Source organism: Amblyraja radiata, chromosome 26 (genome assembly GCF_010909765.2).
Source record: "Amblyraja radiata isolate CabotCenter1 chromosome 26, sAmbRad1.1.pri, whole genome shotgun sequence".
Classification (NCBI taxonomy): Eukaryota; Metazoa; Chordata; class Chondrichthyes; order Rajiformes; family Rajidae; genus Amblyraja; species Amblyraja radiata.
The window spans coordinates 24,973,567-25,261,924 of record NC_045981.1 but is presented as its reverse complement, the minus strand read 5'-3'; the positions used below and the strand labels follow the sequence as shown (position 1 = coordinate 25,261,924).

At 44.2% G+C, this 288,358-nt stretch overlaps 3 protein-coding genes across 4 annotated transcripts in view; 1 reads left to right on the top strand and 2 right to left on the bottom strand.

Moving 5' to 3' along the window:
* Window positions 1-37,562, bottom strand: part of LOC116988067 (transient receptor potential cation channel subfamily V member 5-like) — a 50,338-nt gene extending 12,776 nt beyond the window's left edge. Inside the window, exons 1-12 of one of the 2 annotated variants that reach the window (XM_033044512.1) lie at window positions 37,332-37,562; window positions 37,055-37,216; window positions 25,797-25,894; window positions 17,912-18,034; window positions 17,387-17,527; window positions 15,962-16,060; window positions 13,784-13,950; window positions 11,174-11,323; window positions 10,865-11,077; window positions 6,135-6,221; window positions 4,957-5,033; window positions 3,873-4,038 (exon numbers count right to left, since the gene is read on the bottom strand). In XM_033044512.1, the coding sequence (XP_032900403.1) occupies window positions 3,873-4,038; window positions 4,957-5,033; window positions 6,135-6,221; window positions 10,865-11,077; window positions 11,174-11,323; window positions 13,784-13,950; window positions 15,962-16,060; window positions 17,387-17,527; window positions 17,912-18,034; window positions 25,797-25,894; window positions 37,055-37,185 (1,452 nt within the window). In that variant the 5' untranslated portion in view covers window positions 37,186-37,216; window positions 37,332-37,562. Of the gene's footprint in view, window positions 1-3,872; window positions 4,039-4,956; window positions 5,034-6,134; window positions 6,222-10,864; window positions 11,078-11,173; window positions 11,324-13,783; window positions 13,951-15,961; window positions 16,061-17,386; window positions 17,528-17,911; window positions 18,035-25,796; window positions 25,895-37,054 lie in introns of both variants that reach the window. The other variant, XM_033044513.1, reaches the window with a different exon arrangement.
* A 26,973-nt stretch (window positions 37,563-64,535) lies between these two features.
* On the top strand, window positions 64,536-155,403 carry tmem94 (transmembrane protein 94). The gene is made up of 31 exons (XM_033044511.1): window positions 64,536-64,707; window positions 76,937-77,053; window positions 79,457-79,584; window positions 82,763-82,899; window positions 84,849-85,051; window positions 88,372-88,523; window positions 90,361-90,463; window positions 93,029-93,115; window positions 94,895-95,014; window positions 95,946-96,002; window positions 97,683-97,787; window positions 100,744-100,917; window positions 103,468-103,671; window positions 103,973-104,288; window positions 105,375-105,548; window positions 106,581-106,683; window positions 107,682-107,899; window positions 112,257-112,438; window positions 113,725-113,860; window positions 115,351-115,466; window positions 116,000-116,099; window positions 116,798-116,906; window positions 122,499-122,688; window positions 136,247-136,324; window positions 137,462-137,547; window positions 140,315-140,396; window positions 141,526-141,671; window positions 145,878-145,972; window positions 148,628-148,721; window positions 149,733-149,903; window positions 152,119-155,403. Exons 1-31 carry the CDS (start codon window positions 64,633-64,635, stop codon window positions 152,189-152,191), a joined length of 4,131 nt encoding a protein of 1,376 aa, XP_032900402.1. The 5' UTR covers window positions 64,536-64,632; the 3' UTR covers window positions 152,192-155,403.
* A 6,389-nt stretch (window positions 155,404-161,792) lies between these two features.
* Window positions 161,793-263,932, bottom strand: caskin2 (CASK interacting protein 2). Its single transcript, XM_033044510.1, has 20 exons — window positions 262,998-263,932; window positions 245,745-245,796; window positions 220,517-220,614; window positions 217,389-217,534; window positions 215,884-215,979; window positions 207,708-207,838; window positions 202,704-202,812; window positions 199,992-200,100; window positions 199,266-199,360; window positions 198,222-198,339; window positions 195,321-195,530; window positions 192,751-192,860; window positions 191,342-191,417; window positions 182,375-182,469; window positions 180,074-180,184; window positions 177,830-177,931; window positions 176,111-176,249; window positions 173,558-175,876; window positions 170,267-170,609; window positions 161,793-166,904 (listed from the first exon to the last, which is right to left on the bottom strand). Exons 1-20 carry the CDS (start codon window positions 263,086-263,088, stop codon window positions 166,811-166,813), a joined length of 4,644 nt encoding a protein of 1,547 aa, XP_032900401.1. The 5' UTR covers window positions 263,089-263,932; the 3' UTR covers window positions 161,793-166,810.
* Between the last annotated feature and the right edge of the window lie 24,426 nt (window positions 263,933-288,358).

Below are 288,358 nucleotides of genomic sequence, written 5' to 3'. Positions count from 1 at the left end.
TGGTGAAGACTGATACAAAATACTCGTTTAATGCCTTTGCCATTTCCATGTTCCCCACCAACAACTCTCCAGTCTCACCCTCCAATGGACCAACGTTCACCTTAGCCACCCTTTTTCTTTTTATATAGCTATAAAAACTCTTACTATTAGTTTTTATGTTGTTCGCTAAATTCCTTTCATAGTCTATTTTCCCCGTCTTAATTAATCTCTTAGTTATTCTTTGCTGACCTTTAAATGCTTCCCAATCCTCTACCCTCCCACTATCTCTGGCTACCTTATATGCCCTTGCCTTCAGCCGAATACTATCCTTTATAGTTTTACTGAGTCATGGCTGACTGTTCTTACCCTTACCCCTTTTTTTCTTCATAGGAATAAATTTTTCTTGAAGGTTATACAGTAGATCCTTAAACGTACACCACTGCTCATGTACCGTCTTATTCTTGAGTCTGCTATCCCAGTCAACTTTGATCAGCTCAGTCCTCATACCTTCATAATCCCCCTTATTTAGACTAAGCACCCTAGCCTGAGTTTCAACCTGCTCCCCTTCTATTTGAATATGGAATTCGACCATATTGTGGTCACTTGTTCCCAACGAGTCCCTAACTATGAAATTTTTAATCAATCCTGCTTCATTACACAGGACCAGATCCAAGATTGCCTCCCCCCTTGTCGGTTCTGTGACATACTGTTCTAGGAACCCGTCTCTAATACATTCTATAAACTCTTCCTCTAGTCTACCCTGCCCAGTTTGGTTTGCCCAATTAATATGAAAATTGAAGTCCCCCTAATCTCTAATTTTTATGCTGAAGATGGGATAATTCATCCATTCAATAGTTGCAGCCCAGTTTAATATCTCTCCATGTTTCCTTGAATGGAACCAAACAACATTAGGTGTAAATCAAAAGTGGCTGCAGCAGCCTGATCCGTCGAGATCCAACAACAATTTGTTTTTTGCTCAACATTGTAGCATCGGCAGTTTCTTGTGTTGACATTAGGTGAAAATAGGACTGATAATGTGTCTGATAATGCCTGGCTCGTCCTGGAATAGATGCGATTGCTTCTGATAGTATGAGCTGATCTATTTGATTATAAATGGATCCTTGCTCCAATGAAAGAAAATTCTATTGTGGTGGTGAAGCACAGACATATGCCACAGGAAATTGTGTGAACCCCATTCCAACCAAAGATCTTATAGCGGAGCAAGATAGACCACTCCTCGAAAAACGCGTAGTATGACGTGTGTGATTGTCGACGCCATTTTTTGAGGCTTTTTATTGGGCTGTCATGGCGTCCTCATCTAAATCTTCATCTCACTGCTCTGCTATCAATTGTTCTAATCGTAAACCTAAACGACCCGACCTGTCATTCTTTAGGTTCCCCAATAAAAAAGAAAGGTAAGAAAATATTATTATTATTTTCAGTCGATATTCTGTCGTGAAAATGTTATTTTCTGTTCTCCCATCAACGGCCATTGGGAAACTAGGTTTGTCGGTACATTAGAAAGTTAGTAGACTTATTTTTAATAGATCTTTACTTACCACAATAATAAAGACAATTTTAACACTTCTGTACGTTTTGGGTTTTGTTCTTGTAAGGGATTGGTCTCCAAAATATGGCCCGCGGGACACATTAGGCCGACCAGGAGATTTTTCGAGCTCAGATTCGTGTCCGGGAAGGAAGGCGACGGCTGTTACCCGTTATGTCCTTCGAATTGCCGAGACATCACAAGCAAAGATCACAAGCCCGCCATGAAGAAGGGTGCAATCAAAGATTATAGAACTCTGCTCTATCATCTTTGGGTGCAATGGTGGGCCGGGGGGTTCGGCGGCGGTGGCGGTCGCAATCAAAGATACTAGAGGAGATCTGCTCTATAATCCTTGGTCGGAATGGGACGGCTGCACGTTATAATGTGCTATCGTTCCACTCTCCCTCTCCCCCTTCTCCCTGTCCCCCTTCTCCCTCGCTCCCCTTCTCCCTCTCCCCCCTTCTCCCTCTCCCCCTGCTCCCTCTCCCCCTTCTCCCTCTCCCCCCTTTCTTCTCTCGATCTCTCTCTCCCTCTCTTCTCTCGATCTCTCCCTCTCGATCTCCCTCCCTTCCCTCTCTTACCTCTTCGTGAGAGTTGGCAGCTCTGCTATGCCTTGGGTCCAAAAGAGCATTAAAAGAAAATACCTAATGGTCTATGTAAGAAGATTTTAATAAGCTCTTCTACATTTAAGGTAAATTGACATAGAGGCAAAAAGCATCTTCAATATACAGGTCTCTCCACACAACTGAAAACAATTGCATTTAAGTGATATATCATCCATTGTTCAGGCATGTAGTTATGATCATTTTTTTTCTTATTAGTTAACCCTAAATGATATCTCCTGTAATTTCAGATGTCAACAGTGGGTCCAGAATACTCGTCGCCAAGATCTCCTGCACCCAACTGCAGAGTATGTGTCAAATAACTGCCGTCTTATGTACATTGTGTGAAATTGTGATTTGTTAACTGCACAAAACTAATGCAAATGGCGATATATTTATTATTGTATCTACGTTGGACATTTTGCTCTTTGGTGAAGCTGGGGTGGGGCTATCATTGTGTTACATACGTTAAATTGTACATCACTTTCACTGGTTAGCTGATATGCTGAACACTGCAATCCTGTATAACTCGCGCACAGAATAATGTGAATTGTGTAAATCTTATCATGCATGTCGGAAATAAAATGTTAACCATGTTAATGGATCTCTATTATGAAATATTTAAAATTGAGTGTGTTGGCGCAATATCGGTTATGTAATACAATGCAAGGGAAACTACGCAAAGGAGGGGGCTGTTCCCGCTACAAGATACTCGAGGATCTTTGCTTTGGATCAAAGATTATAGAGGAGCTCTATAATCTTTGCTTTGGATTTCAGCGGGTGGCATACCGGAAGTCGCGTTTCGCATTAAGAAATGGCGGCCGTGACGTTCCATCACGTACTTCACGTCAGTCCATTGGATTTCGGAGGAGTGGTCGATCTTGCTCCGCTATAAGATCTTTGATTCCAACTAACCTACTTAATACCACGGCAATCAGTGTTGATCAGGTGGACTACAAAGGATCTAGATGGGAGGAGGGGTGGAGAACCTTTCCATTTTCATTGACTGCAGAAAGATTTCTTATGGCGAGTCATAGTGCATGAAAACAGGTCCTTCGGCCCATCATCTGAACTAGTCATCAAGCACCCATCACACTAGCCCTAAGCTATTCCCATTTGTATTCCGCCCAGTTGCAGGTGGGGAGTTTGACAGGGATGATATACCTGTCACACCGTAATGCAGGTGTCCTAAGATGAGCTCAGAGAGGACAGAAGCTTCCTGTGGTGCAGAAGGGCAAATGGCCACTTTCTCCTGATTTTCAGTAAAAAAGACAACCGTGAAAGCATATCCTCAGTTCTCTGGGTTTTGAGTTTTAAGCAAGAGGCATCAGCGACGTTTCCACAGGGTTAACTGCCTTGTGGTGCCAAAGCATTCATAGCAACGTCGCTTTTAGGTCCTTCGATATCAACTCTTCCTATCATTGTGAAGGAGTTTTCTGCGGGTGTTGGTTTGGTCTATGACTCTATGTGGGGGAAGACAGAGCACCATGGAGAAACCCATGTGGGCACAGGGACATTGTGCAAATTCCACACAGATAGCACCCAAACTGAGGATTAAACCCAGGTCAATGGAGCTATGAACCAACAGGCTTTATACCTGTACCGTGTTACATGGCTTTCGTATCCTTTTTTTTCTTGTCCCTTCCAATTTTGAATACTCTCCCTGTTCAATATTAGCAAAATATATCAGTCTAAAGAACAATTGTCACACATATACATTTAAATTAAATACTTGGCTCATTTACCTTTTGGAGCAGGATGGCAAAATGCCCAAGCATCCTGAAACCTCGAGCAAAGTACATGGAATTGCACCAAGCCAGAGCAATGGCAATGGCCATGAAGAACCCCTCCACACCGGCACTCGTCAGTCGAAGAATGGAAATCAATAACACCAGTAATGCATAGCAGATGCTGTTGAAGGAGGAAGACAATGGTTAAATGAGTGGGTAAACTTTGCAAAGCTTATTGTTGGGAAAAAATAAATCATTAACTTAGAGCCAAAGAAAGATAAATCGGAATATCTTCTTAAAAGGTAAATAACTGGCTTGATTGCCTCTTCGAGTTCCCAATTTTGATCACTTTCCAGTGCAAATGTTGGGGAGTGCATACCCAGATAAATTGTGCTGATCTCAGCATCAACATCTGTGTAACAAAAAAATATACCCTGAGGGAAAGGATTGGAAATTGCTTATGGTGGGGGAGCTTGTCGTAACCAAAATCCTGCTGAAAGCAGTAGTTTCTTTTTAAAAGTGTGGAGCAGTTGAAAGACAGATCAGTTTAAGGACAGACTCAGAGAATGTGGGGGGGGAAACAGCTTCAGATGTTCCTCCAAAAGCAGATCAATAAAAGAGCAGTTACATGGAAAGCAGGAATCGGAGAACAGGTCTTCTTCTTCTTCTTGTGTATTGCGTGCACAGCCTAAAATTGTCGGACAACTTGTTCTATTTGATCTTATTTGATTGTGCACGCCAGGCTGATTACATTCGTCGAAACAGGGCGGACCATGTGAAATTTGCAATCTCCCACCCCGGAGAACTGTTCATAAAGCCTTACAATACAAAGTGCTATTCCACCAATCATGGTTTGGTCCGAACCTACACAGGCAAATCCAATGCATCATACTCTCAATAAAAAAAACTTTTTTTCAAGCATATATCCATTATTGCATTTCTGGATATTGCAAAACAAAATCTTCCCATCTCATATGAACGATGACAAGCTGTGTCATAAATGATTCAGAAGGACAGTGTTAAAAATGGAAATATAAAATATCTGCTGTTAACACACCAATATCATACTTACTTAGAAAACTACTATTATTCTACTTACATTACAACATGGAATGGGCCTCCAAGAACAGTTTTCCCAAAATATCCTGATGTTCCATACCGTAAGAGGTCAACAATCTAGGGAGAGGTAATTAAAATATGCATCTCACACATTTTTATTCTCCCCACATTCACATGAACCTCCTCCAGATTCCACCACTTGCTCACACACTCTGGGTAATATATGGTGGTCAATTAACCAATCAACTTGCACATCGTTAGGACGGAGAGGGAATCCAGAGAACTCAAAGTAAGCCGATGGGGTCACAGGGAAAACTCCACACATACAGGACCCAAGGTCAGGATTGAACCTGGCTTAATGTGAGAGGGGAAATATATAATAGTTTTCACACAGGTGGGTGTAAGGAATGAGCTGCCAGAGGAGGTGGTTGGGGCAGGTGCAACTGTAAAAACATTTAAAAGACATTTGAACTGATATATGGATAGGAAAGGTTTGGAGGGATATGGGCCAAACTCAGGCAGGTGCGACTAATGTAGATCGGGCATCTTGGTCAGCATGGGCAAGTTGGGCTGAAGGATCTATTTCCATGCTGCCTGGGTTTCAACAACTAAGTTACAGAGATAGGTTGAATAAGTTAGGTCTTTATTCTCTGGAGCGCAGAAGGTTAAGGGGGGGACTTGATAGAGGTCTTTAAAATGATGAGAGGGATAGACAGAGTTGATGTGATCAAGCTTTTCCCTTTGAGAATAGGGAAGATTCAAACAAGAGGACATGACTTCAGAATTAAGGGACAGAAGTTTAGGGGTAACATGAGGGGGAACTTCTTTACTCAGAGAGTGGTAGCGGTGTGGAATGAGCTTCCAGTGGAAGTGGTGGCGGCAGGTTCGTTGGTATCATTTAAGAATAAATTGGATAGGCATATGGATGAGAAGGGAATGGAGGGTTATGGTATGAGTGCAGGCAGGTGGGACTAAGGGAAAAAAATTGTTCGGCGCGGACTTGTAGGGCCGAGATGGCCTGTTTCCGTGCTGTAATTGTTATATGGTTATATGGTTATATGCTGTATGACTCTATAACTGTCTGTGACTGTAGGGACATATTGACCTCTACCAGTCAAGTTTAAATTTGTCTTTTATTGATTTCTAACTTGCTGTGATATTTTTTTAAAGACAATGCTCGCTTTCATTCATCACACAAAGAAAGAGAAATGTTCTTACTTCTACAAGAAGGATAACAATGGCTCCAAAGACAGAAATGATTTCACCCGCTAAACGGATATAATCTTCTTTTGATATATAGCAGAGCTGGAAACAAGAGGCAGAGATTAAATGGTTCAAGAATGAAAAGAGTAATTGTCATTATTCCATTACAGACAGCAGATCTTATGGCATCACTTCACTGACACACTATTGGTTTTTGATGGGACTATAAAAGTAAGCACTTTTGTGGTCCCTGTATTCAGCCACATTGTGAATCTCTTTGGTATATTTAATAATATTTCATTAAGTAAGTTTCAAAAGAACAGAAAGTCCACATAAAAACTCCTATGAGTCAGTGGGATAAACATTCTTTCCTATGTCATAGTTTTCATGATCATTTGGCTGAATTTTGAATACAATAATAATAATAATACATTTTATTTATGGGCGCCTTTCAAGAGTCTCAAGGACACCTTACAAAAATTGAGCATGTATAGGAAAAACATGTAAGGGGAATGAAATAAATAGTAGAGACATGACTAGTACACAAAGTAAAGACAGAATTCAATACAAAACACAGCATGAGGCAATTAATGCACAGATGAAAAGGGACGGGGACGTGGGGCTAAGGATAGGCAGAGGTGAAGAGATGGGTCTTGAGGCGGGACTGGAAGATGGGGAGGGACACGGAATTGCGGATCAGTTGGGGGAGGGAGTTCCAGAGCCTGGGAGCTGCCCTGGAGAAGGCTCTGTCCCCAAAACTGCGGAGGTTGGACTTGTGGATGGAGAGGAGACCGGCTGATGTGGATCTGAGGGACCGTGAGGGTTGGTAGGGGGAGAGGAGGTCAATGAGATATGTGGGGGCCAGATGGTGGAGGGCTTTGTAGGTGAGGACCAGGATTTTGTAGGTGATCCGGTGGGAGATGGGAAGCCAGTGAAGTTTTTTGAGGACTGGAGTGATGTGATGCCAGGATTTGGTGTGGGTGATGAGTCGGGCGGCTGCGTTCTGGACCAGTTGGAGTCGGTTGATGTAGGTGGAGCTGATGCCAAGGAGAAGTGAGTTGCAATAGTCCAGTCGGGAGGAGATGAAGGCATGGATGAGTCTTTCAGCAGCAGGCGGAGTGAGAGAGGGTCTGAGTTTGGCGATGTTGCGGAGATGAAAGAAGGAGGTTTTAATGACATGGCGGATGTGAGGCTCAAGGGAGAGGGTGGAATCAAAGATCACGCCAAGGTTGCGGGCCTGGGGAGATGGGGAGACAGTGGTGCCGTCGATGGTGAGAGTGGGGTTATTGATTTTGCTGAGTGTGGCTTTGGAGCCTATGAGGAGGAATTCTGTCTTATCGCTGTTGAGTTTGAGGAAATTATGTTGCATCCAGGTTTTTATAGCTGACAAACAGGAGTTGATATGGGAGAGGGGGGGGTTGTGGGAGGATTTGGTGCCAAGGTAAATCTGGGTGTCATCAGCGTAACAGTGGAAGTCCAGATTGAAGTGGCGGAGTATCTGACCAAGGGGGAGGATGTAGATGATGAAGAGGAGGGGGCCGAGTACGGAGCCTTGGGGAACGCCTTGAGTGACTGCGGCTGTAGCAGAGGTGTGGTTGTGGAGAGAGATGAAGTGGGATCTGTTGGAAAGGTAGGAACGGAGCCAGCTGAGTGCAGAGCCTTCAATGCCGAGGTCCTTGAGTCTGGTGAGCAGGATGTTATGGTTCACTGTATCGAAGGCTGCGCTCAGGTCGAGGAGGATGAGGATGTTGAGGGAACCAGTGTCAGCAGAGGTGAGGAGGTCGTTGAGGACTTTGAGGAGAGCAGTTTCTGTGCTATGGAGGGGGCGAAAGCCAGATTGGAGGGGTTCAAGTAGGTTATACGCAAGGAGGTGGGAATGAAGTTGCGACGCAACGATACGCTCCAGGGTTTTTGAAAGGAAGGGGAGGTTTGAGATTGGGCGGTAGTTAATGAGAGAGGAGGGATCAAGACCAGGTTTCTTTAGGATTGGTGTAACGGCAGCAGTTTTGAAAGCGGAGGGGACAATTCCTTGGGACAATGAGGAGTTGAAGAGATTAGTGAGGTAGGGGCAGAGTACGGGGAGGCAGGACTTCAACAGGGGAGTGGGGAGAGGGTCGAGGGAGCAGGTAGTGGGTTTGGAAGAGCTGATGAGTTTGGAGATTTCAATAGGGGTGACCAGGTCAAACTGGGAGAGGAAGCAGTGTGGAGGAGGGGTAAGGAGGTCAGTGGAGATGTTGAAAGGAGGGGCCGTGGTAGGTGGTGGAGTAGATGCTGGGGAGTCGGGTACAGGGGATAAAGATTGATAGATGGTACTGATTTTATCAGCGAAAAAGTGGAGGAATGAGTTGCAGAGACCGGAGTAGAGGTAGGGAGAGTGTTGGCTCGAGGCTTGAGGAGGTTGCCCACTGTGGAGAAGAGGGTTCTGTGGTTTAGGCAGGGATCGGTGAATATGGAGGAGAGGTAGGCAGATTTTGCAGCAATGAGGGCATCTTTGTAGTCAGTGAGGTGGAGTTTGTAAGCTTCAAGGTGGACTGTGAGAGGTGATTTCTTTATTAGTCGTTCGAGTTGGCGACCAGTCTGTTTCAGTTTACGAAGTGCAGGTGTGTACCAGGGTGAGGATGTGTTGAAAGTTACGGTTCTTGTTTTGAGGGGGGCCAGAGTGTTGAGGGAGGTAGACAAGGTGGAGTTGAGATGGTTTGTGAGATCATCAGGTGAGATGGGGGTTGAGTCCAGTGGGAGAGTGGTGGAGAGCAGGTCAGAGAGATGGAGGGGATCAATGGATTTTAGATTCCGGAAGGTGATTTCTCGGAGGAAGCGGGGGCGAGGTGTCGGAGAAGGGATGGTGAACCGTATAAGCTTATGATCAGAGAGGGGGAAGAGGCAAGGATGGAGGTCGAGTACCGGTTGATTTATGGAGCAGACCAGATCAAGGATGTGACCTTTGTCATGGGTGGGAAAGGTGACGTGCTGAGAGAGAGAGAAGTTGTCCAGTAAAAAGGCGAATTCAGATGCGAGCTTGCAGGTGGGGGAGTCCATGTGAATATTTAAGTCACCAAGTAGTAGCAGACGTGAGGAGAGGGATGAGGCAAGTGTGAGGAGTTCAGTGAAGTCAGATAGGAAGGAGGGGTTTGGTTTAGGTGGCCGGTAAATGAGGATGACTGTCATGGAGGAAAGGGCTTTGAAGGCGAGGAATTCAAATGATGCTACTGGGGGGAAGGTGAGTTCAGTGATACGAAAATTCTGGTTAAAAATAACAGCGAGGCCACCTCCATGGTGGGAGGGGCGGGGTTTGGAAATGTAATTAAATCCAGGTGGGAATACAAGGGCTCCATGGTAAAACTGCACCCCCCTCGAAGCTGTCATAAACATATAACTGATAGGAGTAGAATTATGCCATTCAGTCCATCAAGTCCACTCCACCATTTAATCATGGCTGGTCTATCTCTCCCTCCTGACCCCATTCTCCTGCCTTCTCCCCATAACCTCTGACATCTATACTAACCAAAAATCTATCTATCTCTGCCTTAAAAATATCCGACGGCCTCCACAGATTCACCACCCTCTGACTAAATAAATTTCTCCACATCTCCTTCCTAAAAGTACTTCCTTTAATTCTGAGGCTATGACCTCTAGTCCCACACTCTCCCACAAGTGGAAACATCCTCCACACATCCACTATATCCAAGCCTTTCACTATTCTGTATGTTTCACCGAGGTCCCACCTCATTCTTCTACAAACGTCATCATAGATTAACCTACTCATTCCTGGGATCATTCTTGTAAACCCCCTTGGACCCTCTCCAGAATCAGCACATCCTTCTTCAGATACGGTGCCCAAAAATGACTTGCATTATTCCAAATGTGGCCTTACCAGCACCTTATAGAGCCTCAGCATTACATCCCTGTTTTTGTATACAAGCCCTCTTGAAATAAATGCTACCATTGAGTTTGCTTTCTTATCTGGGAATTCTGAGCAATCTGCATGCTATGGCAAGCAATGTATCTTTCCTCGTGTGATTCTTGTTTTGAGGACACCACACTGAAAATGGTTCCTATTTGATTATGAAACATTGTGGATCATCCACATGGAGGCAGCTCTCCACAGTGTCCTGTTCACAGAAGCTGCAGAACATAAAGGACCTATCAGCCACTTTCTACTCAGCAATGTAACATGTTGCGCATGGGTTTGAAGGCAATCAGAAGTACTTTCCAAAGATATTTACATAGGTAATTGTCAACTGGGCTATGCTGCACAGTCTGCCCTCGCTCTATGGCTTCCAGTGGGTGCCAGGGAGAGGAGGTAGAGCTGGTGTCAACAATGACAAAGGGAAATCATCTACGGGCACATTGCTAGGTGTATCCTTTGGCCAGAGTGTTTTTTGGAGATTCCGCCAAAGTCTCATGCCCAGGTATGGAGTTAATAACTAAACTACTGCCCACCCAGCTTGACCCCACATGGGTTTGTGATTGGTTAGACAAGACAACATATGGTGTTTCAATGTTGAACTGGGAGCATCTACTTGATGCAAGAAACATCATCTACACTTGCTTATCTATGTTCGCAATCCATGGTGCAAGAACTTTGGAGGGATGCAAGCAGAAGGACATAGCATTTACCAGTCAATGACTGGATTTAAGAAACTGAGATTGCAGCAGAGAACCTGGTCTTATCTTGACGGGTTGTCTCTCTCTGAACTGCAGTTAAGAGCCACAACAATCCATTGCCATAATGTAATGATACTAACATCCAATGGTGCCTCTTCCAAAATCTGGGTATCTCTTGGGTCTGTGACATTGTCCCGCCGTGGTATAAGAGGACGAAACATGCAGCAGGAGGTAAATATGATGATATGAATAAAGTATATGGAAGCAAGGATTCGGAAATAATATTTTCCATATTTGTTCCACTTGAAGTGAATCAGTGTTTTGATTGCAGGGATGTTCAGACACTCCAAGGCCTGCAAGAAACAGACAAAAGCAGAAAGGCTCAGCAATTAGCCACCAATCAGCCATCTTCAGCAACACTTGATTCTGTTCAGAACTCATTTTCTCACCTCATCTTCATTACTGCGCAGGATCAGTTCAAGGACAGAGTGGTCATCATCCCAAGAGTCAATGCTGGAGAGGTCACAGAACGTGCCAGAGATAGTCTTGAAAAAGCATTCAATGTGATGCTCTCTCTTTTTCATTAAATGTTGAAAGAGCTGCAAAAGATAATACAAATCCAACATATTATCTACTGCTATCTTATATCGGATTGGAAAGGGGATGTTTGAGAATGGCTATAGATAGTCAACTATTCCATATGATAAGGTGGTGTTATAAATTTGTGGTATACTAGTGGATAGCAATCAAACCAATTGCAATCAGAGCCGACTATCATCAACCAAAAGCATTCACAGATTGAGGGGAGTTGATCATTGCCAGCTTCTGTTCTCCACATCCAGAATTACAAGTCTGAAAACTTCAAGGGATTCTTGTACTTAATGTGTCACCATGTATTTAGTTTATCCCTTATTCTTCTCCTCAAAAATCCATCCTTAACCCTGTTCTTGTAAACCTCCCTTTCATTTCTATCCTATCTGACCCAATTATTGCTTTTGAAATCCACATCTGTCTTTCCCAAAAATTCCTGTTGATTTCCCCAAGTCCCTGCAGGAACTCTGAAATGATCCTTATCAGTACCACAGATGAAAGCCTTTCTGAAGGTGTTGCCGTGGCACAGTGCATTAACATCCTATAACATCATCAGCTTCCTCTATCATCCAGCTCTGTGGAATTTTCTTCACTTGGTTTCAGCCCCATCCATCTACTTTTAGTCAGAACATCGTTCCTTTGTCCTCTGCTACTCTGTGGCTTAAACTTGATCCCTCTTCTTCATCTTTGTGATACGCCCTGGAGCACTGATGAGACAAAGTCTACTGCTTCACCATTTTTTCCCCAATCACCTCACTGTATTGTTGAGATGTGCAGATGATATCTAATCTTCACATAGACACATTTTCTTCCATTCAAATGTTGGGGCGGTGGAAATTAACTACTTCAAACATCATCCTCGTCACCAATATCAACATTTCTTTTGATCATTATTTCAAACTGAACCAGACACTTTGCATCTTTGGCAACTATTCTGCCTCAAACTACTTTGTGGCAACTCTCATCCATGACTCTGCACCTCTGGACATCATCATTCTAATGTTCCAATCACTCTTCTACACTTCCTGAACTTCAGTTCCTCCAAATCTCTGTTGCCTACATCCAAGTCACTCAGCCAGTTCTCCATCTCAGCTGATAATTGCCCTGTTGCTCAGGGAATACATGCAAATTACTCCCCCTCACTTAAATCTCTCCCTATTTCTGTACATTCTCTCGCCCCATGGCCGCTGCACCTCACTCTAGCCAAGCATACCTTCACACTACCTCACATTTAAAACACCTTCATTATGCTACTTTCATTGCTCTTTTCATTTAAGATCTTCTTTACTGCCCCCTTCTTTAAGCATCTTAATATATCCTTGATAGCCCAGTGATCTTTTCTCTCTGATATACTATGGGACATTTAGCTATGCCACCAAGTAGTTGTTCTGCTAGTGGAAAAGGGTGTGTTGTGGCTCAGTCTGTCTTCTAAACCATCTCACCCACCCGGTTTGCCAGGTGAGGAGGGGGCTGTGGACCCCCAGCAGGACCAAAAACAAGACCTGTCAAAGGGCGGATGTGCTCCTAGCAAGCCAACAGCCTTCCACACTTCAGTAGAAGTTGTGATCACTGTCGTACATAGCATTGTAAGGCACCGTGCCCATTGATGTTTTCAACCATGATGTTGATGAATTATTGACCTCCAGTGATGGAGCACTAAATTCCACACTGACATACAACTAGAAGATGCATTGGAGATGCACTTATTTGGTTGAGGCACTTAGATTGGCTACATTTAGTGAGACTCTGACTGCTTCACTATGTGAAAGATCCCAAGGCTTATTTTATATAAATGCAGAGGTATGGTGTGTCCAGCCCATTATTTATCACACAGTCGGCATTACTAAACTGTTACAATTTTCAAGCCATCATCACTTTGCTGTTATGGGAACTTCTTACTCACAAATAGACTGCCATGTTACCAACATTACAACAGTGACTGCAATTCAATCAGTATTTTGGTAGATGTAAAACACAGTAGGATGTGAAAGGTGCTTTTGAAATGCTAATCTTCTCTTGTGGGTGATTCTATGTACTAGTTTGTTGGGAGTAATGGACCAACCTTTTTATCCCATCACTGAAAATTACTCTTTTTACTACCATATGCAACAATTGAAAATTAAGCTAGTAAGACTAGTAAGATTTTTGGGCAACAAAATGAGCCAAATGGCCTTCTTTGTATAATCTTATGCAATATGATTTTGATGCATCTTACGTTCAACTTGGCTGAAAAAAAATATTTGTATGAAGATCAAGCAAAAATAAGAATGATGCCTTATAAACTTCCATTCCCTTGTCTAGTAACCCTTTGACAGAGACAATTTTATAGGGATCGGTCTGTCATTTTTCTTCATTGCCTGCAGTATTTGAAAACATCTTTCTGTACATGTGAAGTTCGATCTCCTGACTCTGTTGCTACAGCCTTCTACAAAAATACGAGAACGGAAATGTATTAAATATTCGGTCACCTGCACATTTCCTTCAAGAGCAGCCAGTTTGAAGGGAGTCAGTCCATCAGTATTTGTGATTGTTTCAGTGGGATTTCCATTCTCTGAATCAAGGGACATGATGAAATCATACATCTGTGCTGTATAACTTTGTGCCAGAATAGCCAGGTGATGCAGAACAGTGTTACCTGAAACAGATGCGTTGGAAGAAAAAAAAAACTGAGTCGCATTCATATTGTACCCGTCACATCCTCAAAGTGTCCCAAAGTATGGTTGTAATGTAGGAAATACAGCAGCAAATTTGAATGCAGCCCACGCCCACAGCCAGTGAGAGGATCTCATTGAAAGTTCCCGAATAGTGAAAGGCCTGGATAGAGTGGATGTGGAGAGAATGTTACCACTAGTGGGATCGTCTGAGGTCGTAGCCTCAGAATTAAAGGATGTTCCTTTAGGAAGGAGATGATGAGGAATTTCTTTAGTCAGAGGGTGGTTAATTTGTGGAATTCATTGCCACTGAAGGTATGGAGGCCGTCAATGGATATTTATAAGGCAGAGATACAAAGATTCTTGATTACTACGGGTGTCAGAGATTATGGAGAGAAGGCAGGAGAATGGGGTTAAGAGGGAAAGATAGATCAGCCATGATTGAATGGCGGAGTATACTTGATGGGCCGAATCACCTAATTCTGCTCCTATCATTTATGAATTCGTGAACATTTGATTATCATCAGGTCACCTGTTTTTTTTGGTGCTGGTTCACGAATAAACTTTGGCTATAATACAAAGGAGAATTTCTTCTTTAAAATAATACCGTCAGATCATTTACTCCCATCTCAAAGAGCCGATGCACAGTTTATTGTTCATGCCAACCTGGACTATTTAATGTTCTCTCTGGAATGAAACACTCTGCAACAGACTCCCAGCTAAACCTCATCAGGCACATAACACTCTGCAACAGACTCCCAGCTAAACCTCATCAGGCACATACAAGGTTACACTCCACCCTCCAACCCCCTTCAAGAGAGTCCGTCACAGCAGAGTTGTTGGACTGAGAGACTATATTCCATCTGAATCATATTCCCCAAAATATCTTCTTGACGACACATAACATTTATGAGCCAATCACAAGTTGCATTGCAGAAGAGGATCTTGGAGGGCTGGAGCACAGGGGTCACTGGAGTGATGTAGGATTTATAGGGTTATTGAAGCCAAATTGCATAGAATAGGCTTGTATTCCCTCATGCAACAGATTAATGGGTAATCCCACTGTGGTGTGGGATTCAGAAAGCTGGAAGAGTGGTGGGGGCAGCACCGAGCGTGGCAAGTAATGGATATACACATGTGAAAGTGTGGAGTTGATAGGTAGGTGGCTGGACAAAGGCCGGAGATGAAGAGATGTAAATGTGAGAAAGATAGAAGAGGCACAAATTGCGATGCAAGAGGAAGAAATTTAGATGGAAGGGGATGAAGGAATGGGTGCTAATCCAGGTGGGACATACAGAAGGGGGGGGGGGGGGGGGGGGAGAGAAGAAGGAGGCAGATGTTGTTAGTAGATCAGTTACCTGAAATTAGAGAATTCAATGGTCATGTTTCACAAGCTACCCAAGTGAAACATGAGATGCTGCTTCTGCTCCTCCAGTTTGCGTGTGGCCTCACTCTGGCAATGGCGGAGGCCCAGGCAGAAAGCTCAGCATGAACATGTTTTCCCCAGGGTAAAATGTCAAAGATTGGAGGGTATACCTTTAAGATGATTGTGCTGGACAATTATTTTTTACACATAGAGTGGTGGGAGCTTAGAATACTCTGCCTGGGTGGTGGTGGAGGCAGTTACAATATGAACATTTAGGAGCCTTTTGGATAGGCAAATGTAGATGCAGGGATTGGAAGTATATGTAGAGCAGATTAATTTAATTCATGTTCGACATGGGCATCATGGGCTGAAAGGCCTGTTCCCGTGCTGTGTTTTTCTATGTTCTATGAAACCAGGGAGAGATAGCAAAGTTAAGATATAGATTGGCTACAATCCAATTGAACAGTGGAGAAGGGTTTAAAGGGTTGAAGGGCCTACTTCTTATTCTTGGCCAGCTTGTCTTCAGACTGATAGACTGGGTAAAATGCATCACTGGAGAATGCTCACCAATGAGTACTTTCCATCTAGGAAATTCAATAACACTTCGACTTTCCATTTTGGATTCTTACCTAGATAATCCTGTGCTTTGATGTCTGCTCCGTTTTCAACCAGGAACTGTACAATCTCTTTATTCCCAACACAAGCCGCAAACGATAACACATGCTCCCCTGAAACACATTGACCGCAAATCAGAAGGACTAAATGAGAATTGGTGAGAAAATGCCACATTGTCTATTAATGCTTTCCCTCTCAAACGCCATCCCAGTCTAGTTATTGGTCATATTCTGAATGCTATATTTTTTTATAACATAGTTGATAAAAAGGAGAATTTAAATTTGATAAGAATGTTCACGACAATTAAATTGAACCAAAACAGGCTGGGAGAATTTGGCTCCTGAGGGCTGAGTTAAATATTAGGGGTATGAATTAAGATCCCAGATATGTGGACTAGATTTATTTGCAATTTTCTTTTCCTCATAGCCTATTTTCCGCTTTTTACAAGGAATATCTTAGCTTTTTATTGGAATCCCCTGGAGTCACTAACCGAATAACCCAAAGATCATATTTTACGTTTACACTAATCTTGAAGGTTGCCTGTAAAGTATTATATTTTCTACATATTTCATCTTCCTAGTGACTCTGAGCCAATATTTTGAAAAACACTTTTTGCAGATGAGAGCTTTTTCTTAACTCCAGCGAGTACGTTTTTCATACTTGTATCTTTAACACCACATAGCTCCATCTAATGATGTGAGATCAATTAATAAACCATTTTTTTTCCCCAATAGTGTAGAATTCAAAAGTGAATCTATGCTTTTAGGATATGAAAGAAGACATTTTATTGTAAATTGTAAGAAGGTACATGGGTATAAAAAGCAGATATAACAAAATTCCGATGATCCTTCAATGCAGTTTCTGCACCATATTCTTACACTGATCCCGAAGGTTCGGAAACATTGGCTGCTTACCATTCTATTTTAACACGATATTTTGTTTGTATATTCTCTGCACTTCACAAAGGTGTGTTTTGTTTTTTTTTTAATCCAGTTATGTTTTTAGATTTCTTGTTACTCAAAAAATGATCTGATCATGAAATGATCAAAAATGAAATGATCCGATGTGAGTCTTGTACATTTGGGATATTTCAAAAATTAATATCTAATTTTTCCTGCTTTAACAAAATCATAGAGATTCATAGTTCTGTCAGTAAAGATCAAGATTAATAAGTTTTAAATTTGGATTGTGCTGAATGGACGATTATGGAAGCCAACTTAAGGAAAAGTGGTTTTAAAGGAAGTGATTCAACAAAGGTATAAGGTTTGGGGAAACACAGAATAGTGGTAGAATTCAAAGATTCTTTGGAATAATCTTGCGCAAATGATTAGATCATGGCGTGAAAGGATCAACGCTGAGTGTAAAGATCCAGGTGTACTCAGATGTGCTGCACTGTAAGGTGAGATGTACTCATGCCGAAAATAATGATAAACGCTTACCATAATAAACTAAATTATTTTCACTTCTTTTGAAGAAGATCCCAGTTGCACGTGACGATGCCACATTGGCTCCGTGGTTTACCAGTTCTTTAACCAAAGGAAAATTCTCATTTGCCACCGCAATGTGCAGGGCTGTTTTCCCTGCTCAAGAAAATTACATGCTGTCAGTCCCCCTCAGTGAGTACCCTTCTGCACCCTGCCAGCCCATACTTCCATACATACAAAACTAAACATTTTCCAACTCATTAATGTAAACATAAACACCATACATCACCTTTACTTTGCACCTTGTACATTGCTCACTTCCTGCCCACCATAAATTAACTCTTAGTCAGCTGTCATTTCTCAATCACATGATCCCACATTTCAATCGACAACCGTCTCCGTTGTTAAGTCCTACGTCAACACTAGCCATTTTGTCCAGCCATTTTCAATCTTTAAGATTTTTCCCCATCCATTTTCTTCCACCATCACACTCAATGAATCAAAAGAGGACAAGAAATGATTGAAATGACAAAACTCTACCTTCATACAGCTCAGAGGTGGCTGGTACATTGACAAGATCCGGCGCTTCTTCGAGGAGCACCTTTGCAAATTCATAATTATCGTACAATGCAGCAATGTGCAATGCTGTTTCGCCCATCACACCTACCAGGAATTAATGAATAATGCAACTGTAATTATACAAGGTAGACACGAGGAACAGCAGATACTGGTTTACAACAAAACACATTAAATGCTGGAGTAACTCAGCAGATGAAGCAACATCACAGGAAGACCCCAAAGCCTTCTTGCCCACTCTATTTACCTGTGAGGCTACTTTCAAGTAACATGTACCTGCACTTCTAGATCCCTCTGCTCTACAACACTCCCCAGAACCCTGCCATTCACTGTGAAGGTCCTGCCCTGGTTTGACTTCCCAAAATTTAATCTGAATTAAACTCCATTAACCATTCCTCAGCCACTTACCCATTGATCAAGATTCTGCATTAATTTTTGATAGTCATCTTCACTATCTACAATACCGCTCACTTAGGGCAATCTGCAAATTTACCAATCCTGCCTTGTATGTTCTCATTCAAATCATTCATATGAACCACAAACAGCAATGGGACCAGCACTGATCCCCGCGACACACCATTAGTCACAGACCTCCAGTCTGAAAAACAACCTTCCACCATCACCCTCTGCTTCCTTCCATGAAGTCAATTTTCTATCCAGTCGGCTAGCTATTCAGGATCCCATGCGATCTATTCTTCCAGAGCAACCTACCATGGGGAAGCTAGTCAAATGCCTTTCGGAGGTCCTTATAGACAAAGTTTACAGCTTTGTCCTCATCAACCCTTTTGGTTACATCTTCAAAAACTGAATCAAAATTGTGAGACCAAATCTCCTCCGTACAAAAACATGTTGACTATCCCTAATCAACCCCTGGGTATCCAAATGCATTTATATTGTGCCCGTCAGAATATTCTCTAGTAACTCTAATAAATATTCTCTAGTAACCTTGCAGTTCTTCTTGATGATTCATATATCCCAGCAAGGGCTCCTGCAATTTCTTCTCTCGCTTCCGACAGTGTCCTTGGATATATCTAATCATGCCCGGGAGATTAGTTTACTTTAATTTAGAGATATAGCATGGAATCAGGCCTTTCGCTCACCGAGTCCTCACTGACCAAATATCCCAGTTCTATGTCATCCCAGGTTTGTATCCGACACACGAGGGGTAATCTAAAGAAGCCAATTAACCGACAAACCTGCATGTCTTTGGAATGTGAGAGGAAACCAAAGCACACAAAGAAAATCCATGCATCACAGGGACAACATGCAGACTCTATACAGACAACACCTGCAATCAGGATCGAACCTGGGTCTTTGGCACTGTAAGGCAACAACTCTACTGCTGCACCATTGTGCTGCTCTTGTCTACCTTCATGCGCCTTAAGATTTTCAGCATTTCCTCAACCCGTAATACTGACTGTCCTCAATACATTTCCATTAACTGTCCCAAGTTCCACAATCTTCATGTCTTCCTCCATGGTTTCATAGAACATAGAGCAGTACAGCACAGGAACAGGGCCTTCGGCCTGCAATGTCTGTGCCGAGCAAAACTAATTTCCTTTGCCTACATTATTCTATGTCATGACTGCAAGGTATGCAATCTCGTTCAGACTGAAATGTCTGAATGACAATAAAGGATACTTTATGCTTTATTTGATCCATATCCCAACATCCCAACATATTCATGTGCCCATCTAAAAAGCCTCTTAAATGTCACTATTTTATCGCCCTTCACCACCACCGCTGGCAGTCCATTGCAGATGCACACCATCATCTGCGTTAAAACTTGCCCTCTGATCTTTGACATTTCCATCTTAGGAAAATGTTTCTGACTCTCTACCCTATCTATGCACCTGATATATTTATATATTGGTTGTACTTCCCTTAATACCAGTTATCTCCTGCATTCTTTTTGCCTTCCTGGTTCCTTTTTAAGTATGCTTTAAATTTCCCGAAACTTCTCCAGTATAATGTGGATAAATGTGAGGTTATCCACTTTCGTGGCAAAAACAGGAAAGTGGATTATTATCTGAATGGTGACCGATTAGGAAAGGGGGAGATGCAACGAGACCTGGGTGTCATGGTACACCAGTCATTAAAAGTAGGCATGCAGGTGCAGCAGGCAGTGAAGAAGGCGAATGGTATGTTAGCATTCATAGCAAAAGGATTTGAGTATACAGGGAGGTTCTACTGCAGTTGTACAGGGTCTTGGTGAGACCACACCTGGAGTATTGCGTACAGTTTTGGTCTCCTAATCTGAGGAAAGACATTCTTGCCATAGAGGGAGTACAGAGAAGGTTCACCAGACTGATTCCTGGGATGTCAGGACTTTCATATGAAGAAAGACTGGATGGACTCGGTTTGTACTCGCTAGAATTTAGAAGATTGAGGGGGGATCTTATAGAAACTTACAAAATTCTTAAGGGGTTGGACAGGCTAGATGCAGGAAGATTGTTCCCAATGTTGGGGAAGTCCAGAACAAGGGGTCACAGTTTAAGGATAAGGGGGAAATCTTTTAGGACCGAGATGAGGAAAGCTTTTTTCACACAGAGAGTGGTGAATCTCTGGAATTCTCTGCCGCAGAAGGTAGTTGAGGCCAGTTCATTGGCTATATTTAAGAGGGAGTTAGATGTGGCTAAAGGGATCAGGGGGTATGGAGAGAAGGCAGGTACAGGATACTGAGTTGGATGATCAGCCATGATCATATTGAATGGCGGTGCAGGCTTGAAGGGCCGAATGACCTATTCCTGCACCTATTTTCTATGTTTCTATGTCTATGTCTATGTTTCCAGTATTGCACTTGCTCCCAGCTGCGTATACCTGCCTCAAGCCTCCTTTTTCATGACCAGAGCATAATTTTCTCTCTTTGTCCAATCTTCTTTACGCCCACCTGCCTACTTCTTCACTCTAACCATGGATAGGTGCATGGATACCTTGAACTCTTGTCATCACGCTTTCAAGGCATCCCACTTTCCCATGTTCCTCTGCCCACAAACAACCTTGACCAAGATCCTGTCTATGACCATCAAAGTTGGCCAATCCCATTTCAGAACTTTAACTAGCGGACCCTATCTTTATCCATAACCAACTTAAAGTTAAGATGGTTCCTAAAAGCTCACTCACAGACACTTTCCCTTCCCAATCTTATCTTACACCCTTCCCAATCTTTCTTATCTCACAGCCTTTTGTCTTCTTTTCATTTCAGACCTTCGTCCACCTGTCTGCCAATCAACCCCCCCCCCCCCCCCCCCCCCCCCTGTCTGTATCCACCTATCACTTGCCTGGCTTTGTCTTGCCCCCCCCCCCCCCCCCCCACCTCTTTTCTAACTTCTAATCCCCCGTACTACAATAAATCGGATGAAGGATCACAATCTAAAACGTCACCTAGCCATGTCTTCCAGAGATGCTGCCTCACCCATTCCAATAACTTCACCATATTTACTGGTTTCTATGTGCGGTTGACTCAAGTTACTGGTTTACATTGAGTGGTCACTGCTCGTGTTGTACTGATTTCTCTAAAAATCATCAGACACTGTTGCAAACTTGGCAGAAAGTTTATGTGGGGTCAGAATTTAATGGTGTTGGAAAATATGCACTAAAAAAGATGAACAGTGGAGGACTCTTTCTCCAGATTGTCCCACTCACAATGCAGGTTCATTTGTACACCAAGTGCAATAATTTCTGTATTTAAGCTGCGTTGTTCGTACTGTCTTTCACGCCAGCGCACAACAATGAGAAATAAATTCAGGAGCTCCGTTCACAGGTGAATGTGATGAGTGATTGCAACCAAAGCTGGAAAGCACTATGCTACTTGGGGAACACACAACAGAACATTGCACATTCGATACAAGGGTGGGTATCCTGCTTTTCAAGAGATCTATTCCAAGGTAGGAAATCCAGTGGTGTGGGCCCATTCAAAGAACACAGTGGATTGTGGTGGGACTGGTGGTCAGACACAGCAAAGACTGCTCTGTTGCTGTCATGGAGTGTGGCTGTTTAAGTCTCCAGTCGTCCATTCTTTCACAATGGAATGGCAAGACAGCTGTGATCGCGGTAGACATTGCAAACCTGACAGATTTTGCACACGAATTAGGGTGTGAACCATCCTAATGTTTTTTTTATTGTTTTTTCTGAATTCCAGGATTATATTGCTGTTAACCCAAATAGGCATTGGCATTAACGGCAGCATCATTGAGTAGATCCTCAAAAAATTGTCAGATATCAAACAACCTTTCCCTCCATAAAATCAAAATGAGTCTGCTAACATTTGCAGATACATAAGTGCCCTGTTAATGATAGATCTTAATTTTTCATAGATGAACTGCCATCAGGCTAATTGATCTTAAAAACTATTATTTCAGTCTCTCCTTTCTTAAAGAATAGCATTACACTTACTACCATCTAATTTTCTGGAGTTATTCCAGATTGCTGGGAATTTTGTAAGATTATGGCCAGTAATCCATTGTTTCTGCAAAAAGGGCAGTCACGGTGGCACAGCGGCAGAGTTGCTACCTTACAGCGAATGCAGCGCCGGAGACCTGGGTTCGATCCCGATTACGGGTGCTGTCTGTACGGAATTTGTACGTTCTTCCCGTGACCTGCATGGGTTTTCTCCGAGATCTTCGGTTTCCTCCCACATTCCAAAGACGTACAGGTTCGTAGGTTAAATGGCTTGATATAAGTGTAAATTGTCCCTAGTGTGTGTTAACGTGCTGGGATCTTCGGACGGTGCGGACTTGGTGGGCCGAAGGGCCTGTTTCTTTGCTGTATCTCTAAACTAAAGTAAACTAAACCCTAAATTACAGGTGTATGGATTAATTTTCTCTAGTGCTTCCTCTACCTCTTATTGCTGTAAAGTTCGGGCCTTTGGTTTGTTTACTGTTGATTATTCGATGTTACTTGCTAAAACTCTCCTAAATCTCAAACTCACGATTCACCTTGGCAACATTATAAGCCCTTTTAAAAAAAAATCAAATATCATATTTAACTTTCCAAGTTATGAATAGATTTTTTTTATAAAACATGAAGTGTTTTATTTCTCAGTGAAATGTAAAATGAGTATTTTGAAAAACTTATTTTTAATTGCCAATTACCAATCTACGGCAAAATCCATTGCCAAACTTTTTGAGTTCATTTCTTACTTAACCTTAACCAAGCAACCGCATACCTACATAACCTGTTATGTTAATTCACAACTCCAATTTTCAACAGATCAGTGGCTCTTTCAAAATTAAGTTTAAAAATGCCATTATATCGTGATCACATTTTCTCCCCCAGGATTCCTTACTATGAAATTATTAATTGGAACTGCCTCAATATACAAAACAGTCAGAACTTTATCCCAGCATGGAAATGTCCAACACTAGAGGGCGTAGCTATAAGGTGAGAGGAGGAAAGTTTAATGGAGATGTGCGGAGTAAATTTTTTACACAGAGAGTGGTGTAGGCCTGGTACGCCTGGAGACAGATACGATTGTGACATTTAAGATGTGCAGGGAAGTGCAGGGAATAGAGGGATATGGATCATGTACACGCAGATTAGATCAGTATAACTTGACCTCATGTTCGGCACAAACATTGTAAGGCGAAGGGCCCGTTCCTGTGCTGTACTGTTATATGTTCTATAAGGTCAACTGAGGTCTAATCCTTCAATGGTTCCATTGCGCATTTTTGCAGAAAACTCTCCTGAGAGCACTTTAAATTAATCCTCCAAATTGACTTGCTGAGTCCATTAGAAGGTAAAAGTCTCACATGATCCTCTGGGCCAAGCTCATTCCTCACCTCCACCTCATGTCATTCCTTATTGTGAGAGGTAACAGCACATTGCAGACTCTTCTACTGCCCATTTCCATTTTGTCTGTCCTTTCAAAATATCAAATACTCTGAAAGATGCAAACACATCTCTATAAGGTACACAAAATTGCTGGAGAAACTCAGCGGGTGCAGCAGCATCTATGGAGCGAAGGAAATAGGCGACGTTTCGGGCCAAAACCCTTCTTCAGACATCTCTATAACATCACTTTACACTTTAGATACAGTGTGAAAACAAGCCCTTTAGTCTACAGAGTCTGCTGCAACCAGTGATCACCTTATACACTAGCATTATCTTACACACTAGGGACGATTTACTATTTTACAGAAGCCATTGAACCTACAAACTTGTACATCTTTGGAGTGTGGGAGGAAATCGGAGCACCCGGAGAAATCCCACGGTCACAGGGAAAACGTACAAACTCCATATAGATAGCACACATAGTCAGGATCAAACCCAGGTGTCTGGTACTGTAAGGCAGCAACTCTACTGCTGCGCCATTGTGCTGCTAGCACAGTTGATCTTAATTGAGATCAAATTTAATTTCATGTAGCCAGAAAAAAAGTTATTAATTTAATATTTGACTACATTCCCTGAATCTCCACTGTATAGGCGGAATCAAACACCGATTGAGTGATTATTTTGCAAGCATCCATGTTCAGTCTGCGACAATGGCCTTAGTTTATGACCTACCGTTCTTTGGCTTCTTCCACTGTTCCAACAAATTCCAAGGTAAGTCGAAGGAACAACATCTCAATTTCCACCTGGGCATTTTACAGCTCTAAGAACACAACCGTGAATTCAACAATTTCAAATAGCCAGCCCTTCCACTTTGAGTCAAGACTGGCCGTTCCTAGTGGAAGGTCATCAACCTGCAACAATAACTCTTTTTCTCCCTCTGCAGAAGCTGCCTAACCGGCTGACCATTTCCAGTCTAATTTGTTTAGCAACTGTGCATCAGAATTAAAACATTGCTTTAGACAATAGACAATAGGTGCAGGAGTAGGCCATTCGGCCCTTCGAGCCAGCACCACCATTCCATGTGATCATGGCTGATCATCCCCAATCAGTACCCTGTTCCTGCCTTCTCCCCATATCCCCTGCTTTCTTTTATCCTTCCTTTTTCGTTATTTATCTCCATCTATTTACCACTCCTCCATTCAGAACAGCAACAAGAAATTTAAAAATGGGATTAATATTCTATTAGTATTACAGGGTGGTTGATGGTGTGCCATGACTAACAAGCTGGGGGTGGCATCGAAAGATCTGCCCGTTATATCCAAAATCTGTTACAAAGGGGTCCGTAAAAACGAGGGTTTACTCTACTGCTATCCTGCCTAAAAATATGGTGAAATTGGAAATAAGCCTTCAAATCACAGACAATGTCATTTCCACTCCTTTTAAACAAGCTACTGATTTGCTGAGCCTTCTAGACAATAGATAATAGACAATAGATGCAGAAGTAGGCCATTCGGCCCTTTGAGCCAGCACCACCATTCAATGTGATCATGGCTGATTATCCCCAATCAGTACCCCGTTCCTGCCTTCTCCCCATATCTCCTGACCGCTATCTTTAAGAGCCCTATCTAGCTCTCTCTTGAAAGTATCCAGAGAACCGGCCTCCACCACCCTCTGAGGCAGAGAATTCCACAGACTCGCAACTCTCTGTGTGAAAAAGTGTTTCATCGTCTCCATTCTAAATGGTTTATTCGTAAACTGTGGCCCCTGGTTCTGGACACCCCCAACATCAGGATCGTGTTTCCTGCCTCTAGCATGTCCAAACCCTTAATAATCTTATATGTTTCAATAAGATTCCCTCTCATCCTTCTAAACTCCAGAGTGTACAAGCCCAGCCGCTCCATTCCCTCAGCATATGACAGTCCCGCCATCCCGGGAATTAACCTTGTAAACCTACGTTGCACTCCCTCAATAGCAATAATGTCCTTCCTCAAATTAGGGGACTCGTTTGTAAAATACTAAGAACAGTGTTAAAAATGCCAAGCTATTCTGATTTACACAATAAATAGCAGGACCTCACCTTTCTCAAAAGGGTCCACCGATGGTGACTCGAGGAGTTTTTTGATGACGTTCACATCATTTGCTCTTGCAGCCGAAAACAGAGGTGTCTCAGTGATCCTGGAGGGGAGGAATTGCAAATGGCATGGTGAGGACTTTGGAATATCAAAGAATAGAGGCAGGAATATGCCATTTGATCCCTCATGTCGACTCCACCATTCAATGCTACTTTCCTGCACCTACCAATAATCCTTTAGTGCAAAACATGTCTATAAATTCTCCCAATCTCTACTTTGAATACATTCTGTGACCAAGCCTCCATAAACTGTTGAAAATTCCAAAGACAATAACCTCTGGATGAAGAAATTTCTTCTCATCTTAATCCTGAATGGCTGGCCCCTTATTTCAAGTCTGTGACCCTTGGTATACATCCCTGCCAACAGCAGAGACCCAAACTACTTAATCTATCCACCTATAACACGTTTGACATCTTAAAAATCAATCTGTTGATCCTTCAAATGCAGGTATATCCTGCCTTGGGTATTGGAGACTAGATATGTACACAATGTACCAAGTGTCGTCTCAGCACACTTGCTATGGTGAAAGCCCTGTACAATTGCGGTAATATGTAAAATATTTCTACTCTTTCCTCTGAACTGCCTCAAGTACACAGATGCTTCCTTTCAGCGATTCTGTACAGAGCCCGCAGGTCTCTCGGAACACCCGACACTTTTCAACATCTCGTTGCTTAAAATAATATTCTGCTTTTCATACAAAATTGAATGACTTCACATTTCTCCGCATTGTCCTGACCAATTCACTGCATCCTCTTGAAGACTTCCTGTTTCCTCCTCGCACTCACACTGCCTTGGCATCATAAGGAAACTAGGACATGTTATACTTAGTTCCAACTAGTTACAGCATCATTTACTCCCACCGTGTCCATCAACTAATTTGTAGCCTGCAAAAGTATATTAACCACATTCCAACCTATTTTTATTTTGTTCAATAATTATTGACCATCTTCTATAAATGTTGTTCCTTTGTTTAAGAAAGAAAGTTGAGAGAATCCAGGGAACTATAGGCTGGTGAGCCTCACATCAGTGGTAGGGAAACTATTGGAGAGGATTCTTTGAGATATGATAGTTGATCATTGTTTTTCGGACTGAAGGCCAATGAGCAGTAGTATGTCTCAGGGTTCAGTGCTGGGCCCATTGTTGTTTTGTCATCTATATCAATGATTTGGATGAGAACATACAAGGAGGAAATGGAATATTTTACAGGAGCCCAAGTTATAGGATCAGAATTAGGCCATTTGGCCCATAAAGTCAATTCCGTCATTCAATCATGGCTGATCTATCATTCCCTCTCAACCCCATTCTCCTGCCTTCGCCCCATAACCCCTGATACCCAATGGGTAACTTTTTTTACAGAAAGGGTAGTGGGTGTATGGAACAAGTTGCCAGAGGAGGTAGTTGAGGTGGATCACACTACTTAAAAGACATTTGGACAGGTACATGGATAAGATAGGTTTACAAGTCCATGGGCCAAACACAGGCAGGTGAGACTAGTGTAAAAGGGGCATGTTGGTCAGTGTGGGCAAGTTCATAAGTTCTAGGGGCAGGATTAAGCCATTCGGCCCATCGTTATTCACCATTCAATCATGGCTGATCTATCTTTACCTCTCAACCCCGTTCTCCTGCCTTCACCCCCTTAACCCCTGACAAGTTGTGCTGAAGGGCCTGTTTCTACACAGTATGACTATGTCTAAATATACCATCTGCCCCTTTCTAATTATAATAAATCCATTCCTACCAGACTTACTATCAAAAGAAACTGTTCCTTTCTATTTTATCAAAGCTTTCCTTTATTTTGACCACCCTAAAGTTAAATGAAAGTTGGAACGTTAATGGCCCTGTCTCACGGTGCGAGTCCATCCACGAGTGATCCCGAGTTTAAAACAAATCAAACTCGTGGTAATCACGTAGAATTAATGAAGCGGGAACGTCGGAGCTCGTGGACGTAACTTAGCGACTCGTAACACTAACGGCGGGTACTCGGGAAACTTGTTAACTCGTGAAAATCTTTCAACATGATGAACAAGTCAAATTTACTCGTTGTAAAAATGTACTCGTTGTAAAAAGTAAAAATTTTAAACTTTTAAACTCGTTGTAAGAACGTAGTAGCCCATGAGTTTACCGTAGTGACTCGTGAGTCTAACGTGGGCACTCTTTAACTCAGCGGGACAGGCAGCATCTCTGGAGAGAAGGAATGGGTGACGGGATGACGTTTCCAAAATTCTTGACGTTCCCGCTACGTTAATTCTATGTGATTACCACGAGTTTGATTTGTTTTAAACGCAGGATCACTCATGGGTGGACTCGCACCGCGAGACAGGGGTTTTAATTGCAAGTCTTTCTTTTCGGTATTAGGTGGTAGTGATGCAGCAGGTGTTGCTGCTAACTCACAACTCAGGATCAGGATTCAATCCTGACCTCGAGTGTTGTCTTGGTGGAGTTTGCATGCACCCTCTGTGATGGTGTGGGTTTACTCTGGATGCTCCAGTTTCCTCTCACATGCCAAAAACGTGCTGGTAGGTGAATTGGCTGCTGTAAATTATCCCACATATTGTAATTGTAATTAATTTATTAGCCAAGTATGTAAACGTACAAGGAATTTGATTTGCCAACAGTCATACAAAAAAGCAACAAGATACATAACCACATAAAAATTAAACATAGACTTAAACAGCCACCACAACGGCGTGTGAGAATCCCTAGGGCACACAGCATTAGCGGAGACCCACGGCCATCAATTCAATGACCGGGCCACACACACACTCCTTCACCTTGATGTGACGAGAGTTGTACCGACCACTGTCACTCTCTCTGCAGTCCCTGTCCGCCCCGAACAGTCAGAAAGCCGTTCACGCTCGCACTAGACTCCAGGATGTCCTCATGGAGCCATGTCCCCGCAAAACACAGAAATCACTGCATTCACGGCACTCCCTCCGAGTCCTCACCAGTACAGGCAGCAATGTCCAACTTGTTTTTTCGGCGACCTCACTTTCCCCACTGTGATGGAAGGCAAATAACTGCTTTCCTTCTTTCTCATGCGGTCGGGTCAATCTAAACTTCCGCAGATGGGGCAATCAAAGCTCCCGCATCGGGGCGATTGAAGCTCCCGTGATCGGGGCAGTCGAAGCTCCTGCAGTTTTAAGAGCTCCCGCAGTCCATCCCTAACAAAGGGACCACCAGCTCCACGATGTTAAAGCCGCAGTGCAGACGGAGATACAATGAAACGGTCACATCTCCCTCGAGGAAAGAGATAAACAAGGTTTCCCCCCCCCCGCATAATACAAAAACGAAAAGTACACTAAAAACATACAAGTAAACACAGACCAACAGCAAAAGAAGAAAAAGACGAGACAGGCTGTTGGTGCGGCTGTATATATGTGGCAAAGGTAATGAAGGGACATTGATAGGCCTGTGAGACAGAGAAGAATTTGCAGGGGTTGGGGGAAATTAGATGAGGGAGAATGCGATTGATGGATTTGCTCTCCTGAGAGCCGGTATGGATAAAATGGGCCAAATGGCCTCCCTGTCTATTGAATTAGTAGTCGATAGAGTTATACAGTCCTTTCAGCACAACCCATTCATTGTCTCTCTGAGCTAGTCCCATTAGCCTACATTTGGCCCATAATCCCTCCAAATCTTTTCTATCCATATACCCGTCCAAATGTTTATATAAATTTGTAATTGCACCTGCCACCGCAGCTTCCTCTGACAACTCGTTCCATATACACACACCACCCTCTGATTGAAAAAGTTGCCCTACAGGTCCCATTAAAAGTGTTCACTCCTTAATTAAATCCACACCCTCTTGATTTGGACTCACCTATCCTGGGGGAAAGACTGTGACCTTATCTTCACTCCCCGTGATTTTCAAACATTTCCCTCAGCCTCCTATGCTCCAGGGAATAAAGCCCCAACCTATGCAGTCTCTTCTGGCAACTCAAGCCATCCAGTCCCATTAACATCCTCGTTAATCTTTTCCAAACCCTTTCTAATAGCCCCAAAGTTTCACCTTTAAAATCAGTTGCTGAAATGTGGAAGCGCCAATGTTATGACGGACAGTATGAAGTGGCGCTGTCACAGTCTTTATTGAGGAAATCTTTGGGGTGCTCCTTCCAGCAGATATTGATTACCTCTCTATCCTTGTTAAGCTCTCCCCCATTTTTTGCTCTCAGCAGTTTGGCTCTAGGTTGTTAGAGACACTGATGTTTCACAAAAGAATCCACACATGACGCGTGGACGCAGACAGGAGTCCCGGATGGTAGTTTGCCTCCCTGGTGCCAGGGTCAGGGATGTGTCTGAACGTGTCCAAGAAATCCTGAAATGGGAGGGAGAGGAGCCTGAGGTTGTGGTGCATATAGGTACCAACGACATAGGTAAAAAAAGAGAAGAGGTCCTGAAAGAAGAATTTAGGGAGTTAGGTAGAGAGTTAAGGAGAAGGACTGGAAAGGTAACAATCTCAGGATTACTGCCTGTGCCACGCGACAGTGAGAGTAGGAATGGAGCGAGGTGGAGGATAAATGCGTGGATGAGGGACTGGTGCAGTGGGTATGGATTCAAGTTTCTGGATCATTGGGACCTCTTTTGGGGAAGGTGCGACCTGTACAGAAAGGACGGGTTGCACTTGAACTCAAGGGGGACCAATATCCTGGCGGGGAGATTTGCAAAGGCTACTGGGGAGACTTTAAACTAGTATGGTTGGGGGGAGGGACTCAAATTGGGAAAGCTAGCAGTCAGTGTGTGAAGCAGGGGGCAGAGAATGGTAGCACTCTGACCCAAAATGTAGGGGAGAGAGAAGAAAAAGAAAATAATCAGAGAATAAGAGAGGGTGGGTTTCTTAAATGTGTATATTTTAATGCTAGGAGCATTGTAAGAAAAGTGGATGAACTTAGAGCCTGGATTGACACCTGGAAGTATGATGTTGTGGCGATCAGTGAAACATGGTTGCAGGAGGGCTGTGATTGGAAACTAAATATTCCAGGATTTCGTTGCTTCAGGTGTGATAGAATTGGAGGGGCAAGAGGTGGAGGTGTTGCATTGCTTATCAGGGAAGATATTACAGCAGTGCTTTGGCAGGATAGATTAGAGGGCTCGTCTAGGGAGGCTATTTGGGTGGAACTGAGAAATGGGAAAGGGGTAGCAACACTTATAGGGGTGTATTATAGACCGCCAAATGGGGAGCGAGAATTGGAAGAGCAAATATGTAAGGAGATTGCAGATATTAGTAGTAAGCACAAGGTAGTGATTGTGGGAGATTTCAATTTTCCACACATAGACTGGGAAACACATTCTGTAAATGGGCTGGATGGGTTGGAGTTTGTAAAATGTGTGCAGGATAGTTTTTTGCAACAATACATAGAAGTACCTACTAGAGAAGGGGCGGTACTGGACCTCCTGTTAGGAAATGAGATGGGTCAGGTGGCAGAGGTATGCGTTGGGGAACAGTTCGGGTCCAGTGATCACAATACCATTAGTTTCAATATAATTATGGAGAGGGACAAAACTGGACCTAGGGTTGAGATTTTTGATTGGAGAAAGGCTAACTTTGAGGAGATGCGAAAGGATTTAAAAGGAGTACATTGGGACAGTTTGTTTTATGGGAAAGATGTGGAAGAGAAATGGAGTACATTTAAAGGTGAAATTTTAAGAGTACAGAATCTTTATGTCCCTGTTCGGTTGAAAGGAAATCGTAAAAATTGTAAAGAGCCATGGTTTTCAAGGGAAATTGGACACTTGGTTCGGAAAAAGAGGGATATCTACAATAGTTATAGGCAGCATGGAGTAAATGAGGTGCTTGAGGAGTATAAAGAATGTAAAAAGAATCTTAAGAAAGAAATTAGAAAAGCTAAAAGAAGATATGAGGTTGCTTTGGCAAGTAAGGTAAAAGTAAATCCGAAGGGTTTCTACCGCTATATTAATAGCAAAAGGATAACGAGGGATAAAATTGGTCCATTAGAGAGTCAGAGTGGCCAACTATCTGCAGAGCCAAAAGAGATGGGGGAGATATTGAACAGTTTCTTTTCTTCGGTATTCACCAAGGAGAAGGATATTGAATTATGTGAGGTAAGGGAAACAAGTAGAGTAGCTATGGAAACTATGAGGATCAAAGAAGAGGAAGTACTGACACTTTTGAGAAATATAAAAGTGGATAAGTCTCCAGGTCCGGACAGGATATTCCCTAGGACATTGAGGGAAGTTAGTGTAGAAATAGCAGGGGCTATGGCAGAAATATTTCAAATGTCATTAGAAACGGGAATAGTGCCGGAGGATTGGCGTACTGCGCATGTTGTTCCATTGTTTAAAAAGGGGTCTAAGAGTAAACCTAGCAATTATAGACCTATTAGTTTGACGTCAGTGGTGGGCAAATTAATGGAAAGAATACTTAGAGATAATATATATAAGCATCTGGATAAACAGGGTCTGATTAGGAACAGTCAACATGGATTTGTGCCTGGAAGGTCATGTTTAACTAATCTTCTTGAATTTTTTGAAGATGTTACTCGGGAAATTGATGAGGGTAAAGCAGTGGATGTTGTGTATATGGACTTCAGTAAGGCCTTTGACAAGGTTCCTCATGGAAGGTTGGTTAAGAAGGTTCAATGGTTGGGTATTAATGGTGGAGTAGCAAGATGGATTCAACAGTGGCTGAATGGGAGATGCCAGAGAGTAATGGTGGATGGTTGTTTGTCAGGTTGGAGGCCAGTGACGAGTGGGGTGCCACAGGGATCTGTGTTGGGTCCACTGTTGTTTGTCATGTACATCAATGATCTGGACGATGGTGTGGTAAATTGGATTAGTAAGTATGCAGATGATACTAAGATAGGTGGGGTTGCGGGTAATGAAGAAGAGTTTCAAAGTCTACAGAGAGATTAATGCCAGTTGGAAGAGTGGGCTGAAAGATGGCAGATGGAGTTTAATGCTGATAAGTGTGAGGTGCTACATCTTGGCAGGACAAATCAAAATAGGACGTACATGGTAAATGGTAGGGAATTGAAGAATGTAGGTGAACAGAGGGATCTGGGAATAACTGTGCACAGTTCAATGAAAGTGGAATCTCATGTAGATAGGGTGGTAAAGAAAGCTTTTGGTGTGCTGGCCTTTATAAATCAGAGCATTGAGTATAGAAGTTGGGATGTAATGTTAAAATTGTACAAGGCATTGGTGAGGCCAATTCTGGAGTATGGTGTACAATTTTGGTCGCCTAATTATAGGAAGGATGTCAACAAAATAGAGAGAGTACAGAGGAGATTTACTAGAATGTTGCCTGGGTTTCAGCAACTAAGTTACAGAGAAAGGTTGAACAAGTTAGGGCTTTATTCTTTGGAGCGCAGAAGGTTAAGGGGGGACTTGATAGAGGTTTTTAAAATGATGAGAGGGATAGACAGAGTTGACGTGGAAAAGCTTTTCCCACTGAGAGTAGGGAAGATTCAAACAAGGGGACATGACTTGAGAATTAAGGGACTGAAGTTTAGGGGTAACATGAGGGGGAACTTCTTTACTCAGAGAGTGGTAGCTGTGTGGAATGAGCTTCCAGTGAAGGTGGTGGAGGCAGGTTCGTTTTTATCATTTAAAAATAAATTGGATAGTTATATGGATGGGAAAGGAATGGAGGGTTATGGTCTGAGCGCAGGTATATGGGACTAGGGGAGATTATGTGTTCGGCACGGACTAGAGGGGTCGAGATGGCCTGTTTCCGTGCTGTAATTGTTATATGGTTATATGGTTATATGGAACTTCTTTACTCAGAGAGTGGTAGCTGTGTGGAATGAGCTTCCAGTGAAGGTGGTGGAGGCAGGTTCGTTTTTATCATTTAAAAATAAATTGGATAGTTATATGGATGGGAAAGGAATGGAGGGTTATGGTCTGAGCGCAGGTATATGGGACTAGGGGAGATTATGTGTTCGGCACGGACTAGAGGGGTCGAGATGGCCTGTTTCCGTGCTGTAATTGTTATATGGTTATATATGTTATATGGTTATATATGATGAATCCATGCATGAATCCATGATGAACGGTCTCAAACAGAACGTCGTATTTATCTTTCCCTTTCCACAGATCATGCTGAATCTGCTGAGTATTCAGCATTTTAAGATCTTATTTGAAATACGATGTTGGCTATGGCAAACCTGCATTTCAAATATTTTGTCATGAGGACAATCACAACCAATTGACCACCACCACCGATCTTAATTTGCCAATCATCACCGCTTCACATATGTCCAACTATCATTTGACCCCATCCTACATCCCCAATTCCATCAGCCGAAACAAGGGTTATGATCCAAAATGTCATCTGTTCATTCCCTCTGCTGACCTACTGAGTTCCTCCGGCACTTTAAATTTTGCTCAAGATACCAGCATCTGCAATCTCATGCAACTCCATTGCTCTTAGCTATCCTTATTCTTCCTAAGCCAAGCATTCCTTTCTATAAGTTCCTGTCTTTTCCAACTACAGTACTAAAGTTATCGAGGAGAATCAGTGGGCAGTGATTGCTCAAGATAGAAACAGAATATCTCTTTGGACTCATCTATAGTTTTCATGGTTGGGGCATCTTTGCTGATGGTTGGTTCCATGTTAGCGAAAGCCATTGGGTCAGGAGATTTTTAGTTTAGTTTTGTTTAGAGATACAGTGCAGAAACAGGCCCTTCAGCCCAACGAGTCTGTGCCGACCAGCGATCCCCATACAATAGCACTATCCTATACACTAGGAACAATTTACAATTTTTACCAAAGCCAATTAACCTACAAACCTGTACTTCTTTGGAATGTGGGAGGAAACCGGAGCATCCGGAGAAAACCCACGCGGTCACGGGGGAGAACGTACAAACTCGGGGAGAACGTACAAACTGTACAGACAATATCCATAATTAGGCACTGTAAGGTAGCAAATGTACTGCTGAGCCACCATGTCGCCCTGCAAGCCCTCAGCTCATTCCACAGCAGAATCACAGAGACATGGCGAAATGTTCATCATGACGATAGTGTTCCTCTGCCTATTTTTCTTCCTGTAGGAGTCCAGAGCGTTGTTCTTTGAGCTGACAATCTCCTGCCCACCATGTTTCACAGTCAAATAATGTCCATTTTAAACTGTCTGAATTTCTGGGAAAATGCAGAGGAATGATGTGCAACATTTTTGCGGTAGGAGCTGAACATGAGGGCCCCAACATTCCAGAAGGTAGCCTGTGTGGAGGTTCCTGTGACATGGCATGGCTAATACACACCAGCTAACATATGGGCTTGGTGGAATGAGGCCAAGACACCAAGGGGGTCCAAGACAACAGGAGAGCAGCCACTGTTGCATAGTCTTAGTGTGCACATATCTCTGTGTTCCACACATCCTGGCATTATGCACCTGTACAAACACACACACAGTGACTAGTGGTGTGCCTCAGGGATCAGGGCTCTTGCTGCTTGTCAACGATTTGGATGCAAATTTTCAAGGCATGGACAGTAAGTTGACGATGACACCAAAATATATGTTATTGTAGACAATGTATATGGTTATCAAGAAGTACAATGTGATCTTAATCAGCTGAGCCAGTGTGTCGAGGAATGGTAAATGGAGTTTGTTTCAGATAAGAGTGAGGTGTTGCATTTTGGGCAGTTAATACAAGGCAGAACCTTCTCAGTGATTGTAAGGCCTTGTGGAGTGTTGCAGAACAGGGGGATCCAGAACAGGGGGATCCATGTGTACATCGCTCCATGAAAATGGCATTACAGGAAGATAGGGTGGTGAAGAAGGCTTTTGGCACACAGGCCTTCTTCAGCCAGGGAATTGAGTATAGAAGTAGGGTTAAAAAAAGATTGGATTAGGTTTCAGGTCACCTATACATGTTCTCCTGAGATGCTGCCTGACCCACTGAGTTGCTCTAGCACTGTGTTTTTTTTTTGGTAAAACAGCATCTGAATTTCTTTGTGTCTACATAGAAGTTGAGATGTTACGTTGCAGTTAAACAAGGTGTTGGTGAGGTTGCAGTTGGAGCATTGTGTTACATTTTGGTCACCTGCTGTTGAACAGCTGCCATTAAGATGGAAAGAGTGCAGTGATTTACGAGGATGTTATGAGGACTTGAGGGTCTGAGCTATCAGGACAGCGTAAGCAGGCTAGGACTTTCTTCCTTGGAGCGCAGGAGGCTGAGGGGCGATCTTACAGAGGTGCATAAAATAATGAGGGGAATAGATAGTGTGAATGTGGAGCCTTTTTCCCCAGGGGAGTATAAGCATAAATTAAAGGGCATAGGTTTAAGGTGAGAGGGGAAAGATTCAATAAGAGCCTGAGGGGCAACATTTTCACACAGAGGATGCTGGGTATATGGAACAAGGTGCTAGATGTAGTGGTTGAGGCAGGTAAAATAACACCAATTAAAATACTTTTGGACAGATACATAGATAGAAAAGATTTTGTGGAAGACAGGCCAGGAAGGGAAAATGGGACTAGCTAGGAGAGGGTATCTTGGTGGGTGTGGACAAGTTGGGCCTAAGGGGCCTGTTTCCATTCTGTGTGATTCTATGACACACACATTCACAGTTATGTTAGATGCCCCCTGTTATAAAACATTACTCAAACAATCTCCAATTATACACCATCTCGTTAAAACTAACCATTGTTTAATATCAAATTACATGCCCATCATTGTCAACATACTACATCCCTGTTTCACGCAGCCTCGTGTTAAACTACTATTCGTTACAAAACCTCTAGTTACAATACGTTACTCTGTCATTACACTTGTCCAAGTTACAAAGCTCCCAGTTACATATCTATCCTGTTACACAACTACATGCAGCAAGTCCTTAAATACACGTATCAGAAATATCTTTTCACTGACTTTGGCAGTCACATAGTTTGGCAATCCCTCTCGTACCTGTCCCTACTTCAACCTCAGCTGGATTATCAGCATTCGTCTCCTCGGGACTTCAAGCCGTCATTTCAACCAAGGACTCTCAATTTAGGGAAAGGGAAATATGCTCGGAAGGACACCTGCTGGGAATGCAAGGAAACAAACTGCTGGTGTAGAATCCAAAAGTATGACCCAATAGCTACTTATCATACACGAGCTCGGCCACTGACTATTTAATCATCGCAGGTTTAATCAGACTCGGTGTCTGCCCCCTGCCTCGTTTCTAACAGCAACTGGAAGTGCAGATTTCGGAAGATTTCAGTCCCTCTCTCCTGTTCAAGGAAGGACGGCATCTAGCTCTCACCTCTTCTCCTGCAACACGTGAAGTTTGCTGACTTTCTCCTCCCACGCGATCCTTGGTTGGAGTTTCAACATTAGCTTGTTGATACAGTCGGAGACAGACCATCTCCCGCTTCCCGTCAGAAATCCCACCATCCTTTATCTGTTGCCTCCAGCTCTTTTTTTTCTATAGCCAAGAAAAAATGTCAGGATCCTGAAGTAAATGCTCCCACTATTCCCAAACAGTCCCTCGAAGTTATCAATGCCCTTGAAGTGGGCAAGAATTTGCCGTGAGCCTTCACCTGTTCAGGGCCCACATCCACACAGCTTATGACCTGTATTGTGTTGACTTCATGGTTTAACCCCCTTCTGTTCACTGAGCAGCGAATAGAACAAAGAACAATGAAACTTGTCACATGCAGAATGAAGTTCATTGCAGAGTGGAGGCAAGGGATAGCTCCATGGTCCGAGATGTGGGGACATCTCTCTTTATTTCTTGCTTGTTTGAAGACAGGTCTACACTGCCCCTTTAAGAAGACATTAAAGAGGTTGGTGACACAACACCTGACCTGCAATGGTCACTCCTACCGAGGGCGTAGTCAAGTCAGCAGGATAATTTTCTTTTAACTTTTGGCAAACGCTTATGGTGCAGAGTGATTAGTCGGCAAGGGAATGAGGGCCAGGTCTAGATCTCACATCAGGAGATGACAAGCTTCCCAACAACAAATACAAACAATCAGTTCCACTGATTATATCATACTGTGCAGTGTTTCCATACCCGCGGAACTTGTTATTACCTGGAATAATTGTGGTAAATAATACTCATAGATACATTGATCTAGGTTAGTAAAACAAGATTTGATGCGGCAAGATGCAGTATAACTTCCAGCACGGACCATTCTGTGCTGTATATTCATGATGTGTAATCCCACTGATCTGGATTACACGTTTCCTTTCCCTTCCTCCTCTATTCCAATGCTCTCTCTTGAAGGTAGCAAATCTTACTGCACAGAGTTTCCCAGACACCAGCAACCCCAATACCTGCCTGAATATCTTCTCTGCATTCACTAGTCCAAGGTTAATTGAGCCTGATTCAGTTACCGCAACACCACCAAACCACATCCACGCGTCCCACAGGATTAGCATGTTCATTACAACCAACAACTGTTATCCTGGCTCAGATCAGCAAACAATAACAGTGCATTCTGATGAAAGGTCTCGACCTAGACGTCACCTATTCCCTTTCTCCAGAGATGCTGCCTGACCCGCTGCTTTAATTCAGCATTTTGTGTCTACAGTGCATTTATAAAGCAGTGAAAAATCCCATAGGATTTTGAACATATCAAACTTTACAAAGTTGTCTGGACCTCAGGTGATGGAACCTGTTCTCAAAGCCTTTTCCTGAGAAGACTGAGGAAATGCGGCATGTCTCCAGTGACTCTTACAAACTTCTACAGATGCATCGTAGAAAGCATATTGTCATGTTGCATCACAGCTTGGTTTGGGAATAGCAGACGGTACAGAAACTTGAAAGCGCGCATCACCACATTAAGGAACAGCGTCTTCCCCTCGACTATCAGGCTTCTGTATGGTCCATCTATAAGCTAGGGTACTGTTCAATTCACCTTTACCCACTTGACGACATTGGACTTAGTATAAGGAAGTGATGCACTACAATGCTGAGAACTATATTCTGCACTCTGTACCTTTCCCTTTGCTCTATATATTACAAGAGTTTGAACTGATTGTTTCGACCTATGGTACATCAGATCTCCTTGACAAACAAAGTTTTTCACTGTACCTCGGTATATGTGACAATAAGCAACCTAAACCTTAACATCTCCAATCAGAGACATTTAATACAATTGAAACAGAGTCAATTAATGTAAAAAATAATTTGCATTATTGAAAAATATCAAACTTATTTTAAAACACATGTGTGATTAATTAAAAACAATATTAATTAAAATTGTACTTGAGCCTGTGCCTATCAGCAGAACAAGAGGTCAGATATACTGATGTGTTCCTCCTTCTGTGTTGTCATCTGCAAATGAGGAAGTCAGGGGCTAGCTGACCTACCACGAGCACCTCACCAAAACGTTGCCATGAGACAAATCCACTTTAGCCCAATAGGATTGATGATTAAAAGCTCAGTCAAAGATAGGTTTTAAGAGAAATCTTAAAGGCTAGGAGAGATCAAGGGGTCTTAAAATTAATTCCAGTTCAGGGCCTCATTATTTTAAAGTACATCCATTAATAAAGTAATTACAATTGGTAATGTCCAAGAAATAGAGGAACAAAGATCCCAGTAATTGTCTTTTGACTTATAGGAGCTGAAGAAAAAGAAAGAAAGGGGAGAGAAAAAAAAAGCAATGTAATGTTTCATGTCAATGATCCCTCATCTGACCCATGATTCATCATGAAGTTTAAAATTGGAGTTTCACATTACCAGTGTGGAGCTCTCTTACCTTGCACGTTCTTCCAGGGTCGCTGCTGCTGTCCTGCTGACCTTTAGGCCTCTGGTTGGTGGCAGCAACCATGCCAACTGCCTACTGATCCTGTCAAAGTCCTGCTGACCACCTGCCCACGTCCCCCATGGACATGGGTCAGAATTGCAGCACAATTGGAAAAGTAGATGGAAAACCTTCCTTACATTTATGAAAATCCAGTCCTAGTTATCCCTTGTACTGTACAAAGCATAGGCCCAACCAATATCAGAATGAGTCTATTATCTGCAAAAACTAACATCAAAATCAGCACTCCGAAAGACACAAAGTGCAGGGGTATCTCTGTGGATTAGGCAGCATATCTGGAGAACATGAATCGAGACCCTTCTCCAGGCTGATTGTAGTAGAGGGTAGAGAGTTGGAAAAGAGGTGGGGGCAGGACAAAAGCCTGGCAAAAGATGAGTGTATTCATGTAAGAGAGGATGGGGTTGATTGGCAGATGGCTGGACAGAGGCCAGTGTGAGATATGAAGATAAGGATAGAAGATGGACGAAGTGCGAAGACAAAGGAAGGCATACAGGTGGAAGGGGACAGGAGGAAGGCGAAAGGAAGAAATGGGTGCACATCCAGCTGAAGCAGGGGGAAGAAAGGGGGGAGAAATGGGGGGAGCAAAAGTGGAGCATTCTTTACCTGAAATTAGAGAATTCAATGTGCATTCCATTGGGCTGAGTGGAATATGTTCTGCCAGTTTGTGTGTAGCCTCATTCTGGCAGACCCTGGTGAACCAAGTGCAAATTTTCGGCAAAATGGTCACCTAGTATGCGCTTGGTTTACCAATTAAAGAAGGCCAGGTTGGGAGCACAGAATGCAGTAGAGGAAGTTAGGGCAATTGAGTTGTGTGTGGGTGGAGGAGGTAGCATCAATGCAGTCGTCGATGTAGCGGAGGTAGAGTTCAGGGAGAGGGCCATGGTACGCTTCGAACAAAGATTGTTCGATGTGCCCTACAAAGACACAGGCAGGCGTGCCAGGGCCCTATACCCAAACTCTACCTCCGCTACATTGACAACTGCATTGGTGCTACCTCTTGCATCCACACACAACTCACTGACTTCATCCATTTCACCAATAACTTCCATCCTGCACTCAAATACACCTGGACCATTTCTGACATTTCCCTACCATTTCTAGACCTCACTATCTCCATCGCAGGTGATAGACTACTGACCGACATCCACTATAAACCCACTGACTCCCATGGCTATCTGGACTACACTTCTTCCCACCCTGCTTCCTGTAAAGACTCCATCCCCTACTCCTAATTCCTCCGTCTACGCTGCACTTGCACCCAGGATGAGGTGTTCCACACCAGGGCATCGGAGATGTCCTCATTCTTCAGGGAACGGGGGTTCCCCCTTCTACTATAGATGAGGCTCTAACCAGGGTCTCTTCTATACCCCGTAACTTTGCTCTCACTCCCCATCCCCCTACTCGTAACAAGGGTAGAGTCCCCCTTGTCCTCACTCTACCAGCCGTCACATGCAACAAATAATCCTCCGACATTTTCGCCACCTCAATGGATCCCACCACTGGCCACATCTTCCCATCTCCTCCCCTGTCTGCTTTCCGCAGAGAGCGCTCCCTCCGTAACTCCCTGGTTAATTCGTCCCTTCCCACCCAATCCACCCCCTCTCCTGGCACTTTTCCTTGTAACCGTGGGAAATGCTACACTTGTCGCTTTACCTCCCCCCCCCTTGACTCCATTCAAGGACCCAAGCAGTCTTTCCAGGTGCGGCAGAGGTTCACCTGCACCTCCTCCAACCTCATCTATTGCATCCGCTGCTCTAGATGTCAGCTGCTCTACATCGGTGAGACCAAGCGTAGGCTTGGCGATCGCTTCGCCCAACACCTCCGCTCAGTTCGCAATAACCTACCTGCTCTCCCGTTGGCTCAGCACTTCAACTCCTCCTCCATTCCGAATCTGACCTTTCTGTCCTGGGCCTCCTCCAGGGCCAGAGTGGGGACCACCGTAAATTGGAGGAGCAGCACCTCCTATTTCGCTTGGGCAGTTTACACCCCAGCGGTATGAACATTGACTTTTCTAATTTCAGGTAGTCCCTGCTTTCTCCTCCCCTTCTCAGCTCTCCCTCAGCCCACTGTCTCCGCTGCCTCCTTTTATTCTTCCCGGGCCCCCCCTCCTTATATGCTGCCTCACCCGCTGAGTTTCTCCAGCATTTTTGTCTACCAACGATCGTCGTGGACTCAGTGGACCGAAGGGCTTGTTTCCACGCTGCATCTCTAAACTAAAGTCTATATAATTTTTTTAGAATATTCGGTGACATACTGAATCTTTTAAGAGGGCAAAGGTGCGGGTGTACCTTGTTTGTGATGACATCCAGGTGCCGATCCCTGGATAGGTCATCCAAGATGCAAATGCCCAGGAATTTGAAGCTGCTTTCTCCTTTCTCCTAGCTGCTGCCAACAAGGCTTTCCTCCTCCCATCAGCTGGAACAGAGTCATGAATGTTGAATAGAGATATCATATAACCATATAACAATTACAGCACTGAAACAGGCCATCTCGACCCTTCTAGTCCGTGCCGAACACGTATTCTCCCCTAGTCCCATATACCTGTGCTCAGACCATAACCCTCCATTCCTTTCCCGTCCATATAACTATCCAATTTATTTTTAAATGATAAAAACGAACCTGCCTCCACCATCTTCACTGGAAGCTCATTCCACACAGCCACCACTCTCTGAGTAAAGAAGTTCCCCCTCATGTTACCCCTAAACTTCTGTCCCTTAATTCTCAAGTCATGTCCCCTTGTTTGAATCTTCCCTACTCTCAGTGGGAAAAGCTTATCCACGTCAACTCTGTCTATCCCTCTCATCATTTTAAAGACCTCTATCAAGTCCCCCCTTAACCTTCTGCGCTCCAAAGAATAAAGCCCTATATCCTCCAGTAACCTCCTCTATCATTTCTTCAGCTGTTATCCTGGCACTGCCTCAGGGGCCATGGGCTCTGTGCCTCTGCCTCTTTTCCTTGGGCATTGGCTGCTCTTTGTAGGATAGTTCAACAGGCAGCACATCTAGTCTCCACATCTGCTTTGTGTGCATAATTGGGTATCCCTGGTCTAATACAAGCATGAACATTCGTGGGGAGATCAATCATGTTTTCCACTAGTGCCTAAACTTGCGTTGTTCTCACTGTGTCTGTAGACAGCTGCTTAAGTAGAGGTCATATGACTATACGAATAGCTGGAAAAGTGGAGGGCAGCCCTTATCGTCATAATCCATCCCCCTGGGCAGAGACAAACACTGAAAATGCCCAGCTTTATGCGCTCCTTCAGAATGAAGGGGGCAAGTGGGGCAGCTCTGTTATATTGTTATATTGTTATATTGTTATAAGTGTACTTTATGGATGCATGGCATGGGGAAATTCTCCTCAGGTTCCACAACAAGCTGCAACACCCTTTCCTGTTGATGAAAAATTCCATGTTATTACCAAGAGTCTTATGAGCACCCGTGGCTGGCTGCACTCACAGAAATCCAGCAGTGCTGGCAATTCCACAGCCCAACATGTCACATGCTCCACATTAAAATTCTATCTTCATGAATGCAGTGGTTTTTTTGTTTTTTTTTATTTAAAAATATATTCAATTATTTAAAATAATATTTACAAACCAGAACCCTCCACCATAATGCAATACAAACAAATATCCTAAATAAACTACTATACAACTATATTACAATCCTTATTGAGGATTAATTCAACCCCCTGCGGTGCCCAGCGGTCCCGGAAATCCCTTAGGGTGCCCGCGGACAGGGTGTAGTCCCTTTCTAACCCCACCTGGACGTGGACGTAACCCCGGAAAAGGGGCAGGCAGCCGGCTCGGGCAGAGCCCTCTTCCGTCTGGCATTGGATGGCCAGCTTGGCAAGGCCATGGAGCAAACCAATCAGGACATCTTCGGCCCTAGCCACTCCCCTACGCACAGGGTGTCCAAATTTGAGGATGGTGGGTGAGAAATGCAGCCAGAAGGCAAGGAGCAGCTCTTTTAGGTATTGGAACAGGGGCTGCAGCCGCACACACCCCAAATACACGTGGTACACAGACTCTTCCTGCCTACAAAAGTGGTAGGCGGCTGATGAGTCTGTGAACCGCGAGAGAAACAGGTTGCAGGGGACTCCTCGGTGCAATACCCTCCATCCCAGGTCCCCAATGTAGAGGGACCCCCTCCGGGGACCCCCCTCACGACCGGAAGGCAACACTGACCACCACTTAGTATCCAGACAGTGGACCAGGGCGAGGAAGTGTAGGGTGTGGAGGAGGAGCATGTACAGGACACGCCTCCCTGCATCTCGGAGGGAGATGAAGGGTGTCGAGGAAAGGTGGCTCAAGTTGTGTGGGACTGACTCCCGGGAAGTATTACGGCGCCTAGGTCCACGAAAACATCTGGCTGAACAGGGGTTTTAAATACTAAAAATATGAAAGTGAATTAGGTGTCAAATTAAACTTCTTTTTATGCTTTATCTGATGGGATAAATTGCAGACTTGAGTTTTAAAATCTCAAAATTTTGTAACATTGCTACTGTTAATGAACATAGGCTTGTGGATACTCAGATACTCATCTTATTCTGTTTGTTACCTAATTAAGATGACACCCAAGTTTCAGGAACTGCATTAATTATGTTATAGCGTACACCCATCATTGTAACAGAAAATTGGATCTACTGCTAGCAAAGTTAATTTTGCGGATAATTATCTTTTTTTGTTTGTTAGATAATTAAGTCTTTCTGAGCTCCATTCTGTAATCAATACCTCGTTTTACTGTTAGTCAAGTTTCTATGTAATCTGTCATTTGAGAATGTAATAACTATACCAATGTCACACTCGGCAGATCAGCTCAGATCAGCTGGTCTCCTGGTGTACACCCGTTTTAATAAATTGGCCATTACTTCGAACATCAACTCTGTGTGGCCTTTCCATTTTGCCCCTACTGGGACAATCCAACTTCTCGGCATCTATCCTCAAAATATGTTTCCTGCAATAATTTTGTGTTTTCTTTCCCTGCCTAAAGGGAGTGATGCAAGTGTCCTTTCTGGGCCACATTTTATTACAACATTGCCACCTCTTGGAAGGTAACTGCATTACGTGCATTTCAGTTTGCAAATTGGTGATTTAAAACGGGCCTAAATGTGTCAACGATGGTCCATAAATGGTGTTGATAAACTTTCAACTTTAGCTTTCCAGCCATAGAAATCTTGCTAAGGAATTCCAACATGGAAGCTGGGGTTCCCCTCTGATTAAATCAGGCAATCAATTATTCTGGACTTCAATGTTAGATTTAAAGGCCAAGGTCATCTTTTGTTGAACAGGAAATAAAGAAGATACCTTTATTGCCGGTACCTGTCATCATGCCATAACTAGACCTGTACTTTTGGACCTGATCAAGTTTCTGTCTTCCTCATCTGGTGAGCTCAATCAGATCCCCGATTTGGCAAGTGCAGATCACTGGATCAAAGCAAATGGCAAATGTTCCTCAAAATAGATCAGGCATCACAGCAAGAGCAGTTAGCTAACCTGCCCACTCATCATCTGTTTGGTGCAAAAGGTTATAGTCAGTCAGTTATGCAGTCACTGAATCACACAGACAGTTTCCATTTGGCTCATTCTACTTGAGGATTTTCAGTCCCCCTCCCATTGATTTTTGTCCAGTCCTGCACATTTTCCCATTATACTCGATCATTATAAGAAAATTACTATTCTATTGTATTTGTTTCGTGACACTTTTGTTATTGATAGCATTTTTTGCATGCCTTTTGCATAGTAATTGTTAAGAATCGGTATTGAATTGCTATAAGTAAATGAGTTAGTGAGCTTCTGAAAGGAGACATTAATATAAGATGACAAAGCATTGGTCAAAGTGATGAATTGTAACAGGATTAAAGGATCAGAAAGGCAAAGGGAAATAAATGTTTAAAATGATAATTCCAGAGCGCAAACATGGTCACTAATGGTAGAGCAAATAAGAAGGTCCATCCTCAAGACTTTGCAGAGTTTGTATATTTTCCCGTGACTGCATGACTTTCCTCCTAATGTTCCGGTTTCCTCCCACATTTCAAAGATGTGTGGGTTTGTAGTTTAATTCGCTTCTGTAAATTGGCCCTAGTGGGTAAGACATAGAACTAGTGTATGGGTGATCGGTGGTAAACCTGGACTAGGCGGGCTGAAGGGTTTTGTTTCCTTGCTGTATCTCTAAACTCAGAGGAACTAAATGCTCGGGTGGGGCATGGGTAAATGAAAGATTATGTGCAGTAGTGTGGGTTGGTCGAGAATGAGGCCTTGAGAGATTTAAACATGGGAACATTAGGATAATGTGATAACTAAGCATGGGAAACCCTGTGCACATGGATAAGCTCAACCTTTAGGAGGCAGAGATACTGGCAAGAACAGCAACAGAATGCTAATAAGGGAAGCAGAGAAGATATGAAAATGGCTTCAGTAATAAAAAGGCTGAGACAGGGGTGGACTATGTTAAAGAGATAGAAGCAGGCATGTCGGGTGACAGACAAAATTCAAACTGGAAGCAAATCCTTGAGTCACACAGGGCATGTGGATGGTGATCTGGTCATGAGATGGAATTAGTAAACAAATGACTCAAGTTTATATTGAGGGGTCTGGGAATGAGGTGTGAAAATAGTGGTTTTCCTGAATTGTAATTGCTGAAAAATTGCAGCTTGGTCAAACTGATGTGAAACCCAAAAGCTTGATTATATAAAGTTGGTGAATGGTGTGTGAAGAGAATTCTGCAGGTGATGGCAATCCCATTCACCTGCTCCCCCTGTTGTTCTAGGTAGGCAAAATAACATGTGAAAAAGATTAAGTCTTGGGGAAAAGGGAAGGGGGATGAAACTGATTCTTTGCTGGGAGCCAGCATGGATATAATGGACTAAATTAGCCAACTAAAAAAAATGTTGACTTTCTGAAATTCATCTTGTAGATTACACATGTTGGGAAAGGTACTGAATGTTTAGGATACTGGAGATAGTGTCCACCACGTAAGAAAACTGGAGAAGAAAACCACATTTGAGAATAAGGAGGACAATGGTCCATCCTGGGAATTGGCCTCCTTTGGATTGCTTCCATTGCTTACTTTTGTAGGGAGGAGTTAATGAACATGGTGAAAAGGATGGGCTGAATGAAATGTGTTTATTTCAATGCAAGGAGTGTCATGGGTAAAGCGGATGAACTTAGGAACTGGACCAGTAGATGGAACTATTACACTGTGGCTATTCCCCAGGCTTGGTTGTGAGGGGGTAAAACTGACAGCTTATTGTTCCAGGTTTTTGATGTATTGGATGTGATAAGGAGGAAAGTGAAGGAGGTAGAGGAGTTGCATTACTGATCAAGGAGAACATCACAGTGCACTCAGAGAGGACATATTTGAAGGTTCATCCACTGAGGTAATATAAGCAGAGCTCAAAAATAGGAAAGGTGCAATCATTTTAATGCAATAATGCTATAGTCCTCCCAATAGCCAGCCCAATAGAGGAACAGATATATAGACAGATTACAGAAAGATGTAAAAGCAACAGGATTGTCATACTGGGTGACTTTAACCCCCAATATTGACTGAGATTTCCTCAATGTAAAAGCTTTGGATGGTACAGAATTTGTCAGGTACATTCAAGAGGGAATCTTAAAACAGTATGTGGATAGTCCAACTCAAGAAGGGGCTATAATGGACTTTGAATTGTGAAACAGGCCTGGCCAAGTGACTGGTGACTCAGTGGAAGAGAATTTTGGGAACAGTGATCACAGCTCAATACGTTTTAAGATAATTATGAATAAGAATGCCTGGACCCTGAGGGTAGGGGTGCGATTACAGCATTATTAGATAGGTCGGGAGAGTAAATTGGGAGCAGCTATTATTAGGTAAATCCACAATGGAAATGCGGGATGCATTTAAAACCATTTGCGAACGGTGGAACTGGTTAACCGAGTTTGGTTAGTCCGCATTTGGAGTATTATGAGCAGTTCTGGTTGTCCCATTAGTAAAGATGTGGAGGCTTTGGGGCAGGAGTAGAGGAGGTTTACCAGAATTAGCCTGAATTAGAGTAACATTAGCAAATTAACAGATGACACAAAGCTGGCTGGCAGTGTGAAGTGTGAGGAGGATGCTATGAGAATGCTTGGACAGGTTGGGTGAGGTTGGGTTGCCATGGCAGATGCAGTTTAATGTGGATACATGTGAGGTTATCCACTTTGGTGCCAAACACAGGAAGGCAGATTATTATCTGAATGGTGTCAAGTTGGGAAAGGAGGAAGTACAAAGAGACCTGGGAGTTCTTGTTCATCAGTCACTGAAAGTAGGCATGCAGGTACAACAGGCAGTGAAGAAAGCTAATGGCGTGTTGGCCTTCATAACAAGAGGAGTTGAATATGGGAGTAAAGAGGTCCTACTCTTTGTTCCTAGGTCCCTAGTGAGACCACACTTGGAGCATTGTGTGCAGTTTTGGTCTCTAAATTTGAGGAAGGACATTCTTGCTATTGAGGGAGTGCAGCGTAGGTTCACAAGGTTAATTTCCGGGATGGCGGGACTGTCATATGTTGATAGAATGGCGCGGCTGGGCATGTATATTCTGGAATTTAGAAGGATGAGAGGTGATCTTATTGAAACACATAAGATTATTAAGGGATTGGACACACTAGAGGCAGGAAACATTCCCAATATTGGGGGAATCCAGAACCAGGGGCCACAGTTTAAGAATTAGGTTAGGCCATTTAGAACGGAGATGAGGAAACACTTTTTCACCCAGAGAGTTGTGAATCTGTGAAATTCTCTGCCTCAGAAGGCAGTGGAGGCCAATTCTCTGGATGCTTTCAAGAGAGAGTTAGATACTTTTAAAAATAGCGGAGTCAGGGCATATGGCGAGAAGGCAGGAACGGGGTACTGATTGTGGATGATCAGCCATGATCATATTGAATGGCAGTGCTGGCTCGAAGGACCGAATGGCCTACTCCTGCACTTATTGCCTATTGTCTATAGAGGGTTTCAGCTACAGGGAGAGGTAGGATAGGCTTGGATTGTTTTTTTCTGGAACGTCAGAGGTTCTGAGGAGACTGGGGGAAAGTTTAATGGAGATGTGTTGTTTACGTTTCTTTTTTACAGATAGAATGTAGTGAGGGCCTGGACCGCATTGTCAGGGGTGATGGTGGAGGCAGACATGATAGTGGGATTTAGGAGGCCTTTAGATAGGCATATAGAAGTGCAGGAAATGAAGGGATATGGATAATGAAAATAATAATAATAATTTTATTTATAGAGCACTTTAAAAGACAGAGAGATCAGTTTAACGTCATCATGTTCGGCACAAACATAGTGGGCTGAAGGACCCTTTCCTGTGCTGTACTGTTCTATGCAGCTGAGGTAAACAAGTACTTTGCATCTGTATTCACAAAGGAATAGTGAGATCAGTGTGATATATACTGATATACTAAGGCAGTGTGAGATCACTGAGATGGCACGGAAGGGCCTCTACGAAGATCTTTGTATCCCTTGTAGACACAGGTGAGGTCCCAGAGCACTAGTCAATATTGTTCCTTTGTTTAAGAAAGGAAGTAGAGAGAATCTCGGAAATTATAGGATGGTAAGCCTCTTGTCAGTGGAAGGGAGGCTATTGGAGAGGATCCTTCAGGATTGGAGTTACTTACATTCAGAAGAAAATGGGAAATTAAGGACAGTCAGAAAAGATTTGTCTAAAGCAGTTCACATCTTACTAACTTGATTTGAGTTTTTTAAGAATGTTATTGATGAGTATAAGACAGTTGATGTTGTCTACATTGATTTTAGAAAGGAATTTTATAAAGTCCATCATGGTATGATTGATCCAAGTGATAAAGAAAAATGCCAATTGATGAAGGAAATTGTGTACAAATATCGATATGACCTGTTTCTTAACTTTTACCAAATGCTCTGCTTTTCCATTATCTGCACCTCACATTTTGCTACATTATGTTCCATCTGTCATGTTCTCAGTCTCCTAGTTGTCCATATATCCCAATGTCCCTTTTCATCTTTCTCTGTACTCATAATCCCATCTAGTTAAGTATCATGATTTGATGATTTACAGTATGTCCTAATTTTGGGAATATGGGACTTGGGAATATGACATTTTGTCAAATTCTGATCGTTTCCCTGTTCACATTTGATCTGCATGGAACTTCACAAGATTTAGAATCAATACTGTGGTTTCTCAAAACCACTCCATCCCAAATGTTTGTGAATGTGGCATCACCTCTGGTAGTTCTATCCTATTTTATAGGTATGGTAATGGTGGGATTTGGGTCATATTTTCGAGAATACTTATATGTCAGGCTAATTAATCCATGGGACAGTCACCAGTCATTGGCAAGGAGGCAGAGTATAACTTTGATGTGTCAGGTGCCCAGATTTGTGTTTTTCTTCACCTTTCATACATGTTTGTTGCAATTAAGTGGTTTATAATTTCGGAAGACAGGTAGGAGTTAATTATATTTGTGTGAATCAGGAGTTGCATCTAGGACAGAATCGGTAACAGATTTACTTCCACAGGAAAGGGGATTACTGAACCGGTTAGTTTTATGACTGTCTGTTAACTCAACACCATTTGCATTTCCAAGATTGCACTTTAGAAATTTGAACTTGCTGCTTTGGATCACGATTCATGATTCCGGATTACTAATCCAGTAAATTAACCACTATGCCACTTTGCCCAAAGTGTACAAGTTAATGTTGTCCTCAGGTTTGTCAATTACGGCATTTAAGACTCTTGGACAGGTACATGAATAGGAAAGGCATATGGACTAAGCATTGGCAAGTGGTACTAGCTCCATTAGGCACTTTGTCAGCAAGATGAGTTGAGTTGGAGAGCCTGTTTCCATGGCATATAACTCTCTGTCTCTATTCTGGAATATATGGAGTTTTGGAGGATAGGATACTGTGCATTTCCATAGCCAGCTATTTCAAAAAGTCAGGACATAAGTCATCAAATCCTGGGGATTTATTGGCTTTCAATGGCATTAGTTTCTCCAATACTTTTCTTCCACTAATGTTGATTTACTTTAGTCAGTGAGCTCTTCACATGTATCCTCCATTGTGTGAAATTTTTCTTCACCGTCCCTTGAATCTTTCTACCAATTACTTTAAACCTGTTGCCAGAACCAACTACACAGGCAGATACTGTTTAGAGAATGGGCAGAGAATACATGCTGTCAGAGTTAATTTCTGCCTCGTGGTGGTTTTCCAGCCAAAGAATCAACCTCATTTTATTGGTGTTAAAGTTCTTTAGTTTCCTGAGGCCATGATGGCACTATATAAATGCAAGAACTTTCTTTTTCATTTTGATCAAGAACAGCACACAACAGGTTGGCCTCTTTTTGTTTCTGTTACATCACTTGAATCCTTTGTAGTCACGTCTTTGAATCCTTAATTTTTGGGAAGCTCCAGGTTCTGGAGATTATGGCCACGCACCAGGTTAGATATATGCACGTCCAGCTCAGTGACGGGAGGAATGTGCCTACTTATTAGTTATTGAAGCCAGAAGCTCACCTAGAAGCTGCACAGAAGTCTGTATTGCTTGTCTTACATTCAAGGTCATAATGCAAGTTAATGTCCTCTATTCTTCTCAGTCAGTGATAGCAAATTTCATCTTGGTGAATGGCAGATGATAGGTCATTGATCGCCTGCATTATTGTTTTACATTGACAAAGAAATCAGGCTGCGTACTTTGTACTCCCAATTTGCTACTTCACCTTCTGCACTATTGAAAGGACAAAGCCAAATGTGCACGGCTAAGCTTCCCATATTTTTGCCTGTACTTTGCTCTCTTACTTATTTCCTTAATGTGGACAGAGGAGAGCTTCAGTCAGCTGCTTATTTAAATTTGATTGCACAGCTTAACCTTCCAGTTCAGATCAACACATGCACAGACCCCAGAATGAAAGGTGCAGAAGGCTGCTTATCATTCCAAACTATGGAATGAAATTGGGGTGAATTGCTGCCATCTCACTTTGTTCATGGTGGTACTGTCGTATATATTAATCAGAATATTATTTATCAACCCCTTAATATTCTTATCAATTCCTTAAAGACGTGTTTTACCCAAAGGAACTTTAAAATAGACGTATTAAAACTTTTACAGAAGCAAATTCTACCGTGAACATGGATCCCAGAGCATTAGTAAAAACAGGATATGCAGGAATTGTGTGACTTTAAAGATGCTGGCTGAAAATTGCTTTACTATTTTCTAATGATGTTAAAACAGCATTATGTACCAGCCTAAAACCCCCGTCTCATGGTGAGAGTTGACACACGAGGTACCCCGAGTTAAAACTCGTGGTAATAACGTACGATTAACGTAGCTGTAACGTCGGAACTCGTGGACGCAACTTAGAGACTCGTGGCGCTAACGGCAGGTACGCGTGAAACTTGTCAACTCTTGAAAAAAATCAAACATGTTTAAAGTTTTCCACGAGTCAAATTTACTCTTGTGGTTAAGAATTGAAACATTTTAACTCGTTGTAAGAACGTAGTGGCCCGTGCGTTTACCTTAGTGTATCGCGAGTCTACCGTGGGAACTCTTTAACTCAGCGGGCAGGCAGCATTAAGTTCACAACACGCGAGGATTATGTGTGTCATGTATTCATGTGAATGAAGCGTGTTGGTGGGCGGGCAGTGTGTAAGGCAAGCAAGATGGATAACAATACCATGGGACAAACTGGAGTCATACATAAACAATAAAGAATAGGACTCGAGAATAGCAAACTCACCACTAACCAAAGCTTCAGAGGTCGCCATGTGCATGAGCGTATCGAATGGAGCCCTCCACTGAAATGGTTTTAAAACCATTATGTCTATCTCTGCTGATAAATCAAACTCGGTCAGCTTGAATCCAGCTTTGTTGCACCCGTGACCCGTAACGTTATAATAGCCCATGACATTCTCGAGTGCTCCAAGGACCATGGCAGCCTCGTACCTCTCCATTTTACCGGCTTCCTGAAGCCTGAGCAAGAAGCGGCCGTCCCTCGACTGGGTCGAGTCACCACACCGGGCTCTCCTGTAGTGTTGAAGCGTGTGGGAAGGAACTGCAGATGTTCGTTTAAACCCACGAGGAGAGAGAAAAAGCCGGAGTAACTCAGCGGGACAGACAGCATCTCTGGAGAAAAGGACAAGAAGGGTCTCAACCCAAAACATCACCTATTCCTTCCCTCCAGAGCTGCTGCCTGGCCCGGCCCGCTGAGTTACACCATCTTATGTTGTCTATCTGCGACTTGGTACTCTGCAGATTAATAAATCAAAACAAAGTTTCAATTTACCCACAGGGAATCGTCGTACACAAATAAAGGCTGTAAATTGGGTTGAAGAATTACAATGTCATTCTTCAACCCAATTTACAGCCTTTATTTGTGTACGACGATTCAACAAAGCTGGATTCAAGCTGACCGAGTCTGATTTATAGGTTAACTGGCTTTGGTAAAATTCTAATATTGTCCCTAGTGTGTAGGATAGTATTAGTATATGGAGTGATCGCTGGTCGGCATTACTCTGAGGGCCGAAGGGCTTGTTTCTGCACTGTATCTCTAGTCTATTGACAGCAGGAATCCTTTGAGAAATATAGAAAATGCAGGATTACACTTAAGATTCATTTCAAATTCATTTCACTGTACCTTCGGGTGCATGTGACGAATAAAATTGACTTTGACTTTGAAAAGGGAAATGGAGAGGGCAAATAAAGAACATGAGATTGCTTTGGCAACAGAAGAAAGGAAAATCCTAAAGGGCCTGTCCCACATGCAGGCGACTGCATGCGTTTGGCGTGACCAAAATGGAAGCGGAGTTCGCGCTAAAGGGCCTGTCCCACTTGCATGCGATTGCATGCGTCTGGCGCGACCAAACGTGGTCGCTTGAGGCGTACGGGCCGCGCGGGGCCGGTCCCACTTCCAAGCGCGGAGGTGTATGGAGTTGTGCGGGGCTGGTCCCGACATCGCGCGGGGCTCCGAAAATCCCGCATTGTCCGAACATTCCGCGCGGCAATGGCCTGTCGACCTGCAGGCGCATTAAGGGCATACGCAGCGTCTTGACGGCGTACACCTAGCGCGTGGTGTTGTGCGATGACGTCACCGCCGGACGTGCCGTTGCACGATGACGTCACAGCCAGACACCGTGCAACATCCAAATTCAGTCGGTCCGCCTCCTGCCCAGTGCGAATTACGTCACGCGCGAACTTACCGTGAACTTAGCGCTAACTTAGCGCGAACTCTGTTTCCGATTTGGTCACGCCAAACGCATGCAGTCGCATGCAAGTGGGACAGGCATTTAAGTTAGCGCTAAGCTCGCGGTAAGTATGCGGTAAGTACGCGCTAAGCTCGCGTGTGACGTAATTCGCGTCATACTTACCAATCAGCTGGGCAGGAGGCGGCCGACTGAATTTGGGCGTCGCACGGTGTTGGGCGTCGCACGGTGTTGGGCGTCGCACGGTGTCGGGCGGTGACGTCATCGCGCCACGGCACGCGCTAGGCGTACGCCGTCAAGATGCTGCGTACGACGTCAAGACGCTGTGTACACCCTCAATGCGCCTGCGGGCCGACAGGCCGTAGGCAGCGGAATTTTCAGACAGTGCGGGATTTTTGGAGCCCCGCGCGATGTCGGGACCAGCCCCGCACAACTCCATACGCCTCCGTGCTTGGAAGTGGGACTGTACACCTCAAGTGACCATGTTTGGTCGCGCCAGACCATTCAATCGCATGCAAGTGGGACAGGCCCTTTAGATTCCACAGGTATATTAAGAACAAAAGGGTAGCAAGGGTCAGGGTTGCAAGGATCCCCGTAAGGATCAACATGGTCGTCTTCACGTTGTGTCACAAAAGATGGGTCAGCTATAAACTGAATACTTCTTATCAGTATCAAAGGAATTGGGGGTAATGATTAGTGATGCATGGACCATATCTGAATTACAAAAAAGGAGGTATCTGCAGTCTTAAAGAATATTAGGAAGGATAAATCTCCAGGGCCTGACCAAGTGCATTCTTGATCATTATGGGAAGCTTGAGAAAAAATTGTTGCGGCCCTGGCAGAGCTATTGCCACGGGCCACCTTTGCATCTTTAGCCATGGGGCAGCTTCGTGAAGATTGGAGGATGGCTAATGTTATACCTTTATTTTAAATGACTGCAAAGGAAAGCCAGGGAACTACAGGCCGGTGAGCCTGACATCAGTGGTGGGGAAGTTACTGGAGGGAATTATGACAGAATGTACCAAGACATGGTAAGGCAGGTGCTGATAAAGGTTAGTTAGCATGGCATTAGTGCATGAGAAATCATGTCTCACATATTTGATATGTTTTTAATAGATGTCACCAAGAGGAATGAGGAGGGCAGGATGATAAACATTGCCTACATGAAGTTTAGCAAGGCCTTTCACAAGATTCTGCATGGTAGGGTGTCTGGAAGGTTCAATAATATGGTATCCAGGTTGAGCTAGCCAACTTGTTTCAAAATTGGCTTGGTGAAAGGAGTCAGAGGGTGGTAGTAAAAGGTTGTTTTTCTGATTGGAGGCCTGTGACCAATGATGTGCCGTAGGGATTTAAAGGTATGTGCAGGGTCCACTGTTATTTATCATCAATATCAATGGTTTGGATACAATGCAGTTCACATGGTTAGTAAAGTTGAAGATAACACCAAAATTGGTAGCATAGTGGACAGTGAGGGCATAATTTTACTAAAGGGTCTGGATTAACTCAGGAGTTGGATCAGGAAATGGCAGATGGAATTTGACTCTGACAAGTGAGAGGTGATGCATTTTGGGAAATCAAACCAGGTCAGGACTTCCACAGTAAATGATAGAGCCCTGGAGAGTGTTGTAGAACAAACTGGTTCGAGTGCATTTTCCTGAAAGTGGCCACATAGAAATAAGAAAGCGTTCAACACACTTGCATTATCCGTCAGAATATTGAGTACCAGTGAAGATACATAATGTTATAACTGTACCAGACATTGATAAGACCACATTTGGAGTTTGTGTATTAACTGGTCGCTCAGATATGGGAAGGATGTCGTTAAGCTGGAAAAGGATGCAGAAAAGAATCACCAGGATTTACCAGAACTTAAGGGCTTGTGTTATGAAGAGTGGCTGGATAGGTTTCTGGGTGACCTTTTAAAATCATGAGAAGCATAGAATTGCTCACATTCTTCCATCTCTGGTTCAAAAAACAACATTTATAGGTTATTTTATAGCTCTTTTTACAACTTCTATCCCAATATTCACGTAGTATTGTGTTGAAGTCTCTGCACCTTAACTTGATTCAAGAACCTTTGATTCCTTGACATGAGACTGGAATGTGGCTTTAAATCCAGAGTTTCTTGTACGAATCGAATAACTTTTGTGGGGTTCTACCATTTTTATTAACCAATATGCTGTCCGGAAGTTTTGACTGCTTGCTAAGCCCACTTTCATGCAATCAGTTATTCCATTCTATTTATTGTTGCCAACTGGAATAATCACGGTGTGAAAATATTGCAATTTATAAGACCAAAAGTTAATAATTACATTAGAATTAAATGGAAATTTCAAGATGGGCATCACAAGAATGGCAAATTAGTATCTTGTTATCAGTCTTCAAGTACCTTAAAGATACCCGATGATTAAGAGAGATGTTTAGCAAATCTGGGCAATATCAGGGGAAAGTGCAGAGAGGTTCAACAGGTAACAACAATTGTAGTAAAAGTGAAATGGAGAACTTGTGAGTGTTCTTTAATGTTTATCTTTTGGCAGCAAGGTAAACAAAAGTTGGAGCATTCATTTGGTACTAACCACGAGATGAAAGATGTAAACTAAGAAGTGAGACATTAACTAAGACATTAACATATACTTTTAAAACACACTAAAATTAACAAAAAAGACGAAAAGACAGAAAAACCGTTGGCGAGGCTGCCATTGCTGACGGTGCCATTTGTGATTCCTTACTTAGTTTTTAGTATTTGACAGTGTTGCAATGGATCCACTCCACCATCCCACTGTTCCTGGGATACCTTTAGCTACGCCACCTGTGCAAATGTTTCATTTGATTTTGTTTCCGATTAACTTTCCTCCCTGCAGTTATGGTGGATTGTGATTTTCAGAAATAGGCATCAAAAAGAATTGAGCTGACTGCAGAGAGAGAGAGAAAGATAATTGCTGCATGGAAATGTTTGCTTGGGGAAAATGGTTGTCAGAAAGATGACGGGTAGGCTGTCAGTTACATCTACAGGGACAAGGAGCAGAGCAGGTTGCCTAATGTTATCATTGCTTTTGGCAGAAAGGTGGAAACTCTGATTAAGAAAAGCATTTAAAAAAGAGTTTTATTAAACAACATTGAAATAGCTCACAGCCCCTTTGCTTTGGGTTCATTTTTGGTGTAATCCCCACAGAGTTCACAAGCTGTGTCTACACTAAATAATTTTGCATGCAGCATCAAAATAAATCATAAGCAAGCTTTGACCAATGGCCTCTGTGTGTCAGGTCATTTTATATCTGAATAAAAATGGAAAGCAAACACACCAAGTCTTTAAATAACTTAAATCATTAAATTCTGCAATTGGTACAGGACTTGCAGGGGTAAAGAAGCTTGGTCTAATTCATGGCTGTTGAGAAATTTAAATCTGATTTACTAAATAATCTTCAGTGGAAGGCTAGTTTAGATCCAAGGGATTGTAATGATACAGGGGTTTTGGAAAACTCCACATTTGAATCATCTAATGCTTGAGAGGACAAAATCGGCTGGTCTACTTGGTGTGACCTAAACACGACTTTGCAGCTAAAAAATTGTGACCAACTCTTTCAGCATTTGGACAAGCCTTTCAGTTGTACAGGATCATGATCACAAAACACAACATGTTTGAGTCTGAAGATGGGTCTCGATCCAAAACATCACCTATTCCTTCTCTCCATAGATGCTGCCTCACCCGCTGAGTTTCCCCAGCATTTTTGTCTACCTTCGATTTTTCCAGCATCTGCAGTTCTTTCTTAAACAACAGGTTTAAAATTTGTTCAAAACCCCATAAAATCCTAAGAGCGGCATGGTGGCGCAGTGGTAGAGCTGCAACATTATCGCGCCAGATACCTGGGTTCAATCCTGACTACGGGTGCTGTCTGTATGGAGTTTGTACTTTCTCCCCATGACAGCATGGGTTTTCTTCAGGAGCACCGGTTTCCTCCCACATTACAAAAATGTAGGTTAATTGGCTTTGGTAAGAATTGTAAATTGTCTCTAGTGTGTAAAATGGTGCTAGTGTTCGGGGATCGCTGGGCCTGCTTCAACACTGTATCTCTAAACTAAACTAAACCATGCTGTTGCAATTCTGTTCAACCTGCAGTAATGTATTTTTTGAGTTCTGAATGCCTTAGTGACCATCTGGAAATTCTTCTTCTCGTTTTTTGGCAGGAATTTATTCTCCCAAGCTTTTTATTCTGGCATAACATTCTGTCAAATAATGAGTGCCAAATAAAATTTGACTGTTATGAAATTTTCAACTCCATTACTTAAAAAGCAACAGATGTTATTTACTCACAGAACAACCAGTGTTCACTTAATCCTGTTTCTTTTACAATTTAAAGGACCAATATCCACCCTGTAATTTCAGCCCTCAGATATGTCTATGGCCTCCTGTTACCTCAAATGCAGACTTACATCTACAATACAATTTTTTATTGTCATTTGATTTATTTATTTATTTTTTATTGTCTACCTGGATTGTTTTGCCTTTGCAAGTCAATGGCATCTTTACATTTAGATTCCTAGTTTCACAATTATTTCTGGTTGATACAGCTACACTCTGCCACATCTCAGTTCATTGTTTGCTGTATTAAGAGGGTCACTCAAACTTAAGGAGAGATTTCATTAACTTTTTTGGCAGCCCACAGGAGCCAGAAGAACAGGCAAGGGGAATTGCTGCATTGTGCACTCCCTACAGTGCATGCATTCAGAGATGGACTCATGTCTTTACAGAGATATCCCAAGACATCGTCTGCCAGAAACAGATGGCTGTGATTCAGGAAAGTACTGTTGGTTCCATCAAGTATAGCTTGTGTGGACAATATACTCCCTGGGTGCGCCCTATCATGTCGTTCTAATCAATGGAGAGTATAGTTAAGAGATACAGCATGGAAACAAAACCTTTGATCCACCAATTCCACACTGACCATCGATCACCCATTCACACTAGTTCAGATTCAGATTCAAACTTTATTGTCATTGTGCAGTGTACAGTACAGAGACAACGAAATGCAGTTAGCATCTCCCCAGAAGAGCGAACATAGAATATGAGCAATAAATATATATACGTACATACAGTCGTCGTAGTGCAATTTTTTTTTCCTGGGGGAAGGAGTGTCGTGGGGGGGGGGGTGACTGGCAATCACGAGGTACAGAGTTAAATAATGTAACAGCCGCAGGGAAGAAGCTGTTCGTGGACCTGCTGGTCCGGCAATGGAGGGACCTGTAGCGCCTCCCGGATGGTAGGAGGGTAAACAGACTGTGGCTGGGGTGAGAGCAGTCCTTGACGATGCTGCGCGCCCTTCGCAGACATCGCTTGCTTTGGACTGTCTCAATGGAGGGGAGTGAGGAACCGGTGATGCGTTGGGCAATTTTCACCACCCTCTGCAGTGCTTTCCGGTCGGAGACAGAGCAGTTGCCATACCATACTGTGATACAGTTGGTAAGGATGCTCTCGATGGTGCAGCGGTAGAAGTTCATCAGAATCTGAGGAGACAGATGGACTTTCTTTAGTCTCCTCAGGAAGAAGAGGCGCTGGTGAGCCTTCTTGACCAGAGTTGAGGTATTGTGGGTCCAAGAGAGGTCATCGGAGATGTTGACCCCCAGAAACCTGAAGCTGGAAACACGTTCCACCTCAGTTTAGTTTAGAGATACAGTGCGGAAACAGGCCCTTCAACCCGCCAAGTCCGCGCCGACTAGTGACTCCCGCACATTAACACCAACCCACACACACTAGAGACAATTTACATTTATACCAAGCCAATTAACCTATGTCTTTGGAGTGTGGGAGGAAACCGAAGATCTCGGAGAAAACCTACACGGTCACGGGGAGAACATACAAACTCGAACAGACAAGTTCCGTAGTCAGGACTGAACTCGGGTCTCTGGCTCTGTAAGGCAGCAACTCCACCGCTGCGCCACCCTTGTTCTATGTTATCCCAATTTCACATCCACTCCCTGTACAACTTACAGAGACCAATTAACATCTTTGGGATGTGGGAGAAAACCGGAGCACCCGGAGGAAAACCCATGCATCACAGGGAGAAGGTGCAAACTCCACAGACTGTGCCCGAGGTTAGGATCGAATATGGGTCTCTGGCGCTGTGAGGCAATACTGTACTGTACTGTACTGCCAGTAGAGTCATAGAGTGATACAGTGTGGAAACAGGCCCTTTGGCCCAAATTGCCCACACCGGCCAACAATGTCCCAGCTCCACTAGTCCCACTTGTCTGCCTGCGCTTGGTCCATATCCCTCCAAACCTATCTTATCCATGTACCTGTCTAACTGTTTCTCAAATGATGGGATAGTCCCAGCCTCAACTACCTCCTCTGGCAGCTTGTTCCATACATCCACCACCCTTTGTGTGAAAACGTTACCCCTCGGATTCCTATTAAATGTTTTCCCCTCCACCTTGAACCCTCTGGTCCTCTGGTCCTCGATTCCCCTACTCTGGGCAAAAGACTGTGTATCTACCTGAACTATTCCTCACATGATTTTGTATACCTCTAGAAGATCTCCCCTCATCCTCCGGCGCTCCATGGAATAGAGACCCAAATTACTCAACCTCTCCCCATAGCTCACACCCTCTAGTCCTGGCAACATCCTTATATATCTTTTCTGAACCCTTTCAAGCTTGACAATATCTTTCCTATAACATGGTGCCCAGAACTGAACGCAATATTCTAAATGCGGTCTCACCAACATCTTATACAACTGCAACATGACCTCCCAACTTCTATACTCAATACTCTGACTGTTGAAGGCCAAAATGTCAAAAGCCTTTATGACCACCTTATCTACCTGCGATTCGACTTTCAAGGAACCATGCACCTGTGCTCCTAGATCCCTCTGCTCTATAACCCTACCCAGAGGCCTACCATTTACGGTGTAGTCCTGCCCTTGTTCGACGTCCCAAAACATAACACTTCACACTTCTCTGTATTAAATTCTATCAATCATTCCTCCGCCCACCTGGCCAATCGATCTAGATCCTGCTGTAATCGTTCACAACCATCTTCACTATCTGCAAAACCACTAACTTTTGTATCATCAACAAACTTGCTAATCTCGCCCTGTATGTTCTCATCCAAATCATTGATGTAGATGACAAACAGTAACGGGCCCAGCACTGAACCCTGAGGCACACCACTAGTCACAGGCCTCCAGTCTGAGAAGCAACCTTCCACCGTCACCCTCTGCTTCCTTCCATGGAACCAATTTGCTATCCATTTTGGCTATCTCTCCTTGGATCCCATGCGATCTAGCCTTCCAGAGCAGCCTACCATGCGGAACCTTGGCGAGCGCCTTACTACGCAACATCTACAGCTCTGCCCTCATCAATCCTTTTGGTCACATCTTCAAAATAATCAATCAGATTTGTGAGACACGACATCCCACATTACTTTTTATCCAAAAGTAACTTTGCCGGGTAGCTGGAGGTAAAGTGTCTTTAAGAGGTCACAATGATCGCACTTACTGTATATACTCTGAAAACTGTGAGAACTTGGAACATATTAGTAGAGTACAGAGCATTGAAACTGATGACTTCAGGTGCAAAATAATATTGCAACAAAAAAAGATGGAGCTGTTTTATTAACCACGTGACTGACATTTTGGCTATTTATGTCTTCCATAAATATCGTTATTGTCCTTGAAAAATGGTATGGGGCAATATTGAGGCTAATTAAAATAAAACAATGCAGACTAAGTGGCGCTAGTTCTGTCACTTGAATCAACCACAATGGCACAGAGGCAGCCTGCAAAGACTTCGTGACCCTGCAAAGACCTCCTTATGAATATCTAGAGGTGCTTAAAATTGGGAGAGCTATGCATGCAACTATCTGACAGTGATGGTCGGAGAATCATATATTTTTAGTGAACATTCCAGACTCTTCCTTAGTATATTCCTCTCTACCAAAGGACTGTCACCCGAGAGGTTAAGACATAGTGGTTTACAATTAGGAATGAATATCCCAGGGAGTTACCAGTATATACCCCAGACTTGACAAAGTCTCACTGCATCAAGTTCAGCAAGGTTAGGAACACCGTTTGTCTATTTTCATCTAGCGTTCTTACTCAGCTGGTATTTGGTATTTTTCCAGTATTACTTGTATGGTGTACTGAGAAGCAAGCCCTTAGAATGTACTGAGAAGGGATTTCAGTCTATTATCAAGAGTGGATCGGTACTAGATTAGATCTGCAGCAGACAGTGAGCAGAACAAGAGAAAATAAAATACTTGAGAGAAAAGACAATAATATTTTCAATGTGCATTCATTCGATCTGTGAAAAGTTAGAAATCAAACAAGTTTTAAGTTGCAGAAAGTAGGTAGGGATGGAAAGGACAAAAGCATTGACTGTGATGTAGAGACAAAGAGAGAATGAAGAGCAGAAGGTGGTGGCACTAGCTATGAGAGGATGAAGGTAATGCCAATAGAAGAATATAAATGAGGACAGAAAGTGAGAAAAAATACTAGAACTGTGAGATATAATATACTGGAGAAGCTAAACACTGCTCATGGTGAACACGGAAATTAAAACAGAATGCCAGAAATAATAAAAACATTAGCATCTGTGGAAGGAGAAAACATTTTTGCATTAATATAAAAGTAATTTCCTAACTTTAGTTAAATGTACTATTAGTTGCGTGATTTAATTGAGGTTCTCCACAGACAAAATAATTTAAGTTCTATGTAATTGGCTGGCATGCATAAGGTGAGTTTGGCTAAAACTTCAAGGACTAAACCAACTTGTATCATTCATTGTAAGGTTCAATTTTTGTAGTAAGTAAACCCAGTGCCACAAGTTTGAAAGTCAACTAAGACTTCCAACATTAACCAGTCAGGGCATCAGTGTCATGATTGGAATTAAAGCTACTTGACATTAAGGGAAGTCACATTGTGCAATAGGTCGCTTCTCTGTGGGTGCTATATAAAGCCAGGGCACTGTGTTCACAACAACTCATGCCAGTTTACTACACTACATTAAAGGTCACTGTTTTAAGACAACAGGTGAGTTCTTGACATTGCCCTGGTCAATATTTATAAATTCAGCCAAAAGCTAAAGCAGATTATCAGTAATATTATTCTGTGTTAGTTTTTCACTGATACGCTCCCATGATTTGGGAAATTATAGGACTAATAAATGCACAATTTTCTGTTGTTGTATTCTGTTTGTAGGTTTTACCAACAATAATCAAGCATTTCGAATTTAAAACAACTAATTTCTTTAAAAAAATAACTTCTTGGTTTCATGTTTTTGGGTTTTCATTTTTTTGTTTTGAATGCTTCACTTTCAAAAGAATTTAATTTGTTAACATTTTTATAATTTTAACACTTTTAGATAAATTGGGAATGGCGTGACTTAAAGGGCTGTCCCTTTGCTCCTTTGTGTGTAATTTAGCCTTGTTTTGCTACCTCTACTCTTGACTGTCTAATCAGAATAAAACTGCATTACAAATACAATCAAAAGTAAATAAGAATGATAGCACTTTATTTATCCCAGGAGGGAAATTGGTCTGCCAAGTCATAAAACACAATAAGATACATGAAATTAAAGTGACGAGTGGAAATTCCAGGATTGGGAATGTGCAAAGATTGGGGAGGGGGGAGGGGAGTCAGTCTACCCCATAACAGAAGGGGGAGGAGTTGTACAGTTTGATAGCCACAGGGGGAAATGATCTCCTGTGACATTCTGACTGCATCTTGGCGGAACCAGTCTGTTTTAAACCCAGAGAGTTGTGAATCTGTGGAATTCTCTGCCACAGAAGGCAGTGGAGGCCAATTCACTGGATATTTTCAAGAGAGTTAGATTTAGCTCTTAGGGCTAAAGGAATCACGGGATATGGGGAAAAAGCAGGAATGGGGTACTGATGATCAGCCATGATTATATTGATGGCAGTGCTGGCTAGATTTTCTATGTCTCTAAACCAAACCCAAATGCAAACTCCAAGTGAGATCTCACCAAAAACTCACACAACTTGGCATGATGTCTCAACTTTCATACTCAATACACTTCCCAATGAAGGCAGGTGTGCCAAAAACCTTCACTACCCTGACCACTTGAACTGCCACCTTTAGGAAGCCATGCACCTGTACTTCTAGATCTCTGTTCCGGAACACTCTCCAGGATTCTCTGGTTGCTTTAAGTATACTCCAACGCTTCTGTGGCTAGTAGAATCTCTCCATGGACCTGTTACATATTTGCCAGGAGAGACTCAGAATGCTGGAGTAACTCAGCGGGACATGCAGCATCTCTGGAGAGAAGGAATGGGTGACGTTTTGGGTCGACACCCTTCTTCAGACTTTGCCTGGGTCCTGTTTCTATTTCATGTTTGCAGCATTTCTTTCCCTCGTGCTGGCAAAAGTTTTACCCTGAGTCCGTCCTGCTGGATCTGGACCTGAAACGTCCCGCTCCGATCCCCCCAGCATCTGCTGTCTCTCTGCTGCCTCCCTACCTCAGTCAGTCTATGGGCCTCACCCGCCAGCTCAGAGTGGAAGCAAATCGCCCTCATCCCAGCCTAGATCTCTCAGACTGGGCTCCATTATCCACTGAGATCTTTTGGCCGTTGGGAGGACAGGCGATGCACGAAGAGCGCCTCCACCAGCAAAGATTGTAGAGGAGCTCCTCTAGTACCTTTGGCCTCCACCGCGCGGCCGCGATAACGCGCAGGCGCAATGCAGCCGCCGGGTCCAGAGGGACAGCGCGCAGGCGCACTACGCCCGCCGGGTACAGAGGGGCGGCGCGCAGGCGCACTACGCCCGCCGGGTACAGAGGGGCAGCGCGCAGGCGCACTACGCCCGCCGGGTACAGAGGGGCAGCGCGCAGGCCGAGTAGGGGTGAGGCCAGGCGGCGCGGCCGTTGTCCCGATGCGGCTTGAGCCTTGGCCTTGGCTCAGGCTCTCTAGCACCAAGGCCATGGATATGCAGAAGCCCAAGGGCCAGGTAATGACGTGCGGTGGTTTCTGTCGCAACTCTTTTTTTCAGAGACGAGTGGGAAATTGAGCGCAGGGGCCGAAGACTGCACTGGAGCGGGCTGCGGAGGAGCAGGGATTACACCGGTGCGGGCTGCGGAGGAGCAGGGATTACACCGGTGCAGGCTGCCGAGGAGCAGGGATTACACCGGTGCAGGCTGCACAGGAACACGAATCTGCATTGGTGCTGTCTGCAGCGCAGCAGCGGTTTGCACTGGTGCGGGCTGTGGAGGAACAGGAATCTGCACAGGTGCTGGCTGCAGGCTGCAGACTGGTGCAGGCTGCAGAGTAACAGGGTAACAGAGTAACTGAAGGTACACAAAAATGCTGGAGAAACTCAGCGGGTGCAGCAACATCTATGGAGCGAAGGAAATAGGCGACGTTTCGGGCCGAAACCCTTCTTCAGACTGATGGGGGGTGGGGGGGAGAAGGAAGGAAAAAGGGAGGAGGAGGAGCCCGAGGGCGGAGGGGATGGGAGGAGACAGCTCGAGGGTTAAGGAAGGGGAGGAGACAGCAAGGGCTAGCAAAACTGGGAGAATTCAACGTTCATGCCATCCGGACGCAAGCAACCCAGGCGGAATATGAGGTGCTGTTCCTCCAATTTCCGCTGTTGCTCACTCTGGCAATGGAGGAGACCCAGGACAGAGAGGTCGGATTGGGAATGGGAGGGGGAGTTGAAGTGCTGAGCCACCGGGAGTTCAGGTAGGTTATTGCGGACTGAGCGGAGGTGTTCGGCGAAACGATCGCCCAACCTACGCTTAGTCTCCCCGTTGTAAATCAGCTGACATCTAGAGCAGCGGATGCAGTAGATGAGGTTGGAGGAGATACAGGTGAACCTTTGTCGCACCTGGAACGACTGCTTGGGTCCTTGAATGGAGTCGAGGGGGGAGGTGAAGGGACAGGTGTTGCATTTCTTGCGGTTGCAACGGAAAGTGCCCGGGGAGGGGGTGGTACGGGAGGGAAGGGAAGAATTGACGAGGGAGTTGCGGAGGGAGCGGTCTTTGCGGAAGGCAGACATAGGGGGAGATGGGAAGATGTGGTGAGTGGTGGGGTCACGTTGGAGGTGGTGGAAATGGCGGAGGATTATTTGTTGTATTTGCCGGCTGGTGGGGTGAAAGGTGAGGACTAGGGGGACTCTGCCCTTGTTGCGAGTGCGGGGATGGGGAGAGAGAGCAGTGTTGCGGGGTATGGATGAGACCCTGGTGCGAGCCTCATCTATGGTGGCGGAGGAGAATCCCCGTTCCCTGAAGAACGAGGACATTTCCGATGCCCTGGTGTGGAACGTCTCAACCTGGGAGCAGATGCGGCGTAGGCGGAGGAATTGGGAGTAGGGGATGAAGTCTTTACAGGGGGCAGGGTGGGAGGACGTGTAGTCCAGATAGCCATGTGAGTCAGTTGGTTTGTAGTGTATGTCGCTCAGAAGTCTGTCCCCTGTGATGGAGATGGTGAGGTCAAGGAATGGTAGGGAAGTGTCGGAAATGGTCCAGGTGTATTGGAGTGCCGGATGGAAGTTGGTGGTGAAGTGGATGAAGTCAGTCAGTTGTGTGTGGGTGCAGGAGGTGGCCCCAAAGCAGTCGTCAATGTAACGGAGGTAGAGGTCGGGGATGGGGCCCTGGTACGTATTCAACAAGGATTGTTCAACGTACCCGACAAAGAGGCAGGCGTAGCTGGGGCCCATGCGTGTGCCCATAGCTACGGCCGTCAGTGGCTGGGTATAGGTTGCTCCTCTGGTCGAGGAAGAACCGGAGGGCTCCGAGGCCATCCTGGTGGGGGATGGAGGTGTAGAGTGACTGGACATCCATGGTGAAGATGAGGGGGTGAGGGCCTAGAGAGTGGAATGCGCGGAGGCGGCGGAGAGTGTCTGAGGTGTCTAGAACATAGGTGGGAAGGGATTTGACCAAGGGGGATAGTATGGAGTCAAGGTATGTGGAGATGAGTTCGGTGGGGCACGAACAAGCAGAGACAATGGGTCTGCCGGGAGAGCCGGGTTTGTGGATTTTGGGGAGAAGGTAAAAACGGGCCGTGCGGGGCTGGGGAACGATGAGGTTGGAAGCTTGGTCGGGCAGGGTGTGGGAATTGATGAAGTCGGTGATGGTGCTAGATATGGTGGCCTGGTGCTCGTCAGTGGGGTCATGGTCCAAGGGTAAGTAGGAGGAGGTGTCCGAGAGTTGGCTCGTGGCCTCAGCTTTGTAGAGATCGACGCGCCAGACTACCACGGCACCTCCCTTGTCGGCTGGTTTGATAACCCAATCTGGGTTTTTGCGGAGTGATTCAATGGCAGTGCGTTCAGGGGGGGAGAGATTGGAGTGAGACAGGGGAGTGGAGAAGTTGAGGCGGTTGACGTCGCGGCGGCAGTTCTGGATAAAGAGTTCCAGAGCCGGGACTTTACGAGAGGGGTTCCATGAGGAGGGGGTGCGTTGGAGACGGGAAAAAGGGTCATCATTGGGTGGCGAGGACTCCTTCCCATGGAAGTGCGCTGTGAGGCGGAGGCGACGGTAGAAGCGCTCCAAGTCATGGTGGGCGCGGAACTCATTGAGATGGGGACGGAGGGGGACAAAGGTAAGACCTCTGCTGAGGACAGACCGTTCGGTGTGGGAGAGGGGGAGGTCGGGGGGGATGGTGAACACCCGGCAGGGATGGGAGTTGGGGCCAGAGGAAGGCAGGTGGGTGGACTGGGGACAGGGCGATGTGTTGAGGGGGGGGTGGTGGGGTGAGAGGGCTGTAATGTGGGTGCGGAAGAGCGGGGGTGACATAGTTGGAGGGGGATGGGGGAGAGTCAGTGGAACAGCCACTGAGGTTAGCAAGACGGGCACTAGGACCCAGCCTTGCTAACCTTCGATCTTCCAGCATCTGCAGTTCCTTCTTGAACACATAACAGAGTAACTGATGTGGGCTGGGGAATGGGGGTGTGGTGTGGGCTGCAGAAGATCAGGGGAAATAAACAAGTGTGGGCTGTGGAGGGATGGGAGCTGCATTGGTGTTGACTGCAGGGGAGTTGCAATTTGCAGACTACAGAGGAGCGAGCCTGCACTGTTGTGTACTACAGAGATGCAGGGGACACTGAGGTGGGGATTAAAGAAGTGACACTGGTGTGACTGCAGAGGAATAGGACTACTCTGGTGCAGGCTGCGGAGGAGCAAGGGGCGGCGTGGTGCAGGTTCTGCAGGAACAGGCAGCTGCGACGATGGAGACTGAAGAGAAACAAGGAAGCAGGGAGACCAGCCCCCCCCCCCCCCCCCCCCCCCCCCCCCCCCTGCCCTGGTGCAGAGGGATGGGGGCTGTTGAACTGGTGCAGGCTGAAGGCAGATGGGGAGTTACACTGGTATAGGCTGATGGTCTGAACAGAGGCGGGATGTACTGGGGCAGGGAACTGGGGGGGCTACACTAGTGTGGAGGGCGGGGGGGGGGGGCTGCACTGGTGGCAGCTGCTGAGAATGTGGGAACTGCGCTGGTACGGGCTACTGGGATCATGTGAGTTGTACTGGCGCAGTCTGCAGGGGACGGGGTGCTGCACTGGTGCAGGGGACCTTGGGCTGCAAACATGGTTGGGGACTGGGGTATGCAGGCAGCAGGGGACCGCGCTGGTGGATGCGACTGCTGTGCGATGGGAGGGGGGGGGGGCTGCACTGACATGGTGGCAGGGGACTAAGGGCTGCACTGGTGCAGACTGTAGATGATCAGGTGAGTTAAGCATGTGTGGGATGTGGAGGAGCATGCTGCATTGGTGCTGGTTGCAGAGGAGGTGCAATGCCCAGACAGCAGGGCCTGCACTAATGCGGGCTGCGGAGAAGCAGGAGATCGCATCAATGAGGGGTGCGGAGGATTATGACGTGGCACTTGTCCGTCAGCAGAGGAATGAAGCTGCACTGGTGCAAGTTGCGGAGGCTCAGCGGAGCAGCAGAGGGAACAGGCAGGTGCCCTCGTACAGGCTGTGGAGGTGTAGGGAGCTGCATCTTACTGGCTGCAGAGGATTGGGAAGTTGTTACGGTGCATGTTACAAGGGAACAGGCTTCTGCAATGATGCAGGCTGTAGGGGGAATGTACTGGTGTGGGGGGAGCTGTGTGGGTTGATCGGTTTTACTGGAGCAGGTGCAAGCAGACAGGAAGCTGTCAGAGAGTGAAGCTGGTATCAGTCACGATTGATATGGGACTACACTGGTGCAGCCTGCTGAAGATTGGAGAGCTGCTCTGCTGCAAAATGTTGTGGACAAGAGGGGTTGGGGGTTGTCTTGACGCGGCCTGCAGAGGAGATGGGAAACTGCACTAGTGTGGACAAGCAAGGAACTGTACTAGTGTGGGCTATGGAGGATGCACTGTTGTAGGTTAGTGTGGGATTCAGAGGCTCGGTTACAGTGGGTGGGAGGCTGCACTGGTGTAGGGCAGTGGCTTGGGGGTTGAAACATAGAAAAATAGGTGCAGGAATAGGCCATTCGGCCCTTTGAGCCAGCATCGCCAATCAATAAGATCGTGGCTGATCATCTAAAATCAGTCCCCTTTTCCTGCTTTTTCCCCCATATCCTTTGATTCCTTTAGCACCAAGAGCTAAATCTAAAGTTGCGACTTGAAGGACTGTAATGGTGAAATAATTTGTTTTTTTGGGGGGAAACCTGTATTGCATCGGTACAGGGGTCTGTACTGCGGTTTGAGGAAGTGGATGATCTTACCTGGAGCTGGTATAATTAGTATGTGTGTTGGCTGATTTCTATATGCACTGACACGGTCTTAAAGTTGTCAGACACAAATCCCTACTTTTTCTTTTGTCCGAACTCATGAGAAACAACAATGTCATGCCATTGGTACACAAAAATGCTGGAGAAACTCAGCGGGTGCAGCAGCATCTATGATTCATAGATGCTGCTGCACCCGCTGAGTTTCTCCAGCATTTTTGTGTACCTTCGATTTTCCAGCATCTGCAGTTCCTTCTTGAACACAATGTCATGCCATCGTTATTATTTTATCATGTTTTCCTATTAGATTGATGTGTATACATTGCTGCTCTCCATATTGATGCATTAGTTTGAATTTTGGAACATTTAATGTTTTGGGGTTCTAAACTCGTAGTTGTGAATCGTGTACCAAATTAATAGAACGACTGGGTATTTGCCATCTCACGTCAGCTAGATGAGGGCAAACTACAACCTGAAATAATCATTTGCCAAACTCCTAATTCTATGTAACAGGAATTTTGAGCGTCACAGACTAAACTAGGGGATCTGGATACGGGTTATGAAAAACTTGAACTTTGTGCTTGGTGTCAGAAATTGCCCAAATGCTCTCGTGGGAAACTATGTTTGTACTTGCTCCCAGATATGCGTTGTAAAATAAACACTTATTTTTCCAGTAAAGAAATGGCCACATGGGAAACTAGCTTGAAGAGAAACGTATGTTAGAACATGAGGAGGATTGGAGGAGAGTTACGTGAGGCATTGACCAATTTATCTGAATATTCATTGTCCTCTGTAGCTCAGTACATTTTTATTTGCTGTTGGAACAAGTCCAGGGGCTGCAGTTTACTTCTCATCTTGCTGAATAAAAGCCCTGTGCAGGGAAAGAATTGTTACACTGACCCATGGGATCTCAAGTCATAGGACATTAGGCTTAAAACCGACGCAGAATATACGTCTGAAGAAGGGTCTTGACCTGCAACGTTGCTTATTTCCTTCGCTCCATAGATGCTGCCTCACCTGCTGAGTTTCTCCAGCATTTTTGTCTGCCTTCGATTTTCCAGCATCTGCAGCTCCTTCTTAAACAGAATATAAGAAGTGTGATGATCCCACAGAAATTCTCCAGACAAGTACTCATGTTGGACATCAAGGTACGGACATCTACCATTTTAAAACTACTTGTTCCAGAGCTCTTTATTGTACAGTAATGTTTCACTGAACTGCCGCAGTGCAATCAGTTATGTAATGAGATCGAGACTGTTTCATGATGCACACAGCTGTTGGGTGTGGGTATGAAACTTTGCATATCCTGTCAAACCTGTGTTGTAAGCTTTGCAAAACTTTTAAATAAAACTTCTGAAGAAGGGTTTCGGCCCGAAACGTTGCCTAACCCTTCGCTCCATAGATGTTGCTGCACCGGCTGAGTTTCTCCAGCATTTTTGTGTACCTTCGATTTTCCAGCATCTGCAGTTCCTTCTTAAACACAAAGAACTAATCGCTGTCTGTTAGTCCTTTAAATCTACCTCTTTCAATACTTTTGTGTGACTAGGTTTTGTCTTGATAACGTTGCTGTGGCCTGACATTTGTACTGTTAACGATGTAACATGAATACAGTCTCACAAATGGAGCCCTTCAGAGATCCAGAGGGCAGTCTGTTGTATCTTAAGAGTCCTGATTGATTTTTCACTTGTTCTGAACTAATTAACCTGAGGCAGGTGTGGTGTTTGGGTGCAGAAGACAGAGTGCTCAAAGGATAAGGAACAAAATCAGCTGGGATTTTGACTTTTGTTACTCATTGGAATTGGTTGTCTGTGAATAAATCTACTCTAACTATAAATAGGAATAGGCTCAGTTCTGAATTGTCTGCTAACAGTCCTTCTTATGCTAACAGCCTGGAAAAACAAAATCCATAAATGAAAATGACGGTGATTTGGCACATTAGCATTGATGGGGGAACGGGCACTGCAAATCCATTAGTTAATGAGGCTGTGGAATTTTTAATTCTGATATCAGCTGTCGTGCATCTGGAGTGCAGTCTCTGTGGTCAGTGTCAAAGAGGGTTAGAGTTTCGAATTTTGAAATAGCCTGAGGAAATTCTGGAAAACTGATTCATCAAGTAGCAACAAATCTTGCAAATGAGGTTTTACCTAAGTAACCAGGTTGTATAGGATTTAGGTTATTAGAATTTAAGCTGTTTTAAAGTTCAGTGATGTAGCATGTCTGACGAACATAATTTATCTGGGTATCTGTATGCATTATTCCAGGACAAGTCTTTCCATGAAATGGGTTTTTGCAGAGACAAGATAAGGGATGTGCTTATTTACATGAGTTTTAGTTTAGTTCAGAAATACAGCATTGTATTCAGCTGTGGGTGCTTCAGCCCACTTATTTATTTATTTAGCGAATGCAAAGTCCTTTAGCCAAGCAGTTGCCTCTTGATCTGCTGTATGAAGGGTGACAAGTCCTCCTTTGAGTCTTTGTTGAGGGCATGCTTCAATGATGTGTTGCATTGTTTGCTGCTCTCCACAAGCACACCATGGGGTTGGACTGCTGCCCCATTTGTGAAGGCTGGCCAAGCAGGGGCCATGTCCAGTCCTGAATCTATTCAGCGTCGTCCACTGCTTCCTTGGGAGATTGGTGCCAGGGACCGGTAGGGTGGGGTCTGACACCAGATGTTTATTTGGGACGTCCTTGGACTCCCATTCCCTTTTCCAAGCTGATTGGATGGTGAAATCAGCTGGTGGTGGGTTCTTCCAAATTGGTCGTCTAGATGGAAGTCGAGCAGTGGGTGGGTTGAAGATGTCCATGTGAGTTGGCAGATGAGGGGAGTTTTTGGTCTTTTGGAGCATCCTTTGAGTGAGGACTACTGATCCACAATGTTATCCCACTTTCTCATCCACTCCCTACACATCAGGGTTTTTTTTTTAAGAGGCCAATTAACGGTGACCTACAGTTCTGCCCCTCTATTTTTAATGTGGGAGAAAACCCAGGTGGTTACAAACTCCCCAAAGTCAGGATCGAACCCGGGTCTCTCATGTTGTCTTATCGACTCCTCACACAAGATTAGAAGTTGTTCAGCCAGAGCTGAACACACTTCTCGGCATCTGCATACGATGGTGTCTGTCTTGTCGCTTCTTGTGCGTGGTGGTGGAAACAGTGTCGCGACGTGATTGCTCTTTTCTTGACTCCTCTCATGTTGTGAAACATCAGTTCTACCAGCTGGTAGACAAAAATGCTGGAGAAACTCAGCGGGTGGGGCAGCATCTATGGAGATGCTGCCTCATCCGCTGAGTTTCTCCAGCATTTTTGTCTCCCTTTGATTTTCCAGCATCTGCAGTTCCTTCTTAAACAGTTCTATCAGCTGCATCACTGTGCTTGGTTCATTTTAACTAGCTGATTCATTTTATGGTATACGAAGTTTGGAAGTCCAGTTGAGCAAAGGTGAATGCTATGAAAGAAGTTATAGATCTTTCATTGTAGAAATAATCTTCACACGTCCATCAGCACATATATCTATAATTGTCTCCAAATGCTTTAAAACCCGAATGCATTGCAGCTCAGGTTCATTTGTGTAAAAATAGGAAAGTTGAATGCACATTCATTTTTCTTTCGAGTAATATCAGTCTGGGTTCGAACTTTTGAGACATCTTTTGTTTTACAATTTTAAAAGCATGAGGTCGATCATTAGTTGTTTCCTCCTAGAGTGTGTAAACAGAAAATATGCAGCTTGTGGCCAAAACTACCTAGAGTGTACAGCTATTTTCTTTATCCCATGTTGTATATAATGTATCGATGCTAGTAGATTTTTATTGGTCCTCAAGTTGTGCAGCAATGACATTGTACTCTGCAAATGGCTTTTTCATCGTCCTAGAATCTCTTGCAATGTGATGTGTTGGTGTAACTATGATTGTCTTTATTAAAAGTTCTGAATTTACAGTATTGCTTGGGATCCCTTATCTTATATTTATGTTTTGAAATGTTTTAATTCAATTCAAATTCAGTTATACTTGTGGGTCCGAGGATCGCTATGTTCAAAAAGATGTTGAAAATTCAATAAATTGTTTGTGTGTTTCCAATTTAGTTATATATGCTGCTCCCTTAGGCTTTGTTAAATGGAACACAACCTGACATTACGAAGAATAGTAATTGCCAGTGTGTTTTGACAGTCTGTGTATACAAAACATGGATGCATATCTAACAAAATCAGCTCCGAGCATCCAAATACAATAAAACCTGATCTATTCCTCTCATGATTTTGTACACTTCTGTAAAATCACCCCTCATCCTCCTGCACACCAAGGAATAGAGTCCTACCCTGCTCAACCTCTCCCTATAGCTCAAGCCCTCGAGTCCTGTCAAAACCTTTGTAATCATCTCTACCTCCTTTCCAGCTTGATAACATTTGTACTATAACATGGTGCCCAAAACTGAACACAATACTCTAAATGTGGACTCGCCAACGTCTTATACAACTGCACCACTTCTAGCACCATCACCGACTTCATCAATTCCCACGCCCTGCCCGACCAAGCTTCCAACCTCATCGTTCCCCAGCCCCGCACGCCCGTTTTTACCTTCTCCCCAAAATCCACAAACCCGGCTCTCCCGGCAGACCCATTGTCTCTGCGTGTTCGTGCCCCACCGAACTCATCTCCACATACCTTGACTCCATCCTATCCCCCTTGGTCAAATCCCTCCCCACCTATGTTCTAGACACCTCAGACACTCTCCGCCGCCTCCACGCATTCCACTCTCTGGGCCCTCACCCCCTCATCTTCACCATGGATGTCCAGTCACTCTACACCTCCATCCCCCACCAGGATGGCCTCGGAGCCCTCCGGTTCTTCCTCGACCAGAGGAGCAACCTATACCCAGCCACTGACACTCTCCTCCGCTTAGCGGAGTTGGTCCTCACCCTCAACAACTTTACATTTGACTCCTCCCATTTCCTCCAAACACAAGGCGTAGCTATGGGCACACGCATGGGCCCCAGCTACGCCTGCCTCTTTGTCGGGTACGTTGAACAATCCTTGTTCGAGACGTACCAGGGCCCCATCCCCGACGTCTACCTCCGTTACATTGACGACTGCTTTGGGGCCACCTCCTGCACCTACACACAACTGACTGACTTCATCCACTTCACCACCAACTTCCATCCGGCACTCCAATACACCTGGACGATTTCCGACACTTCCCTACCATTCCTTGACCTCACCATCTCCGTCGCAGGGGACAGACTCCTGACCGACATACATTACAAACCCACTGATTCACATGGCTATCTGGACTACACGTCTTCCCACCCTGCCCCCTGTAAAGACTCCATCCCCTACTCCCAATTCCTCCGCCTACGCCGCATCTGTTCCCAGGATGAGACATTCCATACCAGGGCATCGGAAATGTCCTCGTTCTTCAGGGAACGGGGATTCCCCTCCGCCACCATAGATGAGGCTCACACCAGGGTCTCATCCATACCCCGTAACACTGCTCTCTCTCCCCATCCCCGCACTCGCAACAAGGGCAGAGTCCCTCTGGTCCTCACCTTTCACCCCACCAGCCGGCAAATACAACACATAATCCTCCGCCATTTCCGCCACCTCCAACGCGACCCCACCACTCGCCACATCTTCCCATCTCCCCCCATGTCTGCCTTCCGCAAAGACCGCTCCCTCCGCAACTCCCTCGTCAATTCTTCCCTTCCCTCCCGCACCACCCCCTCCCCGGGCACTTTCCGTTGCAACCGCAAGAAATGCAACACCTGTCCCTTCACCTCCCCCCTCGACTCCATTCAAGGACCCAAGCAGTCGTTCCAGGTGCGACAAAGATTCACCTGTATCTCCTCCACCCTCATCTACTGCATCCGCTGCTCTAGATGTCAGCTGATTTACATCGGGGAGACTAAGCGTAGGTTGGGCGATCGTTTCGCCGAACACCTCCGCTCAGTCCGCAATAACCTACCTGAACTCAGCACTTCAACTCCCCCTCCCATTCCCAATCCGACCTCTCTGTCCTGGGTCTCCTCCATTGCCAGAGTGAGCAACAGCGGAAATTGGAGGAACAGCACCTCATATTCCGTCTGGGGACCTTGCGTCCGGATGGCATTAACATTGAATTCTCCCAATTTTGCTAGCCCTTGCTGTCTCCTCCCCTTCCTTAACCCTCTAGCTGTCTCCTCCCACCCTTCCATCCGCCCGCCCTCGGGCTCCTCCTCCTCCTCCCCTTTTCCTTCCTTCTCCCCCCCCCCACCCCCCATCAGTCTGAAGAAGGGTTTCGGCCCGAAACGTCGCCTATTTCCTTCGCTCCATAGGTACTGCTGCACCCGCTGAGTTTCCCCAGCAATTTTGTGTACCTGCAACATGACTTAGTTTAGTTTAGGGTTACAGCGCCAAAACAGGCCCTTCAGCCCACCGAGTCCGCACTGACCAGCGATCCCCGCACATTAACACTGTCCTACACACTAAGGACACTTTGACACATACATCAAGCCAATTAACCTACACCAAGGAATAGAGTCCTACCCTGCTCAACCTACATATCTGTACATCTTTGCAGTGTGGGAGGAAACCGAAGATCTTGGAGAAAACCCAACTTCCCTTCTATACTCGATGCTCTGACTGATGAAGGCCAATGTGCCAAAAGCCTTTTTGACCACTTTCAACGAACTATGCAACTGTACTTCTAGATCCCTCGACTCTGCAACACTCCCTAGAGCCATATCGTTCACCGTGTAGGTTCTGCCCATGTTAGTACTCCCAAAATGCAATACATTTCTCTGTATTAAATTCTGTTAACCATTCCTCAGGCCACCTGCCCAACCGATCAAGATCCTGCTGCAATTTTTGACAACCATCTTCACTATCAACCTTAACACCCAATTTTTGTGTCAAACACAACGTTGTTGTGCTGAGGAGTCAACGTTATAGTTCAAACCCAAGATTGAGTGACTTAGCTTAGCGTGAACTTTTTTAAGTGAAAGGAAAGTATCAATTTAATATAATTATCCACATTTAAATGGATTACACAAATTCACTTTTATATCCACTTGTGTCATCCATCCACGTGTCACTTCAGATGTATCATTATTGTCATTCCAGTAAAAGTAATAAAGCTGAAAGAAAATGGGCACTTATTTTTAAACTGCTCATTGTGAATTTTCATTATGGAAAATGAAGCTAATCAATGTTGCTGGGTCCATTGGTAAATATCTATATCTCTATTGTTCCAGTTCAATATATAAGAGCCATTAAATAGTTTGCAGTGCTGTGCCTTTTTACAAAAAGATTATCATGGCAGTTAATGGATTATTTATTATTTTTACTCAATCATGCATCATGCTGGCTCTTCCACACTCTGCTATGTTACTTATGAATATCTAAATTGATTATAAATAACCATATGGGAGGAATCACATCTCATTGAAATGCTATTGATAATCATGTTGCCAGCAAAGACTTGGCCTGTTTAGAGGTATTTTATAGTTCGATAATTTGCCCTTTTTGATAATAAGAATAGCTGAATGTTTATATTATTTCACAGGATGAGATGGCAAATTTGGGTCTGTCCACCAGACAGGCTCTGATGGCGCTCCGTAACCAGCTCACTGCAATCCTCGAAGAGCATCAGAAGCAGCAGAAAAAAAAGGAATCTTGGAAGGTAATGGGAATAGTTAATGGGGTGCAACATCCGCTGTGTCCGTCCCAAAATGTTGGAAGATGCATGATGTTGTTTAAGCCACTTTGCCACATTGTAATCCATCAACCATATTCTTGCCCATTCATTTATCTTGTCTATATCCCCATGAAACGTCTGCTTCCTTGTAAGTACCGACATTGCCGACAGCTGTATCATCTATATCATCTTGTTCCATCCTCTGAGGGGGAGTGATAGCAGAATTATCAACTCTTATCTATATCATTGCCCTTATCCAATGGATCCCAATTTTGCTTAATAACTTCTTGTGTGATACCTTATTGAAACCTTGTGAAAGTTCAAATACCCTGCATCCATTGGTTCCCCCATCTATTCTGTAAGTATTCCAAAAATCTGGCATGGTTGTCAAGCATGATTTCCCTTTCATAAAGCCAAGTTGACTTTGCCCAATCCTTGCCTGATCAGTCTGAAGAAGGGTCTCGACCCGAAACGTCACCCGTCTCCAGAGAGGCTGCCTGTCCTGCTGTTACACCAGCATTTTGTGTCTACCTTCCCCAATCCTTGTTGTTTTATAGGAGCCCCACTACCTTTTCCCAGTAATAAATTCTCGCACTTTACCTCCTTCTGGTCTAAATCTAATTTTGTTTTCTCTTTTTGTTTTGTTTTCTCTTTTCCTCCTTATTTTAAACAAGCTACATCTGCTACTTTCCAATGTAATGTGGGTGTTCTAGGATTGGGATTTGGGTATGACACTGCTGCAAGGCAAGTTACTGGAAAGTATCTTGAGGGATAAGACCTATATGCAATTAGATGGACAGGGTCTGATAAGGGATAGTCCACATGGCTTTGCATGTAGGAGCTTTTTTGAAGATGTAACCAAAAGGATTGATGTTGTCTGCATGGATTTCAGCAAGGCATTTGTTAAGATTCCGCATGGTAGGCCGCTCTGGAAGGTTAGATCGCATGGGATCCAGGGCGTACTAGCTAACTGGATGGAAAATTGGCTTCATGGAAGGAAGCAATGGGTGAAGGTGGAAGTTTGTGTTTTAGATTGGAGGCCTGGGACTAGAGGTGTGCCTCTGGAATCTATGCTGGGCCCATTGCTGTTAGTGTGTTGTATCAACAATTTGAATGAGAATGTACACTGCATGATTTGTAAAGTGGGTAGTATTGTAGACAGCGAAGATGGCTATCAAAGATTACAGCAGGATCTTTTTCATTTGGGCAATTGAGCAGAGCAATGGTTAATGGCGTTTAATGCAGATAAGTACAATGTGTTGCATTATTGTACATGGGAGATTGTGTCCCATGAATTATAGTTTTATTTGAAGACCTTGATGAGGGCATTCAAACCAGGGCAGGGTTTTGGGAAGCGTTGTTGATCAGAGAAATCTAGGACTGCAGGTACATAGTTTGTTGGAAAGTGGAATCACAGGTAGATCGGGTGGTCATGAAGGCTTTCGGTACATTGACCTTCATCTGCCAGGGTATTGAGTATAGAAGTTGGGATGTTAAGTTACAATTGTACAAGGCGTTGGTGAGGCCACATTTGGAGTATTGTGTTCAGTTTTGGTCACCTAGTATAGGAAAGGTGTTATGTTGGAACGAGTGCAGAGAATAATTACGATGATGTTGCCAGGACTTGATGGCCTGAGCAATAGGGAGAGGTTTGGTAGCCTGGTTCCATGCTGTATGACACTGACAATCAACACACCCATTATCTCCATAACTGCCTTCTTCAGAACTTTCGGATACAAGTCTATCTTTCCCTATTAATTTCTTGATGATGCTTTGAATTCAGAATTTTCCCTTTCCTCAACTCCACTGCTCTTTTTATGCTTTTTCATGTTGTGTTGTTTCAAGGCATTTGACTGTCTTTGCTCTCATATCTTGCAAGTTCTGTAAACCTGAGCTGATACAAAATTATTTTGCCTGTAACCCAACTTGCACTTGATCCCTTGTTTTCGGTACCTATAACTTAAGCCTTTTTTCTTTGGTGCAGCTGACTCCTAATTCTGTAATTTGCAGTCCCACAGTCTTAACCAGCAGATATTATTTTGACTTCATGTAGGAACTAATGTCACATGGCTAGTGCATGTAATTCTATGTAAAAAAAAAAAGAGACACAATGCTGGAGTAACTCAGCAAGTCAGGCAACATTTTGAGTCGGGACCCTTCTTCAGACTGATTGTCTGAAGAAGGGTCACAACCTGAAAACTCACCTGTCCATGTTCTCCAGAGATGCTGCCTAATCTGCTGATTTACTCCAGCACTTCGTGTCTCTTTTTTTTATAAAACCAAAAGCTGCAGTTCCTCGTTTCTAATTCTATGTAAATCTTTGTTCCGTGCTTAAACTGTGATCTGTAATTTCCATGGATATATGACTGTCATATTTTACTATTACAGGAAGTGTGGCTTAAGGGCTTCCTCAACCCGAATAACAGAAGCTCCAGCTTCCATTGGCCAGGGGCATCTCTCATGCTGCTGGCTGCAATCTTACTGCTGTGTTGCTATGGCAGCCAGCCAAATGGAAGGTAAGCAGTATCTCATTAAACATAGTATCTGGCATAAAAGACTCGCGGCCACTTCTTAATGTCGGAACGTTTTGCAGTGCAACAAATTTCTATGATCAATGTATCAGCTCAGGCATATAATATTGCAAAGATTAGTGGGAAGCTAGAACATTGGGAAGCTTTTAAAAACCAACAGAAGGTAACTAAAAGGGCAAGACTGGGAGACTAGACGTAATATGAAGGTAAGCTAGTCAATAATATAAAGGAGGATAGCAGACATTTATTCGGATATATAAAAAGTAAAAGAGGCAGAGTGGATATTTGACCCTTGGTAAACGATGCAGGCGAAATAGTAATGGGGAATAAAGAAAAGGCAAATTAATATTCTTTGTGTCTATCTTCACAGCGGAAGACACCAGCAATATGCCAGAAATTCAAAAGAGTTGGGGAGCAAGTTAGTTAGGTTGTTATTACTTGGGATGTTAAAAGCTATCTCCAGATTCAGGGACAAATCGTCCCAGCTCTTATCAGGCAATTGAATCATCCTATCTCCAACTAGAGAGTGGTCGTGATCTACCATCTACCTCATTGGAGATACTCAGACTATCTTAAATTGGGCTTTACTGGACTTTATCTTGCACTAAACGTTATTCCCTTTCTCATATATCTGTACACTGTGGCCGGCTTGATTGTAATTATGTATAGTCTTTCCGCTGACTGGATGATATGCAACAAAAAAAAGCTTTTCACTGTATCTTGGTACAGGTGACATTAAACTAAACTAAATTGAAAGGTCTGAAGGTGGATAAGTCACCTGGACCAGATGAACTACACCCCAGGGTTCTGAAAGAGGTAGCTTTAGAGATTGTGGAGCCATTAGTCATGATCTTTCAAGTATCACTAGAGTCAGGAGTGGTCCCAGAGGACTGGACAATTGCAAATGTTACTCCACTGTTCAAGAAGGGATCGAGGCAAAAGAGGGGAAACTATAGCCTAACTTCAGTGGTTGGTAAGATTTTAGAGTCCTTTATTAACTTTCTGAGTACTTACAAGCACATGATAAAATAGGGCAAAGTCAGCATGGTTTTGTGAAATATGTTGGAATTCTTTGTGGAAGTAGATAGCAGATCGACAAAGGAGAGTCAATGGATGTTTACCTGGATTTTGAGAAGGTCTTTAATAAGGTGCCACATGTGAGGCTGCTAAACAAAATGAGAGCCTGTGGTATTAGAGGGAAGATTAGATGAAGGCAAAGAGAGAGAATAATGGGGCTTTTTTCTGGTTGGCTGCCAGTGACTTGTGTACAGCAGGGGTCGGTGTTGGTTCCGCTACTCTTCACGTTGTATATCAATGATGTGCATGATGGAATTGATGGTTTTGTGGCCATGTTTGCAGATGATACAAAGATAGGTGGATGGGCAGGTCGTGAAGAGGTGAGTCTGCAGAAGGACTTGGACAGGTTGGAAGAGTGGGTAAAGAAGTGGCAGATGGAATACAGCATAGCAAAGTGTGCAGCATTGCACTTTGATAGTAAGAATAAAGGCTTAGATTTTTTTAATATAGAAAAGATGATTCTATAGAAGACGATTCAGTAATCGGAGGTGGCAAGGGACTTGGGAGTGCTTGTGCAGGATTTCCAAAGTGCTAATTTGCAAGCTGAATCGGTAGTAAGAAAGGCTAATGCAATGTTAGCATTCATTTCCTGAGGACTAGGATGTAAAAGCAGGGTTATAATGCTGAAGCTTTATAGGCACTGGTCACACCGCATTTTAGAGTTTGAGAAGTTTTAGGCCCCAAATCTGCGGAGAGATATGCTGGCGTTGAAGACAGTCCGGAGGAGGTTTACAAGAATGATCCTGTGGATGATTGGGTTAACGTGTGATGAGCGTTTGATATCTCTGGACCTGTACTCATTGGAGTTTAAAAGGATGAGGGGGCACTTCATTGAAACTTGCCTGGATAGAGTGGATGTGGAGAGGATGTTTCCACTAATGGGTGAATTTAGGACCAGAGGGCACAGCCTCAGAATGAAAGGATATACCTTTCGAAAGGAGATGGGTGAATTTATTTGGTCAGAGAGTGGCGAATCAGTGGATTTTTTTTTTGCCACAGATTCCTATGGAGGCTAAGTCATAGGATATTTTTAAAGTGGATATTGACAGGTTCTTGGTTCGAAAGGGTGCCAAAGGTTATGGGGAGAATGCATGAGAATGGGGCTGAGAGGGAAAGATAGATCAGCCAAAATTGAATGGCGGAGTAGACTCGATGGGCCGAATGGCCTAATTCTGCTCCTATGACTTATGAACTCTAATTGGTCCAGTTGATGACTAGTTATATAAATAGGTTGATGAATAACCAAAGCAAAACACTGTCAGCTGATGTCGCAAACTACTAAGAATAATACACCTAACATTAAAGCCTAGAAAATTGCTCTCATCATATCTGTGGTGATTTATAATGAAGATATTTACTTAATTTCAGTTATTCTGATTAAATTCAGTTATTCACTTCAGTAGTTTGATATATTTGCAAATAGAAGTTTAGTGTTCTATTGTGTACAACAGCCAGAAGATCTTAACTTAATGATAAAGGGTTTAATGCTGGCGCAGTTTTATATTGGTCAATCCGAGAAACATTGACCTTGGAAATGGAACCGTATCCCATCTTCATTGTCAGCGTAAAGGTCAGATCATGCTCCCTCAGGATATCACATAGTTTACCTTTGCATGTTCCTTGACAGGTAAAATGTTTTGACTAAATTTCATAAGTAACTTCACTGATGTTAAGAATAAAAGTTTATCACAATTTAACTATAGAGCAAGCATGTCCATTTCTTTGCTTTGGGATTTTCATGACATTCAAGTTTAACTTTTAAATAACTCCACAGTGGTTAAATGTTGATGCTACATCCATCTTAACTGATCAGCCATCCTAAGAATTTATATAGCTAATAAAGGTTGCATGCTGAATCTCTTCTTTATCATCTCGATTTCTAAATAATACGTGTTCGGCACGGACTAGAAGGGTCGAGATGGCCTGTTTCCGTGCTGTAATTGTTATATGGTTATATTGAAATAGTTGCCCTTTAATCAGGTTACCGACAGGATCACAGGGTTTGCTTAAGGTTATTGAATGTTCTTGTCATTGTCTAACTTTTGCTTATTGACTGAAGGCAGCTAATTCTTATACTTTCTCATAGCCAGGGCACTGCAGTACTGAATGCAGGAATACTGTTCCTTCTGATATTTATCAACCTGTATGTAATCGGAAGACAAGGGCGACTGAAAAAGGGAGAGGTCGTTGCCAGACTACAAGAAATCATCAAGAAGCTAAACGGTGAATAAACACAAACATTTTGATGATAGGAAAGAAACCATTATGATCGAAAGGGTGCAGAAATGATTTAAGAGAATGCTGCCAAGACATCCCCCCTCGCACCACTTGCAATTGGCCCTGACTGTACTCTTTTATCTCTTCTCGAACTTTCCTTCGCATTAATTCGAGAATCTTTTGTATTTTTTCCTGCACTCCCCCTTCAACTCCATCTTAATACTCCCAATTTGTCAATCCCTCCCCGCCCCCACTATTTAGTTTAAACCCACACGTGTAGCCCTAGCAAACCTGCCTGCCATAATGTCGGTCCCTCTCCAGTTAAGTGTAACCCGTCCCTTTTGTACAGGTCATCCTTACCCCAGAAGATATCCCAGTGGTTTATAAATCTAAATCCTTGCTCCCTGCACCAGCCCCTCAGCCACAGATTCAGATCCCCTATCTCCCTGTTCCTGTCTTCACTAGCACGAGGTACTGGAAGCAATCCAGAGATAACCACCCTGGAAGTCCTGTTTTTCAGTCTCCTTGCTATCTCTCTGAACTCACATTGGAGAACCTCTTTGCTCTTCTTCCCGATGTCGTTTGTGCCTACGTGCAGAACTACTGCCGGCTGGTTCACCTTCTCTCTCTCGCTCGAGGATGTTCTGAAATTGGCTCGTGACATCCTGAACCCTGGCACCAGGGAGGCAACAGACCATCCTCGCCGCCACAGAATCTCCTGTCTGTTCCTCGGACAATGGAGTCACCCACCACTATGGCTCTGCCCGACGTCGGTTCAGTCCCATCTCTAGGATTGGAGCCACTGATGTGTCCGCCGCTCGGACTGGAAGCATTGTCTCCCCCGGCAGTTCCCAAGAGGGCGCACCTATTTTCCTTAGGCACAGCCACCTGGGTCTTCTGCACTCCACGGTTACCACCCTTTCTCTCAGTCACACACCTTCGTTCTTCCCGTATCCTCGGCATGACTACCTCACTGTAGGTCCTGTCCAGGAAACCCTCGTTTTCCCGGATGGCCCTGAGGTCATCGAGCTGCTTCTCCAGTGCCCCAACACGGTCCTTCAGGAGCTGAAGCTGGACGCACTTGTCACAGTTGTAGCAGCCGGAGGCTCCATCCGTGTCCCTGGGCTCCCACATTCTGCCAGCATCACACGGTCTCATCTGTCCTGTCATGCGTTCCCCGCGTCTCGTCCTCTCCAGCTTTTTGCATAGCCTCCTCTCCTAAGACTCTCGAGCCAAAGACTCACCCTTTACTCACAAGGCACTTCCCTCACTGCCGCTCCCCTAGAGCAGCCTTGCTTATATTGACTGATAAATTGCCTAATTTACCAATTTACAAAGCGAATTCCTCAGTTTTAAACTGTTTTTCCCCGGTGACATACCTTTCCCATGGGTTTCGGCCAATAAGCTCTTCTCCCTGCTTCTCTTTGATTGCTGCTTGTCCAAGATCCACGTAAGCACTGGGCTGTCCATTCCCTTAATATCAAAACTCCTATTGTGCTTGGACTCTTGCTCCTTCCCGTTGTTTATCTGAGCCAACCTCAGAATTGTGATTTTGGTACTGGCTGGTCACTCCTAAGGTACGTTCCGATTGACCTTTTTCCAGAACTGAGGATGTTTTGGAGTGAAATGCATCCTGAGGTTTCCCTAGTTACCCACTGGCATCCTTTACTCTGCCTGATGGTCACTCATTTGCTTGGCTGCATTAAGCAGTGGGATAACCATCTCTACACCATGCAATATCCAGCCTCTTTGAGGCCAACACTCAAGCTATTAGGAAACAATGTGCTTTTGTGCATTGTAATACAGAGAGATTGTTCAAGACAGCTAACCTTTATGCATGCCTAGTTTAACAATGCTTGTCATAAAATGATAAAGTGTAAAACTTTTGTTCTTATTTGTACAGAATAATATTGTTTGTTTTAATTGCTAACCTCTGTTTTGTTCAATGTTTGCAGAAACCCTTGTAGGTAATGGCAATGTTAAATGGGAGAATGCATCGTACCCAGACCTCTTTATACCTTCTGCTCCATCTTGGTCACTCCACTGGGCTTATAGAGATGGGCATCTCGTAAATCTTCCTGTCTGTTTACTAGTGGAAGGCGATGTCATTGCACTTAGACCCGGCCAAGAGTCGTTTGCCTCCTTGAGAGGTATTAAGGTAAGCTTAGCTGTTTTCCTTTGAATTAATTATGGACAACAGTCCTTTGAAAAGGAAAGTTGCGCTAAATACTGAGCGGTGATAAACATGGTATAACTTTCACAGAGGAGATAGTGGGGAGAGAATATTTTTGTCAATGTATTTATAATGGACACGCTACATGGATTTCAAAAACCCTTTGAAAAGGTACTGTAATTTGGGGTATTAAGGAGATTATGAACCATAACGTGGCAAATAGAGAAGTAAATGTTAGTTGTGAAAAGGACATCGGGGGTTTGCCAGCTCCCCGGCGCCGGGCGATCGAACCTCGCGACGGGGCTGGACGAACCTTCTGCGGCGTTGGAGCTCTCGACTACCCTCACCCGAGACTGTGAGCCGTTGATGGTAAGTCCGCAGGCTGCGGTCGGAGCGATCCCAGGCAAGGGATCCGCTCCTGTGGTAAGTCCGCGCCCCGCGGTGGGGCTCACGACAGTCCGAGGCGGCTTTTCAACTCCATCGATGGTAGGCCGCAGAGCCCGGAGAATGTGATCCGAAAATTGATCACCTCTCCGGGAAGGTAAGAACCTGAAAAAAAAGTTTCTCCCCCCCCCCCCCCACACATAAAACCAACAGAAGAACATTAAAACAAACTTTAAACAAAAGCTAAAAATAACAAAAAGGATGAAAAAACGAAGACTGCCGGCAGGACTGCCATCTCCCTCCTCCAACAAGGTTGTAGTGTTTAATAGCCTGATGGCTGTAGGGAAGAAGCTGTCCCTTAAACTGAACGCTACAATTTTCAGGCTGCTGTTAGGCTGTGGGCCAAGCATCAAAAATGTGTCACTCAATATTCCATATCTCAATTTTTTTGGTCGTGTTATGTCCAGAAAGGCAACTTTCCATTACCAGAACTTCTTTAACAAGGCGTACAGTGGTTGTGCGAGTGAGCAAAGATCTGAAAAATTGGTGTGGGAAAATGTGAAATTGTACACTTCAGGAAAAAATAAGTAACATTTTATCTAAACAATGGGAAGATGTAGAATGATATTTATTCTGAAATTGAATACAAAGTGATGAGTCTGTGCTTCATTTATAGTAAGGTCACATCTGGAGTATCATGTACCATATTGATCTCCTTGTAATGTATTGGAAGCAGAGGTGGTTTACAAGAGTAATTCTGAAATGGGCAGGATGTCTTGTGAAAGGAAGACACAAAATGTCTTCAGATAAATGATCCCGATCCGAAACGTCACCTATCCATGTTTTTCAGAAATACCTAATTACTACAGTACTTTATGTCTTTTTGTGTAATCCAGCATTTGCAATTATAAAGTTGTATAGAAACAGGCCTTTCAGCCCAACTTGTCCGTGTCGACCAAGCTGTCCTATCTGTACTTGTCCCGCCTGCCTGTTTGGCCCATATCGCATGTACCTGTCCAAATGTATTCTAATTGTTGTTAAAGTATCAGCCTCAACTACTTCCTCTAGCAGCTCATTCCATATACTTAGCACCCTTTGTGTGTAAAAGGTTGGTAGTAACATTTTCCCCTCTCACCTGAAACCTATGTTCTCTGGTTCTTGATTCCTCTGCTCTGGGTAAACAAAACTCTGCATCTATCTATTTCAGTCATGATATTGTACACGTCTATTAGATCATGTCCTGCACGCCAAGGAATAACTTCCTAGCCTGCCCAGCCTTTCCCTATAACTCAGGCTCTCAAGTCCTGGCAAAAGCCTTGTAACTCTTCTCTTTGCTATTTCCGTCTTAACAACATTTTCCCTATAGCAGGGTGACTGACGCTGAACACAATGCTCCAAATGTGGCCTCACCAACGTCTTGTACAACTGTAACATAACATCCCAACCGTTATACCATACGTAGAATTCATTTTTGATTTAATTGATTTTTCGGAACTTGCATAGACATGGGATAATTGAGAGGACTCAATGATTGTGGGATTTTCATGAAGTAAGTGGCAATGAATTACATTCAATCTTGGGATAGACCAATATTAGGTATGTTGCAAAGCCTACCTGAAGCGTCGCTGAAAATCTGTCCCTGCGGGTGTGCGCGATTTTGGCGCCGTTTAGAGGGGGGCGGGTTTAAAACGCGATTTTCTCTAGGCTGTTTAAATCGAAGATGTTCAGCCTAGTTAATTATTAACGAAAAATCGCTGGAAGACCCCGTCGCAAAAGCTATTATTAGTTTTAAAGGCCTCGTATAATAGTTATAGTAGTTTAAAAATCAATCTCTAAACCCGCGACCACCGGCAGCTGTCAGGGTCGCATAGAGCAAATAATAGAAGGTAGGCTGCATATTTTTACATTAAAAAGGGCTTCTTAAGATCCCTTTATACAAAGTTTAATATTGCGAGTAGCTCATTTTGGGCCCATTATATCCCGCAGTATTTTTCTGGGCATTTGAGGGCACAAATCTAGCGCAATGTGAACGTTCTAAACCAGCGCGTTCACAGGATCCCACTAGAAAGCTGATTTAAATGGACTTTAATTTACAGCAATTGAACACTAAATTCCTTCCATTTGGCCTATAAATTAATGTAAATGAGATTTAAAAATCATGTTTTATTGTGAATTATTTATGAATATTATTTGGACACTTAGGCTATTTAAAAATGTTAATCATTTATTAAGAAATGGATAGATGTTTAGATCTAGTAATTGAAGTTTGAAATTAGCTACACTTGGGTAACTAACTAATTATATGCTTTAATTTCAGGTCATCCAAGTAAGATTATTTTATATTTGTTTCAGAATGGTTCAATCTACGATAACTGAAAATTTCATTCAGTTCTCTTAATTTTTAAGAAGGTTATGGGCTTTTGACTGCACACGATCACAGCTTTTTTGTTATGTCCATAGAAAATCAATAGGGAACAAGATGCTAATTTCCGAGTATGAAAATGGCCATAACCTTTTTAATACTTGAGATATGAAAGTGAATTAGGTGTCAAATTAAACTTCTTTTTATGCTTTATCTGATGGGATAAATTACAGACTTGATTTTTTTAATCTCAAAATTTTGTGACATTGCTACCAATATAAAATGAAAATTAGATAGCTAAATATTGTCATTTGGGACTCTGAAGAGCATCCTATTCCTAATCTAAATGAACAGAATAACATTTATGGAGAAAAGTATCAAGATGGCAAAATTCAATTTTGCTCCCTGATGATCAAACAAGTTTGCTTAATATAAATTAAATTTGAGCATTAATTAATCCTAATGATCAGTCATATCAGTGCGTCTCATTGGTTGTGCGTGTTTTATTGTCTTACTGAACATCTGTCCCTCTTGCTCCATCTTTCTTTGCTTGAAATAGGATGATGAACACATAGTACTGGAGCCTGGTGATTTGTTTCCACCTTTTTCTCCCCCACCGACACCCAGAGGAAAAGAAAAGAAGGGGCCTGAGGTTCCTCAACAACACAGGCTCTTCAGAGTAGTGAGGACTCCAGTTCTTGAAAATGTTAGGTATGAGAAGCTAAACATTTCTTGAGTTTGAGTGGAAATACTCTGGTTTCATCTCCTAGCCTTGAAGTGATGTCTTGAAATGCAGCAAGGTGCATAATCACTATTTGCGTAATTGGATATTGATATCTGTATAAAGTTTCCTTTTATTCCTGGGACAAATGTTTTATTGTTGTACATGGGTAACTGCAGAAGATAAAACGACTCAACTGATTTATATGCAGCTGCACTAGATATTGCAAGACCTTGGATGAGCAATAAGCTGGTTATATAGCTAAGCTGTTATATTTAACCATTTAATAGTTATGTGGTACTGGATAATTTATGCGTAAGTTGATATTGTGACTTCAGTTTGTACAATTTTTTTTGGTACAGTTTGTAAATGGAGTGAATAATTACTAAAGTGCCTGTTTATAAACCCAATTCTGGAGAATGGTGATCATTGTTCATAGTATGACATTAACAAAGCAGTAGATTTCAGCAAACTTCAAAATCGAGGCATATTTCTTTTAATTAAACTCAAACCACTTCTGTTAGATGCATGAGTATTAGGAAAGTGAGGGCTGTGTGTGCATAAAGATGTGTTCTGGGCTGAAATATACAATGCGGGAGACATCGCCATCCAGAACACCCTAAGAAACCAGGCAATTAATTAACCAGAAATGATTTGAGTAAATAAATGGTTGAAGGGGAGAAGACTCAGTTTCCTGAATGACTGAAGCAATGAGAGTTGGTGATGTTCTTGCTGCCTGTAAGAAATTGATCATTGTATTCACTATTATAATGCAGACCATGGGGAGATCTAAGTACTTTCAGTAAATAGAGGAGCTTTAGTCTAATCAGTACCGAGAGTAGCTACATGCAATGCAGATTACGTTTAGCTTGTGTACTGCTGAGCATGGGACATTGTCACACAGAACCTGATTTGGAGTAATAATTGTAGACATTGTGTGGTGCAGCATGGTGACACACTTCTGTACAATGCTGCAAGAATATAGTATCCGTGAATCCATTCCATTATCGATGGATCATTGGAAATAAAAATAGAGTCAACAATGGCCAGATGTACGACAGCAGGTCTGTGAATTTCTTACTTGCAGCAGCTTAACAGGCATGTAACACAATACACGCAGATAAATATAACAATTTAAAAAATCAATAAATAAATAACTATAATACAAGTGCAAAACCAAAAATGAAATGCACATGAAGTTTTAGACTGCGTAATATATAACTGGATAAGGACCAATGTATACCAAGAAATGTATTTGGTTAATATATTGCACTGCACTAAAATTCCTTTGAACAGTTTGTTATTCTGATTGGTTTGTTATGAATAGGATAGTTCTGTCATTTTAGTCCTCTGTTGTCACTCACTCATTAGATTAAATCGTTATTGAAGATTATTCCTTGTGCAGGTAAGTGGCCAAAGAACCAAAAGGGAGTTGATGGGCATGTGAGAAAGAATACGTTGACATGGTATAGGGGAAAAGGGATGTTTAGTTTAGAGATACAATATGGAAACAGCCTCACCAAATCCATTCCGATCATTGATCATCCATTCCTAGTAGTTCTATCTTATCCCACTTTCTCATCCACTCTCCACACACTAGGGGCAATTTATAGAGGCAAATTAACCCATCAACTTGCATGTGTTTGTGATGTGGGAGGCAACCGGAGCACCCAGAGGAAACTCGCTCAATTACAGGGAGAATGTGCAAACTCCACACAGACAGCACCCAAGGCTCTATTAGCTGCACCACTATGCTGCCATTGCATATTCATGGTGTGTACTATTTTTGCTGTGCAGGCAAAACAGTTGTTGCATTTGGTTTATTAGGCGGAGTCTGGACCTGGCACTATCTCGACCTGTCACTGCGCTTGATAATGAACGCTATACGGTGCAATCAACGATGGAGAAATACACTGTTCCTTGCGTTCTGGTAAGTCGCTTTCATGTCATTTTACAATAGAGAGCTTGCAGAGTTCCTTCTGAGTTGTATAATAAAGACTTGAACACCTGATATCTCATTCATCAACTGCTAGTGGAGCCACACTTTGTGTGCAATGTAATAATGTTGCATCGTGTACACATTTGCTACCAGGATATTTCCTTGCCTCCCTCAAGGCTGGGACCAGTTAAAATTCCCTGTTCCCACCGTCAAATTCCATGTTTTCATTACATTTGGGTTAGTGTGCATATCTAAAGGGACTATTATAATCCAAGATGACATGTAAATGGCATATTACAAAAAAAACTATAATTTTCTCTTTTTTTTACGTGCATGCATGTCTCACAGCTGCAATGAGCCAGGTCCACTTCTGACCTTGAATGCAGCCTATGCAGAGCTTGTATGTTCTTCCTTAGACCATGTGGGTTTCTTCCAGGTTATCTCCCACATCCCAAAAATAATCTGGTTGGCAATTAAATTACACCTAGCAATGCTAGAAGATGTAAGATGGAGAGAGAATAAATGACAATAAAGTATGTGGAGGAATGGGTTAGATGGTGTTGTTCCAGGAACATAGACTGAATGGGCAAAATGACTTCCAAAGCTGTAAGGAAACATGAAAAATCCTTCAGTAATTGGAAATATTACTATTTTTAATGTGGATTTGACCAGCGGGAGTTTACCATTTCATCTCGCATATCATTTTCCACTGGGCTTTGAGAATATGGACACATGGAGAGTGCAGCGGAGAGCACTTCGCAGGCAGTGACTATAATTCAGTTGTATATTTCAAAGTTATAAAAATGACAAGGAGCAGAACCAGATTTAAATTGGACACTCGGTATCGGTTGAAATACAATTTGGCCTTTAGACTGGAAGCAGCTGTTTAAAAATAAGTCACCGTCAGGGCAGTGGGAGGCATTCAGAGAGGCTCGCTTTTTGCAGTTTTTTGTCCGGATCATGTCTGAGAAATTTACTTGCCAGCGGGGTCGATCATGGCGGAAGTCGTGGAAGCAAGAAGATTGCTTTCTTTTGGATGATGCGACTAATTAAATGCAGCCGAGACAGTGAGCAGAAGAGCCCATTTCCTTTGCAGAATAAATTGTATTTTGGAGTCATGGGTGGGCAAGTTGGGCCGAAGGGCCTGTTTCCACACTGTATCACTCTATGACTATAAAGAAATACAATACTGTTTCTTTGATATTCTTTGATATTTAAAAAAAATAAAGGTACAGTTCCTGAATCCTTGTAAGATAAGTACTATTTTATGCCCGATAAATGCTTTGGATAGGAAACTTTTTGAAAGTATGAGTATGTGATCTCTGTTCTTTACTTTAGTATTTCAGAATAATGTGGCAGGCAGGCAAACAGCCAAGTCTATTGGGATCAAAATGTTGGCAATGCAGTCCAAAGCTAGGAGCTATTACAACATGCATTCAGAAGCTCTGTCCGGAAGGTTTAGAATGTTGAACTCGCCATCATGTCGAAGTAATTAAGATGCTGGTGTAGATCAACACATGGGGAAGCTGACAAATATGGAAGAATGTGGAAGAATGCGTTGTATGGATTAAGTGGAAAATCGTCATAGACCAGTTGTTATATTGTGCATTTTCATGCAGTTCAGTAATGATAGTGCAGCTGTCACAGCTGTTGGGTTTGGCTCTCTTTACTTTGCTAGATGGCTTTTGGATCAGAAATTTGTGGATTCTATAATTCAGAGTTTTACCAAAAATCCAGGTCAACTTTCTGTGCAGTATGAGGGAGTGCTACATTGCTGGACATGTGTGTCTCCATATGGACGAGGCATTGTCTTGACTGCTCTCTCAGCCGATGAAACTCTTTTTGGGGAGATCAGGATATTGGCCCTGTGTCCACTTTTATATCTATTCCTCAGTCAACAATCCAAAAACACATTACCAGGCCTGTATCACTTACATGTATTGGGAGGTTTTCTGAAAGCAGACTATGTATACTGTGTTTCAGACATTGCAACAGGTGGTAAAGTGCTTCAGGCTAGTTGTGAAATATGCCATGTAAACTAATTTTCATTAACTGGTACTGGTTTAAAGTTGATTTCCCTGTCTCCTTTTGTGAAGCACACACGCACAGAAACTGTAGAAAGTGTAAGTATGATTTTGTGCTGATCCAGGACTAAAGTTCAGTGCAAATCTAGATTTGGTGCAACTGACACTTAGAGGAGGATGTGTGCTGTTGATTTGTTCTGGAATCACGCTCGTCCTGATACAAGTATTAATGCTTGTTGCAACATGCGTAATCGTATTTAAAACTGGAGTGAAATTCCAAGGGTATTGTGTCAATGCAGAATAAATGCTGAGGATTGTTTATTGAAAATGTCTGGTAAAGTTTTTTCAAACAGTTAATTTCCTATCCCTGTTTGTATGTAAATAATGCTTTAAAAATATTTTGAAATAATTGATTTTGGTTATTTAGCTAAACAATCAGACTATTCCATTAGAAGATCATCTGCATCATGTTTGTTGAAGGGCTTCCTATTAATCATAGTGGATTTAATCCACAATTCTATTTTCTTTGCAGGCTGTATTTCTGATTACAAACACTGTGCGGTTTGTTCTTGATGCTCCTGGAATTGGCAATTGGAAGTTTACCTTCTTCCAACTTCAGGTAATAAGTTCCAGTCAAACAGTAACACCAACTTCATAATTCTGAATAGTAGCATTTAACATCTCCCAGCAAGTCTTCCCTTTGTTCACTGGGCTGATAATTCAGTGGATTGATCACGAGGCCACACTGCATTGAAAAAGATAACATCAATTCTTAATGCAAGCCTGAGCCCTTTTAAACCCCGTATCTCTGGATCAGGTGCATGACAGATGATCTCCAACCAGGGTCATCAGGGAAGCATATGAGTGTCTTGGGATGTCCTGATTAACATAACAATGCTAAAATAAAATTAACTTCACTGTTTGACATACAGTACCAGGCCTGTATTACCCTCGTTATAACAGACCATACCGGGGGGGAATTATGTCTGTTATTGTCAATTGTCCGGTATAACCAAGTAAGATATTGTATGTAGTTGAACTGCATATGATGGTTAATACATAAAGAGACACAAAGTGCTGGAGTAACTCAGCAGGTCAGTTCACATCGCTGAAGAGCATGGATAGGTGATGTCGGGACCCTTCTTCAGACTGATTCAATCTGCTGAATTACTCCAAAACATCTTGAAACTAGGCACTGAAGCACCAATTAGCACTTTTCCACCGGTTCACGCAGCTGTTGTTGTGGCTCACATTGTAGCCCATGGGGACAGCGATCTCTTCAGGCCACTGCCAATGACAGGTTGCGCTTGGTCACCATGAGGCTTCCTCCCTTCTCACCTGCTGCCTCGTCAAAGGTGGAGTATATTGGTGCCTCTGTGGGGGGAGGGGGTGAAGACACGGGGGTAGTGGAGGGGAGAGAGATGAGGTGGGAGAGGCCAAGTGGACAGCGACAGGAGGTGGAGGAGGTGGCGTCAGTCGAGCGGACAAAGCGGTGGTAGAAGTGGCAACTGGTGCACTTTACGAGTCGGGTGGGTTGACCTCGGAAGCTTGTGCTCAAAGCGGCCAGGGATTTGGTGTGAGCCAAGGGTCTGTCTGCAATAGGTAAAATCTGTTATAAAGGGAACTGTTAAACGTAGATTTACTGCCCTTTAGAGAGCTAAACTAAATTGCTGTTATTCATGCTTGCATGAATAACAGCAATTTAATTTTTTTTTAAAAACAGTCTTTTTTTCCATTTTTCAGTTTGTAGATTTTTATATGATACACTAAGATTTAATATAGATGTAGGCTCATTATTCTCTTTTAATTATATATTTTTCTTGTGTGTCCTTGTTTTCGTATTTAAATAGTCCTTGAGGAAGCTTTATTCACTTTTTGCTCGTGTCCCAAGAAAGGAAAGATTTCTGGGTTAACTGGGTGTGAAATTTGTCTTTGGTAATCCAATACTGCCTTTGGGACTTGGTAATTGTTACAATTGAGTAGCTAGCTGCTACAATTAGTCTGAAGAAGGGTTCCAGCCCAAAACTGCCTATCCATGTCCTCCAGAGATGCTGACTGACCCGCTGAGTTACTCCAGCGCTTTTGTTTGTAAGCCAGTGTCTCCCTTTCCCTGTGTCTACAGCTCACTATTACTGCTGGATTAATTTAATTAGCTGCCTGTAACTTCTCTCATTCTTGTACTATTAGTTGAACGTGTTTTGATCATGTCCAAACATTTTAAAATGATCTTGAGACATAACATTGCTACTGAATTGTCTCCTGCATGTGTCCATGCCTCCTTAATTCCTATTCACGTGATGGCAAGTTGATTTCAAACCTAATGGGGAGGGGGTGGGGTGTTAATTTGTACACAGTTATTCAATAATCACAGTTTGCCATGATTACTTTTCATATGTAGGTGAATGCCGTTCTGCCCATTCTCCCCTTGTTCTTTCCTGTGGTGTGGGTGCTGGTCACGGCCTACGGAGAAGCTAGAGTTCTAGCACAGTTCACCAAGGCTGGTGCTCCTGTTGGCATGGTAAGGTTTTCAGTCTAAAATTAAATGTGGGATAACGGCAGATTAGATAGATACTAAGGAGGGCAAGACTTTTACTGACTTTCATTTTAAGTAAACATAGACTCTCATGAATGCGTACTCAACATTTGTAAAACTGTTGCGGATATAAAGTTATGAATTCTCATCCATTTTGTGAAATCATTGCATAATAGTTAAGTTGTAGGAAAATTGTATGTTACTAAATCAGATTGCCTGCACTGATGTCTGTTTTCTGATGGTTCCTTTGACAAAGTTCTCAGACCTGCTGGAGAGTGCATTGGATATGTTTATATTGTGCAGGATTGGCGAGTCCACCTTCTGATCCCAACTGTGAAAGTAGTTTGAGTTGAGTGGTGTTCCCAGATTGCCTGATTCTTAATGAATTTCAGACAGTCTAAAAATAGTTTCTTAAAATTTGAAAATCAATTTATTTATATGACACATAGAAAATGGCTATTTGGATGACTGAACCCATGTTGGTATAAAAATGCAAAGTTCCAGAAGTACTTAGCAGGTTTGGCTTTGTCTGTGGCGAGACAAAAAAATCAACATTTTGGGACAATGAGCTTTTTTCAGAATTCATATCATTGTATGGTGCCAAAGTATCGCGCACCAACCACCAACCTGGACAGAGCCACTGTCGTGCCTCTGCCGATCGGAACGCCTGTTGATGTTTAGTTGAGAGTAGTGTTAAACTTGTTCATAATATATGTATTTTTATTTCTATTTATTTTTTACTGCACACTGAATGGACACTGGTTTGAGTAACGTTTTTTTGTTTCCTCTGGGTATGTGAGTACTCAGGAAAATAACAATAAAGATATACAATACTAACCGTCAGTTTTGATACTCTTCTTTATTGAGGTGCACTTTGACAAGTTCTGATTAGAACTTATTTATTCTTTCCATGCAGATGGCAAAATTTTCTGAAGATACGCTTAGCAGTTACACAGAAGTGGTTACTACAAAGGTAGAGATTTATAGTTGAATTACATTTCTTGAGTTTTGAATCTGTATATGTCTGATGCAGTTTTCATTTGTTCCTTGCCGATTGTATTTGAAGCATGACCTGTTGTGGGGGTGCTTATTATTATGAATGAGCATGGGTTTTATTTTGTCAAGACCTCTTTGATATTTTTCTTAGGAACTTACCAGCTGTGCTTTCCTTTCACTTTCATACTTGCTGTATATGCTAATTGTTCTTGTTGCTTTGGTCTTATGGTGATACTTGCTTCAGGTGGCAAAGTGTTACCTGGGGTGTGAAGTGCAACTTGTCAAATTTATTGAAAACTCCCCCTGGCAATGTGGCCTGTTGGCACCCAATTACAGAGTAGGATTTAATTTTCCATTCAACAGCATGTTCATTAGAACCGTGTGATAAGTCAGTCACCAGAGCCATGGGTTGAAAAATGACACAAACCAGCTGACATTCTCTCTAATTGTTGTCTGCTATTGCCTCTGTGAATGGCTAAATCCCTACTGTAATCCCTCCTCCTCAGGCTCAAATGCTAGTATTATGTAAGGAGTCAGCAACACCAAAAAAAGTCATAAACCAAGGTACTTTTGTGATTTTGCTTCACTTTGGGATTGTTAATTCATCCCAGCTGGAAGCTAGCTCCAGCTGTTTGGCTGTTTAATTATTTTTGATCAAAACGTAATGACAAAATTATGGAAGTTAATTTGAGGTGGCATTCTTCACCCATGCAATTCTTTTGATTACAATGTTTTGCTGCATTTGGCACAGGAGGGAAAGTCAAATAATAAATTTATCGGATTCCTGATGGGAGCTTTAGATGACTACATTCTGCATAATCTTTTTCTCCACTTTATTGTTTATTCTGCCAGATAAGGGCCAAATAAATGTTCTTTTTTGTTCTGACTAGCATTGTTCTTTTTTTCTGTATCTATCCCGAGGATATTGTGGGAGAACTTTAGTGAGACTGTTTTTGCAAAAGGACTGCTGTAAAATCAGTTGGGTGTTGGAGTAGCCATATTTTTCCTTTCTTTGCAACATAAGCTATTTGGCCTGACCAATCTTTGGCTTGAAGGGAATTGAAGGGAAAGGACATGGCAGGCTGAATAGAAGAGATAGGAAGGAGAATCCTAAAGTGTTGGAGGGGAATCTAAGTAACATGAAAGAAAAATGCGAGCTGGAGAAGGGAGTGGGAGTGTCATCTCCCAGAGAGAAATGTCATTTCCCAGAGAGAAACTGCAGATGTTGGTTTCCAAAAACAACATGAAGTGCTGGAGTAACTCAGCATGTCATGCAGTATCTCTGGAGAACAAGGATAGGCGATGTTTTGGGACGAGTCTTCTCATGACAGGTCAATTAAATAACGAAACAGTCGGAGCTGGCATCCAGCTGGGATGAATTAACAATTCCAAAATGAAGAAGCATCCTGACCTGAAAGGTCACCTATTCATGTTCTCCAGAGACACAGCCTGACCCGTTGTATTACTCCACAACTGTAGACATTCCCCATCTCTTTTTTATGGGAAATGTATGCATCAGCTGCTTAATAAATACAAAAAGTACTTTTCAAAAAGGTCAGTAATTGTTTTTAACACGTAATTTACGTAAAATTTCATAATTTGCACCTGTTTTGTTCTCTGCTTCTTTACTTGGTAAAACCTTCATTTTTGCCAACAGGAAATTCTGTTCTGTATTTGGGGTCACTTCTGGTCATTACTGCGAGGAAAGTCACTTAGCCTTTGCTACACGTCCAGTCTGCTTCAGAACCTGGGCTCGGTCACTGTGAGTATTCATTGTTTTGGTACATATGTTTGGTATTGTGGGCATCTTCTTATCTGATACAAGAAATAACACACATTTTCTGTGAAAATCAGTATTAGGTATTGGCATAGAGTATTTCTTTGCAGAATAGGCCGTTTGGCCTGTCAAATCTTTGTAGGATCTCAGTACATTTCCATCAGTCCCATTTCCTTCATTTGTTTTCCTGAAATCTATTCTATCTCAAATATCTGACCCTCCTGCCATCGGCCCACTCAAGAGGCGATTTTTACTGTGGGCACTTTGCCCACCAGCTCAACTTTGGAATATGGCAGGTAACTGGAGAAACAGGAGAAACCCACATGGTCACAGGGAGAATATGATAACTCCATACAAAAGTACCCAAGATCCTTACAGTCGCAGGAACAATAGTAGATGTTCACTAGTAAAAATAGTGAAGACTAGTCAAGACTAATGAGATTTTAAGAAGGAAATCACCCTTTGCTACTTGAAATTTAGTTAAAAAAGTTATCTTGCAAACACCAATATATTGTAATGTAGTTTACATCTGCCTGACATTGGATAAGACTGATTAATCTGAAGAACGCTCCCAACCCAAAATGTCGTCTGTCCATTTCCATCATAGATGCTGGTTGAACCACTGAGTTCCTCCAGCATTTTGTTTTTTTACTCAAGATTCCAATTTCTTCCATTTCATGTGTCTCTGGACAAATTCATTTAAAAAAAAAATTATGTTTAGCTCGTTAGAATTTGAAAGACTTAGTTTCTGCCACTTACACTCATTGGGCTTCCTGAAGTTCTTAAACATATTCTTTGAAGGGGCTAAAGCAAGGAAATAATTTATCTGTTTTAAAAGCACTGTGGAGGAAAACCTTCAACCAGGAAGATGTACAGGAAAAACTCCAGTTAGTCCAGCATCTGATTGTTCAGAAATCTTGATAGTCTATCATCTGTGTGGTTTGGTATGTGAACTGGGGTGCAGAATGAGGCCGGAACTAGGTACTGGACCCCAATCTGAGGGTGCAGCCAGTGCCTGCGTTGGGGTTTTGGCATTTCAGAAACAGTCAAGGTCTGGAGCACTTTTATATTTCCCCACTCCCCAAGTTGGATTGATTGGAACATGTATTACCGCTGTGTAACGTAAATAAACTGAAATAAAAGTGGTTGAATATTATTAAAAGTAACATCTAGTAGTCTTGAGCAGCACCATAAAGCACCAAAGGGTGCAGGATTATCAGTGTTTTACTGTGTGATCAGTTGGGAAGAAAAGTAACAAACGGAATTTAATACATCAAAGTATGAGGTGATATGGGGAATAACAAGTCAAGAATAAACAATAAATGGTAAGATACAGAGTGGTGTGGACGAGCAAAGGGACTTTGCTAGGCCTGTCCACATATCCTTAAATAGCAGGACAGGCTAATAAGATGGTATGCTTTGCATTATTAGCCAAGGCATAGAATATAGGAGCAGAGGGATTGTATTTGAACCACATTCAACACTAGTTAGGAAACCGCATGAGCTGTGTGTACCCGTCTGGTGACCATGTTACAGGTTGGATGTGATTGCAATGGCAGAGTGCAGAGGAAATGTACGATGCCATGGCTGTGTTGGAAAACTAGTTATGACGGAGAGATTGAATGAGGTGTTTTCATTGGAATAGAAGAGGCTGAGGGGAGGCTAAATTGAGATGTATAAAATGATGAGGGATTTGAGTGAACTAAATACACAATACACAATACAATTTATTTGTCACTTGAACCTCATAGAGGATCAAATGAAATGTTGTTTCTGCAGTCATACACACAAGAAAAAAAGACCCAAGACACAACACAATTTACACAGACATCCATCACAGCGCATCTCCTCCTCGCTGTGATGGAAGGCAAAACAACTTATCTCTCTCCTGCACTCCCCATTCCCCTCCCGATGTCAGAGTCAAAGCCCCCGGCGGGCGATGGAAATTGTCCCGCGGCCATTAACGCAGCGTCGGGTGATGCAAGGCCCTGCTCCGGGTCTTGTTGTTGGAGCCCCTGGCGGGCGCTAGCAAAGTCCCGCAGCCGTTGAAGCCGCGCCGGGCGGTGATGTAAGGCCCCGCTCCAGGTACTCCTCGACCCCGCGACTCGGGCGGGAGAAGTCGCCGTTGCGGAAGCCCCGAAAAGCGGTCTCCCAGCAGGCTCCCGGTGTCACTGTCCACCGAAGCTGCGGTAAGCCTCCGAATCCCCAGGGTCGGGTCTCAGCAGCGCACCACCACAGCTCCACCCGCTCCGAACTCGGCCAGCTCTACGATGGTGAGTAGGTCCGCAGCTCCGCGACCTAGGTCGTTCCTGCTGGAGGCCGCTCCACGTTGCAGCCCCAATGACAACGGAGACCCGACAGGGAAAAGGTCGGGTTCTCCGTGCAGGGGAAAGATTTTAAAAGTTCTACTGTTCAACCATCCTTTGCTTCAGCAAGTTTTAACCTAGCTTTTCTTCAGACTGGCATGACTGTGTTATCATTATGTCTCAGTCCTCTGTCACATGTGGAAAACATTTTTCATGTCACTGACTCTGACTTCCTTTCAACACCTTCCCTTATTTAGTTTAAAGACACAGTGTGAAAACAGGCCCTTCAGTCACCGAGTCCATGCCAGACCAGCAATCACCCGTACACTAGTTCTATCCTACACACTAGGGACAATTTACAGAAGCCAATTAACTTACAAACCTGCTTGTCTTTGGAATGTGGGAGGAAACCGGAGCACCTGGAGAAAACCCACCTGGTCACATGGAGAACGTAGAAAATTGGTACAGGCAGCACCCCTAGTCAGGATCGAACCCGGGTCTCTGACACAGTAAGACAACAACTCTACCGCTGTGCCTCTGTGCCACCCTATTCTAGATTCAGACCTGAAGCCCAGTTAGCTTGTATTTGTTTTGCCGGCCAATTCAGGATTATAATTGTCAATTTGAATTGTTAGGTGCTTTGCTGTGTGGACAAGCAAGGAATACTGTCCTGGCCCAATCCCAGTCCGGAAACGGTTCTGTTCTTTAGTGGCCGTGTGGAGCAATCACATGACAGCCTAGAGGACCTGAAAGATGACATGTCCATGAGATCATTTTGTCATCTAGAGATGGAAGAAGAGAAGGATGAGGTGAGTGTCTCCCTTATCCTGATATTCGAAGTAGAACCAAAACTGCTGTTCAATTTTTTAATTCCATGTTTGTGTGGTTAATGTGAAAATGTAATGGTCAAGATTATCTGTTGTGGAAAGAAAACATTGTCGTAACCAACAAACTTAAATTTTTTTTTTACAATAAGTATTGTGTTGTAAAGTTTACATTAAAAACTATTTGAAAATTAGGACAGAATGAGAACATTTAATTCCACCGTGTGTCTTTAGAACTCTGAATGTCCACAGTTGCAAAACCCAACAGTTTGTTAAAGGATAGATTCATGTATTGCATGGGCCCAAGATTATCGTACTTCCTGTTTTCAGTATGCCATGAATGTTTTTGATCCTTCCCTACTACTCCCTCTTTCACCAAACCAGAACCTTCCCTCAGAGTACATGCATGACTAAACCTGTTTCCATGTTACTACCATAGAGGAGCAGATGACCTGGAGCTTTTCTCCACCCTCATCCATAGCCCACTTCTAGAAATAAGCACGATCTGAGTGAAGACCGAACCCTACACCTCAGGACCTATATGATTTGATGGATGGCACTAAATCAATAGCAGTGTGAATAGCTGTACTCCTCAACTTAGGACAATGTTGATTTGTACAATTTTTAATGATTGAAGATTTGTAATTTCTTTGTGTTAAGCATTGAGTTTTGTATTCTAATGGGTCTGTCCCACTTAACGATTTTTCAGGCGGCTGCCGGTGACTGTCAAGTTGCCGGCAGTCGTCTGAAAAACCGGCAGCTGGAACACAGACAGACAGACAGACTCTTATGTTTTTCTTCCCCCAATGAGCCAATGAAATTCACCGATCAGCACTAGCTACAACCTACGAGAACCTAAGTGAGCCTTCGACCTCCTGGCTACCCACTAGGACCTCCTGGCGACCCACCTACGGCACGAGAATTCTCGCTACTCTCCATGGCGGCTTCATTCTAGTCGGCGCTAATTTTTCAACGTTGAAAAATTAGCGGCGACCATAATGAGGCCGCGACTAGTTCCCAGAATGCGGGAACTCCTCACGACCATGAAGGCGACTCCCCGGCAACCACCCGCGAACATGTGGCGACTGCATAGTCTCCTGCAGTCGCCTAAGAGGGACAGGCCCATAATGCTACTACAGGTGCACAACCTTTTATCCGAAAGCCTTGGGACCAGGCACTTCTCGGATTTCGGAATTTATCAGATTTCCGAATGGAAGATTTTTAGCGTAGATTAGGTAGGTAGCGCGGGCGGCTTGAAAAGTCTGGAGCGGCTGCCTCCTCCCCGGAGACCGGGGAATCATTGTAAATCATTGCTTAAATGTTAGTCAGTTAGTTTGGAGGGATTTTATGTGGTGGGGGGGGGTGAAGGGGGAAACTTTAATTCTTAGTCCCCTACCTGGTCAGAGAAGCGGGGAGCGGGCAATGCCTTACCGGGTCGCCGTGCAGTAAGCTCCGGAGCGCTGTGGCCGCCGACTCCCAACATCGCGGATCTGGGGGCTGCGAGCGTCCGGCCGCGGGCGGCGCCGGTTGGAGCTCCGACCCCGGCAACTCTACCCCTGGCTGCGCGGCGCTCCAAATCCAGCGCCGCCCGCGGCTGGACGCCCGCAGCCCCAGCTCCGCGATGTTGGGAGTCGGCGGCGTCGCAGCGCTGGGATACCTGCAATGCCTTACCGGGTCGCCGTGCTGTAAGCTCCGGAGCGCTGTGGCCGCCGACACACAACATCGCGGAGCTGGGGCTGCGGGCCGCGCTGGATTTGGAGAGCCGCGCAGCCAGGGGTAGAGTTGCCGGGGTCGGAGCTACAACCGGCGCCGCCCGCGGCCGGACGCCCGCAGCTCCAGCTCCACGATGTTGGGAGTCGGCGGCCACATCGCTCCGGAGCTTACTGCACGGCGACCCGGTAAGGCATTGCCCGCTCCCCGCCTCTCCGACCAGGTAGGGGACTAAGAATTAAAGTTTCCCCCTTCACCCCCCCCTTCACATAAAAGCCCTCCAAACTAACTGACTAACATTTAAGCAATGATTTACAGATGTTTAAGTGTCTCCCCGGTCTCCGGGGAGGAGGCAGCCGCTACAGTAGTACAGACCTGGGTTGACCGTGGGTCGTTTCGGGTCAGGTTTGGCGGCAAACGCGAGCTTTGCTGTGCAGACGACATCCTGGAAAAAATGTCCGGTTTTCGGAGCTTTTCGGTTTCCGGAACTCCGGATAAAAGGTTGTGCACCTGTATCTTGAGAATTGTTGTAATTTAAGAATTGGGCCGAGTTTAGGAATATTTTCCAATGGCAAGATTGGAAGCTGGAAACAAACGGATGCAGATCAAGAGTTACGGCAAAGTCAGAGGGAAGATGAGAAAATATTTTATGGTGAATTGTATTCTCGATTCTGTTGCTTTAAAGAAAAACATTCAACCAGAACTTAAAAGAAAGTTGAATAGGCATTTAAAGAAAGATAGCAGAGTGTGGCCATTGAAAGACAAAGTCGTCCAGTGCTTGTTGAAAAGGAATGTGTTTAATTTCCAACACTTAAAAATTTCTAGCCCAGAGAAGCTGATGCTCTATTGCCCAACACCGGTCTGGAATTTCTACATATCACCGATGAGGTCGAGCAGGAAAAAGAGGAAAAGACTGAGAGCACTCCGCGGTTGAGGAAGCGAAGTGACAATCGGCGATGCAAGCACTTGTCGGGCTCTAGTGTCAGCTTCAGCAAAGACACAGAAGGAGGGGAGGATGATGCGACACAGGTAATGAGGATTAAAATTGTATGAAATATTTCCGGTTACACAAGTGTTTTCTTTTTATTTTGTTAACTTTTGTTTTCAAGTGTTTTTCATATCAATAGCTTGTATGGGCCAGAGGTGGGAATGGTTTATAATATGTAGATTATTTGAAAATGTTGTTTATTTCTGAACCTATTGGTGGTACTTATGTCAATTTAAGTCCCTCCAATTTGTCTGGGTGAATTGGACAACAGAATTTGAAGACACAAGGAATAGATGCCATGAGTACTAACTTAATACATATATCGTCCTGCATGTTTTACAGGTGAGCGGTATTGATGAAGACCTGGACCTGGAAGCAGATGATTATATTTGCGATTACCACCTGGAAATGCTGAGCCTTTCTCAGGACCAGCAGAACCCGGCCAGTATTCAGTTTGATGACTCGAACTGGCAACTGCACATTTCTTCACTGAAACCACTGGGGCTCAACATCCTCCTCAATCTATGTTACTCCACCGTTACAGAGCAAGTGTGCCGCTTCTCTGATCATCTGTCCAATATCGCCCTGCAAGAGACATCGGGCACAGCCGTGCCAATCCATGTCCCTTGGGGGCTCTGTGAATTAGCCAGGCTCATAGGTATGTGGATAGTCCAGTGTTTCTAAGGTAGCTAGTTGATGTGTTCACTTTAAGATTCAACATCTGAATGGATTTAACATTGAAATGATTTCTGATCTGCATATATTTGACACATTGTTTTATTTCATCTACATAAGTACATAACAGAAATACGAATTGGCTGCACAGCTGAGGTTGCTCCCTCAGTGAGATCACGGCTGATGTGGTTGAATTGGTCATGGTATTTAGGAGTTTAAAAGAAAAACTGAGCCTATACTTTTGATGAAGGATCTTCTACTGGAAATGTTAGTTTTGTTTTTCTTTCCACATTGAGCTTGATTTGCTGGTGTTTCCAGCATTTTTATTTCAGAATTTCAGGAGCTGCAGGTTTTTTAAATTCATTGGCCTGCTTATAAAAGTAGGTGAAGATGGCAAATCTGTACAAACTCTTGAAACTTTGAGAGTGGACTCATGAAAATCTGAAACAATTGTATAAGACTCCTCAATGATAACTATTTGAATTGGCAGCAAGTATTTTAGCTGAGCATTCAAAATGTAAGGTAATGTGACATTGAAGGACCATCAAAACATTATTTTGATTTGCTTGTAAGACCAAATATATTAATTTCTGGTGTTGATGGACTATTCTTGCCTACAGATGCTGTATCTGGTCTATAAATTAGCCAGTTGCAGATTACAAACACTATGTTATATGCTAGAATGCTGATGTATCCACTTGGTAGAGAAATTACATTTGAATTGTATTTTTGCAAACCTGTGATGCTTCAATAGTCACTGAAGATTTTTAGATAATGCCACATTAATTGTTGGGAAATCCTAAAATCAGTTTAAATGTCTTGGTAATGCAGAGTTAGCTACTAGTTTTACTTCCAGTATAATGGGTGCATTTCTACCTTTTATTTGCAATAGCCTGTTGAGATGGGATTGACAGTAAAAGAACCTGAAGATAGTAAACAATTTAAAATAAGTAATTAAAGGCCACGTTCTCATTCCGTAGTTATTGGACAACTAAGATAGGAAGTAAGGAAAGAAGTTCCATTTTTCGGAACAAAACGTGGGAATAAATGTAGTGTTTTTATTTTGTAGGCTTTACCCCTGGTGCCAAAGAACTCTTCAAGCAAGAGAATCATCTGACCATGTACCAACTTCCGACAGCAGAGATGGTCAAAGAGCCGGTGCCACGCCGACTTTTGAACGTAAACAAGAGGAGACCACCACTCAGTCACATGATCAGCTTATTTGTGAGAGATACATTGACCGGTGAGTATTTTCCTCAGTGCTATTAAATTTTGCATCTGACGCTGGCCTGCGAGTCAACTTAGAATTTTCCCTTCAGATACACTCATGTGCAACTTGTTTTTTACACAAAATATGCATCATTTTTTTGGCTCCGTGAATTTTTAAAGATATTTTTTATATCAACAAATCTGTTTAAAATAAACCTATACCAAGAAACTATGGACTGACACCATAATTATTTTCTTCAAACCTGTTAACTTTTTCAACATTTCACATTGTTACTGATATTCAGAAACATTTATATCTTAGTAAAAATACAGCCACCTAAAACATTGATAATGATTTTTAAAAATTGAAAGATTTAAATTTAACATATAAAATTAAAATATTATAACATACCTTATTAAAATAAATGTGCTCATGAAAACTGGCAATTTACTTAAGAGCAGACTGTCCAAAATGTTGCTGAATCATTGGATGAGATGCTGTGTGGCTACTGTTTGGTGCTTGTGCACTGCAATGGCTATCTTGAACTTTCATGTAGGTTATTGGGCAATTGCCAGCGGTTCGGTGTGGAATTGCAGTAAAAATCTAAAAAAGATATCAGGCCTTTCAAGGAGGCCATGCTGCATTTCTCATGTCTCTTAAACTTCCCTGGGAAACGGCATATGTTGGAATTTTTCATTTGAAACTCATGTGGATCATCAGTCTTTGGAACAAAATGCCCTTTTAAAATAATTAAGTAGAAACACAGATTGAAAATGACTCCTTGTCAATACGTCGTGAGTTCTCAAGATATGGATGTAGTGAGCTGAAGAGCCTGTTTCTGTACTGGACTGTTACGTTTATTTTAAACTTGTATTTTGATTGAATCAGAGTGGTATCAGAAAGTGATGCATGCTGATATCTGGATCGCTGCACATTGCTTATAGTTCTCAGTCTTTCTGTAAGAAATTATGTTTAACAATAAATGGAACAGTAACTTTTAACAAGAAGTAAAAATCTGAGTGAGTTTTAAAACTTATTTTACTGTGTTCTTTTCTATTTTCATAGATAGTGTGCAGATGTTATCTCACGGCACAGCTGATGTCATCCTAGAGGCCTGCACAGATTTCTGGGATGGTGCAGATATTTACCCCCTCTCTGGTTCCGACAGGTTTGTTCTCCCCAGACCTGATAGAGAAATTAAGCAATTATTTGTCTTCACCAAAGAAGACGCAAAGCTTCTCAGAAATACTGGAGAACAGTGGATCTGGAGAGAATGAATCATCATTAGTAACAATAATTAAAGTTAAAATAAATTATTAGTTTAAAAAAAAAAGGAGAAATCAATGGGACTGCAATCCAATAAATTCCCAGGATCTGAAGACCTGCATTTGTTGTGTTTTGAAGCAGTTGGCAATGGCAGTAATGCCTGCCACATTGTGTTCTTCCAAACTCCATAGATTCTAGAATAATTTAAACAGGTTAGAAGGTAGCAAATGTAACCTCATTATTTCAGAAAGCAGGAAGGAGGTAAATTGCCAACGGCAAACTCAAGGGCAGACATTAGTAGGGGAAATGATATTTCGGAAGTGGTAGCAGAACATTTAAGTAAATCAAGGATTATACAGAATCACTGCATTTATGGTAATGTTGTGATGTTGCTTTTGGTGTATTGTGTTCAGTTTTGGTCACCCGGCTACAGGAAAGATGTTGTTAAGCTGGAAAGAGTACAGAGAAGTTTTTCGAGGATGTTGCCAGGAATTGGGGGCCTGAGCTAAGGGGAGAGGTTGAGTGGGCTTTGACTTTATTCCTTGGAGCACGGGAGGATGAAGGGTGATCTTAGAGGTGTATAGGATCATGAAGGGAATAGATAAGATGAATGCACAGAGTCTTGTACGCAGACTAGGGGAATAAATAATCAGAGGAAATGGGTTTAAGGAGACAGGGGAAAGATATTAAAGGCAATCTGAGGGTGGTGGATATATGGAATAAGCTGCCAGAGGAGGTAGTTAAGGCAAGCACTATAATAATATTTAAAAGACATTTGAACAGGTACATGGTTAGGAAAGGTTTACATGCACTTTCTGAAAACAATTGTTGCTATTTGGTTAAGGGCATACTACTTTGCAGTACATTATTTTGTATATTTTCCCCCTCATTTTGCGGTAGGAAAAAAGTGCTAGATTTCTACCAACGAGCCTGTCTCTCGGGATACTGTTCGGCTTTTGCTTACAAGCCGATGCACTGCATCTTATCCTCTGAGTTGAACGGGAAATGCATCGAGTTGGTCCAGGTGCCAGGTCAGAATACCATCTTCACCTCTTATGATTTACCGGGGACCACACCCATTAAACACGGCAGCAGACGGAACAGCTGGAGCTCTGATGGTACTTTTGGCCTTCCCAAAATTAAATGTCTTTTTTTGTACTGCGCGTGTGTTTGTGAGAGAGATTTTGTTTCTTCCATAACTTTTGCATTGGTACCAGTGACAGTTCAAGCCTTGAGACTTGTTAGCCTTTTTAATGTTACATTAATGTTTATTTTACAGTGCAACATACTATTTTCTCCTCCCTGCCTCATTAACAATGATAGACACAAAATGCTGGAGTAATTCAGTGGGTCAGGCAGCATCTCTGGAGAGAAGGAATGAGTGACGTTTCGGGTCGAGACCCTTCTTCAGACTGATGTCAGGGAGGGAGCGGGGTCATTAACAATGATTACATGTTTTCTGAAGAGTAGGCTGCACTACCGTCCAGGAATGTCCAGTCATTTTGCACCTCACTGTAAAATGGTTTGATCAATTATTCAGGGGCACAGGAGTTGAGAATCAGACTTGAAATCTGTGCATTTACAATTAGCATAATTTTACAATTAAAATGTTAACTTTTACATGAGTTAATGCTGGCATTGAAACAATTGGAAGAATCTTAATTTGAACTGCTGCAGTTATTACCCTCAATGACAAGTTTGTTAAATTAATGTTTCATTGTTGCTTTAGGTTGTATTTTTACCCACTACAAAGATCTAAATGCTCTTGGGTTCATGAGGACACAGTGTAAATTGTAAGATAATGCTGGTACTTGTACTTCTACCATTCTCAATAGGTATATGTGTGGTTTTGAGAATTTAAAAGGGACTGGTGAAAAAGTGATACTTGTCCAGGCCTTTCCAAAAGGTAAATGTTAGCTAACATTCAGAAAATTGAATGAAGGATTGAAGTTAAGGGAGCTGATGATGAAAAGAGAGATCTTCCCTCGTTGTTCTCCATCTTTGGAAAACGTTGAGTAATATTACCACTGTTGTGACATTGTCGTGCTGATGGGACATGCATGGGATTCTCCATATCTTGAGCATGATCTTAGAGTTTTTTTAATTATAAACCCATGTCATAGATAGAGACATACAGCAATGTTCTCTGGTTCTTGATTCCCCAACTCTAGGAAAATGGCCCTGTGCATCTACCCTATATACTCCCCTCTAATAGATCTAATACACCTCACTAAGATCACCCTTCATCCTCCTGCATGTCACAGAATCAAGTCTTAGCCTGCTAAATCTCTTCCTGTCATTTAGGCCCTCGAGTCCTGGCAACATCCCAGTAATTCTTTTCTGCACTCTTTCCAGTTTAACAACATATTTCCTACAGCAGAGTGACAAGAACTGAACATAATACTCCAAATGTGGCCTCACCAACGTCTTATACAATTGTGACATAACATCCCAACCTTTCACTCCATCAGCCGTCGCATACAACACATAATCCTCCGATATTTTTGCCACCACTAGCCACATCTTACCATCTCCACCCCTTTTCGCCTTACGGTGAGACCGTTCCCTCTACAACTCCTTGGTTAACTCATCCCTTCCCACCCAAACCACCCCCTCCCTAGGTACCATCCCCTGCGACTGCAGGAGATGCAACACCTGTCCCTATACCTCCTTCCTCAACTCTGTCTAGGGACCCTGACAGTCAGGTTAGGCAGAGGCTCACTTGCACCTCCAACCTCATCTACTATATTTGTTGTTCAGGATGTGGAGACTTATATATCGACGAAACCAAATGTGGACTGGGCGATCTTTTCGCTGAACACCTTCGCTCTTCACCTTCACCTACCTGATCTTCCGGTGGCCAAACACTTTAATTCCTCTTCCCATTTCCACGCTGACTTTTCTGTCCTATGTCTCTTCCATTGTCAGATTGAGGCTAAACGCAAATTGGAGGAACAACATCTCAAATTTTGCCTGGGCAGTTTACAACCCAGTGGCATGAATATTGATTTCTCTAACTTCAAATAACCCCTGTATTAACATAGAAACATAGAAATTAGGTGCAGGAGTAGGCCATTCAGCCCTTCGAGCCTGCACTGCCATTCAATATGATCATGGCTGATCATCCAACTCGGTATCCCGTACCTGCCTTCTCTCCATACCCACTGATCCCTTTAGCCACAAGGGCCACATCTAACTCCCTCTTAAATATAGCCAATGAACTGGCCTCAACTACCTTCTGTGGCAGAGAATTCCAGCGATTCACCACTCTCTGTGTGAAAAATGTTTTTCTCATCTCGGTCCTAAAGGATTTCCCCCTTATCCTTAAACTGTGACCCCTTGTTCTGGACTTCCCCAACATCGGGAACAATCTTCCTGCATCTAGCCTGTCCAACCCCTTAAGAATGTTGTAATATTAAGAATAATAAGAATATTCCCTCGCTCTCTATCCCTCCACAACCCAAGTCGCACCCAGCTTCTCGTTCCCACCTAGCAATCAGCTAACAATGGCCTGTTTCCTTTATCATCGTTACTTTTTTGTATATCTTTCATTCATAAGGTCTAGATCTCTCTACATCACTTGTCAAAATCTCTCATTTCCCATTCCACTGACTAGTCTGAAGAAAGGTCTCGACCCGAAACGCCACCCATTACTTCTCTCCAGAGATGCTGCCTGTCCTGCTGAGTTACTCCAGCATTTTGTGTCTACCTTCGGTTCAAATCAGCATCTGCAGTTCCTTACTACACATCCTAACTTTTATCCTCCATGTACCCTGACCGATAAAGGCTAACTTGCCGAGTGCCTTCTTCACCGTCTTATCTACCTGTGACACCACTTTCAAGGAGCTGTGTACCTCACTCCAAGATCCCTCTCCTCAACAACACACCCAGGAGCCCTGCCTTTCACTGTGAAGGTCCTGCTGAGGTTTGACTTCCCAAAGTGCAACACTTAACACTTATTTGTGTAAAACTCTATCAACCAATCCTCACCATACTTGCCCAACTGATCAGGATCCTGCTGTAATTTGTGATGGGTATCTTCGCTATCTACAATACCACTCACTGTAGTGTCACCTGCATATTGTTCAAGAAATGTGCCTTGCATGCCCATTTTGGGCTACTGTATGAGAGGAGAATAATTGTAGCCTTGCCTGTAATGTCAACATCTGAGGGGAAATGTTTGCATATTGTGTTGTGCAGTACATTGCTGTTGGTTAATGGTGCAGTTGTCTGTTTTTATTGCTCAGACCCCAGTTAAGCTAATAGACCTGGCACTCGGGGAGAAATTTCTCAGAATTGGTCTTTATTGATAATGGTTTGTTATTGTCAGGTGTACCGAGATACAGTGCAAAGCTTTGTTTGCTTGCTCTCCAGTCAAATCATACGATACATAAATACAATCAAGCCTCAAACAAGCCCAAAACGTAGTACAAGGAGAAAAATATCAGAATGCTGAATATAGTGTTACAGCATTGTAGTGTTACAGTTAGAGAAAAGGTCCAAGATTCATAATGAGGTAGCTTGGAAGATTGGGACTGCACCCTAGCTTATTGGATGACCGTTCAGTAGTCTGATAACAGCAGGGAAGACACTCTTCCTGAATCCAGTGGTATGTGCTTTCAATCCTTTTTATCTTCTGCCTGAAGGGAGAAGAGGAAATGAGCAAGGTTAAATGGTTCTTGACTATGTTGGCTCTATACTATACTGCCATGGCAGCTTGACGTGTAGATGGAGTTGACGGTGGGGAGGCTGGTCTGTGATGGACTGGGCCTCATCCCAATGTTTCAATGGTAATTTATTGTCACGTGTACCTAGGTACAGTAACATCCAATTTTGCATACATCCACAACTCTCTGCAGTTCTTTGTAGTCGTGTTAGAGCTCATGTCAGACTTTAGGCATTACGTAGGCTTTTTAACCATTGATTTCTTTTAGAAAACATAGAAAATAGGTGCAGGATGAGGCCATCCGGCCCTTCGAGCCAGCACCGCCATTCATTGTGATCATGGCTGATCGTCCCCAATCAGTAACCCGTGCCTCCTCCCCATATCCCTTGATTCTACTAGCCCCTAGAGCTCTATTTAATTCTCTCTTAAATCCATCCAGTGATTTGGCCTCCACTGTGGCAGGGAATTCCACAAATTCACAACTGGGTGAAAAACTTTTTTCTCACCTCAGTCTTAAATGGCCTCCCCTTTATTCTAAGACTGTGGCCCTTGGTTTTGAAAGATTTCTTCACTTAAGCACACCCTTCTGCTCCTTTCCCTGCACATTTCTTCCTTCCAAATATTTATCCAATATCCTTTGGAGAATTATTATCGAACTCAATCCTTTCAAGTAATTCCATGCCTAGTATCTACCCTGCAATCTCTCAACTAAGAAACCGCACTATCTCAATTAAGGGGACTTATCCATAAAATATGGAATGTATTGTTCAGTTTTTTAATGATGTTTTACTAGTCATATCTTGTTTTAGAGGGAATAGTGGAGGTGATGGAGAAGGAAGACTGCATCCAAGCCTTGAGTGGACAGATCTTCATAGGAATGGTCTCCTCTCAATATCAAGCTCGGCTGGACATAGTCCGGCTAATCGACGGCCTTGTGAATGCATGCATCAGATTCGTCTACTTCTCCTTGGAAGATGAGTTAAAAAGCAAGGTACTGTTTCTAATTTTGGATTCTGCTGTTTTGGCCTGAAGCCTAATATTATCTCAGATGGCTAACTGTGCTATAATTGAAGAGGTGTTGTAGCTTGAAGATTTATTCTCATAATCATTCGGCATTCAGCATTTATACTTTGATGACTCAGGCAAGAATGTAAGCATTATTAAGTCAAGTCAAGTGCGTTTATTGTCATGTGTCCTGATAGGACAATGAAATTCTTGCTTTCCTTCATTATAACATAGGCTCAGCTGTTATTTTGTACAGATTTTATGAGAGAACCACAGCATGAACCGGTTGTAGAGAATTGAGTACAAATAACTGACCACTATTAAAATTTTCAGTGCAATAGAAAGGAACCGTCAAGGTTTTTTTTTAATGCTTTATGACATGGTGTTTCCACATTCGCAGTTTGAAAGAAGAAGGCTAGGCTGACTCGCATTGTCAATACCTGCAGGCTCTTGATCTCTTCCAAGACCAGGAGTTGCATTCAGTCACCTTTATTTCCTTTCCCTTTAATTGGTCATTGATGTCATAGGAGCTGAATTAGGCCATTCGGCCAATCAAGTCTAATTCACATTCAATGGATGTGGCCATTGCAGGCTGAGCCAGCATTTAATTTCCAATTGAGCATTGTGGAACCACAAAGCGATGGTTAGCGATGGTTGCACGTTCAACACCATTCATGACACCTCAGATAAGGAAACTGTCCACGTCCAAATACAGTGAGACCTGGACGATATCCAAGCCTGAACTGATAGGTGGCAAATAACATTCTCGCCACTCAAGTGCTGAGCAATTACCTAATTTTGGTCATCTAACATCAGAAATATTTTATGTGCTGCATTTTTTTCAATTGATGTTACTATATGAAATTTATCTGCCGGATTAAACTTTCAATGTTTATAAGTGATTGCAAAGTTCTTGAGGATGCTCTTATGATAAAAGGCATTAAATTAAATGGAACATTTGTTCCAGTATAGTCATAGTCATATGGCATGGAAACAGACCCTTTGGCGCATCTTGCCCATGTAGATGTCCCATCTAGATGGCTCCCACCTGCCCATGTTTGGCCTATATCCCTCTAACCCCCTCCTATACCTTTTCTATATACCTAAACCTTTCATATCCATGATTTATTTTGTTTGTAAATGTGACTGGGGGAAAATATCCTCTTGCACCTGATGACATGCCTGATGCTGTGCTTACCTTGGAAAGCTTCACATATAAAGGAATGCAACTGAGCACTCACTTAATTTCTAATCATGTCTTCTTATGTCCAGGTATTTGCAGAAAAGATGGGATTAGAAACGGGCTGGAACTGTCACATCTCTCTGCTGCCGTATGGTGGAGGTTCAGGTTCTGAGATTCCACAGTCCAGCCCAAGCCATGCGGGCTCTCTGCATGATGACATTCTGGGTAGGGAAACTTTTCATACTTTCTACTGAAACGTGTGGAAAATAAGTGTGATGTGGGCAGAACATGGTATCCACTATAAAATCAGGTGTACAAACTGCACATGTGTAGGATTCTTATCCTACTTGTCCATTAATAGACAACAGGCACAGGAGTAGGCCATTCGGCCATTCGAGTCAGCACCGCCATTCACTGTGATCATGGCTGATCATCCATTGCTGCCTTCTCCCCATATCCCTCTCTTTAAGAGCTCTATCTAACTCTTGAAAGCATCCAGAGAATTGGCAGAGAATTCCACAGATTCACAACTCTCTGGGTGAAAACATTTTTCCTCATATCCGTTCTAAATGGCCTCCATTCTTAAATTGTGGCCCCTGGTTCTGTACTCCCCCAACATCGGGTACATGTTTTCTGCCTCTAGTGTGTCCAATCCCTTAATAATCTTATGTTTAAATAAGATCCCCTCTCAACCTTCAAAAATCCAGTGTATACAAGCCCAGTCGCTCCATTCTTTCAAAATATGACAGTCCAGCCATCCTGGGAATTAACCTTGTGAACCTACGCTGCATTCCCTCAATAGCAAGAATGTCCTCCCTCAAATTTGGAGACCAAAACTGCACACAATACTCCAGGTGTGCTATTTCCAAGGCTCTGTACAACTGCACAAAGACCTCTTTGCTCCTATACTCAACTACTCTTGTTATGAAGGCCAACATGCCATTAGCTTTCTTCACTGCTTACTTTACCTGCATGCTTACTTTCAGTGACTGATGTACAAGGGCACCCAGATCTCGTTGTACTTCCCCTTTTTATAACCTGACACCATTCAGATAATAATCTGCCTTCCTGTTCTTACCACCAAAGTGGCAAAACCTCACATTTATCCACCTTAAACTGCATCTGCCCAGCATCTGCCCAGTCACCCTGCATCCTCATAGCATCGTCCTCACAGTTCACACTGCCACCCAGTTTTGTATCTTCTGCAAATTTGCTAATGTTACTTTTAATCCCTTCATCTAAATCAGTGGTTCTCAACCTTTTTTCAGTGATGTACCCCCTGTGAAATATTTTTTCAGCCAAGTACCCCCTAACCAGCGCAAAAATATAGGCCTACATATATGATACGTTACAGAGCAGTCAAAATAAATCTCTAACACTGTTATCTTTGAACTGATGTTTAAAGCAATTCTTTGCATCTTTGTCCTTGATTAAAAATTGCATTATTTTAAAGACAGCAGGAGTTAATGATCAACTATATGACTCCACTGCTTATTAAGTTCCTATTGCCTTTAATATTGTGGGACAGATCTACCTTGAGCTAGCAAAATTCTTCTTGCTGTTTAAAAGAAGACAATACAACAGGCTGCACAGAATGAGCTGAGAACTCAGTCTTTGGCTGTTTGTTGGTTTGTTTGTTCTATTCCTTCAAGTCAGTAGAAATAATTGAACCCTGCTGAATCTTATCATACCCATTGATCTTTTGAAATGCCTAGATTCAAAGGATGGTGCAGAGGGAGCCTTACTAGTGGACGAAGAGAGGCACTCTGATCTCATTAGCTTCCAGCCAACGGACAGTGATGTGCCAAGCTTTTTGGAAGATCATAACAGGGTAAGCTGGAGGCTCAGTGATGGATCACTGCCGAATTATGTGGACTATTTCCATTATAAAAACTGAGATTTGTTTTGAACCCTTTCATGGTTAGAACAAAGGTGAAATTATGTTATGTGAATATGTAAAAAAAATGTGAAAATAAAGCAAGTTCTTGAAGTGGTCATTAATCTGCAACAATTAAATATTTATCATCGACGAATGCTACAAGGTCAGAGACCTTCTAAAGTTTCTTGTTAATCATGAGATTTGAATCCAAGGATGTCATTTTTAAGAAATTTGCACAGCGCGATTTTAGCAAAGACAGCAACAAGCAATGTGGCATTTAATAAAGTAGTGCCCCACAAAAGCAGAGCTCAATATAACAGGCATATGAAGGCGTATTGGTAACCTATCATTTTGAACCATGCTTTGGACTGGCCCAATTATTACATGTATTACAATTATTACATGTAACAGCATATGCCATTATTACATGTTTTTTTTAATTTTCCTCTTGCAGTAATGTAAATTAAACCCTACCTTACCTTTAGGCTAAACTGCCGCGAGGAATCAACCAAGTTCGACCACATCTTCAGAACATTGATAATGTGCCTTTGCTGGTCCCTCTGTTCACCGACTGCACTCAGGACGGTAAGTGACCATCTGCGGTGTACTCTTAACCATAGTAATTAATATTTGATGCTCCTCTAAACTGATAAACTAAACTAAGGGCACTGATTTAAATTATTTGGCAAAATAAAATTTGTGGGAAAAATTGCATTTATGCGCAGTGAATTGTGGATTTAGCCCACCGAGTCCACACCGACTAGTACACTAGCTGTATGCTACACACAAGGGACAATTTACAATTCTTACCAAAGCCAATTAACCTACAAACCTGCACGTCTTTGAAATGTGGGAGGGAACTTGAGCACCCTGAGAAAACCCATGTGGTCGCGGGGAAAACATGCATACTCCCTACAGACAGCACCCGTAGTCTGGATCGAACTCGGGTCTCTGGCTCTGTAAGTCAGCAACGCTACCGCTGCACCACCGTGCTATGTAAACCGGTAGCTATTTTTGTTTTGGTGAACAGTTAAATCTTGCAACATCTGATTTCTCCGAGCTTAATGGGTGGCGGAGGAGTGGGGGTGGAATTTAAAAAAAAAAATGTTTAATCGTCAGAAGACAGTTTAAGATTTGTGATTTGGAGATCCTGGAAAAGAATGCAAAGGTTGGGTTAGCGAGTGCAGAGTTTTGATTGCATTGTGGTTGCTGCATGTAGGAGCTTTTTTTTTTTTAGTGCAGTTCTGAAGTTTTCCTTTAGACCTAAACTGCTCTTTTCCCAGCAATGTGCGAGATGATGAAGATCATGCAAGAGCATGGAGAGGTGATCTGCTGCCTGGGAAGCTCTGCCAACTTCAGAAACAACTGTCTTTTTCTACAGAGTGACATTGGGTGAGGATTCTATTTGCCATTCATTTGGTGCACTTTGTTTATGAACCAGTCAGTATTGGCACACATTAAGTGTAAAGGATCTACTCCTGGGCAGGAATCAAATGAGATTTAGTAAAGCAGAAAGACACAAAATGCTGGAGTAACTCAGCAGGTGAGGCAGCATCTCTGGAGAAAAGGAATAAGTTACGTTTTGGAATTAAAAATACATTCCTGTGTCTACTCGACTAGTCTTCTGTCCTCTTTCTAGCAAGTACAGAATAACTCAAACATGGGATGATGACTTGGCCACCGATAACATGTCTCACTCTTAATATTGCCTACTCTCTATTTTGAGAGTGATAATTTTATGAAGAAATTGAAAGCTTAGGTAAAACCATTGCAGTTTACATTCAGATAAATATTTACATTTACAAAGTAATTGATCATTGTTTTGAGGAAATGATGGTTCGAACGCACAAGTGCTAGAGGATCTCTTGCAGACACCCAACTAAAAAGAAAATTTTACCTCTAAATTTGTGCAAATGTTGGCTCCTCTGATACTCCAGCGTTCATTATATCAGTCACTCAATATTCCACAATTCAGTCTTGGCCCCACAACGTCTGATTTGGAAGCTGGAGTGCAATGATCTGAGCTGACTCTGCATAATGATAAACCTTGGGGAATAGTTTAATCATCATTGAACGTTAACTTCAAAATTTCTCTTTAAGTATAATGCATCAGTTGCTTATGAACAACTGCAGATCCAAAGTACCCGTTCAACTCGTCTGCCATTTCCTTGTTCCCCATAATAAATTCACCTGTGTTTGTATTCAAGGGAGCCATCGCCGCTCCTCTTCCATCAACTTATCATTCTCTTGTGATACGTTACAGAGCAGTCAAAATAAATCTTTAACACTGTTATCTTTGAACTGATGTTTAAAGCAATTCTTTGCAATATTTTCACTGAATTTTCCATTGCGAGTGAAAACGAGGAATGGATTCATGAATAATTGGTTGGATTGAAGTAGCCTTAGCTAGCAGTAAAAACTCAGAATTGACAAAAGGGGGAACATGAAACATAGAAAAACACAGCACAGCAATGGCCCCTTGAGCCCACAATGTTTGTGCTGGACATGATGCCAAGTTAAACTGATCTCGTGCCTAGACGTGATCCTTGCACTTACATGTGCCTATCTAAAAAGCCTATTAAATGCCACTATCGTAGCTGTCTCCATCACCACCCCTGGCAATGCATTCCAGGCCCCCATCACATTCAGTGTGGAAATCATGGCCCACATATCTCCATCAAAGTTTTACCCTCTCACCTTACCCTCTCACCTGGGTAAAAGGTTCTGACTGTCTATCTTAACTATGCGTCTGATAATTTTTTATACTTCTGTGAAGTCTCCCATCAACCTCCGACGTTCCAGAGAAAGCAATCCAAAATTACCCAATATCTTCTTGTAACTGAAACCCTCTAATCCAGACAGCATTCTGGTAAATCTCCTCTGCATCCTCTCCACAAACTCCACAACATTCCTGTAAGGGGTCATCCATAACTGCACACAACACTCCAAATGTGTGTACTCCTAACCAGATTCTTATAGAGCTACATCATGACTTCCTACCTCTTGTACCCAATGCCCCTCGCAATGAAGGCAAGCATTCCCTACATCTTCTTTGCCAGCCCGTCTACTTGTGCTGCCACCTTCAGTGAGCTGTGAACTTAGACTCCATGATCCACCTGAACATCAATGGTGTTTGGAGTCTAGCCATTAAGTGTATACTCTCCCCTTACATTCAAGCTCCAAAAGTGCAATGCCTCACACCTGCTTGGATTAAACTCCATCTGCCATTTCTCCTCCCATTTCTGCAATAGATCTACATCCCGCTCTGTCTTCAGACGGACTCGTGAACTGTCTGCAACTCCTCCAACTTTGGTGTGATCAGCAAACTTTGTTAACAAACCTTCTACGTTTGCACAGGTCCCTGCAGAATTTCTCTGGTCACAGACATCCAGCCAGCATAACTTCCTTCCACCAAAACCCTGTCTTCTATGAATAAGCCAGTTCTGAATCCATACGACCAAGTCATCATGAACCCCACGCAACTTAATCTTCTGGATCAGCCTACCATGAGGACCTTATCAGAAGCCTTACTAAAATCCATGTACATAACATCCATTGCCCTACCTTCATCAATCTCCTTCGTCACCATCTCAAAAAACTGGATCAAGTAAGATACGACGTGCCCGATACATAACTTGCTGGCTATATCTAATCACCCCATTCTCTTCCAAACGGGAGTACGTACATAAATCTCCAATCAGGCCTTAGAGATTTTTCCACCCTAATGCTCTTCCAGAACCTCAGCACAGCTGATTTCTTTATCTCAAACTGCTCTAACATATTTGTATTATCCGCACTGATCTCATTGTCCTCCAGGTACATTTTGGTGAATATGGATGCAAAGTACAGATTTAGCCATCACCTACATCCTACGACGACCCGAAGCAGAGATACCCTCCTTTAACCTTGAGCGGTCCTTCCTTTTCCCTGGTCACCCTCTTGCTTTTAACATGTGTATTAAAATCCTTGGCAAATTATATTTATTGGCCCTTCTAATCACCCGTTTGAGTTTCCCACTTTATATTCCTCATAAGTAGAGCCAGGATTTTGCCATGAATGCCATAAGTGCCTATTCATGCCTTGTTTGATGATTTCAGAAAGATAATGCCTTTTTCACGATTGTGCCTAAATCAGCCTTTTTTTTGCCACTTTTTTTGCCATTTCAACGTAACTTACAAGAAAATTTACACTACGTGGGTGTTAAGTGGTGATTGGAAAGGTGTGCTTGGGAAAGGGTCCCGTCTTTGCAGACTAGAGTCATGCTTTAAGTAGGTGTGAAGTGGTGATTAGGGAGGTGTAGGTGGGGAAAGAGCTAGTTTTTTTCAAACTGAAGTCAGGCTGTGAGTAGGTGTGAAGTGTTGGTTGGGGATGGGGGTGTGGGGGTACCAGGGTTAACTTTCTGTTTATCGAAACTGCAGTAGAACTCGTTCAGGTCGTTGGTCAGCTGATGATTGTCCAAGGAAGGGGGGGGGGGGGGCGCCTCTTGTAGCTTATGATAACTTGCAAGCCCTTCCACACTGAAGGGTATTGCTGAGATCTTGCTCCTCAACTTCTCAGAGTACCTTTCCTTGGCAGCTCTGATTCCTCTTCTCGGCTTGTTCTTGGCCTGCCTGTAGAGATCTGCATTCCCGCTCCTGTGGGATCTACCCCTGCAAACGTCAAAATGCCTAAAGTCGAGTCAATGCCTTGTAAAAAACTGAACGATTTGGTCAGTGTAAGGGAGTGATATATTCTCTATAGACAACTGTGTGCTGATTTGCAAAGCATGTGAGAAAGCAGTGAATCAGGAGAAGAAATATTTAGTCTCCCAGCATGTACCGACAGCTAAACATAAGTCGGCGGCAGAGAAACTAGGTAGGAAATACGCAAGCTTGTCTCCTCACAACATTTACTGCTGGCTCCAGTCGCAAATTTGAGTTTTCGAGTGATCTGTGCAAAGCATTCATTGATGCTGGAATTCCACTGTGGAAATTGGAAAACAAATCTCTCAGAGGTTTTTTAGAGAAATACACAGAGGAACATATACCGAGCGAGTCATCATTACGGAAAAATTATGTTGACAGCAACTTCAACATTGTTGTGCAGAAAATTAGAGATGAAGTTGCACGCAACAAAATATGGATCTCAATAGATGAGCAACCGATGCTGTGGGGAGATATGTTGCCAATGTGGTCATCGGTACACTGGAGGCAGGTCAACCATCAAAGAAGTATTTGTTGACATCGGAAATATTGGAGAAGTCAAACAGCTCAACTATTGCTCAGTTGTTTACATCTTCACTTGCTGTACTTTGTCCAGAAGGTATAAAACACAAGAATGTTCATCTGTTTGTGACTGATGCAACTCCGCACATGAAAAAAGCTGCTTGTGCTCTTAAAGTTTTATTCCCCAAAATGTTGCATTTGACATGCTAAGCTCACGGACTCCATAGAATTGCCGAGCACTTACATAGCTTGTTCCAAATGTCGATCGCCTAGTTTCCAATGTCAAGACAATCTTCCTCAAAGCACCGTCACGTGTGCAATTGTTCAAGGAAATTGCACCTGAGATTCCGTTACCTTCTCAGCCTGTTTTGACTAGGTGGGGTACATGGCTTTCTGCTGTACTCAACTATGCTGCAAATTTTGAAAAGATAAAATAAATCGTCAACTGTTTTGAAGAAGAAGAATCTGCTGCAGTCAGGATCGTCAGTGAAATCATGCAGAAAAAGTACCTCCACTACAATCTTGTGTGTATTGCGTCCAATTTTGCAAACTTCCCACAAGCTATTACTTCCCTTGAGAAATGTGGTGAAATATTTGTGAATAACTTGCAGGTTTCCAACAAAGTAACTGACGATATTCGTAAAGTTCCTGGCGATGTAGGTAAAGACATACAAGGAAAATGTGAGAGTGATTTTAGCGAACAAAGATCTTGAAGAAATAGAAAACATAGCTAAAGTTCTCAAAGGTTGTTATGCACAAGATATCAACATGAATATAGAGTATGTAGCTTGTTTCGGGTATGCACCAGTGACCTCAGCTGGGGTTGAAAGAAGTTTTTCACATCTGAAGCGATATTCTGTCTGACAGACGGCATATTTTAACACCAGATTATTTTAAAGAAATGCTAATAATTATGTGCAACCAGGCAACTTTGGTCATTTAATGTAGTCTACCTTTATAATTATCATTTTTAACCATATTTTGGTGGTGGAGATAAATGCCTTTTTATGCCCTTTTGTCAATAAATGCCTTTTTCGTGCCTTTTTTGTAATTTTATTATGCCTTTTTGCCTGCCTATTTCAGAGATTTTTAGCGCCTGAAATCCTGGCTCTACTCATAAGCCTTGTCTGATGCCACCTTCTTAAATCTGGCATGCACTTCCTTTTCCATCCTGACCAATTTTACAATCTCTCCTCCTTATTGGAACATTCTGATCTTGCACTTTGATCAGCTGGCTCTATGAATTTGCCCAATAACAACTGCTCCCAATCTACGCTCCCTAACACCTATCTAATGACATAGTAATCTGCTTTACCCCAAGTAAATACCTTCTCCCAACACCCTGAACCATCCCTATTCAAAACAATCTTAAAACTTATGGAGTTGTGATCACTATCTCTATAAAATCAGTCACCTGTCCAGGTTTGTTTCCCAATACATATGGTTCCTCCTTGAGTTACACTATCCACATTTTGTTTAAGGAAATTTTCATGGATACACCTAACAAATTCTGCCAAATCGGTAACTTGCAATGTTATTCAATGTTCTTCTTTTTTGCAGCATTGTAAACTATCGTCAAATTATTCAGTAGGTACCAGCCATTAGATGAGGGAAATAAATTGAGAGAGAGAGTGACCTATTGTGACGAGTGATTTGTTACTGAATGATGGGCAATGGTGAACTACTGTGTGGCAGATGTGGGAACAACAAATTGGGTAGTCTTTTTTAAATATTTGGTGTTCATTTGCGATTTGTTTACTTAGTTTTTATTTATTGACAGTGTTGCAATGGATCCACTCTACCCATCCCGATGCTCCTGGGAGACCTTTGGCTACGCCACCAGTGCAAATGTTTCATTTGATTCCGATGAACTTTCCCCTCTGCAGTTATCTGGCCTCTTGAACAGCCTGCCTTGTTCCATTTTCTTTCACCATGAGGAAAGCATCAGCATCATCAAACTCATTGAACAGGTAGACATGTTTGATCAAGTTGCAATATAATCCCCTTTACACTGTCAATTCCAACCCCACGCCCTCTCCAGGTCCCTTGCCTTGGACACTCAGATTCACTGACATCAATTCTGAATTATGGTGTACTTATATTTTCCTGCCAGCCTCTTCCTATGATGCAATTGCATGTTTTAACTGTGAACAACTCCTTTCTCTGAGGTGCCGTTATAAAGTAGATTAGCGTTGGGATATCAAAAAAATACTTTTCAATATTTTTGTTCCTTTGTGCGACTTTATGCTGTTTTCTATTCTCATTAAATCTAATATTTTCCGAAAGGCTCCGCACAGCACATTTGCTGTATCAAATGTGCTGCTGACAGTGTATGCAAATTCTCTGAGATTACACATTCTCTGGGCAAGATGGCTGAACGACCTAGAGAATGACTGTGAAATATATTCAACATTTTCCATTTTTACCTTTTTTAGTTTGGGTCAGACAGCATCTTTGGAGGGAGAAATAGGGTTAAAATGCCCCGTTGATTACTTTTAACCACAAATTTTGATAAAAGGTTATTGATCTGAAGTATTAATATTTTTATTTTATTTTTTTTAGATGTTTTTATTAAGGACAGTGCATATTTATAAACATTTGCATGCAATACGCAAGATTATAGCTATAGGCTAATTTCCATCTGTAGTCCCTCTGGTAAACCAGGTTAACACATCACAACACATTCAATAAGAAAAGAATCAAAACAAAACAAAAGACAAACAAAAAACATAACAAAACAGACAATAAAGTTAAAAAGTAACAATAAAAGACTGCCAGATGATTATATTACGGTTGATTATGAATACAGGTTTTATTTTCCAGTAACCATTTTTTGAGTTGTTTTGTAAATGTGATGGTTGGCAGATCCCGTATGAAGCAGGGGATCGCGTTCCAGGTATGCGACGCTCTAGGACAACACAATCACCCCTGGATGCTGCTCTTGTCGACCTATTTATGTTCTTCTTTATAAATTCTTTTAACAGAGGTGGGGCTAGTCCATGGATGATTTTATAAACTAAAATTGAGTCTGAATAATTTATTACATTTTCCCAGCTCAGCAGATCAAATTTTTTAAGGATGCTGCAGTGATGGTACATTCTGGGCTTTTTATCAAGAGTTTTTAAGGCTTGTTTGTAAGCAATTTCAACAGGCTTTATCGTGGACTTACATGCCAATGACCAAGTCGTTATACCGTAGGTCATGTATGGCATAATCATAGCATTAAAATATAATTTAGCCGAATCAGTAGTTAAATTATTCTTAATATATCTAAAATTGGACAAATTAAATTTAATTAAATTCACTGTTCTTTTTACCTGTTGTTTAAAACCGAGCTGTGAGTCAATCACGATTCCTAAATATTTAAACTCCTTTACAATTTTAAGTTTTGTTCCATGAACAAACACATCCGGATCTGCATCTGTACTTGCCTTTTTGGAGAAAAACATACAGACAGTCTTTGACAAATTTAGATGCAAATCAGAAAACTGCAACCAGTTTGACACATTAATCATAGCAGCTGATAGATCGTGTGCAGTTTGATGTCTGCTTTTGGCATGTACATACACAACTGCATCGTCAGCATACATCTGGCAAGTCACATTTAATGGACAGCTACTTGGTAAATCATTAATGTACAGACTGAATAATAACGGTCCCAAGATTGACCCTTGAGGTACACCAAGAGGGTTTTTAGAAGTTGCAGATTTACTGTTATGCACTCTAACACATTGTTCTCTCTGTACCATATATGACTCAATCCATTTCATCGTGCTCAAAGAGAGGTTAAAATAGGACAGTTTGGTCATCAAGATCTGATGGTTCACAGTATCAAAGGCTTTTTGTAAATCAAGAAAAACAGCTCCTATAACACCACCTGCATCAATTTTGGACTTCATATTTTCCAAAAGGAAGCAAAGTGCCATCTCAGTGGAGTGATATTTTCTGAAGCCAAACTGCATTGGGTTTAGGGTATATGGACTATTGTTTAAATGTTTCTCTCTGCTGATGCTGCCAAACTTGAGTATTTCCAGTATTTTATTTCAGCTATTTCAAGGATAACGAGGGATAAAATTGGTCCATTAGAGAGTCATAGTGGACAGCTATCTGCAGAGCCAAAAGAGATGGGGGAGATATTGAACAATTTATTTTCTTCGGTATTCACCAAGGAGAAGGATATTGAATTATGTGAGGCAAGGGAAACAAGTAGAGTAGCTATGGAAACTATGAGATTCAAAGAAGAGGAAGTACTGACACTTTTGAAAAATATAAAAGTGGATAAGTCTCCAGGTCCGGACAGGATATTCCCTAGGACATTGAGGGAAGTTAGTGTAGAAATAGCAGGGGCTATGACAGAAATATTTCAAATGTCATTAGAAACGGGAATAGTGCCGGAGGATTGGCATACTGCGCATGTTGTTCCATTGTTTAAAAAGGGTTCTAAGAGTAAACCTAACAATTATAGACCTGTTAGTTTGACGTCAGTGGTGGGCAAATTAATGGAAAGGATACTTAGAGATAATATATATATAAGCTTCTGGATAAACAGGGTCTGATTAGGAACAGTCAACATGGATTTATGCCTGGAAGGTCATGTTTGACTAATCTTCTTGAATTTTTTGAAGAGGTTACTCGGGAAATTGATGAGGGTAAAGCAGTGGATGTTGTATATATGGACTTCAGTAAGGCCTTTGACAAGGTTCCCCATGGAAGGTTGGTTAAGAAGGTTCAATTGTTGGGTATTAATGGTGGAGTAGCAAGATGGATTCAACAGTGGCTGAATGGGAGATGCCAGAGAGTAATGGTGGATGGCTGCTTGTCAGGTTGGAGGCCAGTGACTAGTGGGGTGCCACAGGGATCTGTGTTGGGTCCACTGTTGTTTGTCATGTACATCAATGATCTGGATAATGGTGTGGTAAATTGGATTAGTAAGTATGCAGATGATACTAAGATAGGTGGTGTTGTGGATAATGAAGTAGATTTTCAAAGTCTACAGAGAGATTTAGGCCATTTGGAAGAGTGGGCTGAAAGATGGCAGATGGAGTTTAATGCTGATAAGTGTGAGGTGCTACAACTTGGCAGGACAAATCAAAATAGGACGTACATGGTAAATGGTAGTGAATTGAGGAATGCAGTTGAACAGAGGGATCTAGGAATAACTGTGCACAGTTCCCTGAAGGTGGAGTCTCATGTAGATAGGGTGGTAAAGAAAGCTTTTGGTGTGCTGGCCTTTATAAATCAGAGCATTGAGTATAGAAGTTGGGATGCAATGTTAAAATTGTACAAGGCATTGGTGAGGCCAATTCTGGAGTATGGTGTACAATTTTGGTCGCCTAATTAGAGGAAGGATGTCAACAAAATAGAGAGAGTACAGAGGAGATTTACTAGAATGTTGCCTGGGTTTCAGCAACTAAGTTACAGAGAAAGGTTGAACAAGTTAAGTCTTTATTCTTTGGAGCGCAGAAGGTTAAGGGGGGACTTGATAGAGGTGTTTAAAATGATGAGAGGGATAGACAGAGTTGACGTGGATAAGCTTTTCCCACTGAGAGTAGGGAAGATTCAAACAAGAGGACATGACTTGAGAATTAAGGGACAGAAGTTTAGGGGTAACATGAGGGGGAACTTCTTTACTCAGAGAGTGGTGGCTGTGTGGAATGAGCTTCCAGTGGAGGTGATGGAGGCAGGTTCGATTTTATCATTTAAAAATAAATTGGATAGTTATATGGACTGGAAAGGAATGGAGGGTTATGGTCTGAGTGCAGGTAGATGTGACTAGGGGAGAATAAGTGTTCGGCACGGACTAGAAGGTCCGAGATGGCCTGTTTCCGTGCAGTAATTGTTATATGGTTATATAAATATGCTATATTTTGCTTTTGAGTAAATAAAGTTGATTTTCTTCATTAAAGAGCCATAATTACTGCTAAAAGAGATCAAGATAAGATTGAGGGTGATCTAATCATGTTATATTTTGTGTATGCATGTTTTGTGTCTATGGTGTTTAAGGATTTTGGGGTGTAAAACGTATAGGCCAAATCTTTGGGTGCAGTTATTGATACGATTTTTAAATTATAGCACGAGGAACTGAATTAGGCCTATAGGCCCCTTGAACCTACCCACAAAATGATAATGGAAATCTACAGCACCCATTTCCACATCCACTCTTGCCCTACATCCTGGAACAACTGGAGGTTTTTGATGGAGGGAGATTAAGGTTTTAAGGGATGTCTAAAATAAAACAGTCAAATCTTTACTCAGAGAGTGGTAGCGGTGTGGAATGAGCTTCCAGTGGAAGTGGTGGAGGCAGGTTTGTTGGTATCATTTAAAAATAAATTGGATAGGCATATGGATGAGAAGGGAATGGAGGGTTATGGTATGAGTGCAGGCAGGTGGGACTAAGGGAAAAAAGTTGTTCGGCACGGACTTGTAGGGCCGAGATGGCCTGTTTCCGTGCTGTAATTGTTATATGGTTATATGGTTAAATGACTTTTGAGGTGCCAATCGCTCAATATCAGATTACATAGTGTGGCAGGTCAGATGTGTCTGAATTGTCTCCTCAGATTCTGAGGATCCTACTTCTAATTAATTTGCATGCAGTGTTGTACATTCATTACATATTAAGAGTAAAAACTGCAATGTTCTCCTGACTTGTGTTGTGGTTAAAAATAGAAAATAGGAAAAAAACTGGACCAGTCATTCTTGAATGGTTAATCCATTTGTGAAAAGAATGCGACTCCTTAATAGCCAAAAGTCAAGCATTTAAAAAATTGTAACATGATAATCTCAGCAAGAAATGTGTAAAATGTAATCAAATGGCAGCATTGCATTTACTGCCACGGGTGCTGAATTTAAATCCAGAGTGCTGCACTTAAATTCCCAAAATAAACACATTGGAAGGCACCAATTAAATACTGTAGTGAAACCTTTCATACTAATAAACAACATTTGACGGTGCTGTTTGCTGTACTTGCCTGCAGGTCTATGTTGGCGTTTATGCTTCCTTTGGCCCACTGCTAATCGCATCAGTGATTTTCTATTACTTTGTCCTCCTTGCACTTATCTAGTTTCCCCTTTAACATATTTATGCTCTTTGCCTCATCCATTTAATATGGTAGTGGGTTTCACACTTGAATTGCAATTCAAATAGAGTCATTTGGGTGGTTCCCTGGTTTTTACATTATTACTGCCTTTAGATTCAGCTGGCTGGATGGTTCTGTGACAATTTTTAAGTGTGCTCTGCAACAGCATTGCCTAGATGCAACTGCAGAGCATCATGTGCCTGTGAGATGTTCATTACAGGTGTTCATTAAAGGCCCAACCTTTGCCCTCGACTCGTGCTCGCAGCATGGTCGACACGAGGTCGTAGGAGGTCTTCGTAACTCTCCTTCAAGCTCGAGAGTGGTCTCCACGTACTCGAGACCTCAGCTAGGTCGCGACGTTTTTATCAACATGTTTAAAAAATACCCGTGAGTAAAAAGAGGTCGCCATGGAAAAAATGGATACTTTTTTTACTCGTGGGTTACATAGAAACATAGAAACATAGAAAGTAGGTGCGAGAGTAGACCACCAGGTCCGTCGAGCCCGCACCGCCATTCGCTCATGGCTGAACACTAAACAGACACACTTACCCACAAACAGTAGACACAAGACACAGAACACAAGACACTACCCTCCCCTTTATACCGCTATCACCCCTCTCCACCCCAAGAACCTCGCGATCTCCTGGGGGAGGCAAAAAACCGGATAAAAACCCAGGTCCAATTCGGGAAAAAAATCCGGGAAATTCCTCTCCGACCCCAATCCAGGCGATCGACACTTGTCCAGGAGATCACTCAGGTCTTACTATACTAACCATACCTAGGTCCATATCCCTGCCCTCTCCCCGTAGCCCCTTATCCCCTTGGCAGCTAAAAAACCATCTATTTTAGTCTTAAATATATTTAAAGTTTCTGCTTCCACTGCTCCCTGGGGCAGTGAATTCCATAAATTAACCACCCTCTGGGTGAAGAAGTTCTTCCTCATCTCAGTTTTAAAAGAGCCCCCCCTTATTCTGCAACTATGTCCCCTAGTTCTAGTTTCCCCGATCATTGGGAACATCCTCGGTGCATCCACCCGATCAAGGCCCCTCACGATCTTATATGTTTCAATGAGATCGCCTCTCATTCTTCTAAACTCCAAAGAGTAGAGTTCCAGCCTACTTAACCTTTCCTCATATGTCAATCCCCTCATTGCAGGAATTAATCTTGTAAACCTTCGCTGCACTGCCTCCAGGGCTAGTACATCCTTTCTTAAGTATGGACCCCAGAACTGTACACAGTATTCCAAATGTGGTCTCACTAATACTGTGTACAGCTGCAGCAAGACCTCCGTGTTTTTATACTCAATCCCCCTAGCAATAAAGGCCAAAACTCCATTGGCCTTCCTGATTGCTTGCTGCACCTGCATACTAACTTTTAGTGATTCATGTACTAATACCCCTAGATCCCTTTGCGTTGCATTACAACGCAGCTCCTCCTCATTTAGAAAATAACTTGCCCTATCATTTTTTTTCCCAAAGTGAATGACTTCACATTTATTAGTATTAAATTTCATCTGCCAAGTTGTTGCCCACTCACCTAGCTTATCTATATCCTTTTGCAGACTCTTCCTATCCTCCTCATCCCCTACTTTTCCTCCCATTTTTGTATCGTCCGCATATTTTGATATATTACACTTGGTTCCCTCCTCCAAATCATTTATATAAATTGTGAACAACTGGGGTCCCAGCACCGACCCTTGCGGAACCCCGCTAGTTACCGGTTGCCATCCTGAGTATGAACCATTTATCCCCACTCTCTGCTTCCTATTTGTTAGCCAATCCTCTACCCATGCTAATATATTACCCCCAATCCCATAATTTTTTATTTTTAGCAATAGTCTCTTATGTGGCACCTTGTCAAAAGCCTTTTGGAAGTCCAAGTATACCACATCCACCGGTTCCCCTTTATCCACCCGGGTTGTTACTTCCTCAAAGAATTCGAGCAGATTCGTTAAACAGGACTTCCCCTTCACAAAACCATGCTGGTTCTGTCCGATGAAGTCATGTTTATCCAAGTGCCCCGTTAGTGTTTCTTTAATAATTGTCTCTAACATTTTACCCACCACCGATGTTAGACTAACCGGTCTATAGTTACCCGCCTTCTGTTTACTTCCTTTTTTAAATATAGGTGTTACATTGGCCATTTTCCAATCCACTGGGACCGTTCCTGCCTCCAGGGAGTTTTGGAAAATTATCACCAATGCATCCACAATCCCCACCGCTATCTCCCTCAAGACCCTTGGATGTAATCCATCAGGCCCAGGGGATTTATCCTCCTTCAGTCTCATTAATTTCCCTAATACCACCTCCTTGGTGATCTTAATAGTATTTAGCTCCTCCATTCCTACCGCCCCCTGTTTATCCAGCGTTGGAATATTTTTTGTGTCTTCTATGGTGAAGACTGATACAAAATACTCGTTTAATGCCTTTGCCATTTCCATGTTCCCCACCAACAACTCTCCAGTCTCACCCTCCAATGGACCAACGTTCACCTTAGCCACCCTTTTTCTTTTTATATAGCTATAAAAACTCTTACTATTAGTTTTTATGTTGTTCGCTAAATTCCTTTCATAGTCTATTTTCCCCGTCTTAATTAATCTCTTAGTTATTTTTTGCTGACCTTTAAATGCTTCCCAATCCTCTACCCTCCCACTATCTCTGGCTACCTTATATGCCCTTGCCTTCAGCCGAATACTATCCTTTATAGTTTTACTGAGCCATGGCTGACTGTTCTTACCCTTACCCCTTTTTTTCTTCATAGGAATAAATTTTTCTTGAAGGTTATACAGTATACCCTTAAACGTACACCACTGCTCATGTACCGTCTTATTCTTGAGTCTGCTATCCCAGTCAACTTTGATCAGCTCAGTCCTCATACCTTCATAATCCCCCTTATTTAGACTAAGCACCCTAGCCTGAGTTTCAACCTGCTCCCCTTCTATTTGAATATGGAATTCGACCATATTGTGGTCACTTGTTCCCAACGAGTCCCTAACTATGACATTTTTAATTAATCCTGCTTCATTACACAGGACCAGATCCAAGATTGCCTCCCCCCTTGTCGGTTCGGTGACATACTGTTCTAGGAACCCGTCTCTAATACATTCTATAAACTCTTCCTCTAGTCTACCCTGCCCAGTTTGGTTTGCCCAATTAATATGAAAATTGAAGTCCCCCATGATTACAGCAGTTCCCTTTTTACATGCGTCAACTATTTGCAGATTTATGTTCTGACTAACAGCGTCACAGCTATTTGGAGGTCTATAAATTACACCCACTAGTGTTTTTTTCCCCTTATTATTCTCTATCTGTACCCAAGCTGTTTCACTATCCTGATCCTTCAACGCAATATCCTTCCTCTCTATTGCCGTTATTCCCTCCCTTATTAAAAGGGCCACCCCTCCTCCCTTTCTTTCCTGTCTATCTTTCCTAATTGTCGAGTACCCCTCTATATTTAACTCCCAGTCCTGATCTCCTTGCAGCCATGTCTCCGTAATGGCCACGATATCATAACTATATATACTTAATTGCACCGTTAATTCATTTATCTTATTACGAATACTCCGTGCATTTAGATAAAGCACTTTCAGATGATTTTTACTACCCTTCCTTTCCGTTTTTGCCCCTTTTACATCTAGATCTTTATCTTCACAAATTCTGTCTCCTGTCACATTTTGAATTTCCGCTTCCCCACTGATACCCTGCTCTATTTCCTCTACCCCTGCTGTTATTACCCCCCTTGATACCTCCCCCCCGCTACTTAGTTTAAAGACCTCTCTACTGCCCTAGTTATATGATTTGCCAGGACCCCAGTCCCAGCACCGTTCAGGTGAAGTCCGTCCTTACAGAACAGATCCCCCCTGTCCCAGTACTGGTGCCAGTGGCCCAAGAAACCAAACCCATTATTCCCACACCAGTCTTTGAGCCACGCATTTAGCTTTTTAATTTTACGTACCCTCGCCGATTTGGCCCGTGGCTCAGGTAGCAATCCGGAGATCAGTACCCTCGAGGTTCTGCTTTTTAATTTATTCCCTAACTGCTCAAACTCCTTCAGCAGATCCTCCTTCCTCGTCCTTCCTATGTCATTGGTCCCCACATGGACCACGACCACTGGATCCTCCCCCTCCCTCTGCAAATTTCTCTCCAGCATCGCAGAGATATCCTTAACCCTAGCACCGGGTAGGCAACACAGCCTTCGGGACATGTTCTGCTGGCCGCAGAGAACCTTATCTACCCCCCGAATAATACTATCCCCTATCACTACGGCATTTCTTCTAACTCCCCCCTCTTGAATGGCCTCCTGATCCACGGTGCTGCAGCCAGGTTGCTCATCCCTCCCACAGCCCCTGATCCCGTCCTTACATTGAGTAAGTGCCTCGGTCATGCTCGTCAGGGACAAGGGCTGTGGCTCCTGCCGCATCTCCTCCTGGTTCCCCCTACCTGCCTCGCTTATGGCCACACCTTCCTTTCCTTGCTCACTGCCTACTGAATTAGTTAAACTGGTCGGTGTGACCATCCCCTGGCACAAAACATCCAGGTAATACTCCCCCTCCCTGATGTACCGCAGCGTATGAAGTTGGGTCTCCAGCTCATCAATGCGGAGCTGGAGTTCCTCTAGCCTCAAACACTTACTGCAGCTGTAGGGATCTTCTACATCAATGGTGTCGACAAATTCCCACATCTCGCAGTATTGGCACATCTCCTGACCGCCCATCTTATATAGGTAATTAACTGGTCCTGTTTAAGAATCCCCTACTGTATTGATACACCCCTTATTTATATAATCCTACCTCCTATAAATGGGAAAGTACTCACCCCAGCCGTAAATTACCTACTGGTTTGGCTGTCTAGTGGTAATTCCGTCCGCTCTTCCTGTCTGGTCCAATGCTCCCTTGCAGTGCGAGGCAAACCTCTTTGCCTCTGTTAGTCTCTGTTAGTCTCTCGAGCCGCGGCTCCGTCCGTCCTCCCTCGGCGACAGCACCTGTGGCACCGCGGTCGTGACGTCCCTTCCGTTCCTGCAGAGCCTTCCTGTCCTGGGCGGAGTCTGGTTTAATCATATTAGGTCGTAGTAGGTCGGCATGTTATTCGTAGGTAATCGAGGGTAGTCGAAGGTAGTCGTAGATAGTCTTCATCATAGTCGAAGGAGATTGACGGAGGTCGTCTTCACTTTCCACTATTTGTTGTCCAATTTTCCCAAAGTTAGTCGTAGCTAGTCGAAGCTGGTCTTCAACATAGTCGAAGGAGGTCTTCAACATGTCATTTTTTCAACCTCTTCTAATCTCGTCAAATAGGTCGCCCAAGTGGGACAGCCCCTTTAAATGTTCATTACAAAGAATCATTGGATAGTATTTTGAGAGTAGCTGTGATATCACAGCTTCCTTAATAGAGCCATTGGTGAGATTAAGGATGTCAAAGAAGGTGGCAAATTGACTACCCACCTTGCTACATCAATCATTGAATAGAATCCTCATGCTCATTGCCTTCAGAAGTTTGACCTAATATTTTTTATGATCAAGGGGTTATCAGTTGCAAACTCAAACTGCTGGAGCAGCCAATGTGAAGGCGGGGTTGTTCCATTTATTAGTAAACAACAGACCATTTATCAGCGCAATATCAATACTGTTTGCATTGTATACAAGTTTCCATGGGGATATATTCAAAGGGCTGTTCTCAAGAATGTGAGGAGGCTTCCATTTGAAAACCTATGACTTTAAAATATCCAATCACACTGATCAGTGTTGCCATCACTGCACAGAGAGTGTCATTGTGTCAATCGGGCACGATTGGTTAGATTTTCCTGGTGCCAAACTATCAGCTGGGACAGTTGTTTGGAAGCAAGCAAGGCGTTGGAGGGAATTTACATCAATGTTGATGTATGGGTAATCTTTAAAACATTTTTTTTTTAAATGCGGAATTAATAACAGTCATGGTTTTCCCTGAATTAAATTGCATATTCCACGGTATTCTGTAAAGTGAAGAATGTCCACTGTGCCAAAAATATATTTCTTTAGCTTAACCAATATTTGCAGATTATTTGTCTGGATGGTATCATAATTAACTCCAAAAAAAGGCAAAAAGTGCTTGAGTAACTCAGCGGGTCAGGCAGCATTTCTAGAGGACATGGATAGGTGACCTTGTGGTTCAGGGCCTTCAGTGTGAAATGTCACCTAGTTGTGTCCTCCACAGATGCTGCCTGACTCACTGTGTTACTCCAGTGCTTTGTGTAGTCTTCTTTCTGTAAACCAGCTTCGACTGTTCCTTGTGTTTCCATAATTAATCCCAATCCTGTTTGTACTCTGACCCCCACCACTCTCGACTTTCATCATGGGGACAGCAAGTGTCCTGGATGAGGGCAAGAATTGTAGCTAACTTTCCATCCATGGTTGAGGTGATTAGAGGATAGACATAGTTCCTTTTGAAAGAACCGTTGAGATCAGCTAATTCTGCAACAGACCTGGGCTTTGTCTTTATAATGCAATATCACAGCTCTATCAAGATTTATGTAAGAAGCTACTTGGATGGCTGTTCTAGTTATTTAATATTGCATACTAATATGTGCAGAGTCTACACCTGCTTTATAACCTATCATCAATTCAATGCACGATTCATACTGGATTAAAGAACTGTTCACTGCATTTTCCAAGATTATTGCTGAAGTGGTGCCCGTCCTAGTGATGATCCCACTGATGTTTGGTAACGGGATCCTCGAAGCACAGCATTCTGTCTAAATATATCCTGAGGTATTTTGGCTGATCAGCATTTTCAAGGTTAAAGATATTCATGTCACTTTGAGAAGTATTCGTCAAGAAGACATCCGATGAACCAAATTGAATCTGATATTTATATACAATCTCGGTAGCTGGTTGTCAGTCAGTTTATGCTGCGTACACCCCCAGAGACTGCCAGTCGTTAATCTGGGGAAAGCTAGAAATATATTGATGATATTTTTAAATTTCTAAAGTAGGATGTTAATTTTAGAACCAGGTCTCTGGAAAAAAATAAGTAGCAGTTACATTTTTATAACCATTTGGGTGTCTCAAACTCCATGGAAATCCCAATGGCTACAACAGACGAGGCCATTCAGCCCATCATATTTGCACTGGTTCTACCAGAACAACTCTCAGTTGCACCACCTTTGTCTCTAGCTCTTTGTGGGCTAGCAATTATTTATCCTCATCAATTATGTATGTAATTTGCTCTTGAAGGCCATAGTGGATCCTGCTTCCTCCTTGTCTGTAAGCAACGCATTCCAAGTTCTAACTACATGCTGTATAAAAATGGCTCTCCTTGTGTCTCTTTCCCTTTACAATTAGTCCACACGTGTCAAAAGATCAGCACCTTCACAATAGTAAACACCATGACCTCATCACTTCATCGAATCTCTTCCACCGCTCTCTCCAAGAAAACAGTCCCAGTCCTGATCTATCTATGTAGCCATTGTCCCCCATCCAGGAATCATTTTCGCTCACTGATTCTGGATGCTCCTGGTGCATAATATTTGCCTTTAAAGCCATCATACCTAACACCATTCCTGTTTGAAACTTCTGCAGACTTTCCTGGATGTGAGTTAAGAGGAGGTATTGAGAATGTTTCAATTTAATGTTGCTCTAAATGCACTCAATAATGCACTGGCTCACTGTGGAAGGCTTGATTGTAATAGCACGCAACAAAAAGCTTTTTACTGTACCTCGGAGCACGTGACCATAAACTAAACCATCTACTTAATTATGTGGTTTGAGGAATAAATGTTTGCTTGGACATTGGGGCATATTTCCCCATCTTCACAATTGACCTGCACTGATTGTTAGTCTATCTTCCTTTGCAAGAATGTAATATGATAAAGCTAATTTTGAGTGGACAGCATAAACAGAATCGGGAGATGATTCGATTTTGTAAGACTGGTTTGGTAGAATCACTGCTACTAATATTTCTTATGTGTGTTGGACAAGCATTCAGCCCACAATTTTGCACAATTTTCCTGTGTGTTGCCAGAGAGCAAGTATGCGTTCCATGAATCCATGAGTAGAAAACTGGTTCTCCTAATCTGAACTAATCTGGCTGTAATACACCAGTTCATCAGGCTAGGTTACTCAGTTGCCCAGTCACTACTTCTCAGACCAGTAGGAAATGAAGACATCGTTAAACAAAAAATAAATACTGTCCACACAACATGTGCTAGTATCCACATGTTTAGTTTGTGTATAATTTACAAAAGGCAAAGCAAAATTGAACATAACCATCCTACAGTTTAATTTAATTGTACAATTATGACTTTTAAAAGACATTTGGATGGATACATGGATAGGAATAGTTTAGAGATCTATGGGCCAAATGCAGGCAAGTGGGACTAGATCAGTATGCCAACTTGGTCGGTGTGGACCAAAGAGCCTGTTCCGTGCTGTATAGTTCCATGACTCAAACTCTAACTATGGTGTTCCCATTTTTTTCTACAGGCACGGCATACAGCATATGGAATCAGGAAATGCTTTCTGTTCCTCTTACAATGTCAGCTTACTCTTGTTTTCATACAGGTAGGAAAATATGTTTTTGTTTCCCTTTACATTTAACTAATGTGGGTAAGATCTTTACTTAAGTCTAAATACTTGTACAAAATTGTAAATATTATTCTACTCTAAACAGGGTTCAGTAATGAACCTTATCCCTACTCAACTCCTGACCTCCCAGTCCCCCCATTACTCTCCAATCTTAGTACCATTTGTTTCTAGGTGGATTCCTTCGCTCTCACTAGCTTATGCAATATGCAAAATCCTTTTCAAAGGATGTTTTACTTTGGATTTTGTAGTTGGATAGTAATGTAGCTCCTTATATGGATTATCTTTGTCTTAACTGATGCAGTTGGTACCCATTCCTATTAAAATGAGGGATTGCGCTGTTATGCTGTGAGCTGTTCTCTGACACCAATATAACTCTGGTGAAATCTTGCGAAAATCATTCACTGTTGTCTAAGCACAAGGGTATTTGCAGTGTTACCTACTTTTAATTGAATTTTGGGTGGCTCATCAGCAAGCATCTATCCGGCAGTTCATTGTTCTTTAATGTATTAAAAATATATTTTGATCACGCAATCTTGGAAATAATTGCATTTAGTTTGATTTGAGCTATTTTGCCTGTTAGAACCAGATGAAAGGCTCCCTGAGGTTCGTCACATGATTAAATTGCTTCAAACTTCAATGGTAGACCATGTCAATGTAATATTTCCACTTTAGAATTTTATCTCTAGATTAAACCCTTTTTATTCAGGTGGACCCAAGAACCTCTATCTTACACCTTAACTGCATGGCCATTTTTAATGTTTATCTTGACTGTTGAAGAGATGTTCAACTATGAGTTGAATATCCATTTAGCAGCTGATTCTCCTTGTTTAATTCTTCAGATCTTTCAGATTTCACTTGCTCAGTCACACTGTGCTTGCCTCTGAGATATTGAACACATTCTTGATCTGACGATCTAGGCATGTTGTTGGCTGTGTGTGTGTGTGAAATTGGGGCTTCAGAAGGGTAATGCTTGTCCCATGTGACTTGTATTGTCTGATGGATCATGTCATTATTGTAATAGTGCATTTGTCCTTAAAATGTTTACTGACTAATGTGGTTCTTAAAGACATGATGTCCCCCTTATTTAAACCAGTCTTTCTTGTATTTGAGCAGTTTCTGGCCTGTCTGGTTCAGCTCCCACCACCACTCGGCACCACCGATGTTCTCTGGCTGTCCTGCTTCTGCTACCCATTGCTCAGGTCGGTATATATGACACCTGACAGCAACAAATGCAAGGAGAAAGCTTTTGGTTTCCCTCATCAGATTGGAAATTACATTGATGTTCCTAATATGTAAATACATAATGTGGGTATAGAAATACTAATGAATGGATAATTAAAGCATCTATTCTGATCATGCAATCAGTCGTGTGCTACTTTGAAAGAGCTAAATAATTCCATTCTCCTGCCTTCTTTTCATAGCCCTGCCACATTTTACAGTCAAAGAACATGGAGGCATACATATTTGCCCTAGTTTGGCCCATATTCTTCTCACCCTTTCCTAACCATATACTTTTCCAAATGTCGTTTAAATGTTGTAGTTGCACCTGCTTCACCTATATCAGTCATGGAACTGTACAGCACGGAAATAAGCCCTACTTATCCATGCTTACCAAGTTGTCATACTGGGCTAATCCCATTTGCCTGCATGTGGCCCATAGCCCTCAAAATCCTTCCTATCCACATATCTGTCAACTGACTAATGTGCTGTACAAAGCAATGTGTTGTACAGACAACATTTTCATGCTTTACATTTTTCCAATTACCTTTAATTTGTTTTCTGCTTCTGTAAACAGTTTCTGCCTTTATATTATGTCAAAACTCTTTATGATGTGGAGCTCCTGTGCTAAATCTTCCTTTAACCTCCTGTGCTGGATGAGCAGAACCTCAGTATCTCAAGTCTCCTTGCAACCCCCCTAATTAGATCAACAATGTTTAATTCACGTTATGACTACTTATTAGTAAAGTACAACAGAAATACATGGACATATTAATTACGATTATCTGCCACTGGAAGGAGTGGATCATATATCCTCAGAAGCTCTTTGCATAATCAATCCATGTCAAGAGAATTGTGATCTTTTCATTAACCAGGTTGTTAGATTTTGCTACAGGCTTTGACTTGCTTTATTGATTACCAGTTTGTTAATGTATATTGGATTAAATGTTTCATTGGGCAATACCAGCAGAAAATAAGTGAAGTATTAAGATGTGGTTGTAATTCCTGGACAAAAAACAAGTACAGGTGCAACTCAGTAGGCCAGGCAGCAAAAGTACCCTATTATCGAAATCCTGCATTGATCCCTTTTTGTTTTCCTCGTGTTCCCATCAACTCCCCACAGATTCCACCACTCACCTGCATAGTTGGGGTAATTGTGCCTTTGGTAGAATGTGATGCGTGTTTGCACTGTAGCTATCCTCGCAGCGATCAGATCACTGGGTAATTGTGCTTAACTCTTCGTGTTAGTTTGACTCAAAACACCTCGGTCCCCCTCCATGTGATGTCACATCTCTTTCAGTGTGGAAGTTCCTCTTATTAGATCTTGTGTAAGAGAATTTGCCAAATCTTATATGCTCTTGAGTATTATTGACCAAAAACTGAGATACAATATACCTTGTGTAGGAAGGAAATCCAGGTGCAGGTTTACACTGAAGATAGACACAACATGCTGGAGTAACTCAGCGTGACAGGCAGCATCACTGGACAGAAGGAATGGGTGACTTTTCAGGTCGAGACCCTTCTTCAGACTGAGAGTCGGGGAGAGGGAAACTGGAGATATGGAAGGTGTGAAAACAGATCAAAGGAGACGATCAAGGAAATGTAGAATGGTTGATTGTTGGCTATGGGGAAGGTGACAACAAGGCATACAAACAGTAAAATTAATCAGGAGGACAGTGAAACTAGTCTGAGAATTAGGGTGGGGGACGGATGGCGAGAGAGGGCAAGCAGGGGTTACTAGAAGTTAGAGAAATCAAAATTCATACCTCTGGGTTGTAAGCTGCCCAAGCGAAATATTCCTCCAATTTGTGTTTGGCCACACTCTTACAGTGGAAGAGGCCCAGAACAGAAAGGTCAGTATGGGAATGGGAGGGCAGGTTAAAGTGTTTAGCAACTGGGAGATCGCATAGGCCTAGATGAATTGTGCGAAGGTGTTCAGCAAAACGATCGCTGAGTCTGCACTTGGTCTCGCCGATATATGAGAGTCCACACCTGGAACAGCGGATACAGTAGATGAGGTTGGAGGAGGAGGAGGTCTACAATATACCTTAATTAATTCCACTTTTGACAACCACAGGAAAGACAAGGAAAATAAAACTAGAATTATTAACCAGTGATGTGACGTTAGGTGACATATGACATGGGAAATGGAAGCAGGGGAAGGACATTCAGCCTCTGGTGCCTGCTTAGCCATTCTGTAATCCTTCACTTTCGCACCTGATGTCTTGATATTCATCTAAAATTCTACTAATATCTACTTGCCACAATCCTTTTGGGTGGGCAGTTGCAACAATTGACCATGATGTGGGGAAAGACATTCCCCTCATCCGGAGGGGATAACTTTTGATTTTCAGGTCCCCATGTACCCCAGCTAGGGGAAGCATCATGCCTACATCTGCATTGCCAAGCCCCATAAGAATTTTATATTTTGGTGTGATCATCTCTCGGTGTTCTCAATTTTTTTGTCGATTCTAGGATAGGAATGGGAAGTTTGAAAAATGGGTACTTTGCCAAATCCAAGAAGAAAACAAGAAGAAATGATCACGAAGAAGTGATTTGATCCGTTAACAGCCACATTTGTGGAATGGCACAAAATGGATGATGTTTCAAGTTCCAAATGTGCTAGGAATGCTTAAGTGAAAACAATAAATTTGTGAAAGTAAAGGTTGAACATCTTAGACAAATAAGCATGTTTTGAAAGGAGGTAATTAGACTGGTCTTTCATTATCAGTTTTGTTTTGTAATCAGTGCTGCCTTGTTGGGGAAGCCTCCAGACAGTTCGGTGATGACAGTAGCAACAGGAAAAAACTTTGTATCCATTCCAAAAAAGGTGAGACTCTATTCATTACTGCAATCTCTGTTTACACTTTTGTACTAAAGGACAAATCTTGAAAAAATATAAAAAATAAAGAAATGGTTCTGTAGTAGGCCATATTAAAGCAGTAATCTGTAATATATATGTATGGCTCTATAATCGGCAAAGTGCATGTCATGCTTTCATTCCAAATATAACAGTTTTAGTTCATTTCATGGAAATTAAATCACTTGATACAACATTTGCATTATGCACTGGCATGGGTGAATGGCCCCTTGTGTCTCTGGCCTTTTCTGGATATCCATACATGAATGTAGGTGGACCAATTAATGTCAGCAAATTGAGCAAAAGAGAGCTACCAAGAAACACACAAGATTATTGCATAGTTGTTAAATATGGGGGGGAAATTGCTACTGTTCTGTTTCATTTACAAACTTGAAAGATCATTCCACCCTAGACTTAGACTTTGCACATAATCAGCATTTAATTGGCGTCACACATAAAGTAAACACTAAACAATTGTATGCTGTCACAGTGAAAAATCGATTACTTTCAAAAGAAAGGAAAGAATCTTCATTAAAGCATTGATAGAAACATAGAAAATAGGTGCAGGAGTAGGCCATTCGGCCCTTCGAGCCTGCACCGCCATTCAATATGATCATGGCTGATCATCCAACCCAGTATCCTGTACCTGCCTTCTCTCCATACCCCCTGATCCCTTTAGCCACAAGGGCCACATCTAACTCCCTCTTAAATATAGCCAATGAACTGGCCTCAACTACCTTCTGCGGGAGAGAATTCCACAGATTCACCACTCTCTGTGTGAAAAATGTTTTCCTCATCTCGGTCCTAAAAGATTTCCCCTTTATCCTTAAACTGTGACCCCTTGTTCTGGACTTCCCCAACATCGGGAACAATCTTCCTGCATCTAGCCTGTCCAAACCCTTAAGGATTTTGTACGTTTCTATAAGATCCCCCCTCAATCTTCTAAATTCTAGCGAGTACAAACCGAGTCTATCCAGTCTTTCTTCATATGAAAGTCCCGACATCCCAGGAATGTCAGTTATGTCAGTGTTCGTAATGCTGAGACATCATTTCACCTGATATCCGATGTGATGGTATCATTCTGTGTTTCTTTCTGCAGACTCAGCAGCACTTCCTTGTGTGCTTCCTGATCAAGTTCAGCCTCACTGTTTTTGCCTACCTCGTTTGCTTTGGATTTATGCTGCAGGAGTTTTGTAATAAGTCTAGATCTTTGAATGTTACCAACTGCTTGTCAATAATGAACAGGTGAGTGTCCAAACCCCAACTCCAGGAGCAGGTCTGAATTTGGATAAAAAGCTTGCATTCCATCTTTTTTTAGTTTAGTTTTAGAGATCTGTCGTATATAACCTTAAAATCCCAAGGCACTTTACAGTCAATAGCCTTATTTAAGTTACAGTAATTTATTTAACTGCTGCAGCATTCCTCGCATCAAGTTGTATAAAATCATGAGAAGAATAAATCGGATAGATGCATAGAATCTCTTGCTCAGAGTAGGGGAATCGAGGACCTGAGATAGGCAACGTTTCGGGCGTTCATGGTGAAGGGGAAAATATTTAATAGGAATCCGAGGGGGTAACTTTTTCACACAAAGGGTGGTGGGTGTATGGACCAGGCTGCCAGAGGAGTTGGTTGAGGCTGGGACTATCCCAACATTTAAGAAACAGTTAGGCAAGTACATGGATAGGACACGTTTGGAGGGATATGGACCAAACGCATGCAGGTGGGATATGTTGGGCCGAAGGGCCTGTTTCAACAGTGTATCACTATGATTCTAAGTTGCGCATTGTTGAGTTCCTCCAAGCATCGATGTAACAATAAAAACTGAAATTGTTAGAATTTGTTGATTTTTACAGTTTTTGATTTTTACCAATGAGAATATGACGGAATTATCTATTTTAGGAGTGTCTGTTCAATTATTACATTTGGCCAGGGCACTGGTGGGGAGGAATGTTTCATTTTCAAGATAGTGCAGTGGGATCTTTTACATTTGCCTGAAACCAGATGTTTTAAATTTTTATTCACAAGACCACATCGTTTGACACTGCCTTGCTTGTCTGGGTTATGAAGTTGGATCTCTGGCAAATGTTTGGGAGTGACAACTTTTTGACTCTTTGATGATGCCACCTAATGAGTGGCTAAAGCCAACACTTGGGTCCTTTCTGAAGAATTCTAATGCTTTTTATCACAGGTGCTTTTGTAAATAAAACACCAATAAGTCTGTCAATTCTCCAATGCAAAATATGTTCCAAATTTGAAGTCAGAATTTTTTTTAAATGAATGGAAATAAATTACATACAAAGTCAATAAGCAAGCAGTAAATAATTTAGTTGTGGTGTCTCCAGCATTTTTGTGTACCTAATGTCAACATCAATGCTCCGGTTTGGCTAAGTCTTCAAATAGGGGTGAGGAGTATTTAAAGGCTTAGCATTGATGTTGACATTAGGTACACAAAAATGCTGGAGAAACTCTGCAGGTGCAGCAGCATCTATGGAGCGAAGGAAATAGGCAACGTTTCGGGCCGAAACCCTTCTTCAGACGTTGACATACCTGTTGTTCAGACATTGATGTTGACATACCTGTGCCACATTTACTACCGACAATTTTCAAAAGTATCATTGCAATTTGTCTTGTGGCTCCTGCTAGAGGTAGTTTATTAGAATGTTACATGGTTATCTAAAATCTCAGAACTCCGAGTCCAGACAAAACAAGTGAGAACAGCAAATGGCTGAACAGAAAATTCTCAGTGAATTGGCACATTGCGATTTAGAACAGTAGGAGAATGCTGTAAGAACACTGTCAAGTGGTATCCATCAATGTTTCAGGCCAGGACTGAAATGGAAATATAGCAGTACGTAGAAAATCAGTTGGAAATATGGGCGGGAGAAATGGCAAATTAAGTTTAATTGTACAAATGTGAGGTGTTGCATTTTAGGAGGTCAAATGCAAGAGGAAGGTTTACAGTAAATGACAGACTCCCTGGGAACATTTGATTTACAGATGGATCTTTGGGCACAAGTCCATATCAACCTGAAAATGGCAAAACATGGATTGGCAAATAATAAATACATACAGCATGCTTGCCTTCTTCAGATGTGACATTAAATATAAACGATGAAAGTCATATTGCAGTTGTATAACATTTTCAATTTGACCATGTTTGGAGTATTGTCTGCAGTTCTGGTCACCAATTCACAGGAAAGATGTGACGGCTTTGGAGGAATGTAGAAGAGGTTTGCTAGGATGCTGCCAGTGAATATTTACTATAAGGAGAGGTTGGACAAACTTTAATTATTTTTGCTGATGGGTCAGAGGCCTGACCTGATAGAAGTGTATAACATTTAGACTACATAGGGTAGATGGAGGTTTTTTTTTGCAGGGTAAGTGCCTGGAAAGGGCTGTCAGAGGTGGTGATAGAAGTAGATATAGCAAGGTTGAAGGTGCTTGTAGTCAGACAATGCACAAGCAGGGAATAAGGATATGGACCGTGCGATTTGTTAGATTGGTATCATGATCTGCATCAATGTGGTTGGCTGAAGGTCCTGTGGTATTGTTCTATGCAGAGGGGTGGGATAGACATTGATAGGTTGTAATTAGATGGGAAGGGGATGATGGTTAACTGGAGTAGGCGGGCAAGAGGCTGCTGGTATGGGTGATGGGAGGGCCCAGATGGGGAGGGGATGATGGAACCTGGTGAGGGGTGGGGGAAGGATGTCCAAGAAAGAGAAGGAAACTAGGAGGCGAGGCTAGTTTGTGTTGGTGGAGAGTACTTGGGGCATGCGTTAACTGACATTAGAATATTCAATGTTCATATTGGGTTGTTAAGCTACCTGAGCGGAATTAATTTTCTTACAATTTTGTGTAGTCTCTGTGTAGCAATGGGGAAGGTTGAGTTCTTTCAGCATTCTGTTTCCATTCTCAATTACTATCTGCAATCTCCTGTTTTCATATTGATTGTTGTTGGTGCTTTTTGTGAAATAAACAACTGTACCAGAATGAAAAATGTCTGAAGAACAGAATTGGAGTCAAAGCAATGATACACTGGGTAGTTCCACTTTAAGGCTAAGATAAATGTTGGTATTAAAGTAGACTTCAATCTGTTTCACAAATTTGTAACGTGCTGAGTTATTCCGTGCCTGTAGGGAGCATTAGTTGCAAACGTGATCTGTCTCTGTGATCAATGGATAGAACCTGATCTTGTGAGTGGTGTTAGATTTGCGTTCGGTTCAAGACATAAAGTAATATGAATGTACTTGGCAAAATTAAATGTGGGCTTTTGAGCTGACAAACGAGGTATACATTGTTTCATCAAATTACATATTGCCGCACATCTTTTAAATTCATCTGATCAGTTAGTTTGAGATACATCATTGATGGGCTGCTAACCATGCTTATTTATCTATTAATAGTTCAGTAAGTGACATTGAAACTGGATCAATTTTCTAACATGAAAATAATGATTCTCTACAAATGATACATCTTAATATTTTTCAAATGAACATTTATATCGTGCTTTGGCCCCATGGCTTCTTTTTACTGGTGATATTTCTTTTGCATAACTTTATTAGAAATTTTACTGCTTGCCTGACTTAAAATATCTCTAATTGTGGTATTGGAAAACCTGGTGTTATTCCAGTGACTATCCGTTGAGCCTTTGCCATTTGTACTGTGTACAATTGTCCCGTAGGTGGCACTATTTGTTATCGATGAGACGTTTGGTTGCGCTTAAAAAATTGTGGAGACTTTTTGTGTATTTATTTTACAACACAAATGGTGGATTTAGTATTTAACTAATGTGTTGAAGACTAAAAGTATAAAATAGTATTAAAACTAATGGTATGGGGAAAAACTACAAAGTGTAAGTCTACATCCTGTGATCTGTGCTGAAAAATCATTCTGAGGCAAAGCTTTATACAGTTTTCTTGATATTACCACTTTGTATTCCCAGCATATTACACAGCATTAGTAATGTTAGCAGCAGACAGAAGATTGATTGCATTGGGTCATAAGATCAGAAAGCAATGACATGTTTCCAATATTGAGTTAATTTCCAAGCAACATGTCACAACCATGAGCAATGTAAATAATATATCTGACCTGCACTACACAGACATTTCCAATTAAAAATGTCAACGGTGGAAGAGTTATGAATAAAGGGACTTTGTAGTTCACCATCCTCAAGGAACTGGGAATATATAATAGAAGCCAAAGTAGAAGCAGTTCTGGGATATAACATTCTGCAACTCGCATTATGGGGGGGACTTCAGATGATTTTGTTCCTGTATCTAAGGTTATCAATCTCAATTGTGTCCGTAGCAATTACTGTCAGTAGCAGGGGACACACAAACAAAGATGAAATCCTTGTTCTGCTGTTTCACACTTTCCCTGCATAGTGCAGTAGAGATGAGTGAAAGGCAATGCAACTATGGACTGATGGTGTGCTTGTTGTTCTAGTTCTGCAGAGGGAGCACCAATATGGTTTGACAAGTATTCTAACGGATTGTTGCTGGCTCAGAAGGTGATGGCCTGTTTCATTGTTCTACACACAGGTAATCATCAGCTAGCTTCTAGAGTCGATGACTGCTCGGAATTATTGTGATTATCAGAGGCGTTCCTGCTACTCATCTAATGTCACCTTGTTTTTCCACCTGGGAGCTATATAGCTTGTAAAACTGAACAACTCAACTTTCTGGGTGATTAAAAGGCAAGGCCAAGCAATGTTTGCATGCACGAGTTATCCATGCAAACAAAATATTCTCAATGAAAAAATTGAGTTAAATTGCAAGATGAATTGTCAATCCTTTGAAGATCTTGGTAGTTGAAAACTGTCTCGTCAATAAGTGTAAATGGAGATGGTGGGACTAAATTCCCTTTAGACTAGATCAAAACTGTCTATGTGTCTCATTGCTTGCATGTTTAGTGCTCAATGCTTTTAATTAAATAATGTCCTAACATATTTCAGATGATGTGGCTGGTAATGTGGTTGCCGTACAGCTCCTGCCAACTGGATTTAATCTCAACCTCCAGTGTTGTCTGTATAAAGTTTGCCCCATGACATTGGGTGTCCCTGGGTGCTCACGTTTAATTCACACATGCTAAAGACTGCAGACTGTTACAGAATAATGTAGCAGCAAACCATCGGGCCTCTCTAGCCTACCCCCCCTTTCATGACTGCTCTTTGCTTGCCTCAATCCTCTTCTGTGCCAGTTAGCCATAACCCTCAATATCTCGATCTTTTAAATATTTATCTATTGCCATCTTAAATATATGTGATGAGTTGCCATCATCACCTTGCGGCAGAGAATTCCAGACATTGATAAGATAAATTTTTCATACACCTCAACTTTAAACGATATCCTCTTATTCAAAATGGGCCTGTCCCACTTACGCGACTTTTTCTGCGACTGCCGGCACCCGTCATAGGTTGTTATAGGTTGCTGGAAATTTGCAACATGTTGAAAATCCAGGGGCGACCAGAACAAGGTACGACTCTTTGGGCGACTACTCACGACCATACAGGCTTCACCCCGTGACATGTCGCCAGGGTGTCACCTGTATGGTCGTGAATAGTCTCCTCAGTCGCCCAAAGAGTCGCAGAGTCTTTCTGGTCGTCGCTGGATTTTCGACATGTTGAAAATTTTCAGTGACCTACAACGACCTGTGACGGGTGCCGGCAGTCGCCGAAAAAGTTGTGTAAATAGGACAGGCTCATAACTCTTCCACCATTGAAAGAATCTCTACATGTACCCTGTCGTCCATTTAGGATCTTGCATGCTTAAATAAGGTCACCCCTCATTCTTCCAAACTCCAAGGTGACCTGAAACAATGACCATGACCATTCCATTTCCCCAACAGTTATCACTCTTTCTTCCTCCTCCCCCCTCCAGCCAGAGTCCAGAGTTTCCCCCTTAAGATGGTTTGTTTTCCATTTGTTATCTGAGTTGTCTGTAATGTGGCTCAGAACGTAACTGATGTCAAAACCAAATTACAGCAACTGAGTGTCAGCTGGAAGCTAATAATTCATCCAAATACAGAAAAGTGCAGCCATTGCTGCTCGAAGACTGCCCCACCTTGTCAATGGCTGGGGTTTCACAAGATAGACAAAGTGTGATTTGTTAATGTCTGACTTATGCAAGGATCCGCAGGACTTACCCCTTATGTAAGTCGGGGAGCGTCTGTACTTGCAGCCACAGCATGATGTAAATAAAATACAATTTTAACCAGTTATCAAAACTGCTTATTCATTAGGCAATGTGTGATTATCAAATGTTCCTTTACGTTAGCACAAATTCCTGCAAAAACTGCTGTCATTTCTGTTGTTCTGGAATCAATATAACCGTATGCCAACAGCAGAAAAACAAATCTGCTGGTGGAACCCAGTGGGTTAGGTAGCATCTGTGGCAGGATTCGAATTGAGAACCTTCATTGTGCCAACTTTATTAAGTCATAATTCCCCTCTATCTTCTTCTTAGTAGGTAACATGTTTGTGCAAATTGCCCTGTACTAACTTGATGCCTTTTATCAAGCTCGGATAGTGTGGTGCATGCTCCCTTCTAATCTCCACCAGAGCACTAGACTGTGTTGTATATCTGTAACTTGGATGCATTTCCCAGGATCCCTCATCTTTTCCTGTCCAGAATCTTGTGTTGCAACAGGCTGTCTCAAATGATGCCTTGTGGAAGAACAATCAACACCATTTGGGCTGCATTGTGGTGTAGTTGGTGGAGCAGCTGCTTCTCAGCACTAGAGACCCAGGTTTAATTATCACCTTGGAATGGAATGCTGTCTGTGTGGAGTATGCACATTCTCCCTGTAATCAGACTTTTCCTTCGGCTGCTCTGGTTTCCTCCTACATCAGAAAGATACGTGGATTGGTAGTTTTCTTGGTCACTGTTAAATGTCCTAATGCTAGTGGTAGAATCAGGGTGGAGATGAAGAACATATGGGAATAAAATGACAAGATCAATATAAGATTATTGTAAATAATTGATTGATGGTCAGTGTGGGCTAAAGGGCCTGGTTCCAGCTGTATCTCGCTATCACTCTAACCATGAGCTACCCTGGGATTTAATATGGTCACAAAGCAAATTAACTGTGGAGAAACTAGGTTCCTATTTACACAAGATGTTATTTAAGTGCACTACTATCTTTACTCGGGTACAAATATAGTACACTAATATGTTGGTTTCTAATTTGTTTTGCAGTTTGCATTTCCATCAGCCATGTTCACTGGTCCAAAACCCTCTGGAGGAAAAGTCCTTTCAGTAACTTATGGTGGTGTCTCACTTTACCTGTAGTGTAAGTATCACCAGAGAAGAGCACTTTACACATTGAACATGCACCTCAGGTGAGATGCGTAATGATGATACCCCTTTCTGTGTTCCATTTAGTACTTCTAGATGACATCTGGAGCAAGGTTCAAAGAACTCCCTGTGTTCTGACCATAATTCTGCCTTTACAACTCTTAACGTCTCCTTGAAAATATATCTATTTGTATTCTTTCCAATTTTCTTTAACTAATAAGAAATAAAAAGCAAGTAGTGTTAAATTATTCACTGCTCTGGGGATAAATGACTAAGTTTATCTCCCTTTAGTTTCTTTTGCATTTCACATTGCATAATTCATTTGCATAATTCAATAAAAAAAACCTGAATGTTAAGATTTGGGATGCTTCCAACTACGTGAGGATATTTAGGATGATATGCAATTTGAAGTAATCGAGAATTCAATTTACTAGTTTTTTTGGCAGCATGTACGATTTGGGCTGAAGGCCCTGTTCCCGTGGTATATAGCTCCATGACTAACTCTGAGAACACGTCTTGGCCCTGAAAAAGTTAAAGTCTTAAAAAAAAAAAAAAGCAGTTTGTGGGAGAAATATTAAGTCTATGGATGGAGGTTATTAAGCTATAAAATGAGTTGTTAAAATGGTTTTCAACTTTTGGGGACTGTAAAACCAGAGGCTATCAATGTGGGATCGTTACTAATAGTAACGTGGGAGACATTGTTTACTGGGAGACATTGCTTACTGTTGAAAACTTAATGGTAGAAATTTAAGTAGAATATTGGTATTGATTTATCTGTCGCATGTGCTGAGATGCAGTGAAAAACTTTGTTTTTATAGAAAGGAATACAAGGACATGTAAATGAAGTTAGATGAAACAGATGTAAGACTGTATAGCAAAATGACAGAGCTGTTTGCAAATTTTCAGGCAACGTACAACCATGCAAGTATCACCCTGCCAAAAGGTTCATGACTCAGGATTTGCGTACCTGAATTGTACTTGAACCAATTTCCTTTATGATCTCTAGGCTGGTGAGCCAAATTGTATTGGTGCTGGTGGATTTAAAGCTGTGGAAAAACATGGACACCCAGTTGACTTTTGACCTGCAGGACATCCCCCTGATCTCTTGGCTCCTTGGTTTACTGTCTCTCATTCTCGTGGTATTTATCAATGAAGTGGTCAAGCTACATGAAATAAGGTAAGTGCATAGGTTAACAAGGATCAGAAATAACAGTTGCTCTGGAGGTTGTTGTTATAATGCCCCTGTCCCACTTAGGAAACCTGAACGGAAACCTCTGGATACTTTGCGCCCCACCCAAGGTTTCCGTGCGGTTCCCGGAGGTTTTTGTCAGTCTCCCTACCTGCTTCCACTACCTGCAACCTCCGACAACCACCTGCAACCTCCGGGAACCACACGGAAACCTTGAGTGGGACGCAAAGTCTCCAGAGGTTTCAGTTCAGGTTTCCTAAGTGGGACAGGGGCATTAGCTTACAGCCAGAGACCTCCCACAAGAAGTTGAGAACATTCTTGATACTTGAAGTATTGGTAAGCTTAACAATGATAATTTAATATAGAATATCTTTCAATAATTGCAGCTGGTGAATCTGTATGTGAAAAATAAGTGAAAAAATAATTCTGATTAAAATATTGTCATAAAATATACATTGAAAATCTTATTGGATCCTTGGGATTATTCATGGGACGTTGCATGGTGTAGGGGTCTATTCTCATCTCTCTCATCCCATGAAAAGTTGGACTGTTTTGGATAAATCCCATTCCCAATTCTAGTTGATAAGTGGACAAAAGTGCTGGAGAAACTCAGCGGGTGCGGCAGCATTTATGGAGCGAAGGAAATGGGCAACGTTTCGGGCCGAAACCCTTCTTCAGACTGATGTAGGGTGGGGTGGGGGGGGGGTGGCTGGAAGAAGAAATTAAGTGGAGGAGCCAGAGGGCTGAGGGAGAGCTTCGAAGGGGAGGAGACAATAAGGGCTACCGGAAATTGGAGAAGTCAATGTTCATGCCGCTGGGGTATAAACAGCCCAAGCAAAATATGAGGTGCTGCTCCTCCAATTTCCGGTGGTGCTCACTTTGGCCATGGAGGAGGCCCAGGACAGAAAGGTCGGATTCGGCATGGGAGGGGGGAGTTGAAGTGCTGAGCCACCGGGAGATCAGGTAGGTTATTGCGGACGATCGCCAAGCCTGCGCTTGGTCTCACCGATACCCCCGCCCTACATCAGTCTGAAGAAGGGTTTCGGCCCAAAACGTTGCCTATTTCCTTCACTCCATAGAGTTTCTCCAGCACTTTTGTCTACCTTCGATTTTCCAGCATCTGCAGTTCCTTCTTAAACATCTAGTTGATAAGTAACCAGTTTGATTCCACTTCCAACTTCCGATATCACACTGTTGCAGTGTCTTGGGTTATCTCCTCATCTACAAGTTATTGCTGTGACCTGGGTCTTTTCTACAGGGCCAGAATGCTCTAATGTTTATGGCTGGCTGCCTGCCTGATCCGTTTCCTGTAAAATCCTTCTCTCCGTACATCTTTCTGTCTGCACAATCATACATTTGTTCCCCGTCTCTTGGTGCTCTGCTTATTCCTTGTGAAGCTTGGATTTAATTTCTGCACAGCAGAATGGTTAGGCTGCAGATTCTTGATTGAGACTTCAATTTTGTGCCTTCTCATTGCTGAATTTACTTCTCCTTTCATTCTTTCGACCTTGGTAATGTCCTGCAATTTGGGCCTTTACATTCTTTTCGCGACTTATTTCCTCACTGCGCAGAAGCACATCACAGGTTCAGGAACAGCTTCTTCCCTACAGCCATCAGGCTATTAAACACAACAACAAATAAGCTCTGAACTACAACAGACTTATTATTATTGCACTATATTTGTTTATTTATTGAGTATGTGTGCACACTGAATTTTTTCCCTCAAGTTATATACTGTGTTTACATATTCTGTTGTGCTGCAGCAAGTAAGAATTTCATGCTCGTATCTGGGACACATGATAATAAAACACTCTTGACTATTGTACGCTTCATTTCCTTTCATTTAATTAATCTGTTAGAGACTGGTTAGGTGTTCTCAGAATCGGTGCCTCAACTGTGTGCTCTTTAACCAACTTTTTTAGGATGGCCAAAATTGAGATTTATGTCTGCAGTCAAGTAATTGAAATTATGTGATGGATATATTAGTGAAGTGGAAATGACTAATTTGAGCAAAGTGATTTCACCCCTCAGTTTGAGAATTTGACGTTAGTTAATAGATCTGTAAATAAAATAACATTATCAGTAAAAGTAACCATGAAGCTTTCAGAGTATCATAACAATATAACTATTTTACCTCCATCCATTGGGCATAATGCACTTCATTAATTCAGCACTAAATGAGCATATCTTCCTGTCTCTTTAGAGTACGAGACCGTTACCAGAAGAGGCAAAAGCTGCAGTTTGAAACCAAGCTAGGAATGAATTCTCCGTTCTGACACTGGGAAAAGTGCTGATGAGCCAAGTTGCTAACTGGAGAGGAGCAGCAACTTCTGGACTGACTTCAGATAGGTCAAGCCAAGGAGCTGGCCCACAAACATTGTTTTACTACTGCATGAAGACTTCAAAACTGCACTAGAAATTGAAAACCTCACATCAATTGAAGGGGTTTACCAGATACCTCAGGTCAAACACACAGAGCATAGAGATGGGAGCTTCAGGAAGTGGAACCTGGAAATGCACATTTGTGTAAGCTAAAGTGGAAAAAGACCCTTATGTAAAAGTTGGCCTTCAGAAACCGGAGAGAGATTCAACATTACATCTTTCTCACCGTGCGTCAGTTGGGCAGTGGCGGGAGAATGCATCTCCGTGTCAGAAGTGAGGAACTGAGACTTCAGCAAAGGAAATAACATTGGTTGTGGCTTTACAAGCAAATTGTGAATCCTTCCCACAAGGATTTGCTGAGCGTCCCCTTTTCCAGTTTTGTGGGTTTCAGGTGACAATAATGAAAGAGACCCTTATGTAGCAGTTGGTAATGATATACTCAGAGCCCTTAACCTTTAAAGTGTCTTAGGAAGCAGGAATCTTATCGCTGCCTCCCATTTTTAAATTCCTTCCATCTTGTGGACTTCCTAGCTGCCACAGCAGTATCCATTAAGCAGTAGGGAATCCCTTCACACTCGGTTAGGTTGCTTCTGCAAGCTGCTAGGAGGTGCTATATGGTTTTAGATCAGAGACCCCACCAGAATCAGGATTTGCTCTGTCAAGCCCAGCCATGCACATTCAGCTCAATGAAGTACTTGGCTTGTTTTTGTGTATGTGTATGCCCCTGTGTGTCTATACAGTGCCAGGCTGACTGTATTTGAGAGGTATTGGAGATTGTATCCAAAGTAATTCTATATTGAATGAGTGTGGGATTAGACTAAATGTTTCAAATCATCAGTTCACGTGCTGTCTTTTTTTCAGTCAAAGAATTGATTGCTTGATTTGACTGGATCAGTCCAAAAGCAAATTGCTGCTAGAAATCTGAAATAAAATCACAATGTTGGAAGTACTCTGGCAGCTTCTGTGGGTATAGAGATAATATTCCAAGTTAATGACTTTTCACCAGACGTCAGATCTCTAGCACTGATTTTACACAGTCTGCAAGATGAGAAGGAAATTGTAGTATTGTTGCCTGAGCACATTGATCTTGTACTCAAAAATTGCCACTCCCATTCAGGACATTGCAGGAAAATAGTGCTGCAGCTTTTATGGAAGTGTGTTCATCTTCTGGTTCATTATATCCCTAGTTCAAAGTGAAGAAGTAAGTGTGCCGCCTTGCTTGGCCTTTCAACCTTTCAATTCACATGTAGAATGAAATTTTGGCCTAGAAATTGTTGCACAGAAATGAAAAAGCATGCTTTTACTACCCATCTCAAGTGACAGATGATCAGATGGTCTCTGGTGAAAAGCAGCACGGTGGAATTTTGACTGGGCATTTCCCGTCTTGAACCTATATTGTTCTGCCAACACACTTCCACATCGGATGTAGGCAGAATAACATCATGCCTGTGCCATGCTCTTTAAGGGATGTTTCAAAGGGAGCAATCAGTCAATACGATTCTAAAGTGTGGGGAATTCTCAACCTGTACAGGTGTCCACAGTGCTGCCATCTGAGCCTGTCCCAGCTCATCACTCCAAGCCTGACTTGGTTAGGTTACCTGACTGACTGGCTTTCTGTCACAAGTGCCCTACATTCTCTCAGTCCATCCACCACTCCCCAAAATGTCAAATTAAGGGCCTCCATTTCACGGCAGACATGTATCACAAATCTAAACTCAAGCTTCCCTCCCACCAAGCTGGTGATCACAGTTAGCCTGAACCTGTCGTGTTTTTATCATCTTGCTCTCTGCACCAGTGAAAGTGATAGGAAAAGATCTTACCCTGGTGCATGGTTCATTCTGAACCATCCAGCCCATTGAACCAGAGGTGCTACTGAACTTTAAAGCAGTTGAATAACCGTCAATTCCTTGATCTGCCATATATTGGTGAATTAACATGTCAGCCTGGGCATAGAGGAATTTCCAGTCCATCTTGTCCAACGCAAATTGCCATTTTGGCTACCCCCAAGTTAAATTGCTAACCATTTTAAGTATTGGGCAATTTTGATTGTAGAGATAATGTGGCTTCATATACATGTGGCTGGATGGTATTATTCAGTCCTTCAGCTTCTAAAAGGCCTGTGCACTGCTTTACAACCACATTTTCCTTTCAACATCGCCTCTCCTGTTTCCATGTCCCTATTTGTAGCTGTTTAAATCTTCAATATTTCCAAAATTACATCAATCCTTGCACTGATGCACTGTAGGAATTGTGACACATACTAATCGTTGCACATTTCCACATATGTAAGTGACATTAAAATCCCTGATAGTTTTGCACATTCTCTTTCACCCACATGACTCATTACTCTTGTGCTAAGGACCGGCTCATCAGGTAATGTGTATCATTCAAAGTAATACACATGCATAAATTGGCACTAACCACAGGTATTGTTTATCTAGCTACTGATTTGTGGTGTATTATTGCCCCCTGATGATGTAGTTGCTAAACTCCAGTGAGTTTTAGAATGTGTTTTGATTTCCAGCAAGGCTTAGCAAGGAAGGCAGAACCATTAACAGATTAAATTGCCAGTTTAGCAATTGCTTGTTTTAACTTGTTACACAAAATGCCTTGCAATTCCTCACACAAGCCTTCAAAGATGCCAAATTAGATCTCTTGCTACACTGTTCAATTCAGTGATTACAAAAAAATAGTTTTGTTTTTGAGAAACCACATCTGCTCTTTCCAAATCTGTAGGAAGGGACTGCAGATGCTGGTTTAAATTGAAGATAGACACAAAATGCTGGATGTCTGAAGAAGGGTCTCGACCCGAAACGTCACCCATTCCTTCTCTCCAGAGATGCTGCATGTCCCACTGATTTACTCCAGCATTTTGTGTCTATCGTCTGCTTTTTCCAAGATTGTTATTGTGCTGTTGAATGTTCACTTCACTGATAGTGTGTTAGACAGGAAGCCAGACATTCTGTGATTGTGAAGTTATTCCATGTGATAGTCCTGTAAGAGTTTATACAAGTTTTGAGTTCTCATGCAGTTTGTTTCCTGCGGCATTATCTTTTGTGGCCCTGTAACTGGTTGAACTGGAGCAGTGAAGCAGCTTTCAATTGCATTCTGTTTTCAGGTATTTTGCGTTTAGAAATCAGCTGTGGTCAAGTTCATGTTCAAAGGTGGCAAAGGTCAAGTTCAACAATAAAAGGAGCGAATCGGGGCCTCCAAAACAACTAATGACAGCACTGATTTCAAAATTACCACCTGATAATGCACAGAAAACATCTCTTACCTGCCCATAGGCTGGTTGCTTGGTCACATGTGTGTGCTGCCAGCGAAGTGACAAATCGCCTTTGGTGTTGCCTTTAGTTACAGGCTAACGAAGTGTGCCCTGCCTGCACTGAAATCATTGAGAACAACATGCCAGAATAAATGCCCTTGGCCAGACCTTGCAGATGCAGGCCCACTGCCCACAGTTGCCACCTACAGCCCATGCATAACTGGGCCAGATAAAATAGAAGGAACTGCAGACGCTGGTCTATACTGAAGAGAGACACAAAATGCTGGAGTAATTCTGCGGGTCAGGCAGCATCTCTGGAGAAAAGGAATAGGTGATGTTTCGGCTCAGAACCCTTCAGAAATTATTTTGAAGGGTTCCGACACGAAACATCACCTATTCCTTTTCTCCAGAGATGCGTGACCTGCTGAGTTATTCCAGTATTTTGTGTCTAAAACTGGGCTGGAGGCAGAAGCCTTATCTTGCTGGTATGAAGCATCGCAGATTCTGATGGCAAGACCTGAAAGGAGCCAGAGCCTTCAACCTTACTCAAACTTTGACTGCTAGCAAGGCCCTGCCACCATTTTGCAAAGTGTAAAAACTGAGTGTTTTCCAACATTTGAATGTAAGATAAATCAAAAACCTAAAAGTAAATAAAAAAATTACTACATTTTAAAATCAAACCACCTAAGATCAGTTTGAGAAATACATGACAAAAACAGTTTTGTTGAATAGGAGTTGAGCTTGCCGTTCACTTTACTTTCCACAAGCCCTACAGACTCCATTGAAATCAGTGCCAGGCCTCGGTGTAGGATCCCCAGGTATAAATGCTAAGGAAATCCAGCAGGACTGAGCTGAGACGGTGGACTCCGTGGGGAGTCCTGCAGCATCTTAGCAAATTTGGTTTCTAGATGTTGGTGTGTACATTTTGGGATTGTTCTGAAACCCAGTCGTTGGCATTTGAACATAAATACTGGTGTTTTTCAACTGAATCACTAGCAGCTATCAGCAAAGTCTCGACTGTTGCCGTTGCACGGAGTAGGTCAATTAGCCCTCCAGTCTGCCCCACTATTCCATAAGATCATATAACCATATAACTGATCATAGCTGATCTTTCATCTCAGTGCCACTCTCCTTGATCTTGTGTGAAGTACTGGCATTTGTTTTTGAGAGCATTTGTATAGCACACAGATCTTTGGTTTCTGTAAAGAATAATAGTAAGGTACTGCTTCAACCTTGTTATTTTAAAGTGCATCTGCATGTCTGGGATAAGTTGTAAAAAGTACTTTTGGGGATGAAATCTCACAGTTCTATCAGAGGGAGAGCCTCTGATCACAGCAGTTGGCTGAGAAACAGGAGTTCAAAAGTTTGTCATTTTGAAGAAAACTAGGCCAAAAAAAATATTAAGTCTTACACCCGTTGTTAAATGTTAAATACTGTAGCTTGCTTGTGCCAAACTGCAGAATCACAGGTTTAAATTATCAGCAGCTGATGGGGATCTGATGACTTGATACTAGATTTCCTTTCAGGTGAAACTGCTGCATAGTACGTAGTGTTGATACGATTCTAATCTCTCAAGTTATCGCAAATGTTGATTCAGTTCCTCATTGTCCCCAAGTCCCCTTTGCATGTACTTATCTATTATCTATTGAATGACTGACTGTAGTTAGTTAAGCAATGTGGGCCTCGTAGTGATGCTGCTGCGTTCCTGGGTCGTCCTGCAAGGAGGGGCGTCAGTGAATTTCCCATAACTCGAGTTGTGTTTTTTGTCCATCATTAGATCTGAATGCGGAAAAATTGAGTAATTATTGGTGCAATAGTAATGTCGTTTGGTTTGTAAATACTGTATGATTGACCATGCACCACAAATGCATTATTTTTTACTTTTGTTTTTTAATACATTGTCTGGATTGAATGTTGAGATTGTTTGCATTATAACTGGAATGTTCATTGGATAATAGCATCAGATTGGACTTGTGGCAAAGACTATTAAAAGCAGAGTACAATAAAACTCTGATAATCCACTATCCGATTGCTTGGATATCCCCATGGTACAGCATTTACCATCTTGCCCTTGTTCCCTGTGCTTCCTTTACATTCGCCCCTTTCACAGGAAATTATACAACAGTGCAGTATCTTTTTTAAATATTGGAAATGTGTTAGGGTTTTAATAGAAGTAACATCTAACAGTGCTGAAAATCTGCCAAACTGCTATCTATCAAAATCTATCAAACTGCTGACGCTGCTGGATTATTGGAGTTTTACTGTATAATGCCATTTGGCATATCTCATCTGCCTTTCTGACAGAAGCCTGTGCACCACCACCACCTCCTCCTGTTGTGATACCTCCTAGAAGGACAAACAATATAACAAAGATTTATTTTTGCTACTCAAAATTTGAAGCTTTAAACTGCCTTCCAGATGTAATTAAGATGGACTTTCCTTTTCAACACTGCATAGTTTTTTTAATAAAAAGGGTAGACTGTAATCTATTTTCCTCCATAGGTTCAAAAGTAAATCTCTCCGTTTATTATTGGTAATCGCATGCTGCCGTTTTCAATCCAATGGCTTCGGGCTTTGTGGCCAACGTTAAGTTATACTTGCACATGTAGTTGAAAACTGTCAGTCTTATTCTAGTGCGGGCTTCAGTTTGGCAATGGATGATGGTTGAAAGCCTCTAATGCCACAGACAATTGTGTTTCAGTGGCATTTTATAAATCATGTACATTGTGTAAATGTTAGAGATATTTAATAATGTTGCGCTGTTTTAATTTTTACTATGGAAGCTTGTAACTTGTAAAACAAATTGCAAAGGGAATAAATAGTATCTTTGGAGTGTTTGATCTCTTGCTGACTGGTACATTATGATGTGATTTGATGGGTTGCATGAGTTTCAGTCATTATCTTAGGTCATCCCTCAGAGTTAGGGCTTTATTCTTTGGAGCGCAGAAGGTTAAGGGGGGACTTGATAGAGGTTTTTAAAATGATGAGAGGGATAGACAGAGTTGACGTGGAAAAGCTTTTCCCACTGAGAGTAGGGAAGATTCAAACAAGGGGACATGACTTGAGAATTAAGGGACTGAAGTTTAGGGGTAACATGAGGGGGAACTTCTTTACTCAGAGAGTGGTAGCTGTGTGGAATGAGCTTCCAGTGAAGGTGGTGGAGGCAGGTTCGTTTTTATCATTTAAAAATAAATTGGATAGTTATATGGATGGGAAAGGAATGGAGGGTTATGGTCTGAGCGCAGGTATATGGGACTAGGGGAGATTATGTGTTCGGCACGGACTAGAGGGGTCGAGATGGCCTGTTTCCGTGCTGTAATTGTTATATGGTTATATATAGTTAAGGATGGTTCACTGCCGCTTACCTAGAACACTACACCACAGGAATGGGCACTTCAGACGTATTTTTTGTATTAAAATTAATAAGACTTTTAATTTAAAAGAGAACATTTACGATGGTGTTGCCTGGACTCGAGGAACTGGTCTTCCAGCAGCAGTTCCTGTTACCTAATGCAACCTTTGAGCAACTGCATCTGGACACAATTCCCACAGGTGTCATCATCAGGGACTGGCAGTTTCCCTGACTTCCCATATCCTGCAGGAGGAATGTTGCACAATTCTACCTGCCATCACTACTGCACTAAAACCACAACATGCACAAGAAACACCAGGCTACCTTTTCTTCCTGTTCCCCTCTGCTCATTCTCCTTGCCAAAGCCACTTGATCCAAAGTTTCACACTTGCCTCCACACACCCTCTCCCCTAATGCGGCTGCTCCCCTGCACCCTGCCTTTTAAAAAATTTGCTGCTCAATTAGCCAATTTTGATAATTCACGCAATCTACAGACTGTCTTGAAATCTCCCGCTGCTATTCGACGCTGAAATAGACTCGAATCAAACTGCCTTTTGAAATGTCCTGCAGCCAAATAAATGGCAAACATCAAGCTCGTGAACGTGTTGTGAATTGTGACATGGGCATGAGAGCTGGGTGCAGCTGGTTGGAGGTTTCATTCAGTAGTTGCTGAGAAAGCAAACCGATGTGCTCTCCCCACACCTATTGCAGTGAATTGCACACTAGTCTCTGGTAGACATCCCGCTAACAGCTGTGGCAATGTTGTATGTATGTGATGTATCAGAGGCAGTTTTAACTTGACTTTGGTTAATGTGCATCCTTGTTGCTAAAATTTCAACCATCCCATAGCAACTTGTATGCCCATCTGCCACGGCCAATGTTTAGGCCGAGAAATTGTCCACCTCGTCAGACATGGACGAGGTTCCCTGACTTCAGATCCAGTCCATGCCACAGAAATTCATATCATCATGGGTCTTAGTTTCCTTCCCAGATCATATACATCCGGAAAGGCGTCTTGCTGCCTGCGACAAACAAGATGCATGTGGAGATGACACAGTTTTAAAAACCTGATATGTACTGCTTTCTGGGAAAGCAAATCTCTTCTCCCCCCCACCTTGACCACAATGCACGGGTCACCTGTAATTGTAAGAAGTATAGACATTTGAAATCCAGTTCAGGCGGTTGCGGGTTTTTTTGATATTGAAGAAAGAATACTGAAGAATTAATTAGAGTGGAATCTGGGATGTGCTTGGCAGATATAATAAAGGAGTAATTAACAATTTAAGGCCCTGCTTCCACTTTGTAGCATCAATTCTCACTTTTTTTTCCTGCTCTTAACCAGATAGCAAAAGCCTCTGAATGAACTGGATGATTTAACCCCTCCAAAAAAAGATTGCTTTTAATGATGGATAGAGGGTTCCTGAATTTTAAGTTGGTGTCAGGGTGGAAGTTGCAACCTTCACGTGATCTGCCCTGTTTCGACTAATGCAATCAACTCGACGTGCACAAACGGAAGATCAAATAGAACAAAGGTACACAAAATAGCTGGGGAAACTCAGCGGGTGCAGCAGCATCTATGGAGCGAAGGAAATAGGCGACGTTTCGGGCCGAAACCCTTCTTCAGACTTGTGTACTTTCGATATTCCAGCATCTGCAGTTCCCTTTTGAACATCAAATAGAACAAGTTGTCCAACAACTTTAGGCAGTGCACGCCACACGAAAGAAGAAGTTGGTATCAGGGTCAAATACACTGAGTAGGTGCAACCACATTGAAGCTGATGAGATCACCTGCTGGCCGCTTCTTTTGCTTGTGGCCAAATTTAAATGAGGCTAATGCCTCAAAATTAGGTGAGCCTTTTCACTGGAAGTCCAAAGCATAAGTGAAAGCAGCCAGTTAAATAGATAGCGGGTTTCCAAATAAGGTTTCAGCTTCCACTCAATCTCCATCCTGATCCTGCTTTTCATTTCTGCAGGAAGATCATACTTGCGCGGGGTCCCTCCGGTACTTCACTGAAACAGCTGGTGTGGTGTGAGGCTGAATCATGAATGGAGCCAGTTGTGGGGAGGGAACCGGACAGTTGTTGGGTGCTTCAGCCCTGGCTGCTTGTCCTCACCAACCATGACCTGGGTTCAGTTTAAAGATATAGCACAGAAACAGGCCCTTCTCCCCAGCGAGTCCCGCACATTAACACTATCCTACATTAGGGACAGTTTTTACAAGTCAATTAGCCAACAAACCTGTGCATCTTTGGAGTGTGGGAGGAAACCCAAGTTCTCGGAGAAAACCCACGCGGTTATGGGGAGAACGTACAGAAAAGGATCAGGATCGAACCCGGGTCTCTGGCTTGTAAGCGCTGTAAGGCTGCAACTCTAATGCTGCGCCACTGTGCCACACTGTAGGGTTACCTTTAGGGTTGTTAATGGTGCTTCAGCAATGAGCAGTTTTGTTCCTGTTTCAAATCCTAGGCCCAGTGACAGTACATAGCACAACCCACTAAACACTTCAGGCCGGTGAAATAAGCCACAGTTCTTACTCCATATAACCATATAACAATTACAGCACGGAAACAGGCCATCTCGACCCTTCTAGTCCGTGCCGAACACGTATTCTCCCCTAGTCCCATATACCTGCGCTCAGACCATAACCCTCCATTCCTTTCCCGTCCATATAACTATCCAATTTATTTTTAAATGATAAAAACGAACCTGCCTCCACCACCTTCACTGGAAGCTCATTCCACACAGCCACCACTCTGAGTAAAGAAGTTCCCCCTCATGTTACCCCTAAACTTCAGTCCCTTAATTCTCAAGTCATGTCCCCTTGTTCATGCTCTATTGATTCCATTTCTCAAGGCTGGGAAATAACTTGCACACAAGCTTGTGTTTTTGCAGTTAAGCAGGTAAAAATTGAAATTCTTGATCACACAATGTTAGAAATTTCAGAATACACTGTATACACATTTGCTACAATAATACAAGTCAGTAAGTTTTACTTTACATAGATCAAACTTTTACAGAGCTCAAAACAGAATTTTCATTGTTACATTGTGCCTTTCTCCATTTGTTATAATTAACTGTTTCCATAATTCTGTGCACTAATTAATCTTACAGCAGTTAAGAATTCTTAATAAATCCAGTGTAGTGTCCCTGTCCGCCCAACCAACTTTCAATCCGTCTCCTGTAGATTCTGTCTAGGACATTTGGTACATTTATAGGAAGAGAAGAAAATATTTTTAAAAAATATATATTATTCTGTAAGGTAGGAGCAGATAGGTATTTACATAATAAACTTGCACTACTACCACAGCAGGCAGAATTGTGCTTGAATCAGGGTGTGATGTACACTGATCACCACTGCGGGCAGGCCATCGATCAAGACAATGCTATGGAATCTGCTGTTTATTTGCAAGCAGGAACCTATAGGAATAAGGGTGCCAGGGAATGGTGGCTGTGTGCCCTTCCTGCTAGGCAACTCTATGCCCTCGCTGCACTGGAGGTTGAGCCAGGCTGGCATATCTCATGAGGCCAGAGTCCAAACAACCGCCTCATCTAAGCACACATGCTCATGTAACCGGGACCATCTCCATCCGCTTTGTGGAATGCCGCTGTGCTAATCCAGTCATTGCATTGCCCTGCATCACAATGACCAGGGTCGCTAAAGCCACTTTATAATTGTCCGTTTAAAGTATATCAGATCACTTCTCTGTGAGCGTCGAGCCTCTTACACCTACTGACTCATTATTCATTTAGTTTGAGTCGAGTAAATGCCAAACATCAAACTCATACATTTATGCTGTGAAGTGTTCCATGGGTATGATGGATAGCTGGGTGTGGTTGGATTGATGTTTCACCCAATAGTTGCTGGGAAACCAAACACTGATGTGCCCTCCCCAATGGTCAATTGTATTGGAGTGGACTGCATGCTAGTTTCTGCTAGACATCTCACTCACAGCTATGGAAATCTTGTATGTGATGTATCAAAGGCAGGTTTACTGGTGCAGAGTGTAAAATACTTGGATCCAAATATAGTCATACAGCACAGAAATAGGCCATTTGGCCCAAAGTCCAAACTGACTAAAATGCCCCTGTCTAAGCAGGTCCCATGTGGCTGTGTTTGGCCCATATCTCTCCGGAACATTCCTAAGCATGTCCTCCATTTTATTTTCTGTAGTAGTAGATGAAGTGGGTTAAATAATCTGGGAATTAATCTGAACGTGTTTTAGATCCCCGGAAGTATGCGATACAGAAATAGGCCCTGTGCCTCACTGTGCCAACCGTCAACGCTCCATTTACACCAATCTCATTCTCTTCCCATCTCCATCAATCACCCCACCAGATTCTACCACTCAGCTACTAGAGGCCCTGAGTTGGATCAGAACTGTGTGGTGGTCGGAGAGCAGCTGAGTGTGGTAGGGCTAACCAACGCACAAATATTCAGTCACACAAAACTGCTCCATTTGGAAGTTCTCCCCCAACTGCTCCCTTTCCACCCAGACCATCAAACTTAATGCCGACTGTGACAGCTCCTACAGCTAATGAACAGGCAGTGGAAATAATGCAGTCCCATGCAGCTGATTTCTGAAGGCAGACTGCTTCTGCACCTTATTTTAATCTTTGGTCTCACAGATCTCTGCTGTTTACTCTGACAGGCAATGAAATTCAGTCTAACTCTCCAGTAGTAATTAATGGTCATTACTTTCAACAACTGGGGCAGGTGCACAGCACAGGGCATTGCTTTGCTCTTGTTATTGTTGTTTCTCATTTCAATACTCATGGGTGAAAATTGCCCTTCCTAATGATGCCACAAATTGCAAGTCTTACAGGAATGTCTTGGGTGTCCGTGGCAATGGCTTGCCCTGGAAATATTTCAGGCAAAGCACAAATATATAACAAACAAAATGTCAAGAACCCTCGAGAGACAAGTAACTCTTCCTACACCAAGGATCACATACTCTGCCAGGGCTTGTGTCAAACAGTGATCGATGGCAATGCTGGAGTAATCTGCTGTAACAGCTCGACTCAGCTGCACTGGGAAAAAAAGGCTTGACATTTCTTGCTGCTTTTGGTAGAAGTCAACGAGGTATGCAGAACTACAATGCTGTCTTTCCTCATGTAAAATGTGTGCCCTGGGGTTATGAACCACACACCAGTGGAAATAGTTTCACCTTCCATATTAAAGCTGAGCCTTTCATCATTTGGTATTGACGCATGGAACTGATGATGACCTGGGATTGTGGTTATACCAAAGCCTGGGATTCTCAATGCAATTCCCAATGACAGTGGAAGGCCCTTACGCATATGTGGAGGTGCCACTGAGTAATTCGTACAGGAGTGCCAACTGTACAGATGCTTCATTCCTTCCTCCTTCCCTAAAGCAAAGAGGGCAGTTTCAGTAAAACCCAGTTGTGAAAGGTCAGAGCTCCTGACTCTGATCCTTTCAGGCATCCAAGGCACTGCAATCCATTACCATCAGAAAATGCACACACTAGGTTTGTACTGATATGCTTTACACGGCAGCCTGCAATTATTGTGTTAACAAATTAAAAAAACATGCACGCGCGCACACACATTTTCACATATGTACTGACATGCCAGGAAAGGCACACAAAATGCTGTAAAAAAGAGCTGTGGTAATTACAGGGCATGCACTGGGATTCTGTAACCAAATTAGATTTGGACCAATAACCAGAACCTGTTTGTGAAATACTGACCTCGGTTTAAATATCTTGCCTTCTGCCACTGTGCTGTTTTAGAAAAATATTTTGTTTTTACATTGCAATAGTTTTCATGATTCTTTTCTGACATACTGAACCGTGAATGAAGTATTCATAAGAAATGCTCCTTTCTAGGGGAATTAACGGCATCTTACAGTTCAGGGGAAGAAGTAACAATATCAGGGCTACTCGGACCAGACTATCAAACACGTGACATATACTTGACCATGTTTCACTGGCAATGATTCACTCTATCAGCGAGAGACCCTGGAGGTACAGATCAGTGCCATTCTCTCAGGCAATATAAAGGGAAGGATAAAAAGGGGTTGTGTGAGGAGAACACCTGAGTGAATCTGGGAGGTGAGCAGATGGCTATTTCAGGAAAGCACACCAGGCTGTGGAGGAAATCTGCATTAATGCCTGCAGTCACTCGAACCAGCAAAACTATTTGGCGAGGACAATGGTGTCGTGGATCTTGCAGCAGCAGAATGTTCAAAGGTTTTCGAGAACAAAGAATGAAAAGTTCGAAAGGATGAGACAAATTTATCTCCCAGCAAACGTCATTGCCAATCACAGCCCAATCACAGAAAGAAACAATGACCTGTGTGTTTACACAGCAAATGCCAAGCCTCTGCAACTGTAAACTAGAGAGAACCAAACCTAAACAGGAATGTTCAAAATAAATGATTGATTTAATCCTATTTGGTGTTGCAATAAATCATGTGTGCTAGGGCCAAGATCGTGGGACTTTCCCGAGACTTGGCCGTTGCAAGATGGCGCTGGAACGTGGAGACTCTCTGCGTGCTGTACCTGAAGAGGATCTATTGTACTCGTGGATGGTATGATCTGAATGGATAGCATGCAGAACAAGCATTTCACGTCATCTCCGTGCAACGTGGCTACAAGTAAACTAAACTAAACAATGCCAAAGTGGAATGTTGGGGGATTTGGTTGAGTACACATGCTGGGAAATCATTAAAAGCCAAGTTCCCACTTGGATGCTGATGCGCAGAAGGCTTCACCCACGAGGAATTGGTCGCTATTCTGCACTTATAGCCAACAGCAGGTTTGGATTCCCAAACTGCACGGAATTCGATCGTAAGGTTCAGCCCCAACGTGGTTGCCTCCGCAGTCTGTGGGAACTACAGCAGCTTGCATTTATATAGCACCAAGAGTGTAGTGAAGTAAACCCTCAAGGCACTGCACTGTGTGGGACCTGAAATCCTGTTGGCACATTTGGTTGGCACCAACTTTCAGATGAGCTGCTCAGAGTTCTGCAGCTTTACCTTTTGCCTGAATAATGATAGGAATTATAATGACCTACATTTGTCTTTTGCGCAACTGGAATCAATAAACATCCTTGCGTTTTTAAGATTAGACATTATAGTGTTAAGCTTGGGTGGTGATACAGGTAGTGTCCTCTTTGTAAGTGCTGCCTTGTGAGTGGACCACCAGTAATATTTGAAGCTTGCAGACATAAACTGCAGATGCTGGAATCAAAGTGCTGGAGGAACTCAACGAGACTGGCAGAGTTTGTGGAAGGAATGGACAGACAATGTTTCAGGTCAGGACATTCTTCAGACTGATGGAAACATTTCGGGAAGGGTTTTTATCTAAGGAGCTTGTGACTGCCTGTGAAACTCAGCACTCGGAGATTAACTGATTCTAATCAACGGGTCTTTTTACATTGAGTGCAATTATGAAACTCCAACGACAGTAGTTTGTAGATCTTTGTCCAGATCTGGAACCTTCTCTTCTGTCAGCCGAACCAGGTCGACATATTGTGCTTTAACTCATTTAAGTGCTCATTGCAGGGTCAGTTGAAGCCGACAGTGTGGGAAATATCTATACACGTTTTATAAAAATAAAAGGAATAAAATGCAGTGTCTTCTGATGCCCGTGGTTAGTGTTCATTGTACTTGGTTAAAAGCTGCCAGTATTTTGCCATGATAGCAGCTGCAGGGAATTCAGCCTGAAGCCAACCTTTGGGGAGGTTCACCCTCAACCAAGCCCTGGGAATCAAATGCAGCATAAGTCTATCAGTGTCCATTCCTGCCTCTAACATGGGCTTCCCAAAACGATGTTCCTTGGGCACATCCAGCCTGCGGCAGTGCAGAACTCTCTGCTGGGACCGATGGCCTCACTGTGGAAAGGAAAGGGACAGCTTGCAGAAGAACTCTGGTCAGTCTAACATAGCGTCCAGTTGATCAGCGAGGTCATCAAACATGCTTCCGATGTCATCCAGGATGTTGCCGGCAGACTTCGTGGAATTGGAGCTGGAGGAAGCAATGAGGGAGGACCAAATGTCAGCTAGAGCAATGTAAAGAGTTGGTCAAAGTCTGAAGAATCCCTTGGGGACGTCCACTAGGGCCAGAATAGCACCCAAGGTGACAGGGCAGGGGTGGATGCTGAGGTAGCATCGTAGAGCAATGGAAAAAGCCCTTTGGCCCACTGTGCCTACACTGACCATTTACACTCATCGTACTTTTGTCCCATGTTTCCTCTCCTCACATTCCAATCAAATCTCCCCGGACTCCAGCTCTCTTTCACACCAGGGACCAATTTACAGTGACGGATTAATCTATCGCCCACATCTTTGAGATGTGGGAGGAAACTGGCGCACCGCGAGGAAACCCACAGGGTAAACATGCAAACTCCACACCGCTAGCTCTGGAGGTCAGGGCTGAAGCTGGCTTCTGGGAGTTGTGAGTCACCAGCTCCACCCATGGTCCATCCCTTCCTCTGGCAGTGTTGTACAAGTCTAACTGCCCCCAAAACAATAGTCACCGATGAACCCGCTAGCAGCTCGAGGTTAAAGGTCGGCACCTCGTGCGTAAGGCCAGCTCACTGCTACTTTCACCCCACATCCTCGTTTGCAATACCGTTCCCATGAAGCTTAACGTGACCTGAGTGAACATCATCTCCTCTCAATTCTTGACACATTCCTGCCTCCCCCACCTGGCAGCAAAACTTTCTAAATATCACCACATCTGGTATTTCTGTTTAAGATGTCCAGCATTCACCCCCTGCTCTCCTGTAACCTCAGATAATTATTCTGCACTCATATCTTTCCTGAGCCATCAATTTTTTCCTGAGCATCCTCTTTTACCTGGAAGCACCCCACCTCCCTCTATCTGTCCCTTCTGCTCCCATTTAGTTCATCATAGAGCCTCCCATTCCTGAGCATGGATCCTTATCCTCAACTAAACTCAGTGTCACAGATGTTGCCTGGCTGGAAGTACCTCCAGCACATTCAGTTTTTGGTTATGAAAACCTTTATTTGACTTTACAACCAGCTATCTGAATGCAGGGGACGAGGAACCTATGGCATAGTTAAATCATCAAAAAGCCTTTGAGAAGATGCTGAACAAAAGATTAGCATACAAAATCAGGGGCTATTATATTTGCATGGCTTGAGGATTGGTTATGGGCCAGAAAGATTCAGAAAATACATTTCACTTTCAAGACAGCAAGATATAACCGGAATGTTTCTGCTAACTCTCCATTGCTCTTGGCTGTGTGTAATTTGCATGAATGACATCGATGAGTACACTGTGTATATTATACTCAGGTTTGCGGATGATCCAAAATTAGGTGGGAATGTAAAATATGAGGCGGATAGAGAGTCTGCAGAGCAAGTGGGTAACAAATTATATATCAAGAGGAGGAAAGTTAGCATTTGTGTTGGAATCTTTTTTTTTCAGAAAGATAAGATGATTAGTGTTGAGATTTAAAGTTCAGGAAATCCTGGTAGCAGAATCACAAGAGGCATGCAGTTAAAGTTAACGTGCAGTTAAAGCAAGCAAACAGGAAATCAAACATTATGAAGCAGATTTCAAAAAAGGATGGGCGTGTTAGATCAAGGCGTGAGTCCTGCATCAAACTGGGGCTCGTGAGACCCTACCTGAAAAACGGGGCTCTTTTTGGTTTCTTTATCTAAGGAAGGATGTACTGTGTTTAGACCTGGAGTGAGTGCAATGAAGGATCATTAGAGTGATGAGAGGAGTCTCCTAAAGAGAAATTAGACCTTAACATTTAGCTGACTTGGTGATGTAGACCAGTGGTTCCCAACCTTTTTTAGCTCATGGCCCCCTTGGGATCTTATAATTTTTCTGTGGCCCCCCCTGACTTTATTAGCGGAAAAAAAGTACTTCAATATTATAATACCTTCCATAAAAATATCAGTGTCTATTAATTGCACATATATTCTCTTTTATTCTATTCCACAAATATCAAATATATTTTGTGGGTTCAATAAAACAACCATTTATAATCATACATTAAAAATATATTTCAACTACATAGATTTAAATTGATTAGAACTGAAATTTAGGAGGCAACAGGGTGGTAACTCTGTGGCCCTCTTCATTGAACCGGTGGCCCCCTAAATCCCAAAAAATGTCTGTGGCCCCCCTGAAATTTGCCATTGCCCCAGGCTGGGAATCACTGATGTAGACGATGAATGTTTGTCGGAGGATCAGCCACTTAGGGTGGAGAAGAGGAGACATCTCGTTATCCATTCTCTGGTAGTTTCTACTCTGGAGTGTGGACACGCAGTTGAGAAAAATGTTCGACAGATATTGAAAGGCTTTGATAGGGTAAGAGAATCATAGAAACATAGAAAATAGGTGCAGGAATAGGCCATTCGGCCCTTTGAGCCAGCACCGCCATTCGATATGATCATGGCTGATAATCCAAAATCAGTATCCCGTTCCTGCTTTCTCCCCATATCCCTTCAACCTGTAAGGCCTTCATCTTCTGATCGAGTCCACACCCAAGATTAGAAGTTGTTCAGCCAGAGCTGAACACACTTCTCAGCATCTGCATACAATGGTGCCTGTCTTGTCGTTTCTTGTGTGTGGTGGTGGAAAGATTGGTGGAAGGGCCATTATGACGCTCTTTCCTTGACCCCCCCGCCCTCATTAGTCATAAGAGCTAAATATCTCTCTCTCGAAAACATCCAGTGAATTGGCCTCCATTGCCTTGTGCAGCAGAGAATTCCACAGATTCACAACTCTCTGGGTGAAAAAGGTTTTCCTCATCTCAGTTTTAAATGGCCTACCCCTTATTCTTACACTGTGATCCCTGATTCTGGACTCCCCCAACATCGGGAACATTTTTCCTGTATCTAGCCTGTCCAATGCCTTAAGAATTTTATATGTTTCTACAAGATCCCCTCTTATCCTTCTAAATTCCAGTGAATATAAGCCCAGTTGATCCATTCTTTCATCATATGTCAGTCCTGCCATCCCGGGAATTAACCTTGTGAACCTACGCTGCACTCCCTCAATAGCAAGAATGTCCTTCCTCAAATTAGGAGACCAAAACTGCACACAATCATTCAGGTGTGGTCTCATCAGGGCCCTGTACAACTGCAGAAGGACCTCCTTGCTCCATGACTCCAATCAAGTCATACAGGGAGAGCAGAGTACTTATTTTAGAAAGATGAGTTGAAGGGAGAAGCTAGGATAGCAGATCTGCCATGGTTACTGATTGATGTAGCAGAATGTTAATCTCTTCCTTCTGGACGACCTTCTGTTTTGCCAGTTGGCCTCATCTCCCCACTGTAGGATGGATTGCTCAGTGAGAGATGTATCCGCGGTGTTACAGTAGATGGGTGCTCATTGCCACTGGTTACCTTGCTCTGCCACTATCTTCTTGAGTCAGTTTCTGCTCCACAGCATGGAGCGCCGCCTCCAGGCAACTGCTGGTCTGCTCCAGTCGCTGGTGAGCACGTGCCGCCTGTGGGACCACCATGCCCGCCGTCAGCCTGCTCATGCCAGCGGCCGAGGCTGTGGGCCCAGAGGTACCCCCTAGGCCCGGCAGCTGGGCATGGGATGGGAGCCTTGGTGTGGCGGGGCCCGGACTGCTGACCTGCGGAGACCTGCCGGCTCTGGGACTGCTGAGCTGCAGGCCTCGGGCTGGGGCAGGCTTCGGGGGGGTGGGCAGACTGGGCAGAGGAGACTGCTTGTGGCAGGCTTCTGAAATAAAAAGAGACCAAACAATTAACAATCTGCTTTGCACAGAGTTATGCAGCATAGAAACAGGCCCATTGGCCCACCATGTGTATGATGGCCATCGTGCCAACCTGTATGCTTTGCTGCATTAATTCCCTATCACTCTATGCTTGCTCATTTAAATATCTGCAAGATGCATGTTAAATGTTTTGGTTCTGCCTCCACCACCTCTCTGACATCTAATTCTAGATACCAAATGGTCAATGTGAGAAGCTTTACCCTGCATATCCCCTTAAACCTCCCCCCTCCGACCTTAAAACAATGCCCTCTGGTTTAGGACGTCCTTCCATGGGAAACAGACACTGGCTATCTATGCCTCTCATCATTTCATCTACCTCCTTCATTTCACCTCAGTCTCCATCGCTCCAGGTACAAAAATACATTTAATCCCTCCTCATAACTCAAGCCTTCAAATCCAGAGGCAAATTAGATTAAACAAAGGACTATGTTAGCAAGGGCTCTTTTATGGGCTTCTATCGCATGGAGCAGATCATAGATTTGTTTCAAATTATGGTCATTGTTACCAAATAGCAAAAGTGCCAGCTCGTCCGAATAATACAAGATCTCACAGCAACAAATGACCACTTTGTAGTAATAGGAATGGCGGAAGACATAATAACCAGAGTTCAGAGAACTCCACTGCACTTCTTCGCTAGGAGAACTCTTGTCGTTGACCCGAGAGCCTTGCTCCATGTTTCATCAGCAGCCTCGACCCTTCCCCAGTCTCTGAAGAAGAAACTGCAGCGGGTTCTGTGGGCTGTTGGCAGTGGAAGGGTTAACAGCTCAGCCTGGCCCTAAGATTGCCTAAACCCAGCACCTGGTCAGCTTGTTGTCTGTAATGGCAGAGCAGAGTGTCAAACTTCAGGGCAGCTACACGAGGAGACAAACATTGTGCTATTGGAAGATTAATCAACTGTGAAAGATGCACTTTTGTATTTCCCAGTGCAATAAGATGTCCACAGCATAAATTATTATTATAGCATATAACATTATTATTATTATTATAGTATTATTCAAAGAATCCACATTAGTGCCGCTAATGTATTGGCTTGAGAATACAATACATGTAACTAAAGACATGTACTGATTTTATTATATTTCCTGTATAATATTACTTATGAATAAGATGTTTTAGGAATGGAGCATGGCCACATCAGTGTTGGGGAAGCCATTGGAGATGATTTTCCACGATAGGATTTACTCCCATTTGGAAAAGAATGGGTTAATTCGGGACAGTCAGCATGGCTTTGTGCATGGCTAGTCATGTCTTACTAACTTGATCGAGTTATTTCAGGAGGTGATCGATGAGGGTAAAACAGTGGTTGTGTTTACATGGTAAGCCATTTGATAAAGTTCCCCATGGTAAACTGATCCAGATTAAGGTGGGGAGAAAATCTGTTTACCCAGGTTAAGTGTAGGTTCATGGGATTAACAGTGACAGGTCGTATGGATTCAGAACTGGTTTACTGACAGAAGACAGAGGGTTGGGGTGGAAGGACAATATTCAGACTGTGAGATCTGTGCTGGGACCTCTGTTGTTTGTGATATATATAAATGACTTGGACAAACTGTTGATGTGGACAGGTTAGTTAGTAAATTTGCGGATGTCACCAAGATTGCTGAGGTCCCAGATTGTGAGGAAGGTTGTCAAAGTATACAGCAGGGTATAGGTCAGCTTACAGAAATGGGCAGATAAATGGCAGATGAAGGTTTGAGAGATAAATATAAGGGGAAAATATACAATTTAAGTTATGTCCCGTAACAGCATTGATGTACAGAGGGATCTTGGGGTCCAAATTCATAACTCCCTTAAAGTGGTAACACAAGTAGATGGAGTAGGAAAGAAGGCATATAGTCTGCTGGCATATAGGTTGATGCATTGAATTTAAGAGTCAGGAATTTATAATGCAGTTTTAAAGGACTTTGGTTAGGCTACATTTGGAGAATTGCATGCAGTTCTGGGTGCCCCAGTGTCATAGAGTGTGAAAACAGGCCCTTCGGCCCAACTTGCCCACACCGGCCAACATGTGCCAGCTACACTAGTCCCACCTGCCCGCATTTGGTCCATATCCCTCCAAACCTGTCCTATCCATGTACCTGTCTAACTGTTTCTTAAATGTTGGTATAGTCCCTGCCTCAACTACCTCATCTGGCAGCTTGTTCTATAAATCCACCACCCTTTGTTACCCATCAGACTCCTATTAAATCTTTTCTCCCTCACCTTGAACCTATGTCCTCTGGTCCTTGATTCACCTACTCTAGGCAAAAGACTCTGCATCTACCCAATCTATTCCTCTCATGATTTTATACACAATGCAGAAAGGATGTGGAGGCTTTGGAAAGGTTTACCAGAATGATGCCTGGATTAGAGGGTGTTAGCTGCAGGGAGATGTGGACACACTTAGATTGTTTTCTCTGGAACATCGGAGGTTGCGGACGGACCTGATAGAAGTATATAAAATTATGAGAGGCATAGATAGAGGTAGACAGTCAGAACATTTTCCCAAATACTAGTGGGCACAGTTTTAAAGTGAGAGGGGCAAAGTTTGTTACACAGAGGGTAGTGAGGCCTGGCGTGTGTGCTGCTGGGGGTGGTGGTTGCAGCTGATATGATAGTGGCATTTAAGAGACTTGTGGATGGATATGCAGAGAACGGAGGGATATGGATTACGTGCAGGAAGATAAGAATTGTTCTTGGCATCATTTTCAGCACGAATATTGTGGGCTAATGGGCTTGTTATTGTACCGTGCTGTTCTATGCTCTAACTTTATTTTTGACATTAAAAAAAGCCAAGTAAAGACAGTCACCATTATTGATCTGGCTTGCAGTTCTAACGTGGATCAAAACCTGAGTTTGAACCAGCAGATTGCCACCTCCCCCCCCGTACATTTCACAACACTGCTGATGTTACCTGTAGCCGGCCTCCTGTTTGGGGAATGCCTGCTGGAAGCAGGCACCGAGCCGGTCTGTTTGGGTGGTGTTTGCTGGAGGTAGGGGAGGGCTGGTTTGGGAGACAGTGGGGGTCTGAGCGTCTGCTTGGTTCCCTTCTCCAAGGACTGGATGCTCCTCTCAATCTCAGCGATCCTGAACTCCACACAGGCGTCATCGTCCAAGTCAGTCTTGAGGTGCGGGCCGGAGTCCACAATGTGCACGGCCTGGGCCTCTGCGTATTGAGGTCCGCAATGCAGCGGCGATAGCTGCTCCGCTCCGTTCACACCCTCTGCCGTCTCCTTCTCTTTGGCCTTCGGCCGCCGTTTCACCGTGTCGGACTCTGTCAGGTTAAACTCGGGAACCTCCGGTTGTCTGGGAGATGTGCCGGTCACCTCATTCGCCAACTGGTCATCAAAGCCTGGCTTATCCTGCACTCCCTCCACGCCAGCCTCAGAGTCCGCACTGGCCTCCGCTCGGCTGCCATTGTTTGGCTTTGGCCGCTGCTTGATGGTCAATATTCCCTCCTCGGCAAAAGGTATACACTCGCTGGAGCTGTTCTGAGACGATGAGGAGGCCTTGAGGTTCCCTTTCCCGACTTTAGGCTCGTCCTCGGTATCCAACTTCGCCTCCTCGCCCTCCACCGTGACTCCGGCCACCGCCAGGGCCTCCACGCTGACCGCAGGTTCGCTGATTATTCGCCACCGGCCAGCTGAATCTCTGGCTTTCTCCAGCGGCCCAGGGTTGGCCTTGCCTGACACGGACATGCCATGGCAACGCTCAGGGCTGTTGGGAACAGTCCGCTGGCTCTCCTTCCTCACTTCCGGATTCTCCCTTTTCTCTGGTTTGGGAGGTTTTGGCAAGGCCGAGGGTTTGGCCTGGACTCCAGGAGAGCCAGTCAGTTCCAAGAGGGCAGCAATGCTCCTCACGTTGCCCTCAATAAGATCCCGTTGAACGGGCAACCCTTCCACCAGGTCGGGAGCGTTGTAGGGGGCAAATGTTGGGTTGGAGACCTTGTCAGGCTCAAACTCCTGCTCGTGGGAGCTGGACACGGAGCTCAGGCGCTTGGGGGGAGGGGGCGGAGGTCCCTTTCTCTTCCCTCGGATGGCGAGCGACTGGCTGCGGATGATGTTTTTGTCTATTAGGCACTGGGCTTTGGAGGCCGCGTAGCGCCCCGGGCGCCGGGTGAGGGTGGCATAGCAGCTGACGGGCCCAACGTCCAGCTCCTCCTCCTCCTCGGGCTCACCGTCCGACATAGCGTAACGGTTCAGGCTCTGCGACCTCTTCTTTGGCTTGTGGCTGCTGCCGTTGAGCTCCGAGCCCGGGCTGGGATACTGGAGAATGGGCATGGTGCAGGGCAATGGCAGGGGGTCAGGGTGCGGCCCATCCTCAGGCCCGTCTCCGTTGGTGACACCACACTGGGCCTGCAGGTAGATAAAACCCTGGTTGACCAACACCTGGGCTGTGGGTTTTGGCATTTGAGACAAGTGCTGGGACCTTGAGATATTCTGAGGTGAGGCCTTGGGACGTTCCAGCGTGGAGCAGAAGGCAGCAGATCTACCTTTGATGGGAAGCTGAGGATAGACCAGGCCCTGGCCTGCCTTCCCTTTATTTGGAGTATGGGGTGGGGTGAAGTTCGGCGATGAGGGCAGTGGGTACTGTGCCTGCAGTATCTTCACTGTGTTTGACATGGGCACCCCCAGCTGTGGGGCAGGCCTCTGGTAGTGGTCTCGCCCGTCTGGCCCATTCCTTTCCTTGTTCGGGCTGCCTCCAATGCTGTTCACCAAAGCCCTGCCGTTATCCTGGCTTCGACTGACAAGCTGAATAGGCGTGGTGTCCCGAGAGTGGCCAAGGAAGGTGGTCCTCCCACTGCTGCCGCTGCTGCTGCTGCCGTCCCCGCTGCCCAGGCTCTCCTGAGACTTGCTGTCTGACCTGGTCCCCCTGAGAACGTTCTCCTGGGAATGGCCAGATCCTCGGGATCGGATGCCGATGCTCTCCTGACTCCGGGAGATGGCTCCGATCTGCTTCATAACAAGGCTCTCCTGGCAGTTGTAACAAGGGTTGGACATGGCTGACTGCAACTCGAAGCTCAGCTCACTATCCTGGAAGGTCAGCATCTTGGGAGTGTGTGGAGAATTGCACTCCCCATTCTCCCCCTGAGAGGGCTCAATGGTGACAATCTCCAGTGCGCTGGGAACCTTGCGCCGTAGTGTCTCTGTCTTGGCCTCCGCCTCTGCTTGATTTAAAGCCTTCTGTACATCCAGGAGCTTCTTCACTGCGATCATCACCTTCTTCTGGTGCCCTGCAAAAATACACAAAGTCACTCAAATAGCAATCTCTTGGCCACCCTTATTCTTTTCCTGGAAATGTTGTTTAAGACATACTCGGGTGACAGACGTCAGCACAGACTGGCGGAGGGAGGGGCTGTCAGGGGACCCTTGTCCCAGTGGAAAGCAGTCGAGACCCCTTGGCACAGATCTCCTAACGGTGCTAAGTGGTGCGCTTCTGACTGCAACGGGTTGGATGCCACTCTTACCCAGCTGTGTGATTCCAATCTCTTGCAGATCCTCCCAGGTGATCTCACTGATGAAGGTGATGCTGTCGTAGCCGTTATCCACCAGTTTCTTGTGGTACTGAGGCAAGCCGATGGCACTCAGCCACTCAAACAAACCCACCTGCAAGACAGAGTAGCAGAGCGTGAGTATGGTGTGGATTCTAGATTCCTGATACGTTTAATTCAAAGGATCGCTCTCCCCCTATTCAATCCCTCTCTATACTGGGGTGCTGATACGGGGATCCTTTGATGCATTTTGTGCGTAGTGGTCATTCTTTGCAGGTTTATCCAATCACCAAACACTAGCAATGTCTTTGAACACTGGAAATGTTATAGCTGGGTTCACTTATTCTGCATGCCTTCCAAATTATCTCTCTCAGCAGGCCTTCAGGAAACAGAGACTGAGTCCAGTGCAGCCCAAAGACTCTTAGACATATTGTGATCCTATCATATTGCTTCATATCAACTCGATACCGGTGGGCATGTGCCCTTTAGTATAACTCTTCATTCATGATGCCCACTTATCACAGGCAGGTGAACTTCATGGAACTTAAATAATGAAAGGTATAGATAGAGTGGAAAGGATGTTTCCACTGGTGGGAGAGTCTAGGACCAGAGGTCATAGCCTCAGTATTAAAGGGCGCTCTTTTAGAAAGGAGGTGAGGAAAACTTCTTTAGTCAGAGGATAGTTAATCTGTGGGTTGGACAGGCTAGATGCGGGAAGATTGTTCCCGATGTTGGGGAAGTCCAGAACAAGGGGTCACAGTTTAAGGATAAAGGGGAAGTCTTTTAGGACCGAGATGAGAAAAACATTTTTCACACAGTGAATCTGTGGAATTCTCTGCCAGAGAAGGTAGTTGTGGCCAGTTCATTGGCTATATTTAAGAGGGAGTTAGATGTGCCCTTGTGGCTAAAGGGATCAGGGGGTATGGAGAGAAGGCAGGTACAGGATACTGAGTTGGATGATCAGCCATGATCATATTGAATGGAGGTGCAGGCTCGAAGACTCGAATAGCCTACTCCTGCACCTATTTTCTATGTTTCTATAGTCTTCTACATAGTCGAAGGAGGTCTTCAACATGACACTTTTACAAACTCTCCTAAACTCTTCTAAATTCGCCAATTAGGTCGCCGCAGTGGGACAGCCCATTACTCCTATTAATAGGAGTATTAATTAATTATTAAGAGTATAAAAATTATTACACACTTTTATTTCACCATTTTTAAAGATAGTTACGTGGTACTATAAATACAATTTTCAGTCCACCAAAGGGAATTTAAAGGGAGCAGAGGAAACAAGGTCCTGATAAGTTTAAAATGAGGCTGCAACTTGGGACCTGGTGAGTTGAAGGGACTGTGACACAGCTGTAGACTTAATAATTGACAACCCCGAAGCTTATTAACAGTCCGCCTTCGGTTATTAAGGCTTAAAAACTGAGACACTGAAGATCTCAATGAATTTGACTTAGGAACTGTGCATCAGTCCCAGGAAAGGTAGATGGCCAATATGGGCTCAGCTCTCTTCGTGCTCACTTCTAAAGCCATGTGGGTGAGGGCAATTCCCTTGCTTTGGGAGGGGGACAGAGAAAATCAGGTTCATCAGCAGGTTGATGCATCAACAAGAGCAAACAGAAAGGTGAGGAGAGTTGGTGGGGGAAGATGCTAGTAGGATCTGCTCTAGACACCACAGGGGTAACTCACTGGTTTGTAGTCAGGAAGCCACTCCGGAATACTCAGCTTGCCAATCTCCGTCGAAATCTTCTTTCTGTGACCAGGTTTCGTCACCCCAATCGCTGTCAGGTCCTGTGTGCAGGATGGTGCTGATTAGTGTTGATCACATTAGTTAGCTGTGTGCTTTCAAAATCATGGCAGACCAAGCCATACCCTGGGCTAGGGCAGCAAATGCCATGCAGGGATTCTTCAGTCAAGCTTGGTACTTTATATTGATTTTATGTATATGATACCAGTGTAACTAATCTCCATTCACTGTATTTTTGTCTGGGTAAATTACCTTGCTTTTATTGGAAGAAGCTTTTACTTTGGACTTTAGGGATACAGAGCGGAAACGGGCCCTTCGACCACCGAGACCACACCGACGAGCGATCGATCACCCCGTACACTAACCTGCACACTAGGGTTAATTTTACAATTTACCGAAGCCAATTAACCTACAAACCTGTACGTCTTTGGAGTGTGGGAGGAAACCGGAGCACCCAGAGAAAACCCACGTGGTCACAGGGAGAACGTACAAACCCTGTAGAGACAGCACCCATAGTCAGGATCAAACCCAGGTCTCTGGCGCTGTAAGGCAGCAACTCTACCGTTGTGCCATTGTGCCACCTAAGCTGTCTCCTTTTTTTGTTTTTTAAGTAAACTATTTTTTCAGTAAATGAAAACCAAGCCAATTGCTGACACTAGAAATCTGAAATAAAAGCAGAAATAGTTAAAGGTTTAGGACTGTTTTGTTCTCCATCCAGAATTTTCTGTATTCATTTCTGTTTTCCCAGGAATATGGTTTGAGGTTTAAGTCATTCCCTCCCTTTGATACATTATGTGTTCAATAAATAGTCGATGTGAATCAATGCCACTGTGATCTGTGCCTCTAAGTTATCCCAACCCTCGTCTACCCAAGCTGAAATGGCAATGCAGCATACTGCACACTGCTCTAAACACCAAACTATATGAATATGAAGGCACTTGTGAGAGCAAGGAAAAAGATTTGTAAGGGTCATCTTACCCAGAAGGATTACAACTATCGGGGTTAGACTAAACAGCCTTGGCAAAGAGAAAGGCTGAGGAGAAATGTGACTGGGGTCTTTTAGATTCTGAAAGGGCGAAAAAGGACTTGAGGGGCAATCATGAGGTGAGTTTGGATGGGCAGGAATTGTTTTCCCTGGAATGAAGGAGGAATTACTTGGGTGCAAGGATGCCAAGATTATGAGAAAAAAGGAAAGGGTAGATGGTCAGAAAGCTCATTCCATGGTAGGTGTATCAAAAGCAAGAGTGCATCGATTTAAAGTGAGAGGACAGAGTTTTAAGGGGGATCGGAGAGGTATATTATTTGCACAGAGAGACATTTGGACATACACTTAAACAGACATTGTACGATGCAGTCCATGTGGGCAAATAGGATCAATGGACAAAATGTAGGCATGGATGTAGTGGGCTGTATGGCACTGTGATATTCCCACATGGGAAAAACCATATCCAAATGTATCCTTATATCTGATGGGGAATTCAGGAGAGAGCTCCAAAAGAGGTTTAAGTCACGTTACCACTGGTAATCAACAGCACATTCCATTTAGGTGAAAACTAATGGAAAGACGAGTTTGGTAAGTGTCCAGGAACAACAGGGGGCTTACATGGGCCAACGGCCTGTGGCACCACTACAGTAAAAATGGAAGAGAGCAGATTCAAAGTATGTAGGAAGGAACTGCAGATGCTGGTTTACACCAAAGATAGACACAAAATGCTGGACAGGCAGCATCAGGGGGACAGGCAGCATCTCTGGAGAGAAGGAATGGGTGGTGTTTCGGGTCGAGACCCTTCGAGGTTCAAAGTACTTTGGGTTCATTGAAATTCTAAAAATCTTCACAAGCAACCCGACAGATATATTTATTCGGGGTGAATCTTACCTAGTTTCACCACTACCCTTCACCAGCATGCACCAGAATGTCTTTTCCTCAGCAACATGCTCACTCACAAACCCGTCAGCTGATCAAAGCAGACTAAGAGGAAAGCTCACAGCAACAGTCACGGTGAGCTGAAGTAACCCCTCCAGTGCTGAGAGAGTCTCTCTTGCACTCCTCGACCTTGCCTTGCTCTGCCTCATTGGGCCATTGCCTCTACTCACAAGCTCCCCACCTGTGAGCCCACTGGGGGGAAGCCTGGTCACGAGCTTTGTCAGGCAGCAGGGTGATGTTTCCACCGCTCCCTGGTACTCACCTCCGGGGTCATGCGACTAATGGTTGGCACGTCGTAACCAGCGTTGATGAAGTTGGCCGTGTAGTGCTGAAGCTGGAATTCACTCAGCCAATTAAAGATAGCTTCAGCGTCCTGCAGAGAGAAGGGGCAATGCCGTTACACCCGATCACTAGTATAAGGATAGCACAGTTGCTGCCTCACACTAAGGTTTGATCCTGACTTGGGGTGCTATCTATGAGGAGTTTGCATGTCTTGCTAAGTATGTGTGGGTTTCCTCTGGGTGGACCATGTTCCTTCCAGAACCCAAAATTGTGCAGGTTGACTGTTAATTGGCTTTTGTCCATGCTGGGCATGTAAGTGATGGAGTTGGTGGGGATGTGTGGAGAACAAAATGGGTCAGAGTAGCAATAGTGTAAAAATGGATGATTGATGGTTGGTGCAGACTCCGTGAGCCAAAGGACCCTTTTCCATGCTGTATATCTCTATGATTTCGCCTACCCAGGGGGTAAATTTATTGATTCTGGATTTGTACATAAATTTTCTCATTGTTTGGTTCTGGTATACCGGTACGGTATCTGTTCATCATTATTTGTTCATAAATAAGTGAAATAACATTGTTATGTGCTATTAAAGTTGCCAGGGTTAAGCAGGACGAAAAAGGTTGGACACCCCTGGCTCTGGAGTTCATTTGGTGAACTATGCCAAACCTGATTGTATGAAAATAGCTGTCGTTTAATGAAAAACATTTTCTCGTACGTGTTTCGGCTCGAAACGTCGCTCCATAGATGCTGCTACACCCGCTGAATTTCTCCAGCATTTTTGTGTACTCTTGTACTCACAGGATCTCTGAGTGAAACAACTTTCCGCAAAATACTACAAATGGTACATGGATGACGGAGATGGATATGGGCCAAACACAGACAAATGGGATGAGCTTAGGTGGGGCATTGTGTAGCGATGAATACCTACCTTCAGCAGTGCTGCAGTTCTGCCACTGGCCGTGTGCGCGACTTTGGCGCCTTTGGGGGGGGGGTGGGATTAAAATGCAGAATTGTACCACTTATCGGAGAGGTACTTCCTCGGGCTGCGAGTCGATGAAGAAAAATCGATCGGACTTACGTTCCTGGTTTTTTGTTTTTAAGTCGCTGTACAATTTAATAGTTTGATTAAAATAAAATGCGACTTCTAACGCCCTCAATGCCTACAATGTGACGGATTGCAAAAACGGGACAAAACAAAGGGTAAGTCGTGTATTTTACATATAATCTTGCTTCCTGGGGTGGCTTTAATCTAATTTTACGTTGCGAAAAATGTGACTTGGCAGTGTCTTTCCTGCCGATATGGGCTTCAAATTCACCGCAAATGCAACGTTCCAATCCAGAAACACCCACTCGCAAGATGATTTAAATCCTCTTTTGTCATAAGAACATCTATATCGTCTATATTTTGTGTAATTGTATAATCAATATTTTTATACTAAATATACACAACAGCTTTAGCCACATTTATTGTGCAAAAAATAATAATTTTGATTATATTGAAAGTAGATGTTTCTAGATGTTGCTAGAAATTGTAATTTATTTACCTATCTGTTACGGACATACAGCATATAATAGAATAATATTAAAGTTCTGATCTTGATCAGAATATCACATTTTTGAATTTTCAAGGCAGTCTGGGTGTTTATTACTATTTCCGTCACAACGGTCAATTTTGTAATTAGCTACAATTAGGTAACTAATTATAGGCTTTAATTTCAGGTCATCCAAGTAAGATGTTTTATATTTGTTTCAGAATGCTTCAATCTATAATAACTGACATTTTCATTCAGTTCTCTTGATTTTTAATAAAGTTATGGGCTTTTGACTGTCCTCAATCACAGCTTTCAATGAATGGTGGTAGATTATTGTGCTTCTTTATATAGTGTGGGTACAAAATTATCAATAAATTTCAAATATTTTTCAAAGAATGCCAAATGCAGTCAGATAGTTCAATAAACTATAGTAGTGTTCTCGTGTGCCAATCTGCATAGAAAAGCGTGTTCATGTTTAGTTGTATTTACAACCATGTACGTCTGAACGATATGTACGTATGGACAAGTGTATTTATAGCCATTGACCCATTAAGTCATCATTCATTATCAAACACTCATTCACTCCATTCCAACACAATTCTGTATTTATCCTCTCCACATTCCCATCAACTCCCGTCAAGATTAGGAATCAAAGCTTCAAAACCCTAATTCCTTCAAAGCAATCAAATTCAATCAAAAGGCAATATTGTTTAATGTCTGAAGTGTTCTGGCTTTCTTGGTTCACTCACCTTGCCCTCCAGGAGTTGGTCGGGGTGAATGAACTGTTGCGTGTATCCTTGTTCTCCAGACTTGTAGCTGGGGAAGTCTGGCAGTCTCTGCATGCCTATAAAGAGGATAAACCGGCAGTAAGACGGAGGCACCAGCCCACGCTGAAACAGCAGTCTCCACGCTACCTGACAGACCACAAATGCAGTTAATTTGGTCGTCTCATTCCAGATCCAACTGGCACAGGTCCACTGCACGCAATTGTTCATTGCATGTCACAACCACAGTCCCTTGGGGTTTCTCCTGGAAAAGTTGCGAGCAACACAGAATTACAGTTACGCAGAAGGAAGCACTCCGCAGAATGCCAATTATGGAATTCATAATTATATTTAACCTGTGTAACACCATGTCCTGGGAACATTTGCCAGGACAGTGTAGAAGAAGCTTCACTCTAGTTGAAGCCAAGCTGTCCCTGCCCTAGGAGTGTGAGATGAGACAGTATAGAGCGAGCTTTGCTCTGTGTTTAACCATTGTAATACCTGCCCTGGGAGTGAGTGATGGGCCAGCGTACAATGAGTGTTATGCTATGTCTATATTGAGTACAAAAGTTGGGATATCATGATGCAGCTGAACAAACCATGGTGAGACCACACCCGGAGTACTGTGTGCTTTTTGGTCACCCAGCTCAGGAAGGATGTCAAAGGATGCAGAAGAGATTCACTGGTAGAATCGGTAGGATGGCAAAGTGTACACATTTTTAAAGTATTTAAAAATAAATTGTAGCCAGCTTCCACCTTAATTTAATTGTTGCCCACTGCCCAATTATTGAAGTGTAGAAAATCATAAGTGGCATGGATAAAATGAACAGGTTTTTTTTCCCCAGGATAGAGGATACTAAAACCAGAGGGCACAGGCACACAGTGAGGTTTAAGAGGAACCTCAAGGGAAACCTTTTCACTCTGTATCTTCAATAAGCCAACAGGAGAAGCTGGAGACAAAATGGAGTCAATGATGACTTTTAGACGAAATTCGGACAAATACATGAATAGGAATTGTTTAGAAGGATATGAACCAAATGGGATTGGCCCAGAATGGCAACTTGATTGGTGTGGATAAGGTGGGCTGAAGAGCCTCTTTCCATGCTGCATAGTTCTATGGGGGTCTGAAGCTTACGACAGCCTCCAAAGCCCACCCCCTTATGCCGCAGACAGGCCAGGCTCTCCTGTATCCATGCCGGAGGATCTCGGCAGAGCCATCCGCTGAACGGTGGGAACTGCCAGAAGCCAGATGCCACCTCTGTGCCGCGCGGTGGGTGATCGGTGTCGGTAGCGGGACGGCCGGCAGAAGGCACCTGACTGGGTCGTTGGCATGCCTGGCCATCCTGCCCACTGCCTGACCAGAAACAAAGCCACTTCTCCAAACTGGTGAAAATAAACACAGAAAACGCTGGAGACAATTTGCAGGTAAGGCAGCATCTGTGGAGGGAAAACCATTAACAATTCAGATCTGTAATCTTTCATCAGAACCTGAATGGTTTCTCCCGCCATGAGTGTTGCCTGACCTGCTAAGCATTTCCAGCATTGCCTGCTTTTATTTCAGAATTCCAGCAATTATTTTGATCTCCACTTCCCACAGCTTGTTGGATAATTACCCCAACATCAGCCAGCTGCCCCTTTTATTGCCATGCGCCTACATTACATTGCAGCTGGGAAAAGCCTGAGAAATGTGGTGGGCGTATGGAACGAGCTGCCGGAGGAGGTATTTGAGGCAGGTACTATCGCAATATTTATGAAACATTTAGACAGGTACATGGATAGGACAGGTTTAGAGGGATATGGGCCAAATACAGATAGGTGGGACTAGTGTGGATAGGACATGTTGGCCAGTGCGGGCAAGTTGGGCTGAAGGGCCTGTTTCCACGCTGTAAGACTGTATGACTCGAAGTGACTGGTGATCAGAGCGAATGCAACTTTGTTGTATTTAGCCTCAAACTGCAAATACCTCAGCTTCTAAACTGCTTTCTACACTCTATAAAATTCTGAGCTGGAGGAGTAAATTTCTCCTCTCAGCCACTGCAATGAGTGAGCAAGACCAGTATCTTCCCATCGGCTTCTCCCAGACAGGGTCCTCAGGGATGTTGCATTCAGGAGGGTCCAGAGTGGACGAGCATCTTCGTAGTGAAATAGCATCTTCCAGAGACCAGGCCAGACCTGCAGTGTCCCAAACTATCAACACTGCCCACGTTGTAAGGACCAGCAATAAACGTTGTATTACTGACCTCTCCTTCCTGTACCCACCCCACCAGCACTTCTATTCCAGTGTTTTGCCAAAGGATGCTTTTCACTCATAGGGTGGCTGGAGTCTGGATTTCACTGCCTGAATACGGGATGAAGGCAGGTTATGACATTTATGAAGCATCTAGACAGTCCAAAACAATAGACGGCTATTTGGTTAAAAGGGGCTGGTGAAGGGCAAGGACATTGGGCTGAAGGGCCTGTTTCTGTGCTGCACAACTCTTTGACCATTTCACCCTCTAGCCTCTGTGTGTGACAAGATAGGATTCTGTACTCTGGCAGTCCACTGTTCACTCTCTTGCTTTGCTTAACCCTGTCACACTGATAGTTTAGCCACCTCCAGGGCTCGAAATTAGAGGTTGCCCGGGTGCCATTGACCACTCAAAGTGCAGCCGGGCAACCTAAATGCCGACTCATTTTGCCCGGCTTGACAATCAAATACTGGTTTATACCGATAGACACAAAAAACTGGAGTAACTCCGCGGGTCAGGCAGCATCTCTGGAGAATAGGAACGTGACGTTTCGTGTCGGCGGCGGCGGCTGTATTCGTCTAGTATCTTTGATTATGGGGCAAAGATACTAGGTGCGTGGTGACGAAGTGTCGGAGCGAATGACGGCCCCGAACAGCAGCAACAGCGGCCGCGATAGCGGCTCCATCGCCTCATCCCCCCGCACCCCACCCGGCGGAAGGAACCTCCCTCTCCTCCCTCCTCCCTCCTCCCGGCCTCGGCGTGCGGGACGGGTTGTGAAAGCGCCGTTGGCGGATTTGTGGCCACTATCAAAGCTGCGCTATAAGATCTTTGGCCGCTATCGCCCTGATAATGGCGGCTGCTTGCAAATCCGCCAACGGGGCTTTTACAATCCCTCCTGCATGCCGAGGCCGGGAGGAGGGAGGAGGGAGGAGGAGGCGGAGGTCTCCTTCCGCCGTCTGAAGCAGCTGCACGACAGATCCTATAGCTATAGGATCTTTGAGCTGCACCGCTCGGCCCCGCACCTTCCAGTCGGCTGGCGGAGGAGGGGAGGCGGTGGCGAGGAGATCCCAACCGCCAACCCACTTTGGTGTTGTCCCAGGAGCGCTGACCTTCTTTCCTCCCCACCTCCTCTGCATCTTCCACCCCACCCTCTCTCACTCTCTCTCTCTCTCTCTTGTACGCCCCCCTCCACCCCTCTTATCCTGGAACCCCTCCTCTCCATCCCGCACTGATCCCCATTCCCTCCTCCTCTATTCAGTCCTCACTGACATCCCATGTCCTCCCCTCCCCATCCCCCAATCTATTAATCACCCTACCCACCTCGCATTGATTCTCCTGCCCACCCGCCCGTCCCACCCATCCTACACTGGTCCCCCAATTCATACTGTACTGACCCCCCTTCCCATCCATCCTGCACTTCTCTCCCCCCATCCATCCTGTAGTGATCTCCCCATTCATCTTTTACTGATCCCCCATTCATCCTGTACTGATCCCCTCATGCATCCTGTACTGATCCCCTCATGCATCCTGTACTGATCCCCTCATTCATCCCGTACTGATCCCCCATTCATCCTATACTGATCCCTTCATTCATCCTGTAGTGATTTCCCATTCATCCTGCACAGACCCTCCGATCCGCAGTCCTGACCCCCCCCCCCAATTCATCCTGTACTGATCCACCCCCATTCATCCTGTGCTGACCCCCCCCCAATCTATCCTGTACTGATCCCCCCCATTCAAGAAGAATGGGAGGAACAGTTTGAAGAAGGGTCTCGACCCGAAACGTTGCATATTTCCTTAGCTCCATAGATGCTGCCTCACCCACTGAATTTCTCCAGCATTTTTGTCTACCCTCATTCATCCTGTACTGATCGCCCCCATCCTTCCCGTACTGATCCCCCCATTCAACACCACTGACATCTCCCCTCACAATTTTACATACTCCAACCAACACGTACTAATTCACCTGCCTCAATCCATCCATTCCGCACCAATTGCCTTCTCAAACCCCCCCCCCCACCCGCCATCTATCCACCCCGCACTGATTCACACACACCCTGACCCTATTGTGCTTCATGGTCTTCAGAGCGAACATTGACTATGTTTGATGACGGAATGCAATCAAATGTGTTTTAATTCCCAATGTTATTATTTGTTTTGACACCTTTAAACATATTACCAAAAGAACATTTGTTGCAGTTATGTCCTTTGGCCATCTCTTGTCAGTTAGTGTAATGTTTAACCTGTCAGAAGGGTATAGTCGGTTTTAACAGCTATTATCATATAATACCTTTAGAAATTTCCTTGCAACCTGTATGTTTTGTTGTGGATAAATTATGTGGGAAGTGAGAGTGTTTCTGTGCCAATAGCAATAACGACCCATGCTATGGCCATGTCATGGTAATTTTCGGTCCTTCACAGAAAACATGCTTGCATCAATTGCAATATGTAAAAAGAGTTGAGATATTGTATTATAATTTTTCTGCATGTCATTGTGGTATATATAATGTCTTGATTGGTGAATATGTTTAGTTTGTGACTTTATTTGAAGCAGAAATAATATGTGAATGTAGACAAAAGTGCTGGAGAAAATCAGCGGATGCGGCAGCATCTATGGAGCGAAGGAAATGGGCAACGTTTCGGGCCGATGGGTTGATGACTGATGGGTTTCGGCCTGAAACGTTGCCTATTTCCTTTGCTCCATAGATGCTGCTGCACCCGCTGAATTTCTCCAGCACTTTTGTCTACCTTCGATTTCCAACATCTGCAGTTCCTTCTTGAACATATTATGTGAATGCTTCATTGAGCATAATTCCAACTGGTAACTACGCACTTCATCCAAGCACATTATCACACGCTTCATGCAGACCATCTTAAATGACCACCTAAACTGTCATTTGGCAACCTAAAAAGCTGTCAAGGTTGCCCGGCTGGCAACAGGGAAAAAAAGTTAAGCGAGAGCCCTGACCTCTCTACAGTTTTAACCTCATTTTACAGTTCTACCCCTCATTTTGATTTTAAAAAAACATGATGAAAGCACAAACCAGAGGCTGAGGGGCAAACGTCATAGCTGTTGGCAACACACAGGCCTGTGCCCGGCCTTGCTCTGATCGGAGTGCGGTCCTTCCTTCCTCAGCGGGACCAGTGTCTGGCTCGGACAGGTGCCCCAGAGCCTCAGTGACCGATTCTCTCCAGAGCTCGGTGTGTCAGTGAGCACTGCCTCACACAAGCCTGGGGACCAGTGGTGCGGATTGCAAGCCCGTTGTCAAAGGAAGGTGGCTCCACTCCCGGCAGCCAATTGGACATTTTATCTCTGAAACATGATCTCTGGGAATTAGCAGCCTCCCTGTCACTAGGAAGTCACAACAGCGTTGCCAATCTGGCGGCACTTTAACAAGCCCTTCCTCACTCACTGCACGGTGCACCCACCCCTCTCCCCACCCCATCAGCAGCAGACATGTCTGAGATGCACTTCTCTCACAGTATGTGAGCTAGCCAGTGGGTGACATTGGCAGGCCTGTGCATAAATCGTTCAATTCAAGCAATAGGCTGCATTGTCCATTCCAGTTTGCATCAAAGATCTTATAGCAGAGCAAGATAGACCACTCCTCCGAAATCCAATGGACTGACGTGTAGTACGTGACGGAACGTCACGGCCGCCATTTCTTTAAGCGACACGCGGGGAGAGAGGGATCGAGAGAAGGGAGAGGGATCGAGAGAAGGGAGAGGGATCGAGAGGGGAGAGGGATCGAGAGGGGAGAGGGAGAAGGGGAGAAGGGGGAAGAGGGAGAAGGGGGGAGAGGGAGAAGGGGGAGAGGGAGGGTGGAACGATAGCATGTTATAACGTTCAGCCGTCCTATTCCGACCAAAGATTATAGAGCAGTTCCTCTAGTATCTTTGATTGCAACCGCCGCCGCCAAACGCCACGGCCCACCATTGCACCCAAAGATGATAGAGCAGAGTTGTATAATCTTTGATTGCACCCTTCTTCATGGCGGGCTTGTGATCTTTGCTTGTGATGTCTCGACAATTCGAGGGACATAACGGGTAACAGCCGCTGCGTTCTCGGACTTGAATCTGAGCTCGAAAAATCTCGTGGCCACTGGGCCCAATGTGTCCCGCGGGCCATATTTTGGAGACCAATCCCTTACAAGAACAAAACCAAAAACGTACAGAAGTGTTAAAATTGTCTTTATTATAGTGGTAAGTAAAGATCTATTAAAAATAAGTCTACTAACTTTCTAATGTACCGACAAACCTAGTTTCACAATGGCCGTTGGTGGGAGAACAGAAAATAACATTTTCACGACAGAATATCGACAAAAAATAATAATAATATTTTCTAACCTTTCTTTTTTATCGGGGAACCTAAAGAATGACAGGTCTGGTCGTTTAGATTTACGATTAGAACAATTGATAGCGGAGCAGTGAGATGAAGATTTAGATGAGGACGCCATGACAGCCCAATAAAATGCTCAATAAAATGGCGTCGACAATCACACACGTCATACTACGCGTTTTTCGAGGAGTGGTCTATCTTGCTCCTCTATAATCTTTGGTTTGCATGGTGTGGGGTCTGACCTCCCACCAGACCCCCAGGGCACACTTTGCATCGCTGGCTCTGGCTGGGCGTTTCGAAGCACAAACTCCCCCACCCAGCTCAGCACCTATCTCCCCAGCATCAGCAGCTGAGCTGGGCAAATTGCCTGCATCCCACCGATGCAACCCTCAGCCCCAGGGCCTGAGAAGCAAGCATTTAGAGCAAGATACAACAGTTGCATTCTAGGCGTATGTGGAAATAGAAAAGACAGAGCATATCAGAAATCAGTGGCTGCGCGATTTGGGGTTTCAGGAGAGGGGAAACGATGGTGTGAAGATGCAAAAATATGACTTTCTGAACATATCGCGATGTTCAGCCCTTGGGAGTAGAGAAGGCAAGTAAACTCTCTGCACCTGTCACACCTCCCACCCAGAGACAAGCCATTGCAAGTTGTTGTAAATTAGAGCTGTCAACTTACTAGGCAGTTAAAGGATGAAAGACCTGGGGCAAACAGTGTTTGGAACATGGGGTGGAGCAGCAGTGCTGGCAGACAACATAACCACGTCTGGCATCCCTGCAGCCCACAGACTGCACACCCTCCCTGTCCCAGACTAACCCATCGTGGGAGCACTGCAGATAAGAGCCACATGTGAACGTGGTTCCAACAGGTCAATGCGTACAACTAAACCAGAGAACAAGATGGAAGTGAGGGGAGTTGAGGAAGGGCAGGGAAATTGGGAAGGTTAGAAAGGGACAAAGGGAGGGAAGGAGGAAAGTGAAGCTGGGGAGGGTAAGGGATGGGTGGAGGAGAGAGGAGGGAATGAGAGGGTTGAAGGGGAGAGAGAAGATAGAAATGGAGGAGTGAGTGGAAAGGGAAGAGGAATGAGTGAGAAGGGGGGGGGGCTAGGGGAAGGAGCGGAAAGTGGATGTATTTCAAATCATCAATTCGCTTCTGAATATCGATCGTGGCTCAGTTAGTAACACTCTTACGCTGGTTCGAGACTCAGGTCAGAAACCTGAGCTGACATTTCAAGCCACCTATGTGGTTCAGAGACTGCACTGCCCAAAGAAGCACCCGGCCAGTTCTCACTTGGGATCGCACTGTGCCACTCCACCCTAACACACCCCCACAAATTTTGCAAACCTTGCCCAAGAGGCTCAAATTATTGTCATTACACAAAGTGCTGGGGTAACTGAGTGGGTTAGGAAACTTCTCTGGAGGACATGGATAGGCAATGTTTTGGATCGGGAGGGACCCTTCTTCAGACCAGTTTCTTGTGTCTCCATTTTAAGGCTCAATTTACTGCTCTGGTGACTCACCCCAAACGCTATAATTTCCCCCACTCTTGACTACCCACTTGTGGAGGGCTCCTCACCACCGATCTGCCTGCAATCCCCACCCTGACCACCAACTCCCACAACTACTGCACCCTGAGCATGTCACCACCACTCCAGGCAGTTGAACTTTTCCCCGATCCTTCCCATTCCCAATTCTCCCACCATTGCTCAGCAGTAACTCTCAACCTCACTTCCATTCCTTGACATATCCAGTCTCCAGAACCCTGACCCTACTCCTGCGTGTGGTGTGTCGGAAGGAACTGCAGATGCTGGTTTATACCGAAGATGTACATGCAAAGTGCTGGAGCAACTCAGTGGGTCAGGCAGCATCTCTGGAGAAAAAGGATGAGTGACGTTTTGGGTCGGAACCCTTCTTCAGACTGAAAGTAGAGGGGAGGGAACTGAAGGTAACTAAAGGCCAGAACAATCCATGTCTGGAAACAGATGACGATTCCCTAGCCAATAGGTCATCTCCTACCTCTAGTTCCCACCCTTCTGCTTTCAGTCTGAAGAAGGGTTCCGACCCAAAACATCACCCATCCTTTTTCTCCAGAGATGGTGCCTGACCTGCTAAGTTACTCCAGCACCTGGTGTCTACCTGCGTGTGGTGCGTTCTGCAAAGAAGGCCTCTGAAAGAACGGAGCTTGCATGAGGGAACACAACACTTGGGCCTCGGGTGCTCCACTCTCCCAGCCCACCACAGCCCGTTGTCTACTGGCCCAAGCAGGCATCTTTTTATTTCCATGCATTAGACAATGAAACCTCTCCATGTACCAAATCCCAGCGGCTAGGTCTGAGTGGGAGGTGTTTGGAATAACATGAATCAAGACCCAGATTGGCTCTTACCTGCAGACTGGTCGACCTGTTGGCTGGGACCTTCTATACTGATGCAGGCTTCCGGATCCCCACCAGGGGGCGCTGCCTGCATGAAAGCAAAGCAAATACAGGTAGATGCATCGCGTCAGTCCATTGGCCTCTCTGATGAAAACAACCAGAATATCTGCCGCTGTTTTATTTTGCCATGTGTGTCTGTACTGTCACCTGTCCTCAGCCCAAGCCCTGAATTACAGCAAGGAGGAGGGCAGGCGGAAAGTAAGGAATTGCAGTATGTGGAGTGGAAGAGGGAGGAGGAAGGGAGGGGGGAGAGAAGGGGAACAGGAGGGAGGGGGGAAGGAGATTGGAGGGAGGGGGGGAGGAGGGAGGAGGGGAGAGGGTGAGGAGGAGTTTCAGGGGGTATGGAGGCAAAAATAGCAGGCGAGTGAATGGAGAAACAGGGAGAGTCTGCTTCTGCATTGTTCTGGAATTAGATGATTACTCCCGTATAACCTTTGGCCACATAAAAGCCATTAGTCGACCAGTTGCTGTTGGGTGGGGGCAGATGGGGCACTGTTTCTGTTGCAGAGAGAGTGCAGTTGACAATCCATGAACCGGAGGCAACTGATAGAAATAGGATGAAATAACCACTGGCTAGTCCAATGACAAGGCTGGGGTTGTCCAACCATGGAAGGGGGAGGGGGAAAACACACTCAAGGACTGGCCAGGTGGACAGAGGGGATCAGAGTCTGTGGAGATGCTGAGGCTGACGGTCAAGGTGGGAACTGTACTGAATTTGGACACCTGTGGACAATGGAGGGGGCTAACAGCAAGCTGGAGAGGCTTCAATCCTTTCTGGGAGTTTCAAAGTAACTGCAGAGGCCATGACCCAAATGACCAACCCCACTAACCCCATCACCCACCAATGCCATGACCAACCCCATCCCAAACCTATTGCGCACCATGTAACCCACCCCACCTTGTCACCGGTTTCCTGCCCCACAGCTTCCTAGAGAAGGGAGATGGATGCACTGAGTTTCTCCAGCATATTTGTGTACCTTGGATGCACTGAGATGTGCTTTGAATCTACAAATGTAGAGGTTGGACTTGCAGGGTCCAGTGGCTATTTTCACATTGAATTTAAAAAAATGAATTAAAAATGTATTGGCCAAGTATGTATGCATACAAGGAATTTGCCTTGGTGCTTTGCTGGCAGATGTATAAAAACACGATATACAGCAGATAATTAAAAAAATAAAACATTATAATTTAAACATGTGAAAATAAAGTATCCAGAGTAAAAGAGGCAACAGACATTTTGGCTGTTGAGTAGAGCTACTGCTCATGGAAAAAAGCTGTTTTTATGTCTGGCTGTGGCGACTTTGATCGTCCAGTCTTAATCACATGCCAGTGTTTTGCTGACGAGCAGCACACTCCCGTACCTTGCCGTTGTTGCTGGCAGTCTGTCCATTGGCACTGTCAGTGCTTTGCCCACTGCCGGCACTGCGAATACTGCCCGCACTTCCTGTGCTGCCCACGCTATTCCTGTCACCTGCAAACAGAGGGAAACGATGTTGAGGCCGTTTACTTCCGACTAGCTGTAAGCCTTCAGCACTGGCACTCAGATCGGTGGAAAGACACGAAGCAAAACAACAATCTACCCACACGGCTATTTGTTTCAGTTTGGTGCAATCCCCGGTCCATAGACTTCCTCACGTAACCTGCCCTGTGGGAGTACTCCAGAGGTCAGTGGTGCTTTCTGTCAGATGAGTTAAACTGAAGCCTGCTTCCACCGTCTCAGGTGAGTGCAGGATGATAAACATACCTCCACCGAGTAACACAGAACTACAACCCAACCCAGTGGAATACTCTGTATACTCCTCCACCTCCTCTCCTTCACACCTGACTCACACTGTGAATGACCAAATGTATTGTTCCCCTAAATCCTTGACTTGCTATCCTATTCTCATCAATATATTGTATTACCTCCTGGGATATCTTCCCGTGTTAAGCGATACTCTATTCATTGATCTTATCAAGCATTTAAATACGTTCGCTGTGTAAAACACTGCCTGAACATTCCCTTTTTCCATATATAGAGCCTTTCCAAATTCCTTAAAAACACACGGTGAAGGTTTACTGAAGTGAAGACTTCTCGGATTACTAATAAGTTTAAATGTTGCAAATTGTTCAACATCAGAGCTCCAGCATTTACTATAGAAAATAGAGTGTGAGGATGGATGGAAAACAGGCTTGGCGAGGAGCTGAGTATGGCACTGGTACCCCATCCTCACAGACTTGCTTCTTGTACACTCAGGGGACGGAGAAATACCTCGGCATAAAGGGACACAGATGCAATAGAGACCTGGCAGGCAAGGTCAGTGGTCCTCTGAATCTTCTGTTCCTAGTCTCCAAATGCCTCATCCTGTACTCCCCTTTCTCCATAAATCCTGCATTGAAATAGAGACTGAAGTCCTTTTCTTGACTCATTCTTACTGAGAACACAACTCCCCACCTCCATCACGGGTCCTTTCCTTCTATGAAGAGTTCAGTTTCCCATTCCGTGGCATATTATAACCTGTGCGTTTTATCTCACCCTCTGTCTATAGCACTGTCATTCTTAGTCCTTTTCCTTTGCATTTCTTAAAAATAAACTATGGATGACAATTAATGGGAAAGGGGGGATTTCAATAGAGGGTGAGCTTTATTTACTTTAGAAGCACAATTGGGATCATTAGACAAGAGCTCAGCGGGATAGGTAAAGGGAGGGAGCGAGCAGTTAGAGGCAGGTAAAGTATATCCCACTCCATGACATTAGGGGATTGGGAAGGGTGGGCAGAAGCAAAGACTCAGTATTCTGCACACTGAACAAGAAGCATTGGCTGTGGCAAGACAATGTTCACAGTTGCTCCAGTACATTAGGAGATGTCACGGGAGCAGGGATGAGCAGGTCAGCAAGCAGAATGCTTACCGAGATCTGGCTTTCTGAGGACCCAGATATCCTCAGCAGGTGCAAAGAGGTGGGCTGTGGAGAGTGAGAGGTCCATGCCATTCCCTACCACAGACAAGAACACCCAATCGGTCTACGTTTTTCATGCTAATATAAAACAACAACCAAAAGGTCTGAGTGCATCATTAAGAAATCATGCTCTCCCATTTAGAACAACCACTCAGAACACTAGGTCACTTTCCCAGGTTGTTCAGGAGACCCACATTTAAACCAAGAACCCATCCTGGATGTCAGCACTGAGCAGAAACTCAACTGAATCACCCACATAAATGTATCTTGACCACAAATGCTGCTAAATAACTGGGCATCTGACTCACCTCCTGGCATCTAAAGCCTTTCTATTATCTACAAGGCACAAGTCAGGAGTGTCATGAATGACCCTTCACTTGCCTGGATAGTGCAGCTCCAACAACTTTGAAGAACTCAACACAAAGCTGCCCACTCATCATCCTCTACGGGGGGGGGGGGGAGATTGCAACCTTCACGTGATCCGCCCCGTTTCAACGAATGCAATCAACTCGGCGTGCACAATCAAATATGATCAATATAGAACAAGTTGTCCTGCAACTTTAGGCTGTGCACGCCATACGCAAGAAGAAGAAGTCATCCTCTCCGCCAAACATTCAACCCTCTGCACTGTTGACCATCTACAAAATGTGCTGCAGTTACTTGCCCAGCCTACTCTGACAGCGCCTCCCAGATCTCTGACCTTGACCACCAAGAAGGACAAGTGCAGTGGGCCAACACCTCCACCTGCAATTGCTGGAAATCAGAAATAACACAGAAAATGCTACAAATGCTGAGCAGGTGAGGCAAAGAGAAACAGAGTTAATGTTTCAGGTCGATGACCTTTCTTCAGAAGTATGAACAGGGGAGTATGCTCAATGGGCTGAGTGGGCCATTCCTGTTCCCACACTTCTTCCCATCTTCACAAGCTACTGGAGAGCTATTTGGGAATCTGAAATCCCACGGTGCTAGCTAGTGCCTTGGACGTTGGGTTACCTTCAGACACCTTGCTGTTGTCGTTGTTGTGACTGGTCCGACTGAAGGCCGGGTATTTGAAGGTGCGATGGGTGGGCAGAGTCTGCGAGTACATCTGCTGGTAGAGCTGCTGCGTCTCGTCGGTTTGTGAGGTGATCGAGCTGTGCTGGTGTGTCTTGGGGAAGAGCTGGCGCTGGTGAGGAGGCACTGAGGCATGACGAGTCAGGGTGCCTGGATACAAAGAAGGCACAACAGGCAGCCCAATCAGACCATCACTGCTCCACAGTTGCAATCGTACAACTCTATCCTATCACCACCTGTCCATTCCCCTATCCCCTAATAGCCATGGCATTGCTAGGATATGGTTCAGCCTTACTAAGCCTTACTAAGTGGCCGTTCCTCACCAGAGTATTAATCATAGAGAGAGATAGTTATAAAAAAACAAGCCCTTGGTCCACGTCTGTGCCAACCATCAACCACCATTTACACTAATCCTACCCTAATCCATTTATTCCCCCTACTTTCCTCTCAACAATCCCTGCCACCATAGATTCTTTGACTAATAGTTCATGTTTCTCATAGAAACATAGAAAATAGGTGCAGGAGGAGGCCATTCGGCCTTCGAGCCAGCACCGCCATTCATTGTTATCATGGCTGATTATCCCCAATCAATAACCTATGCCTGCCTTCCCCCCATGACTTCACTAGCCCCTAGAGCTCTATCTATAGAATCTCCTGAGGACTTGAACTGAACCAACTCACGTTCCCTTTTTGTGAGTGAGCCGTTCAACCCCTACTAACTTTTGCTTCAAACTAGTCGAATGACAGCCGGTATCAACTCAGAGGTGACACTACTATTCATTGTTAAACCATCTGACGATGAAGGGTAACACAGTTGCACATAGCAGGGAGAATGGTCCAAACAGGGGATTAGGTCACCAATGCTAACTAAAGGTATGAACAGCACATTTTCCAATTTCAAGTAACCCTTACCTCCTGTGTTTTCCTCTCTCTCCCTCTCACCTCTGGTCCTCCCAATTCTTGTTCCCTTTCCCAGAATTCTCCAATAGAAAATATCCCAGTGTAATACAGGGGTAGATACATCCTCACCAATGATGCCCATGTTATATACTGACAGACTCGACCCACCAGTACTCTACCTGTGTTATACAGTGACAGACCCGTTGCACCCCAGTTTTATACAGTGGAAATCCTGTCCCCACCACTGTACACCACTGTACAGTGGGAGACCTATCCCCAGCAATACTGTGACACCATATAATACATGTTTGCTACATCCTTCCTGTAGTGTGTTGACCACAATAGTACACAATACTCTAGGTGCAGTCCAACCAATATTTTATACAACTGCGACTGGATATGAAGACACCAGAGAGTGCCAATGCTATAAATTTCAGCAATAAAATAAACTGCTGGAGGAACTCAGCGGCTCAGGCAGCATCTATGGAGGGAGTCTGAAGAAAGGTCCCAATGATGAAAGATTGCCTGTCTATTTCCTGGCAGTTTTTTGTTGTTTTTTTTTGCTGCAACTGCATAAGAACGTGATTGAGACATGGGAGCAAGACAATTAGACCAGGTTAATCACAGCCCTGGGTTTCTGGTCCATGGTCCCCAGGCCAAGGTAACTCTGAGGATTGAGTGGTCCCTGGGGCCCAGGCAGAGTGGATGAAGGCCGTTCCCAGTTCAGACTCAGAGCGCTTCTGCTGGTTCTCCTACTCTTCTGCCAGACCACATCAGGGGCCGCACCTTTCAATTAGTTGGGAATGGATGCATTGGCAACTCTGGGGCTCGGGTAGCCAGCCTGGCCAGTGGCCAAATGGGACACGTGATCCTTGCCAGGCTACTGAGATGACAGGAGCCTCAGAAACTCATCCTGCTGGCTTCATGAAATGTAAGTCAGGAGACCACACACCTGTTTTTATTAGTGGGTTGGAGTGAGTTAGCAGCTTCAAATTCCAGGGCATTAACATCTCAGATGACTTTTTTCTGGGCCCAGCACACAGAAGGAACTACGAAGAAGGTGTGCCAACGTCACAACCTTCTTTGATTCGGCATGTCACTGAAAATGCCAACACACCTCTACAAAGGCATGGTATAAAGTGTCCTGACTGGTTGCATCAGGGCCTGATACAGCAATTCCAAAGCAAGGGACTGCACAGTTTGGTGGACTCAGCTCAGTCCATCAAGGACACTGTCCTTCCCTGCCCATCAACAAGGCGGCCTCTGTCATCAAGAATCCAGGCCATACCCTCTTCTCACTGCTACCATTCACAGGAGGCACCGAAGCCTGAACTCACACATCATCAGGTTCAGGAACAGCTACTTTTCTGCAACCATCAAGTTCTTGAACGGATCTACGCAACCCTAATCCTACCTCGACAATGAAACACTACGGATCACCTCCTGCACGACTGTGGGCTTGTTTTTCTAATTATGTTTATACACTAATGTTGTGTTTTTGCACAATTTCTTTCCTTTTATTGTCTTGAAGAATATGTGTGTAAATTGTGTATAATTTGTGTTTTTGTGTGTTGTCTGAGTATGTGCATGTGCTGCTGCTGCTGCTGCTGCTGCTGCAAGCAACATTTTCATTGTAGCTGTATTGCACTGCACTTGTGCAGATGACTGGACTTAACTAGACTACATCCGAAAACTTAGTCCCGAATTGATATCCTTACAATGGAAACAAATTGCATCCTTTTATATCCCCAGCAGGCACCGAGTGTTGGATTCAGTTCCATTTAATCTACATCACAGTCCGTTTCCACTAGCTTCTACATCCGTATCCAACAAAAGTCTAGCCATCTTACACCTGAATGTGATTACATCGCAGGATCCAGAACACCTGTGTGAGAGTGAATAATGTTTTCCCCCATGCCCTAGCTGGGCAAGAGCACTGACCTGATCGCTTGCTGATCACCTCAACAATGGATGGGGGGAAATAGCCGACGCAGTCCGTCCCCTTCTGGATGTCGTGAATGTGCCCCTTCCAGCGCCCATCAGCGTGCTGCTCAAGAACCTGCCACAGGGAGAGAGCGACAGACCAAGTCACTGACCGCAGACAGTCAAGGAAGTGTCGGTGGCACAGAGGAAGGTAGCTGCACTGACTGAGCAGAGCATGATATAGTGAGAGTTTACGACTGAAATTGTCATACCACAGGAAGCTGCCACTGAATACACAGTCAAGTACTCTCTCTACCCAAGGGCAGCCTGGAATACACTGGGATACAAGAGAAACTGCTGTTAATCCATTTAATAGAGGCACAAGTTTACTCCAAATAAATATGAGCTTCACAGCAGGCCTGGTCTGGTGCACCAAAGGATGCTACATGCTGTGGAATATGTAGTGAGACTGTAGTATAGGCAGTGGCCTGTTATAATCTATAATATACACAAGGAGCACTATACGGACTCAGTGAGAAGACTGGTGCCTGTAGTACAGAAAGAGGCCTGCTGCTCTCAGTAATATATAGATTGGGGGGGGGTGGGGGGGGATGTTATTAATAGTAATATACTGAGGGAGCTCAGATCCCCAGAGGCTTGCTTTTTTGTGTAATACAGGCATGGTGCGTGCTATTTCATATAATACAGACAGGGAACCCTGTTGTGTACATAGGGAGCCTGCTATTCTCTGAAATATACCCTGGAGAATTGTTATGATGTGTAGTATACAAAGAGGCATGCACTTTGATGTTCGAAGAATGGTGTTGACCCAAAACGTCACCCATTCCTTCTCTCCAGAGAGCTGCCTGTCCTGCTGAGTTACTCCAGCATTTTGTGTCCATGCACTTTGATGTAATACGTTCGGTATATACAATATGGGAACAATATCAGGTATATACAATACAGGTTGCACTGGGGCTGGGATTACACCGAGCCGAGGCTCACAGGTAGGTTGATGTACATCCGACCTGCTGCAGGTCACGCAATGCCAGGGCTGCTCACCGTGATAATATCGCCTGCCCTGATGTTGAGCGAGGTGAGGTCGTGAATATTCCAACAATCCTTCAGGGCTCGGACCTGGAGAACTCCCGAGGCCTCTGTCGGAAAGAGAAAGTCAGATAATGAGAGGAGGCATGAAAGAGTGAGACGCCCACTCCCTGGGCACCCGCAGCACAGAGCATCTCGCTGGTTGGAGTGGACGGCTTGGCAGCTTGTCATTTGTCTATTACACACTTTAGTCAGTTCTAAGAATCCACGTGATGCTTTTATAATCTTCTGTAAGAGGCGGTTAATATTCCCACTTCTGTTCCCCAAATCCCACATCACACTCCCAACATCCCAACACTCTTCTCACAGGGACATCCCAACATCCCACACGTTGAGTGTGTGGGAAGGAACTGCAGATGCTGGTTTACACCAAAGGTAGACACAAAATGCAGGAGCAACTCAGCGGGACAGGCGGCATCTCTGGAGAGAAGGAATGGGTGATGTTTCGGGTTGAGACCCCTCTTCAGACTGAGATGCTGCCTGTCCCACTGAGTTACTCCAGCATTTTGCGTCTATCCCACACATTGACGTACGTACACTGCCAACATCCCCGTGCTCCATCTCAACATTCCCGCAGTTCCATTCCAGCATTCTTTCAGCACTATCTCAAAAGCCCCATCCCCACGGTCCCCCGGGAGTGTGCTTGACAAGCCTACAGACCTCTGACCCTCCCCTCTTTACCTCTCAGTAGGTGCTTGATCTCTTTGCTTGCCTGCGAGGTGGTGAACTGGTTGACAATGTCCAGGGCTGTCTGGCTGTAGGTGTTCCTGATGCTGACGTCAATGCCCGCCTGTGCAAGGAATGGGGTGCGGGAGAGTAAAGATGAATGACGAGGCAAGGTTCGAACCTCTTCAGCCCTCCCTCCAACTCCCTCAGCCATTTCCCCCATCACTCCCCACTCGCCCCATGGAACTAACAGAAGCCCTGTGGTGACACACCAGCGCTAATTCCAATTAATTCCAGATGGAAAAGCATGACATGTAGTGGGGAGAGGATGGTTGAGGGGATTGAGGATGGTGCTTCTGCCAGCCAAAATATTGATCTATATCTGACAGACACACTCGGCTGAATGGTTGGCAAGTTGGCAGCTGCCCAGCTACTGGCAAACTGGCCTGGGTTGCTCAATGACCCTCTCCTTGTATACGGTCACTGGGCAAGCTGTATGCCCCTCACACCTTACTGCAAATGCAGGGAGGAAGCTGCTCCCTCACAGCACCAGCGTCCCATGATAAATCCTGAGCCCTGATTTATTGATTGATACTTTGTTATCACGTGTGACATGTCACTGTGAAATTCTTTGTTTTGCATACCATACAAAGAGTCACCATGTAAAGGGCATCAGCAATGTCACAGAGTTATGTCCTGGGACCATATCTCTGAAGATATATCCTGGGCCCAGCACATTGAAACAATTACAAAGTAAGCTATACACTGCCTCTACTTCCTCATAAGATTGAGGAGATTACTCTATCAAACTTCTACAGGCATACAGTAGAGAGTATTCTGACTGGTTGCATCACGACCTGCTTCAGTGACTCCAACCTCCAAGAACAAAGGAGGCTGCAGAAAGTGGTGGGCATTGCCCGGACCATCATGGGTATAGACCTCCCATACTATCGCAGGGATCTACAGGTAGCATCGCCTCACACAAGCAGACAAAAACATCGAAGACCCACACCACCTCAGTCACATGCTAATCTTGTTGCTACCTTCAGGAAGTAAGTACAGGAGCCTGAGAACCGTTCATTTAAGATTCAAGAGCAGCTTTTCCCCATCAATCATCAGACTCCTAACCACAACACAGCCTCAGCTACTATCTACTGTGGACTTTGTATAGGTTGCACTCTGTACTTACGCTTGCACTGTTATGTCTGGTTATCTAATAAACTAAACTAAACTGATTTTACAAGCAGATCCTCTGGGGATCACATAGGGGTTTTGCAGGAATGTGTTGTGTTCACAATTGCCTTTTCCGATGTTGTAATAGGTGCCACACTTCAAATCTAATTGACTGGGTGTAAAGGATATTAAAACCTCTTGATTCATTAATCATTAAAGGTGAGGAAAGAGTGAGAATGGGCACTGAAGGTCCAATGTGGAGGCACTGAAGGTCTAAGGTAGAGGCACTGAAGGGAACGATTGGTGTACAAGTCCGAGGCACAAGAGATTGCAGATGCTGGAATCTGAAGCAAAGACAGGATAGTTGATGGAGGTATACAATAGGTCAGGCGGCATCTGCGGAGGGAAATGGGCAGTTAATGTTTTGGGTTGAGACCCTTCATCTGCGCTGAAAGAGTAGAGGGGATGTTGCCAGTAAAAAGCGGTAGGGAGGAGGGGTGAGGCAAGAGCTGGCAAGCGGTAGGTAGATCCAGGTGAGGAGGGGTTGATAGGCAATAAGTGTAGGAAAGAAGGCTGAAGAGTGATGTAGAGAACAAAAGGGTGCAAATTCTGGAATCTGATAGGAATGGAAGAGAGGAACCAAATAAGGAGGGTGGTTGCAGATGGGAACAACAGAGGGACAGGAGGTTTGAGAAGTGGGGAGGGAGCTGAAAGTGGTTATGGAGTCACTTTGAAGTAGACCGCAGAGTGATCCAAGGTCAATGATCCAATGATATAACCATATAACCATATAACAATTACAGCACGGAAACAGGCCATCTCGGCCCTACAAGTCCGTGCCGAACAACTTTTTTCCCTTAGTCCCACCTGCCTGTACTCATACCATAACCCTCCATTCCCTTCTCATCCATATGCCTATCCAATTTATTTTTAAATGATACCAACGAACCTGCTGCCACCACTTCCACTGGAAGCTCATTCCACACCGCTACCACTCTCTGAGTAAAGAAGTTCCCCCTCATGTTACCCCTAAACTTCTGTCCCTTAATTCTGAAGTCATGTCCTCTTGTTTGAATCTTCCCTATTCTCAAAGGGAAAAGCTTGATCACATCAACTCTGTCTATCCCTCTCATCATTTTAAAGACCTCTATCAAGTCCCCCCTTAACCTTCTGCGCTCCAGAGAATAAAGACCTAACTTATTCAACCTATCTCTGTAACTTAGTTGTTGAAACCCAGGCAACATTCTAGTAAATCTCCTCTGTACTCTCTCTATTTTGTTGACATCCTTCCTATAATTGGGCGACCAAAATTGTACGCCATACTCCAGATTTGGTCTCACCAATGCCTTGTACAATTTTAACATTACATCCCAGCCCTGATCTATTACAGCCCTGATCTATTGGGAGATGTAGGGCTGGTGTAGGTGAGGGTGTTGGAGGCCAATGAACAATTGAAGGCTCCTCTCTGAGGAACTCAGCTTGGACAGCTGAGTCTGTGGAGCTTGGAGGGCACTGTTGATTTACTTTACCAGAGTTTACCCCACGCAGACTTACATCGAGCAGCAGTCGGACCACTTCAGTCTTGCCACACAGTGCTGCTTCATGCAATGCTGTCCCTGTTTTAGCCACCCTGTTGGCATCGATCCCAGCCTTGATCAGCAACCTGGAACAGAGAGAAGAACGGCAGGGTTAGCCGGGCTCGAGGAGCACGTGTGGAGTTACTCTTCGGAGATTCACCCAGCACAACGTGCAGGGGAGCTAAAGGAGTGGGGGGGAGGGAGTGACTATTGTGATAGTATGCAAGGACATGTTGTGGTGAGGGAGCCTCTGACATCTTGGCAGAAAGGGCATAAGGGATGATAATGGAAAGTGTGCAATGAAAGAGCTCAGGGAGAGGGCACAGGGTTTCACTGCAGAGCGAGGGTGCGTGGTATCTCAGGCAGAGGACGGGCACACAAATCCACAAAGAGCAAACACAGTGCACTGAGAGGTAGGTACAAGGAGGCTCCGTAGCAAGAGGGGCAAGAGGACTCCACCGAGAGGGATAAGTGAATGCCAGAGCGAAGGGATCCTATGCCAAAAGCAGGCAAGGGGATGCCCGCACAAAACAAGATGCACCAGGAATGCACTGAGAAATTCCCATTAAAAGCATGCGCAGGATGACCCTGTGGTGAAGAGGAGCAAGCCCACCACAGGGAGATCGTGTGAGAGTCCCGTGAACTAAATGTATCATACTCTCGCGTTGACGGGTGCATGGGGATCGCAGTGCGATCATTTGTGAGGTGAGCACAGAGGTTCCGTTCTCGAAGATCAAAGGCACTTCACGAAGTGAGGAGCACAGACCCCGAGGCATTGGCAGAGGCACCATAGAAACATAGAAAATAGGTGCAGGATTGTGCCATTTGGCCCTTCGAGCCAGCACTGCCTTTCAATATGATCACGGCTGATCATCCAAAATAAGTACTCCGTTCCTGCTTTTTTTCCCCCCATATCCCTCGATTCCGTTAGCCCTAAGAGCTAAATCTAACTCTCTTGAAAACACTGCTCTCCACTGCAACACGCCACTGCTACATATGGAGGGAGAGAGCGAATAGCAGAGGAAACGACAGCACTACCATGCACCAAACTGGCTCACCTCCACAGCTCTCTGGAGTTTTAGTTTGGTTTAGTTTAGTTTAGAGATACACCGCAAACACAGACCCTTCAGCCCACCAAGTCTGCATTGACCAGTGATCCCCGCACATTAACACAACCCTACACACTCTAGGGACAATTTAACATTTATACCAAGCCAATTAACCTACAAACCTGTACGTCTTTGGGTTGTGGGAGAAAACCGAAGATCTCCGAGAAAACCCCTGCAGGTCAGGGGAGAACGTACAAACTCCGTGCAGACAAGCAACGTAGTCAGGATCGAACTACAAATACCTTTGACTTTGACTTAGTTTCGGGTCTGTGGCGCTGTAAGACAGCAACTCTACCTCTACTGGCAGTGTAGGGTTCACAACCCCCATGGAAGGAAAACATTCCTTCTCATCTCCATCTTAAAGACATGACCCATTATTCTAAAATTATGCCTCCATAGATTTCTTACTCAGCAGCTACCTTATCCATCTGCTCCGAATCCTGTGTGCAATAATAAATATGTACACCACTAACTGTAGATGTGGATGCGATATGTTGATGCTTGGTGCATAATGCATGCACAGCATTGTTTACACACAGAGTGCTTTGCTCCACTTACTCAAGATCCACAATGGATCCTCTGCTAATAGACATGTGGTGACTGAAGGCTGCAAGCTAATTAACATTCTCCGTTAGACTAATGCCTCTGTAAAGCTGTGAGTGTCTCACCTCATTACTGTTTAACATCAACATTACAAATCTCATTAAAGCTGCCCTGAAGCTGATAAAAGCAAGAGCCCCCTTGGCAGTGTTAAAGCCCACTGAGACAGAGAGTTAAACACTTCTTCGGTGGTTCATACCTTGTTCTGATTATATATCTGAGCAGATAAAGTGATCATTTATCAGCCTCTCCCTGGTTCTGCTCCACATGGAACATGTACTGGGAATACTGTGATCGCTACTTCTGACCATCAAGAAGATGATTACAATAGTTTTTTTAATAGGGCAGTTCTGGGCATCTGAGCACTGAAATGTCCAACCAGGCCTGAGTGAGGGATGTGGGGAGCAGTTCGTAGACTCCCCAGATTTGGCAGCCAGGTCACCAAGTAGTCTCAACCACAACCAATGCCCACACCTCGGCACCCCTCACTTCCATCCCTGCAACTCCGCATCCCATCCACGCTTCCAGATGGCTGAAGTCTGCTCTTCCAGCAGAGCACGAAATATCCCCGAATGTTATTTCACAGAATAGATACCAGTGTCCTGGCCCTCAGCCAACATGTAAGAGAAAATCCGATCACTCTCATTCTGAGGTTGTGGGATCTTGCTGGGGAAAATTTACTGATATGTTTCCTGCAGAGCAATGCCAACACACTTTAAATAGTGCCTCACTCTCTGTGAAATTATTTTAGATGTCTTCAGCTTGTGAACGAAAAAGTCTCTTCAATATCCTCCACCACTATGATATCTGCCCACTGCGGAAGTTATTGGAAGAGTAGTCAGTGACCTGGACTATTAATCTGAAAAAAGATTCAAACCACAATAGCTAGAGGATGGGGTGGGGGTGGGGTGGGGGGGGGGGGGGTTAGATTCAAGTCATTAAATAAATATGGATCCAAAGTCTGTCCTAATGATTGATGAAATAGAGAGAGTACAGAGGAGATTTACTAGAATGTTGCCTGGGTTTCAACAACTAAGTTACAGAGAAAGGTTGAATAAGTTAGGTCTTTATTCTCTGGAGCGCAGAAGGTTAAGGGGGGACTTGATAGAGGTCTTTAAAATGATGAGAGGGATAGACAGAGTTGATGTGGACCAGCTTTTCCCTTTGAGAATAGGGAAGATTCAAACAAGAGGACATGACTTCAGAATTAAGGGACAGAAGTTTAGGGGTAACATGAGGGGGAACTTCTTTACTCAGAGAGTGGTAGCAGTGTGGAATGAGCTTCCAGAGGAAGTGGTGGAGGCAGGTTCGTTGGTATCATTTAAAAATAAATTGGATAGGCATATGGATGAGAAGGGAATGGAGGGTTATGGTATGAGTGCAGGCAGGTGGGACTAAGGGTAAAAAGTTGTTCGGCACGGACTTGTAGGGCCGAGATGGCCTGTTTCCGTGCTGTAATTGTTATATGTTATATGTTACATGAAATGACCAGGTGAATGGATGAGAAAAATACAAGCAGATTCCATGAGACTAAACTCAGACCAATTCCAGCCTCAATGTGGAGAGACTGGATAGGTTGAGGTTGTTTTCTTTTGGGCGCAAGAGGCTGAGGGGGAAGAAAGTGTGGGGTGTAAAATAATGAGGCCTCTGCTAAAGGGTTAAAAGCTTTAGAGCTTTAGAGTCATCATTGGAGAGGTGATGAGTAAAGTTTTCTCACCAGAGGGCAGTGGGGGACTGGAGCTCAACACCTGCCTGGGTGATGAAGGCAGGAACTTTCACGGGTTCACAAAGGGCCCAGGCGAGCCCAGGCAAAGAAGGCTTCGGAGCAAGTGCTGGTGAATGGGATCACGTAGATTTGAACCTGATGGTCAGCATGGTCATAGAAGGCTGAAGGGACAGTTTCTGTGCTGTATGACTCCCTAACTAGAAGAAATTGTCTGAGGTACCTGGCAAGAGGCCAGGTCTTTGGAAAGCCAGAGGATGCATGAAATGGGGCACCCTGACTGGTAGGAGTCAGGGTCGACAGTAAATCTCTTTATAATTTAACGGGCTGCTGTCTGGGAAGCTATGCCTAAAGTCCTGTCTGACCGCTGAGGAAGATCAGTGCTGCTACCTCGTCAAATGCTAATGCACAAAGGACAACAGCAGCTGTTATAGGGAGGGCGGTCCCGAACCCCTCTGCATTCCCCTCCCCCATGAGGGAAATGGCAATATGCGCTCAGGGGATCGAGTGTTACAGTGGATTCCATCCAAGGAATTAGAGCCTTGCACTGACAAACTGACCATAAATCAATGGCATCATGAGTGCAATTTGACAGCAAGATATAAGGTTGACACGTCCTTGTTAGTTACACACAAGCAGGTGCACAAGAGCATCAATCTACATCCAACCTGAGCTGCGATTCACGGCCTTTGCTGGATTAGTGTAGATGCAGACTAACTCTGCATCCAACCCACACTGTGCCTGCACTGGGAGCATCTGATGGGACAGTGCAGAACTTTTAAAAATGCAACGCATCTGAGCTTATTTCAAGCGCAGACATTGTCGACACTCATTGTAACACATCATGTGCAGAGACCATCAGATTAATTTCTCTAACTCTGGAGGATTTTTGTGGTGCTTCGCACAAAAGAATAAGTCTCAAGCAACAACAATTGTCCATCAGCCTGCCCGGATCACTTCGACCACCTGAGAACACCTCCTGCAGTCATATGCATCTGGTTTCAGATCAAGCAACTGGACAACGTGGTCCAATTACCAAATAGTTGATCAGAAGAGGAAGTTTTAAGGGACATTTCACAGTTGGGAGGAATGTAAAGAGATGGAGAAGGTGTGGAGGGGGATTGTGGACATCAGAGAAGCTAAGTCAGTAAGTGAGGGAACAGGTGGATGGATGGCACGTGGGAGGTGATTCTGCAAATTCCATGTAATTGTAAGGCCTGTAGTTTGCACAGTCAAAACCTACCAGGACTCTCAGCCACAGGCGAAGAAGAAAGCTGAGGTGAAAGCCCAGCTATAATTTAATTGAATGGCAGAACAGACATGTGGGGCTGAATGGTTCCATTTCTTCTGTATATAGAGGGACTGTGGCCAACCATATGAACTCAACTCATAGGTACTCCAATTCTTGAACCAGCTAAACAACCCCTTGAATTGCTTTACTGAGACATCCAGGCTTGCGAGTGACACTGACCATGTATTTAACCCCAGACAAAATGCATCTTATATCAGGGCTAAAAACAGGTTTGCGCGTTAAAATGAAAGGCAGTACTTGATAATGTCCTTGTGCCCATTCTTTGCAGCCAGATGCAGTGGCGTGGTGAAGTTGGCATCGGCACTGTCTTTGGACTGACCCTCCAGCAAGGCGACACACATGTTACTGTTCAGCAGGAGCTGGGCGACCTGAGGAGTGAGGCAAGGGAGAGAAAATCACATCAGAGCCATTGAGAGATTAACAATATCCATTGTGAACACAATACCATTCAAACCAAAACCAATATGGACCTGGCTGAACTTCAATATCGAATAAGACCTAGATGTTACTCATGAAGCCTGCAGTTAGAGTTGTCAAACCTGGAGGACTAGGAACTCTGGATAATATTTGCAACTGGTTTAGTTTAGTTTAGAAATACAGAGCGGAAACAGGACCTTTGGCCCACCGAGTCCGCACCAACCAGCAATCCCCGCACACTTGCACTATCCTACACACACTAGGGATGATTTTTTTTACATCTATACCAAGCCAATTAACCTACAAACCTGTACGTCTTTGGAGTGTGGGAGGAAACCAAAGATCCCAGAGAAAACCCACGCTGGGTCGTTGGGCGAATGTACAAATTCCGTACAGATAAGTACCCGTAGTCAGGATGGAACCCGGGTCTCTGGCGCTGTGCGGCAGCAACTCTACCGCCACGCCACCCTACCAAACCGTGGTTTACAGAAGACTGGTGTTTGATTTATGCCATCATGTTACTGTGACCTCATCACCTGAAGGGGCATGTTCATCCACCCTGAAAGGCTGGGTCTTTGTTCAACCCTACTCTTCAGGCTCACCTCCTTTCCAATTATCCCCACCTCCTCCAAACCTCTTCTTCAAATACCTGCCTCTGCATATCTCAACATCACTCCCCCACACTCAGCGAAGGTCATGCTCCCATTCTCCTCTCTGGGCCAGACGCTGTGGGTTCAACTTCTCCTCTGGAGCACATTTCAGATAAGACATCAAACTGAAGCCCCATCAGCCCACTCAAATGTCTGTGGGCATTCAAGGAGTAAGAGGCATTTGTTTTCAGGGCTGGGAACAGCATCCCAGCCGACAGCTAAACCAATGTCAATCACTTCACTGTTGACTGTGCTATCTTACATCAACTGACTGACATATTTCCGACATAATAGAATGTCTCGACTTCAACAGCACTTCTCCAGCTGTTTGAAATGTACTGAGATAGTAACGTTGAACTAGAAATGCACGAGTTACATTGGAAGTCCATTCTGCCTTATGTTGATCTGGACTATGCTCTTCCCAAACTGGGCTAAAAGGTTAACTGCCCTGTTTCCTTGCTCATCTGATAAAACCATCTGTTTTCTGGTGTTCCCATGACGATAGATTAACCCGTGCTGAGAGTCGAGCCTTGCTGGCAAGTACCTCTGGATCATTTAACTGCAGGACTATCCAGATCCAACTTCAGCTGGTGCCAAACACAATTGATCACTACCAGAGATTAGCTGTCAGTGATGTGAGGTTGCCTGAATCTGACCTCCAAGGCCATTCTGTCCAACAAGTGGACATACCGGATTCAACATGGGGAACCTTCCCTGCACTCCCTCTAATGTAAGTACATCCATCTGTGGGTAGAGAGATCAGAACTGTATATAATATTTCACCAGTGCCCTATTTAATTGGAGTGATGGTTACTCTTGTACACATCTCCTCTTGCATTAAAGGCCAATGTTACAGTCTTCCATCCTGTCGATGTCACGGTTACTAGTTGCCAAGAATATGGCACCAGGTGTGTCTTCTCCAACTCAAAATTCATCCCATTCAGGGAGACAAGTAAAATGATTCATGTTCTGTGACTGCCTGGAATGAGGCCAGGGTAAATGCATGGTGAATCAGGGTTGTGTGTCCAATGACCCAGCTGCGCACAACCATCCCTCTAACCGACGGCTCATCTCATACGGAAAACTAGAGGGGATGGGGCGCTTGGAAGTGGTGGTGGAAGAGCAGAGAGTGGAAATATACAACTTGTATTTCTTGGCAGAAGTAGTTCAACGAACTGCAATACACTGTCAAGGTCACTGTGATTTAAAGCCTTGATGTGATAAAGGTCACAGGCTAGTACTGATGGGACCGAATAATTCCCTTTAAGATACCTCACATTTTCCTAAGTACCATAGGAGCGTGGCAAACTCTGCAATGTATATTTGCATTGAATTAGGAATGAATTAGACTGAAACAAACCAAAATGCTGGCAATACTCAGCAGGTCAGGCAGCATCTGTGGCAAGAATAATAACATTAGAAGGGTCTTAGCCCCGAAACATTAACTGTTCTTTCCACAGGTAGTGTCTGAACTGCAGAGGGTTTCCACCAATTTCTGATTTTCTTTCAGATTTCTGCATTTGACGTTTGATTTTCATGTGTTCTTCTTCTGTGTGACACACTCACAGCCAAACAGCCAGTTGCCACATGCAGTCCAGGCCTCAGGTAAAAACCCAGTCAACTAAAGCAAAGGGTCAGCAGATCCAGAGGCCAGCGTTAGCCAGTGCCTAATCGCAGAGCATGAGAGAGAGAAAGCTGTTCCATGACTACACAACAAGTCATGATGTGTGTGCTGAAATGCAATTGGGACAAGAGCAATAGTAAAGGCTAAAGTAATAGCTATAGCTAAGGATATTTTGTCAGTTTCCTGCACAACTAATTGCACAGACTGGCAGTACCCCTCATTTCACATACACCCACAAATAATTACACAGTGTAGAAAGCATTGAGCTACCATATGCACGGCACACATGGTCAATCTGGTTAACATTAGTTTAACTCACTGGAGTCTAATTTAGTCACCGATGACAAGTAAAAAATTGTACAGAATTTCATCATATAGTGAAATAAATTGAGCATGGGGGAACCTGTATAAATTGTGGAAGGATCAGACTTTGACAGCCAAGAATGCATTTGCACGCAGTGCGGTCAGACTGCTCAATAGAACAAAGGCTGTAACTTTTTCTCCTATTGATGGCTTTGGGGACAGCAGGAGAATGAAAAACACATAAGCAAGGATTTGAAGGGCCAAACAACCAAATAATGGAACAGTCGATTCTTAACAATCCTTATAATAGACAAAAAAAGCTGGGGTAACTCAACTCAACAGGCAGCAACTGCAGTTCCTTCCTACACTTATAATAGACAACCTGGGTCCTGACATTGTGTTTTTGCACAATAGGTTATTTTTCCAAATGAATTTTTCCAAACACCCAGGATATGTTGCTCACTGTCTCTCACCCTTGGCCGGTGTGGGCAAGTTGGGCCGAAGGGTTTGTATCCACACTGTATCACTTTATGACTCTATGACTCTATAATCTCTGTTATTTCTACAGAATCCTACTCACGTGAGCCTCAAAGAACGTGTGGCATTTTTATTCCAGGAGTAAACATCCCAAAATAACTCGCAGGCAGGAAATAATACTACAAATATCGCCTAAATGGCAATATAGGAAAGTGTACCAGTCAAATTGAGTACAGCGATATTTACTCAGGTGACGCAATGAATCAATGAAGGATAAATACTGGTCCGGTTCTTCATTGAATCATGCCATGTGGTGCATTACTACCAGCCTATTTTGCAAGATGATCCTGCCATTTTACAGCACCCGCTAAGAAATTCCTACGTTGATGCTTTAAAATCCTGGGGTGAGATTTTGCGATGAGTGTACATCAGCTAAGCAAAAGCTGACATATTGAGGGACCCACGCTGCCTCATTACTCCAGCCTTACCACTGGACCACTCAGCATCATTTCCTGCAACTAACAGATGACCTATGGGTGCTATTGACATGTATTGTCTTGTAAGAGTTGGAGGGAGTATACAGTACCATCCTACAATCAGGAGTCATGAAAGAAGGAACAGAAAACACTGGAACAGCTCAAAAGACCAGACAGAATCTTTGAAAGAGAAACAATCAATGTTTCGAGGTTGTTGGTTACTTAGTCTCTATAAAATTGCCCCTTGTGTGTAGGGAGTGAATGAGAAAGTGAGATAACACAGAACTAGTTTGAATGGATGATCGATGATCGGCGTGGACTCGGTGGGCCGAAGATCTAAAGAAGGATCTCCACCCGAAATGTCACCCATTCCTTCACTCCAGAGATGCTGCCTGTCCCGCTGAGTTACTCCAACATTTTGTGTCTATCTTCGGTGGGTCGAAGGGTCTGTTTCCATGTGGTATCTCTAAACTAAACTAAAGTATGAAAAACAAACTTGCATTTGAGGCTCACACCTCCAATACCCAAACTGCACTGTCACATTGTCTATTTGACCACTATTTGACCACTAAAGGTTTTAATTCTGAAGCCTGAATGCAGGAATTTTACACTCTTCAATTGAATAATCAGTTCATTGAACCATCTTTAGTATTTGAAGAGCATATGTTCTATGGCATTGAGAGAGAGGATTGGCATTGACTGAGAGGATATGCTGTTTTCTAACAACGGGAGTGCTATCAACAGGGTGAGAGTGTTACTGAAAAGATGTGTAGCGCTTACTGGAAGGACACACAATATATGTCTTCTCCGATGCAGAAAGAAATTCAGAATTGAACAGAATCTTCCACGACTGATTGTTGCTGAAGAGCAAGAGACCAGATGGCCACCTCCTTTTAGGATATGGGGTTAAACTACTTCAAGGCCTCTATGCAGCCTGATAATCTGTGTTATCTTATTAAATATGTTTTCATCCTTTTAAAAGCACTGCCCCACTGACAAGCAAGAATTCATTGTCCTATCTGGGACACATGGCAATAAATTCTCTTGACTTGACTTGACGACACAAAACGTGACAGGTTGACTGTTACATCCATATTTCCTGATATACATCACGTCTTTCCAAAAATCAAAGATGACCACCCGATAAGATTAACCACAGCTCAAAGGAATTGAGATTTTAAACATCCAGTCCTTGCTGGCTGCTATTCGATTTTCCATGAGTTTTCTCCAAATGGCACAGCTGACATTATTGAGACATTTGTAGACTTTAAGTAAAACAAACATTCAAATGAAGTCAAATCCTCTCACTTATCGAATCTCTGATGGTGTGTGACTGTGTGTGACTGAATCAACCCACTGGCTCACAGGGTTCTATTTGCTCACTCCTTGAAATTCACCTCATCTCCTGTCTGGAGAATCCCTGTCTGTCACACAATTCCTACAGCATTTATCCAGTTCATTCCTTCTGTCAGAAATGACGGTTATTTTCACATTGGTTAAGAAGGTTAAACTGTTGGGTATAAATGCAGGAATAGCAAGATGGATTCAGCAGTGGCTGAATGGGAGAAGCCAGAGGGTAATGGTGGATGGCTGTTTGTCGGGTTGGAGGCAGGTGACTAGTGGGGTGCCTCAGGGATCTGTGTTGGGTCCTTTGTTGTTTGTCATGTACATCAATGATCTGGATGAAGGGGTGGTAAATTGGATTAGTAAGTATGCAGATGATACCAAGATAGGGGGTGTTGTGGATAATGAAGAGGATTTCCAAAGTCTACAGAGTGATTTAGGCCATTTGGAAAAATGGGCTGAAAGATGGCAGATGGAGTTTAATGCTGATAAATGTGAGGTGTTACACCTTGGCAGGACAAATCAAAATAGGACGTACATGATAAATGGTAGGGAATTGAAGAATACAGTTGAACAGAGGGATCTGGGAATAACCGTGCATAGTTCCTTGAAGGTGGAATCTCATATAGATAGGGTGGTAAAGAAAGCTTTTGGTATGCTAGCCTTTATAAATCAGAGCATTGAGTATAGAAGCTGGGATGTAATGTTAAAATTGTACAAGGCATTGGTGAGACCAAATCTGGAGTATGGTGTACAATTTTGGTCGCCCAATTATAGGAAGGATGTCAACAAAATAGAGAGAGTACAGAGGAGATTTACTAGAATGTTGCCTGGGTTTCAACAACTAAGTTACAGAGATAGGTTGAATAAGTTAGGTCTTTATTCTCTGGAGCACAGAAGGTTAAGGGGGGACTTGATAGAGGTCTTTAAAATGATGAGAGGGATAGACAGAGTTGATGTGATCAAGCTTTTCCCTTTGAGAATAGGGAAGATTCAAACTAGAGGACATGACTTCAGAATTAAGGGACAGAAGTTTAGGGGTAACATGAGGGGGAACTTCTTTACTCAGAGAGTGGTAGCGGTGTGGAATGAGCTTCCAGTGGAAGTGGTGGCGGCAGGTTTGTTGGTATCATTTAAGAATAAATTGGATAGGCATATGGATGAGAAGGGAATGGAGGGTTATGGTATGAGTGCAGGCAGGTGGGACTAAGGGAAAAAAAAAATTGTTCGGCGCGGACTTGTAGGGCCGAGATGGCCTGTTTCCGTGCTGTAATTGTTATATGGTTATATGGTTATCAAGATTATAACGTTGACAAGTAGTAAAGTCAGCTCACCCATCTACTGCAACGTACTGCTAGGATACAAATCGCTGACTTGAATCGCACACATTCCTTGAAGAACATGACACCTGCACAGAGAGGCTGCGGTAAACCCTCCAACTGCAGCAGAGATCAACTGAATGTATGACAGCAGAGGATGGGAATGTCCAGCAGTGTACAAGGCCAGTAGCAAGACAGAACCCATTACATTTAGGGCACATTTTTAAAACTTTTAAAATGTGCAGCATTCAAAGGAGATTAAGAGGTGCTGGTGGAACAACTTAATTTGTTTGTGACTATGGTGGTTTAAGGGTCATGCTCAGCTACTTCAGAGAAGGAATCAAGACACATTGGTGAGACTACACAGCTATAACACACATTGGTGAGACCACATTTGGAGTACTGTGTGATCACCCTGTTGTAGGAAGGATGTCATTAAGCTGGAAAGGGTGCTGAAAAGATGCACCAGGACTTTACCAGACCAGAACTTGAGTTAAAAGGGAGGCTGAGTAGTGAGGGACTGTTTTCCCTGGACTGTTCTCTTTGGAGTTTTTTCCACAAATGTGGGCCTAAATGTGGGCAATGTAGGAATGGTACATCTGTAGCAATTGTTAATAATCAATGGAGACATACTGAACTTTCTTATTCATCTACATTTTTGAATTCTGGAATATTGTACACAGTTCTGGTTGCCACACTATAGAAAATATGTGAGTGGGCTGACGAGAGGGCTGAACTCTCCCTCTTCATTCTCTCCACATATCTCAACCTAACAGCCCCACACTGCATACTTCAAATACTCGATCCATGCTATTTCTTCACCTCATATAAGATCCCACGAATTTCTCCCATCTCAGTCCAGAGATTCTCGTGATTCCCACATTTCCCCCATTTTGATGTCCTTTCTGTTAGCACTTCCTTTGCTAACATCTGGCTCACAGTTCCCACACATATACAGCAGCCTCTCTTAATTATAACACTTTGGCCTTTCAAGCAATGATTTGAAACTTGCGACAATCCAGTATTTGACTGAAGATTAGTGGTGGAATAGTGCTGGTATAACTGAATGGTCAGGCTGAGTTACTCCACTCTTAGACTATTTAGAATTCCCAAAGGATCATCATCTGGTTCATCAAAAAAATGTTTGTTGCACCCCCTTGAAACCCCCAATGGATCCAGGTTCCCACACTCCCATGAAACACATTGGGCCCTTCCTGCTTAAATCGCACCAGGTTCAACAGAAAATATTGTAATTTACGCAGTTTAGTTTCGTTCAGTTCAGAGGTACAGTGTGGCACCAGGCCCTTCGGCCCACCAAGTCCATGGTGACCACCCGTACACTAGTTCTATGTCATCCCACTTTCACACCCTATACACAGAAGCTAATTAACGTACACACCTGTACATCTTCGGTGTGTGGGATGAAACCGGAGCCCCCGGAGAAAACCCACAGTCACAGGGGGAATGTACAAACAACGCACAGACAGCACCCATAGTCAGGATCGAACCTGGGTCTCTGGTGCTGTGAAGTAGCAGCTCTACTGCTGTGCCACTGTTCCACGCAGTGTATTATTGAATAACATCTAGAACAGTGTGATGGGCAACAAATAGGAAGAACAACAAACGGTCTAGAAAATACGCTAGTCCGCACCACCAAATCCCCAAGTGTATCTGAGTTTTGCTGAACAGAACCTGCTGCATTTCGATTGCTATTGAAACAGGAATTGCGGGCTTGACATTGGAGAAATCCTGATCCTTAGTCACTGACATCTCAACTGCTCAATAACAGAGGGAGCAGCTTACCTTCAGTCTGCCAAACTCACAGGCCAGGTCCAGTGGTGTCTTCTTTGCCTTATTTATAATGCAGGGATTCGACTGGTGTTGCAGGAGCATCTCGGACTGCAAGGGAAGATATGGATATTGTTGACATCACCAGGCCAACCATCCCTGCCCAAACACAAACTACCAATATCAGAATCCAGTTTAAGCCATTTTCCTGCTTCAATGTTTGGCTGTACAACTGTAATCAAAAGATCTCAAATGTCCAGAAAGGATCTTTGCTTTCCAATTACATCTTTTGTCACAAGACCCTGCTCCCACACACAGTGCGTGAACAAGTGCACTCACTCCACTCACCCTTTTAACGTGCTGCTTGCTCCCATCTCCCACCCTTCACCCTGGTGGGCCGGGCCACACACCCTCCACCCGCAGCTCCTTGTCTCGTGTGATTAATTTCTCTCTCCCTAGTCATGACCTCAGGCAGTGGAAAGATTTGTTTTCTGTTCTTGATGAAAGGCAACACTCACCTTTAAGCACACAGCTCTGTGTGAAAACAAACAAGTCCCTGCAGGCCTGTTGCCTGTTCTGACTGACTGATATAAGCAAAGAATGGAGTTGCTCAGCATGCAAACAATTAGTCCCCATCGGCTGCAAGTGTAGGTCCCAAGCAAATCCTTAGTCAATGGCAAATAAGACAGGCAGTGCTCACTGTATCCTGTTCAACCTAAACCAGCCATCAAACAAGCCCAAACAACATCTGGGCCCAACACCATCATTGCTTGAATATCATCCTAGAACTGTTACAGCCATTTTAATAGCATACATTGATACTTTGGCAGTACTTTCCAATAACATCAGCATTCAAATTGTTTTCCCAGTAACGGAATTGAGCCTTGTCTGGTTTGTGATTGACTAGTGTTAACTTGGGAGCAGGACTCCCAAAAAGTTAATCTGTAAGTTGAATCGGTAGTAAAGAAGGCAAACACAGTGCTAGCATTTATTTCAAGGGGGTTAGAATACAAAAACAGGGATGTAATGCTGAGGCTCTATAAGGCGCTGTGGAGTATTGGTTAGGCCGCATGTGGAGTATTGTGAGTAGTTGTGGGCCCCATATCTGAGGAAGGATGTGCTGGCTCTGGAGAGGGTCCAGAGGAGGTTTACATGAATGATCCCAGGAATGAGTGGGTTAACATATGATGAGCTTTGACGGCACTGGGCCTGCACTCGCTGGAGTTTAGAAGAATGAGGGGGGGGGAGAAAACTTGCCCCCCACAAATCTCCTTTAAACCTTTCCTCTTTTTCCTTAAAGCTATGCCCCTGGGAAAAAGGGACTATCCATGTCTCTCACAGTATTATACACTTCTATTAGGATTCCCTCATCTCTAACGCTCTAGAGAAAATAATCCAAGTTTATCCAATCTCTCCTTATAACCTTCTAATCCAGGCAACATCTGGGTAGAAAGTTGGTAACAATGGGCACGGCACGGCCAAGGACAATGTCAGGAACAGAGAGGGCATCCTTTACTTACCACTTCATAGTGACCATATTGGGCTGCGAGGTGCAATGGGATCTGCCCATCCTGCGAGCACAGGTTCACCGCAGCTCCTGCACGAAGAAGAAGCTTCACGGGGTCCACCTTCCCCTGCCATGCTGCGTAGTGCAACGGTCGCATTCCTTTACCGTGCATCAAACGGACACAAAGAAGAACATCATCAGCACACAGTCATGCACTAGCGAAGGGGCTCAATCATAAAATTAGTGCATGAACGCCAAAAAAGTACTATTCAGAATCAGACCATTCTGCCCCAATGACTTGTGCCAGTTTCACATGGTCCATTTCCCATCTGCGGGGACATTCCTTACACAGAATGCGAACTGACTCAGAAGGTTAAGGTGCTGGATTAATTAGAGTTTTCACAGCTGAGTTAAATGGATTAAGGTTTCCAGTGGAAGGGCTCAAAGGTGAGTACATTAAGCCGAGGTGAAGAGAGGACAGGATCGAAGCGGACAAAATTATTTTTTTTCAGTATAATTCAGATGCATGGCAGATGAAGTTTAATGTGGATAAATGTGAGGTTATCCACTTTGGTATCAAAAACAGGAAGGCTGATTACTATCTAAATGGCATCAAGTTGGGAAAAGGGGAAGTACAACAGGATCTGGGGGTTCATGTTCATCAGGCTATGAAAGTAAGCATGCAGGTACAGCAGGCAGTGAAGAAAGTGAATGGCATGTTGGCCTTTATAACAAGAGGAGTCGAGTATAGGAGCAAAGAGGTCCTCTGCAGTTGTACAGGGCCCTAGTGAGACCACACCTGCAGTATTGTGTGCAGTTTTGGTCCCCTAATTTGAGGAAGGACATTCTTGCTATTGAGGGAGTTTAGCTTGGGTTTACAAGGTTATTTCCCGTGCTGGCAGGACTGTCATATGCTGAGAGAATGGAGCGGCTGGGCTTGTCACTCTGGAGTTTAGAAGGATGAGAGGGAATCTTATTGAAACATATAAGATTGTTAAGGGTTTGGACACGCTAGAGGCAGGAAACATATTCCCGATGGTGGGGGAGACCAGAACCAGGGGCCACAGTTTAAGAATAAGGGGTAAGCCATTTAGGACGGAGACGAGGAAACACTTTTTCTCACAGAGAGTTCTGAGTCTGTGGAATTCTCTGCCTCAGAGGGCAGTGGAGACCGGTTCTCTGGATACTCTCAAGAGAGAGCTAGATAGGGCTCTTAAAGATAGGGATATGGGGAGAAGGCAGGAACGGGGTACTGATTGGGAATGATCAGCCATGATCACATTGAATGGCGGTGCTGGCTCGAAGGGCCGAATGGCCTACTCCTGCACCTATTGTCTATAACAAAGAATAAGCTGCTCCTATCTCCTCCACTGGTCTAAAGAGGACCTGCAGCATCTGGCACAGGTGTAGGTGAGATCAGAGCGAGAGGAAAAAAATCAACCTGGGTTTATATTACCAAGATCATGATAAAACATTCCAAGAGGATTCCTGTATTTCCATATCTTAGCACAGACTCATTTTCTCTAAGCACAGGTGAGGTCCCAGAGGACATGATCCAGTGTTTTTCCTTTGTTTAAGGAGGACTAGAGAGAACCCAGGGAAATATAGGCCAAGTGAGCCTCGCGCTATTGGTAGGGACACGGTTGGAGAGAATTCTTCAAGATATGATTTACTGCCATTTGGAAGAGAATAGGTTAATGAGGGATAGCCAGCACGGCTTTGTACGTTGCAGGTGGTGTGTAACTAACACAATTTAATTTTTTGAGGAGGTGACAAATGAGATTGATGAAAGTAGGGAGGTGTATACATGGAGTTTAGTAAAGCTCAATGGGCCAAATGGCCTCCTGTGTGGAACAGATGAGGTGCTCTGCTGAGAGGAACCTGGATCTGATGGGCTGAGTGGCCTTTGGTGTTGTGAAGAAGTTCTCACAATGAAGATTTCACTTGGGCAGCAAACCAAGGAATGGTCAGCACAAACATTTAACCAACTTGTCTTAGATTATGCAGCATGTGAAACAAATCTTCAGCATTTACAAGGTAGAAAATGAAATGTAACAAGCTTTAAATGTAAATATGTCAAAAAAAAATTTAAAGTTCTATTTTTTACATGATTTTTTGAGCAAATGACAATCAAAATATATCGATAAAAAACTATGATGATCTGTCATTGACCTGGTCAGCGGATTCTCTCTCCATAGTTTGCTGCCTGACCTGCTGATCACCCCCAGTATTTGGTGATTCTGATTCTAGATATTTTCAAACGTAATGTTTTTCTTTTTAGAGAGAGATGATGTAATTCTGCTTTACATTATCATTAAAACAAATTTAAACATGCATTGATTTTCCACACACATGCACAGAGCCCAGAAATTGTCATTAGATGCCTACCATAATGTTGGTAAATGCAGGCTCTTTCAATGCCATTGTAGTATTGTAGGCCCCCCTCAGTCATGACTGACCATGGGTGATGCATCCTGGTTGGATGCAACCTGGGCGATATCATATGGAGGACAGGCTGTTGCCCATGCAGCACGTACCCCCCTCTCCACGTCGCTGATCGATCCAAAGGAACAGCAGGGCTGTTACACTTTGGCACCAGCGCCGTCGCAGGAGCTGCCAGAGCGAGGTTGTAGACAACGGCGAACTGCCTTAGGGGCTCCGACTCCGGATTTTCTTGATGTTTACTCCTGGAGCCTTTTTCATGACTGGATATGGCCACAAGGCAGTGGAGGTCAGAGTTTTCCCTCTCCGAGATGGATTGCCTACCCAGGCTGACAAGCCCCATCTGCCCGAGACTCGTGGTGGGAGAGTATACCTTCCCATGCAGATCTATAGCTCCTGCCCACTGCAGGCTCTTTCAATGCCATTACAATGACAAAATCAGGGCCAATGTTGGCCTGTTGTAGTCAAACATTGTAGGAAACACATTAACAGTAAGTCTGACATATGCAGGTTTCAGGGATTATTTTAAGGACAAGAAAGGAAGACGGAATTAGGTAACTGAGCCCTGCTGGAATGGTGAAAATTGGGAAAAGCAAAGAAAACTGGGGATTGCAGCACTAGAAAATAATACCGTGACAAGAAGAGACAAAGCCATGAGGAATAGAACAATGAGCAAAATACAAAGCAGGCATCACAAACCATTGCTGTCTTTGATGTCCACCATTGCCTGAGCTTCCAGCAGCAGTGAAATGAGTTCCGTGCTCCCACTAAGTGCAGCATGGTGCAAGGCTGAGAACCTGCAGTTGGATAAACAAAATCACTTCAATAATGGCAGTCACAAACCAACAAGGATGGATTTATTTACCAAGGATGTAAATAAATCCATCCTTGCAGAATAAATGTATAGAAAATTACACTACAAGTGGCTAATTAGCTCTCTGACCCATTGAGTCTATACTAGTTGAAAATGAACTGCCCATCTTCATCCCACTTCCAACACTAGATCAACAACCCTGCTGTCAAGATCATGGAAAATTTTAGGTTACTTGCCACAGAATACCTGGTCTCTTGACCTGATCTCATGGCCACAATATTTATGTGACGATCCAGTTGAGTTTCTGGTCAATAGCATCTGCCGGCTTTGAGGATATGGTTAAACTCTCTCTCGTAGATGGTTATTACCTGGTGTGAATGTAATTGGATACTTTTCATCCCGAGTCTATTCAGCTCTTGTTCATGGAGTATCTGTGTCACTGCACGCTGCTCCCGACCAGCACAGCTCCGCACCTGCTGTATTACATTTCAACTCACATTGTTCTGGTCACTTTCCTCCAGCACACCCTTATTTCTGAGAAGCCTTCGCTAAGTCTATCTGTTCATCTGAAAATTAATTTAACAGATGCCAGTGCTTTGCTTGTCACAGCAAAGCTTTTTTGCTATTCCACCTCCATTAATTGAGGAGAGTCTCAGATTTTGATTTTTTGGAGGACTTTTAATTTGAGCTAAACAATAATTTTTTACTCTCTTGAAATTGCCACTTTCCCAATGCCTCTATCTGATGTTTCCTGCTTGACTGAGCTGAACGTTTGGTGGTTAGACTGATGCGGTACATTTAGTGGCGACCGATTGAGGAGCAACGTCACGTCCTGAGACAGGGACCGCTTGAGGACCTGGACTTGCATGAAGGGGATGCCTCTTCACAGGTGGGTCAAAGACCCTCCTTTGTGGCAGTGAAAGCTCCCACAGCTTTACTTAAAAAACACTGAATAGTTGTTGTGAGGTTCTGTTTCAATGAGGTCCTCAACCTGCAAGATGGGACATCCGTTGTACTTACAGAAGATAGTTTAACCATTAAGCTTGTCCAATTAACACATGCAAATTCACCTCAAACAATAAACTGAATATTTTGTAAGATGACTTCTGGATCACCATTTCACCTTTACATCCCTTTCTCCTCTGCTTCTTCCAAAAGCCTCAATCATATTGCAACAACCCCTTCTTCAGCACAACACCTTTCATCTGATCAGGCCCTTACAATTGTTTTTGCACATTAATGAAGACAGAGTGAAAGGCCCAAGCTGCTTCAGAGGAATATTTGTCCTGCCCCCATCTCTTTTCTAACTTTCTCTCTCCTACCAGAAGCAATTTGAAGGTAGACAAAAGTGCTGGAGAAACTCAGCGGGTGCAGCAGCATCTATGGAGCGAAGGAAATAGGCAATGTTTCAGGCCAAAACCCTTCTTCAGACTGATTTGAATTTGAAGTTGGGTTCTAACCCAAAATGTCACGTATTCATGTCCTCCAGAGAAGCTGCCTGACCCACTGAGTTTAGTTTTTTTAGTTTAGAGATACAGCTCAGAAACAGGCCCTTTCGATCACCGAATCCACACCAACCAACGATCCAGCACACTAACACTATCATACACATGCGAGGGACAATTTACAATTAAAGCAAACCAATTAACCCACAAACCTGTATGTCTTTGGAGTGTGACTGGAAACCGGAGATCCCGGAGAAAACCCATGCAGGTGACGAGAAGAAGCCACAAACTCCATACAGACAGTACGTGTGGTCAGGAACGAACCCGGGTCTCTGGCGCTGTAAGACAGCAACTCTGCTGTTGCGCCACCGTGCCACCAAGTTACTCCAGCAATTTTTTTCTAAACCAGTATCTGCAGCCCCTTGTGTCTATATAAGTGCAACTATTTGTTGTTGAGTACAGCATTGATATACGTAGTAAGGTGCATTCTGAGGAATAAGCACAATCCAGCCAGACAGCATGAAACACAGTGATAGCATCTTGTGCTGAATCTGAAAGGCATCAATTGAAACGGAGCATTGAATGTTCTGAAAGGCAGCCAACTGATCACACTCCAGGCTTTGCTGATAGGATGTTTCCCAATGCTACTATGGAAATGCCATTGCCTGCCTGGGTATGCAAACATGGAACAAAGGACTGGTCTGTCTCAGTGCAACCCTGTGGCCTCTACAAGGTAGGCATTATCACCAGTGTCTGTGCCGCACCAGCATCTCAAACGTCAGCAGCAAATCTCTCACTGTGTTTACACAGGAGACAGGACAGGTTTGGAAGGATATGGGCCAAACGCAGGCAGATGGGACATGTTGGCCGGAGTGGTGCAAGTTGGGCCGAAAGGCCTGTTTCCACGCTGTATCACTCTGTGACTCTACAACAAGCTAACTTCAACGTCACCTGAGGTCAAATTCTGAACGTGAAACTGCAACTTATAACCATATAACCATATAACAATTACAGCACGGAAACAGGCCATCTCGACCCTTCTAGTCCGTGCCGAACACGTATTCTCCCCTAGTCCCATATACCTGCGCTCAGACCATAACCCTCCATTCCTTTCCCGTCCATATAACTATCCAATTTATTTTTAAATGATAAAAACGAACCTGCCTCCACCACCTTCACTGGAAGCTCATTCCACACAGCCACCACTCTCTGAGTAAAGAAGTTCCCCCTCATGTTACCCCTAAACTTCTGTCCCTTAATTCTCAAGTCATGTCCCCTTGTTTGAATCTTCCCTACTCTCAGTGGGAAAAGCTTATCCACGTCAACTCTGTCTATCCCTCTCATCATTTTAAAGACCTCTATCAAGTCCCCCCTTAACCTTCTGCGCTCCAAAGAATAAAGCCCTAACTTGTTCAACCTTTCTCTGTAACTTAGTTGCTGAAACCCAGGCAACATTCTAGTAAATCTCCTCTGTACTCTCTCTATTTTGTTGACATCCTTCCTATAATTAGGCGACCAAAATTGTACCCCATACTCCAGAATTGGCCTCACCAATGCCTTGTACAATTTTAACATTACATCCCAACTTCTATACTCAATGCTCTGATTTATAAAGGCCAGCACAGCAAAAGCTTTCTTTACCACCCTATCTACATGAGATTCCACTTTCAGGGAACTGTGCACAGTTATTCCCAGATCCCTCTGTTCACCTGCATTCTTCAATTCCCTACCATTTACCATGTACGTCCTATTTTGATTTGTTCTGCCAAGATGTAGCACCTCACACTTATCAGCATTAAACTCCATCTGCCATCTTTCAGTCCACTCTTCCAACTGGCATAAATCTCTCTGTAGACTTTGAAAATCTACTTCATTATCCACAACCCCACCTATCTTAGTATCATCTGCATACTTACTAATCCAATTTACCACACCATCATCCAGATCATTGATGTACATGACAAACAACAGTGGACCCAACACAGATCCCTGTGGCACCCCACTAGTCACTGGCCTCCAACCTGACAAACAACCATCCACCATTACTCTCTGGCATCTCCCATTCAGCCACTGTTGAATCCATCTTGCTACTCCACCATTAATACCCAACCATTGAACCTTCTTAACCAACCTTCCATGAGGAACCTTGTCAAAGGCCTTACTGAAGTCCATATATACAACATCCACTGCTTTACCCTCATCAATTTCCCGAGTAACCTCTTCAAAAAATTCAAGAAGATTAGTCAAACATGACCTTCCAGGCACAAATCCATGTCGACTGTTCCTAATCAGACCCTGTTTATCCAGATGCTTATATATATTATCTCTAAGTATCCTTTCCATTAATTTGCCCACCACTGACATCAAACTAACAGGTCTATAATTGCTAGGTTTACTCTTAGACCCCTTTTTAAACAATGGAACAACATGCGCAGTACGCCAATCCTCCGGCACTATTCCCGTTTCTAATGACATTTGAAATATTTCTGTCATAGCCCCTGCTATTTCTACACTAACTTCCCTCAATGTCCTAGGGAATATCCTGTCAGGACCTGGAGACTTATCCACTTTTATATTTCTCAAAAGTGTCAGTACTTCCTCTTCTTTGAATCTCATAGTTTCCATAGTTACTCTACTTGTTTCCCTTACCTCACATAATTCAATATCCTTCTCCTTGGTGAATACCAAAGAAAAGAAATTGTTCAATATCTCCCCCATCTCTTTTGGCTCTGCAGATAGCTGTCCACTCTGACTCTCTAATGGACCAATTTTATCCCTCGTTATCCTTTTCCTATTAATATAGCTGTAGAAACCCTTTGGGTTTACTTTCACCTTACTTGCCAAAGCAACCTCATATCTTCTTTTAGCTTTTCTAATTTCTTTCTTAAGATTCTTTTTACATTCTTTATACTCCTCAAGCACCTCATTTACTCCATGCTGCCTATAATTATTGTAGATCTCCCTCTTTTTCCGAACCAAGTGTCCAATTTCCCTTGAAAACCATGGCTCTTTCCGATTTTTACTATTTCCTTTCAACCGAACAGGGACATAAAGATTCTGTACTCTTAAAATTTCACCTTTAAATGTACTGCATTTCTCTTCCACATCTTTCCCATAAAACAAAATGTCCCAATGTACTCCTTTTAAATCCTTTCGCATCTCCTCAAAGTTAGCCTTTCTCCAATCAAAAATCTCAACCCTAGGTCCAGTTCTGACCCTCTCCATAATTAATGGGACAAGAATGACCCAATTGGTCCAACTTATGCTTGTGTTTCTCAAGGACATCCCACTGCTCTTCTTCCTGTAGCTCCATCAGCATATCCGCTTGTTCCTTTCTCATGCTGGAAAAAGCAGCTCACCTGACTGTCGAGGCGGAATCTGCAGCCCCTACAACAATCTGGAGGAAGGTGTTCTCACGCTCACTGCAGCAGGATGCTATTCAAATATGGAGAGCCCGAGGGTTCAGGAAAGCACCACAAAAAGACTGCAGGTAGACAAAAATGCTGGAGAAACTCAGCGGGTGAGGCAGCATCTATGGAGCGAAGAAAATGGCCAAGGTTCGGGACAAAACCCTTCTTCCCGAAACTTTGCCTATTTCCTTCGCTCTATAGATGCTGCCTCACCCGCTGAGTTTCTGTAGCATTTTTGTCTACCTTCGATTTTCCAGCATCTGCAGTTCCTTCTTAAACAAAAAGACTGCAAGCAATTTAGGATTTTACCTATCGACATAAAGCTACTCCAATTTTGATGAACATCTCGGCCCATTTTTTGTTTCGTTTTTGAGAAACCACGTCTGCTCTTTCCAAATATGCAGGAAGGAACTGCAGCTGTGTAAGAAAGAACTGCGGGTGCTGGTTTAAATCGAAGGTAGACACTAAATGCTCGAGTAACTCAGCGGGACAAGCAGCATCTGTGGAGAGAAGGTATGGGTGACGTTTCAGGTCAAAACCCTTCTTCAGACAGAGCGGCCCATTTTTAGTTTGATTTACTTCAAAGGAAAGGAGAATGGGAGGTGAGAGGGAGGACAAATTTCATCTCCTCGCAAATCCTCAGAGGATTTTCACCATCTGCAAGGAGCAGGTCAGGACCGTGAAGGGTTCTTCTTCATTGGACAAGTGCAGCTCCAACACTCAAGAAGCTCAACAGCATCCAGGGCACCGTCAGCTGCCCTGATAGGTAGTTTACCCACCCTTCCACTACCTGCATATGGCAGATGTCGTGGGCACCGTCTACAAAATGCACCGCATTTACTTGCCCAGGCTACTCTGACAGCACATCCCAAACCCACCACCTGTCCCACCAAGAAAGAGTAGCAGATCCATGGGGACATAACCACCCTGCTGACCTGGAGTTCTAGCACCAGTCCTCCACTGCCCTGGGTCTAAATCCGCAATCTCCCCCAATGACTAAACACTCTGTGTGCTAAGACAGGAGCTTTCCTCCCCCCTGACAACCATTTTCTGTACTAGCTGCCACCCTCATTAACGTGAACCCTGTCCTGGGTCTCATTTAATAAGACGTACTACAAAAGCCAAAGTACCGGGTTCAGAGCTCCATGGAACCTCACTATCCACCAGCCAAACATTACCCTCTGCTTCCTACCACTGAGCCAATATTGGATCCAACTTGTCACTCCCCCTTGGATCCTTTGACCTCTACTCTTTTAGTCCAGCCTGCGCTGGGAGCCTTGCTGAAACTCAACACTGTACAAGATTGAGCAATATTGTGAATACCACATTAATATACTTTTCATAACTTCAACATTCCAAAGTGCTGTACAGTCAATAATGTATTTTTGAAATGTAGTCACTGCTGTTTTTATATCTCATAACATATGTCAGATATTCAGCCTATCGATTCTCTTCCAGCAGAGGCTGTTGTGTATATGGAAAGAACCACCTCGTAAATCTGTAGAGCCAGGATAAAAGTCATTTAGACATGTACATAGACCGGAATAGTTTAGAACAATATGGGCCAAATGCAGACTAAAGGACTAGCTCAATTTTGAAACTTTGTAGGCATGAATAAACTCGGCCAAAGGGCCTGCTTTCACGCTGTGTTTCAGTGGATCATAGACCATATGATCTACTGACCATTCCCCAGCCTAATAGTTCTCATTCATTTCAATACGGCCACTCGAGTTGCCACGTTAACCTGGCGCAAACTCAATGGCAGCTTCCTGGGAAATTTGATCTGATGGAATCTGTGAGGAATTCCCAGTCCACTGTCAGACGTCCCAGGAGATGACTTATGGCCAGCTTAAAATCTGCAACATCCAACAAACTGAATGAAGAAGGGTCTGAAGAAGGGTCTCGACCCAAAACCTCACCTATTCCTTTTCTCCAGAGATGTTGTCTGACCCGCTGAGTTATTCCAGCATTTTGTGTCTATCTTTGGTTTAAACCAGCATCTGCAGTTCCTTCCAACACAAGCCTAATTACACACCAAGATCTAGGTTTCAAGGTCAGTTTATTGTCACATGTACCAGTCAAGGTACAGTGAAATTAGTGTCAAGCTCTAAGCTTTCTGCCTGATTGTAAGCCTGCTCTCTGAAAAATGTTTGTTTTTTCCATAACTCAGATTACAACAGGCACATCATACTCGTTCAATTGCCTAAGTCATGTCTGTTCTCATAGCCCTGCTGCAAAGTCGTTGCCCCCCCTCCCCCCCCCCCCCCCCCCCCCCCACTTAGCCTCTGTAAGCAATGAGACAGTCTGCTGGCACGACCCAAGGGAATATTTTTCTTTCTCTTCCAGTGGATGGAAGTTGTTTGTGTTGATAGGGCAAGTTCACACTCGCAGCAGACTAAATAGAACACATTTATCTCTTGGGTTCAAAGTACAAAAGCTGGTATTTCCATCCATGGGAATGGGAAACAGGTCTGTATAATTCTGGCTGGCCTCAGCATGGAATGGCGCTCCTTCACTATAGTGCACTCAGTACTGTGCATCATTCTTTCAAACAACTTCCTCAGAAAGTGCAACATTCCCCCAGCACTGTGTAAGTGAGCCCACCGCCTTTGGAACGTCCTGATAACAGTCATGGTAACTCCCGGACAAGGGCACCTAGCCCCACTAGAGCAAACAATTTAACTGAGAGCTGCGTGCCAGTGAAGAGTACTGTACAGTGTGCTGAAAGCACTTTGCAGGAGAAACCTGCTTTGCAGGAGAAACCAACGCTGCTTTTCGGGTGAAACCATGTATTGGTAATGGCTCATTATTGTCACAATGAAAAAAATTGCCTGTCTTTTTCAGTGGATGCAAAAGATTCTCTTTCTCAAATAATGCAAGGGACTTTGGATTGGAGTTCTGGACATTATTTATTCTGCACTTAAGTTATTTGATGATTGTCCTATTGGTTCTGAACATGGCTGTTCCTAAAATGTACCAACTACACATCAGAACTATTTCAAACGCTGTGGCTCTGATAACTGCAATGTACAAAGATATTCCTTTTTCTTCAGTTAGGTGAATGAAAAATAATAGTTATTCTGTTTTTTGTTTCCTATCTCCATGCCCTGATCAAACCTCTCACAAAAAAAATGACTGAAACTTCCTTGTGGCTTCACAATGTAAATGAATAATGCGGCACCCAAGTCTCAGTCCTGTCCTCTGCGAGTGATTACAAACAAGACCTTGGGCGGCACGGTGGCGCAGCGGTAGAGTTGCTAGCCTTACAGCGCTTGCAGGGCCAGAGACTGGGGTTCGATCCCGACTACGGGTGATGTTTGTACGGAGTTTGTACGTTCTCCCCGTGACCGCGTGGGTTTTCTCCGAGAACTTTGGTTTCCTCCCACACTCCAAAGACATACAGTTTTGTAGGTTAATTGGCTTGGGTTTGTATACTTGGTATAAGTGTAAATTGTCCCTAGTGTGTGTAGGATGGCGTTAACATGTGATCGCTGGTTGGCACAGACTCGGTGGGCCGAACGGCCTGTTTCTGCGCCGTATCTCTAGATTAAAGCTAAACTAAACTAAACCTTCCACAATGTCCTGGCAGAAAGAAGCTCCAAAGTGCTCACCCACTGATCTGTTCTCTGGGTTAAAGAGTGAACGTAACCCCTTTCTCAGACCCAATCTAGTGAACAATAAGCCAGCTGACACACTCGTAGGGATGTGCAGTTTGAAACCTGTTTGACAAATGGCAAATAAAATATTTCATCCCTTCTGATTTTTTAACTTTGCCAAACATTGGATTTCAGAGGATGATTTCCACCATAAATTTTATTTTATTTTTTAAGCCGTTTAATTGAAGTCTTTGTGTGGACATTGGTAACATGAAGACGAATTGCAGGCTGTCAGTTTCAGGCTCTTTTCCTTCCTTTCCCAATTCCGCGCCTTTGATACTTTCATCCCTGCACTTGAGCTGATGACTGTCTGAAGCTGAGATGAGCTGGGATAAATGCAGCCCATTGTTCCAGCCCAAGGCTTCTCACAGACCCAGCTCTGTCTGCAAGAGTTCAACTGTCAGCCTCAGGACTGGGAACTGCACCGACGCAGGGCTCCTGTAATTCACACTTCTTTAATGCAAAGAAAGCTGCAGAGAGAGACATGGACCATTACCTCACCACCATGTGAAACCCCTGAGAGGGAAAGAGAGAAAGAATCACCGAGAGAGAGTGAGACAGAGAGGGAAATATGCTATCAGGGGAATACAACAGAAAGAGGCAGATAGTGAGAATGAGGGAAACAGAATCAGAGATACGGACTGAACAAGACAAAGAAACAGAGAGACAGAGAGAGAATGCGAGAGACACAAAAAGAGAGAGAGAGAGGGGCCAGTTCCCATTACCTCATCACCATGAGAGCCTTTTCTGTGTGTGAGAGAGAGTGAGAGATGTGGAGAAAAACACAAAGGCAGGTAAAACAGATAGAGAGAGTGGGGGGGGGGGGGGGGAGTGGGAGGCACAGAGAGAGAGAAAGAGAGAGAGAGAAATAAAATGAGAGAGAGGCAAGGGAGTAGACAGCCAAAGGAGAAGTAAAATCAAGCATAAAAGAGTTACAATGTATGAAAAAACTTGAAAAATGTGCGAAAAAGATGTATGAATAACAGAATAAAGAGGAATAAAGATTAGCGTGGAAGAATCAGGAAGAGGAAGAAAGAATGATGAAAGGTAAGAAAGTGGGATCAAACGTTACACTTGAAGAGTACCTCAGGATGTGCTCAGGCTTCTTACAACCAAGAAAGAAATTATGAAGTCAATGTGATAACAGGGGAAACATGGCAACTGCTTTTGCAAGCAGGAATCCGCATGCATCAATGAGTGAATAAACAGAGCTGGCTTCTGTTGTTGGTGGAGAGACAGATATTGTTAAGAGATGTTGAGAAGAATCTCCTGCTCTCATGGGCACATTCACAAGGGAGCAGATAAGACTGCAAGAACCGAGATTGTCCCTCTGGCAGTGTGGTACTTCCAAGGTATTCAGCCCTCTGTTAGAGTCATGGAGTGATACAGTCTGGAAGCAGGCCCTTCGGCCCAACTTGCGTATACCAACCAACATGTCCCAGCTACACTAGTCCTACCTGCCTGTGCTTGGTCCATATCCCTCCAAACCTGTCCTATCCATGTACCTGTCTAAATGTTTTTTAAACGTTGGATTGTCCCAGCCTCAACTACATCCTCTGGCAGCTTGTTCCATACACCCACCACCCTTTGTGTGAAAAAGTTACCCCTCGAATTCCTATTAGATCTTTTCCCTTTCACCTTGAACCTATGTCCTCTGGTCCTCGATTCCCCTACTGTTGGCAAGAGGCTCTGTGCATCTACCCGATCTATTCCTCTCATGATTTTATACACCTCTATAAGATTACCCCTCGTCCTCCTGCGCTCCAAGGAATAGAGACCCAGCCTACTCAACCTCCCACTATAGCTCACACCCTCTAGTCCTGGCAACATGCGATGTAATACGATGTAAATCGCCTTGAGTATTAGAAAGGCGCTATATAAATCCCATCCATTATTATTATTATTAACATCCTCGCTGAACCCTTTCAAGCTTAATAATATCTACTTGTTTTTTTTACTGAACACCATGAAACTGAATATATGATTTTCAAACTTAGAACTGCACCCCATTGCCCCACAGCTGACGGTTCTGATTCCAATTGAGTGCACAGGTTCCACCTGAGATTCCATTACAAGTACAGCTGACTTGGAAATGCTTCAGTGGAAATGGGATCGGCCTCAACAGGTAAATAAGATGACCATTTCAGTCCTTGTTGCACTGTACCACTGCCATTTCATCTCTATTACAGATGCAGCTTCATCCCTCAGATAATTAAGGCTGGATAACTTACCAATCCTCCACACCCCAAACAATGTGAATGAAGGAGGCTGCAAGATACCAAGGCCACATCAAGCACAATTCCTTGAGTCAGTCATTTCCCCATAGATTAGAGGTGGCAGTCACCCGAGGGCCTGATAGTACTGGACAACCCAGCTCATATCGTTCAACCTAGTTCATATAGCAGTCAAATACGACTAGCTTAGTGGGGCATCTTGGGCGGCAGTGAGGGGTTGGGCCGAAGGGCCTTTGTCCTTGCTATATGATTCTGTGGCTGTGAATCTAGGGCATTATCACCCAAGCACCCTCCCATCACCCAAGCACCCTCCCACCACCGCCCCCACCCGCACAACTAACCCTCCAAGCACCTCTACCCTAGCAGCTGCACTGGCCCAGTGAGAACAACGCTACTGAAGTGGAAGCAAGTCAGCCTGGATTCTGAAGGACTGCCAAGGAGAAGCAAGTAGAAGCCATTCAGCCCACTGTGTCTGGGTCATATCTTCAAAATAATTCTGTCTGATCAGTCCTACTCCTCATTGTCCTTTTTAAGTTGCTTTGCAGTCACCTTTAATAGTTCCTCAGCCCACTTCTGCCCTCCTTGCGGGCAGTGCATTGCCACGCTGATCATCAGAACATTTAGCAATGACCGCATGCATTTGTATTACATCTTTAACGCACTAGGAAGTCCCAAGCTCTCGGGATGAGCATTAACGGATTAAAAACTAATACCAAGCATCATGTGATGATTAAAAATGTGTAAGTCTGAAGAAGGGTCTCGACCCGAAACGTCGCCCATTCCTTCTCTTCAGAGATGCTGCCTCACCCGCTGGGTTACTCCAGCACTTTGTGTCATATGATGATTATTGCTTTAATCCACTTTTGTTTTGCTATATGAGCATTTCTGGCAAGGTCAGCATTAATGACTAATCCCAAACTACCCTTAACAGTTTGAATCTTTAGTTCTTTTCAGCATCAACCACGTGGGGTGGAAGTCAAACAGAGGACAGCCGGGGAAGGACACCCCATTCCCTCCCCTGAATTGGCATTAGTGAACCAGGTCAGTTTTATAATGGGGCATTGAGTAAAACAGTCAGGATGTTATGGGTAGGAAGGAACTGCTGGTTTATACCGAAAATAGACACAAAATACTGGAGTAACTCAACGGGTCAGGTAGCATCTCAGGCGAAAAGGAATAGATGACACCCGAGCCTAAACATCACCGATTCATTTTCTCCAGAGATGCTACCTGGCTCTCTGTGTTACACAGCATTTTATGTCTATCTTCAGGATGTTATGTTGCAGCTATATTTTGGGTTAGGCCATGTTTGGAGTACTGTGTGCAGTACTGGTTACTCTATTACAGGAAGGATATGTCGCCGAAACGTTTTGAACATTTTAAAATCCAGCGGCGACCAGAAAAACGCTGATTCTTTGGGCGACTGAGGAGGCTACTCACGACCATACAGGCGACACCCCGCAGACCAAGTGGCGACAGCCTAGTCGCATGTAGTCGCCTAAAAAATTGCCTAAGTGGGACAGGGGAATTATGTTACAGTTGTGCTCGACATTGGTGAGGCCGCATTTGGAGCATTGTGTTCAGTTTTGGTTGCTCTGCTATAGGAAGCATACAATTACGCTGGTAAGAGTGCAGGGAAGATTTACGGGGATGTTGCCTGGACCTGAGGGCCTGACCTATTGGGAGAGATTGGACAAGCTAGGACTTTATACCTTGGAGCGCAGGAGGCTAAAATAAAATCATGAAGGGAATCGATAGGATGAATGCACCGTGTTTGACCCTGAGTAAGGGAATCAAGAACCAGACATAGGTTAAGGTGAGAGAGGCAAGCTTTTCACTGAGTACATGGAATGAGCTGCCAAAGGAGGCAATACCAGTGTTCCTTTGAAAGGGCCACTTTGCAAAGTTTCGACACTTTGACTCTGAAAGGCAACACTTTCAAGCACCATTATGATCTCCCCAACTATGCAGAAACCTATACAGTATTCACTTGATTCATAAAGGGGTTAAATTTCTGCAGAAACTTTCATTATGTGAACATTCGTACAACGGGAGGTACAGCAATCCCTTAACTTTTGTAGGGGGTACCAATTGCCCAGGATGATAAGAAATCAGTGGTTAATCATTCTCTTCCCTGTAAGGATGCAGTGAATCACAAGCAAACCAGGTTTGCTTTGACAAGTCAAAATTTATAGGTAGTCGATGCAGTGGTTGGGTGGAAGAGCACAGGTGCTGGAGTTTACTGCCCATTTTAAATAGCTCATTTATTTTGCAGACACCTCTCCATTAACCTGATCAGGAAGACTGTTAAATGTTACAATGTTTTAATGGTGCTTTATTTAGAAAATATCCTTCAAATGCGTTATCTCTCCGCCATTGTGGCACTTGAGAAATTAAATAAAACCCATGTTATAGGGCCGTTTTGTTAAGAAAATGCTTGCTAATTGGGCGAGTCTTGCACTTCCTGGCAATGATCAGCTCTCAGGTTGCGCCCCCCCCCCCTCTCTAGCCCGGTGTAAGATGGTCAAAATGACAATTCCACAGAGCAAACATCTTCCCAGTGTCCGCACGTTCCTGACACGGGGATTCGAACCACACCCCGCGGGAATGACATCCGCAGAGTGCTGCCTGTTTATCTCTCTTTCGCGCTTGAAATATTGCACTTTGGCAGCACTCCAGTGACAGCTGCCCGAAGGCAAACTGCACCACACTGAAAAAATAGGCCCCATTCACTCACTCTGCCATCACGCTGCGATACAGGAGCCCATTAGTGCACTATCCTGGCTTACGCAGCTGCAGCCTCAACTGCTTCACATTCCACCGACAAGACACAACCTGACCACATCGTGTGTCATCTGCTCTGGCTCAGGCAAATCAGAAAACATCAGCCATAAAGCCCTTATTTTACACATCTGTAAATACTTTGTCACATAGCTTGACGAGAATTATGGATTATGGGTCTGAAGAAGGATCTCCCATTCCTTCCCTCCAGAGATGCTGCCTGTCCCGCTGAGTTACTCCAGTATCTTGTGTCTATCTTTAGAATTATGGAAACTCAGCAGGTCAGGCGGCATCGACAGATGGAAATGGACAGTCAATGTTTCGAGCCAAAACCATTTCATTCCACAGATGCTGTTTGACCCACTGAGTTTCTCCAGCAGCTCTCCGATGTTTTTGCTACATTTTACAACATCTGCAATCCGTTGTGCCGCCTATAAAAATGGAAGCTAGCAGCAGAGGGTGGAGATCTTGCTGGCAAGCGCCTTGTCGATCGCTTAATTCACCTTCTTATACAAGTTTAAATTTTCATTTACAAATTTTCCACGTTCAAAAGTTAAGACCCTGCACTGTTTGCAGACATGCCATGCCACAACTCTATTGAAAGAAACATCTGCCCACTCCACCAATCATCCACCCTTTGTTGCAGCAACGATTCATTACATGGATGTTTGCTTATCGCAGGGACGATGTAGTGATCTTTCCAGCAATGATCAGCAATGGGCCTGCCTCATTGCATCGGTGCTGTAAAACACCAGACATCCAGTTACTGACCACAGGCTTTCGAACACAGAACAGTGCAGCACAGGAACAGGCCCTTTGGCCCATAAAGTCCATGCCGAACAAGATGCCAAGTTAAACCTATCTCCTCTGTCGGCACATGATCCATGTCCCTCCCTATACATGTGCCTATCTAAAAGCCCCTTAAATGTCACTATTTTATCTGCCACCACCACTACCGATGGCAGCATGCTCCAGACACCGACCATGTTTTGTGCAATAATCTTGCCCTGCACATCTCCTTTAAAGCCTTTGACTTTTCTACCCTGGGGTAAAAGGTGGATGTCTACCCTATATATGTCTCTCATAATTGTATACACCTCCATCAGGTCTCACCCCCCTCCTCTGATGTTCCAGAGAACACAATCCAAGTTTGTCCAACTTCTCCATGGAAATACTTTTTCTCCATTTATCTTTATCAATATTCATTACAATTATGAACCCATCAATATTTTGTTAGCTTTTTCTGGCTTTTTCTCATCTCATCAACGTGCCAGAAGGCTTGCATGCAATGGGAGTGTACAAATACGGAACAGGAGTAGGTCACTTGGCCCTCAAATCTGCTCCACATTTAGCAAGCTTTGATATATTTTCATACCAAACAGATGGAAAGCCATTTGGATCATTATATCTAGAGCATTCTCATCAGTCTCATTCCCTCACTTTATACCCGGTAACATCCTCTCTCCCACTTGATCTCATGCTTGATTTGACGATAACCTCCCCTCTGTCTTCTCTCCTTGCAGTAACCTTTCATCTAACGTCTTCTTCTTATCAAGTCCACACACAAGATTAGAAGTTGTTCAGCCAGAGCTGAACACACTTCTCAGCATCTGCATACAATGGTGTCTGTCTTGCGCTGCTTGTGCGTGGTGGTGGATAGATTGGTGGAAACAGGGCCGCGACGTGAACGCTCTTTCAAGGACACATCCAGTGGTACAAAATATGCAACGTAAAATAATATTTGCCTATTTGCAAAGATGAGCATGTGGTACAATGTGTGTTGCTACAATTCTCAGCTGACTTGAGAGTAAAGGAAAAAATTACATTACACAACCAAATACTCTACCCCACTTATCAAATTTGTTTTCCAAAGGTTGCCACTATTGGATTTCAAGGAAATTACCATAAAGTTTCATATGCAACAAGATAGGTTTATTGTCATATGCAAGAGTACGGTGGGGTGCAGAATGAAACATAGAAACATAGAAAATAGGTGCAGGGGTAGGCCATTCGGCCCTTCGAGCCTGCACCGCCATTCGATATGATCATGGCTGATCATCCAACTCAGTATCCCATCCCTGCCTTCTCTCCATACCCCCTGATCCCTTTAGCAACAAGGGCCACATCTAACTCCCTCGATACAATGCAAATCTTGACACATAGACCCGCATGAAAACATAAATTATACATATATTACAGAATACAGTTGAATGAACAAAAAAAAAACTGTGATATTAAGGGCCTGTGAATCTGATAATCGAAAAGGACAAAACGTTGAACCTTTATATCCTATCCTATACTTCAGAGCCCCAATATGTATGCATATGTGTATTAATAACAAATAGCATTTATTACAAAGTAAAATATTGTAGAAGTCTGAAGAAGGGTCCCAACCTGATAAGGTCACCGATCCATGTTCTCCAGAAATGATGCCTGACCCGCTTAGTTACTTCAGCATTTTGTGTCCTTTTCTTTAAAATATTGTGCTTATGTCCAAGATGCAACTGCAGCCATGATGCTCAGCAATGGCAAATATGGAATTGTGGGATCATCACGCCCATTGAAGGCAGCAGAGGAGCTTCAGTTTTAACATTTATCCTGAAACCCACTACCTCTGACGGTACTGCTCCCCTTCCCGAGTGTACAATGTCGGCCTGTGATTGTCAGTGCAGAATGTCTCCACAACAGGACCTCTGCGTCTTAATAATAATAATAATGGATGGGATTTATATAGCGCCTTTCTAATACTCAAGGCGCTTTACATCGCATTATTCATTCACTCCTCAGTCACACTCAGTGGTGGTAAGCTACTTCTGTAGCCACAGCTGCCCTGGGGCAGACTGACGGAAGCGTGGCTGCCAATCTGCGCCTACGGCCCCTCCAACCACCACCAATCACTCACACACATTCACACACAGGCAAAGGTGGGTGAAGTGTCTTGCCCAAGGAAGACACTTAGTGATCAGGGTGTCACCAATAAGCCATGGCTGCAGGGTACAAGAACATGCTGGGAACTCATCGTTTAAGCTGCTCGTCACAGGGGAACAACAGTTAGTGCTGCTTCAGTGACACCGGTTCGGTTCCGACTTTGTGTGTGTGTGCGTGGAGTTGTAGTTTTCACATTCTCTCTGTGACCATGTCGTCGTTCCTTGGATGGTCTGGCTTTCTCCCGCTTCCCAAAGACGAGCTGCTTCACAACTTAATTGTCCGCTGTAAATTATTCCTCGTGCAGGTGAGTGGCAAATAAATTATGGTTGGTGGTGGGACTGTGGGGAGTAGATGGGAATGTGGGAGAGAATGTGCTGGAAGGAAATAAGTGAGGGAATGATAGGATTGCTCAAGGCGCATTAAGGTTGTATTTATTTCTTGTATAAGGGACGCGGGGCCGGCATGGACTTACCATCACCCCTGGAGGGGAGCTTCGACCGCCGGCCCTGCAGTCTACGGTGCTTCTGGCTGCGGCGGGGACTTTAAATCTTGACCGCCGGCCTGCGGCCTACAACAATCTAAAGCCGCGGTCTCCGGTGAGGAAGAGCCGATCCTGGACTGACTCTGGACTCTGGTCCTGTCCACGGGGGGGAAATGGAGGAGGACTGGCCAAATGTTTGTGCCTTCCACCACAGTGATGAATGCTGTGGTGGATGTTTGTGTTACATTTTGTGTGTTCTTTATTATTGTATCGCTGCTGACAACCCAATCCTTGCCGGGTCGCTGCTCGTGCGGTCGACCGGTCGGTGCAGAGAGTAGCTTTGAATGTTTGTCTCTTCGTTGATTGTGTCCCTTTCTTTTTTTTTAAAAAGCTGCTGTAATGCGCCCTTTTAAATTGCCCCTCGGGGATGAATAAAGTGCTTGATTGATTGATTGATTGAAAACATGATAAGCCGTTTTGAAAAGTATTTTGATTCGAGTTATAAATGCATACTGGGAATGGAGTCTTGTGCTGTTGGACACTGCGGTCTTTCATGGCGAAGCCATCAATTACTTTTCAGGAGATTATAAGTGATAGGTGCGGAATTAGGTCATTCGGCCCATCAAGTCTATTCAATCATGGCTGATCAATCTCTCCCTCCTAACTTCATTCTCCTGCCTTCTCCCCATAATCTCGGACACCCGTACTAATCAAGAATCTATCCATCTCTGCCTTTTCTGTCATTCGTCATGGTGAAAGCCATGGTCAAGTTTGCTTGAACAAGGGGAAGGGCAGAAGCCAAAACAGGTGAGGATCCCGGTGGAACTCAACTAATCATCGTTTCTAGGCAGGACCATTTGAGCAGCTTGCAACAGAATCACAAGACCATGCTTCCCACTGAGCCGCCAATCCATCTCCCCGCTGAGTATCAGTGTGTCGGGATTCCTAACTCCTGAGGCCAGGCTTCCCACAGGTTTGTTTTATGTTCATCTTCGCCCAGCGAGCAGGAACAGACTCGTGACTCGGCCCTATCGCTTAGTCGAACTGCGTGTTTTGCTTAAATATTTCGATGCCTGAGTCAGGCTCCTCGGACACAGGCCCCGTGTTCCGACTCATCTCCCTAATCTCATCTGACACCCACCAGGTCAAGCTGTGTCAGGAGGTCCAGGGCAAACCACAAGGCAGAGTACACACAGTCTGTGCCTGCAGCACTTCAAAGTCCTTTTTTGTCAGCCAATTAATTGTTTGAGGGAAAGTTATTGTTGTAAATCAGAAAATACATTTAAAAGAACGACAAGAGAGATCTTTCCCTATTCCTGTCAATGCTTCTCTCTTGAACAATTTATTGTCTGATGGTTCTCATTTTTCTGATTGTGGATTGTGTTGTGCGTGAGCTGTTGTTTCTGCTTCGCACCAACAACACTCCCAAAGTGTTGGTTTGACGTGTGCTGTTCCTGAGACTACGATGCGCACTGAAAGAACCCAACTCTTTTTTTTCCTTTAACCAGGCAAAACAGCGTTAAGGATGCACAATTGCAGCCTGCAGAGAATCCCCAAACCAGGCAGGAAGTTCGGAGACAGACAGGGAGCGAGGCTAGGTGGAGCCCTTTGAGCCATCAACAGTCACAGTCTAGCCTGAGACAAGGAGTAACGATTTGGGCAAACCCTCGGATTTTTCCCGGAACACAACGCCTTCAGTGATGTGGCTATCTCCAGATTTATCCCATATTCCTCCGTATTCACTGACCTAGACTTGTTATTCACTGGCCTATACCTAGACTGGCTCTCATAGCTCACCGCTACTCATCAACTTGCAGCTCCTTGTTAACTCTCAGCTACACTTTAAGATGCATTGAGGCAAACACAGGAACGGGCTGGGAATGCATGGATAGTGCCCATGTGCAGGCAGATTTTTTAAAATTTTATTTTAGAGAGGCAGCGCAGAAACAGGCCTTTCAGCTCACCGAGTCCACACCGACCAGCGATCACCGCACATTAACACACTAGGGACAATTTTACATTTATACCAAGCCAATTAACCTACAAATCTACATGTCTTTGGAGTTTGGTAGGAAACTACAATACAATACAATATTTATTACACGTCATTTGAACCTCAGTGAGGCTCAAATGAAACTCCGTTTCCACAGCCATACAAACAAAGACAATTTCCTACAGACATACACACAATTCAATTTACAGAAACATCCATCACAGTGAACCTCCTCCTCACTATGATTGAAGGCAAAGTCTTTTCTCTCCCCTGTTCTCCATTTTTCTCCCGATGTCGAAGCCCCAGGCGGGCGATGATAAGTCCCACGGCCATTTAGGCCGTGCCGGGCGATGTACGGCCCCGCTACCGGTCTAAATGTCACAAAGTTGGAGCCCCCGGCGGGTGCTGGAATGTCCCGCGGCCATTAAGCCGCGCCGGTCTCCGAGAAAACCCACGCAGGTCACGGGGAGAAAGTACAAACTTAGTACAGACAAGCACCTGTAGTCAGGATAGAATTTGGGTCTCTGGCGCTAGTAGTCAAGCGCTACCCCACCGTGATGCCCACTGAACCATCCATAAATGGGATTAACTGGCATCATGGTCAGTACAGATGCTGTGGGCCGAAGGGACTGTTATTGTGCTGTACCATCTGGGAACAAATTCACCTTCCTGGCTGCTCTCTGGCTAAACTAGTACCTCACAATTCCTTTACCAGTAACCCTGACATTTGTATTTTCCTAAGAATTTGCAGCCAATTAGGCAGGAGCATCAGTACTGTGTTATTGTTATTTACCTGTGGTCTAAGGGGCAAAGGATCATCACACAGAAAAACATGAGCAATGTGAAAACCCTGTACTCCTGGCTGGGATCCTGCCATCGGGTGGTGGTTTATACGGAGCGGGTTGGCTGCAAAAGCATTCAGGTTTAATACACCGTCAACACTGACAGGCTGAGCTCATGTACAGAGGGCAGCCAGCTTGGCAGGGGTACTGGACAGCGGGCATCACTCTGGGAACTGCATCTTGCCTAGTGTTGGACACTGTCTTCAGCACAAGGAAATCCAGCACCCTGGCTACTTCGTTCAGATGCTGATGTAAACGCCAAACAAATCCAAAATTGATGGGAATAGATGACCGATCTGCACTGGAAGGAGGGTACTTCATGCTCTGGATGCTCACCCTTCAGCAAAACTTACTTTATACCCAAAAACTCTCTCATTTCTAAAGCTCACATGAGTGGTCATCGATTTGAAATATTATCCTGTTTCTCTCTCCGCACGCATTGGGTGTTTCTAGCATTTTCTGTGTTTTGGTGTTGATTGACCTGTTAATATAACATATAACCATATAACAATTACAGCACGGAAACAGGCCATCTCGGCCCTACAAGTCCATGCCGAACAACTTTTTTCCCTTAGTCCCACCTGCCTGCACTCATACCATAACCCTCCATTCCCTTCTCATCCATATGCCTATCCAATTTATTTTTAAATGATACCAACGAACCTGCCGCCACCACTTCCACTGGAAGCTCATTCCACACCGCTACCACTCTCTGAGTAAAGAAGTTCCCCCTCATGTTACCCCTAAACTTCTGTCCCTTAATTCTGAAGTCATGTCCTCTTGTTTGAATCTTCCCTATTCTCAAAGGGAAAAGCTTGATCACATCAACTCTGTCTATCCCTCTCATCATTTTAAAGACCTCTATCAAGTCCCCCCTTAACCTTCTGCGCTCCAGAGAATAAAGACCTAACTTATTCAACCTATCTCTGTAACTTAGTTGTTGAAACCCAGGCAACATTCTAGTAAATCTCCTCTGTACTCTCTCTATTTTGTTGACATCCTTCCTATAATTGGGCGACCAAAATTGTACACCATACTCCAGATTTGGTCTCACCAATGCCTTGTACAATTTTAACATTACATCCCAGCTTCTATACTCAATGCTCTGATTTATAAAGGCTAGCATACCAAAACCTTTCTTTACCACCCTATCTATATGAGATTCCACCTTCAAGGAACTATGCACGGTTATTCCCAGATCCCTCTGTTCAACTGTATTCTTCAATTCCCTACCATTTATCATGTACGTCCTATTTTGATTTGTCCTGCCAAGGTGTAACACCTCACATTTACCAGCATTAAACTCCATCTGCCATCTTTCAGCCCATTTTTCCAAATGGCCTAAATCACTGTAGACTTTGGAAATCCTCTTCATTATCCACAACACCCCCTATCTTGGTATCATCTGCATACTTACTAATCCAATTTACCACCCCTTCATCCAGATCATTGATGTACATGACAAACAACAAAGGACCCAACACAGATCCCTGAGGCACCCCACTAGTCACCTGCCTCCAACCCGACAAACAGCCATCCACCCTCTGGCTTCTCCCATTCAGCCACTGCTGAATCCATCTTGCTATTCCTGCATTTATACCCAACAGTTTAACCTTCTTAACCAACCTTCCATGAGGAACCTTGTCAAAGGCCTTACTAAAGTCCATATAGACAACATCCACTGCTTTACCCTCGTCAATTTCCCTAGTAACCTCTTCAAAAAATTCAAGAAGATTAGTCAAACATGACCTTCCAGGCACAAATCCATGTTGACTGTTCCTAATCAGACCCTGTTTATCCAGATGCTTATATATATTATCTATAAGTATCTTTTCCATTAATTTGCCCACCACTGAAGTCAAACTAACAGGTCTATAATTGCTAGGTTTACTCTTAGAACCTTTTTTAAACAATGGAACAACATGCGCAGTACGCCAATCCTCGGGGACTATTCCCGTTTCTAATGACATTTGAAATATTTCTGTCATAGCCCCGGCTATTTCTACACTAACTTCCCTCAATGTCCTAGGGAATATCCTGTCAGGACCTGGAGACTTATCCACTTTTATATTTTTCAAAAGTGTCAGTACTTCTTTTACTTTGAAACTCATAGTATCCATAACTACTCTACTCGTTTCCCTTACCTCACATAATTCAATATCCTTCTCCTTGGTGAATACCGAAGAAAAGAAATTGTTCAATATCTCCCCCATCTCTTTTGGCTCTGCAGATAGCTGCCCACTCTGTTTCTCCAATGGGCCAATTTTATCCCTCGTTATCCTTTTGCTATTAATATAGCTGTAGAAACCCTTTGGATTTACTTTCACCTTACTTGCCAAAGCAACCTCATATCTTCTTTTAGCTTTTCTAATTTCTTTCTTAAGATTCTTTTTACATTCCTTATACTCCACAAGCACCTCATTTACTTCATGCTGCCTATAATTATTGTAGATCTCCCTCTTTTTCCGAACAAGATGTCCAATTTCCCTTGAAAACCAGGGCTCTTTCCAATTTTTACTGTTTCCTTTCAACCGAACAGGAACATAAAGATTCTGTACTCTTAAAATTTCCCCTTTAAATGTCCACCATTTCTCTTCTACATCTTTCCCATAAAACAAAATGTCCCAGTCCACTCCTTTTAAATCATCTCGCATCTCATCAAAGTTAGCCTTTCTCCAATCAAAAATCTCAACCCTAGGTCCAGTTCTGACCTTCTCCATAATTATATTGAAACTAATGGTATTGTGATCACTGGAACCGAAGTGCTCCCCAACGCATACCTCCGCCACCTGTCCCATCTCATTTCCTAACAGGAGGTCCAGCACTGCCCCTCCTCTAGTAGGTACCTCTATGCATTGCTGCAAAAAACTATCCTGCACACATTTTACAAACTCCAAACCATCCAGCCCATTTACAGAATGTGTTTCCCAGTCTATGTGTGGAAAGTTGAAATCTCCCACAATCACTACCTTGTGCTTACTACTAATATCTGCTATCTCCTTACATATTTGCTCTTCCAATTCTCGTTCCCCATTTGGCGGTCTATAATACACCCCTATAAGTGTTGCTACACCTTTCCCACTTCTCAGTTCCACCCAAATAGCCTCCCTAGATGAGCCCTCCAATCTATCCTGCCAAAGCACTGCTGTAATATATTCCCTGACTAGCAATGCAACACCTCCACCTCTTGCCCCTCCAATTCTATCACACCTGAAGCAACGAAATCCTGGAATATTTAGTTTCCAATCACAGCCCTCCTGCAACCATGTTTCACTGATCGCCACAACATCATACTTCCAGGTGTCTATCCAGACTCTAAGCTCATCCACCTTTCTTACAATGCTCCTAGCATTAAAATATGCACATTTAAGAAACCCCCCGTCTCTTCTTCTCTGTTTATTTCCTTTTTTTTCTTTCTCCTCTTGTGTCCGAGTGCTTCCCTTTTCTGCTTCCTGCCTCCCATTCTGTCTACTAGCTTTCTCTATTTGAGTCCCTCGCCCCAACCACGACCTCAGGCTCCTCTCCCTCTGATTTCAGGATATCTTGGATGCGTTGAGACACGTCCGAGACCTTGGCACCACGTGTCTCAACGCATCCAAGATATCCTGAAATCAGAGGGAGAGGAGCCTGAGGTCGTGGTACATATTGGTACAAATGACATAGGTAAAAAAAGTGAAGAGGTCCTGAAGGGAGGATTTAGGGAGTTGGGAGGAGAGTTAAGGAAAAGGACCAAAAAGGTAACAATCTCAGGATTACTGCCTGTACCACGCGACAGTGAGAGTAGGAATGGAGCGAGGTGGAGGATAAATGCGTGGCTGAAAGACTGGTGCAGAGGGCAGGGATTCAAGTTTCTGGATCATTGGGACTTCTTTTGGGGAAGGTGGGACCTGTACAGAAAGGATGGGTTGCACTTGAACCTGTTGTTTCCTTCCCGAAGTTTTGAGTTTAATCTTTGCAAAGTCTAGCAGTCAAACTACTCTCACATTCGTCAGTGATCTGTATCTTGTTTCTTTTATAAGACAGGATAGCAGTCCTCCTCCAGTTCCCAGTTACCACATCATCTGATAACATGGCTGCACCGAGATCCTGTGGGTGCTGCTGGCTTCAAAACAAACTTTAACTTATGTTTTAAAATTTAAACAAAAGTGCAGATACTGAAAATTGGAAATAAGAACAGAATATGCTTGAAACACTCAGCATGTCAGACAGCATCTGTGGCTATAGAAACAGAGATCATATTTCAGGTCCGAACCCTTCGTCCGAAATGCGGAAGATTTTTGCTCGATGTTTCTTTGCTGAAAGTAATTGAAGGACATTCAGAAATGTTGATGCCCCCTTCCCTCCTGATGTAAATCAGTTATGATGTATCTGAATAATAGAACACAAAAGGACTCAAAATGTGCTGGAGTAACTCAGAGGGTCAGGTATCATCCCTGGAGAACACGGATAGGTGATATTCTAAAGAAACGTCACCTATCCATGTTCTCCCAGTGATGCTGCCTGAGTTACTCCAGCTCTTTGTGTCCTTTTGTGTATTAACCAGCATCTGCAGGTCTTTATTTCTACTGAATAGTGGAACAGGTTTGATGGGTTGAATGGTCTGTTCCTATCACTTTTGCATCAGGCAGAACCACAACTATTTCACAGCAAGAACTGGGCAGAACTCTTGGATATTGCATAACAGCAGATCCAGCTACAGACCAACTTCAGGTATTTCAGGTAGATGGTATCAACTGCACAGATAACATCAGCTTGCTCCAGGTAAACATATATATATATATATATCTGTTTACCTGGAGCAAGCTGATGTTATATATATATATATGGATGGGATTTATATAGCGCCTTTCTAATACTCAAGGCGCTTTACATCGCATTATTCATTCACTCCTCAGTCACACTCAGTGGTGGTAAGCTACTTCTGTAGCCACAGCTGCCCTGGGGCAGACTGACGGAAGCGTGGCTGCCATTCTGCGCCTACGGCCCCTCCGACCACCACCAATCACTCACACACATTCACACACATTCACACACAGGCAAAGGTGGGTGAAGTGTCTTGCCCAAGGACACAACGACAGTATGCACTCCAAGCGGGATTCGAACCGGCCACCTTCCGGTCGCCAGCCGAACACTTAGCCCATTGTGCCATCTGTCGTCCCTGAGGACACTTGGAGTGTGTTCTGTGAAACTTTCCCCAGTAAAAGCATCTCCTTTTTAGATAGGCAGTACTGGCCACTCAACGTTCAGAAATGTTCTTGAGTTATCGCTTTGTCCTGTGGCTAAACTGATTTGTAGCATCATAGTTGGCAAGGTTAATGCAAACAGGATGTTCTTGGTACTCACCCATCCGAATCTTGGTAATTAACATTCAGTCTCTTTGTGGAGCCCAGGAGCTCTGTAATTGAAGAAAGAACAGTGAGTTAGACAGGAGAAGACTAACTCGGTTACAGAGCTAGACTTGCAGACTTTGCAACATGGCTGGTGCTGGAACGTGGAGCAAAGGGTAGCAGATCAGCCACAATCCTCATGAAGGGCCAAATGATCATTCCAACAACAATTGCTGTTCTGCATTTACAGATTTTTAATGATTATTCAGAAGTATAAACAAGTAGTATTGAGTCAAGTGACGGCATAGGTCTAACATTGAACTATCACTGTCAGAAAAATTACCATAAAGTTCCACATGCAAAAAGTAGGTCAAGTTTATTGTCATATGCAATAGTACGGTGAGGTGCAGATACAATGCAAGTCTTGTTTGCAACCGCATCAGACACATAGACATCGATGAAAACATAAATCACACATCAATTACAGAATATTAGTTGATAGAACAAAATAACTGCTATTTAAGAGACCTATGAATCTTTGTAATTGATAACCGAAATGGACAGAAAAATCCACTTGCTCTTAAATGGTCACTTTAAGTTAACCCGTAATGACAGCCACAGACCCACTTATACTTTATCTGGTGTTAATGTTTCCAGGGAGGAACAGATCTCACACATCACTGTGGGGCATTGGCAAACACAGAACCAGGGAAGTTGTGTTAATCGTATCAAGCCTTTGTCAGCCCAGGACCATTGGACACAGTTCTGGTCTACACAGCTAAGGAAAAGGTGAAAGAAGATTTATGGTAATGATGTCAGAAGTGTGAGATCTTAACTATCAGGAAAGATTAAAGGAGCGTGGATTTTCAAAAAAGAGACATACGACAAAGGATGAGGAGGCCATTGGACCCATCAAGTCCATGCCAGTCCAAGTAAAGCCATTCCATCAGCATCGATTCCCCTCTCTTTACCCCATAGCCCTGCACATTGTTCTTTCTTTCGTGCTCATTAACTTATTTCTGATTATGTAAGAGAAAGGAGGAGGTTCACCTGGAGATGAGTGTTGGAACAGAGCAAATGAGTTATGCCTGTGGGCATAGGGTTGTTCCTCTGCTTATATTTTATGCTTCATATTTTATGCTTCCAGCAGGGCTGCAGTTAGTCAAATGTGTCTATGGGATAAAATTTCAGCCCTGCTTGTTGAGACAATAAGAGGAGAACTACAGACTGGGACTTCTTAAATGCTCTGGAACAACATTGTCTCTCTCTCTCTCTGCAATGCCCATTACCAAGAGAACTAACCAATGGGTATCACTATCCTGTATGTTTCATTGACGTCCCTCCTCATTCAACAACTTCGGTGTCGGGAGTGGGCCCAACCACATCCAATAGAAGGCAGGCTGATGCTGGGGAGACCCAGGCCATGTTACAATGCAAATTCCTACGGTGTGATGGAGTAGTCAGCCGGCTGCTTGCTGGTCTAGACACGGTGATTTAGCTGTGTTTTTTGTGTTGAATGCAAGATCAGTGCAGTGTGCCACCAATTCAACTCAGTTAATCATTAGCTCTGTTTTCATGAACTATTGGCCAAAATTACACACCACAATGAACTAGCTGGAAACAAAGAGCAACTAAATCAGCAGCGCCGATTTCCTGGGGCAGCCGTTTCATGTCCAGGCCAAACATCACAGGCTGCTTTTGACTGAATTACCTGGGCACTTCACAAGTTATTAACAAAATATCATTAGCCTTTTTGTATAGGGAGGTTGCACGAAAGGTCACTGGGCTCGACACGGAGCCGCTAAATCCAACTGGAAGACATCCGTCACTTCCGGTATATGTTATTATTGCTAGAAACGCGTACTTTCCTACCTGTTAAAAACCGCCAAAATGTTGCATTTTTGCGCTGAAAAAAATTGTGGGATTCGGGGTAAGTGTGAGGGGCATGTACCCAACTTCAGAATTCCAAAAGTGAAGCGAAATGAAGGTATAGAGAAGCGAGAACTGAAGGGACTACAGCAGCTAAAGTGCTTGGTAAACATTGAAAATATTGGGAATTATCGCATTTGCTCACTGCATTTCATCAAGTAAGGCATTATTTGTGTTTTTTCTTGATTCCTTTGGTATCTAAAAATTCTCAGGTGATAAATCTGGCTGTAAATTTTTCTTCAGATGCGTTTTCATTTTGTATGTAAAAACCCACGAGAACCATGGGCGATTTAAAAAAATTACAGCCAGATTTATCACTTCTGAAACTTTTTAGATGCCAAAGGAATCAAGAAAAAAAACAAATAATGCTTAGTTGATGAAATGCAGTGAGCAAACGGCCAATGTTCGGCAAGCACTTTGGCAGTTGCTGGCCCTTCAGCTCCCGCTTCTATCTACCGTCATTTCTCCTCACTTTTAGAATTCTGAAGTAGGATAATTGTCTCACACGCTTATCCCGATTTCCATAATTATTTACAGCGCAAAAATTGACAATTTCAGCGGGTTTTAACGGGCCCGCTACGCTGGAAACAATGGTAAGTGCCTACCTGCAGTACATCGCGTGTGATCCGTTTGGAGTAGCGTAGCAACAGTACGGGTCACGGGTCGTGACCCGACTGCCGTGAAACCTCCCTATAGGGTGATTTCACGAAAGGTCACTGGATCATAGATCCTCACCCACGTGACCGCAAAATCAAACTGGGGTACAAGCGTCACTTCCGGTACATGTTAGTGATGCTGAAAACGCGCACTTTCACAGCCGTTAAAAACCGCGAAAACGGCCTGTTTTTGAGCTGTAAATAACTGTGCCAGTCGGGGTGACCGTGAGGCACAGTTATTTTACTTTACAATCCAGAAGATAGATAAAAACGAAGGTAAATACAAGAGGGAGCTGAAGGGGCAACAACAGCGGAAGTGGTTAGCGGACATTCGCCGTGGAGATATAAAGATCGAAAATATCGGGAATTATCGCATTTGCTCGCTGCATTTCATCAAAAGTAAGGCATTATTGACGTTTTATCTTTATTCATTTGTTATATGAAAAGTTGTAAAAGTGAAAAATCCGTCAGTAAAATAAATAAGTAGTTTGGGTGATTGTGCAGGCTTTAAACAAGAAACAGTGAGAAATATATTTTGGCAAATAATTAAATGTCCTGATTTTGTCCAATTAACAGCTGACAATTATCCCATTCCTTAGCTTGCATCTGAGTAAAATGTATTTCAAAACGCATTGATAGTTTACGATTATTTAAATGGTAAATGTAGCTTCAGAAGCGTTTTCATTTTGCATGTTAATACCCACCTGAGAACCATGGGCGATTTTGCAATTTTACTGACGGATTTTTCACTTTTACAACTTTTTATATAACAAATGAATAAAGATAAAACGTCAATAATGCCTTACTTTTGATGAAATGCAGCAAGCAAACGCGATAATTCCCGATATTTTCAATATTTATATCTCCACGGCGAATGTCCGCTAACCACTTCCGCTGTTGTTGCCCCTTCAGCTCCCTCTTGTATTTACCTTCGTTTTTATCTATCTTCTGGACTGTAAAGTAAGATAACTGTGCCTCACGGTCACCCCGACTGGCACAGTTATTTACAGCTCAAAAACGGGCCGTTTTCGCGGTTTTTAACGGGTGTGAAAGTGCGCGTTTTCAGCATCAATAACATGTACCGGAAGTGACGCTTGTACCCCAGTTGGATTTTGCGGTCACGTGGGTGAGGATCTATGATCCAGTGACCTTTCGTGAAATCACCCTATAAGATACAGGCCCAGTATTTGTCCACTACATTTGCTGTTGTGTTTGCTGAATTAATATTAGGGCGGCACGGTGGCGCAGCGGTAGAGTTGCTGCCTTGCAGCGCCGGAGACCCGGGTTCGATCCTGACTACGGGAGCTGTCTGAATGGAGTTAGTATGTTCTCCCTGTGACCTGCATGGGTTTTCTCCGAAATCTTTGGTTTCCTCCCACACTCCAAAGACGTACAGGTAAGTAGGTAAATTGGCTTGGTAAATGTAAAAATTGTCCCTTGTGGGTGTAGGATAGTTTTAATATGTGGGGATTGCTGATCGGCGTGGACTGTATCTCTAAACCAAACTAAAACTTCAACTCAAACCAGAGCCCGCCCTACTACATTCCAACCTCATCCATCAGTGCTTTTATACATGGATGAGATGGGACAGTTGGGACAGTTAATGGAAGTGTATTGAGGACAGTCGGTATTACGGTCGAGGAAAAGCTGAATGTCTTAAGGCGTGTGAAGGTAGGCAGGAGCAGCATAGTGGTGCAGCGGTAGAGTTGCTGCCTTACAGTGCCAAAGGCCCACGTTCGATCCTGACTACAGGTGCTGCCTGTACGGAGTTTGCATGTTCCCCCCATCAAATAGACATAAAGCGCAGCACACGGATGCAGGTTGGTGCGGTTGCCTCACCACTCAGGGTTGGTATATCTGAGCACAGTGTGCATGTTCTCCCTGAGATCGTATGAACTTTCCCAGGTGCCCTGTTTTCCTCTCCCATATCAACCTCTGCGGATAGGTTAATTGATTGCTGCGAATGACCCCTGATTGATCCTTTTTACCATTAATTTGCAAAGGAGAGTTGATGGACAGATATGAAGGCGAACGAGTTGCAGGGATGGATGGAAATGAGGGGAGATTGCACTGATGGTGTTGCTCCTTTGGAAGCTGGCAAGGACCTGATGGGCTGAATCCCTTCATTATAAGATCTTATCGGCCTCTTTGAAGAACAGCAAGGAACTACTTCCCATGCCCCGAACATATCAATCCCTAAATTAATATCACCCACAAATTATTATCTTATTGCTTTGGGAGCTCTCAGAGCACAAACTATCTCACATTTCTGACATTAACCAAAAGTACCGACACTTCATTAGCTTCAGACTGTTTTGGAATGTTTGAGGCTGTGAAAGGCGCTAATTAAACACAATGCCCTGACTCTACTTCCTACTCGAAATATGCAAAGACTGGATTACTGCTGAGCTGAGTGGGCGGGCAGAATGTACATCATCCCACTCTGCTGTCGATGAACAATTTGCCTTGACCCACCTCTGGCCTGGCTATTCCAGGCCGACTCTTTGCTGCTAATCCCTGCTGTTGGGAAGAATGCAGCGAATACATAGAAACATAGAAACATAGAAATTAGGTGCAGGAGTAGGCCATTCGGCCCTTCGAGCCTGCACCGCCATTCAATATGATCATGGCTGATCATCCAACTCAGTATCCCGTACCTGCCTTCTCTCCATACCCTCTGATCCCCTTAGCCACAAGGGCCACATCTAACTCCCTCTTAAATATAGCCAATGAACTGGCCTCGACTACCCTCTGTGGCAGGGAGTTCCAGAGATTCACCACTCTCTGTGTGAAAAAAGTTCTTCTCATCTCGGTTTTAAAGGATTTCCCCCATCCTTAAGCTGTGACCCCTTGTCCTGGACTTCCCCAACATCGGTAGCAATCTTCCTGCATCTAGCCTGTCCAACCCCTTAAGAATTTTATAAGTTTCTATAAGATCCCCTCTCAATCTCCTAAATTCTAGAGAGTATAAACCAAGTCTATCCAGTCTTTCTTCATAAGACAGTCCTGACATCCCAGGAATCAGTCTGGTGAACCTTCTCTGCACTCCCTCTATGGCAATAATGTCCTTCCTCAGATTTGGAGACCAAAACTGTACGCAATACTCCAGGTGTGGTCTCACCAAGACCCTGTACAACTGCAGTAGAACCTCCCTGCTCCTATACTCAAATCCTTTTGCTATGAAAGCTAACATACCATTCGCTTTCTTCACTGCCTGCTGCACCTGCATGCCCACTTTCAATGACTGGTGTACCGTGACACCCAGGTCTCGCTGCATCTCCCCTTTTCCTAGTCGGCCACCATTTAGATAATAGTCTGCTTTCCTGTTTTGCCACCAAAATGGATAACCTCACATTTATCCACATTATACTGCATCTGCCAAACATTTGCCCACTCACCCAGCCTATCCAAGTCACCTTGCAGTCTCCTAGCATCCTCCTCACAGCTAACACTGCCCCCCAGCTTAGTGTCATCCGCAAACTTGGAGATATTGCCTTCAATTCCCTCATCCAGATCATTAATATATATTGTAAATAGCTGGGGTCCCAGCACTGAGCCTTGCGGTACCCCACTAGTCACTGCCTGCCATTGTGAAAAGGACCCGTTTACTCCTACTCTTTGCTTCCTGTTTGCCAGCCAGTTCTCTATCCACATCAATACTGAACCCCCAATGCCGTGTGCTTTAAGTTTGTAAACTAATCTATTATGTGGGACCTTATGTTTGTAAACTAATCTCTTATGTGGGATACATTTTCCTTCCCCTGATGATGGGGTCACTGGGCTGGCGGGTGTCGTGCGGAGGGAATGACCTGCCCATTCTATGTGGCCGAAACTCAAACCTTCAGAGAGGACTATTCCAAAGCCGTCCTAACATCACTCCCAGCTGTACATCTGTGCCGTTCAGAATGACCATTGACACTCCGGCCAGTTGTGTTCTTCCACAATTAGCGAGGGAACGATTAAATTATATAAATTAATCTCTTACTGTCCAGACTACGACGGGCTCCTGTGAGAAGTTGCAGCTAGTGATGAGAGTTTCATGCAAGGCTTAATGTCAGCGAAGTGAATTATAGCCTACTGTCTGGCTCTGGTAAATGTCACTTAAAACTGGCATTTACCAAGCGAACAGGACTGGGTTTTATTCTGCATTGGTGTCGCACATTGTAACTTCCAGCAAGGCAATTACTTTGCATTATTGATCTCGCAATCTGGCAAAATCCACATCCTTGCATTCAAACACTCTCTAGGCTTTGCCTCTCTGTATCTCTGCAGTTCCCTCCAGCCTATTGACTCTCTAAGGGTACTGCACCACTCCATTATGCCTCTTGCCCAGACCTTCCCTCAGTCTCTCTGCACTGCTCACCTACAAAGTTCTCTTGGAGCCCTGTCTCATGGACAAAGCTTATGATCATCTGGTTCATCACCCCACTCTCATGGCTTGACTGGCAAAAGCTTTTTGGGATATTTTCCATATTTACTTGTAACCGAGGAAGCTATTTCAGCCCATCAAGTCTATGCTGGGTCACATAACAATCCCATTCCTCATTAGTTTTCCCTGCAATCTGTCGTCCCCCACGTTCTCAAAAAACCCTCCCAGATTCTACCACTCACCTACCACCTCGCATGTGTTTGGGATCTGGGAGGAAACAGGAGCATCCGGAGGGAACTCACACAGATGCAAATTCCACACAGACAGCACTGGAGGTCAGGAGTGAACCCAGGGTCGCTGGAGCCGTGAGGAAGTAGCTATACTCGTTGCGTTACTATGCCACCCAAACCTTTCTTGACCCGTAATGTCTGGTATTCCCAGCTGCTGGCCATTGGGCCTTGGCAGACCGGTGTTAATTTAAAGAAATACATAGATGAAAATTGTTGAGATGTTACAAAAATACAATTTTTCCAGGAAAAATGTTCTGAGAAAAACTTTGTGAGGATAATTTATGATGGGAATGCATACTTTTAGTTTAGTTTAGAGATACAGCATGGAAACAGGCCCTTCGGCCCGCGCTGACAAGTCATCCCTGTTACACTAGCACACACTAGGGTGAAAATACATTTTTTTACCGAAGACAATTAAACTACAAACCTGCTTTTCTTTGGAATGTGGGAGGAAATCGGAGCACCCGGGGGAAATCCACGCAGGTCACGGGATGAAAATACAAACTCCGTACAGATACCACCCGTAGTCAGGATTGAACCTGGGTCTCTGGCGTTGTAAGGCTGTAACTCTACTGCAGCTCCACCGTGCCACTCACATGGTGAGAAAGCACAAACCCTTTGTGAGTCCTGTGCAGCATTTAACCCAGTCCCTCTTATGGGTTGATGTCAGTTTAAAATGAGGTGAACAATCAGCAGTGCCAGACGGTGCAGCACTAGGTCAGAATCCACCACAATGAGATCCACCACAATCTACCACAATGTGGGCAGCACGGTGGCGCAGAGGTAGAGTTGCTGCCTTACAGCGCTGGAGAACCGGGTTCGATCCCGACTACGGCTGCTGTCTGTACGGAGTTTATATGTTCTCCCCGTGACCACGTGAGTTTTCTCCGGGATCTTCGGTTTCCTCCCACACTCCAAAGACGTACAGGTTTGTAAGTTAATTGGCTTGGTATAAGTGCAAATTATCCCTAGTGTGTGTAGGATAGTGTTAATGTGACGGGAATCGCTGGTCGGTGCGGACTCGGTCGAAGGGCCTGCTTCCGCTCTGTATCTCTAACTAAACTCAACTAAACTAAACTAAACCCTGCGTGGAGCTCTCGATGAAACCTGTGGATGTCTGGACACACTGCCTGCAATATTGGTGGATCAGTGAGAGATTAAGTTATAGCATTTCAACACTCCGTCACTAATCACTGAGGAACACCACTGGCCAGTCTATCAATTGTCATAATGAAAGGCAGCCTATGTCAATACCTAGCAACCCAGTCTGCGCCATTCTATACCGGGGTCTACATGGTTACCAAGACAACGAGGGCTTGAAAGGTCACACCTCGATGCTAAAGCAGTGAATTCATAACAGCACATTTACAGTTTCTAAACAATGGGTTGCAATAGTTATTTCTTGTCTGCTGAACTGCTGCCCATTTTGTAATAACTCCCTCTCTGGGAACTAGCTGTGACTGTTCCACTAGCCAATCGGGATTCAGAGAAAGGCTGGCAGAATCTGACAATAATTAAAAGTCAGAGTGGATTCATACTCTGACCTTTGTGCCTCAAATATAGAAACAGATGGGAGTGGCATTCTGCGCCCATGAAGGCTCCAACTCAGAAGAATATCTGCAGGCATCAGTAATTACTTGTGAACATAAGAATTACGACATGCAGGCCACTCAGCCCCGAGCTTGTGCTATCTTTCAATAAGATTATGGCTGATCTCACTGTAACATCAACTCAACATTCCCATCTACCACCCCACCTCCCCCCACCATATTCTTCCCCCGCTTGCTTGTCAAGAGTCTATTTACCACAGTCTTACATGTATTCACGCCCACAATTGTCCTTTGAGGCATCCCATAGTGACAACATCAAGGTCCTGCTCTCCCCTGGGAAGAAGGGTCAGGCCAGATCTCCAGTACAAACTTCTGGCCAAAACAGATGGCAGCTGGTGCTGCTTGTTAATGACATTGGACAGCCCAGCTGCCCCAACTCTGACGAGGCAATGTCCTGCAGCATAGCCATCAATCCTCAATCTACAACCCATCCAGCCCGAGCCACAAGCTCCCGTGTACATCAAAACACTGCAACGCAGGGGATCACCAACACATCCATGCAGGCCTTAAGCATTGATAATCACATAGTGAATACTCACTGCCATCCCGTGCATCCTCTCTCAGATTAACTCAAGCGTACTGCCAACCTGTACCCTCACTATTTACACACTGCCATCTTCATTCTCCCATTTGCCACCAATGCACTCTCTCCCCATTTATTCACTACCTTCCTCTATCTATGCCCCCATTTTCACAGTCATCCAACACTGCCCTCCATTGACATCCCTCTTTCCTGTATTTGCACTTGCATCCCATATGTCTCATGCTACGTAGCCGACCAGTAGCTATGATACTACAAATAGGCACTACATGCGTACCTTTAACAGTGCCAGTCATGTTTACTGAAACACAAGGACAAAATGGGACAAGAGACTAGTTAGCCATTCAAGACTGGCGTTCGAGGAGATACTGGGTGATGACTGATGAGTATCTCAAAGCCACCTAAGTACATCCTTGCTCCAGGTATTGGAAAAAGAGTCAAAACATATTTTAAAAAAAGACACAAAGTGCTCGAGTAACTCAGCGGGTCAGTCACTATATCTGAGCATGGACAGGTGACTTTTCGGATCGGGACCCTTCTTTAGTTTCCATGTTCTCTCGAGATGCTGCCTGACCCGCTGAGTTACTTTAGCACTTTGTGTCTTTATTTGTAACGCAGCATCTGCAGTTCCTTGCGTATTGTATAGACATCATCTCATGGTGATTTGCAGTTTGTTCATAATTTAACGATGAAGGAAATTTAGTTATGTCATTTCATAATGATTTTAAGTGACCTATGACTCTTTAATAATGTTTTAACATGAGCTATGTCCTTTTGTAACTAATTTAAATGCTGCTGAATTATAAATTTCATAGTCCTGGGAGAACGGTCTGTGAATCAGCTGATGTAGAAACTGCAGACAGCAGCAGAAGAAAGGAAATGGTGGAAGCTTCAGAACACTGGAGGGAGGGGTATGGATAGGAGACAGGGGAGATAGTGAGCAGTTCAATAGACCATGAGCCATGCTGGGAGAGGTGGCCACAGATGTCTGCTTAATCATGGGCTAAAAAGGAGAGCTGCTGGAGGGAAGTGGACTGAAGATTTGGGTTGATATCCTTTGTCTGCGCTGAAGAAAGGTCGCAACCCAAAATGTCAGTGCCATTTCCCTCTATAGATGCTGCCTGACTTGTTGTGTTCCTCTAAGAGCTCTCCTTTTTTGTGTGCTAGATTCCAGCATTTGCAGTCTCTTGTGCCTCCATTTTCCTGCTTAATCATGTTTCTCCGTATTATCTCTGCTGTAGCTTCAGCTACCGTCACCGACCATTAACTCTTTTCAGCGGCAAGAGCTACTGTCCCCAGAACCCACTGATGGTATCAGCAATGCCAGCTTGTCAAACTGCAACATCGAGCTTCTCCCTTTCTCAGCGAGTTTTCAATCCCGACCATGACAATCCTCCCTTTCTCTGGCACGCAAAATATCAACTGTAAATAGGTCCTACCTGTCTATAGTTCATGACCAGAAAACAGCGGGGATCTGTTTGAACTGACTTTCTGGTGCCCATCTGCATCTGTACCAATAGGCTATTCACGTGAGAAAGACTTCACCTTCATTTAATATCTCTGACAGTGATCAAAGGGCAATAGTGCATCAAAATTGATATGGGACTTTGTGGGTTATTTTCCTTTGTCAGTGGTAACAGACCTCACTTCCCGTTGAGCAGATCACTGTAATTGGCACTGCATTCATCTCTGTGAGTTCAACACCCACTGCACCTCGAGCTCACTGTCTCAGGTAATGTTACCAACAGCTTTACTGAGGGAGAGCTGATAGTTACCGGGATGTGGTTATCCATACAGTAATGAGGATATGCTAACACCATTAACCACGCTGCCTTTTGGTATATGCTAAGGGAATGCTGCATTGTGTCTGCACCGTTTTCCACAGCAGTACTGAGGTGTAGTACAGCGTTGCCACCAGCTGTGTAGTACAGTGGACGTGCTACGCTGTTAACTGTGCCGCCTTTTAGTCGGTACTGAGGGAGTGCTGCATTGCTGCCATCAGCTGCTCTGTGCAGTACTGCCCTACACTGCACTGAACTGTGCTGCCTCGTAGTGCAGTACTGAGGGAGCGCTGTGTTATTGTAAGCATCTGTCTTCCAGTGCAGTATTGCGAGCTGCATTGTTACCAGCAGTTGGCTGCCACTGCAGTACTGAGGAAGTGTTGCATTGTTGGCAGGGCTTGAGGTACTACACCAAACTGCAGCCTGCCGTCAGGAATCTGCAATGAAAATCACCTTCTGAAGAAGGACGAGGCAGTTCTCCATCAGTATCAACCAATATTTGTTCAGCAGCCAACATTGGTAAAATGGACTGCCCGATACTTTAATTCATTACCCCTCGCGGAAGGTTGTCAAATGCACATTTAGTTCAGCCTGCTGTACTCAAGTAGTTCTGAGGGCTGTGCACAAAATTCTAATGCAATTCTTTTACTATAACAAGTGGGAGTGAAAACCCACTCCCCACAACACAACGCAGAAACAATCAGGGAAGAGGGTTCAGGTTTGGAACAAGGTGGATACCTAGAAATCCCCTGCACTGAACGTTGAAGCCTCAGCATTGACTTATCATAACCCCTCAAAGCATTTTCACATTAAGTGGATTAGCATGTGTCTCAGAGGACCCTATTATCAACAGTCTTGCGATTACAGACAAGGCTTCCTGGGGGAATGAATCACTTTGGATACATTTAATATTCTTGATTAACCTTGGATGCTGGGGTTGCCAAGGGACTTTGTTCTCTGGTGCTGAAGCAAGTTTCCTGGGAAGCATTTCGTCTAGGTGATTACTTTGAACTTGTATTGATTCCACAGCAAACCAACCATGTCTCGACGCTGACACATTATTCCTGCCATTCCTGCTAGCCCAGTACTTCTCCTCAGGAGATGAGTGCAATCACGCTGCAAAATCAGCTTAACATTTTTAAACAGTTGTATCCCGTCCCCCATAGCCATGGTGTTCAGTATTGTTGGTACAGTGACACAGGAGATCTATCAGGCCACTAGGTTGTCACCAGCCCTGTACCCGAGTGTTGGTAGGCTGATGAACCATGCAAGTCATCACCGTTGAGTCTGGTTCTCTGGCAACTTTCAGTCCACTCAATAGAAGTCCATCGCAACCTCTTGGATTGACGCTGCCACGACATACGGCTTCATGTTTCTTTACAGTGACTGAAATCCAGGCAGACATTCCCAGTACAGCATGAGGGACTTACTGATCCATTGCGACACTGACGTGGGCCACTCGGCCCGTCAGGGTCATGCCCCATTTCCTCTCCCTGTATTTTCCTGTACACCTACAACTTATTCTCTCTCACATCCCAAAGAATTCTCCTTCGTTTTTGTTGCCATTTACAGACACTAGGAGTAACTTGCAGCAGAAAATCTGCCCAGAAGCTTGTCCCTGGGACATAGGATGAAAACAGAGTAAGTACAATCGCAGGAAGTGGTTGCACACGCTCTACCAATCTTATTGATGGGAGCGTGCATAACCTTGGTGTCTGTGTGTACTCGTGTTGAAATTGTATTGTTGGTGCTGTGAGGCAGCAGCACTACATCACATTGCCGCACTAAAGTAAATATGATTTTTTTAAATGAAAGTTTGTTCCCAGATAAAATTTCAAAAAACTCCCCTCCTCCCCTCCGCGGACAGCACCGATCTTGTCGCCTCAGTGCTGGTAATGGGAGCTTGACGTGCGAAGATTGACAGCACCAGTGCCTGCCATTTTCAAGGTGCTTTACCTGGAAAGAGCTTTGGCACATCCTGAGGCTCTTTCCAGAAGTGCCACAGAGTCTTGGTGCGACAACATACAGATCCTTGCCTTCAATGAGCAGTCAGCATTCAGTCTCGGTTACAAAAGGAGCACGACTGAAAGGGCCTTTCAGTTCACCCTGCGGTTCACCAAGGGGAGGGGGCAGGGTCCTCCTTACACAAAGTTTGTTCTGTTTCAAACACTTTGTGTCGGCATTGTGAGCGGCCCACCATCAGACAGGCTCAGCACATTCCCTCCTTATCCTTTTCAACTCAAATCTATCCCATACTCCCCGACCTTTGTTCCTTGTACAATAACTGGTTTTGTCATCTTTTATGCTTAACTTCCATCCTTTCCGCAGTCAGAATTCCTTGGGAGAGGAGCCATTTCTCTGGACCAGCATCAATCCTCATGGCACTTGTGTTGGTTCTAAAGAGTTCTTCTGGTAGAAGTATCAGTCGTGGTATATTCTGGTCTCTAGGATGGAGGATCACGGATTCTGGATCACGGATTCAGGTGTCTTTGTGCACAAAAACTACACTTACAGAAAATAGATTTTTTGATATTTCGATGCTCAGTGCACTTTTGAGAGAGATCTACACAGTCAGAGAGCTTGCGAGCGCCCTCAATATCCTAATCATTATTTACCCTCTGATCAACTTTAAAACAGAAAATAGATTTTTTGATGTTTATCTCAAACAAGGCTTCGGATATCCATTACACAGAATCATAGAGAGATACAGAGCTGAAACAGGATCACGGAGTCCATAAAGACCATCAACCACTCATTTATACTACATTCATCAAATTTTATTTTCACCGCATTCCCATCAATGGTAGAGTAGCTGCCTCACAGCACCAGAGACCCGGGTTCGAATACTGACTCGAATACTGGATGCTGTCTGTGCGGAGTTTGTACTTTCTCCCCGTGACCGCATGGATTTTCTCCGGGTGCTCCAGTTTCCTCCCACATTCCAAATACGTGCAGTTTTATAGATTGCTCCTAGTGCGTAGGATGCAAAAGTGGGATAACATAAAACTACTGTACGGTGATCGATGGTCAAAAAAAAATAAAAAATCTACTCTCCCCCACGTTCGACCATGATCACGCAAAGTGGCAATTTACTGTGGCCAATTAATTCACCGACCCACATCTTTGGGATGTGGGAAGAAATGAGAGCAAGAGGAGTCTCACTTGGTAGCAGGGAGACACATAAATTTCACACAGACCGCACCTGCAGCGAGGATCGAACCTTGGTCTTGTCATATCTGCCAGCAGGTCTACTCGCTGTGCCACAGTGTCATTCACAACATCTAGACAACACTGCTGATGACTGGGCACTGCTGGATGCCAATTGCTGCCGAGTTTCCTACATCACATTATAAGGTGAGCCTGCTTGATTGTAACACATCCTGAGGTGACCTACTACTGACACACATGCAGGTTTTCATTTGAACCTACCTCGCTAGCTGTGGAACATGATTTCAGTCAGCCTTCTGCGTAACATAGGGCTGCCAAATCACTTAACATCACTTATTCAGGGTGGCGGGGAAGTTATAAGCTCTTTCTACAATCTGTACTCAAATTTCTTCGCATCTCTGCAAAAGGCAAAATCCTCCAGGGATACAGGCCACAATAACAAAGGCGCTGCATCCAATCACACATTACTCACGCAGGAAGATCCCTGAGTTTTTGGCCAGGAATGGCCGGTCCTTCCCCACCACTAGCACTTTCAATGGTGCAGGGGCTGGAGCAAGGGGTGCAGTGGAAGGCAGAGGACAGAGCAGGAATGATGAGGGTGATCGTTCCTCCTCCGCTTCAAATGTATTGCTGCCTCTCCTCACCTGGTTACACTTTGCCGGACATACTTTCCTCCTCAACTGGCTCTCTGTGGAAAGGCAGTGAACACCCAAATGTCTGATTGCTCAAAGAAACAACTAGTCATTCAACAGCATCCGACTGAGCAAGTCTTTTAACAGGCGGCACACTAACCAAGTAGCAAGTGCCCAGTCGGTGTCAGCCAGTGGTTTCCTGTTTGGTTAAGCAGCATTCCACACATCAGGTGGCCAGAGTGTGCACATCTGCTTGTGTTCTTGCACCTGTTCCCAGTGGTTATTCTTGTATCCAGATGTGGCTGAGCGGCCAGCACACTCCCGTCTCCGCCCAAGCTCCACATCTTGCTCCAGGGGGAGTGAAACATCACTGACCCGAGGAGCTGAGAAACTTGGCCGGATAAAAAAATAATTTGCAGCACTAAGTCAACAAAGAGCAGCGGAGAGACGGCTCACATCCTGACCGACATGGACCACAAGGATCAAGTTGCAGGATGGGCAGAGGGGGCCGAATGGCCTTGCCCACTGCCATCACTATGTTGTTGCTGCTTGAGAAACGAAGTAGCTGTATAACGCACTTTAATAAATCACGAATGCTAAATGGCTTTTGGGCACCTGATGGGGCACTACACAAATTCAATTTTTTCCAATATCTTGACGAAGGCCTTTGGGTTCCACCTTTGTGCTGACCATGTCCCCGGTAGCACAGAGCATCATCACCCAGGAGGGGAGACCATCCCTCAAGATCCTGCTGAGGGGAGAACGGGCCTGGTGGCCCGCGCAGGGGAGAACAAGCCTTGGGTTTCCATGGAGAGGGAGATCGGGCCTTATGCTCTATGCAGGGGAGACCAAGCCTGTTTGGCATCTGTCAGCCAACTGCTTGTCCACTCTCACTGGTTCACAGTCTGGCCCGCAGATTTCCTTCCTAAATCAGTCGCCTCTCAGACACTCTTACAACCCAACCTCTGTCCCAAAGACTGCACACATTTTTGTCTAATGATGTTCTTTCCTGCATTAAAAAGACTTTATAAATGCACGGTGTAGCTGACAAACGCAGTGATAAGTATAAGTGTTTTTAGGATACACTCACTAGTTGGAGGGCACAGTGCCATCTCTGCGGTCCTACAGGGATGAAGGGTCAACCACGTGGAATGGAACAGGAGCTCCTACTGTTTGGAGCATCCTACAGGCACTGCGGGAGCAGGTTCTGATGGATCCTGTGGGATGGTGTCCCCGAGCAGACTGTCAAACTATTTGGCAGGATGCCTCATCGGCACAACTCACCTATGATCACCTCGACTTCTCTTGGTCGGCATTGCCCATCAGATGCTTCCTGCACAGAGTCTCACTCCCAATGTTTGAGACAGCTGTGGTGTGGATGAGATGTCCATCCACCTCTTTGTGGACTGCATTTGACAAGAAGGTATTGAAAAGGATGCAATGGTTCAACTGGTATGTTCCAAAGTACAAGGGTACCAAGATCATAACTGTGGGAAACAACCATAGTCTAGGCTCCCACCGCCATAGACACTGAGGGGCTGAGTCCCCCGTGTAACAGCCCCCGTGTAACGGCCCTGCAAACACTTCAAGGGTGCATTGTTTAAAGAGACCAAGTGGCATTGACGCAGTGTAGAATGATGGCATTATTATAATGGCACAATGTAGAGAAAAATGTGTCCAAATTGTATTTGCCGTGTATATAAGGTGTATTTTTGAAATAAGAAAGAGTAGATGTAACTAGACGACTCAGCTTCATTCATTTTAATCACCCTCCTCACTAACCACTCATTACCCACATAGGTTCCCAGTCTGTGTCATTGTAGCAGGAGCTACTGGGTTTGTGTGTGGGGGGATGTCAGCTGTGGCTACTTTCTTCAGGTTTCTGCTGGAGATCACACGGCATATCAGATGTACAATCGAAGATCGACACAAAAAGCTGACGAAGGGTCTCGACCCAAAACGTCACCCATTCCTTCTCTCCAGAGATGCTGCCTGTCCCGTTGAATTACTCCAGCCTTTTGTGTCTATCTTCAGATATACAATCTCTGCACCCTACGGCCCAAAATCACCAGCCCACCTCAATGTGCAGGTTCCCATTTGGGGGAAGACAACCCGGGCAAATGGGTAACACTGGCACAGTCTACAGGAATCAATGCCACTCAGGTGAAGGGGATCAAAAGTGTTTCAAAGGTCTGTCTAAAATTCCAAAAGTATATTCAATATAAAGAAAGGGATTTATTTATGCGCTTAATCGATCAATCAACATGGGAATCAAAGGTTAAATGACACCGACCTGTTTGAGTGCAGGAACTTGTCTGACCCATGTCTCTCCTTCCTTGAGTGTCCTGGAAATGAATACCACAAGCAAGTAGCTTCTTCAGCATCTGCTGGCAGTCATCTCAGCTCTCCGGAGGCGACTCTAGTGTGGCAGTGCCCCTGGAACACACCTCCTCAGCGAGCTGCCCGCCGTGCCATACTTCGCCACTCTGCGCTCCCAGCGTCCCGGGAGCCACGGCTTCCAGTTTGCGCACTTGGCTCCCTTTCCCCCTTTCTGCCCGAGCCAAATGGGTTTTTTTTCTCTGAGGGAATTTGAAAGGAAACTTTTGCTCTGCTGCAACAAGTAGATTCAGAGCCCAGTCACGCTCGGGCGTGCTGCCGGAATTTCACTTTCCCTCCTACCGTCGAGCTCCAGAACGGTGAGACAGAAAAGCACTCGCTGCTTCCAGTGCAACAAAGCTGCACTTTCTCCTTTGTGATTCCCGCCCCCTTAACAAAGCCATCAACAAGTCTCACATCACCCCTCACATACACCTATCACTTGAAGAGTTTGAGGGCCCGTTTAACCCCCTCAAATAAAAGCTGAAGGGGAACCGCTTCACTTCCAGGTCTTCAGTAAATGCCTCGGCCCGCCGTTACCTCTCAGCATCCTTGTTAAAACAGCATCAGGCCGCTCTCCCTAATTCCCTTCAGGTGACTCTCTCCGCTTTCTGTCTCCACTGCTTCTCCCGTCTTCAGTGGGTCTCGGAGCTGTCAAGTCCCTCCTGGCTGGAGGGAGCTCAGGGAAGGCATTGGAAACAAGTGTCAGTGCTGCATTTCCCAGCCACTCTCCGTCTAAACGAAACGCACTCTCAAAAGTGCCTGTGCCTCCCTGCCGCTCAGGATCACCCACAGCTGGACTATGACTCTCGATAAGAATCACTCAGTTCAAAGCAAAGCTGTTCTTTCTTGTTCCTCCCACCCCCACCAACCAAATCCCACCCATCCCACCTCCTGCCCCACCTCCAGATAACATTGATTAACAGCGTGTGAGCGGACTAATTAAACACTATTCACACATTCCCGCTCCACATTGTTGTCAGATCACTTGAAGGAAAATGAAAGGGAGAAAATAAGGCGGAGTTTGAAGAACAACCAGAGCCTTTATTCAGCACAAAAACGTGTGCAAGACACCCTTTACAGCTTTATAAGAAAATGTTTTCTTTAATCTTAGTTCTCTGTTGCAAAACCATTTCCAAACTCCAGGCAGGCGTGACAGAAAGCTGAATCCCTCATCTGTGCGCCCACTTAATTTATTCCTTAAAGTGATCACCTTGGCCCTGGCCTCCTGTTCTCTTACAGCAGCCAGTATGTCCCCGTCAGGTATACCACTCACTCTTTGAGAAGGAAGCAGTCTGAAATGGTGTTAAAGCATGAGAAGATGGCACAGTCGCGCAGCAGGTAGAATTGCTGCCTCACAGCGCCAGAGATCCAGGTTCAATCCTGTCCTCGGGTGCTATCTGTGGAGTTTGCATGTTCTCCCTGTGGCCTCGTGAGTTTCCTCCATGCGCTCCAGTTTCCTCCCATACCAGCTGCCTAGCACCCCCCCCCCCCTCCCCCTTGCCTGTGTTCTCCCCTCTTCTAGCTTTCTTCCCCACCCCCTGCAATCAGTCTGAAGAAGAATCCCAACCTGAAACATCACCTATCCATGTTCTCCATGGATGCTGCCTGGCCTTCTGTTACTCCAGCACGTTGTGTCTTCATTTTGTAGGGTAATTGGCCTCCGTAAATTGCCCTGGGTGTGCAGGGAGTGGATGAGAAGGTGTCTGAAACATCACCCATTCCTCTCTCCAGAAATGCTGCCTGTCTCACTGAGTTACTCCAGCTTTTTGTGTCTATCCGGTTTAAACCAGCATCTGCAGTTCCTTCCGACATAGAACTAGTGTAAACAGGTAATTAATGGTTGGCCTGGACTCAGTGGGCCGAAGGGCCTGTTTCCATGCTGTATCTCAAAACTAAACTAAGCATAGACATTGAATTAATAGCAAAATTAGCAAAACCACTGATGGTATTTAATGTATATATTATAAATAAGGAATACATTTGGGAAAAAATGTTTTCTTCCCATATTCCAGATGATCCATTTCTTCCACAGGATGCTACCTGACCTGCTGACTTGCTTTTTTGCACCAGATTCCATCATCTCTTAGTCTCTAGTATCTCCATTCTACTAACCCACTGTGAAATCTCTGCAAGGAATGCTTTTCTTGAACAACTCTTCATTCTCTCTTCAAAGGAAGTCCTGTGTAAGATTCTCCCTCTTTGATTCCCACTGCTCTTTGACCATGTTCTTACCCAGTCTCACAACCACTGCCTGTGTCCTTCCTGGGCACTTACCTACACTACCATCTTGTCCCACGGGGCTTCCAGCTACATTTTCAGGTCTCCCAGCTAGGTCACAACAGTAGAGGAAGAGTCTTGACCCGAAACATCAATTGTCCATTTCCCTCCACAGATGCTACCTGACCCAAGTTCCTATAGCTGCTTTCCTTTTTTTGTCATGTTCTCTCCATGTCTCACTGGTTCTCTATTCAAAGCTGAATGTCTTGCTTGAACAAGGACGTGATTATTGTTTATCTTTCCACCGATTCTGCCTGACCTGCTGAATGGCTCCAGCATTTTCCATTTTCTGCTTTTATATTTTATATTTTCTGATAATAAAAAAAGAACTGCAGGTGCTGGTTTATACCAAAGATAGACTCAAAAATTTGGAGTAACTTAGCGGGTCACGCAAAATTTCTGGAGAAAATGGACGTGATGTTTCGGGTCAATACCCTTCTTCAGACTGATTGAAGTCGTTGTGGGTCGGGACCCTTGTAAAGATGAAGACTGATTGTGGTCAATCAGTAAAATCAGTTTGAAGAAGGGTCCCGACCTGAAACGTCAGCTATTCCTTTTCTCCAGAGATGCGTCGGACCCGTAAAATTACTCCAGCTTTTTGTGTCTACAAGAAGCTTAATGCGCTGCTAATGGCCTTCATTAAATCATTTCAACTCATCCCAGAACACACATTCCCTTTTTTCTACACATCTCTCCCTCACCTTCTCTCCTACTGAAAAGACCACCATGGGCGCCGGGGAGATGGCAGCCCTGCCGGCAGTCCGTTAGTTTTATCATCTTTTTGTTATTTTTAGCGTTTGTTAAAAGTTTGTTTTAATGTTGCTCGGTTTGTTTTATGTGGGGGGAGGGGGGGGGGGACCGGGGGAAACTTTTTTTTCAAGTTCCTACCTTCCCGGAGATGTGATTAATTTTCCGATCGGACTTAACATCGGAGCGGATCCCTTGCCAGGGATCGCTCCCACCGTGGCCTGCGGACTTACAATCAAGGGCTCGCAGTCTCGAGAGAGGCTAGTCGGGAGCTCCATCGCCGCAGAAGGTTCGACCAGCCCCGACGCGAGGTTCGATCGCCCTGCGCGGGGGAGCTGACATTCCCCCCGGTGCGGGAGCTTGATCGCCTCGACGCGGAGGGCCCGAACGCCGCCGGCTATGGCAGTCAAGACCGTCCCGTCAACGGAGGGCTCGAGGCCCACGACCGAGGAGGAAGAACAACAAGGAAAGACTTGAACTTTATTCTGCCTTCCATCACAGTGAGGAATGTGTAGGAGTCACTGTGGTGGATATTCATGTTAAAATGTGTTTTTGAGTGTTGCTTTTAGACTGACCTGGCCAGTGAAATTCCTCGTATGTTGCAAAACATACTTGGTGAATAAAATCTGATTCTGAGTAAGCAGAGGGGTAGGGAGGCAAATCAGAACCATTTAAAGAAAAGACACAAAGTGTTGGAGTAACTCAGCAGCCTCGCTGGAGAACATGGATCGGTGATGTTTCTTCATTCTGATTTGCTGATGGCACAAGGCTAGCTTGGTAAGTAAGTTGTGAAGAGAACACAAGGAGGTTCCAATGGGATATAAATAGCCTGTCAAAGAGCTGGCAAATGGAGCATATTGTTGGGAAAATGTGAAATTGGGAGAGATTAGAGAGGTGTGGTGTTCTGTGCAAGATTCATAAAAGGTTAGTATATCAGCACTATACGCAATTAGAGAGCTACTAAAATGATATAGTTTATTGTTGGAAGAACTGAATGCAAAAGTAGGGAGGTTTTGCTTCAGTTACAGAGAGCATTGGTGTGATCATACCTGGAATACTGTGCACAGTATTGGTCTCCTTATTTAAGGAAAGATGCTGATGTGTTAGAAATCATTTTACAAGACCAATACCCAGAGAGCTCTCTCATAATGAAAGGTTGGACAGGCTAGGCTTGCATTCATTGGTGCTTCGAAAATTGAGCAGGAATTCATTGAAATACACTAGATCCCAAGAAATCTTGACAAGATGCATGTGGAGCAAGTAATCATTATTCCCTGATCATGTATCTATACACTGTAAATGGCTCGATTGTAATCATGTACTGTCTTTCTGCTGACTGGTTAGCACGCAACAAAAGCTTTTCACTGTACCTCTGTACACGAGACAATGAACTAAACTAAACTAAATGAGGAGGATTTTTCCTCTTGTGTAGAGAACCTAGAACTAGGGATCATTGATTAAAATTAAGGCGCTGCATCTCGGACAATAAAGCTCACCCCCTCCATGATCAACCTGAGGAGTACCTTCAGCAACAGTCTGGTTCCACCAAGATGCAGGACATAATCCCTCAGGCTATCAAACTGTACAACTCCTCCCCCTGCTGTCATGGAGCAGGCTGACTCGCCTCCCCCCCCCCATCCCAATCTTTGCCCATCCCCAATCCTTTCCACTCATCACTTTAATTTCATGATTCATGTATCTTGTGCTTTATGACTGTTGGCTGATCAATTTCCCACCTGGGATGAAGTTCTATTGTATTATATCGTATTTATGTCAGGAATGGGGCTATTTTTTTCCCCTCGCAGTGGGTTCCCTAACTTTGGAAGTCTTTAGAACGCTTCCTCTGGAAGTAGAGACTGAATATTATTAAGGGTGAGGGATAAAATTCTCAGGGAAGTAACTGGGTGAAAGGCTTCTGAGGGTAGACAAGAATATGATGCCACGGTCACAATTAGACCTTGGTATTAAATGGCAGAACAGATAAGGAAAAGGGGACAGGGTGGGGAGAGAGAGGAGGGCGTCCGACAAAGAAATAGAGAGGAAGCCAAAGAGAGGTAGAGAGGGAGGCAAAGAGCGAGAGTGATGCAAGAGAAAGACAGAGGAAGCCTGTGAAAGAGATACAGGGAGAACGAGAAGCAAAGGGGGCAAGAAAGAATAGTGAGAAACACAGGAAGCACGGAAGAATGGGCGAGAGGAGGGGGAGAGGCTGGAACACTCAACATTGTGTCGAAGGATGACTGAATGGGTAGGGGCAGCTTTCAATTACCCAACCTACTTTAATCTGCAAGCAAAGGGCATCTGCCGATTCTTAATCGTTGTGGGACTGAGAAATTAAGTCCCCCAACTACTATGTCGCCCCCCACACGTATCCCACGTCACTTACAGGAGCAGTTGTTCAGGATGAATCTTCTTCCATCTCCAAGACAGGCCCACTTGGACCGCTACGTTTGGCCATCCTCCCAGCACCCAGCTCGCACCACGCTGATTGAAGCCAGCAAAAGTGGGGCTGTGTCACTGGCTGACTCTATAATTGGGAGTTGGGCAAGCTTGTTCTATGGAGCGAAGGAAATAGGCAACGTTTCGGGCCGAAACGTTGCCTATTTCCTTCGCTCCATAGATGCTGCTGCACCCGCTGAGTTTCTCCAGCACTTTTGTCGAGCTTGTTGTATGTGTGGGTCTGGGCTTACTGGCCGAGGGCGGAGCTCTGGAATCTAATTCCACAGGGCCCGCAAACACACCATCCTCTCTAATTGCCCAATTAGAAGCAACTGTGGCATCTATACTGATTTAAGAAAATAACACATTTGGTAAATGTACCGTATGTAAATATACTGCAACAGCTTACGAAATGCAGATGGCAGCACATCATTTACTGCAGTGAACACTGGAAATGAGCCACTGCACGTCAAAGGATTCACACACTGCACGCCATCCAAACACACTCACCACAAACCCCACCCTATCCAAACCTCACTGCACCAATTCCTGCCTCGCTCTCCACCCACCCACTCTCCCTCTCACCACACTCCACCCACTCCCTCCCCTGCATGCCAACCACTCTTCAGCTACCCCCTCCCCAGTCTCCAGCCCGCTCTCCATCATACACTCTCCACTCTCTATATTCACCCACTACTTTCCACACTCTCCATGTGCCCCCTACCCTGCTCTCCATCCACACCTTGCCCAGTTTCCATCTACCACATTGCTGCTTGCAGATTGGTGCCGTTTCGTTTGCTGTGGAGTCGCAAATGGAATTGAGCATTCTGCAATCATCAGTGAATATCACTACTTTGTACCCTATGATGGAAGGAAGATCACTGATGAAGCATCTAAAGATGGCTGTGTCCAGGATACTGGGAAAAGGCACATAATGAATAGTTTGAGCTCCAAGGAGGACAATGTACAAGGTGTACTGCAATAACATGCCAAGTCATCATTAGCAATCTGATTCTACTCATCACTTGATTAGTACGTGTGTCAGGGGTTATGGGGAGAAGGCAGGGGAATGGGGTTGAGAAGGAAAGATAGACAGGAGAATGGGGTTGAGTGGGAAGCCATGATTGAATGGCGGAGTAGGCTTGATGGGCCGAATGGCCTAATTCTGCTCCTATCACTTATGAAGTAAGAAGATTACGCACCATAGATTCATTGCGATTCCATCACCTCCACAATCCTGATGGGGATAAAGGAAACTGTGGGATTTGGGGATGGAAGATCCCCAAAGGAGCAGAGTGACTGGGATGGTAGGAGAGGGTTGGAGAAATGTGTGCGCAATGGGTTGAGGGGCGTAGGGTAAACAGAGGGGGGCATTACTTGAAATTGGAGAATTGAATGTTCATATTGTTGGGTTGTAGGCCACCCAGATGTAATACGAGGTGCTGTTCTTCCAGTTTGTATGTTTTCTCACTCTGGCAATGGAGGAGGCCAAGGACAGAAAGGTTGGAATGGAAATGGGAAGGTGGGTTACAATAGTTACGAGCTCCAGTAGGCCTTGGTGGACGGAGTGCAAGAGTTTAGTGAAACAGTCACCTAGTCTACACTTCGTCTTGGCAATGGAAGGAGGCCACATTGGAAGCACCAAATGCAGCAGATGACATTGGAAGAGGTACAAGTGAAACTCTGTCTCACCTGGCAGGTGTGTTGGGGTCCCTGAATGGATGTGAGAGAGGAAGTGTAGGGACAGTTGTTGCATCTCCTTCTGCTGCAGAGTAACGTGCCTGGCGAGAGGGTGGGAAGTGATGAGCAAACCACGTCATTGTAGCGAGAATGGTCTCTGTGGAATGGGGAGGGCATGGAAAAATATGACTGGTGGTGGAATCACGTTAAAGGTGGTGAAAATGATGCTGGTGGGGTCAAAGATGGCGACCAGGGGAATTCTATCCTTGTTGAGTCTGGGGGAAGGGGTAGTGAGATCAGAACTGCGGGACACAGAGGTGGGCTCCATCCACAAAAGCGGGGGGTGGGGGGGGGGGGGGACCATGTTTTCTGAGAAAAGAGGACACCTTGAATGCCTTATTCACCACCAGTACTTTTCTTGTCGACAAAAATGTGCTGATATGCATATACAGGTGCACAACCTTTTATCCGAAAGCCTACGGACCAGACACTTGTCGGATTTCGGAATTTTTCGGATTTCCGAATGGAAGATTTTTAGCGTAGATTAGGTAGGTAGGCGGCTTGAAAAGTCTGGAGCGGCTGCCTCCTCCCCGGAGACCGGGGAATCATTGCATAAATGTTAGTCAGTTAGTTTGATGGGATTTTATGTGGTGGGGGGGGTGAAGGGGGAAACTTTAATTCTTAGTCCCCTACCTGGTCGGAGAGGCGGGGAGTGGGCAATGCCTTACCGGGTCGCCGTGCAGTAAGCTACGGAGTGCTGTGGCCGCCGACTCCCAACATCGCGGAGCTGGGGGCTGCGGGCGTCCGGCCGCGGTTGGAGCTCCGACCCCGACAACTCTACCCCTGGCTGCGCGGCGCTCCAAATCCAGCGCGGCCCGCGTCCGGACGCCCGCAGCCCCAGCGCCGCGATGTTGGGAGTCGGCGGCGTCGCAGCGCTGGGATACCAGCGGGGAGCGGGCAATGCCTTACCAGGTCGCCGTGCGGTAAGCACCGGAGCGCTGTGGCTGCCGACACACAACATGTCGGCGGCCACAGCGGTGCTGGGGCTGCGGGCGTCCGGCCGCGGGCCGCGCTGGATTTGGAGCGTCGCGCAGCCAGGGGTAGAGTTGCCGGGCTCGGAGCTACAACCGGCGCCGCCCGCGGCCGGACGCCCGCAGCCCCAGCTGGGAATCGGCGGCCACAGCACTCCGGAGCTTACTGCACGGCGACCCGGTAAGGCATTGACCGCTCCCCTTCTCTCCGACCAGGTAGGGGACTAAGAATTAAAGTTTCCCCCTTCACATAAAAGCCCTCCAAACTAACTGACTAACATTTAAGCAATGATTTACAGATGTTTAAGTGTCTCCCCGGTCTCCAGGGTGGAGGCAGCCGCTACAGTAGTACAGACCTGGGTTGACCGTGGGTCGTTTCGGGTCAAGTTTGGCGCCAAACGCGAGCTTTGGTGTGCAGACGACATCCTGGAAAAAATGGCCGGTTTTCGGAGTTTTTCGGTTTCCGGAACTCCGGATAAAAGGTTGTGCACCTGTACACTTCATGTGACACAATTGGTCATACGATCACAAAAAAATCACTGAAGATAGACATAAAAAGCTGGAGTAACTTAGCGGGTCGGGCAGCATCTCTGGTGAAAAGGAATAGGTGAGGTTTTGAGTCGAGGCCCTTCAGGTTGAGTATTGAGCAGTGACCTAATAGTGATGTCTAATCAGTCCCCTAACACTCAGTCTGAAGATGGTTCTCGATCTGAAACGTCACCTATTCCTTTTCTCCAGAGATGTTGCCTGACCCACTGAGTTACTCCTGCTTTTTCTTCAGTTTAAACCAGCATCTACAGTTCCTTCCACAAAAAAAAAACACTGATCGCCACACAGACTGCAATAGGTTTGAGAAGGAGCCCCCCCCCCCACTCTAATGTTCAAGGTTCACCTGTGATGGGTAGTAAATGCTGGTCTTGTAAACAGTGCCCGTATCTGAGGCATGATAATAAAAGCAGGCGTTGAGTTCCACAGGCTCAAATGCAACCTCCTCTGCTAATCTGCTGCACGACTGCTACAATGCACACCTCGTCATGTAAGGCAACAATGTAAAAGATATTTACTTATAACAACAGAAGGAGTTTTTAAGAAGGAACTGCAGATGCTGGAAAATCGAAGGTACACAAAAATGCTGGAGAAACTCAGCGGGTGCAGCAGCATCTATGGAGCGAAGGAGATAGGCAACATTTTGGCCCAAAATGTTGCCTATCTCCTTTGTTCCATAGATGCTGCTGCACCTGCTGAGTTTCTCCAGCATTTTTGTGTACCAACAGAAGGAGTTTGCTCATTTGGCCCAACGAGTCAATGCCAAGTCCCAGGAAGCTGTCCTACTGGTCCCATTCCACTTATTTTCCGGTATTCCTGCAATTTATTTTTGTTCTCGCATGCCCATCAACTCGCCTACCATTCTTTTTGCGACACGGGAGGCCAAGAACATTTCCGCTCTTTGGGATGATATTCACAGACAGAACTTGCAAATTCCACGCAGGCAGCACTGAAGGTCAGGATCAGACCCGGGATCCCTGGAGATGAAGCAACCGCTGGGTCTCCATGCCCACTATATCAGCACCAACAGCAGCCAGATGTGCTTGGAGTATCGAATGCAACAGACTACACCGACCTGCACTTCTCTGTTACACAGACCACACTCGACTTGTACATCTGGATGGAGTTCCAAGCCAACACGGGGTTTGGGACATCAGTGTGGAAATTGGTTTCCTGACTAACCAAGCCAAGGCTTGCCACAACTGCAACCATTGGGCACCTGCGTGCATCGCAACTTTACGTGAAGTCCCTATGGACCCACGTCATGGGCTCAATGGGGAACTCAGTGCAAGGCTCATAACAAAAGCCCCACCACAGACACTTCCCAACCACTCCCACTAGCTGCGAGTTGCCCATCCACTTCACTGAGCAGGAGAAGCACAGCTGGAATTTATCTCGAGACCTGTGCCAAGATTCCTGACATTGCTCGCTGGAGTCGGTGTAGATTATTAGCCTGAGCGTGGGATTCCTCAACGCATGTGTGCACAGCCTGGACAGATCAAAACTCCCACCAGTCACGTCAACTGAGAAACAAACACCATTTGTAATGTGACTGGCTGCTTTAAAATGAACGGCAGGTTGAGAATAGCCCATCTCTTTTGCTCTTTTGCTCTCTCTCTCTCTCTCTCTCTCTATCTCACGCTCTCTGTCTCATGCTCTCTGCTTCTGTCTGTCTCGTGTTCTCTGTCTCTGTTTCTCTCTCACACTTATTTTGACGCTCTGTCCGTTAACTGTGAAGCAGTTATTAACAAAGCAAATCCATTATACGGTTCCGGGACATAAGAAAATCCATTATACGGTTCTTGTCCAATCATGCCACTCACAGCATTGTAGGGAAATTCACAACATGGAAGCAATCTATGACCAACCATCAATGTGCAGTTTGTAAGCAAGCATATATTCCTGTATCTATTCCGAAGGGCATATTTTCTTTCCCAATTCCTTTTTGCCCTGAATACAGTCCCAGCTACTGTGGTAGGATTTGAACTTGGCTCTCTGGATTGTTAATACAGCCACATGGTGGCTCCGTGAAGCCGCAGTCACCGGTAAGAATAGGCCGATTCGGGAGCTCCATGCCGCGAAGTGTTCCGATCCGTCCCGACGCCGGAGTTTCCATCATTCCGACGAGAGGGCTCGAACATCGCACCGTCAGCAGAGGCAGTGCTGAGGGTTCAAAAGCCCCGACCACCACGGGTGAAGAAAGGAGGAAGATGACTGAACTTTATCACCTTCCATCACAGTGAGGAATGTTGATTCCACTGAGGTTAAATTTATGGTCACTGTATTGTGTTCTTTTTTACTTGTATGGCTGTATGGTAACTCAAATATCACTGCACCTTAATTGGTGCATGTGACAATAAATGTGAACTTGAACTTGACATCTGGATACTGACATGGTAATTTAACTGTGTAGGAATGAACTGCAGATGCTGGTTTAAACCGAAGATGGACACAAAAAGCTGGAGTAACTCAGCAGGACCGACAGCATCTCTGGAAAGAAGGAATGGGTGACGTTTCAGATCGAGACACTTCTTCAGACCTTCTTCTGAAGGAGGGTCTCGAAACATCACCCATTCCTTCTCTCCAGAAATGCTGCCTGTCCCGCTGAGTTACTCCAGCTTTTTGTGGTAATTTAACCTCTCTGCCACCACTTTAGGTGCCTCATAGTTCCTTCCCTGCTAAAGCCAAGCCATGCCATTGTTTATTTTAACCAAAAATAAACCTTATTCTTCATAAATATAAACACAAAAGCAAACAGTGCAGACTCTTAAAGCATTCGTAGCCTCTGTCCATACATTCCATAATACTAGTTTTATACCCAGTAATGTTAGCATATTTCTTTTTTTCCTTTACACATAGCAACATTGCCACTCATGTACCCTCCCTGGGGTGATAGTCCTTCCTTCATTTGAGGGGTGTCCACATCAGACCGCCACCATTGATGTAGGAAGGAATTGCAGATACTCTTAAAAGCAAATATAGACATACAAAGCTGGAGTAACTCAGCATCAGACAACATCTCTGGAGAAAGGGAATAGGTGTTGTTTCAGGTCGAAGACCTTCTCCAGACCTTGATGTCCATGTCAGCTGATCATCAGTAGGTGGCACTCTCAGGCCCAAGTCAGAAAGCAGCGAGTTTAAGTCCACACCTGACACTTCAGAGCTGGGCTTGACAAACCAGGTGTATACAACTCTCCAAGATTCATGGCAAACACAACCTAGGCAAATCTAATTTCATAACTTTGATCCTGGGAAGGAGCAGTGGCATCTGTCATTCTTTGCCTCCAACCTCACTAAGAATGGCCTCAAACCTACCGTTGCCTGTAACATCTTGGGACTTTGGTACAGTTTGTAATCACTCACTGTGGTGAATACACTCAGGATGCTTGCGATCCCCCTGTAGAATATTTCTACAGAATGCAAGGTGTGTACCTTACTGCTTATGCTCACTATTTATTTTTTAAGTGTTGGTAGTACTATGTTATCTTGTGAATGATGACATCATCATCAAATTGCAAATCGCCATGGAAGTAAACATTATAATCCATCAGCACTTGCTCCACTGTTATTGAAGATATGCAGTGCCTCATCTGCTCGTCGTCCCTCACTCACCACAGAACAAGGAATTTGAAATGTCACCACAAAATGAATCACAGCGAATTTGCATCTGAATATATCTCAGATCAGAACTAAAGAAAAACAAAGTAACTTCATTAAAACCAGATGCAAACAGCCGCAGTTACTAATTTCTGTATTCAGTAAGTAAAGGATGGGCAATGTTTTGGGTCAGGATTCTTCTTCAGACATGCCCATGCCAAACAAGATACCCCATCTAAGCCAGTCCCACCTGCTTTGTTTGGCCCATATCCCTCTAAACATTTCCTTTCCATGTACCAGTCCAAGTATCTTTTAAATGTTGTTATTGTACCTGCCTCAACTAGCTCTTCTGGCAGCTCGTTCCATACACCCACTGACCTCTGTGAAAAAGTTGCTCCTCAACTTCCTATTAAATCTTTCCCTCTCACCTTAAACCTACATCCTCTGGCTCTTGATTCCCCATCTCTAGGTAAAAGTCCCTGTGCATTTAGCATATCTAATCCCCTCATGATTTTATACACCTTTGCAAAATCACTCTTCAGCCTCTTGTGCTCCAATGTATATCAAGTCCTCGCCCGTCCAACCTCTCTATATAGCTCATACCCTTGAGTCCTGGCTACATCTACATAATTCTTATCTGTACCCATTTCAGCTTAATGACATCCTTCCTATAGCAGGATGACCAAAACTGAACGTGTTGTACGACTGTAACACAATGCCCCAACTTCCACTGTATACTCAATACCCAGACTGATGAAAGCCAATGTAACGAATGACTCCTTGCCACGCTATCTACCTGTGATGCCACAGTGGAACTAGGCATCAAGAATACATAAATGGTGAGGGAGTACACTGCCTCACAAACGACCTACCCTCCACACTGTCAGATGACTCTGGTCGCATCTGTGGAAGAGTTTGCAGTTCAGCCACTGGCCCCATCAGTCACCTCAGAACATGTAGAGAACTGGAATGGAAGCCAGTCATCCTTGATCCTGAGGAACTACCTTGGGCGAAGAAAAAGGGAAACAAGGTGCAAGGCAGCCACCTAGATGGATTCTGCTTTCTGTAGTTATGTAAACATCATGATTATGGAACTCTTTTGTTGGATTTGAAGATAGACTGTGAGAGGGATGTATAAATGAGCATGCAGATCCTCTCCATTAATCAACTCGTCTGTCACACAGCCTGTGGGTTGGCGAAGGATGAATGTGTTCACCTTTCTGTTCCCTGCCACTTTCATCCTCCATCCCTCTCCCACTCTGGCCTATCTATCCATGCCCTCCTGAACTGTTACAACGCAAGCTTAAGGAATTAAACCTCATCTTTCACCAGGGCACCCTATAGCCGCCCTTTACAGTAACTCACTTTGCCTATCAAAAACTGGTGTAAGTCATCCACCATAAGCCAGCATCTGTAGCTTCTTGTTTCCACAACTACAATATTTAACCACATTTTCCCTCACTATTCACTGCTGCCTCATAGCTGCAACCATCTGGGTTCTTTCCTGATTATGGTTGCTGTCTATGTGGAGTTTGCACAATCTCTGTAACATGGAAACTGGCCCTTCATCCCACGATGTCTATGCTAACCTTAATGCCAACCGATCTTATAGAAACATATAAATAACATTCTTAAGGATTTGGAAAGGCTAGATGCAGGAAAAATGTTCCCGATGTTGGGGGAGTCCAGAACCAGGGGTTACAATTTAAGACTAAGGGGTAGGCCATTTAGGACTGAGAAAAGGAAAAACGCTTTCACCGAGAGAGATGGGAATTAGTGGAATTCTCTGCTACAGAAAGCAATGGAGGCCAATTCACTGGATGTTTTCAAGAGAGAGTTGGATATAACTCTTAGAGCAAACGGAATCAAGGGATATGACAAGAAAGCAGGAACGGAGTACTGATTTTGGATGATCATATTGAATGGTGGTGCTGGCTTGAAGAGCCGAATGACCTACTCCTGCACCTATGTTTCTATTGCCTATCTACACATATCCAATGTGCATGCACTATATCCAATATCCTTCTATGCCATGCCTATGGAAGTGCCTTTGCCTAAATGTCTCATTAAAGTAGTGACAGTGTCTGACCCCATCAAATTCCAAATTACATCCTATTTCTGCGTGTAAATTAAAAGTCTCCAGTGTGTAGGCGTGTGGTAGATTCTGGAGGTAGTTAAGAGAAAAATGATCTAGCTTTAAGTTTAGATCTATTACCATCACGTGTACCGAGATACAGTGAAAAATGGTGTTTCGCATGCTATCCAATTAATTCGGGTAATACTAAGCATAGATACAATCAAGCCAAACGCAAGTACAATAGCGAGAGTGAATAAAAAGATGCCGGGTGCAGAATATAGTTCTCAGTATTACAGCATAACAATTCCATAGACAAAGTCCAATGTCTGCAACAAGGTTGAAGAGATTCGGACTGCACCCGAACTTATGGAAGAACCATTCCAAAGCTGGAATGCAGAGGGGAAGAACCTCTTCCTGATTCTGGTGGTGCCTGCTTTCAAGCTTCTCTATTTTCTGCCCAAAATAACCCGGGAGAAGAAGGAATGACGGAGGTGGGAAAGGTCTTTGATTATGTTGGCTATTTTCCCGAGGCAGCGTGAAGGAAAGCAAGTATGGTATTAGCCTAGTATTAGTGCAAGTGGGTGCTTGATAAATGCTGCTGATGATGGACAGGAGAATGCTGTATGACTATTGATTCTAGCAAGCCATGACCTGCTGGCTATGTATCACTACCCTAACATTATATGCTAGGATTCTCTAAATCTCCCATAATCCATTTGACTGGTCATCTTAATCCTATTTCACCCCTCTAGCTTCCCTCTATCACAGATATTTGTTTAGTCCTATTTATCTCTCAACCCCACAAGTTTCTCTGTAATTTAAAACTATCTTGCTTTCTTTCGTAGCCACTTGTAATGAAGGATCTTCAAATTGAAACCTTAATCTGCTTCTCTGACCACATGTGTTGCCTGACTGGCCGAGGATTCCTATCGTTTCCTGTTCTTCTGTCAGATTTAGAATCATCGAGTCATCAAGTCCTACAGCCTGGAAACAGGCCCTTCGGCCCAATTTGCCCACGGCGACCAACATGCTCCATCTACACTAGTCCCGCTTGCCTGCTTTTGGCCCATGTCCCTCTAAACCAATTCTATCCATGTACCTCTCTAAATGTTTCTTAAATGTTGCGATATAACCTGCCTCAAATACCTCCTCTGGAAACTTGTTCCATACACCCGCCACCCTTTGTATAAAAAAGTTACCTCTCAGGTTCCCATTAAATCTTTCCTCTCTCACCTTAAACCTTGGTCGTCTGGTTCTCGATTTCCCTACTCTGGGCAAAATACTCTATGTGTTGACCAGCAGGGGGCGCCGTCGAGTATGGCTGCCCTGCAAGCAGCTGTTAGTCTTTTCACCTTTTTTTTTTAGTGTTAAAAGTGTTTGTTTTGGAGGTCTTTTAGTCTTTTTATATGGGGAGGAGGGGGGGGGGGGGGGGGGGGGGGGGGGGTAAGGGGGAAACTATTTTTCTCAGTCCCTACCTGGTCGGAGATGCGGCTTTTCTCCGAGCCGTGTTTTCGCCCTTTCCTCGCGCCCTACCAACAGACGGGAGCGGCGTTTTCCTGCCGGGACCGGCCAGGACTTCAGCTTCGGCGGCGGTGCAGCGCTGAGGCGCCATCGTGGAGCGGGTGATGCCTTGCCCGGGTCGCCGTGCGGTGGGCTCCGGAGTGCTGTGACCGCCGACTCCAACATCGCGGAGCTGCGGTCTGTGGAGCTTCCAGCCGCGGGCGGCGCTGAGCTTTAAAAACCGCGGAGCCTGGGATCTCACGACGAGATCGGCAGTCGGAGCTCGTGGACTTCGGGAGCCGCGGTCTCCGGGGAGGAGGCGGCCGCTCCAGACATTCCAAGCTGCTGAGAGTGTTCACCCGACGCCAGAATTCCATCATCCGGCGAGAGTGCCTGAAGCATTGGGCTGCCGTAGCGGCGACTGCAGAGGCCTCAATAGGCCCGACTATGGGTGAACAGGGGACGGGACTGGACTTTTGCGGCCTTCCCCCACAGTGGGAACCATTGTGGGGGGATGTTTTTATGTTTACTGTTAAATTCTTTGATGTTGTGTCTTATCTTTATTTGTGTGTTGCAATGGCAAGTCAAATTTGACTACACCAATTGGTGTATGTGATAATAAATGTCCTTTGTATTTGTATTGTATCTTTGTACCCGATCTATTCCTCTCAAGATATTGTACACCTCTGTAAGGTCACCCCTCATCCTCCTGTGTTCCAAGAAATAAAGCCCTAGCCAGATCGACCTCTCCCTATAGCTCCGTCCCTCTAGTCTTGGCAACATCCTCGTTAATCTAATTTCTTGCATCTGTGTTTTATTTTGGATATTCATGAGAATGACCTTGACATGTCTGGTATTACCAAGATCCTTTCCCGTACTCCTAATTTAATCTCGAAAGTTAATAACTTTATTACAACCTCAGCAGAAACTGCGATAAGGCATTCACACTTCTGTCAACTTCTTCAACAATGCCGACTACCCCATATAATAAGGAAACTAAAGCCGACAGTAAAATGGCAGATAGTGGAATTCTAATTTTGCAAACCACTCTCCTGGGATCACAGTTCAGCTGTCATTTCTACTCCCTTACATCACCAGCTCTGGAACACCCTTCAACCATTTCCACAATTAAGGAAAATTAGAAAATATCTACACAATGCCATGTCCAAAGGCTTCACAATACTACTTTCACCAATCAACTACGTATAACTAAGTTCTCTCTAATTTTTACATGCAAAACTGTCCCCACTTTTATAACCCAGCAACCCAACACCTCCTCCCCTGAAGACTGTGCCTAATGTAGCTCACACTTCCCTTGTTGGGACATTAATCAGTAAACTTGCCATTCCCCATCTCAAAGCCAGCCACTGGATCCCTGCCCTGCTACACTGAGAGGAGACACCTACAAGAAATGCCCCCGGAGTAATTCCCCACCAAGGGGAAGGGAGAACAGTGGCGCAGCCGGTAGAGCTGTTCCTTCGCAACTCAAGCAACCCGGGCTCACTTCTGACTGAATAGAGTTTGCACGTTCTCCCTGTGACTGAGTGAGTTTCCCCAGGTGTTCCAGCCCCCTCCCATCCTAAAGACAATACAGATTGGTAGGTTACTTGCCTACTGTAACCTGTTACTAGAGAGTAGATGAAGGACTGAGGAGAGGGAGTCTAGAGGTATGAAAAGGTACAAAGAACAAATGAATGAAAGGTATGAAAAAAACAAATCAAAGCCAGCACCGATGATCAAGGAAAGGTGGAGCCCACAATGGTTCATTGTTGGCTGCGGAAAAGGTGGTAACAAGTGGATACGAACAGTCAAACAGGAATACCGATGAAAACTGGTAATGTGTATGGGATTTGATGATAATATGGGTAGAATAAAATAGAATTTGTGGAGGATTTGGTGTAACAGGTAATGATGGTCAGCATAGACTCAGAGGGCCAAACAACCTGTTTCCATGCTGTATCTCTCTGTGATTCTCTGCAATGGATATTCAAACCCTTGTTGGAAATAAAGTCTAGAAAATTCATATTAAATTAGAACAGACTGTGACTGTTCACATCTTGCTCTTAAAGAATAGCTTGATCATCACGTCTCTGATCTTGTACAGAACATTTTGAAAATAAAGGGAGGACAGCCAGAATTTATAGTGTACATTGGCACTAACGACAGGTAGACAGAGGAGCATGGTTCTCCAAAGTACATTTATGCAGAAGGATAAAAAGCAGGACTTTGGTGGTTATAATTTCAGGATTATTGCCTGTATCATGTGCTAGTGAGGGTGGAAATAGGAGGAGAGGATAGATCAACTATAAAGCTGGTGCAGGAAGGGGGATTTTATGTACTTGGTTCATTGGGATCGCTTCTGTTGTATGTGGGAGAGAGTAAGATAATTGTACTAAACTGGATACAGAGCATTTAAAACAACCTTTTTATAATGAGCAATGCTCATTCCATTATTTAATATTCACACATCACCACTTATCATCTGTGTAGGAAAGAACTGCAGGTGCTGGTTTAAATCGAAGGTAGACACGAAATGTCACAAATTCCTTCTCTCCAGAGATACTGCCTGCTAAGGTACTCCAGCATTTTCTGTCTACCACTTATCATCTGTTAATCTGCTTAGTTTCGCTGTTCGTATCCCCTCGTTATCATCTTTTCCACAGCCAACAATGGACCATTGTGGGCTCCACCTTTCCTCGATCATCGATGCTGGCTTTGATTTGTTCCTTTCATACTTTTCATTCATTTGTTCTTTGTACCTTTTCATACCTCTAGTTTCTCTTTCCCCGGACTCTCAGTCTGACAAAGGGTCTCGACCCGAAACGTCACCTATTCCTTCTCTCCAGAGATGCTGCCTGTCCCGCTGAGTTACCCCGGCATTTTGTGTCATATCTTCCCTTCCAAGCATACACGGTGTCCCTGAGATGCAATGTCTGCTAACTTGCTGGAAGCCTCTTGGGGCCAGAGGGCTGCAGTGCAAACTGAACAGCGACAGTTGCATTTTAACTTAAAATTGTTGTGAACATTGTAAATAAGTAGATTTTAGTTTAAAAAGTAAATACTGTAGAGGCCCGACTGACTCGGAAGGGTTATCTTGCCATTGTACATGTTGGTAAAAATTTGTGTTAAAATCCCACAAACTGTTTACTTCAAGTTTGCAAACAGATGATGACTGGTTGGAACAGAGCTGCAGATGCTGGTTGACTCCGAAGCACCTCTGGAGAGAAGGAATGGGTGACGTTTCGGGTCGAGACCCTTCTTCACAAAAAAGTCTGAAGGCTCTCGACCCGAAACGTCACCCATTCCTTCTCTCCAGAGATGCTGCCTGTCCCGCTGAGTTACTCCAACATTTTGTGTCTATCTTCGGTTTAAATCAGCATCTGCAGTTCCTTTCTACACATGAGTTTCTCAGTGACAGATAGTATTCTCACCATAGAAAGGGTGCAGGTCGTCTGCTGGATTGGAACCCTCGGCCTACAGCTGCCTGGATCATCACTCACTCCTGCTCCTCCATCTGCCTCCTCCCCATTCTCACAGGTCCTTTTGATCATTTGGCCAAAACAAGACAATATCTACAAGGCCGTGCAGGGAATTGCCTCAGCTGCAGTTTTAGGTCTGAGCAGCAGTGGCAGCATTGAGCAGAGGACAACAAACCCCATTGCTGAAGTCATTCTACCCAAACTTGCTATGCTGGGAGGAGAAGCTGGTGAGGAATGGGTTGGGGAGGTCACATCCAGTGGCAACAAAGGAATACGTGAGAGACCAACACAGATGGAGGTGAGTTTGAGGGCAAGGAGGAGCAGGGGATGTTAGAATGGGCTGTCCAGTCAGAGAGGATGTGGTCACCTCAGAGGGAGCTGCCTGACACAAGGAGAGGCCACTAGCAGTTGCAATGAACACCCACAAGCAAGTCTTACCAGCTCTGCATCAAATTGTTTCAGAAAGTTCCTGGTCATCCCAATTACGGTATCAGGTAACTAGTTTTTGACGGTGCTAAGTCAGTGGAAGGGGTCAGGGCCATGGTGGGGAGATTTGAGTGTCGTACATCACAGGGCTGCCAACATTGGGTGAGAGTTGGGAGTGAGAAATTTGCGAGAGACCAAGCCCGAGGGAGCATCGCGACCGGGGGGGGGGGAGGGGGAGGAGGAGAGGAAATTGTGCAATATGGTGCATACTGTAGCGAGTCTTATAACTTACACTTGAATGCAATATATATGCTTTAAATTGGATTTGAGCGTTTTTGAAAGGGGGGAGGCTGTGCGATCACTGATCACTGGCCTTGGGGGTACCCGGTGAGGGAGTGGAGCAACCGAGTGGGGAGAGGGTGTGGAAAAAGGGTAGGAACTTTTTGAAATTTGATGTATTAAAATCATGTTTTAGTGCACTGTAGAAGTATGATTTCAATGTTTTTAAGAGGTAACTTTTTAAGGGGTAACTTTATCCACACAAAGGGTGATGGGTGTATGGAACAAGCTGCCAGAGGAGGTAGTTGAGGCAGGGACCATCCCAACATTTCAGAAAACGTTAGACTGATACATGGATAGGACAGGTTTGGAGGTATGGACCAAAAGCAGGTAGCGTAGCTGGGACATGTTGACGGGTGTGGGCAATTTGCGCCGAAGGGCCTGTTTTCACACTGTATCACTCTATGACTACATTATACCTCCACCATGCATGAATGCTTCAAAATCAAGTGATCGAGTTTTATTGCCATATACTCAAGCATAGAAACATAGAAAATAGGTGCAGGAATAGGCCATTCAGCCCTTCGAGCCAGCACTGCCATTCAATATGATTATGGCTATTCATCTAAAATCAGTACCTCTTTCCTGTTTTTTCCCCATATCCCTTGATGTCGTTAGCCCCAATAACTAAATGTAACCCTCTCTTGAAAACATCCAGTGAATTGGCCTGCACTGCCTTCTGTGGCAGAGAATTCCACAGATTCACAACTCTCTACGTGAAGAAAGTTTGTCCTCATCTCAGTCCTAACTGCCCCCCCCCCCTTTATTCTTAAACTGTGACCCATGGTTCTGAACGCCCCCAACATCGGGAACATTTTTCCTGCAGTTACAGTAAGTGAAAATATAGCAGGCAAGCAGGATGCTTTCACCAACCACCCCCATTTGAAGTCCACTACCTTCCACCGTTTCTACCCAATGCTTGGTACTTACTTCCAGCAGCCACTGGTTGTCCTCCAGGATGCACCGAGCCGCAGCCTGATCCATGCCGGTCACCTGGGCAAATTCGACACAGAGACTCTCTCTCTCCCCGCTCTCTCTCTCTCTCCCCCTCTATCTCTCCCCTCCCCCTCTCTTTCCCCTCTCTCTCCCCTGTCTCTCCCCCTCTCTCTTTCCCACCTTACTCTTCCCCCTCTCCTCTCTCCCCTCTCTTTCCCCTAACTCTCTCTCCCCTCTCTTTCCCCTAACTCTCTCTCCCCCTCTCTTTCTTCTCTCTCCCCCTCTTCTCTCTCCTCTCTCTCCCCCTCTTCTCTCTCCCCTCTCTCCTCTCTCCCCCTCGCTTCTCCCTCCCTCTCTATCTCCCCCTCTCTCCCTCTCCACACACTCTCCCCTCTCTCACTTCCCCCCACTCTCCCCCCTCTCTCTCCCCTACCTCTCTCTTCCCCCCTCCCTCTTCTCTCTCTCCATTCACCCCCCCCCCCCTGCCTCTCCCCTCTCTCTCTCTCCCCACTGTCTCCCTGTCTCCTTCCCCCCTCTCTCTCTCCACCTCCCTTTGAGAGTCTGTCCCTTCGGCACAGAGACTCTCGCGGCAGCGGCAGCGGCGCAACGCCTCCGACGCCCGGGACACTCGCACTGTCCGGAGCGCTCCATGGCCAGAGCTGCAGCGTAAGCCCCGCAAACACTCGACAGCGCCGCAAACACTCGACAGTCGCGGCTCCCCGCATCTGTTCCCGCCGCTGCTTCTGCTCCCATCCCTCCCGCAGCCCCAGCTCTCCAACACCCGCGGACCATGCAGTTTATCTGAGTTTTGAAATTTTCGTTGATCACAAAATTTCTCACCACTGAGCGTGAGAAATTTCTGATGAGCGTGAAGGCGTGAGAGTTTGCTTGAGGGCGTGAGTCACACGCTCAAAGCGTGAGAGTTGGCAGCCCTGTACAACAGCACGTGGAAACTAACCCATAATGGTGGAAACTAACCCATAATGGGCTACTTGCTCAGCAGAGATCCTATCAATAGAAATGAGATGGCTAATGGCTGGGAGAGAGAGGAGAGACAGTGGGAGAGAGTCAGGGGGAGGGTGGGAGGGAGGTGGAGTCAGGGGAGGGAGGTGGAGTCAGGGGAGGGAGGTGGAGTCAGGGCAGGGAGGTGGAGTCAGGGGAGGGAGGTGGAGTCAGGGGAGGGAGGTGGAGTCAGGGCAGGGAGGTGGAGTCAGGGCAGGGAGGTGGAGTCAGGGGAGGGAGGTGGAGTCAGGGGAGGGAGAGGGTCAGAGGGAGGGAGAGGGTCAGAGGGAGGGGGAGAATGAGAGTCAGAGATAGAGAGGAAGAGAAAGAGTGTGCCAGAGAGCGAGAGTAAGAGAGAGTGTTATGTACAGGGACATATCTATCCATGCACTGTATACTTGTATTTATACTTATGCATTTTAAACATGTATGTCATGTTTTATATTTTGGCAATATAACAATGTTTTTTTATCATGCCAATAAAGTTTTGAAATTGAATTGAAATTGAATTGAGTGTTAAAGAGAAAGAGAAAGTGTCAGTGTCAGAGAGTGTCAATCAGAGAGAATGGCAGTCAGAAAGAAAGTGTCAAAGAGAGAGGGGGAGAGAGAGGGTGTCAGAGAGAATGAGAGAGAGAGTCAGAGAGGAAGAGAGTGAGTGAGTCAGAGAGAGAATGTCACAGAGTGAGTAAGAGAGAGTCAGAGAGATCGTTTCGCTGAACACCTCTGCTCAGTCCGTCTTAACCGAGGTGATCTCCCGGTTGCTCAGCACTTCAACTCCCCCTCCCATTCCCAATCTGACCTTTCTGTCCTGGGCCTCCTCCATTGTCAGAGTGAGGCCCAGCACAAATTGGAGGAACAGCACCTCATATTTCACTTAGGTAGTTTACACCCCAGCGGTATGAACATTGACTTCTCTAACTTCAGGTAGCCCTTGCTCCCTTTCTTCATCACCCCCCCCCCCCACTTCCCAGTTCTCCCACTAGTCCCACTGTCTCCACCCACATTCTTTCCTTGTCCTACCCCCTTCCCTGACCAGTCTGAAGAAGGGTCTCGACCTGAAACGTCGCCAATTCCTTCTCTCCATAGATGCTGCCTCACCCGCTGAGTTTCTCCAGTATTTTGTGTCTACCTTCGATTTTACCAGCATCTGCAGTTCTTTCTCAAACACGAGAAAGTGATGATGTCAGGGAGATACAGAGTGTCAGAGAGAAGGAGTGTCAGAGAGAGCGTCAGAGAAAGAGAGCGTCGGAGAGTGTCAGAGAGAGTGTGAGAGAGGGGGAGAGAGATACCATACAGAGCGAGAGAGACAGACAGAACAGAGAGACAGGCAGACAATAGAGAGACAAAGAGGGGGTTAGAGCTATGGACAGAGAGATAGAGAGAGGAACAGGTTGAGATGAGAGACATGCAATCCTTGCCCCGAGTACAAGTTCAGAACAGGGTTACTCAGCAGGGAAGTTGGGATGTGTTGGGTCAGTACAGCTTACCTGTTCTGACATGTAATTTAAAGTCCAATTGTGGTTAGGAGCAGCAAATAAAGTTATAAACCACTAGGGAATCCTGTGTCAGAGCCAACAAAAGCCTGAACCTCAAAAAACGCTATCATAGTGAGAGTCAGTTCTGAAAACAAAGAACTGTGACTGAACCAAGATCAGACTGATAATGCTCAGCTCAGAGACCGGCCTGAGGCCCCAGTTCCATTTATCCCAGTATAACTAAACCTTTCCTTGCCGCACCTCTGTGTAATGTTTATATCACTGTGTCACTGAATACTTGCTGCAAGATCAACAAATACAATGTGTTGGGACATTCGATGCAAGTCCTTTCAAGCCAATAAATTCCACACTCTGACAGTGAAACAGGACTGAGCGATTTAACTGAAATACAACTCAGCTGTCAAGAGGGCACAGTAGCTTTCCTGACCCTTACACCCTCAATTCCAGAAAGACTTCCACCAATAAACAATGGGATCATCATAGGATTAGTGGGAATAAGTGGTTGAGGGCCAGTACAGACTCGTTGGGCCGAAGGGCATGTTTGCGTGCTGTCTTTCCCTGCAATTAACTCAAAGGGAGTGCACCTTGTTCAATACAATAGAAATTTGTCTATTTTTCTTCTCTCCTGATCATGTTCCTGAGGCAGGCACAGCAAGAGTTCAAACAAAGTTTCCCCCTCCCCCTGGGTCCCAATGAAAAGCCATCAACCTAAAACATTTGCTGCAGATGCTGCCTGACTGGCTGAATATCCGTAGCATTTTCTGTTTTTATTTTATATTTCAAGCAACTGTAGATTTATTTTTATTTAAAACCTTTGCAAAATTCCAAGTGTACTGCATACACTGAGGGGTCACGCAGAGAATGTTGAACTCTCACCCTGAGAAGGCTAGAGACAGATAGAGATAAGATAGACGGAGACAGGGAGACATACGTGCAGAGAGAACCAGTATGACCACTGGACTTTAGTCAATGACCATGGTTAGACTGGGACTGTTGATTCTCCAAGAGCAAAGGTTAGAAGATAAGGGTAATGTAAACTGATACACAAGAGGAATTGGTGATTATTATAATGGCCATGTTTCCAAACAAAATAGGTGGCCATTCAGTTCACCAAGTCTATGCTAGCTCACAGAGCTAACCCATTTTCCGTTTAATTTTCGCTCCAGCCTATTCTCCCCACATTCCCATCAACTCTCCACAATTTTACCAACCTACCAGGTGGCAGTTTACATCTAACCCGCACGGCCTTGGGATGTGGGAGAGAAGGGGAGTACCTGGAGGAAACCTACGCCGTCACCGAGTGAACTCTCACACAAGGCAGCAGCGGAGGTTAGCATCAAATGTTCATTACTGGAGCAGTGAGACAACAACTCCACGAGCTGCACCACTGCGCCAAGGGACAAAGGCTTGGAAGGCGCAGCCTCAGCATCAGGCCCTTCATATCTACTGCTAAAGGCGCGGAGAAATAAAGATCAAAAATGTAAGGCAAAGGCCTGTACGGCAGTTTCATTAATAAGAAGGGCAGTCTTATTTTTAATCTGTTGAAATTCATTGAGAAGATTAATCTGGTGAACAGATTCTAGGACGGTATCTGAACCTGCCTGGAGTATGTGGTAACTAGCCTCACCCGGAGGTCGGACTGACCGCAATGTGTCCGAAAGTACACAAAGTTACAGAGCGAGAAAGAGAAAAGGGCTGAGGACAAA

Bases quoted from the DNA above. Each gene is read 5' to 3' on its own strand.
- tmem94 (XM_033044511.1), top strand. From the start codon at position 64,633: ATGCGGCTTGAGCCTTGGCCTTGGCTCAGGCTCTCTAGCACCAAGGCC. The intron at 104,289-105,374 runs GTATGTGGATAG...TTTATTTTGTAG, and splicing joins TGAATTAGCCAGGCTCATAG to GCTTTACCCCTGGTGCCAAA. The intron at 105,549-106,580 runs GTGAGTATTTTC...CTATTTTCATAG, and splicing joins TGTGAGAGATACATTGACCG to ATAGTGTGCAGATGTTATCT.
- caskin2 (XM_033044510.1), bottom strand. From the start codon at position 263,088: ATGCTGAAGAAGCTACTTGCTTGTGGTATTCATTTCCAGGACACTCAA. The intron at 192,861-195,320 runs GTAACCCAACGT...CTCTGTTTGCAG, and splicing joins CAACAGCAAGGTGTCTGAAG to GTGACAGGAATAGCGTGGGC. The intron at 182,470-191,341 runs GTAAGAGCCAAT...TCCTCTTTATAG, and splicing joins ACAGGTCGACCAGTCTGCAG to GCATGCAGAGACTGCCAGAC.